The sequence below is a fragment of the Lepus europaeus genome, chromosome 10, assembly GCF_033115175.1.
Source record: "Lepus europaeus isolate LE1 chromosome 10, mLepTim1.pri, whole genome shotgun sequence".
In the NCBI taxonomy this organism is placed as follows: Eukaryota; Metazoa; Chordata; class Mammalia; order Lagomorpha; family Leporidae; genus Lepus; species Lepus europaeus.
In genome coordinates, this window is record NC_084836.1 from 94825079 (window position 1) to 95068871 (window position 243793).

Below are 243793 nucleotides of genomic sequence, written 5' to 3' on the forward strand. Positions count from 1 at the left end.
AGCACTGCAGCCCTTCCGCCCCTGCCTGCCACAATTTCCACCAAAAAGACCCTGCCTTATGGTACATTACCTCCTCACTCACAATAGATTTCAAAGCCATTGTCACAAAGGAATTAATGACAAGTGATACACTTTATTTTTTAAAAGATTTATTTATTTATTTGAAAGTCAGAGTTACACAGAGAGAGAAGGAGAGAGAGAGAGGTCTTCCATCCGCTGGTTCATTCCCCAATGGGCTGCAAGTGCCAGAGCTGCACCAATCCGAAGCCAGGAGCCAGGAGCTTCTTCCGGGTCTCCCATGAAGATACAGGGGCCCAAGGACTTGTGCCATCTTCCACTGCTTTCCCAGGCCATAGCAGAGAGCTGAATCAGAAGTGGAGCAGCAGAGACTCGAACCAGCACCCTTATAGGATGCCAGCACTGCAGGCAGCGGCTTTACCTGCTATGCCACAGCGCTGGCCCCGTGATATGCTTTAAATGTTATTATCCATTTCCCCATATCTTGACATTGTGATGTAAGCACAGACATCACATTCCATTCAACTGGCTCAAGGGGAAATTCTGATTAATGTTCTTTCAACTCCCCTGTGAAACACATGGCTTGTATTAGAGACAAGATGAATGAATTGATACATTGGGAGCAACCTTTACATTAGATGAACATGACTTCCTAAAGCCAGAAATGTCCTAATGATTAAACCTATCAATATTTGTAAGCCAACATATCTCCTTCAGGGGAAAACTCTGAAATCAGTTGTGTTCACTAGCAAAGTAGGTCCAACAGCAAAGCAAAAATCTTTCTCATCACTAAGTAGAAATCATCATGGATATAACTGAAAGTTAGAAATGCAATGGACTGACAGTGCAAAATTATATTCACCTTATTCACTTCTCTGATCATCTAAATACATTCTCCTTCAAATAGCTTAAAAACAGAAAATTTATTATCAAAATTTAAATTTTTATTTGTGCTAAGGTTGCCAGATAAATGGATGCTAAGGTACATTTAAATTCCAGAAAACAAATCAGATGTTAGTATAAAGATATTCCAAATATTACATGGGATATACTTAGTATGTATTTTTAGCACAAGTATATCCCATGCAATATTTGGGATATTCCTTTATCATTGTTTATCTAAAATTCAAGTTTAAACAAGTGTCCTGAAATTTTATTTGCTAAGTCCAGCACCACTAACAACTATGGACTTCCACATGCTGGAGTCACATTCTTCAGTTTCAGAGGACTTTGCTTGGTGTATGTTTGGTCAGGAGACAAGCTCTTATCACTGAATCAATGTATTAAATTTCTCTGCTGGTAAAAAAAATCTTTTTATAGACAAACAGTACCAGCAAGTTAACCTCAATCTGACATGAATGAAAACCATTTCGAAGTGGTTATAGTTTCTAAAACAGAACTCCATCTACAATAAATGTAATTATTTCACTAAAATTGTTTGCATGTGTTTCTTTTCTGCACTGGGCCATGTTCCTGTACCATCTTGCTTGCCTTCATCTGTTACTATGCAGACCTTTCTTTGCCCGGATCTTTGATTTAAATTTATTTTGACACATTTTTAAACAATAGCAGGAAACTTCACTTATGACTTTAATTATAAAATGGTGTTATAAAATTATATCCACATTTCACTCTTGGCAAGCAGCAGTCCTCGTTCACCATGAATATCTCAAGTTGGCCTTTGCAGTTCTCTTTGGTTGATTCCAGTGCTTACTGTATGTAATTGACAGAAAAACACGAGGTTAGGAAGCAGTTATTGGAACTTGTTAAAAGAAGTAGCCACATTCATAAATTCTTTCATTTTGCTGTGTAACATGCCAAGAGAATTAATAACACACTTTGGAGAATGTGGAAGAAAATCTGACTCTGTAAAGAAAAACTGATCTATGTAGTTCTCATATTAGTAGCTTGGCTATAAGATCTGTATATTTGTTTCTCTTCAAATCCTAACAGTATTTAATTTTTAAAAAGAAAATATACTAGACAAATATACATGCATTTTTATAAATACCCGTGAGAACTTCACTATTCTGTTGTGTTTTATTATTGAAAAGAGATAGAAATGTGTTAGTCCTCTACTGGGAGTCATAGAAAAGACCACAATAAAGTTAGGAAAAGCTATCATTTAGAAACTTCAAGCTAGTGCTGCCTGAGATAATATCAATAAATTTTGAAGTAGAAATTGACAAAATAAAGACCAGTGATCCTTTTGCATTGATGTAGGCAAATTGCCCATTCCTCTGACTTCAGGGCAAATGTAGTTTATAACATAAAACAGCTGCTTCATTTGCATCTATCATTTATGTACTTCCAACGAGTATATTTTACTTAGCAAAGAAAAAAAAAAATAAAGGGAGGGAAGAAGAGTAAATTCAATAAACTGCATTTCTAGCCCTAATGAGAATGGGGAGTGAGGGGAGTCACAGCATTTAACTATTAATTTTTTAATTTTTTTAATATTTATTTATTTGAGGGGTAGACTTACAAACAGAGAGAAAGTTCTTCCTTCCACTAGCTCTCTCCCCAAGTGGCCATAATGGCCAGAGCTGGGTGGATCCAAAGCCAGGAGCCGAGAGTTTCTGGGTCTCCCATGCGGGTACAGGGGCCCTAGCACTTAGGCCATCTTCCACTGCTTTCCCAGGCAATAAACAGAGAACTGGATTGGAAAAGATGCAGCCAGACAAGAATCTGTGACCATAAGGATGCCAGCGCTACTGGCAGAGGCTTAGCCTACTACAGCTCCAGCCCCTTAACTGCTAATTTTTAAAATACCTACATTTCACCTTCTTTGACCAGGATATGAGTTAATAATGTATATGCTTAGGCACTTGATAAATATGTCTCAGAAAAGAGAAATATCTCTGAATAGCATTACATTAACCTCAACTATGAATTGTCTCCAAGACATGGCTCCAACTTTCAGGTTGTTCACCATGTACCATCAGCAATTACAAACATGAAATAATAATGTACTAAACTGTATGTTATGAACTCTAAGAATGATGAAGAGGAGAAGGTAATGGTACCTGGAAGTATGAGGTTTAAATAATAAATAAATCTTTTTATTTAAAAATCAGAGTTACAAAGAGAGAGGAGAGGCAAAGAGAGAGGGAGAGAGAGAGAGAGAGAGAATCTTCCATCCACTGGTTCACTCCCCAGATTGCTGGAGCTGCACCAATCCGAAGCCAGGAACCAGGAACTTCTTCCAGGTCTCCCATGTGGATGCAGGGGCCCAAGGATTTGGGCCATCTTCTACTGCTTCCCCAGGCCATAGCAGAGAGCTGGATCGGAAGTGGAGCAGCTGGATCTTGAACTGGCACCCACACAGGATGCCGGCACTGCAGGTAGAGTCTTCATCCGCTATGCCACAGGGCCGGCTCCAGCACAATCTATTTTTCAAATTTTTCCCACTTTAAGAATGAGGAAATCATGGGCAGAGACAGGACAACATCTGAGATCACACAGTTAGTAAGACGTGAACTAGGGTTGAAATCTGTATCTGTCCAGCCTCCAAGCTCACATCCTTTCCACTACATTTATGTCATAGAAATTGCCTGAAAACCTTTTATCTCCTCAACATTTTGTTATAAAAAATTTCAGACATTATGAAAAGCTGAAAAAATTTGACACATATAAAAAATTTATTTTTATAAAACTTTTAATAAAGCTAATTACAATTCCACAAATTAAATAAAAATTATCTTCTTTATCATTTATATTTTTATTATTATTATAAATAATTTTTAATATTTTAGAAAAAAGTAAATTGAAATCAAATGAATATAAATTTAATTTTTCGAGCTTTTTTTTTTAACTTTTGTTTAATGAATATAAACTTCCAAAGCTTTTACATTTAATTTACATTTTGGTGAAGATATTAAAGTTTTGTATAGATTATAATTACAATTTTTTAAAATTTATTTTATTTATTTGAAAGACAGAGTTACAGAAAGAGGTAGAGACAGAGAGAGAAAAAGGTCTTCCATCCGCTGCTTCACTCCCTAGATGGCTGGAGCTGCGTCAATCCAAAGCCAGGAGCCAGGATCTTCTTCCGGGTCTCCCACGTGGGTGCAGGGGCCCAAGGACTTGGGCCATCTTCTACTGCTTTCCCAGGCCATAGCAGAGAGCTGGATTGGAAGAGGAGCAGCTGGGACTAGAACCGGCGCCCATGTGGGATGCCGGCGCTTCAGGCCAGGGCTTTAACCCACTGCGCCACAGCACCGGCCCCTACATTTTATTTTGTAAGCTTTCCCATCAATCCATTACTGTCAATTCAATATCAATATCAATTTTTCAAATATCTTGAAATGATTTTAATAACAAAGGCAAGAAAAATAAATCTTTTAAATTTACTGTAATGTTGTTTATTTAATTTTATCAATGGAACTGTCAACCACGGACAATAAGAATTAAATGTTATCTTTAATGTCTGGTAGACTTTCAGTCATATTTGCTGAGATAGGAGGATAAAACATTTTAATTCGTAGTGTGTTATCTTGGTTTATTATTAGTTTTAGCAACTGAGTCAAATGCAGTATACATACAAAAATGTATAGACACAATATAACAAGAAAAAGGGTAGAGGGAAAAAATTAAGGACCTCTGCAGCTCCAAAGAGGTGACGAGGAGTAAGGGGAGGTGCTCCACCAGAGCTGTGCCCTTCATACCCACTCGGGCTGGAAGGGAGGCTCTATTATCAAAGAAAAGGCCAAGTATGATTTGGGTCACAGATGAGGCAAGGTGATTCTGAAATATCTGCAGAAAATAGGCAGTAAACAGGCTGCTCCTTTTATGAGAGGGGGTCTAAAAATCAATCAGCCTTTTGGCTTTGGGAAGAATCAAAGAAACTTGACTTTCCTAAAATGTTGCGTGAAATAAAACAAAACTTTCCCATAAGGAATTAAAATGTCAAGCCTGAGCAATCCTAGAGTTTATACTATTCAAACGATGCCAGAATTCCAAACTGATTGTATAATCAAACAATCCCAAGGGCATCAGACAGGCAAAGCAAAGCTCTTAGGCTGAATGCAACACCCCACAAACAAAACAATTTTAATGAAGAAACACTCACCTCCAAAAATTGTGCACTATGTGAAGAATCCACTCTCAGAGAAAGCCAGCAGATACAGTAAAGAGGAATATGTGTCATACCAAGAATTTGAAATAATAGAATCCTCTGAGACAGATTTTTTTGAAGTATGTTTTTAATAAAGCAAGTGCTAAAGGAAAAAAGAAAACTATAATGAAAGAACTGAGCACTCTGGGGAAAAAACAGCTGAAAGACTTGAAGAAACAGCTGGTGACACTGAAATTAAATCTCACCAGATGGATAAAAATACAGACTAGTGAAATTTAAAAAAAAAAACAACAACAACAACCTTATATTATAGAAGATAGATCAGAATTATCCAGAAATGAATAGGAAAGATAAGTGATGTGGAAACACAAAGCAAAGTGAGGGGTCCAAACAGAAAGAGCGGAGGTGATATTTGAGACAATAATGGCAGAGAATGTCACAGAATTGATGAAAAATACGAATCTTCAGATTAAAGCAGCACAAAACTTGCAATCACATGCACACAAAAATTTACACCTCGATTTTTTTAAAGATTTATTTATTTATTTGAAAGTCAGAGTTACACAGAGAGAAGAGGCAGAGAGAGAGAGAGAGAGAGAGAGAGAGAGGTCTTCCATCTGCTGGTTCACTCCCCAGTTGGCCACAACAGCCAGAGCTGTTCTGATTTGAAATCAGGAGCCAGGAGCTTCCTCCGGGTCTCCCACATGGGTGCAGGGGCCCAAGACTTGGGCCATCTTCTACTGCTTTCCCAGGCCATAGCAGAGAGCTGGATCGGAAGTAAAGCAGCCAGGACTCAACCCAGCTTCCATATGGGATGCCAGCACTGCAGGCGGCAGCTATACCAAGTATGCCACAGCGCCGGCCCCATGCCTAGATATTTTTTAAAGTTTGTAAGTATAACAATAAAAATATATACCTAGATATATTTTGATAAAGCAGGAGAACAAAAAACACAAAGTCTTACCAAAAAAATTTAAAAAGGAAAGAAGTTAACTACAAAGAACAATCAAAATACTGCTGCCTAGCAACAACAGGTGTCAGAAGACAATGATAAATACATTCAAATGAAAGTGAAATAAACATATCTGAGTAATATAAAGCCTAGGAAAATGTATTATTCAAAGAGTTCCACTGAGAAAATTATTAAGGCATGTTCTTCTGTAATAGGTTAATTGAACTCAGAAGGAAAATATTAATTGAACAAGAAGCAACTGTGAGCAAATGAATTGTTAAATACAGTTATGATAATAATAAAGGTGATGACTAATTTGAGTATGTAGAAAAATGTATAGCTAAACATAAGATCAAAGAATCCTGAAAGATAGGAGAGGAGTAATCTAGGGGGCTGTACTGATCAGAATAATGGTAGAAATATTGAGTTTAGACTTGGTAAGTCAAGTATACAAAGTGAAAATTTAAAATAATCATTAAAACCATAGAAATCTATAATTTCCAAACTAATAGAAGAAAGCAAAGATTTAGGGAAACTAAAAATAGACACCAAGAAAGAGAAAAGTTAAAAAAAAAAGCATACAAAAAATACAAAATAACAAGATAGACATAACCACATAATTTCCAGTGTAACAGTACTCAATATGCATAAATCAATTAAGTTCACAATTTAAAAATAAAGATTCTCAGCTTGGATTTTCAATCCATCTAGACACTGTTCACAAGAAATGTGATGACATAGATAACAGAAATTATGGAAGAAAGAGATGAAAAAAGACTTCTAGTTAAACACTGACTTCTAGCTAAATCAAGACTTCTAGTTAAACACTGGAAATGCAGACCAATTTTTTATCCCATTTCCCCATAATGCCCCCAAAAGAATTTTAAAAACGAATGAACTCACAAACACAAGATCTGGGAAATGCCAAGAACATTTTGGAAGAAGGACGAAAATGACTCAGCAGGCCAGCAAAGCCTGGACTCGCCGGCCAATCTGCGGGGAGAAGGAGGCAACCCAGCGCCTGTGATTCTCCTAGCAGAAGCCCAGGAAGGCTGCTGTGGAGCCAGTGGGTACCGCAGAAAGCCCAGTGCAGGTGAGCTTCACAGACAGGACACTTGGGAGGAGTCCCACCTAGGAAACGCAGGCCCTCTCAGGACAGGCCTCTCAGCCCCTGCAAAAGACAGCGCGCTTGGAAGGATTGTAGGACTCAGGCCAGGACATGGACGAACAGGCACAGAGAGAGGAAGGTGAAAACAGAGCTCATTTCCTGATAAGACTACAAGTACCCTCCTTGTCTTGGCACTGAAAACAGGTGGCAGGCCTAACCTGCATGCAGGAGATTAAATATTCCACCCCAGGGAACCTGAGCAACCCAAAAGAAAACATCCAAACACTTAGGCAAAGACCTCAGTAACTGGGTATCTATTAACTAGTGTACAAGAAGCATCTTTCTTGGTTGAAATAGATTAAATGCATTACCTTGAACAGTAAGGGAGAAGCAAGGATTTATGCCATCATTGTTTCCATTCGATATTAGCCTGGGTTTTTGAGTTGTACAATAAGATGACAAAAGAAATGGGAGGTATAAGTAAGAAGTAAAATATCACATATCATTGCATACATTAAAACATAAGAAAATACTCAAACTCTTAAATTCAGCAAAATTTTTGGACAAAATCCAATATAAAAATCAATAACCTTGGGGCCAGTGCTGTGGCATAACAGATAAAGCTACCGCCTTCAGTGCCAGCATCCCATATGGATGCTGGTTCAAGTCCCAGCTGCTCCACTTTCGATCCAGCTCTCTGCTATGGCCTGGGAAAACAGTAGAAGATGGCCCCTGCACCCATGTGGGAGACCTGGAAGAGGCTCCCAGCTCCTGGCTTCGGATTGGCGCAGCTCCAGCTGTTGTGGCCAATTGGAGAGTGAACCAGCTGATGGAAGACCTCTCTCTCTCTCTGCCTCTGCCTCTCCCTCTCTGCAACTCAGCCTTTCAAATAAATAAACAAATATTTTTTTAAAAAATCAACAACCTTATTAAACACCAGAAAAAAATACTTTAATTGTATATTTTCTCTAATTGTATATATTCTTCAGTTGTGTATATTCTTTGATTGTATATATTGTAATTGAAATATATGTATAGTTTATGGTGTTCTGTGGACAATGAAGAATCAAAAACCAGGGGAGTTTATTTACAAAGGAACAACAATTTGAAAGTTGACATCTCAACAACTATGCAAATTAGGAAACAGTAAATGCCCTCAAAATTCTGTACCTGACTATACTTTATTCAAGAAGGAAGGTAAAATGGAGCCTCTCTGCAAAGTCAAGCCAAGGGGAAATCATGGTTTCGATGCATGTATGAAAAGAATATACTCTAGAGAAAAAACAGTGGTACACAAAGAAAAGGCTTTGATGCAGGAAAGAATGCTGAGCAAACAAATTCTAAACACTTAAGCCTCCACAAATAGGAAGTATGTAAAATGATCATAATAACATTTACACTGGGGGCCACTGATGCGGCGTAGTAGGTTAAGCCTCCACCTGCGGCACATGCATCCCATATGGGCGCTGGTTCATGTCCTGGCTGCTCTACTTCCAATCTAACTCCCTGCTAAGGGCCTGGGAAAGCAGTGGAAGATGGCCCAAGCGCTTGGGCCCCGTACCACATGGGAGATCTACAGGAAGCTCCTCATTTCAGATCGGCCCAGAAGAAGCTCCTGGCTTCTGGCTTCAGATCTGCACAGCATAGCACTCCCACCAAGTGCTATGTTTAAATCCCAACTGTGCCTCTTCCAAAATGTGTGAGCTTAGGCAAGTCACTCAACCTCTCTTTGTGTCTATTTCCTTATTTGTAAAATGAAGACAATGAAGGGCTAACTCTTAGGGTTATCGTAACAATTAAAAATATGAATGGTGCCAGCATTGTGGCTAAAGCTGCCGCCTGCAATGCTGGCATTCCTTATGGACGCAGGTTCCTGTCCTGGCTGCTCCACTCCCAATCTAGCTCCTGGCTAATGGCCTGGAGAAAGCCTCAGATGGCCCATATGTTTGAGTCCCTGCCACTCACATGGGAGACCTGAAGGAGGCTCCTGGATCCTGGTCTTGGCCTGGCCCAGCCCTGGCTGTTGCAGTCATCTGGGAAGTAAACTAGTGGATGGAAGATTCTCTCACTCACTCTTTCTCTTTCTCTCTGTCTCTGTCTCTCCCTCTGTCTCTGCAAAATATATATATTCTATATACAATATAGAACAGTGCTTAGCACATTGTAAAACTCTCCCATGACAGCAATTACTATCAATGCATGTTGAAAACAAAAATTACTTTTGTTTTAGCTTTATCCAACATAATCCTTGCTTCCTTAGCAGAGGCTAAAAAACTAAATAACTCACTTTATTTGCTTAATTATTCAGTTATTTCATTGTAAATACAAGTATCAGTCTTGTTTCAAAATCCTACATATGAAACAGCAATCCACCCAGTGAGAAAATAACACGACTTTCTATGACTTAGGACACATTCCAGAAGATATAAGCAGATCTTGTCCCAAGTCTGTAGCTACAACAGACTCCAAGGAGCTCTTTGAAAACACTCTAATACACAGCAATTGCTAAATCACAGTTTAATCATCTATGTCAAAGCATAAAAGGAAGAATTACCTGATGGGAAAAGGAAGTGAGACGGTCAAGACGGGGCACATGGGGGCAGGAAGGAGACAGAACAGAGCCGGGGAGCAGAATCCGTCAGCCAGGGCAGACAGGATACAAGTGGCCGCTGGTGCGTGGAGGGCTGGCAGCCGGAGCCAGCAAAAGCTCCACGTCTGGAACGCTGGACCTAGAACGAGCTCCGAGGGAATCAGCAAGAAGAATTTAGAAATAAATATCCAGACAGGAGAATCAGAAAAGGCAACCCCGAAGCCCAAAGACGAGGAGGAGGAAGCAGGCAAATGGAAGGATTTGGCAGGGCCTGGAGGAACAAGAAGCAAGCGTTTAAGTCCATCTGCAAGTTTTTAAAATGAAGTACTTTCTTCCTCTCATGAAAATATCACAAATTGAACTCCTGGCTCTCCACCACCCGTGCTCTTCCAACTCGATTTCCTACATTTCAACCACTTTTTGTCCCAGTCAAACCCACTGCCTACAACTTTCCCCAAACATAACCTGATGCTACCACATCCTTGCCTGCTAACTCTAGTCCCAACTTGAAGTGAGTCCCTCTTCTTACTGAAATCTTTCCACCCTTTACATCAAAGTCCATTGTATGGGGTGGGCATTTGGCGTGGCTGTTAAGACACCACTTGAGATGCCTACATCTTGTATCAGAGTGCCTGGGTTCATGACCCGGCTCTGCCCCCAATTTCAGCTTCCTGCTGTCGCACACCCTGGAGGCAGCTGGTGATGGCCCAAGTCCTTGAGTCCCTGCCACCCACATGGGAGAACTGGACTGAGTTCCAGGTTCCTGGCTGTGGCTGGCTGTGGCTTGGCCCATCCGTGGATGCTGTAGGCATTTAGAGAGTCAACCAGTGAAGAGAAGATTGTGTGTGCGTGCGCATGTGTCCTCCCCTTTTATAAATAAATATAAATAAACAAAAAATATTTAAAATCCATCTTCTCTGTTTTCCCAAAGTAAAATTCATTTCTCCTTCCTCCTTGCTCATGCTGTATCTTTTCAGCCATACTAGTAACATCCAACGTCCAGCCTCATGGTTCCATGCACGGAAACCTGCCCGTGTCCATCTTAAGGGACCTGAGGCACAGAACCAGCGCTGTGAGCACAGGATAAGACTCCAGTAGATGACACAGTGCTGTCTGACATCCCTCTTCCTCCTCAGGTCTGTACTCCCTGCTGCAAGCAGCTGGAGATCTGCCCGGGTATCCGGATCGTGCTGTAGCCCACGCAGAGGCAAAAGAAGAACTGTGGAGTAGACGCCCCCGGGAGCAGCCCTCCACCAGTTATGTTCCCAGATTCCTGGAGTATGACCCCCAGCTGCACATGTTCTCAATCTGTCACAGGTGCTCCGCTGTGTTGAACACTGGTTGTTCAGAGCAATAGACCCCCTCCTAATGCATTCCCCACTGGCTCCCTGCCCATAGCATTCTCTTCCCTACCTCCTGGGATCACCCCACAAACAAATCCTTATGTTAGAGCCTGGAGAGGGAGCAGTCAAGGCTGAATCAATAGGCAAGGTGACACCAGGCTTCTATGGTGGTGATTTCCCCAAAATAACCCCCAAAGTTGCTCTCGTGGGATTTCTTTGCAGAATAATTATGAAATCACTTATTTATTCAAGTAAACTTGGCATTAGGAGGGTAAGACATAGGGATTCTCAGGAACTGTTTAGAAATAAACCCCCAAATAAACTCAATTGTAGGAGTGACAGGGCATCAAATAGGACTTTTCCCCTTGCACCAGAATTTTGTCCAAAGACCCAAAGCTAAGAACTGTCTCCATCAGGATGGGCAAGATAAATCTGCAATAACTAATGTCCTCAAAACCTCAGTGCTTTGAGGCCGGTGCTGTGGTGTAGCAGGTAAAGCCATTGTCTGCGGTGCCAGCATCCCATATGGGTGCTAGTTAGAATCCCAGTTGCTCCACTTCTGATCCAGCTGTCTATTTTTTTTAAAGATTTATTTTATTTATTTGAAAGACAGAGTTACAGAGAGAGGTCTTCCATCCACTGGTTCACTCCCCTAGATGGCTGCAACGGCTGGAGCTGTGCCGATTTGAAGCCAGGAGCCAGGAACTTCTTCCGGGTCTCCCACGTGGGTACAGGGGCCCAAGGACTTGGGCCATCTTCTGCTGCTATCCCAGGCCACAGCAGAGAGCTAGATTGGAAGTGGAGCAGCCGGGACTAGAACCGGCACCCATATGGGATGCCGGCACTTCAGGTCAAGGCTTTAACCTGCTGCGCCACAGCGCCGGCCCCCCAGCTGTCTATTAATGTGCCTGGGAAAACAGTGGGAGATACCCTAATATCTTGGGTTCCTGCAGCCACGTAGGAGACCCAGGCTCCTGGCTTCAGATCAGCCCAAAAGCCCAAATCAGCCATTTGAGGAGTGAACCAGCAAAGGAAAGACACCTCTCTCTCTCTCTCCCCTCTTTCTCTCTCTCCCTCTCTCTCTCTCTCTCTCTCTCTCTGCTTCTGCCTCTGCCTCTCTATAACTCCGGCTTTCAAATACATACATAATACTTAAACAGCAAAACAACTCAGTGCTTTAAAACACAGCTTTCTGCTTGTCTACACTGCATGTCCAAAGCAGATTTTGGAGAGAAAGGGGCTGTGCCTCATGTTGTCACTCAGGGAGCCAAGCCCACATAGGCATGGTCTCCAGTATCTCATGAGCAAGTCTTCACAGATTGCCATGAAGGAAAACACAGGCTGCAGTTACATGCTCCATGCAGAAGTTAAATGCATGTTTGCTATTCACACTTCTCTGGCCAGAGCTAGTCACAGCACCATGCCTATCTCAGGGGGCTCGGGGAATTTTAATCATCCGTGTGACTCACGATGTCCATGAACCTTATTTTGAAGAGCGTAAGTTATATTGGCACAACTGAGGGAGGTTGGCTAGCAGCCCCCAAAATTGTCCGTGTCGTGTGAATACATTACCCGCTGTGGCAGAAGGGACTTTGCAGATGGGATGAAGTTTAGAGTCTTGGGATGTTGAGATTTTCCTGGATTATCTGGGTGGACACATTGTCATCACAGTGGTCCCTATAAAGTGGGACAAGATGGTCAGTCAGGGTTAAAGAAACCAACAGTGAAAGCAGAGATATTTACAGATGCACCATTTCTGGCCTTGGAGACAGCGGCAGAGGCCACAGAGAATGCAGGTGCCACAGGAGGCTAAAAACAGCAAGGCAAAGCTTCTCCCCAGAAGCTCCAGAAGAAACCGCTGACAGATGTCTGTTTAGCCCACTTTGGGCTTTGCATTCCCAACCTCCAGACTTTTAAGAGAATAAATTTGTGTTGTTTAAAGCCACAAGTTTGTAGAAATCTGTTACAGCAGTTATGACACCATGGATCAAATGCTTGTGTCCCCCGAGAACTCACTGTTGAAATCCTAATCCCCAGAGTAATAGTATTAAGAGGTAGGACCACGAAGGAGAGGTCTTCATGGGGCTCTCACTGTCCTTATAGGATTAATGCCCTCCTAAAAGGGGCCCCAGAGAACTCATTCCACCATGTGACACAGTGAGAAGGTAGCCATCTGCATCTCAGAAAAGAGTTCTCACCAAAATTCTGGTCTTGGACCTTCCAGGCTCCAGAAATGTGTGAAATAAATTATCCTTTATAAGCTACCCAGTCTATGTCATTTCGTTATTGTAACCAGAACGGACTCTGACACATTGGAACCTGTTGGGACAACCATCCCTCAAGACCTTCAAAGAGGTGGTCAGATTGCTTCTTTGCTATCCCCATCACACAGCTCCAGCCTAAGTCAGAGAAGATTAAAACTTGGAAAGAGAATGTTGGCTAGCATTTATTGAACTGAGAGGTTACTTAGCTTTGCTTCCTGCTGACCAAGGAAAGAGGGATGTCCAATAGAACTGTTAAAAGAACGTGTACCGGTGAGATAAGGAGACTGACTCCTGACTCCCTGGAAGACAGCCGAAACATGAAAGCCCATTTGGTGTGGCCACCGGGGCAGAGGGGCAGAGCACATGAAAGAGTTCTTAGGAGAATTTGGTCTATGTTGCCAAGAGTTTGGAATATGGAGACTGGAATCGGCCTCCTGTAGAAGGAATTGTTACCGGAGAAATGCGGGGTTCTTGTCTTCGCGCAAGAAAGAATTCAGGCATGAGACAGAGTAGTGGAAAGTAAAAGTAGCAAAGTTTATTAAGGTAGGGACATCCGCAAGAACGGATGGGCACCTCTCCAGACAGGACCTGAGAGAGAGTGCAGTTGCTCAAACTGGGGGGGAGGGGGGGAGGATCGAGGTTACATGGTCGAGTAGAGAGATTACACCTGGCCAGACCAGGCAGGCAGCTCAGCAGAGAGGCAGAGGGCTGAGCGCACAGTCCGGTTGAGGACGGGGGTTTTTAAGGAGATGGGTCTTTGTCTTCACACATCTCCTCCTGAAACAAAGGATTTTATAGCTGTAAATATTAAGAAGCTCCTATTTGAGTTTTCCCTTGAAGGTATCAGACAGGAGGAAGCCTAGCTGGTGCCATCCTGGGTTCAGAGGAAGGGTGAGCAGGACCCCCTAGAGAATGGGGATACGGAGCAGGGTGTTTGAAATGCAGATACTGGGCTGCATCTGGGAGACTGTGGAAGATTTGTCAGGCAGAAGGGGCGGGGACCTCCACCTGGCAGGTTATCAGGTAGAAGGGGGCAGGGCAGGATGCGAAGGCCGAGCTGCCCCTGAAACATTATCGGGATGACTTTGAGATGTAGATGCATATGCTGGATATAGATGTCTTCTCTTTAGGCCTGTCATACACACATAAGCTCATACCTAACTTCCTACCTAACAGAATGATCATGGGAGATGAAGCTATCTGCAACAAGCAAGGAAAAGGGAAAAAGGAGTTTGGACATTGAAATACCAGCCCCAGGGTGTCAGTGTTAGGAGGTGGGGCCTGTGGGCAGGGTGAGTTTTAGATCATCTTTTAGTAGGGAAAGAATGAGTCAGAAGATTGACCAAGGAGATGAGCCCAGAAAATGGCCAGGCTTGAGGTATCTTGTGGTACCCCAAAAGAGACCTACCTGCTTTAGGGGAAGAGGGAGAGACTCTGCAAGTTATGCACCTGGGAGATGGAAGGCAGGAGCTGAGGAGGGATCCCAGCAGTTCAAGGGAAGACTGAATCAGCAGCTTCAGGAATGCAAAAGGTAAGAGTTTCCCAGTGCCACTATCCAACGAATCTGTAACTTCATGTGTCCCGCTAAAGGGTCAGCATTTGGTGGCTAGCAGGTGTCAGTCAAGAGAACTACACTTGAGCACTGGTTGAGAAAAAACAAAACGAAACTAGACATGGGATACAAACACAGGATCAGGATGGTGAGGAATATACACCTCTCCTTCCCCTTTTCCAGACCCTGCACTATCCGTCTTCAGGCTGAGCTATAGGAAAAGAATATATATTTTAACCAAATGAAAGATTAAAAGTATTGACTTAGCTTGGATCATATTTTATAATACAAAAATGAGACTGTCTTACAGCTGAAATTGAACCAAACGCTGTCCTCAGGGAGAGAGGAAGCAAAGGAAATGCAACAGCAAATGTTTAAAGTCAAGGATGGAAGAAAAATAAACCCATTTCCTGTTTTTGTTTCCATCAAGTTACAAGCCAAAACAAAATGCTGTGCAAACTCTTACCAGCCTATTCTCTTTATGATACAAAAATAGAATGGAGAACACCAATTACCTGTATTTTTCTATTTTGCATCCTTAGCATCACTTAGTCATTAAAAAGGAATTTTTCCAGGCCAGCTTTATGGTATCAAGTGTACTCTCATTTACAAACAGCAGCAGACTGCACAGAGAGAATTTTAAGCAAATTCAAATCTTGATCATTTTACTAAACGAAAGGAGGCAGCACCCGCACTGGCGAATTCAGTGGATCAATGACATCATTCCCCTTGGAGTCTGAGATTATCTCGGCTTCCCCTCATACTCACAAAACGGCTGCTGAAGTTCTGCTGACACATTCTCACTTGAGAATAACCAGAGATGGGAACATGAGCATCTCTTCCTTCGCTGTCCTTTTAAGATCAAAGAAAACACATCCAGATACCCTTCAACCAGTTTCCCTCAGGAGCCCCTGACTGGAATCGGGTCACATGCCATTTTAAAACCACTTGCTGGAAAGGAGAAGGAAATTGTCAGGGAGGTCTTGGATGTAACAAGATTCTCCCTTGGAGTCAGAATGGACTGAGGCTCGGAGCCACTTGATATGTGGATGAAGTCCATGCTCTTACAAGGGGAAGGAAGTGGTGACTGCTGATAAGAAAACAATGCCCTGTGCAAAGTAAAGAGGTTACTTGTCCTACCAAGTCACAGGAGCTCCCATCACAAGTAACATCCCCAGAAGCAGAGCCTGAGACAGGGCAGGCAAGGGCTCAGCTCTTGATGCAGGTATCTGGGGAGTGAACCAGTAGACGAATGATTCTCTCTCTCTCTCTCTCTCTCTCTCTCTCCCTCCCTCCCTCCAACTCTCAAATAAAATGAAAACAAATGTTTAAAAGTTTTTAAAAGACAATGTGCATTTTCATAAACTATTTGAAGTATTCTCCTATGTCCCCAGATCCGGCACTTGGCTCCCTTGGGCACAGCCTGGGTTTCAGGTGCCACCTCTAAAGCTTTTACAGGACATGAAATTCAAAATGAAAAGCATCCCTATCCATACCCGCCCTGCAGTGCCCTCTGTTCACCTGCTGAAAGGTGCTACAAGCCACTATGTCAGGCTAACAAACTCCTAGGACTGCAGGTGCGGGCTCTGTTGGTGGTTCTGAGCAGTGTCACCCTTGAGGCGGAGAAAGAACTGAACTTGCAGAGTTGCTTTCCTCCATCTGGTGGTATCTGGCTGAAATGAGGTCAAGAAGAAACTCCGAAGAGAGAGTGAGGGAGGGAGAGGGGAAGGGGAAATCATCCTATGCTTAGAATTGTATGTGTGAACTAAATAGAATCTGTTAAAAACCAAAAAGCAAAAATAATTTGTAAAAGAAAAAAAAGAAGATGCAACCCCCAGAGCCTGCAGCCTGTCTCAGGCCAACTGCATGTCGTTCAACCTGCATACTTTCACTGAAGCTTCCATAGCCAGCACTCAGACAGGTAAGGTGCGGCAGCCCTGCCACTCTCCAGCTTCTCGCCAGAAGTCCTCTGCAGCAAGGAGAGCGAGGGGCGATTCCTCTTTTTGTCTAGAAATGGAAAGATTTTACAAAACACCAAAACAGTGAAAGCCTTTCCAAAGACTTTACCGACCTTGCGAGCTCTTTTCCAAGATTTGATTCAGGCTTACCCTCATACACCCACACCCGCCCCCGTCCGTGCCTTGCACGCAAAGGCACTCCATCGATATTTGTTGGATTCATGAGTAAATAAAATCAACAGAAATTTAGTTAAACCCTTTTATGACCTGCTACCACCATCATTAACAGTACAACTTATCACTTACCCAACTAAAAAAAAATATTGGAACACGTCTTCTTAACACTTTAACACCTTATGTATAAATGACTTGCCAAAATCAAGTTAAACTGCAAAGCCTTTCGGAGCAAAAGCTGTTCCGTAATGCACTTCACATAGCTGCAAATAATTTTGAGGGCAAAGAGAAATTCATTACATAAGGACGCCCTCTAGTGGGAAGCCGTCTTTTCCAGTAAGGACGATGGACAAACTGTCCCAGTCTTGGGGACCGTTCACACTTCTCACCAAAAGAAGAAAAGATCACAAAACCTGAGCCCAAAACCCTTGTGTGTAACGCCTGAACAGAAGTCTAAGAATGCCCTTGCTCTCATTTCAGATGGAAGCATTTCAAACTAGCGCACGGAGGAAAGGATCTTGACAGACAAGAAAGGTGTTCAGGTTCCAGCACTCAGAGAGAATATTTCAGATACATCCAGTTGTATCCCATCGATGCCATCTGCAAACACTGCTTGATTTTTGCAGGTGTGTTCAGGATCAGAACCATTAAGTCCAGTCCCCTGGCTGAATGCCATCTACAAAAATTATATTCTGGCATTTTGTCCTTACATTGCTCACTTCCTGGTTCCAGTAGTACTGGAAAAAGATTGCCGAATCCTTGGTCCCTTTATTCACTGTTCTCTCTCTTCCCCACCTTCCTTCTCTGTCTCCTCATTCTAGTAGGATTTTTTGTTGGATCATAAATGCCTCTTTGGAAGGCTTTTCACATGTCCCACGGCTCGGCAAGACTGCTCAGAAGTCTCCTCCTGTGAAAATTTGAGGCCAGTGGCACACAAATGATGAAGGGCAGAGACACAGGGCCCGTAGCTCTAACCACCAGGGAGGGGCTGGGGCCTCGGCAAGTGCTGGCGTAGGAGTATATCTTCTGCAGGTCACAGGTGACAGGAATGGACAATTTCTGACTTAGAGAAAGGTTCTGGAGTTCAGCAAAACTCTCATGTCCACCTTTGCAACTCGAATTGGAGCAAACATCTGGAGACCTGTCAGGCAGTCCTCCGATGGGCATAGTGTCCCAGGATCACCTTCTTCTGGGACAAAAGGAAGTCTCTATGCAAAGACCCAACCTCACGTCCTCTCTCCTGTTGGGCCCAGCTCCTGCCCCTCTGATCTTCCTCCCACTGATGCTTAACCTCAATCCTCTTCAGTCCAGGTGTCTGGGAGAGAGGACCCTACAGTTTCTTGCAAATCTCCCAGAGAAGATGTTCAGATTTATAGTCTAGCTAAGATGGTTTAGGGTTGTGTTGCATGAGATTGTAGAGAGCTTTTCAAGAAGTGGTCAGTAGGATTGTCTGGGTAGTATATCGTCCATTTCCAGAAAAAGCCAGCTTGCTGTCCACGTCCAAAGATCTGACTGGAACATAATCTTGACCTTTGGGAATTTAACAAGGTGGAGCCTGGCCCTCAGCCACTCCAAGCTCAATACTGAGCTGCATGGTGCCCTGGGAATGGGTCCACGTGGGAATCACTTGAGGAGGCATAAAAATTACCACATCTGAATCACAGCATTAGAGGTTCTGATTTCAAGGATTTGGGGTACAGCCTGCCATTGGCATTTTTAGAAGCTTTCCCAGGTGATTCTAATGAGTGCCAAGGCCGGGAACTATTGTCCCAGAGATAGACTCACATTAAGCGAGTGCAAGGACATCTTCTCAATTAACAGGAAGAAATCATTGTCATGGAAAACAGACAGGCATGCCTCCATAGGACCGTCATCTTCTTTACTTGTCTAAGTGCATGTGTGGAGCCAAATCATAACCAGAAGGTTAGTTAGCGAGGGTAAGGTCAGAGCAAGGGGAGCTAGGGAAATCAATGCTATTTAGACTTTGTTGTGTCCTCACTGTAGGGAGGGTCTTGCCAACAGAACCCGAAAACTCCAAGCCAGTTGTCTAGAGCTGTGGTTGCCACACTTTGGTGTGTCTACATCCCCTGGACATCTAAGCAGGCACACAGGCTCTGGCTCCTTGAAGCAGGAGAGGATGGGCCTTTTTAAGTTGACCAAGTTCTCCAGGTGCTGTAGATACAAAGCCTGAGGACCACTGGTCTAGCATCATTTGCATCTGCCATCCCCACTTTATGCTTGTTTAATCTGTTTGCATGTATGTATTTCGAAAGTCAGTTGGGCACACAGAGGGATATCTCCCATCTGCTGGTTCACTCTCCAAACGCCTGCAATGGCCAGAATTGGTTCAGGTCAAGCCAGGAGTCAGGATCTCATTCCATGTCTCCCATGTGAATGGCAGGGTCCCAACCACTTGATCCATCATCTTCTGTCTCACAGGGTGCACATCAGGAGGAAGCTGGAATTGGAAGTGGAGCTGGGACTCAAAACCAAGCACTCATGCAATTCAAGCATCCCAAGTGGCATCTTAACTACTATGCCAAACACTTGCCCTTGTTTGTTTCTTTGTTTTTCACCACTCCCAATTTATCAGTGACTTTCCTGGTGATACAGGAAGCACTCAATATCTATTACCTAAAGTTCCTAACTCTTTCTTTTCTTCTCCATTTCTACTCTTCATAACTGAGGCCCCTTCATCGTTAATGGGGTTAATACCTCCCAGTTGGCCAGCCTTGACTGTTAGGAGCTTCCCCATATCCTGCCCAACACCTTTGCATGTCTCTACTTTGATTTCACACTTTAACACTCAGAGGAAAATCTGAGCTTCCCTTATTTCCAAGTTGTTCAGGAGTGCCAAACAGGTGACCACAATAAAGTTTGTATTTTATTACTGCACCTCCTTTTGCCAAGCAGACGTGAACACAATAGCAAATCTAGAAGAAATCAGCCGTGTAGTCTTAGATGGGGCCAGGGGACAGAAGAAGTCAATAGTCAGGTCAGAGGTGAGTGAATCCTCAGGCTTGCCTGGAAACCTACTTACTTTCTCAATCCACAGAGAGCCAATCCACATACACTCCTGATTAGACCAAAAGCATGAACAACAAAACCAGCTGGAATGAAACACCAGTGGACTGATCCTACTCCTTATGCAAATTGAAAACTTACTGAAGGAATGAAAAGCTGAGTGATTTTATTATGCTCTGCCAAGTTGCTGCATTCTGAACGTGTCCTCACTTCTTGGCATAGTCTGAGAGAAAGATGTTTGGTGTCAAACTTCATTGAGGAAATGGAAACCATGTGGGGACTTAGTCATCCCTGCATTGCCCAAATCTCCCTTTCCATTATCCTCTCCCAGGTTCCAATGTAGGAAGTCTTCCCCTTCTAGCAAAGACCAGACATGACTTTACATGGTTTCTGCAGCCCTCCTGCCTTCTGGGGTGCTTATTGTATCTGTGATCCCTATCTTTCTTTTCCTTTTTAAAGATTTATTTATTTGTATGTTTGTTTGTTTGTTTGTTTGAAAGGCAGAGCTACAGAGAAAGAGAGAGTCAGAGCTTCCATCCACTGGTTCACTCCCCAAATGGCTGCAATAGCTGGAGCTGGGCCAATCCATAGTGAGGAGCTTCTGAGTCTCCCATGTGGGTACAGGGGCCCATGAACTTGGGCCATCTTCCACCGCTTTCCTAGGTGCATTAGCAGGGAGCTGGATCAGAAGTGGAGCAGCTGGGACTCGCACCAGTGCCCACATGGGATGCCAGTGCTGTAGACAGCAGCAGCCTTACTCCCTATGCCACAGGGCCAGCCCCTGATCCCTCTTTTTCTTGCAGCTTCAGAGTCTCTGTCCTCTTAGGGCTTTCTCTTCAATAGTAAGACAGGCTGCAATAAGAATATGCTGTCACCTACCATCTTAAAAACAAAACAACCCTCCCCTAACTCCCTCCAGCTGTTATGCTCCTCCTCCCCACCCCCATCTATCTCTACCTCTAGCTATACCTCTACCTCCATCTCTGTCTCTATCTCTAGCTCATTCCTTCTATAGACAAAACTGTCAAGAATCATCTCTGCACCTACTTTCACAACTTCCTCACCTCTCACTCTTATTTTAATCAAACTCCAACCTGAAAACAGAGGGGGCCGTTGAATAGAAATCTACACAGACAAGATTAAGGGTCCTAAATCCCTGCTCCTTCCCAGCAAGAAGGTGGGGGTAGATCTGTTTACACACTCTTGAGCAGGAGAATTAAGATTTCTTCACTGAAGAACCTGTATTTAAATCTATTTATTTAAAGCTCAACACAATTTTGGGCAAATAAACCAGACTTTAGGAGAAGCAAACTTGGAGCTACTGATATAGGAATCCCCTGGTTGAAGAACCCAATGAAGTCACCCCACAGTGAGACCCACCAGTCAACAGTCTTCACCATGTCCACTTGCACTCTGAATCAGTCACAAATCGCCAGGCTAGACTGGGCATTTTGGCCCAGCACTTAACCCACCCATGAGAATATATCTCATACTGAAGTGCCCGGTTCGAGTCCCAGTTACTCCACTTCCATTTCCACTCCTTGCTGATAAGCCTGGGAGGCAGCAGATGATGGCTCAAGCACTTGAACCCCCAGACACTCATATGGGAAACCCAGATGGAGTTTTTGGCTCCTGGCTTTAGCCTGGCCCACCCTTAGCTGTTACAGGTATTTGGGGAGTGAGTAAGCAGATGGAAGATCTCTCTTTCTCTCTGTCTCTCCCTCTGTCTCTCCTCTCTGTAACTCTGCCTTTCAAATAAATAAATAAATATTTTTAAAAGGTAGTTAAGATTAGATTAGGTAATAAGTGTGGGGCTCTGATTAGAAATGCCTAATATCAAGATAAGAAGAGACACGAAAGAGCTCTCTCCTTTTTTTCCCACCATATGAAGACCTAGCCAGAAAGCAGCTGTGTGCAAGCCAGGAAAAGAGCCCTCATCAGAACCCAACCATGCTTATACCCTGACCTCAGTCTGGCGGCCTGCAGAACGGTGAGAAAACAAATCCCTGCCATTTCAGCCACCCAGTTTGCAATACGTTGTCATGGCAACCCAGGCTGACCGTGACATCTAGTGACTCACCCCTCATGAACTGAAGACAGCAAAAGCATTGGACTGTCAACTTCTGAAATCAGATTACAAATCTTCTTCGTGTCCTTTCTTTCTCTGTCATTTGCTCACCTTGATGGAATTTTGTTGGCCGCCCTATAGAAAGACCCATGTGGTCAAGAACTGAGAGAAACAACAGAGGCCCTCAGGAGCACAACTCATGAAGAACTGAACCCTGAAAATGACCACATGTGTGAGCTTGGAGGCAGATCCTTCCCAAGCAAGTCTGGAGATGACAGAAGCCCTTGGGGACACCTCAGCTGCAGCCTGTAAGACGCTCCAAACCAGAGAACACAGCCAGATCCCCAGTCTGCAGAAAGAATAAGACAAATGTTGGGATTTTTTAATGTACTAAATTTGGGGGGGGAGGGGTAATTTATTATGCAGCAGTAGACCGCTAACACAAAAACATAACTATCAATGCAATGCAACTTTAAGACAAAGACAATTTCAACTATTCAAGCTCTTAAGGAATATACATTCCTTATTCTGCTTCTTCTGAGAAACAAGAAACAAACACATGGAACCAGGAAGACAAGGGAACCAATACAAAGAGAGGAAAGGAGAATGTCCAGGATTTTTTTTTCTTTAAGGAGGTTCTAGAACATCAGCTCAGTGATAGTTCTAGAAAGTAACACGCTGAGGTTGTGCCCCGGGAGGGACATCTTCAAGAGCAGAAGGTAACATTGAAAAATGATTTCATCTTTATCTCAACAAATGGAAAGGTGATGGACACTTCAGGTGAAAGTTGGGGTGCATTGGTTATTTACACATTTTTATTTATTTTACATATAAATATATGTGTATGTATATATCTGTGATAGTCTGGGTAGAAGGGTGAGGAAGGCAGGCTGACTGCAAGAGCTCAGACCAGAGAGCAGTGCTGAGAAAACCTAGGCCAGGTGATTAGGAGATGCCCAAAGTTTCCCTGGGTTGCACATCAGGCAGGAAGGGCTCTTGCATGGTTCCCCTGCTAAGGGTGGAGCAGTGGCTTGGTAGTGATGGATCCACAGCTATGGCTTCTGGAACTGTCAGTCAGGGTAATAGCCACCACCAGAGGCAGCACAATGAAAGTCCTTTGCAATAATGTTTATACCACCAAAGAAGTAAACAACCCATTGACAAAGAAGCCGCACAACAACTACATAGCCGCACTGTAGAATACGAGACAGCAGTTAGGAGGAACCAGCTAGATCTACAAGTGCTAACATGAGAAGATGTTGAAGCCATCTTAGAATTAAACAGAAGAAAAAGAAATTGAAGAATTCTTCCCTCCTGTGACTATGAAAGACCCAGTTTAATTATAAAAAGCATTACCCCTTACGGTGGTGACACATAGAGGGACTCTAACTAATAAACGTCCTAGCATTATTTTTTTCTTGTTGGTGTGTTTAAACGTTCTGCATTTTAAGCGAGTACACACATGATGTAAGGCTTCTGCCGCCTTTGGCAACCCCACAACTAATGGGCTAACTAATTCACTTTCCATCATTACCTTTCCATTGCTCCCTTCTCACTCACTGTTGCACATGGTCCCCTGAACATGCGCTTCAATAGAAATTTGTTCCTTTCAGAAAAAAAAAAAAAAAAAAAAAAACTGGCCATTAATGTCCATGGTCCCTCACAGCTTTGATTCTTGGGAATCAAACATGCTTACAACATTTGTCACAGAAGGGCGTCAGCTGCTTAAAAATAGTCCTGGGCTTTTCCAGTTTCTACCTTTGACATCTTCTCTTTTCCCTTTCTCCATTTTTCCTTAGGACAAGATAGTTGTGCAAGGGCACTTCCAAAAATTTGTGGAAATTTTTCATTAAAAGATGAGATTGCTTTGGTGCAAAAGAAATTGAAATCCATGCATAGATTTTCTTTCTAAAAAAAAATTTATTTGAAAATCAGAGTTACACAGAGAGAGGAGAGGCAGAGAGAAAGAAAGGTCTTCTATCCAATGGTTCACTCCCCAATTGGCTGCAACAGCCGGAGCTGCGCCGATCCAAACCCAGGAGCCAGGAGCTTCTTTCTGGTCTCCCATGTGGGTGCAGGGGCCCAAGGACTTGGGCCAACTTCCATTGCTTTCCCAGGCCATAGCAGAGAGCTGGATAGGAAGTAGAGCAGCCAGGTCTCGAACTGGAGCCCACAGGGGATGCCGGAACTTCAGGCCAGGGCGTTAACCCACTGCACCACAGCGCTGGCCCCCATGCATAGATTTTCATGTGTGCTTTCCATTAGCTTTTTGAAGATTTCATACTATTTCGAGGTCCTTGTAACCTCAAGTACTGTATTTTGTCTGCAAAACTGTGTTATATATTGGTGACTTCTTCACCCTGGATTTTCTTATAAATTTTTTGTTTGAAAAGCAGAAAGACACAGACAGGTCAGAAAGATCTTCAAAGTACTCATTCACTTCTCCAAATGCCCACAATAGCCAGGATTGAACCAGGCTGCAGCCAGGAGCCTGGAACTCATTCCTGATCTCCTCTGGTGGTAGTGGGGGACCTAAAGTCATCACCTGTGTTGAATCATCATATGCTGACTCCCACGGTGCATTAGCAGGAAGCTGGATCAGAAGTGGAGTAGCTGGGATTTGAAGCAGGCACTCTGATGTGAGTCCCAGGTGGTACCTTAAGGCCCTGCTCCAAACACCAATGCCCACTCCCACCATGTTTTGTTAGGTGTGCTTGTTTGTTTTTGAGAGAATTTGTTCCAAATAGCTCCCTTTTTCCACCTGATTGGTCCCTAAACACCTTCCTCTCTCCTCCTGACATGGTCCATTTTCACAGCTCTTAGGTGGCTTCATGCAAGTGGCCAAGAACTACATTCATTTTAACTCAGAATGAATCATGGCTAATAACAACACAAGTGCCACACCTCCCAAGGTTCACATCTTGGCTCTGTCACTTCTAGCTGGATGGCTTCAGCCAAGATAACTAACTAGTTCTTACTGGAAAACAGGAGCAGTGATAGCAATTATCTCAAAGGGGTTTTGTGAGTACTCATGAGACAAATTCCCACCAAGTGCTCAGAGTTCAACTGATCAACTAGCCTCCAAACCGATCTTTAATGCATAGCCCTGGGCATTATATGCCTAAATTACCAGAGGTAGGGCCCTGATGGGAGAAAAGAAAAGTGCTTTACATTTCTGTACATCAAAAAGTTTATGGCCAGTCTCTTTACTTAGCAATAGGCACTGGGAACAGTTCCAGACACCTGCAAAGTGACCAAACTCTAGTTCTTAGGTTTGTGGAAACCTGGATGAAGTTAAGAGAACCATGACTCAGCAAAGTGGCTCTCACTCTGCCAAGTCAGAATGTCACCATGACCGAATCTCAGCAGGAAACAGAATCCAGGGTGCCTCAAATTCAAGGAATTCCAAGTCGTTAAAATCAAGAGCAAAGGATAGCGATTTTAGCACAACATGCTTACAACATTTGTCACCGAAATGCGTCGGCTGCTTACAGGGGTCGTAAACAGTCCTGTCATTTTCCAATTTCCAGCTCTCACATTTTATAAAGTTTTTTTATAGATCAAAACAATAAAAACAGAGGAATCAGAAGATGATATACGACAAGATGTTAAGCAACGATGAATGACCTCTTAATGCATGCCCTCACTTAGTCATGGCTCTCAGATGGTCAGCCTTTCAAGTCTGAATTACAAATAGTTCCTTCCGTCAGTGCGTCGCAAACAACCCACTTATCAAAAGTCATCAAATAAATCTGTCACTCAGTAGAGGTTACAAGGCATCCGTAAATGTGGCAGACTTCCCAAAGTAACAAACCCCTCCAGCGCCCTTGACTCTCTTAGGAGGAGCAGAAGCCAACGATTGAACACTTGCAGGAGATTCCAAGAAGTCAAAGACTAACAAGGCAGCCAAGGGCTCGACAGAAGCCAGTAAGGCCAGCTGCGGCTGCAGGCTCAGGCCCTGGCTTATGCATCCAGGGGCTGTTCATTCTCAGAGCCCACCTGGCAGACAGGCTGTGCAGGTGTTGGCTGAACAGCAGCTTTGCTTCTCAGGCCCTTCCATTATTCCTAAAGAGAAAGGGCTGTAAAAGAGGGACCAGAACACCCACCGGAGCCATAGACTCACTGTATTTCTCACCCAGCAGAATCGGTACAGACCATCTAAGGCATCTCCTCGCTTCCTCCATTTAACTCAGAACGAAACAGCACCGTAGGAAGATCAGGATTTGCCTGGGATTGGCAAAGGCAGAAGCCAGAATAGACCCCTGGCTCTTTTATGGAACACGGTAGGAGATGGTGAAGCGAAAGAAGAGATGGAGGAGATGGAAACCCTCATAGGCATGGTGCAGTCTACAACACGTGCTCAGAAAAGACAGTGGCCACCCCTCCCCCAGGCAAAAATATCAAATTCTAGTGAGTGAAGAAGTCTCTTTTTCAAAAAAAAAAAAATTGTTTATTTATTTACTTGAAAGGCAAAATGACAAAGAGAGAAGGAGAGACAGAGAGAGATCGACCATCCACTGGTTCACTATCCAAATGGCTGCAACAGTCAGGGCTAGACCAGGTCAAAGCCAGGAGGCAGGAACTCCAACCGAGTTTCCCACATGGGTGCCAAGGACCCAAGTACTTGGACCATCATCTGCTGCCTCCCCAGGCGCATTAGCAGGGAGCTGAGTTGGAAGAGGAGCAACAGAGATTTTAACTGGCACTCCAATACGGGATGCCAGTGTCACAAGCAGTGGCTGAACCCACTGCACCAGAATGCCGGCCCCAGTAATCCTCATTTTAACAGTTGAATGTCAGTAAATGTGAAATACTTTTACTTTTTAACCCACATTTTTAACAGAAAGCAATCATTTCATTGAAATAAGCTATCAAATCTTTATAGAAAGAACTTTTTTTTTAAATTTTCAAAGTCTCCCAAAAGAGAAAATGTTTAGCTCTTTATAACATGACCAGTCTGACCAACAGCATTCTCAAGCCAGTGCTAGCCATTTGCAATGGTCTTTCAGAGAGGTCTTGCCTAAAACATGTATTTTTAAACCATCTTCTTTTCTGATTCCTTGAGCATTTTCCTCCTCCTCTTCCTTGTTAGATCTTGTGAGATCCTGTAGTGTGCTCATTTTCCTTCTTACTTCTTCACCTAACAGGAAGATTTCAATGGAAAACTTGGGTTTAAAATCTCTCACATCTGGATTTTTTTATTTTAACTGACACATAGTAATTGAACATACTTATGAGACACAGTGGGATAATTGAATGCATGTATATGATGTACAATGATGAAATCAATTTCCATCTCCTTAAGTATTTATCATTTCCTTGTATTGGGACCCTTTCTTCTGGTTCCTTCCTTATAAAGTATGTAATAGCTTTTTCTAAACTGCAATGTCCCTTCTGTGTCATAGAAGGCTAGCATGTATTTCTCCTCTCTATGGTTGGGGACCCATTACTCAGCCTCCCCACTATCCTTGCAGTCTCTGGAGACCGATGTTCTACTCTGCTTCTGTGAGGTCAACTTGCAGTTTCTCTAAAAGGCAGCTCACAGGAGCAGAAATCTGGTTAGGACATTCGCATCCGCGACTGTGGCTCCTGGTACCAGCTTCCTACTAATGCAGACCCTGGGAAGCAGTAGTGATGGATCAGTGACTGGGTTCCCACCACCCACAAGGGGAGACTTGCGTAGAGTTCCCAGTTTCTGGCCTCAAACTCCTCCAATTGCAGGCACAGGGGAGTGAACTTGTGCATGGGCGCTAGCTCACTCGTGTGTATGTGTGTGTGTGTGTGTCCATCTCTCTCTGCCTCTCAAATAAGTAGAAATTTTAAATAGGGATAATGAAATAATTTATTCCTAGGCTCTATGAAATTATGTAAGAATTAAAATAATGCCACCAGGTATTCAAGAGTTTGCTGTGTGACACGCACTGTATTGAGCCCTAAGGGTGCTATGATGATGAATGATTGAGAATTTCACTAGAGTCTGACACAAGACAGAAATAAGCCCTACCCAGCCAATTACATAAAGAAATGCGTGAAAACAGCTCAGCTCAGTGACATGCAACCCAGTAGGAAAGGCAGAAGCTGCCAGCAGGGATTTTCAGGACAGGTGCGTAAAGCAGGAGGAACAAGTGAACCAAATTTTCTTCCTCTTGAGCTAAAAAGCCCCACAGCTGTGCATGGATCCTATCAGGATCCACAGGGTCTGTTCTCATCCCAGCCCCTCCAGGAAGATGGCCAAGAGTCCCCCAAAAGACGAGGCCACTTCTATTCTCCAACCACATGGAGGAGTGATCTCACGGTCTCACCTTGCCCAAGGGGAGGATGCTGCTGCCTTAAGCGCCTTCTTTGAGAGCCCCGCCCTACAGCCCTCATGGCGACAGAGTGGCGGAGTGACACAAACTCGGAAGAAGTGCACTGCCTAGGGCCCCAAGAGGCCGCCGCTCTGAGGACAGTGGGCTGAGCAGAGTTGAGAAACTTTACAAGTGCTCCAAGCAGCAGCCTCACCAGGCGGGGTCTATGTGAAAGAAGAAAAGTGCAGTGGGTTGTTGATTTCTTTTTAACAAATGTCTGAGCTATTCTATTTTGCTTTAAAAAAAAAAAAAACCTGCTAAACTGAACTTTTAAAAATAAAATATGCCCAAATGAAAGAAAACTTTTATTCAACCACTGGGGGAGACAGAGGGGACTTATTCTGAGCAAAATATCTTTCCATGGCTATTTCTGTTTCTAATTTCTCCCCCTTCGGGACCAGGAAACGCGTCCATCCCTTGGATGGCCCCGTTTGAGAGAATTCCCTGGCACCTGGCTCCCAGGAGCTGACTTTGGAGGTCAACCAGCTCCAGGCAGCTGCTCCCCAAGACCCACAGAAAAGGTCAGGCAAAGAGGGGGAGCTGGTGGCACCGCCTGCTGTTGGCCTCGCTCCTGGCCCAGAGGACAACCGGCAGCAGTAAATGCCACGAGCCCAGATGCCAGAGGAGTGTGTTTTCCCGGTGATTCCTGTCCACTGCCCTGCACGCTGACAGGATGCGTGCCACCGATGCCCAGAGACCAGCCAATGCTAACACAGGATGTGTGCGTGCGCGCGTGTGTGAATGTGTGACACAGAGGTGCTGTTTTTATAAACACAGGACTGACTACGTGACAAGGAGACAAGTCAGAAAAGCCACCAAGGGACACTCCAGAAAACAAACGCCCCACAAAGTGGAAGTCTCCTTCCTACCACACCAGAGGCACCGAGGAGAGAAATGTGGCTGCCTCTCCGCGGACAGAAAGACCTGGACAGCTTCCAGACCTCTCACAACACTCTGGGGCAGGTGCAGTCTCCCCCGGCTCACACGTCAGTCCCCCAGAGGCAGTGAGCACTCTCTCATCACAGACAGCATCTTCCAAGGCCACGCCCACGCCCTCCAGGAGCCCACCCTGTCCCAGGTCCTAAACCTCTGGCCTGATGTGCTTTGGAAACCTGAATGTGGCTCTGACCTCAGCCCCGACACGTGGAGCTTGGAAAACGTTGCCCTCATCCCTACAAAACACAGCTGGGCAAACGAAAACACCACACTTTCCTGGGCCTCATCAGAAAATGGAAGATACTCAGCTCTCTGCTATGGCCTGGGATAGCAGTAGAAGATGGCCCAAGTCCTTGGGCCCCTGCACTCGCGTGGGAGACCTAGAAGAAGTTCCTGGCTCCTGGCTTCAGATAGGCGCAGCTCTTGATGTTGCGGCCGTCTGGGGAGTGAACCAGCATATGGAAGACCTCTCTCTCTGTTTCTACCTCTCTCTGTAACTCTGTCTTTCAACTCTTTTTTTTTTAAAAAAAAAAAAAAAGAAAGAAAGAAAGAAAGAAAGAAAGAAAGAAAGAAAGAAAGAAAGAAAGAAAGAAAGAAAGAAAGAAAGAAAGAAAGAAAATGGAGGATACACAGCAAACTTCCATACAGGAGTAGGAAAAGACGGCTACACCCAGAGGAGATTCAGCAGCTGAGACCCGCGTCCCTGAGGCAGAAGCTAACAGGAGAGTTTAGATTTGTTCATTTTCAGGGCCTGTGCTGTGGTACACAGTAAGCTAAGCCTCTGCCGGCAGCACCAATTCGAGTCCTGGATGCTCCACTTCCAATCCAGCTCTCTGCTTTGGCCTGGGAAAGCAGTAGAAGATGGCCCAAGTCCTTGGGCCCCTGTACCCACATGGGAGACCTGGAAGAAGCTCCTGGCTCCTGGCTTCAGATCAGTTCAGTTCCAGCTGTTTCGGCAATCTGGAGAGTGAACCAGCGGGTGGAAGATTTTTCTGTCTCTCCCTCTCTATCTGTAACTCTGCCTCTCAAATAAATAAATAAATATTTAAAAATTTTGTTCATTTTTATCTGAGACGGTGATAGGGAAAGATAAATAAGAGACATTCAAACAGAGGAAGAGATCTGGCCACTAATTTACTCCCCAAATACCCGCAACAGTGAGAGCTAAGCCTGGCGGAAGCAGGAACCGGGACTCCATCTGAGTCTCCCGCATGAGTGGCAGGGACCCAAGCACTTGAGCCATCACCTGCTGCCTCTCAGGGTGTGCATTAGCAGGAAGCTGGAACTGGAGCAGAGCTGGGCTCAAACCCCAGGCACTCAGATATGGGATACAGCCCCCGAGCAGGGTCTGAGCAAGGTGGCCCTGGCGCAGGGTGGGGATGTGTCATGATTCTGAAATACACTCAAGGGCTTGCCTACAATAAAAACCTAGGGGAAAGGGGCTTGGAGGGAGGCTTGGCCCCACGGGAGGAAAGGACTCCTTCCCATTCCAGACCCTTCCACTCTTGTCTCACCTAAGCAGGGGGAGGATGTTCACAGGGGAACAGGACTTCACGGAAATACACTGGAAAACCTGGAAACACCTTGAATGCAACCCCAAGAGACCCACTGTGAATTTCTGAGCTGCAGAATTGTAACATGACAAGTTTTGTTGATAGTTTGTTGTTACTGCAATAGGAGACTAATACAGATGAGGCTGCAATGCTGCTGTCAATTATTTATTCATTAATTCAACCGATACATTAATTCAGCAGATATGGGCTCTGGTTTGAGTCCCAGCTGCTCCACTTCTGATCTAGCTCCCTGCTAATGGCCTGGGAAAAACAATGGAAGATGACCTGAGTACTTGGACCCTGCCACTCCCATGGGAGACTCAGAGAAGTCTCCTGGCTCCTGGCTTTGGATCAGCCCAGCTCCAGCCATTGTGGCCATTTGGGGAGTGAACCAGTGGATCGAAGAGCTTTCTCTCTGCCTCTCTGTCTGTAACTCTACATCTCAAATAAATAAGTAAAATCTTTTTTTAAAAGTTAAGTTAATATATTACATTTCCAAATATAAATAAAATGTCCTCTTACCCTTATAAGGAAGAATTTAAGGGCCTGAGTTGTCGCACAACAGGTCTAAGCCACAGCCTGTGACAACGGCTCCCATCTCAGAGTACCAGTTTGAGTCCTGGCTGCTCTGCTTCTGATCCAGCTTCTTGTTAATGGCCTGGGAAGGCAACATAAGATGGCCCAAGTGCTTGGTCCCTGCCACCCACATGGAAGACCCGGATGGAAGTCCTGCCTCCTGGGCCAGCCTCATCTGTTGCAGCAATTGGGGAGTGAACCAGAAGATGGAAAATTCCCCCCTCTTCTCTTTCTCTTTCTCTCTCTCTCTCTCTCTCTCTCTTGCTCTCTCTCTCTCCCTCCCCTACCCCCATCTTTGTCTCTCCCCTCTCTGTCACTCTGTCTTTCAAAAAAATAAATCCTTTTTTTTAATGGAACATTAAATGTTAAATTAGTCTAATATATTTCCAAATAGAAATAAAATGTCTCCTTACACTTATAAAGAAAAATTTTAAATCAGAAACAAGTAAGTGTTCTTGAAAGCATTCTCCAGACAGCTTGATAAAACTGCCTCCCTGCACTTAGAATGCAAGACTAAGCATGAAGAGCACAATCTTGTCTGATAGAAATCTGCTGTTTGTCTCTTCATGTGGTCTTTCCTAAGCTTGTTATGCTATTGTGAGAAAATTGGTTCTTTCTATAATTTAATTTCTTTCCAAGGACAATTTAACGTAATTAAAATCTCATCTTTGTTTGGTGAAGACGATTAGGCTGGACGGTAAAGCCTCTCTACCTCATGGCATTTCTCCTACTTCCAGGAGGTAGAAATGGGTGAGAATTACCCTACTGTGATCTGGGTTTGTAGCAGCTACTGCATGTGACTGCCTTAGAGACCTCCATGGTGCTGGCTCCCAGGGTTTGCCCATTTAGGCTCCAAAGTTTAAAACCTAAAATCCCTTTGTGTTTGCTACTCTCCCCTGCCATTTCACCAAACCACAGTCGCTCTGTCTGTCCTGGCAGGCTAACGACCTTGACAAATGACACCTAAATAGAAGTGTTGCCAAACAAGGTAGGACCTCTGCCCTTTGTGCCCACATACCAGTTGTATCCCATCTTTTGAGAATTGAGAATCTTTGGCCAGTAAGAGGCAAGAGAACCTGACTGGACTCTGCCTCCCCAGTCAAGGGTCTGGGGAGAGCTTTATGGATGCTGTGGGACAGAGCTGGTTTGTGGACAGGCTGGTGAGACAGGTTCCAATTGGAGGGGCACTGAGCACGTTGCACAGAGGCATCTTGTTCTGGGTCACATAGTGGCTACGTCTGTCATATGTCACAGAACCCTGAGGTCCAATGACAATAATGATAGCTTCCCTCCTGTGGCTGATGTACCAAAAATTACCCAAGGTCAAGGCAAGTGTGTGGTGCAATGGGTTAAGCCACTGCGTGGGACACCTACATCGTATATCGGAGTGTCTTGGGTCAAGTCCCACTTCCACTTCCGAGCCAGCTTCCTGCTATTGCACATCCTGGGAGACAGCAGATGGTGGCCAGTGTACTTTGATCCCTGCCACCCATGTGGGAGACCCAGAAGGAGTTCCAGCCTCCTGGCTTCAGCCTGACCCAGCCCTGGCTGTTTGGGGCATATGGGGAGTGAAACAGTGGTTGAGAAATCTCTCTCTTTCTCTCTCACTCGCTCTCTCTCTTTTCCTCTCCCTCTACCTGTCAAATAAATCAAAAGTTCTGCAAGGTGCCTACATCCAAGAATTTGTTGAATCCTCACAACATTCTTGTGATGTAGCATCTTTCCCATTTTACATATGAGGAAATCAAGGTGAGGAAGAAGTCACTTGAGTAGAGACCTCAGCCAGCAGTGACAGAGGCAAAATTCAAACAAATCCAAATCCCTCCAGAATTGTTTGTCATCTCTACCACATCCAATTGCTTCTGTTGCTGCTTATTCTTTAAGGTTTATTTATTTATTTGAGAGAGAGAGTTACAGACAGTGAGAGGGAGAGAGAGAAAGTCTTCCATCTGCTGGTTCATTTCTCAAATAGCTGCAATGGCCGGAGCTGTGCTGATCCAAAGCCAGGAGCTTCTTCCGGGTCTCCCATGTGGGTGCAGGGGTCCAAGGACTTGGGCCATCTTCTACTGCTGTGCTAGGCCATAGCAGAGAACTGGTTCAGAAGAGAAGCAGCAAAGACTAGAACCATATGGGATGCCGGCACCGCAGTCAGAGGATTAACCTACTGTGCCACAGCACCGGCCCCTGTGTTGTTGTTTTGAAAAAGCCCCAATACTCAGGCCAGCATTGTGGTGCAGTGGGTTAAAGCCCCAGCCTGCAGCGCTGGCATCTCATATGGGCGCCAGTTCGAGTCCTGGTTGCTCCATTTCCAATCCAGCTCTCTGCTATGGCCTGGAAAAGCAGTAGAAGATGGCTCAACTCCTTGGGCCCCTGCATCCATGTGGGAAACCCAGAAGAAGCTCCTGGCTTTGGATCAGTTGCGGTCATTTGGGGAGTAAACCAGCGGAATGGAAGACTTCTCTTTCTCTCTCTGTAACTCTTTCAAATAAATAAAAATAAGTCTTTTTTTTAAAAAATCCCCAATACCAGGGATACATGAAAAAGCCCACTCTAAAACTTCTAGGTCTAGGTGCAGTGTTGTAGCACAGTGGGTTAAACTGTCACTCACAATGCCAGCATCCCCTGTGAGCATTGGTTCAAGTCCTGGCTGCTCTACTTCCAATCCAGCTCCCAGCTAATGAGCCTGGGAAAGCAACAGAAAATGAACCAAGTACTTGGTTCTTGTCACCCATGTGGGAGACCCAAATAAGTTCCAGGCTCTTGGCTTCAGTCTAGCCCAGCCCTGGACACTTAGGAATGAACCAGTGGGTGGAATATATCTTTCTCCCTCCCTCCCTCTCTCTCTCTCTCCCTCTCTCTGTCAATCTACCTTTCAAATTAAAAAAAAATTTAAAGAAAAAAAGTCTTTTTAAAGTTTTTACTAAGTAGAAACTAAGGAAATTCGAATAAAATATAGATTTAGTTAACATTAAGTTAACATATAAGTTAACATTTATTAACTAGTGAACTAATATTGATATATTTAGTTAATTTATTAACATTTATTAACTAAATATATCAATATTAGTTCACTAGTTGTGACAAATATATTTATTAACTAAATATATCAATATTAGTTCACTAGTTGTGAGAAATATATCAAAGTCCTGTAAGATATTAACAGTAGAGGAGACTGGGTATAGGGCAGTCTCTGAGTTCTGTCGGGGCAACTTACCTGTAATTCTAGAACTATTCTAAACTTAAAACTTTCTTTTAAAAAATCACTCTTCTAAGCCAAGTTGGTTATGACAGTATTTTTTCAATAAAAGGTTTCGTTCCTTTGACTAAAAACTTCAACTACTAATTTGACTAAGTTAAGGCTCTGGTTAAATAAATCAAAATAAATTTATATAGTCTTACCAGCCATTTAGATTCTTCATCCAAATCACACTGGTTTCAGCTTTTGGTATGAATTTGTTCATGGAAATTCTTTTAAGGAGCAAAGAGATCAATGGCATGGTAGTTTTAAAGCCTGTCCACAAATTTTTGATTTTCCTTCCTTTTTAAGAAGTTGAGCCCAATTCCTATCCCCTGGATTATGGACTGACTTCTAAGGAACAGAGTCTAACAGATATGATGGTGTGATTTCTAAGACAAGATTGCAGGGGGCTGGTGCTGTGGCGTAGTGGGTAAAGCCACCGCCTGCAGTCCTGGCATCCCATACAGGCGGCAGTTCAAGTCCCAGCTGCTCCACTTCCGATCCAGCTCTCTGCTGTGGCCTGGGAAAGCAGTGGAAGATTGCCCAAGTCCTTGGGCCCCTGCACTCGCGTGGGAGACCTGGAAGCAGCTCCTGACTCCTGGCTTCTGACTGGCACAGCTACAGCTGTTGTGGTCAATCGGGAGTGAACCAGCAGGTGGAAGACCTCTCTCTGTCTCTGCCTCTCCTTCTTTCGCTGTATAACTCTTTCAAGTAAATAAATAAATCTTTAAAAAAAAAAATTGCAGAAGGCGAGTGGCCTCTGGCTTGTTGTCTCTTGCTGTCTCTCTCAGATCACCTGCCGCCGTGTTGTGAGGATATGCAAGTCACTGTGAAGACCAGCTCCAGGTGGTGCCTGTTGCCTGCAGCCAACCAAATCCTGGGACCTCCTGCCTACAGCCAATAAGGAGCCAGGCCTCTTGCCCACAGCCAATAAGGATCAGAGACCTCTTACCTACAGCCAAGAAGAAGCCGGGGGCTCCTGCCTAGAGCCACGTGAGTGAACCATCCTGGGAGTGGGTTTACAGTTCCAGCCAAGTCTTCTGATGACTGCAGGCCTAGCTGACACTTTAACCACAACCTCTCGCAAGACCCAAAGCCAAAACCACCCAACAAAGCCATCCCTAACCCACAGAGACCATAAGAAAATGCATATTTTTAAGCTGTTATGTTTGGGGTAATTTGTTACTTAGCAATCAATGGCTCCTTCAATCACCAGCACGGCTACGCCCACCGCACACAGAACTGTCACAGGGAGCTCCTGACCTGCTCTGCACCACGCACATCTGTCAGTTCGCTGGTTTCCCATGGCTGCTAGAACAGATGACCATAGTCTTAGTGGCTCAGAACAACACGGCTTTATTATTTTATAGTTCTGGAGGTTAGAAAGCCAAATGGGTCTCACAGGGCTGAGGTCAAAGTGTCCGAGGGCTATTCCTTCTGGAAGCACCAGAGAAGACTCTGTTCCCTGACCTTCCCAGCTGCCAGCAGCTGCCCAGGCTCCATCGCTTGTGGTCTCTTCCTTTTCCAAACAGCAATGACGTCACTCCTGCTCCTGTTTTTCTTTTGTTAAGATTTATTTATTTATTTAAGAGGAAGAGTTGCAGACAGAGAGAAGGAGAGACGTAGAGAAAGGTCTTCCATATGCTGGTTCACTCCCTAGATGACCGCAATAGCCGGAGCTAAGCTGGTCCAAAGCCAGGAGCCAGGAGATTATTCCAGGTCTCCCACACGGGTGCAGGGGCCCAATCACTTGGGCCATCTTCTACTGCTTTCCCAGGCCTTCAGCAGAGAGCTGGATCGGAAGTGGAGCATCTGGGACTTGAACCGGTGCCCATATGGGATGCTGGCACTGCAGGTGGAGGCTTAGCCTACTTTGCCACAGCACAGGCCCCTCCTGCTCCTGGTTGACACCACATCACCTCTCACACTGACTCTCTGCCTCCCTCATTCACTTAAAGACCTTGGGATGACACTGGTTCTGGCTGGATTCTCGGGGTGATATGCATCCCCGTCGTAATGGAAGCTGATTAGGAAGCTGATCCGCTCTGCCTCCCACCTCCGTGCCCTTTGCTCCTGCTTGCCATGTAGCAGCCACATTCCCAGGTTCTGGAGACTGGCCTGGGCACATCTCTGTGGAGCCATGGGCGTGGGGAAGCCTCTGGACCCTTCTCAGGATAATGCTTTCCAACGCATAAAATGACCTCAAGGGAAAAGAATCCCACTGAATAGTTATTAAAACATTCTTAGGATGGGATGGGAGAGGGAGTAGGAGATGGGATGGTTTGTGGGTGGGAGGATGGTTACGGGGGGAGAACCGCTATAATCCAAAAGTTATACTTTTGAAATTTATATTTATTAGATAAAAGTTTTCTATAAAAAATAAACAAACAGTCATAGGACAAAGTTGTGATGTATATGCTTCTCCTTTATCACATTACAAGATCTGACAGTGAGTACAGTAACCACCTAGTTTCAAAGTAAGGATGAATATAAAAGATATTGTCTGCAATCTTCAATTTCTATTAGTGGCAGAGTCCCAGGTACTCCTGCTACTGTTATGGTTTGTTGCCCACATTTATAACCAAAGGAAAACTCAATTTCCACTGAGATTAGGGATTTGCCACCGCACAAATTCACACTGAACGTGGCTTGAGACCTGCTTAAAAACCCTGGTGGCGTGAAGGCATTCACTAATTTCCCTTTTTTTTTTTTTTTTTTTTTTTGACTGGTGGACAGTGAGAGAGAGAGAGAGAGACAGAGAGAAAGGTCTTCCTTGTCCGTTGGTTCACGCCCCAATGGCCACCACGGCCGGCGCATGGCACTGATCCGAAGCCAGGAGCCAGGTGCTTCTCCTGGTCTCCCATGGGGTGCAGGGCCCAAGCACTTGGGCCATCCTCCACTGCCTTCCTGGGCCACAGCAGAGAGCTGGCCTGGAAGAGGAGCAACCGGGACAGAATCCGGCGCCCCAACCGGGACTAGAACCCGGTGTGCCGGCGCCGCTAGGCGGAGGATTAGCCTGTTGAGCCACGGCGCCGGCCTACTAATTTCCCTTAAACACAAACAATTCTACACCAAGTTCAAAGAGAAGGCCAGTGTCCTCACGGCCTGCAAGTCCCCCTTGGCAGCACAGTTCTGATTCCTGTTAAGCACCGTGTTACAGCCTGTCACGGGCCCAGTACAGCAAAGGGAACAACAACAGTAAGGGAAAGTCAGTGGCAACACGAAAATCAAGCGAGGATCCCAAGAATCTGTAGAGAGAAATACGCTCTCTCGCTTACAAATAGACCCGTTCATGTTCTAACCCTAATGAAACCAAGCCAAGGTCGGGAAAGTGTCAGAGGACGGGCAGAGGGAATGGGGCTCTCCAATGTGGCAACAGTGACATCTAGTGGGTGCTATTGGTAAAAGCACCTCCAGTGCCCAGCAAGAAACTGGATGCAGCAAGTGCTTTCACTAAACACGTATGGAGCACCTATTACAGATTCATTTCATAGCAGGCAACACCCCATGCACCTCTCTTCTCTGGCTTCCACGTCATAAGTAGCTTTAGCACATGCACCTGAGCCAATCCCCAGATTAGAAAGTAAGTGAAGATTGATTCTGGCCACTTTCCTCTTTCTAAGAGAGACCAAAGCTTAAAGTCATACAAATAGGAGATGGCCTAAGCTAGGCAAGGGATTTTTGTCCATGAGAACAAAGGAAAGCGTGCGCCTGGAGTAGGCTTTGACCTTGGAGACCATGGTGAGCACACTTCAGTTCCCCACAAACTGCTTCCTGTGCTCTTCCTCCTCCTTTGCCGTTCCTTCCACAGGTGGCTTTCTGGTCATGCAAAGACAGTGGGAGAGAAGACAAGGAGGAGGAGGAGGAAAAGGGAGAGGAAGAGGAGGAGGTGAGGAGGAGGGAGGGCGAGAGGAGAGGATAGAGGAGGAGTAGGCTGGAGAAGGAAGAGACGGACCATGTTTGGAAGGAAGTGAGGCCCCGAATCGCCGAGTGCACAGTTGGGGGTGGGTGTGCGGCAGGTGGAAGGCACCCAGCACTGACCTGCTCTGCCCCAAGGTCCTGGTCGTTGGGGAAGTCGACAGCTGGGGAAGAGTCCCATGCCATGCCTAGAAACACACTCAGGGCCATCTGGGCAGGGACTTGCCGTGTCCAGGTGCCCAAAGTGAACATGAGAAGAGCAGAGGGGGACTCCAGGTGGACACTCCACCTAGCCGCATGGCCTCGTGGGCCAGAGGAAGGCATGGAGGGCTCCAGGCAGGCCCTTGGGGTGGCACTGCTACTTACTCCCTGCTCTTCCTTTCCCAGTATCTCTGCGTTGGGACCATTTTCATGACGGCAGCAATGGTTCAAGCTCCACATGGTCCATGAGGAAGAGAAGAGGGAAGCTGACAACAATCGATTCTCGACTTCAAAACAGCTAGTAGACTTGGGAAAGTTCCCAGCGCAGAGACCATGACTACGTGAAGTGACAGAGCAGCCAATCACCCTGATCTTGTCGTTACAGATGGGAAACATCTATTGAAATGCCACCCTACACCCCATAAATTTGTACAAGTATGTGTCCAGTGAGATGCTGAAATATATTTTAAATGATTAAATAACTTTTGCAAAAAAAAAAAAAGAGAGAGAGAGAGAGAAGAAGCATGAGAGAGACAGACAAACCCTACATGTCTTTCTAAGAACTCCATCTTCCACACTTCTCAGACTGCACTGTGCAGGGGAATCCCCCAGTGCCTTGTCAGAAGACAGATTCTGGCCCGGGGCTTCTGGGATGAATCCAGGAGCCTGCATTTCTGACAATGCCAGGATGCTGCTACTTGTCCACAGACAGCGCCTGAGTAGCAAGGCTGCAGAAAACAGAGTTGATTTTCTTTCTTTCTTTTTTTTTTTTTTTTTTTTTTTTTAATCCACCACATTCTCATCCTAAAGGAATCCTGCTCAGGACATGAGGTTGCCTGGAGGCTGGCCCCACCCTCCCAGGACAGGCACAGGCCCCAGAGCAGGGTGGTGAGAAGGCCTCCTAGGTCAGAGCCATTCAGCATCTCCAATCAAGCAGTCGTTGTGGGCTGGGGCTCCTGGAAGTCTCCAGGTCCTCCAGGGAGAACAGTCTGAGAATGACCCCATCACAGAGGAAAGCAGAGCCAAGATGTAGAGAAAGAGGCAGGGTCTATGCTGAGCTCCTGGTCCAGCTGCGCCTCCAGGCTTCTCAGTGACTGCCCATTAACTGCTCTTCTCCCAGGCTGGTTGGAAATGGGCGGGTCTCTGTACTTGCAAGAGCTTCGTTCTGACTGCACGCAGGAAATTCACGGCAGGTGACGGCTGCCGCTGACCTCCAAGTGAAGAAGAAGTTTACTGTCTCCATCTCCAGGGTCTGCTATTCCCTGCAAGCGTCCTGCAGTGAAACCCGCAGCCCTCTCACCTGGGCCGGCCTTCTGGGACTCCTGGCTTACAGCCGTGACCTGTTGCAGCCCTGTTTATGCAGCACTGTCCAGTTACAAAGTCTCCTTCAGACACAAGAACTGTGCCGCCTGGATTCAAATCCCGCCTTGGCCGATTCTTAGCTGTACGATGTTGGAACAGTGACTCATCCATGGAATGGGGTTAATCTTATCATTCCTTACTCGTGGAGTTGCTGTCATGTAGGTTAGTCAATGGAAAATAGAATTAAAAGTTGAGTTTATTTTGGTGCAAAAAAAATTGAAATCTGTACATAGGTTTTCCATAATATTCATTTTCCATGAACTTTTTGAAGTACCTATATAAGTTACATTCTTTTTCTTTTTAAAAAGATTTATTTATTTATTTATTTATTTATTTGAAAGTCAGAGTTACACACAGAGAGAAAGAGAGGCAGAGAGAGAGAGAGGTCTTCATCTGCTGGTTCACTCCCCAGTTGGCTGCAATGTGTGGAGCTGCACCGATCAGAAGCCAGGAGCCTCCTTCGGATCTCCCCTGTGGGTACAGAAGCCCAAGGACTTGGGCCACCTTCTACTGCTTTCCCAGGCCACAGCAGAGAGCAGGATGGGAAGTAGAGCAGCTGGGACTCGAACTGGCGCCCATATGGGATGCCGGCACTGCAGGTGCCACAATGCCACTATGCCACAGTGCCAGTCCCTATAAATTACATTCTTGGAACGATGCCCAGCACATGTAAGGCCTGTATGAGTGCCTGCTCTTACTATCATTATGGTTTTTCCCCAAAATAACCCTTCAAGCAGAACCCTTCAAAGTAGGTATCACTGTTATTTTTACACTTATTTCCACTTTATAAATGAAGAGACTGAAATCGATCGTGTGGCAAACTCATTTAATGAACAGCACAGAGATCGTTTCATGTCTTCGGGCTCCACCCCATCAGCAATGCTGCCGTATCAGGGAGCTATCTTAGTGCTGCGCCAATTTTAATGTGTTGACCTCTGCCGTGGTTTGAGTGTGTCTTCCAAAAGTTCATGTGTCAGAGCAAGTGCACAGGGTGCAGCCCCCATTGTGGCGCTGGTGACTATAAGAAGAAGCAGAGAGAGCCGAGCCAGCACCCTTGCTCTGTCTCACCACGGATAGCCCGCCATGTTGGGAGAGCAAGGAGGCGCTCACAGACGCCAGGCAGATGCTGGCACTGTGCTCTGGATGTCCCAGCTCCAGAGCTGTGTGCTAAACACACTTCTATTCTTTATCAGTTAACTGGGTCCTGGAATTTTGACATAGCAACAGAAAACAGACTAAAACATCCCCTCATTAATTAAATTGTAATCTCCTTGACGTTAGGAAGTCTGATGAATGCATCTTTAAAATCCTTCAACACGTAGCATGGTAGCTCCAGGTAGTGAACAAACATCCGTTGGCTGATAATATGTGTTAAATGGATAGAATTGTGTGTACTTGAATCCTTTAAATAGGGAGAGAAGCTTACAGAACAGTATACACATTGAACTTCATTACTATCAAAAACATTTTTTGCTTCCTTTTTTTTTTAAAAGATGTATTCTATGCATTCGAAAGGCAGACTGACGGGGGGAGGGGAGATCTTCCATCTGCTGGATCACTCCCCCAAATGGCTGCAAAGGTTAGGGCCAAAGTCAGGAGCCAGGAACTCCATCGGAGTTTCCCACTTGGGCAGCATTGGCTCAGGTACTTGGGTCATCTTCCACTGCCTTCTCAGGTGCATTAGCAGGGAGCTGGATCAGAAGCAGAGCAGCCAGGACTCGAACTGGAGCTCCAATATGGGATGCCAGCGATGTAGGTGGTGGCTTAACCTGCTATACCACATACCAACCACCAAAATATTTTTCTACAGGTAGACAGGGAAAAAATGAAAGGATTCATACTGAAATAGTAACAGTACTACCGTTCCAGGTGTTAATAGCTTATCACCCATATCTGGGATGCTAACGAAGGGGCTTCCAAAGACTCAAGAACTAATGGATGGAGTGTGAGGATGTAAGGCCCGCTCTACCATAGTATAAACTCCTGTTCACTTGGTGACTTCCACCCACAAAGACCCACATTCTAAACAAGGTCACATTCACAGGCACAGTGGGCTAGGACTTCAGCAGCCCATCACAGACATGAGTCCTGAAGCCATAGGGAGCTCGCTCATCCCAAGAGAGGAACCTGAAGGAACTCCTAGATTCTCGATTAGCCCTGGCTCCTGTACTTTCCAAAGTCTACTTGGGAGATGGGCCTTGATTCTGCAGACCTTATCCCCATATCCTTACCACAAATTTCTTTTTTTTTTTTTTTTTTTTTTTGACAGACAGAGTGGACAGTGAGAGAGAGAGACAGAGAGAAAGGTCTTCCTTTGCCGTTGGTTCACCCTCCAATGGCCGCCACAGCTGGCGCACTGCGACCGGCGCACCGCGCTGATCCGAAGCCAGGAGCCAGGTGCTTCTCCTGGTCTCCCATGGGATGCAGGGCCAAGGACTTGGGCCATCCTCCACTGCACTCCCGGGCCATAGCAGAGGGGCAACTGGGACAGAATCCGGCACCCCAACTGGAACTAGAATCCGGTGTGCCGGCACCTCAAGGCGGAGGATTAGCCTAGTGAGCCGCGGCGCCGGCTCACAAATTTCTTTTAATTTGCGAGGTTGAGGAGGGGATTTTTAAGAAAGGATTGGTTTATGTTGCCTACAGCCATAATATCCTAACAGACTCAGTCCTACAAAGTATGGGGGTTACATGGGTTTCTGATCCCACTCCTCCAGTCAACTCCCCATCTCTCCTTCTCCATCACCCTTGAGGGGTATGACAACAAGAAGCAAGGGGTTCTTTTATCAACTTAGATTAAAAAACAAAGGGCATTTCTCAGTGATCTTTTATTTAACAAGGTATCTCTTTCCTTCTGTGTTTTAGTTCAAGAAGCTTGGATGGTTCACCTGTTGAACTGTGTTGATTCCTTTGCTTAACTTATCATAGTTACTGTAAAGATTAAATAAAGGAAACGGAATTTAAAAACAGAACACGGGGTCGGCACTGTGGCATAGCAGGTAAAGCCACCGCCTGCAGTGCCGGCATTCCATATGAACGTCAGTTCGAGTCCTGGCTGCTCTACTTCCAATCTAGCTCTCTGCTATGGCCTGGGAAAGCAGGAGAAGATGGCCCAAGTCCTTGGGCCCCGTACCCATGTGGGAGACCCAGAAGAAGCTCCTGGATCCTGGCTTCGGATGGGCATTGAGGCCATCTCAGGAGTGAACCAGCAGATTGAAGACCTCTGTCTGTCTGTCTGTCTGTCTCTATCTATCTATCTATCTCTCTCTATCTCTATCTCTGCCTCTCTATAACTCTGCCTTTCAAATAAAATAAATAAACCTTAAAAAAATAAAAACAGAGCACTATCTATAAAGGATCATCCACAGGTTCTTCACGTGCAATTATAGTTCAAAAAGACTTGAATAAAGGAACCTAGAAACATCTTATAAATCATCAAGCAATTAACACATCCATCATCACTGCCCAACTTCACACAGGGGACAAAAGCAGTGTCTCAGGGACCTAGTGGAGCTCTCAGCACAGCCCAGAAACTCAACAGAAGATGACACCTGATAAGAATAAATAATAATCTTAGAGGAGCTCTGGGAGTGTTAATAAGCACAATCTTTTTGGCAGAAAATTTGGCAAGTGTACCAAACCCCTTGAAAGACATGTAATCTTTGACCGAGTGGTGCTACCCGTAAGAATTTGTCTTAAGGAAGTCATTAAGCACATGCCCAAAGATTTAGCATGGGCTTATGCTGGGAGGAAAAATGAAAATAATTCCAAACAGTAGGTTCAATGAATTAAAATAAATTATGTATATCCAAACAACTCAAAGCTCCACAATCACATTAAGTGTTATGAAACTTATTTATCTCCAGTGCATTGGCCAGGCAAGACCCATACAGTGCAATTTTAAAAAAAAAACAACAACAACCTATTTTACTTGTTTCCTCTTCTGCTGTTTGAGACAAGAAGATTGGCATTATTTACTTTCCTCTCTTTGGATGAAAGCAAAAAACATCCAGGCCCTCTTGGATCATGAAAAGTACTCCAGATGCTGCTGGTGATTAACAGGAAAAAAAAAAAAGTGTGTTTGGTAGGGAATAGTCCAGTTCCACATAATAATTAGAATGTCAATCTTCAAGTAAAGTTAAATTTCTCTAGCTGTTGTTGCCATAGCCTTACGACTGCCTCGCTGGTTTTCAAAAACAGAGTAGGGGGTGGGGAAGGGCAGTTGACAGGGAAAGAAGAATCTAAAACAAAGTTAGGAAGCACCAAAGAGAAAACCATCCTGGCTGAGGAAAAGACCTCATCATGGCCATAAAGTTTCAGAATCTGCCAGAAAATCAACTTATTCCAGCTAGATACTGTTGGAGATTTGCAAAAGAAACAGCCTTATATGTGTAGAAACTGTCTTATGAGCTTTTGAGAACATCCATTAAGTTAGGGACTAAGTTAAAATCCTAAATTTGCCATCTAGTAGCTAAGCGACCTTGGCAACTTGTTCAAGATCCCTAAGGTTCAGTCTCCTCAGCTGTAGACGTGTGTTCTCTCGGGTGAGCAGGACTGAACAAGATAGTGCATGCAAAGACGCAGGCACCGTGCTTACCCGGGAAGAGCATGTGGCTTAGCAGTTACGACGCCCATGCTCCATATCGGAGTACCTGGGCTCAGTACTCAGCTCTGTCTCCCGACCCCAGTGTCCTGCTGGTACAGACCCAGGGAGGCCACCATGATGGCTCAAGTGTTGGGTTCCTGCCACCCATGTAGGGGGACCTGGACTGAATTCCAGCTCCCAGCTTTGTCCTTGGCCCAGTCCCAGCGATCATGGGCATTTAACGAGTGAACCAGCAGATGGCAGCTCTCCTTCTGTCTCTCTCCCTTTCGAGTAAATAAATATTTTTTTAAAAGAAACAGAGAAAGGAAAAGAAAGCAGAAGCTGCCTGGGTGACCTGGTACACGCAGGCTTGAGCTCACACTCCCAGTGGTCAAAGGTTGGACACAAGTGGGCCTTTTGCAATTTCTACTAAGCTTCTGGGCCTCGATCTGCCCCGAGCCCTACCCCAGGAACATCCCCTTCTCGGAACAGTAATGCCAGAGAGATACTCGCAGTGGCCTTGGGAGCCCTAGGCTAAACCAGACTCAGAAGAAGAATGACACACTTCCTGCAAGTAAGCAGTTCGACAAGACACAGCCTGTCAGAGACCAGCGAGGATTGAAATCCAGACTTTCTGAAATCATCTTGGGACCGTCATGAAATGCTAGAGGTCAGAGAAGAGAGACCCGACAATGACAGGTCACTGTGCTCACAAGCCTAGTGTGGGGAGGGGAGGAGGCACGGGGCAGAGAATGATATACATTATTCATTTTAAATTTTTGATCAATTAAAATTTGTCCTTGAGTAAAAGCAACAGTTTTGTACCTTCCTGTGGCTGTTTTTTGCTCATTTTCTGAGTGTCTAGTAGACTCTTTAAGCTGGTATTTATGTTCCTCTGAGAGGCTTCTCGGATTATTTCTGTGATGATTTTTTTCCTTCATGCTTTAAATAATTTTAAATTTAGAGCTGCATTGTGGCACAGCACTTGAGACCTCAGTGTCCCATATTGGATAGCTGATTCCAGCCCTAGCTTGTCCACTTCCAATCCAGCTCCCTGCTAATGAACCTGGAAAAGCAGCTGTAGATGACCCAAGTGCTTGGGGCCCTGTCAGCCATGTGGGAGACCTGGATGCAGTTCCTGGATCCTGGTTTTGGCCTGGCCCAGACCTGGTTGGTTGTTGCGGACATTTGAAGAGTGAACAAGTAGATGGAAGATTTCTCTCTCTCTCTCTCTCTCTCTCTCTCTCTCTCTCCCTCTTCTTTCCCTCCCCACTTTCTCTCTCACTCTACCTTCCAAATAAATAAATAAATCTTTTAATTAAATAAATAATTTTAGACTTCACAGAAAATGTGCAAAAATAGCACACACAGACCCTGTATCCCCTCTACCCTGTTTTCCCTTGTTAGCATTTTATATAACCACAGCACAGCGTGGAGACCAGGAAATCAGTATTGATGTGATACTATTACCTAATCCACATGTTCAAATCTCATGGGCTGTCCTACCCACATCCTTTCTCTATCCCAGGATCCAATCCAGGATCTCACATTGTATTTGGTTGTCGTGTCTCTTCTAGTCACCTCTGACCTGGGATACTTCCTCCATTTCTTTGCCTCATGACCTTGACATTTGCCAAGAATATTAGTGGTTGACTTTCCAGGCTATCCTCCGATCTGGGTTTGTCTCACATCTTCTCATGACTAAATTGAGGTTGTGCATTTGGGGCAAGAATGCCCTAGAAGTGATGTTCGGCACTTCTCAGTACATCAGACCAGAAGCGTGTGATACCAGCATGCATTATTACACATACTAATTGTAATCACTTGGTTAAGATCACACCTACCAGTGTTCTCCACTTATGTTACTCTCTTTCCCTATGCAATGAACAAATACCTTACAAGGAAGTACTTTGAGACTCTTCAAAGATCCTATTTCTTATCATACTCACTCATTTTAAAATTCATCCAACACTCTTTTTTTTATAAAGACGTATTTATTTATTTGAAAGAGTTACACAGAGAGAGGAAATGCAGAGAGAGAAAGGTCTTCCATCTGCTGGTTCACTCCCCAATTGGCTGCAACAGCTGGAGCTGCGCCAATCCAAAGCCAGGAGCCAGGAGCTTCTTCCGGGTCTCCCACGCGGGTCCAGGGGCCATCTTCTACTGCTTTGCCAGGCCATAGCAGAGAGCTGGATTGGAAGTGGAACCAGCGCCCATGTGGGATGCCGGCACTTTAGGCCAGGACATTAACCCACTGCACCACAGCACCAGCCCCCCCATCCAACACTCTTGCCTATGCCTATTACCGTGTTGTATGGTGATTGATGAATGTTTTCTATTTTTATCATTCCTTCTACATTTATTAATTGGAATTCTACTCAAGGAAGAGCTTGCCTTTATCCACCACTTGTTGGCTTTTTCAGATTCGTGTTTCAATTAGTATGGACTGAACAACATTGACTTAGTTCTGTGTGTTTTAATCCATTATTACCTTACTTACCCTGTTGTCCCAATTTTCCCAGAATGGCTCAGATGAACTCCTTCTGGATGCTTCCTGGCTCATTTAGACAACCCCCCATCATTTTCAGGGAACTTCTTCACTTCCCAGTGTCACAAGATGGTCTAGATTCATCTTGGATTTTCCTGCCCCAGCTCTGGAGTCAACCATCCCCTGAAGTCAGAACAGGCTCTTCTCTTAGCCAATGGAACAAAATAAATCATCCCACAAGTCCATTCCAAACTTCTGCTCATCGGCCAAAGAAAATCACATGGCCACACCCAAAATAAAGGCACAAGGGAGTACAGTCACCCCTTCATATCTCTACATTCTGTATCTGTGGATTCAATCAGCCTTGGTTAAAAAATATCCCCCAAAAAAGCTGTACTGGGCCGGCGCCATGGCTTAACAGGCTAATCCTCCACCTGGGGCGCCGGCACACCGAGATTCTAATCCTGGTGTGCCGGTGCCGCAAGGCGGAGGATTAGCCTAGTGAGCCACAGCGCCGGCCCTCCAAGGTCTTTCTTTAAAACATATTGAACTCTTTGTTGGGCCACAAGAAGAATCGAACTGAGCATCTCCCTAAAATCAACAGTATCCATATTCTTTTTTAAAGGTTTATTTCATTGTTTATTTTTTTAATTTTTTTTTTATTTATTTATTTGACAGGTAGAGTTATAGACAGAGAGAGACAGAGAGCTCTTCCTTCCACTGGTTCACTCCCCAAATGGCCGCCAACAGCCAGAGCTGCGCTGATCCGAAGCCAGGAGCCAGATTCTTCTTCCTGATCTCCCATGTGGGTGCAGGGCCCAAGGATCTGGGCCATCCTCCACTGCCCTCCTGGGCCACAGCAGAGAGCTGGACTGGAAGAGGAGCAACCGAGACTAGAACCCAGCGCCCCTATAGGATGCCAGTGCCACAGGCAGAAGATTAACCAAGTGAGCCATGGCGCCGGCCCCTATTTATTTGAAAGGAAGAAATACAGAGAGACCCACCACCTGCTGGTTCACTCCCCAAATGGCCATAATGGCTGGAGCTGGATGGAAGAACCAGGACTCAAACCGGGGCTCAGATGCAGGATGCCAGCACTGCAGGCAGCAGCCTGACCCACTGAGACACAACACCAGCCCCTGTATCTATACTCTAAACCTAATAGTATTAGAAATAAAGACACCTATAATAACTTAATAAATCACAGTACTGTTCTGGACACGTTTTGTACACACAGCAGGTGCATGAAGTCTTTCAACCATCCTCATAATGATGCTATTACAAAGATTCTGCTTATGCATTTCCCAGCAACAGCTGCTTGTAACAACTTTAGTTTGAATGAGGGGGTAGGAGGTTTGGGATTTTGGGTTTTTTGTTTTGTTTTGTTTTGTTTTGCAGCCCAAATAATGGTCCATTAACTTGGACCCTCAGCTGCAGCAGACAGAGCCTCTCCTGGCGAAGGGGAGGCTTAATCCATGTCCGCCTGCCAGCTGCCTGGCTCTGAGCAGTGCACATCTTCTCTATCAAGACTGCTTTAAAAAAGGAGTGGGGCAGTTATTTAGCCTGGCAGTTGCCACGCCGGTTAAGATGAGCGTGTTTTATAGCAGAGGACCCAGGTTCAGTACCTGGCGCCAGCTCCTGATTCAGCTTCCTGTTCATGCAGATCCTGAAAAGCACTTTTCTTTCTCAAGTCATTTGATTCCTGCCACCCACGTGGGAAACCTGAATTAAATTCCTGGCTCCTGGCTTTGGCCCGGCTCAGTTCCAGCCATTGTAGGCATTTGGGAAGTAACCCAACAAATGGGAATGCTGTCTCTCTCTCTCTCTCTCTCTGCCTCCTCCTTCCCACCCCATACCTCTCCCTGTCAGCCTCTCAAATAAATAAGAAATCATTAATGTAAATCAACATTCTGAATATTCCCTGCCACTTAATATTACAGACTCATTTTGCTTGCAATCTGTGTCCTTTTTTAAAAAAGATTTATTTTATTTATTTGAAAGACAGAGTTACAGAGAGAGCTAGAGACAGAGAGAGTCTTCTATCTATTGACTCACTCCCCCAAAATGGCCGCAATAACCGGAGCTGAGCCAATCCGGAACCAGGAGCCAGGAGCTTCTTCTCAGACTCCCATGTGGGTTCAGGGTCCTAAGGGCCTGGGCCATCCTCTATTGCTTTCCCAGGCACAATTGCAGGGAGCTGGATCAGAAGTGGAGCAGCAGAGATTGGAACCTATGCCCATATGGGATGCTGGTGCTACAGGCCGGGGCTTTAACCCAATGTACTACAGTGCCAGCCCCACAATCTGCATCTTTACATATCAGATACAACAGCTGGAGCAAACATTTTGACACTGCAAGAAAAGAGTCACTACTTTTCCTAAAGCCACACCTGCTGTACCCAATGAACCCACTACCAAATTCTGTGTCTGTCAGGATTTTTAGGCACAAATAAGAATCCACTCTGCCTATTTTGAGTAGAAAACGAATTACTCAAATAGTAATAATCGTGGAATCTTTGGGACAACAGGAGAGAATTGGTGCTAAGCATCAAGAACAATGTCGGAAATGATATGACAGAACTGACATGAAGAGGGAAGGACCATTGCAGCATGTGAACTTGACTTTCCTGCACTTGGTACTGGCAGGCACCAGCATCACTTCTGCAGGATTTTGCCCTTTTGGCCTCCAGGAAACCATCACCACTGCCACTACCAGTGCCCCAGGCACCCCTGCCACCACCTTGGCAGGAAAGATGGAGCTCCAACTACTCCCTGCCCCTGCACCTTACTCACTTCCAAATTAAGTATCTGAATGTCAGCGCCTGGATCACAGACCCATGCAAGGGAGGTTGGGATTTTGAGTTCTGACTTCCACACTGAGATTAAAACAAGGATTTCCACAATAGCAAAGAGGACTTTCTAAGGATGATGGGCAGCCATGAATATGACTGATGTCCACTATGATCACTGAGATAGTTTAAAGTGAGGAATGCAAGACATCAAGTCATATATTTGGAATATTTTCACTTGCTTAAGGAACAAAATAGTTGCCATGCATGAGCTATCTCTGGAAGGTTCCACAGGAAACAGGTAGCTATTATCTCCAGGGACAGGAACATAATAATCAAGGATGGAAAAAAGACTTGATTATCACTGTTACTCACTTGACCTTTTGATTGAGATGGGTGCAAATTAAAGCAGGAGAGAGAGGGAGGAAGGAGGTGGGGAGGAAGAGAAGTGAGCAATGGATAGATGTTTCTTGTCTCATTCTCAGTGCAGTTCTGGAGAAGGACTTTTTACTGTTCTTTGCTCTCCCCTCCCCCCTTCTCCATCCAGTACCTCTAGACAATCAGGCCACACCCTTTCCACCCTGGCAAGGAGAGAATGGTAGAACTTGTCTGGGCATAGCTAGTGTTCATTATCCCTCCAGTTGGAAAGGAGAGTGAAGCTATAATAAGCACCTTCTCCATCTTTGCCCAGGCAAAACGGACTCTCCGCACACATGAACACAGCTCCCACTTTGTGTGCCCCAAGGACTCAACACAAAGAGAAATACCTTTTGTGTATCTGTGTCATTTCTCAGTGTCCACACTTTCAGCACGTCTGTGAGCTGGAGACGATAATAAAGAAATGTATCTTGAGTGACACCATATGGGTTTTGTCAAATAAAATCAGCAGTCAGGGAAAAACTGACTACAAGAGGAAGGAAGCACCTTGGGCTTTAACAAGTTCAGGTAGCTGGGACTTTCAAAGGCCCTCTGCTCACTGCTTCCCTTTGTGCTCAGTGAGCGTGGAATGACTGCCTTGCTCAGCCAATCCACTCACATTCCAAATGATCACACACTATAACTTACTCATTGTACATCACTTTATCAGTGTCCGGGCAACGGGTCATAGACGTGTCAACATTTGTACCCTGGACACGTGAATTTTGAGGTCGGGGGAGATCACTCCTCTTTATCCTCCATGCTTCTGCCACCTGAATCACTATAACTATCTGCTGACTCAAAGTGTTGATTTTGCTTATTTTATAAAGAAGGTAAGCGTATGTGAAAATATATGTCAAATACATGAAAATCTGAAATCCATAATACACTTTTTTTTATCTTTTATTTAATGAATATAAATTTCCAAAGTACAGCTTATGGATTACAATGGCTTCCCCCGCCCCATAACTTCCCTCCCACCCGCAACCCTCCCCTTTCCCGCTCACTCTCCCCTTCCATTCACATCAAGATTCATTTTCAATTCTCTTTATATACAGAAAATCAGTTTAGTATATATAAAGATTTCAACAGTTTGCCCTCACATAGCAACACAAAGAATACACTTTTTTTAAAAGATTTATTTATTTATTTGAAAGAGTTACACAGAGAGAGAGAAGAGGCAGAGAGAGAGAGAGGGGTCTTCCATCACTAGTTCACTCCCCAGTTGGCTGCAACAGCCAGAGCTGTGCCCATACAAAGCCAGGAGCCAGGTGCCTCTTCCAGGTCTCCCACGTGGGTGCAGGGGCCCAAGCACTTGGGCCATCTTCTACTGCTTTCCCAGGCCATAGCAGAGAGCAGGATCAGAAATGGAGCAGCCGGGACTCAAACACCCATATGGGATGCTGGCACTGCATGCAGCGGCTTTACCCACATCAGAGCACCAGCCCCCATAATGTACTTTTTAACCTACTCCTAACTCAGAACCTTCGGGGATGGGTCAGACCTGTGTTACAAGAATGACAGTAACCAGTGCATAGGTAAAGAATAAAATTAAATTAAAAGCCTGGGACACATCCTGCGGGTGAAACTCACAAATAAAGTGTTGAACAAAGGAGGGCAGACACATAATGATGCAAACCATCTGTCTGTTTGTATAACAGACAGACAGCAACAAAATCTATGGGTTTGAAGTCAGGATAATAGTTACTCCTCATGAGAACTAGAAGGGACCACTAGATGTCTTCTGGGAACGAGGGATGTTTTGTTTCAGAATGGGAGTTCATACACAAGGGTGTCCCTTCTGTGACAATTCATCAGCTGTATATGCATGGTTTGTGCTCTTGGAGGTATATATGCATATGTATCTCAAAAAGTCTAAGGAAAATGGAATCAAAAGTTTCTTTGGGGGCCAGAACCAAGGCGCAGTAGGTTAATCCTCCTCCTGCAGCACCAGCATCCCATATGGGCACCTGTTCTAGTCCCGGCTGCTCCTCTTCCAATCCAGCTTTCTGCTATAGCCTGGGAAAGCAGTGGAAGATGGCCCAATCGCTTCTCGGCCTTTTGGCTAAGATCAAGTGTGGAAGATGGCCTGAGGACTTAGGCCCCTGCACCCTCGTGGGTGACCGGGAAGAAGCTCCTGGCTCCTGGCTTCGGATCAGTGCAGCTCTGGCCGTCGCGGCCACCTAGGGAGTGAACCAATGGAAGGAAGACCTTTCTCTCTGTCTCTTTCACTGTCTGTAACTCTGCCTCTCAAATAAATAAAATCTTTTTAAAAAAAGTTTCTTTGTGGGCCATCAGTGTGGTGCAATGGGTTAAGCTGCCCAGACCTGCAACGTTGGCATCCCATATCAGAGTGCCAGTTCAAATCCCTACTGCTCTGTATCTGATCCAGTTCCCTGCTAATGCACTGTGAAGGCAACAGAAGACGGCCCAAGTACCTGGGCCCCTGCCACCCATGGGAGACCCAAATGGAGTTCTGACTCCTGACTTTTGCCTAGCCCCAACTATTGTGGCTGTTGGGAAGTGAACCAGCAGATGGAAGATCTCTTTCTCTTTCTGTCTCTCCTTCTCTCTGTCACTCTACTGTTCAAATAAATAATTCTTTCTAATTTTTTTCTTTTGGTGCAAAAGAATTTGAAATCCATGCATTTAAGGGAGTGTTCAAAAATTTCATCAAAATGAATTATTATGAGTAAATCACTCATAGTTTTCAAACAAATTTTGCATCAAAATAAACATCTTTTAAAATTTTTATGTATTTACTTAATTTGAAAGGCAGAGAGAAAGAGATCTCAATCATTTGTTCACTCCTCAAATGTCCACAAAAGCAATGAACTCAATCCAGGTTTCTGATGGTGGCGGCAAGAACTCAACCACCTGAGCCATCACCTGAACCAGAGAGACAGAGACAGAGACAGGCAGAGCGAGATTTTCCATTCAACAATTTACTTTCAAAATGTCCACAACAGCTGCAGGCTCTATCCAGGTCTCCAACGTTGGCGGCAGGGCAAGGATCCAAGCACTTATGCTACCATCTGCTGTCTCACAGGGTACACATTAACAGGAAGCTTGATGGGAAGTGAAGGAGCCGGGACCCGAACCAGGCACTCAGATATAGAATGCAGGCATTCCAGACAGCAACTTAACCACTTCACCATGAGCCTGTCCCTAAACTTATCTTTCAACTCCATTTTTTTCACAAACTTTTTTTTTAAGATTTATTTATTTACTTAAGAAGCAGAGTTACAGACAGAGACAGGGGAGACAAAAAGAATCTTCCATCCAATGGTTTACTCCCCAGATAGTCACAAGGTCCATAGCTGGGCCGATCCAAAGCCAAGAGCCAGGAACTTCTTCCAGGTCTCCCATGCAGGTGCAGGGGCCCAACCACTCAGGCCATCTTCCACTGCTTTTGCAGGTGCATAAGCAGGGAGCTGGATCAGAAGTGGAACAGTTGGGACACGAACCAGCACCCATATGAGATGCCAGCTACTACTACACCACAGCGCTGGCCCCTTTTGTAGCACTCTCAGATATATACACATTCACACATAAATAACCAGAAAGCCCCTGACTTATGATTGTTCAACCTTCCCCTTTTGGGCTGTTCACCTCTTTGGGGCATGAACCCCACAAGCATTCAATGTAAACCATAATTCAAATTTTGAATTTTGATCTCTTGCTATAGTAGGATCCTAGCTCATGATGCCAGGCAGGCAGCAGCTGGCATGCTCCCCATCAGCCCTGGGATCACAAAGCAGACAACCAACGGACACTGTAGGGTGCCGTGTGGCTAAGCCATGGTGAGCCTTTCTGGTGTATTAAACACATTTTCAACTTGGAATATTATCAATTTATGATGGATACCAGGATGTAGCCTCACTGTAAGTTGAGGAGCATCTGTACAATTTCCATTAAAATTTTAATAAATAAATTGGCCAGGAGGAAAGCTTAAAACCAGTTGAATTCTTGAGCACAACTCAGATATTTATACTAAATGAAAAACCAAACTGGCATAAATGGAGCCATGAAGGCTTCAAGGTCACACAGACAGATCTTGAGCACAGTTGAAGCTCCAGCTAGCAGAATCTCCAGAAAGCAGAGCTGGAAACACCTCCTGCCGGAGATGAGAGCACATTTGTGCAGCTGGTGTTGGGCACGTGGGGAAGTGGAACCAGACGGCAACTGACTCCATTCCCCCATTGACAAGCTGGATCCAAATAGGAAATCACGCCTCAAGTTTGTTGACAGTATTCAACAAACATTTCAAAATTTACTTAAAATGCTCCCAACTTTAATAATCCCTGGATAAGACAAGATTCAAGAAAAAACAAGAGCTGAACTTCTACACTTCATAATATTTTTTATTAAAACATTATCACTGGGGTCCCACTGTGGGGTACAGTGGGTTAAGCCCCCATCTACAATGCCAGCATCCCATTTGAGCGGGGCTGGCTGCTCCACTTCTGATCCAGCTTCCTGCTAATGCACCTGAGAAAGCAATGGAAGTGTTTGGGCCACTGCCACTTACGTGGGAGGCACTAATAGTTCCAGGATGGAAGATACCTCTTTCTCTCCACCCCCCACCCCCGGCCAGTAACTGCTTTTCAAAACAAAATAAATCTTTAAACACTAAGATTGTACTGCAAGCTTTATGTACCTGATGAAAAAGGCCAGTCTTACTCTGCGTGAAAGTCTCCCTGGGAAAGGCAGGCATTCCTACGCCTCTGCCCATTTTACGGAGCAGGAAACTCCAGCCGCAGGCTTGCAGGGCAGTAAGCACTCAATAACATGTGTGTTACAGGAAGGAAGGACTGAGACTGTGTCAATAGCCCAAGGTCCCCACCCTTCCTGGGTGGCCCAGCTCTTTCCCAAGAAGGAAATCCGACTACCCCAAGGTGACCGGCGGGGCTGGGCCCTGCGCCGCCGCCGGGGCCTTAGATCAGCGGCACCTCATCCTCTTTGGGGTTTTCTATCATCCTCTTACTCAGGGATGAATCGCCCATGATAAGGCTCCTTGCGCCAGCCAGCAGGCGGTAGTCTTCCAGCCAGAGGGCATAGCCAGCCACCCGGTTTTCGTCATCTGGGCTAGTCCCGGGCACCCCCGCAGACAATGAGAAAACCGGAGAAATCACAAGATGGACCACAAAGGCTGAGCGGGTGTCCCCGGTCCTCCTGGCCCTCCCGCTGCCGTGGCACAGCCACCTTTTGCCCTTCAAAAACAAAAAGAAAACTGCAGACTGCGCCTCCTCTCCCGCCAGCGCGAGACTCAGCAGGCCCGGGGCTGGGCGTGCCCTCGCCTGCCCCGCCGCCGCGCGCCAGCCCCGACCATGCAGCTGGGGGCGCGCAGGGCGGAGACCGTGCCCCCTGCGCACCGCGCCCGGCGAGGTGCGGGCACCCAGCCTCGGCGGGAGGCCCCGGGACAGCTGGGCCCCTGAGCCTAGCAGAGCTGTAGCCGCCCCGCTGAACTTGGAGTGGCCTCTGCCCGGTGCTCTAGGGGCGCAGTTCACTGGCCGGTCTGCAAGTTTCCTTGGAGGCGACAGAGTCCAGGAAAGGAGGTGGGTGCTAAGGGGCTAGGGCTAAGGACCCGGGCATCGGGAGGCTGCGATGGGCACCGCTGACCCCTAAGCCCCCCGCCCCTTTACCTTCTGCAGCTCCTTGCATTTAAATGACTGTGGAATTGAAAATAGTACCAGCTCCGTGCGCCACCTTCTCTCGCCCTGCGCCTCTGGCCGCTGCCTTTAACTGGGGTGAGGGGCAGGTGTTTGTTGTCCACTCAAGATCTGCAGAGCTGGCAGACGTGGGCAGAGTGGCCTTTGGACGCAAAACACCCCCAAGAGCTTCCTTCCAGGGGGAGCGCTGGAACCTGTTCCCCGCACCTTTTTGCTTTCTTTCTTCTTTGCATTTCCTACGCGGAGCTTCGCCCCGGGGAAGCTGCGTCTGCAGGGGCTCTTGGCCTCTTGCCGTGGTCTCCTCCGGTGCGTTTCGGGGCTCAAGTTTGCTGCTCTCCCCAGCAAGTAACAGCTTGCTGCGGATGAGAGGTTCGCTCAAAAACGAAGGTGCAGAAAGATAGGGAAGGAATGTGGGGAAACCAGATTGTCTGATTTTAGACTGGATCTCATTATAAGGAAATGGCCAATCTATCGCCCAAGGGAGCAGTGTTTTGATCTCACAGGTTAGGAGAAGAGAAGAAGTTGCATCCGATTGCCAGGGAAACAAGCAATCAGGAGTCTTGGCAACTCAGAAGTGTGCATCACGTGGAGCTTGTGAGGAGTGCAGGGTCTCTTGACGTGCCTGCTTCTGCAGAAAATCTGCATTTGATTAGAGATGCCCTGTTGAAGGAGTTCGAGTGCATTGCTCTTCATTTACGGTAGCCCTTGTGAAAGCATGGGTCTCTTAGAAGCTGTCAGTACATAATAAAGTGAAAAAGAGTTGTTATCATGATTTAAATGGTTTTTATTTTAAGTGTTTGAAACAACCCAGAGTAGTAGCCGTATTTCTTTCTGTGTAAAGTAAGAGAGAACTGACATCTCAAGGTTTGCTTAAGTTCTGCCAGTTTTGGATTCTGTTCCGATGGTCACCCTACAATGTCCCAGGGTTGATACTGCTAGGTTTTTGCCTTCCCAGAGCCTCAAGTGAGGGGAAATGAAGTTCGCCTTGGAGCTTGAAGTTCTCACCCCCATCTGTACTTAGAAATGTTAGTTTTTTAGGTCTGTCACTGCCATTTTTCCATCTTTTGCCAAAAGTGTATCTAAAACCTCAATTTGTATATCAATTTTACATGATACAAAAGCAGGACCTTGAATCAAATACATGACAGTAATTATTAATGCCTACATCTTGGCATGCACTCATGTTAAAGCTACATGTTATACTGTAATAACTAAAATAGACATTTTTTGCTATATTTTTATTTTTGGAGATTCCATGCTACAAGTTACTAATATTTTTGAGAGGAATGTATTAATACATACGTAGTAGAGATAAAGAAAGATGTAATGGCATCCTTTTGACAAGTCAGCTTTATGAAGTGTAATTTGCACACAACAAAATGCATTGAACTGTATATTTAAAATCTGCATTTTACTGCATGGGAATTATACCTCAATAAAGTTTATTTTTAAGAAATATATCATGAAGGAGTGCCATAGTTTATTGCCTGCTGCTAGAATAGTTCAGAGAAAGTCAAGAAAAAACAAAAGAGGAGGAAAGTGAAGACGGGTACACTGGGTGGACAAAGGAAAATGCAGCCAGGTGGTCCCGAAAGAGTGGATGAATAGAAAGACGGAGTCCATCCATTTAGGTGATCTGAAGCCATTTTTATAAGACTTCTTAAAGCTAAGATGCTGAATTTAACCTCTAAGGCATTGGGTACACTGCAGTTTTTGGAAGAGGAAGCTAAAATGAAAAGCAAAAAATTAGAAAAAATAAAGTTGTGTCCCGTAGAATCTCCCGGCATGTTCCAGTTTCTTCCTCATGTTCTGCTCTGTGTCTGCGTTTCCACTAGTCAGACACCTGCCTGTGCCACAATGCTGTCGTCCAGTGACTTTGCATCTGCTTCCTGGGAGCTCGTGGTGCGTGTTGACCACCCAAATGAAGAGGAGCAGAAAGATGTCACACTCAGAGTGTCTGGAGACCTGCATGTCGGGGGAGTGATGCTCAAGTTGGTAGAACAGATCAGTAAGTTACTCTTGCCTTGTGATTTCTCTGTATTTGAAATCCTCTCTGGTGCATCCCCAACGAATAGGAGCCTTCTTGTTATCTGGGATCTGATCAGTTAGCTTTTCTGATCACTCCTTTTATAATGGCCCAAAGTAGCAAGCACTTGCTGCCTCCGAATCTCACCCAGGAGGAAGGGGAGAATCCGGGGACTGTGCGAGAGCCTCAGGTTGAATCCAGTCACCCACCTTTGGGATCACTTGAGTGCTAGATGGCGAACTAAAGCTCCCCAGCTGATTTAATGCCCATTCCACTGGTGACATCTCAGGTGGCCCTGGGTGGCAGGAAATTAGACTACTACTCTGTTGGTTCCCTGCTAATACTTGGAAGCTCAGTCTTCAAGTTAGCTGGATGCTCCGTGTCTTTAACACTCTGTCTGTATAAACAAAGGAGAGCCAACATCGTGTTCGTGTTCGTAGAATTTAACAGTGTTGTTTTCTTTGTATTTATTTTTATTTCCTGTCCTCCATGCTGGCTTCTCATTTACACTAGTGAGAGAAAGTCCTTTTTAAGTAAATGTAATATGCATACAGAAAAGTACACCTATCCATACCTCTTATCAGAGTGCTTGGGTTCCATACTCACCTCCTCTTCTTCACTCTAGCTTCCTATCCATGCAGGCTGTGGGAGGCAGCAGGTGCTGGCTCAAGTCTGCCACCCACCTAGGAAACCTGGATTGACTTCCTGCCTCCCAGCCTTGGCCCTGTCCCCACCTTTCACAGGAATCTGGGGAGTGAACCAGCAGGAAGCTCATTGTCTCTCTCTCTCTCTCTTGCTGAGAAGTAAAATAATTATTATTGAAAGTGTTGACTTTAAAAAAAAAATAGATACGCCACTTTCTACTTATACTAACAGCATTGAAGGAAAGGTTTTCTTATTTAAAGCAAGAGAAAGAGACTATTTAAAGAAAAAGGAAAATACTGGGGCCTCTTAATTTCACAAAATAAAAGATTAAATACTGACTCCAGCAACACTGAAAGGAAAAAACTCGGATGCCAACGTTGAAGGAAAGATTTGCCGTTAATGCCTTCAAAGCAAGGGAGCGAGTTTTCAACTCTGATTTCAGCGTAGAACTTTGGAAGCAAGGGAGGCAGGGCTGGCGAGTACTGGACGTTACTGAGAAGGCTGAGGTGTCAGCTCTAAGGCCGTCCTGTCTGCACTCTCGCTGGGGACCACTGGTCCTGCCGTGTGACGCCGTGGTGCAAGCACACATTTCTACAAAAGAAGAGAACTTCGCTAACCAAAGCCACGTGCTTCTGGCCTTCCTAGAAAACATCATGGCACCCAGGGGTGTTAAGGACAAAGATGCTAGCATTTATCATGAGCAAACATTTTATGTGTCTGTTCCTTCCACAGTATTTATTTTATTTTTTTTTAACTTTTATTTAATGAATATAAATTTCCAGTGTACAGCTTATGGATTACAATGGCTTCCCCCCCCCCATAACTTCCCTCCCACCCGCAACCCTCCCCCCTCCCGCTCCCTCTCCCCTTCCATTTGCATCAAGATTCATTTTCAATTCTCTTTATATACAGAAGATCAATTTAGTATAAAGATTTCAACAGTTTGCACCCACACAGAAACACAAAGTGAAACATACTGTTTGAGTACTAGTTAAGCATTAAATCACAATGTACAGCACATTAAGGACAGAGATCCCACATGAGGAGCAAGTGCACAGTGGCTCCTGTTGTTGACCCAACAAATTGACACTCTAGTTTATGGCGCCAGTAACCATCCTAGGCTGTCGTCATGAGTTGCCAAGGCTATGGAAGCCTTCCAAGTTTGCTGACTCTGATCATATTTAGACAAGGTCATAAAAGACAGAGTGAGGATAGTAACCAATGATCCTAAGAGTGGCATTTACCAGGTTTGAACAATTATACAGCATTAAGTGGGGAAGAGGACCATCAGTACACACAGGTTGGGAGTAGAGCCATTGGTGGTAGAGCAGAGGTTATGATTACAAAGGAATGAGGCCCAAGTGCACTAGACAGGGCCTAGAACAAAGGACAGAGTCATTATTAGAGGAGCTAAGAAAGGTGCTGTCTAAGCTACAATGAAGTTTTCTGATTGAGAGGCAAATATTTATTTTTTAAGATTTATTTTTTAAAGATTTATTTATTTATTTGAAAGGCAGAGTTACAGAGAGGCAGAGAGAGAGAGAGAGAGAGAGAGAGAGAGGTCTTCCATCTGCTGGTTCACTCCCAGATTGGCCACAATGGCCGGAGCTGTGCCAATCCGAAGCCAGGAGCCAGGAGCTTCTTCCAGGTCTCCCATGTGGGTGCAGGGGCCCAAGCCTTGGGCCATCTTCTACTGCTTTCCCAGGACAAAGCAGAGAGCTGGATCGGAAGAGGAGCAGTCAGAACTTGAACTGGTGCCTATATGAGATGCCAGCACTGCAGACTGGGGCCTTAACTCTTACCTCGCTGCTCCACACTAGCAGCCCCTCTGCAGTATTTAAACGTAGATGCTAGGTCACGTGAGGGTCACCTGTGTTCTCCCTGCCTCGCCTCGGGGGTCTTTGGAGAAAAGCCAGGGACTGTCGGGCCTGGGACTGGAAAGAGGCAGGGGGCTGAGGAGGTGTTGTTTGTTGCAACTTCTGCACACCCCGACCTGGGCTCTGGAGTGCCTGGACCCTCCCCGCAAGTCTCACCCTGGTTCACGGTATTCTCTATGTTATCCGTTCTTGCAGACCTGCCGCAGGACTGGTCAGACTTTGCCCTTTGGTGGGAGCAGAAGCGTTGCTGGCTTCTGAAAACCCACTGGACCCTGGACAAATGTGGAGTTCAGGCGGATGCCAAGCTTCTGTTCACCCCCCAGCATAAAACTCTTCGCCTTCGCCTGCCAAACATGAAGACAGTGCGGTTGCGGGTCAGCTTCTCGGCTGTGGTGTTCAAAGCTGTGAGTGACATCTGCAGGACCCTGAGTGAGTACCCTGTGCCCTGTGGACTCTCAGGAGTGGACGGGAAACTGGTGTTCGCCTCCCGCCTGCCTGGCATGGTGGGCTCAGGGACACTCATTAACGGCACACTTCAGCCCAGTTCTGGGTACTACAGACGTCTAAGAGGCGTTAAACCAAAGATACCAGCATAAATCAGATTCATTTCCACAAACCTTACAACTATTTCGAAAGAGGGTGATAAAAAGCAGAGCCAGACCATTAAGATTACCCATCCCAATTCATTTCTCCAAGCTATACTCAAACCAGTATTACAGTTAAGACAAAAGAGTTCTGTTACACCTGTCCTCACTCTGCGGCTCGTGTGACTGTAGTGGTTTTGAGATAGTGGTGTTGCAACATCTTAATTGTTTCATTAACACCTGGCTCTACTAAATTGCTGTGTCTGCAAAAAGCACTTTTGAACCAGAACACTACACGGACTGATGACTGGAAAGTCATTTCTTTATAGGTTGGTAGCCCATGAGCTTAACATTTATGTGACTCTATAAAGAAAGAGAATCTTGTGCCATGAGTATACTCTTACTTTATATTTTCTGAAAGTGTATTTTTTGATTCCAAGGTCAAAGTCAGCCCATGGTACTGCCTAGATACTATGTCACTGAGTAAGCTATCTTCTTCATTAAACTATGCGCTGTGTCATTCGCTCACTCAGAGACTGTTCACTAAGCACCAGCTATGCACCAGGGGTCGTGATGAGTGCTGGGGATACATGAGTGATAAAGATGACTGAAACCCCTCCCCTCCTGGTGCTAACATGCTGGCAGGCAGAGACAGAGCACAACCAATGCATGTAATAAAAAGAAAAGACCATAGGGTAGGTGGTAGAAAGCGGTAGGTGGTGAAACAAGGGGGGAGGTGCCAGCAGGATGGGGAAGGCCAGTGTTGGGCAGTGGAGACCGAGGAAAGGTGTGAGAGCAGAAGCCACTCCATGAGCAGCTCTATGCTCCCAGCTCCTACACGATGCCTGCACACAGCAGCTGCTCAGTATGTGTTTGTAGAGTAAGTGAGTGAAAGTTCCAGTAGTCTTCCTGACAGCGGCTGGGCAACTGGCAGGAGCACATGCACTGTGTTTTCAGTGATATTATAATAGGGATTTGAAAAACAAGACGACTGTCTTTTATACATGAGTAAATAAAATCGCATCCCCCACACACTGCTGTGGACTGGAAGCTGGAAGCACGCCTCGCAGCTGAGCCCAGCACGTGAGATTTCAGGAAAGTAGAAGCATTCAGATGTGACTTTTCCTGAAGATACCATTCATGGTGGTTCCAAGAGCTCAACCTCGTACTTCTTTCCTTTTCTTTCCCTTTCTCTTCCTTTCTTTTCTTTTCTTTAATAACTTATTTGAAAGACAGTGTTGCAGAGAAAGAAGAAAAACAGCGAAATATTTTCCATCTACTAGTTCACTCCCCAAGTGGCTACAAAGGCCGGGGCTGGGCCAAGCCAAAGTCAAGAGCCAGGAGCTTCTTCCAGGTCTCCCTTGTGGGTTCAGGGGCCCAAGCACTTGGGCCATCCTCCACTGCCTTCCCAGGTGCATTAGCTGGGAGCTGGCTTGGAAGTGGAGCAGCCAGGACTCGAACCAGAGCTCAGGAAGCAGCTAAACCCATTGCGCCACAGCGCTGGCCCCTCAATCTGACATTTCTAATCATTGCTTTTTATATCTAATCAATTGAAGCTAACTCAAATTTAGCAGGATAATGCTTTTTCTGTTTAAAAAAGACACAAATTTTGGACTTGTAGATATGGGGGTTTTGTTCTGCTGTCTGTTTTATCTTCACTGATCATGCCTGAAGTTCCCGCTCACCACCAGGCTGCTGTCTAAATTGTGCATCCAAAATGGTCATAGGTGCACACTGCAATCTTTCGATCAAGTGTGCTCGGTGACCGGGAGGAGTCCGGTTCAAGTGCTGGCCTCGGTCTTGGCACTGAGCACCTGTGAACTGAGGAGACGGAAGGTGGAAGGGCCCACAGAGCTGAGACAGCCACATTCCTTAGCTTTTAGCTGGGACTGTAGCCAGTCAGTGCAGTTAATGATTGTCTGCCAATCTGATCAGCAATTATAAATATATTTGGTGAATGAGGAAATGGGGAATGCCAGTCTGACTTCTGGAAGCAGATCTCGAGATAAGGATGCAGGTGCAAGTAGTTTGGGAAGCGATGCCAGGGAATACTGGTGGGAGTAGGGAAGTGAGACAAGGAAGAGAAGATCACCAGTCAGAAAGAGTATGTCACCAACCAAGTCACGCCATGGCAACTGGGGTCCCTAGGAGACAGCATAGACAGCCCCAGGGCTGTCCCACCCAGAGGACAAAGTGTGTATGCCGCACTCTCATCAGCCGCTGAGGGCTGCTCTAGGGACCATTCATTCCCTGACCACGTGGACTGTTTTACAGGCCCTGACCCTGGGACGTCGGGTTGGCAGGCACTGAAATGGACAGGGCCAACAGGAGATGGGCAGGCCTGGGGACACCTGCCACAGGCAGAAAGGAGCTGCTGGGCTGGAGGTGGGAGAAAGGTTTTCAGGACCTGTGATTCATAAGGAAAACAGCAAGTGAGACCCTTGGTGGTTGTTTTAAAAAACAAAAAAAGAAAAAGAAAAAGTGGGAGAGAGGAAGGGAGGGAAAGAAAATTGGTAGTAAATAGGTGACACAGAAGAGCGAATGGGGACAGGTGTTTGGCACAGCAGTTAAGTCCCTGCTCAGGACACCCAAAGCCATTATCAGAGTGGCTGGTTCGAGTCCCTGCTATTCTGCTTCCAATCCAGCTTCCTGCTAATTCATACCCTGGGAGGCAGCAGGTGAGAATCAAGTACTTGGGTCCCTGCCACCCATGTGGGAGATCCAGCTGGAGCTCTGGGCTCTTGGATTTGGCCCAGCCCTGGCTGTTGCAGGCATTTTGGGAGTGAACCAATGGATGGAAGATTTCTCTCCATCTCTCTCTCTCTCTCTCTCTCTCTCTCTCTCTCTTCCCCCTCTATCTCTCTCTATAACTCTGCCTTTCAAATAAATAAAATATACCTTTTTAAAAATTAAAAAATAAGCTAGGAATGTTATCAGACTGAATCTCCAGACACTATTTTCTCCACCGTATGTTCCCCTTCTGTTTTTTGATGCACCAACCAACTAGTTACTTTACGTCTCGTGAATTTCCTGAGAAATTGCTTCAAATGCACAGAATGGCTCTTAGGAGGGATTTTCTTTGTGCTTTTCATTTTACTTCTTTTAAATTGCTATTTGTTAATTTGGGGTTTTATTTTACATTTAGATATTAGAAGATCAGAAGAACTGTCCTTATTAAAACTTTCTGGTGACTGTTTCAAGAAGAAGAAGAAAAAAGACAGAAGTAATAAGGAACCTGTAATTGAAGATGTACTAAACCTTGAGAGTTCTTCAACAAGTTCAGGTTCACCAGGTGAGATTTGTGGCACGAGTTTTGACGTTGCTTTAATTTGTGAATGTGGAGTAAAACCCACCAGGAAAATGTTCATCTCCCCATACTCCCAAACAAAGGAGGAATAAAATTGCAGAGTTTTTTTAAAAACAAATCTGCTCAATAATCTATTACTGTTATTTTAAGATTATTTTATAGATTTTGAAAGGCAGAGAGAGAGAGAGAATCTTCCCTCTGCTGGTTTACTCCCCAAATAGCTGCAAATGGCAAGGACTGAGCCAGGCTGAAGATAGAAGCCCAGAGTTCTCCCAGGCACATTAGCAGGGAACTGGATAGCGGCTGGGACACTCTGACATGAGATGCCAGAGTGGCAAGTGGTAGCCTTACTCGCTGCACCACGCCAACCCCAGTAATCTATTATTTTAATAGTATATCTTGGGGCCGGCGCTAGGGCACAGTAGGTTAATCCTCCACATGCAGTGCAGGCATCCCATATGGGCGCCGGTTCTAGTCCGGGCTGCTCTTCTCCCAATCCAGCTTTCTGCTATGGCCTGGCAAAGCAGTAGAAGATGGCCCAAGTCCTTGGGCCCCTGCACCCACGTGGGGGACCAGGAAGAAGCTCCTGGCTTCAGATCAACCGAGCTCCGGCCATTGTGGCATTTGGGGAGTGAACCAATGGAAGGAAGACCTTTCTCTCTGTCTCTCCCTATCACTGTCTGTAACTCTACCTCTCAAATAAATAATAAAATCTTTTTAAAAATGGTATATCTTATGTTGTTGATGTATGCAAAGTTTAGTACAATTGGACATGAATTTGGGATAAAAAAAAAAGACTGATTTTTAGAAGAGAAAAGTTGGATCCCTTGAATACACGTCTGTCTTCCTGGTTCTGTTTTCATGTGGTTCCTTCCTGGATTCAGTTTTTTTCTAGGGCAGATAAAAGTTATGGAGGAGTATTACCATTTCCTTTTTATATCAAATAATCAGATCTCCAGCTTTCTTGTAACACTGAGGCCTTTCTGACAAGTCAATTAGAATATAAAGCAAAAAAGAGGGTATTTGGACTTTATGCAGGTTAGAGTCAGATGATCAGCATGCTGGACTGGTCAGTGCCGCTCTTTGCTAAAGGAGCTGGGAAACACAGGAGGTGCACACAACACAGCTGCGAGGGCTCCAGCTCTCTACTGAGCATCCTAAGACTCCTGCTGAAAGAGGAGAGCTTTGGATTATTAGAAAAGAGATGGACCCTAACGTTCATCTGGGTTAGTTTGGGGAAGCTTTTGTGTCTGATTTCCCACGTTTTCCAAGAGGTGAATATAGAGACAAGATTGCTTCCTGTGTATAGCTCATCTCTCTACCGTGGTGACTCACAGGATTATTCTACGTGGTACAAACCTTGAAGGCCAAAATTCAGTTTAGTGTAAGGAGTGTGAATAGCAATTTTGCTGAGGATCCCCACTGCCCTGAGTCTCACGTCAGAATGCCTGCTCCCTTGTCTTTCAGTAAGTCCTGGCTTGTACAGTAAGACCATGACTCCAACATACGACCCCATCAACGGAACACCCGTGCCATCCACCATGACGTGGTTCAGTGACAGCCCCCTGACGGAACAGGACTGCAGCATCCTGGCCTTCAGCCAGCCTCCCCAGCCACCAGACGCGCTCGCTGACGTGTACCAGCCTCGGACTCTGCTTGACAAAGCCAAGTTTAACGCAGGGTCAGGACATGGCCCATTTTGCTTCTCTCTGAACTGCTGCTGACGAAAGCGAGGGGCGGGGTGTTGACTTTTTAATATAGTAGACCTGGGGATCATTAGCAAAAGTTGATGCTGAATTTATCGACAAAAAGGGAGGGAGGGAGAATGCAGACTTTGGCCATTTCAGTACATTTTAAAAGAACAGGATGTAGGTGCTTAGATAACGGAATACCATACTGGATACTAAATCCTCGCCACTGTGGTGTGCAAGTGTATTTTGTGGGCTGTAGAATGGCAGTTCGGGAGTGTTGTCTCTGCAAGCCAGCAGGGGAGCTGCAAGGTGGCCCGCGGGCTCCCACTTCTCTTGTAGGATATCACTTCTCTCTTCAGGAGGCAGCGAGACCGGGAGCCCTGTTTGAAGTGACTCAGAAAACACACCCAAAGTATTTCCCAAACCACCATTTCTTTGACTCCCCCTTGCCACTAAAAGTCAAAGTTGTTGGCAGCATTTAATTCTCTTTAAGAGGTGTCTCTGTGTCCCCCATTCAGACCTGGGGCACCCCTGCACCTGCTTTCAGGGCCGCATCTCTAGTACCGTCCCTCTTGACCGTCTCCACTGCTCACTCACCACCCCACCCCCCACCCCCCGTCTGTCCTTTAAGGCTGCACTGTCCCCTTCTCACACATCACCATTCGGGAGCGATCACTTCCCTGTAGGTCTTGCTCCTTTATTATGAAGCTTGGTCTCCCCAGCTGGACTGTCAACTCCCTGGAGGATGGAGGTGACTTGTTGGTCACCCTTGTTGCCCCACAGGGCATCAAATGAAAGACATTCAAGGCATTTTTAGTCGATGTCATTAGATGACAATCAGCACCTTATGGTTGTCTTAGTAGCTTTTCATCTCCACCCTTCACTCCTCACCATTATCTGTTTTTATTTTTCAATCTTAGGAATCTTTTACTCAGTACAGAAATCACCAGCCACGTATGGATATCTAAATTTGAATTTGAATTGAAATGAATTAAAATGGGGCACTATTCACATTTAAATACTTGGTAGCCACCTGTGGCTAGAAGTTCACATATAGACTGCAGACATGAATATTTCTCTCATTGAAAAGTTCTAGACAATAAGATCGAGCTGGCTTTAAGTGAACCACCTGGTACAGTGGAGAACTAGTGCGGAGTCTCATGCTGGCTCCACCACATAGTGTGTGACAGATCCCTTAATGTCACTGAGATACAGCTTTGTCCCTGTAAACAGAGGTCGCGAGAGCTGCCCTGGCCCCTTCTCTGTTACTTAAACTGTCAATGAGTGGAGGGAAAAATACTCACACCGACACACAAGTGCGCTTCAAAAAGTTCCATGGAGAGTTGAATTAAAACTGTGGGTGTGTTTTGGTAAAAAACATTTTTGATGTAGAACAGATTTTTAGATTACATGGAAAATGCCTATTGTGTCCTATGTGAAAAAGCCCACCAAAGTCAAGTCAGACTTTTCCATGAACTTCTTGAAGTACCTTTCTGAAGTATGTGTGTGTGTATGTGTGTGAAAGTATGTGATAAAATGCATAAGCTGGCCGGCGCCGTGGCTCAACAGGCTAATCCTCCGCCTTGCGGCGCCGGCACACCGGGTTCTAGTCCCGGTCGGGGCACCGATCCTGTCCCGGTTGCCCCTCTTCCAGGCCAGCTCTCTGCTGTGGCCAGGGAGTGCAGTGGGGGATGGCCCAAGTACTTGGGTCCTGCACCCCATGGGAGACCAGGAGAAGCACCTGGCTCCTGCCATCGGAACAGCGCGGTGCGCCGGCCGCAGCGCGCTACCGCGGCGGCCATTGGAGGGTGAACCAACGGCAAAAAGGAAGACCTTTCTCTCTGGCTCTCTCTCTCACTGTCCACTCTGCCTGTCAAAAAATAAAATAAAATAAAATAAAATAAAATAAAATAAAATTTAAAAAAATGCATAAGCTATTATATGCTTATTTATTATATGGTTTGGGTTATAGTAATTTGATTTTTGTTCAGGATATATATATATATGTATATATGTAATAACTAATAGAGTATTTCAAAAAGTTCATGGAAATTGAATTAAAAGATGTTTGTTTTGGTAATTTGTGGAAAATGTATATTATGAAAAAAACTGCATGTCTTTTGCAGGCTTTTTGCACCAAGATATATGTATCTTTTAGTTTTATTTTTCCATGCACATTTTTAAATGCCCTCATCTGTAACATCTGTGTACAAACAATGATTGACTTTTAAAACTCATCCCAGCTTTTTGTTTTCCAGCTGGCTGGACTCCTCGCGCTCCCTTATGGAACAAGGCATCCAAGAAGACGAGCAGCTGCTGCTGCGGTTTAAATACTACAGTTTCTTTGACCTGAACCCGAAAGTAAGACACGTTCCTCTTTTCCGACTTTCTCTTTTAATGTGAATGCACGGAAGTGTAAAACTGAGTCACTTAGCACAATTAGGACGAACGTGTGTGATCTCTTCAGTTCTGCAAGGTGACACTGACCCGTGAGCACTCGTCTGTGAAATTTCATATTCTGGTTTCCGGTGAGCACGCTGAGTGACCCCTGAGTTCGCAGGCATCTCTGGGGATCTCTGTGCCCTGCGTGGTGCGTGCTGCACATCCACAGGAGTGGAGGAACAGGAGAAAGTGGCTCATGGAGCTGGAGCCTTCGAGGCTTAGGAAGGAAGGGTGTTTGCAGAGGCCAAGGTGAAGGGTAAGTTCTCATGAGCAAGCCACGACCATGTGGTAGTGCAGGCAAGACTTTCCTTTGTGTGCTTGCTAAATCTTTGATGATAAGTGACAGGGATTGTCTAGATAAATGAAGCCGCCAGGTGGTCACTACCTCCATTTTCAGTGCACACCTCCTACCCTCACCGGAAGTTTATTGGGATAACTAATGTGGGCTGAGATAAGGCCTTTGAACTTCTGCCCTTTCCTTGCTCCTCACTAGCCATTGAATGGGGCTCTGAGTCAGCGGTTAAACACCCTGTGGTGACCAGGGCACGCGGTGACTTCACTGAGCTGCTCCCAGCCCAGTTCTGTTGCTCTTTGCTCTTCTCTGCTGGGCACCTGTATGAGAAGCTTGCCTCGGGCAGCCGTTCTGTGTTGCAGTGTTTCTGTCTCTTGCAGCGCTGTCTTCTCCTTGGTCCTGATATTATGTCTGGCCTTCAAAGGCCCATTTGGTTCTCACTGTTTCCCTAATTGGCATCTTCTTCAAAATCAACCTTATTCATTTCTGTGGAGAGGCTCCTGCTCAGTCCGTGGGTTAGACCCAAGGTAATGCCCTGGGGAATGCATAACTCCCGCTGAATCATGGCAGAAGGGCAAATTTCTGCCTCTTCTTTATTAAAACCCTTAGGAGAAATTACAATACTGTTTCTCCTAAATAGTGTTTTGATTTTTTTTTTAAAAAGTAGCATGAATTATGCAACTCTCTCCATTCTCATTTTTGCTTTGATGCTAGAACCAAATCCATACATGATCTGTGATTTCATTCATGAGCCTCACTCCCAACTCAACTTTAGTTTTTCCTTACTTGATTTTCAGTTAATCTAAGCAAGTGTGTTGTATGCTATCTATTCTAGTAAGCAGCCTTAATTTTTTTCTGAAATTAGACAATATATAAGAAAAATATTCATGTGCCTCATCTCATTGCTATAGCAGTAATTTGGCCTCATCTTATCTCTTCCAACTTGTATCTCATCTTATTTTTTGTTTATTCATTTACTTATTACGCTAATACTATATGCCAAGAACTAATCCAAAAATGTCAGACATTAGAATAAAGTTCTAAAATTAATCAAATAAAATTAATAAGGTTAGAAAATAAAATATATTAAATTATAGTAAACAAAATCTTTTTCAAAATAGGTATAATAATGCATGTGATTTTTAATGAATAGGATAAATAATAAGATCCTGTGGTTGGTCTTATAACTGCCATGATTTAGAGGCAATAATATGCATGAGTATATAATTTGTATGATTTGAAGACAACAGCAATAACTGTGAAACAGGAGGGAACATCTGTGATTTTTTTTTTTTTTTTTGACAGGCAGAGTGGACAGTGAGAGAGAGAGAGACAGAGAGAAAGGTCTTCCTTCCTTTGCCGTTGGTTCACCCTCTAATGGCCACCGCGGTAGCGCGCTGCGGCTGGCGCACCGCGCTGTTCCGATGGCAGGAGCCAGGTGCTTCTCCTGGTCTCCCATGGGGTGCAGAGCCCAAGCACTTGGGCCATCCTCCACTGCACTCCCAGGCCACAGCAGAGAGCTGGCCTGGAAGAGGGGCAACCGGGACAGGATCGGTGCCCCGACCGGGACTAGAACCCGGTGTGCCGGCGCCGCAAGGCGGAGGATTAGCCTGTTGAGCCACGGCGCCGGCCAACATCTGTGATTTGAGTTGTTACAAAATCACAAGAACTCTGCAGTACTGTGGAGTTTTGCCTGTATTCATCACGGAAGGAAATGCTAAATTTCCGTTACAACTGGGCCAAACGCAGATGTTGTGTTTGCTCCAGGGTCATGCACTGGTTGAATTCAGACTCCTCAGCTGAGCAATCTCAGCTTCAGAACCTGTGTGCTGGGATCACATTCGAGGCAGTCCTTCCGGAAGGGAGCTTCTGTTTGTTCCTGACCACATCAACTGCCCATTTCTCTGAGCCAGAACTGAGTACTGCACAACTTCAAGCCTCGTCCCTCTGATCAGAGTACACTCACAGGTTTTGGTCAGCAAGTAGATGGCAAACTCAGATATTTTCCTCCACCCCAGCCCTGCATGCTCCTACAAGGTGCTGTGAGAGTCCAAGCTTCCCAGCTCAGGCATCTGATCTGACCCTGATGGTAGCATCTCCCTGACCCTTGGGGACCCTGGCAGCAGTTTCCTTGCCAAGAGATTACTCATTAAATCCCGTGCTTCAGAATTGAACTTAATGCTTTAAAAACAAACAAAAAACAAAAAAACAAAAGTGCAGTCACCTACAGCTGAAAAGTTGTCAGGAGCGTGTGAGTGACATCATCAGCCAAGGTTCCATACGTGAGCATGGAGGGGCAATGTTAACTATGCATTCATCTAACAAGTGGAGGAAGTCAAAGGGCTTATATTCCCAGAAGGAGACAAAGACCCCGAAAGTGAAGGTCCTTGTGCTGTTGTCCTAGACTCCTGGGTACAAGCCTCTGCTCACTTACTTTGTAAAGAGCCCTCTCTTTCTTGCCTGTCAGGTAAAATCTGTTTGAATAGGAACAGCCAAAAGGCAGCTGCCAACCCAAAGAACACTCGAGTTAGCAGGACAAGGCTTTGGGGCACAATAACAATGATCCCAACCATCTCAGAGTTGTTCCCTCTCCTCCTGGAGTTACAGGTGCTACATACAAAGTACAAGACTCTTGTATGTGCTGCGTAGATGGAGGGAGCTATAGAAATTTAAGATGTAGTTTATATTTTCATAGACTCTACAACCAAATCAAGAGCAAAGCTGAGGCCGGCGCTGTGGCTTAACAGGCTAATCCTCCGCCTTGCGGCGCTGGCACACCGGGTTCTAGTCCCGGTTGGGGCGCCGGATTCTATCCCAGTTGCCCCTCTTCCAGGCCAGCTCTCTGCTATGGCCCGGAAAGGCAGTGGAGGTTGGCCCAAGTGCTTGGGCCCTGCACCCGCATGGGAGACCAGGAGAAGCACCTGGCTCCTGGCTTCGGATCAGCGAGATGCGCCAGCCACAGCGGCCATTGGAGGGTGAACCAACGGCAAAAAGGAAGACCTTTCTCTCTGTCTCTCTCTCTCTCACTATCCACTCTGCCTGTCAAAAAAAAAAAAAAAAAAAAAAGGAGCAAAGCTGGTCCCCAAGAAACCACTGCACACATGCAAGACACCCTGCTAATAGGAGCAAGTTCCATAATAAGGACTAGGGAATGTCTTTGACTTTCAGAGGAGCAAGGCAGATAGTCCACAGGTTGAAAGTAATGTGCTGATTATGTCTTGGAGATATAAAATGTCATCAGGGCAGGAATCTGGTGCAGTAGTGAAGATGTTGCCTGGGGGGCCTGCATCCACGTTGGAGTACCTGCTTCCAGTCTTAGCTCTGTTGATTTCAGCTTTCTGCTAATGCACACCCTGGGAGGCCACAGGGGATGGCTCAGGTAGTTGAAGCCCTGCCACTCAAGTGGGAGATCTGGAATGAGTACCTGGCTCCTGGTTTCAGCTTGGTCCAGCCCAGCTGTTGTGGGCATTTAAGCAGTGAACCAGCAGATGGAATACAGATCTCTCTCTTTCTCTCAACTTTTTTCTCTCTCTCTCTTTTTCTCTCCCATCTCTTTCCCTTTCAAACAAAATGAACAAATAAAAAAAATTTAAATGCTAAAATACATTTCAAAAACAATATAATCAAAAAATAAAAAAATTCAGAATTCATAAAAGGTTAGACTATTTTAATAAAAAATGAAATATTATACATGACAAAAATATAAACAAAGTTATATATTTGCAACACATAGTGCAGACAGAAGACTAATTTCCCTAACATATAAAGAATCTCTAGAAATCAATAGTAAAAAAGATCAACAACCCAGGAGGCTAATGATCAAAGAACATGAGTACAAGCTTCCTACTAAAGGAACTGCAATCAACTTGTATTGGCAAAGATCAGAGTTTCACATGCTATCTTAGCAAGAGTGGTGAAACAGGTTCTCTCATACATTGCTTATCGGTCAAAGTTTAGCTGATCTGGCTTCTATGGAAGGCAATTTGGCAATATCTATGGGCGTAGAATTCCACACGACTTTGACGCAGTGAATCTACTCCCAAGTATTTATACTGCACTTATGCTCACACATTGATAAGTGTGTACACAAAGTTTTTACTACATTATTTGTTTTAAGAAGACATTAGAAACAATCTAAACATCTGCCAGTAGGGAAAAGGTTACATTTGTTGCTATACCCACACTATGTTGTTAAAAAGAGTGAATCAGGTCTCGACATGGAACATATTCAAGGTACATTTTCACATGAAGCAAGCACAGTGCAAAACTGCCCGCGGAGTAGCTACCATTTGTAGGGAACAAGGAAAGAGGGAGACTAACTTTCTATTGTGTACCTTTTTTTTCCCATCTGAATTCATTCAAAATCCATCCAGGGTATGTTCTTAGGTTCCTGTTAAATATGCCCTAAATATCGGAGTTAAAAAGACAAAAGCCTTTTTGTAACTCTGATAGTCCATAGTGTTCTCATGTCCAGTAGGAGAAGAAATGCGTCCATTTTAATAAGAGGATTAAAGGGCATTGAGAGCTGCCCCTGGGCTAATGGAGAAACTGAAGTGAGGATGTATAAATAGCAGCCCCTTCTCGAGAGTGCAGAGGCCATGGTGGGCAGGTTTGGTTATCTCTTCATTGTTGGTTGGTGGAAGGAGAGGAGGGTTTCTTGAATTGACTAGAAAGAGGGGTTCAAGGAGAGCAGGTGGCAGAATCTATGTGCTTCCAGCGTGGAGTTTGTATTTTTGGTTGGCCAGGAAACGAAGATAATCTAGGACTGAGGAGAATGTAAGTAGCCAGTCCCCAGCCAGAGAAAAGTGTGTTTCCAAGGCTCTGGAGAACCGGCTGCAAGAGTTCACAGAGAGGGAAGGATCCATGGGATGCCTGGGAATGACCTGGGAAAGACCCAGAACCTCGTGATGCCCCAGTGGCTCGGTGGGAACGTGGACAGGCCTCCTAAGAGGAAGTCCCCGTGCGGTGCCAGATGCCACAGTCCCCATTGAGACACAGGGTGTCTCCAGAGTGAGGACGTCTTATTCTAGACACCGTGTACCTATGTTGTGAACTTGTAAATCCAGGTAGTTTTTATGTAATTAATATTCTTTCGGAGAATTGCTGTATTTGGCTTGTGGGTAATTTAAGAATGTTCAAGCGTGGGAACTTTAACGAAATGTGTTAAATCCTTATTAACCACACGTGAGAGAATCCTAACTGAGGGGTGTAACTTACTCGCACCAAAACTCCTGCAGCATTCGGGTTGTAAATGCTGGGACCGAGTGGCTGACAGAGAGACAGACAGCCACGTAGGACAGTTAAGCCACTTCATAGTCCACGGGCCGCACATACTGTTCAGGTTCTGTCTGTAAACAGTGAGCTGGGGTGGGTTTTTTGGGGAAGGAGTAGCTGGGGGTTGTCTGCCTGGTTTTTTGGTGTGCACTGTGTATGTGGGAATTTGAGTTGTCTTGTCTTAATTGCACCATAACACACATACAATAAAACTTACCTACTGTAAGTATACAATATGATGATGCTTAGTAAAGTTACATAAGTACACAATCATCACCACAATTCTTTATGGTTTTTTTTTTTTAAGGCATCGTCCAGGAAGCCTGAATCTTCAAATCTTTTATTCATTTATTTCCATTTTATTTGAAAGGCAGAGAAACAGACACACAGAGGAAGAAACAGAGACACAGACTGAGAGAAATCTTCTATCCACTGGTTCACTCCCCTCAATCCCACAACAGCCAGGGCTGGGCCAGGCCAAAGGCAGGAGCCCTGAACTCTGCCCAGGTCTCCCCCTTGGGTGGCAGGGACACAAGTACTTGAACCATCACCTGCCACCTAAAAAAAGTGTCTTTAGACTCATTCTTGATCAGTCTCTGACCCCTGCCTCTACTGATTTGCTGTCCCAAATTTTGCCTTTTCTAGAAATGTCATAGAGATGGACTTATAATAGGTGGTTTTTTTTTTTTAAAAAAAAGATTCATTTATTTATTTGAAAGTCAGAGTGAGAGAGAGAGAGAGAGAGAGAGAGATCTTCCATCTGCTATTTCACTCCCCAGATGGCTGCATAGACTGAGGAAGAGCCAGGTGGAAGCCAGGAGCCAGGAGCCTCATCTGGGCCTCCCATGTGGGTACAGGGCCCAAACACTTGGGCCATCTTCTGCTGCTTTTCCCAGGTCCTTAGCTGGTCCCTTTTCCCAGGGAGCTGGATGGGAAGTAGAAGTGGTGCCCATATGGGATGCCGGTGTCACAACGCTGGCCCTATAGGTAATCTTTGGCGTGTGCCTTCTTTTCAGGCATGACGTTTTGAGGTGTGTGTGGTGTTGCCAGTATCAGTCATGCACGCTGTTGGATTGCCAAGTGGCATCTCACCCACTCACGAGTTGAGGAGCATTGAATGTTTCCAGTTTGGGGCTGTTCTGAATAACGCTGTGTGAATATTCTTGCATGTTTTGGTTTTGTTTGTTGGGGGGAGGGGCAGTTTCCAAGCTGTTCTGTGACACCTGGCCAAGTTCATAAAACAAAGACAGATGTTCAGCCCCTCGAGTTCTCCACACTCGGTTCTGTCTGTCCCTTGTCCGCAGCACCTGTGGAAATGCTGAGAAGGACCATGCCAGGGGCCAAAGTCACATTCCTCCTGAGCTGCTCACCACCGGGTTTGGCTGGCTTCAGACTTTAGCATTCCCTTTCAGCTTCTCTCACCGTATGCTGGAAAAATAAATGAATGCTAATCAATGCATGATAAATGTACTCAGCACTCTCCTTCTATTCCTCCTCTGTTTTTCTCAACTTTTTTTCCAAAGAACATAATACAATGTACACTCACTATAAAAAAAAAAAAAATCAAACAAGGGAGTTTATTGTTTCACGGGTACAGAGTTTTGGTTTCTCGAGATGAGAGGAGTTTTGTCACTGGACAATGGTGCTGGCCACCACAGTGTACATGCATTGAGTGCCACTGAGCTCCAAGCTGAGAAAGGGTTAAACAGCACATGTGAATTACAGTGATTTCAATTAATTTTTCACAAAATCAAACCTAAGGAGAAGTTAGAATAAAACTGGAACATAGTCCTCTTCTCAGATAGGTGAAGAAACTGCAGTCAATGTATATGATGACATACTAGGCCCTAAAACAGGGAAGGCCATCCTGGCATTTGCCAGAGCATGGGTGGAACTGGGGGAACTTTAGGGAAATAAGCCAAGCACAGAAGGAAGAGTGTTGCATGTTCTCATTCATGTGTGAAACTGTTTTAAAAAGAAAGGAAGGGCCGGCGTCGTGGCTCACTTGGTTAATCCTCCACCTGCGGCACCAGCATCCCATAGGGGCACCAGGTTCTAGTCCCGGTTGCTCCTCTTCCAGTCCAGCTCTCTGCTGTGGCCCAGGAAGGCAGTGGAGGATGGCCCAAGTGCTTGGGCCCTGCACCCACATGGGAGACCAGGAGGAAGCACCTGGCTCCTGGCTTCGGATAGGCATAGCTCCAACTGTAGCGGCCATTTTGGGGGGTGAACCAATGGAAGGAAAACCTTTCTCTCTGTCTCTCTCTCACACTGTCTAACTCTGCCTGTCAAAAGAAAAAAAGAAAAGAAAAGAAAGAGAGGGATGGAGGGAGGGAGAGAGGGGAGCGGAAAGAGAAAAAAGCGATCCCTATCGTGTTCTGCTTGGGATCACACTGGGTGTGCGGATTGGCAGGGAGGGCCCTCCTCCTTCACACTGTTTGTCATGTAACCGTTTCCAGTACCCATCTCCTACCCACAGAAGTGGGGCGAAAGAGAGCGGAAATCATGGAATCAAAGACGAGTCAGTTTGGCCCCGTGAAGAAGCTCTGGAAAATACTTGGGAGAAGAAAGTTCTGGACTCAACAGGAAAAGGAGCTGGAGCCGCGGAGAGCTGCCGAGTGTTCGGGTCTGCTTCCCGAGCTGAAGCGTATCGCACCTGAGAATGTCCTGAGTTGGTGCAGATTGTTTTTTGTAATCTAGGGAACTAGAAGTGCACACTCACGCACATCTGTTTTTGTCTCCAGTACGACGCTGTCCGAATCAACCAGCTCTATGAGCAAGCCAGGTGGGCCGTCCTCTTAGAAGAGATCGACTGCACAGAGGAGGAGATGCTGATCTTTGCAGCGCTGCAGGTAGGGGAGGTGGGCGGCTTTTCTCCAGGGGGAGATGAGGCAAGCGTGTGCCGCTTACACTCGTATTCTTCCAGTGTAAAAGAGAGCTCAAGTGAGGGGAGTAAATTTAAATTTAAAATACTCCTTTAGCAGGCGCCCTGGCTCACTAGGCTAATCCTCCACCTTGCGACGCTGACACCCCAGGTTCTAGTCCCGGTCGGGGTGCCGGATTCTGTCCTGGTTTCTTCTCTTCCTGTCCAGCTCTCTGCTGTGGCCCAGGAGGGCAGTGGAGGATGGCCCAAGTGCTTGGGCCCTGCACCCGCATGGGAGACCAGGAGGAAGCACCTGGCTCCTGGCTTCAGACTGGCGCAGCGCACCGGCTGTAGCAGCCATTTGGGAGGTGAACCAACGGAAGGAAGACCTTTCTCTCTGTCTCTCTCTCTCACTAACTCTGCCTGTCCAAAAAAAAAAAAAATACTTCTTTAAAACGATCTGCACCTCCATGAAGCAATGGTCTTGCAGTTCTCTCTCCTTTCCTACTGCAAGCACCATCGGTGTCCCCATGAGGGGACAGCAAGGCCAGAGTGACTCAGATCCCACGTCAACTGTCCTGCACCGGAAGTAGCTCTTCCTTTCAAGGGCTGCTCAGTGTCCCAGGGGAATTATTGAAAAAAAAAATGACATTGCACATTTGTGTGCATTAATTTTTTTTTTGCTTGCCCTTTCTGCTAACTTAAAGTACATTCCATATTTTCTTTTTATTTTATTTAAGGTATACAAATTTCGCACACAACATTTCTAAACACTCTGCTTTCATTGTAGTATCACATCAGCAAACTGTCCCTGTCTGCGGAAACACAGGATTTTACGAGCGAGTCTGAGGTTGATGAGGTCGAAGCGGCGCTTTCTCACCTTGAAGTGACGCTGGAAGGTAGAAAAGCAGAGAACACTCTGGTATGAACATTTCACAAAACTCAGAATTGTGACTGCTCTGACTCCCTGGCAAATAGAGATTACCTTTCCTTTATTAAAACTAGGAGACTGTTCCAGCCGATTTTGAAAAACAGAAACCATGCTTTTCCCTCCACAAAAAATGTGGCAAGAACTGCCAAGCTTTCCCCAGGCTAGGTCTCAGGAAAGGACTGGGAGATGTGTTCCTTACTACGAATGCCCGGTGCTCTTCCTGGGATCCACTGGCGCGGTGGGAAGGGAAGACAGCTGGGGGCCCCGCGTCAGCTGCACAGAACACAGAATCGGTCCCTCAGCTGAAGTCTAGAAAGGGCCCCCTGCCTACTGCACAGCCGCTGTGGGAATGTAGAATATGCGGACAGATATAAAGTGTTACTATCCGTTTACTTTGTCACACATGTGGCCCAGCACGGCTGATAGGAGTGAGGCCTTTGTCTAGGACATTCTCAAACATTCCTGAACCCTTTTGACTTCAGGAAATAAATAAGCAAAACCCTCGGCAAAGCATAAAGAAATAAAACTTTTATCATCTCTTGCTTGACTGAATGGCAGCCTTGCAATTGGAATGCCCCTCCTGTTTGATTCACCCATTGCCTCCCCTGTTCTTTAACTTCTTCAACCGTGAGAGTAATTATTAGTTTAATCGCCTTGAATCAGACAGGTGGGCCCCTTGTAATTGGATTGAAATAATAATGGGTAAGAATGAGTCACTGTATTCTTATGTACTGAGTGTGGTTTCTCTTATCATTAATTGCCTTAAAATAAGAAATTGGAATGCAAGAGCCAATGCTTAATACAAACTAAATGCCAGGGTTCTGGAAAGATGCAGAGCCTTGTCTCACATTTATGCGGAGTCGGCCCATTAAATTGAAGTTCTCTTGTCTGCTTCCTCCATTGAATTAATGCAACAGGAAAGTGATCCATCTGGGAATAAATAAACGATTCCTCCTCGCTCAATATTTGTTTATGTGACACCAAACAATAGGCTTTTCAGTTTGAAAACAAGCACCAACCACATTGCAGAATGAACTTTGAACCAAGTTCCTTTTGAGAGTTTAATCAGTGACCTGAGGTAGCAAGAGTTACTCCCTCTAAGGTAATAATCGCAAAATATTTGGTTTCTACAGAAAAGTCACTTGTAACTACAATTTTTAACTGGAATGGTAGATACAGGGAGTGCTTTGTCAATTTTTTAAAATATTTTTGTGATGTATGACATGCACAGAAAAGTGGAGAAAGATAAATGTATAGCTTAACAAATTATATTAAATCATCATGCAAGATCCCACCCAAGGGAAGCGGTGGAACTTGACCCACTGACTCTGGAGCCCCTGCATGTGCCCTGTGTCCCCCCATCCTCCCCCGAACCCACACCCACCGAGGTAACCACCAGAAGTGTAGTTGGGGTGAATGGAGTTGAATTTTTCATTTTCATTTGAATTCATTCACATTTAAATAGCTATGTGCAGCAAGTGGCTGCCCTGTTGGACAGTGCCGATGTAGATACGAGCTCCACACGTATGAAATCCCTGCTCATGAAATGTCGCTTGTCTTTCCTCAGGAGGACATCACTGATATCCCTAAACTCACTGACAGTCTCAAATTATTTAGGTGAGTAACCCTTAAGGGGGGAAGGGGTTACTTCTAAAAAAAACATTGTAGGTAAAGAGTCTGAAATTTCACATTGCACATCCACTAGGTAAGTTCACAGTCAGACAATGGGTTGAATTCTTGTTCCACCACATGCACCAGCAAGGTGACCTTGCCAATGCTTCTAGGCCTCTGGGCCTCCAGTTTCCTGATACATAAAATGGGGACAAACCCCCTTCTTGGGTTTGTTGGGAGGATTAGATAGAATAATGCTTGTGAGCCGTTTGGTAGGTGCTTAGTTAATGGTGACAGAAACATGACCAGCGTCCACTTAACGAACACATACGCCAGACTGGAGTTCCCAGTGAGAAGGTTCTTTTACAGCCTGAAAATCATTGTCTCTAGGGCTTTGATTCCAGTTTATGTGAAGTAGTCAGCTTGTTAATCTTCTTTCTCCTCTTTGCTTCTCATAAGTTGCCCGGTCACCTAAGGTTGATCGGAAACTTAAACAGGCAGAGAAACGTTGTGGGGTTTCCTTCCCCTGCCACAGAAAGAAAGGACCGCCACCTTTGAGTTGGTGCCAAAGTGTGTCAAGATGAAAGAAATAAGGTCTTTGGAAGGTCTATCAGTTAGTGTATCCCTTTATGGTTTGTTGACTTTCTTAACAAAGGGACACTTCCGTGGGGGCAGCTGGGGTTGATAACACAAGATGCAAAGAAAGACTTGGAGACAATGAACAATGCATATCATGAGAACAGGTGTCCAATGGTAACAGTATTTAGCCCTGAGTTTCTAAGATTTGTTTGTTAAAACAATAGGGTCATTAATTTAACTTCCGTGGTATAAAGACTTGGGGGCATAGTTGACTCCTATTGGTATAGTCCGAACTACAAAAGAAGGTAACACTCTGAACCACAAACACATCTTTATAAAGTATTCCTGAGTCTTCTACGAAGAAATGAGATTGTCATAGACTCTAGCTCTTCATGAACCTCATTGTGATCACACGTGATAGGACCTTGCAGATGAATCGAGATAGGGGAGTTTTCAGTGTCGATGATGTTCTAGAATTAAGTCCTGAATCCACACCGCTTAATGCCACCCTGAATAGCTTTTGGTGCATCTGTTAATTCACAAAGTTGTTCTCATGTTTGGCTAATGGGAGCTTTAATAACCCCCTAAAAAACAAACTCCCCATAAAGATCACTCAGCATGTGAGGTAAAGGATGCAGACCCAACAGTTAGCAGTTCTAGATCACAGAACAACCTGAAGAAATCATAAAATGAGTGTTGAGGGCTGGCGCCGCGGCTCAATAGGCTAATCCTCCTCCTTGTGGTGCCGGCACACCGGGTTCTAGTCCCGGTTGGGGAGTCGGATTCTGTCCCAGTTGCTCCTCTTCCAGTCCAGCTCTCTGCTGTGGCCCAGGAGTGCAGTGGAGGATGGCCCAAGTGCTTGGGCCCTGCACCCACATGGGAGACCAGGAGAAGCACCTGGCTCCTGGCTTCGGATCAGTGTGATGCGCCGGCCGAAGCGCACCAGCCGCAGCGGCCATTGGAGGGTGAACCAATGGCAAAAGGAAGATCTTTTTCTCTGTCTATCTCTCTCACTGTCCACTCTGCCTGTCAAAAAAAATTTAAAAATTTTTTAAAAATGAGTGTTGAGACTCATACTCAAAAGGCAGAAATTATAATTATGCAAGAGAACAGGCAGCATTAAAAGGAACCAAACAGAAATTCTAGAAATAAAAAGCATAGACGTTTTAAATTGATTAGTTATATTAAACATCAAGTGGAAAAACAGTTGAAGAGAGAACTTCAAGGACTTGTGCCTTTCCCCTCCTCCCTTTCTCCTCCACCTCCACCCCACCCCCACCCCTACCCCCACCATCCCATTTCCTCCCTTGGTCCCTAAACTGACCCTTCTCAACTCCTGACAATGCAAATGGCAAAACAGCTATGAAACAGTAAGGGGAAAGTTCCCTGAGACTTCAAAGAGCCCCTTATTCTTCCGACAGCTGCCTTCTACCCCTTCCCCCCTCCCCGTCCCCCCTCAGCCCCAGAGTAGCACATTCCATCCTTAACGGATAAAAACCTGAGTTCCAAACCGCCCGGTGCACAGTCTCTTCCCAAGGACAGACTGTCACCAACCTCTTTGCTTCCAATAAAGCAACCTGTCTCTGTTGAGGTCCGTCTGCGTCTCCTTTTTCCATCTCTCCTTTCTGGGGGTACGAAAGGCCAGAACCCCGAGCTATTCCATACCTAACAGAACTCAGAAATGCAGACATGAAAAACAGAACATAGATCGAATGAGAAGATCCAGCATACATCCACTAGGAGTTCCAGAAGAAAGACTGGGGAGAAGCAAGCATTCCAAAGAGAATGCTTGAGAATTCTTCCATGATTGTTGAAAACAGAAATCTCTGAATTTGAGAATCAAATCTCAAACAAAATAAATCAGTGTAGTGGCACATAATGATTTTTAAGACAAAAACCCTTAAATTCCAGTATCCTTAAATCTCAAGCAAAATAAATTAGTATAAATAAATGCACATCTTGGTGCAGTCAACTGTTGATAAGAGCAAGTCTTTAAAATCATTAGGGGGTAAAATGTCTACAGAGGAGCTACGCCAGTTAGGTTGCAGACTTCTCTTTGGCAACAAATACAGGCTGGAGAGTATTGTGAAAAGTTCTGAAAGAAGAGAACAATCGATATAGAATTTTATGCTTGACCAGTCTTTAAAGAGCCTGCTTTTTTGTGAATCCCTAAGTATAAACCTGATTAGACATTGTACACTAGGAAATAACATGATAAACAGTGATTTGCCAAAACTAAGTTGTAACCACTGTTGGAAAGAAGACTTTGGAATAAATAAAATGACTTCTAGAGAGAGACCACACACAAAATTTATCCGCTGAGCCATTCCTAGGCAAGTTACTGTAGCAAACGAGTTCCAGTAAGACTTACACAGTGGGCTGCAGGAACTATGACTGTGGTCCATTTCATCAAAACTAGACTCTTAAGATGTGGTAGAGTTCTTAGAGTACTTCATGAAGAGATAGCAAGTGATCCTGAAAACCTGTGGTTCCACTGGTTGTTTCATGGAAAATACCTGTAAATTGGGTTATGCATGTTTGTTTTTACAAAACTAAGTCTCCCCATTTCTGACACTTCTGAGATGATAAGTAGCCATCGATGGTAAGCCTCAATGTTTTCAAAATAATAAATGCATTGGATCTCCCTGTAAAGCAAACGTGATTGTAAAACAAATGAGAACACAACCAGTCTGGGGAAAAATAAAAATGCAGTGAAGAGAGCATTTTGGAAATAGTTATTTAGAACTATTTCCATTGCTATATGGCTGTTGACATATATAGCGGTGCAGCTATTAAAAAGACAAATGCTGTGTGATCTCACTTATATGTGGCTCTAAAGTAATCAATCTTTAGAAGTGAAGAACAGAATGAGAGAATGCCAGGGGCTGCAGGGAGGGAACTGGGGAGAGGATTGGTGAAAGATAGAGTTTCAGTTATGCAAGAAGAATTCTGGAGTTCTACTATACAGCGCAAGGCAGTTTGCTAGGAAGATAGATTTTATATTAAGTGTTCTTATCTCACATGAGAAAAATCAACACTGTTCATAAAGGTAGGAAAGCACAAGATGTGATGGGGATGTTTATGGCCTCGATGGTGGTGCTGGTTTCACAGGAGTACGCTTATCCCCAAACTCCTAGAGACTAACTATGTACAGTTTGTGCTATGTCAATCATATCTCAATAAGGTGGTTTAAATATATACATATTAACATCTGTATCATTTACAGCTTGGGAACAGAATTTTTCTGTGTTAAATATCATCTAAATTAAAAGCTATAGTGTTTTGTGGGTTTTTTTTTTTTTGAGATTTATTTATTTGAAAGGCAGAATGACAGAGATGCAGAAAGATAACGGGGAAATGATCTTCCATTCATTAGTTCATTCTCCAAATGCCTGGAACAGCCAAGAACCATAAACTGTCATCCAGGTCTCCCACATGGGTGGCAGGGACCCGACTGCTTGAGCCATTGTCTGCTGCCTCCCAGTTGTATCAGCAGGAAACTGCATCAGAAGCAGAGTTGCCGGGACTCAAACCAGGGTGCTCTGATATGGGATGTGGGCATCCCAAGCAAAAGCTCAACACACTGAGCCACAACACCTGTCCCTATAGTGTTTATAGTGTTTTAAACCTTCTTATGAAAAATATGAAAAGGCAACATGTTCTGGTTAATTTGCCTACATGAGTAATTACATCAGAGAGACAGAAATTAGTAGGTTTGCTTCAACAAAGTCTTCCACAAATACACGGCTTCAAACCAGGAGCCCTGTGATGCAGGGATGACCACCAACGGTGTCCTTCTGCCACTGGGATTTATGCGACTGAGCCACAACTTCCTTTATTAAAACAAACTGAACTTCATATTCATTCATTTGTAAGGTATCTTTTGTACAGGTTTGATAGTGATAATGACAGTGCAGTGGGACCATTTATAAACAACGACATGCATGTTAAGGGGTAGATGCTGAAAATGTTTTTAATGTTTATCTCTTTTCATCTACTTGAAAGCAGAATAGCAGAGAGAAGGAGAAGGAAGAGAGAAGGATGACAGGGAAATGGGGAAGAGGGAAGAGAGAAAGATGACTCATTCACTCCCCAAACAACAGCCAAGTCTGGGCCATTCCAAAGCCAAGAGCCAAGGACTGCATCCTGGTCTCCCACAAGGGTGACAAGGTCCCAAGTACTTGAGCCATTGTGTGCTTCCTTCCCATGCACATTAGCAGGAAGGTGGATCAGAAGCTGAGCAGCCAGAACTCAAACCAGCCCTCCAATAAGGGATGCTAGTGTTGCAAGTGGTGACTTAACCCACCATGCCACAATGCTAGCCCTTCAAAATATTTGAAAAGATGAGTGTTGCTAGTCTTAGTTTGGAGGTTACTGGCCCAGACTAGTGTTTCCCAAACCCTCATATTTAGGAAAGCTTTTTTTCAAATGCAATTGTGTGGGCCCTACATGGTTAATCTGGATGTCTAGGCCTGGAACATTTTTTTTAAACTTTTATTCAATATGTATAAATTTCAAAAGTATAACTTTTGGATTATAGTGGGTTTTTCCCCCCATAACCACCCTCCCACCCACAAACCATCCCATCTCCTACTCCCTCTCCCATCCCATTCTTCATTGAGGTTCATTTTTAATTATCTTTATATACAGACGATCAACTTAGTATATACTACTAAAGATTTCAACAGTTTGCACCCACACAGACACACAGAGTATAAAGTACCGTTTGAATACTGGTTTTACCATTAGTTCGCATAGTACAGCACATTAAGGACAGAGATCCTACATGGGAAGCAAGTGCACAGTGACTCCCGTTGTTGATTTAACAATTGAAACTATTATTTATGATGTCAGTAATCAGCCGAGGCTCTTTTCATGAGCTGCCAAGGCTATGGAAGCCTCCTGAGTTCACCAATTCCCATCTTATTCACAAAGTGGAAGTTCTCTTTTCCCTTCAGAGAAAGTTACCTCCTTCTTTGGTGGCCCATTCTTTCCAATGGGATCTCACTCACAGAGATCTTCCATTTAGGTCACTTTGTTTTGCCACAGTGTCTTGGCTTTCCATGCCTGAGAAACTCTCATGGGCTTTTTAGCCAGATCCAAATGCCTTAAGGGCTGATTCTGAGGCCAGAGTGCTGTTTAGGACATCTGCCATTCTATGAGTCTGCTGTGCATCCTGCTTACCATGTTGGATCATTCTCTCCTTTTAAATTCTATCAGTTATTATTAGCAGGCACTGGTCTTGTTTATGTGATACCTTTGACACACTTAATTCTATCTTTATGATCAATTATGAACTTAAACTGATCACTTTAATAGTAAGATGGCATTGGTAAATGCCAACTTAATGGGATTTGGAATCCCATGGTACATTTCTAGCGCTACCATTAGGGGTAAGTCCGAGTGAGCGTGTGCTGAAGTGTACATCTGCTAACTTTCTTATTCATCAAAGAAATTGGTCTGTAATTCTCTTCCTCTGCTGCATTTTTTTCAGGTTTGGGGATTAAGGTGATGCTGGCTTCGTAGAAAGAATTTGGAAGGATTCTCTATCTTTCAATTGTTTTGAATAGTTTGAGAAGAATTGGAGTTAGTTCTTTAAATGTCTGGTAGAATTCAGCAGTGAATCCATCTGGTCCTGGGCTTTTCAATGTTGGGAGGGCCTTTATTACTGATTCAATTTCTGACTCAGTTATGGGTCTGTGTAGGTCTTCTATGTCTTCATGGTTCAATTTAGGTAAGTTGTATGTGTCCAGGAATCTATCCATTTCTGATAGATTTCCCAGTTTGTTGGCATACAACTCTTTGTAGTAATTTCTGATGACTCTTTTTATTTCTGTGGTGTCTGTTGTTATGTCCCCTTTTTCATCTCTGATTTTATTAATTTGGATCTTCTCTCTCCTTTTTTTTTTTTTTTTTTGTTAATTGGGCCAAGGGTGTGTCAATTTCATTTATTTTTTCAAAAAACCAGCTCCTCATTTGGCTGATCTTTTGTAATTTTGGGGGGATTTAATTATGTTGATTTCTTGTCTAATTTTAATTATTTCTCTTCTCCTACTAGTTTTGGATCTGGTTTGCTGTAGTTTTTCTAGATCCTTGAGATGCATTGATAGCTCATTTATTTGGTGCCTTTCCAATTTATTGATGTAGGCACCTATTGCTATAATCTTTCCTCTTAACACTGCTTTTGCCCTATCCCATAAGTTTTGATATGTTGTGTTGTTATCTTCATTTGCTTCCAGAAAGTTTTTGATTTCTTCTATGACCCACTGTTCATTCAGGAGCATGTTGTTTAGTCTCCATGTGTTTGCATATGCTCTAGGGATTCCTGAGTTGCTAATTTCCAGCTTCATTCCATTGTGGTCTGAGAAGATGCATGCTGTGGTTTTGATTTTTTTGAATTTGCTGAGACTTCCTTTTTGGCCTAGTATGTGGTCAATCCTAGAGAAAGTTCCATGCACTGTTGAGAAGAATGTGTATTCTTTAAGTGTAGGATGAAAAGTTCCGTAGACATCTGTGAGATCCATTTGGTCTATAGTGTCAATTAAATCTGTTGTTTCCTTGTTGATTTTCTGTCTGGTTGATCTGTCTATTGCTGAAAGTGGAATATTGAAGTCATCCAATACTATTGTATTGGAGTCTAAGTCTCCCTTTAAGTCCCTTAACATATCTTTTAAATAGACAGGTGCCCTGTAATTAGGTGCATATACATTTATAATAGTTACATCTTGAATTGTTGAATTGATCCCTTAATCATTATATAGTGCCCCTCTTTGCCTCCCTTAACAGTTTTTGTGTTAAAGTCTATTTTGTCTGATTTTAAGATGGCTACACCAGCTCTTTTTTTGGTTTCTGTTGGCATGGAATATCTTTTTCCAACCTTTCACTTTCAGTCTGCATGCACCTTTGTCAGAAAGATGTGTTTCTTGTAAGCAGCAAATAGATGGGCTTTGTTTTTTAATCCATTCAGCCAATCTGTATCTTTTAACTGGAGAGTTGAGGCCATTAACATTCAATGTGACTATTGATAAGTAGTGACTTTGCCCTGCCATTTTTCCAAAGATATTTCTAATATATATTTTGAACTTCCTGTGATCTTTTACTGAGAGTTTTTCTTCCTTTACCTTCTCTCATATTGATGACTATGTTTCTGTGTATCTGTGTGTAACGCATCTTTAAGCATCTTTTGGAGGGCTGGATGAGTGGTGACAAATTCTTTCAATTTCTGTTTGCTATGAAAGATCTTTACTTCACCTTCATTCACAAATGAGAGCTTTGCAGGATATAATATTCTGGGCTGGCAGTTTTTTTCTCTTAGTACTTGAGCTATATCTCGCCATTCCCTCCTAGCCTGTAGGGTTTCTGATGAGAAGTCTGCTGTGAGTCTAATTGGAGATCCTCTGAGAGTAATCTAGTGTTTCCCTCTTGCACATTTTAGAATCCTTCCTTTATGTTTCACTGTGGTAAGTTTGATTACAATGTGTCATGGTGAGGATCTCTTCTGGTCATGTTTATTGGGAGTTCTGTGTGCTTCCTGTACTTGGATGTCTCTTTCTTTCTCCAAACCTGGAAAGTTTTCTGCTAGTATCTCACTAAAAAGGCCTTCTAATCCTTTCTCCCTCTCCATGCCTTCAGGAATTCCTGAAGAGTTCAGAACCTGAATATTGGGTTTTTTAATAGTATCCTGTAGATTCCCACTGATTTTTTTTTAGATTTCTAATTTCCTCTTCTTGTCTTTGGTTTGACTGTATACTTTCCTGTGCTCTGTCTTCCAAGTCAGATATTCTCTCTCTGCCTCACTGATTCTGTTTTTAAGGCTCTCAACTGTGTTTTCCATTTGTTCTACTGAATACTTCATTTCATTTTGATTCCCCCTTAAGATTTCATTTTCATGGAAGAGATTTTCTTTCATGTCCTGCATGGATTTCAGTAGTTCATGCATTTGTTTTTGATTACTTCTAAGAATTCTTATCATCAATTTTTTGAGTTCCATTTCTTGCATTTCTTCTATCTCATCGTCTTCATAATCTTGCATTGAATTATCATGTTCTTTTGGGAGCATCATGTTGTCTTTCTGATTCTTGTTTCTTGGGTTGTTGCGTTTGTTGTTCAGCATTGTGGAGATACTCTATGGTTTCTTCCTTTTTTTTTCCGCTGTGGTGGCTTTTCTCGTTGTACTATGATCTGTAGATAAGTGGGCTGTCTGCTTTCAGTGAATCTCTAGGGGCTTGTAGTGGATGTGACCAGAGAGCTCTGTTCAGTTTTTCAGGGTTAAGAGTGTGCTTAAGGTGACACACCCAGGTTTGGCATGGTAAATCTTCTCTCTCTCTCTCTCTTTTTTTTTTTTATCAGAAGGGAAGTAATTCCACTCAGCTGAGCTCTTCTCCTTGATGGCGATCAGTGCCTGAGTGTGAGCCCCAGTGGGTATAATATTCATTTGCTCTGTCCCAAGGACCATACAAAGGATCTGTGCAGTCCTCAGTGTAAGCTCAGATTCCCCTGCAATGTCTCTCACCAGGTAGCCAGAGCCGCCCGAGCTTGTGGCATCTCCCACTGAGACTACTCAAAATCTCAGCCACATCATGAGTTCTCCCACACACCCTCAATTTTTTTTTAACAGTCCCTGTTCAAAAACTCCACACAGTTACTAGGTCCTAGTTTCCTGTTACTACTCCCCATCAGAGTCAGATTTCTCTGCTTGGCTGATTGCCGGGCGCAGCCCCAAGCTGGCACAGCTGTTACATATGTCCAAAATGGCACCCGCTCTATTGGCTCGTATGCTTTTGTAAGGTGATTGGAGAGAGAGAATCGTGTCTGTACCATCCCTTTTATTTTTTCTCTCTTCTCGTTAGACTGGTGTACTTTCCCCCATGGGGCTTCAAGCCTTGCTCCCTCTAGGCTCTTCCTGCTGCTTTTCTGCCAGTGTCTCAGGCTACTGAGGTTTCATCTCACCTCCCTTTCCAGCACTGGTGCAGAGGCTCTTGGCAGCTGGGGTCCCAAACGGTGGGCACCTACACCCTCCACGTAGATCCACCATGTCCCTCTAATTACAGAAGAGCTTCCTCTGCCATTTTTTCCTAACTCTTCCCTGAGACCACACTATCTCCACTTTTATTAAACTATCTTTTCCTGGACTGTATCAGTAAGCTCCCTCCCTATTCCACCCCCTTAGAACCCTCTTGGCCTGGAGCATTTCTAACTGGCTCCCTTTGATTCTGATAAACACCACCTGAAGTCCAGCTCTGATCGGCCTTGCTGGGCTTGTCACCATCATTCTCCACCCAGGGAAATGCTGCTTCCACAGAAAGCACCCCCTCCTGGTTCCCGGGGCTCAGCACAGGTCCAGCACAGGGCAGGTGTCAAAGCAAAGCTTGGCCAGCACTGACTGCACTCTGCACTTTGCCTGTTAAGTCCCGTTCATCCATCATTCTTGGGTTAAGTGCTGCAACCTCAGTGAATTCACCAGCACTCTCCACACCTATGTACTATACTGAGCTTTGGTTTTTTTTCACCTATTTTGTATTTTTCTCCCTTTTAACTATGAGTCCCATGAGGAGTGAAGAGACTGTCTTATTCATGTGTTCAGTCAGAATCCAAACTCACAGTATCCACAGGCGTTTCCTTCCAGGACCCCCACAAATTCCAAAATCCGTGGGTGCTCAAGTCCCTGACATAAAATGGCATAGCATTTGCCGATAACCTACACACATCCTCCGGTTCATGTTTAACCATCTCCAGGTTACTTACAATACCTAATACAATATAAGTGCTATATAAATAGATGTTACGCTGTTTAGGGAATCATGACAAGGAAAGCAGTCTGTACATGGTCAGACAAATGCATTTTGTTCTAATATTCTCAATCTGAAGTTGTTTCAATCTGAGGATTGGGAACCTGATCATACAGAGAGCTGACTGCACATTATCCCCTTCCCTCCCCTGACCCCCTTCAGTCTCTGGAGTGTAGAATTCGAGCAGGAAGTATTAGCTATGTGAATGAGTTGGAAGCAGGCTGCAAGATGCACAAAGGAATGTGAGCTCTGGTGAGACTCTTTCATTCCAGTTATAATGGAGTGTTTCATTCTTAATTCTGAACAGAAATATTTAGATGCTTAGGACTAAAGACCTTGCTAACCATATCTTTTGGTTATAGGCTGTGTCTTTAGATTTTCTTTTGAAAATACTAATTTTGGAGAATCTTAGTATTAGACAAATCTCTTAAATATATTCCTTAGAATTGTGTGAATGAGATAGGTGTTCTGGTGCAGCAGATTAAGCACCACCTGACACCTGCATGCTGAATCAGACTGCCTGGGTTCCAGTCCCACCTCCACTTCCAATCCAGCTTCCTGTCAGTGTGCACCCTGGGAGGCAGCGGGTGATGGCTCAAGTGCTTGAGTCCCTGCTACCCATGTGGGAGACCTGGATGGAGATGGAATTCCTGACTCCTGGCTTTGACCTCGGATATTTCAGGCCATTTGACAAGTGAACCAGCGATACAAGGTCCCCCCCACACACACACATGCAAACCCAGACACTCCAGTATGCGATGTGTGTATCCAAGTGGCACTTCTACATCCTCTCTGCCATTCTTAAACACAGAAATCCACGACTCTGGCATAAGATGCCTGCTCCACCCCCAAGGCCAGGATTGTTCTGCTGAATCACATGCAGCTCATTTTTCTTCCCTTTGCCTATTTCTGCCCCTTTTCCTACCTCCTACCTTTGTCTCTCATCTCCTATTTGAATAACCCAAGCTGTACACCTGCCATTGGCACTGCCAACCTTCCTGTGGCCCTCTGGTTTTCTCTGGTGCTTCCTCTTTAAGATCAAGAGGAAAATACAGGAGAAGTTGCCCATTTCCTGTCGATCTTTCAGCTCCCAGAAGCGTGCTGAGTTTTCCCATCACCACATTCGTGTAGGTTTCTCAGCAGCGCGGTGGTTGTGCCAGAGACTGTGACGAGCACTTCATGTGCATGACCTCATTCCATTTTGACAGAAGCCATGCGATGTGGAGACTGCCTCTGTCCCTGTCCACAGTGAAGATGCAGTGCCTCTCCCAGGGGAACGCTTTAGGCAGTTGCAGAGTCAGGGTGTGGACCCAGATGGTGCGACTCAGTCCTTTCCACTAACTTCATCTCATAGCAACGCCTCATTTGCAGTTTTCAGAAATGAACTGGTCGTTTGAGAAAATGTTTTTAAAAATAAAGAGCACTGCTATTTGGCAGAGCCATTTTGATCTGCTCAGAATTTGAATGTGTCCCACGTCTCTAGATGGGGCTTTCAACATTCACTGTACTTCTACTTTCAGGCCCAAGAAGCTAATGTTAAAAGCTTTCAAACAATATTGGTTCGTCTTTAAAGACACGTCGATAGCCTACTTTAAAAATAAGGAAGTTGAGCAAGGAGAGCCAATAGAAAAGCTGAATCTTAGAGGTAAGAGCGCCCTACACCTGGCCGTGGCTTGTCGTGGTGCAGCAAGCAGAATCAAGACGTGACTCCTACGAAACGGAGCAAGAGTTGCTTCTAGAGGAACCGTGTGGCAATGACAGCCCGCTTGCAGTTCCTCTTTCTCATGAGGCAGGGACCTTGAACTTGGTCTGGCAGGTCTGGCTGTTTGCCCTCCGCTGACTCCTCTTTCCCAGTCTGTCCATTGGCTGAGACGTAATGGTGATCGTGTCCAAAAGTGTGGCACATGAGGCATTGTGGAATCCAGAAAAACCTGGATTCAGAAGCAATTATGTTTAATTTGATGTCACTCTAATGCCAAGTCTGATTATTGAAAATGGATGATAATGTAGTGGTAATTCTCCTCTAATTGAAATGTTTCAATAACCAGTGCACTCAACTCTCTCAGCGTGGTGACCATCAAAGAATTCCCTCTGCCTGGATTTATTTTACAGCTCATAATTGTTCCTATGACTTACGATAGCTAACAAAACCCTGGAAAATAAATTCAATTGATTTTATGATTGAAGAAAATCATTTTTCTTCATCCGTGTGAATTATCCCTAATTCTCATTTAGTTGTCCTTTAATTGATGTTATCAGCTTGCCCTTCCATTTTTCAGATAAGAACCAAACGTGTAGGGCTTTTGTTCTTTTCAGTGCATGGCTGATATTCCTGTTACAGACTGATCGCGACTCGGTTTTGTCCTCAGGCTGTGAAGTCGTGCCAGACGTAAATGTGGCAGGGAGAAAATTTGGAATCAAGTTACTGATCCCTGTAGCTGATGGCATGAATGAAGTGTATTTGAGATGTGACCATGTGAGTAAAACCACAAAACTTCTAAGCCAGTCCACCTTCAATAGGCCCAATAGTCAAGCTTATAGATGTTTTCTCAAAGCAAGAGCACCATGTATCTCTCAGCTATTGCTTTCTAATAATCATGATGTCCCAGACTCCCACTCAGCAGTCAGCATTCGTTTCTGAAGGACCTGCGGTTAGGCTGGTGGTTGGATGGTCCAGGCTGGTGTCAACTTCTCAGGTCTGCTTGGACCTCAGGTCTGGCTAGACCTTGTTGTAGGTTGACCTGATTGTATTTATTCTGGGCCCCAGGCTGCCAGGGTGAAGCTCTTCTCCTAGGGAATGCAGAAGTGCAAGAGGACAACTGGGAACGTATGAGGCTTCCTATAGCTTAGGCCTGAAATCGGCACACTATCACTTCCAGCCATGGCCAAAGCCAAGCACGTGTCTTAGCCTACAGTCAAGGGACAGGAAGTGTACCCTGGCTCTGCTAGGAGGGACCATGGAGTTGCATGGCAAAGAGGACACGGAGGGAGGGGAGGCACTACAGACTGAGACCAGTAATTCTGTGTCCCACACCTACTGCAGCTCTGAACAATCCCTCTGTTTACTGTATCCCCTCAGCTTTCGGGGCCCACTCCCGTTCTCTCGCACAGTCAGAGATGAGCAAAGGCCTCACAGAAAGACAGAAGCCACCACCAGTGTCCCTGATCGCAACCTTAGGATTAGAATCTTGACCAAGGATAAACTAGACCACAAATAATACAGGAAATCAGTTAAGATTTTTTTCCAGCATTTTCTTTTTGCATAGAAATCAGACATGCTATAAAAATGGAAATACAGGCATGCATTGCTTAACAACAGGACAAGGATCTGATAAATGTGTCATCAGGCGATTTCATCAGTGTGAACACCAGAGTGCACTTGAGCAAACTTAGACACTGTAGGTCGGTCACTCAGCGTGGCCTCGGCTGCCATCAAGACACCAGGCCAGCACAGGATGCGTGAGACTGCTGCCAGCGTGACTCAGCACACTGTCATGTCACCTTTTTGCAATAAGTAGAAGGAGTAGACTCTGAAGTAATGAGCAAAGTGGAGCCAATGCATAAAACGGTAGCAATCTCACTTAATATTGAGTATTATGTACTGCCCATAATTGTATGTGCTGTGCTCTTATCTGATAGTCAGAGGTTCTTTCCATACAGTGTCACCGCAAACACATGAGCGATGCATTACATTATGACATTATGATGGCTACCGTGTCACTACCTGAGAGGAGTTTTTCAGATCCATTGTAAATCCATGGAAACGCTGTCATCTATGTGGTGGTACCATTATGTGGCTTTCCGGGAGTGGGAGGGTCCACCTGCCTGTGCTCCACGGTGTTCCTTTGTGCCCTTGAACTGTCTTTAAACACAAAGTCCCCTATGCAGAATTTATCAGAGCCGACATTCCTGTCCTATTAACCCTTAGCATCTAGAAACTCCATTGAGCACTGAGTGTCAGTGTAGGTGGCCAACAGCCACTCAGAACGGGTGCCACTGCACCTCTTTCCTTCTTGGATGGTGATGGCTTTGTATTGTGACCAGGAAGAAAGCCCAAGTCCTGCTTTGTTTGTGGCACAGTGGCTTTGCACTTGAACTTGCCTCTCAGCCCTCTTGTGTTTGCCGCAGGAGAACCAATATGCCCGATGGATGGCTGCCTGCATCCTGGCCTCCAAGGGCAAAACCATGGCAGACAGCTCCTACCAGCCAGAGGTCCTCAACATCCTTTCATTTTTGAGGATGAAAAACCGGAACGCATCATCTCAGGCGGCTTCCAGTGTCGAGAGCATGGACATGAATCCGGAATGTTTTGTGTCGCCTCGGTGTGCAAAAAAGCACAAATCTAAACAGGTACTGCTACTCTTATTAGTGCATTGGTTAGCAGAAAATTCTTTGATTTCTGGAATAAAAGGAGGAATCTATCTAAGGCTGTCATCATGAAAAATCAATTGATAGAAAAATTTGACTGTCTCCTGGGTATTAGGCGATATTGGAAATTATTGTTAATTTTGCATCAGATAACTGTGCTACTGGCTGCATGTGGCAATAGTACAAGATTGAGCTTAATGAAGCATACAATGATTCAGGCTGGGCCTTATAGCACAGCTGGTTAGGCTGCTGCTTGGGACACCCACATCCAGAATCAAGGTGCTGGTTCAAGCCTCAGCTTCCTGCTAATGCATCCTGGGAGGCAGCAGATGGTGACTCAAGTGCTTGGGCCACTGCCACCTGCATGGGACACCCAGATGAAGTTCCAGGGTTCTGGCCTGGCCCAGCCCTGGCTGTTGTGGGCATCAGGGGAGTGAAGCAGCAAATGGAGGATCGATCTCTCTCTCTCTCTCTCTCTCTCTCTCCTTCTGCCTTTTAAGTAGATAAAAGTAAATAAACATTTTTTTAAAATGACTCAGAACCCACAAGGTCAAAGCTAAGTTGTGGGCATTTGGCATAGGAGTTAAGATGCAGCTTGGGATACCTGCATTCCATATCGAAGTGCCTGGGTTCAAGTCCCAGCTCCACTTCTGGTTCCAGCCTCCTGCTAATGTGCACCCTGGGGGGCAGCAGTGATGGCTCCTAGTATTTGGATTTCTGCCAACCATGCGGGAGACCCAGATTGAGCTCTGGGCTCTTGGAATTGGCCCAGCTCTGGCTGTTGCAGGCATTTCAGAAGTGAACCAACCAATGGATGGAAGATTATCTCCCTCCCCCTCCCCCTCCCCCTCCCCTCCCCCTCCCCTCCCTTCTCTCTCCCCCTCTCTGTCTTTCACAGAAGATGAAACAACAATAACTCCATGGAACCACTGTCCATGGATTCTCCATGAAGCCCAGCAAGAAGGACCCCAAGACACTGCATTCCCATGAGCCCTACAAGCTTGTGTGCTAGCTCACCTCACTCTTGCTTCTCCCCAGTGGTGCTCGGGCATCATTGCAGACAAAGCCAGAGTGAGCGAGGAGGGGTGGAGGAGAAGGAGTGGTCTTTGTTGGGCTGCAAGCGGCCCTCGCATTTACTGTGCCCCTGGGGAGGAGGAGCTGAGGGACCGATCTCGGCGCGGTCAGTGATGTCTCCCGTTTCTGCTCAGCTGGCAGCCCGGATCCTGGAAGCCCACCAGAACGTGGCCCAGATGCCCCTGGTCGAAGCCAAGCTGCGGTTCATCCAGGCGTGGCAGTCCCTACCTGAATTCGGCCTCACCTACTACCTTGTCAGGTGATCACACCACGGTTTGCCTCTCTCGCTGTCTGTGCCATGCTAAGCAGCTTCTGGGAGCCGGGTTTATTCGCACGTAGGCTAGAACATGGAAGTCTTGGCTAACACTGCCCTTTCACAAATGGCCCAGACTGCTCATAACAGTCTCCCACACCCTCCTTCCAAGGTGTCAAAACCCCTCTTAAACTCTGCTACATGTGCAAAAGGAAATTTTAAAATATGTAAAGAGATTTCATTTGCAAAAGCAGGCAGAGAATGTCAACTCTCAGCGTAGGAAGTCCGTGGCCTCCCTCCACGTCTGGCTCCTATTCGCTGCTGTGTTTCTCACACCACATCTTGCAGTGTGGCTCTGCAGAGTTTGTAGGGTTCTAGACTAAGACGTCCCAGCAAACTCTGTGTCTTGCCTTCACCCAGCCTTATCAGGTAGCACTCCTGTTCCCACTGGTCTCTGGAGATTTCTGAGCCTGGAGACTCTGTAGGGGACCCATCTATTGCCCCCTTCTCTTTTACACTGAGACAGAGGAAAGAACTTCTGCATCATGTCCAGGTGCCCTCCTAGTCAAGGGCATGCCGTGGCAACAGCACCCAGTGTCTGCATTCCTGAGCCCACTGAGCATGGCGGCACTGCCCTGGTGTAAAATGAAGGATTTCCCAAAATGTGTTCTCAAAGTGTGTTATTTAGTTCAGTAGGGTTCATATTGAAGCAAAACCTACACTTAACCCTGTAGTGCAGCAAGTACTCTCCAGTGCTTTCTCATTTTATCATTTGGGGACTGCAGCCTTGATTTGCATCTTAAAGTGCTGGCTTTTAGGAAACTACAGTTTTCATTGTCTTTCTTGAATATTTCCAAAGACCCAGTATGTCATGAAAACCTCTCATTTAACATCTGTCCCCCCATGTCTGTCCCAAACAAGCAACTCCTGCGTTATTCACCCCAGCAAAAGAGGAAGGGAGGATGGCGTTGTGCTGGACACCAACATATGTGTGCATACATGAGCATGTGTACACACACACACATACACACATGCCCTGTGCATCCCAGGGGAAGCCAGGTCTCTGTTTCACAGCTCCCTGGAGGCTGGAGAGAAGCCTGGGGGGTTCCCAGAGGTCAGAGAGAAACAGATAAACTTGTGATGATAGGATTAAGGTGGCAGAATGAATAATTAAATGATTTAAGAAGAGTGGAGTAAACTTGAATCAAGGGTGATAAGGAGGAGGTAGGAAAGTGTGGAAGTCACTTATCCAACTAGGACTGTTTCTCTCAAATTGTGTTTTTCTCTCTTTGCTCCATCCATTTTCATATCAGCTTCCCAGCCTCCTGTTCCCTCCAGAGTCCCCGACCTCCACCCCTCTTGTCAGCAGAACCTTATTTTTATTCATTTCTTTGAGAGGCAGAGAGACAGGTAAACAGAGAGGGAGTGTGCATGTGTCCATCCACTTATTCACTCCCCCAAATACCCACAGTGGCCAAGACTGAGCTGCAGCCAATGCCAGCAGCTGCAAAGTCAATCCAGGTCTCCCCTGTGGGTGGCAGGGAGAGCTGTCCCCTGCTGCTGCCTCCCAGGGCCTGCATTAGCAGGAAGTTGGAGCTGGGAGCCAAGATGGGTATCAAACCCAGGCACTCCAATATGGAATGCAGGCATCTTAACCCCTAGGCCAAACCTCTGCTCCTACAGCAGAACTTCTTGAGCGTGTTATACCTACCTGCTGTCTCCACTTCCTTTCTCTCTCTCTTAAACACACTCCAGTCAGTCCTCCCAAGGCCTCTGCACTTGCTCTCATCAGGTCACCCATTGGCACCCATGACCTTTGCTTTGCTGAATCCATGCCCTCCCCCTTGACCCAGCACAGCCGACTCTCGGTTTTCCTTCTCCCTCACTGGCCAGTTCTTTTGTTCTCCTTTGTTCTTTCTCATCCTCCCAACTTTTTATAATACTGGAGTGCCCAAACCTCAGTTCTTGAAGCACTTCTCTTCTCAAACTATACTCATCTGCTTGGACTCAGCCAATCTGCTGGTTCACTTGAATGCTGATCCTTCTGAAATGTGTATCTTGAGTCCCAGAACATTCTCTTTCTCTTGAACTACAAATTCATAAATCTATCTACCCTGGGATGGCTAGTAGACATTCATCTTTATTTTTTTAGAAAACTTTTATTTAATAAATATAAATTTTGAAAGTACAACTTTTAGATTATAGTGGTTTTTTCCCTCCATAACCACCCTCCCACCCACAAACCATCCCATCTCCTACTCCCTCTCCCATCCCATTCTTCATTGAGGTTCATTTTTAATTATCTTTATATACAGACGATCAACTTAGTATATACTAACTAAAGATTTCAACAGTTTGCACCCACACAGACACACAAAGTATAAAGTACTGTTTGAATACTAGTTTTACCATTATTCACATAGTACAGCACGTTAAGGACAGAGATCCTACATGGGGAGCAAGTGCACAGTGACTCCCGTTGTTGATTTAACAATTGGCACTCTAATTTATGACATCAGTAATCAGTCAAGGCTCTTCATGAGCTGCCAAGGCTATGGAAGCCTCTTGAGTTTGCCAACTCCGATCTTATTTAGACATGGCCATAGGCAAAGTGGAAGTTCTCTTTTCCCTTCAGAGAAAGGTATCTCCTTCTTTGATGGCCCCTTCTTTCTGCTGGGATCTAACTCACAGAGATATTTCATATAGGTCTTTCATCTTTTCATATCTTTCATATTTTTGTCACAGTGTCTTGGCTTTCCATGCCTGAGAAACTCTCATAGGCTTTTTAGCCAGATTCGAATGCCTTAAGGGCTGGTTCTGAGGCCAGAGTGCTGTTTAGGACATTTGCCATTCTATGAGTCTGCTGTGTATCCCGCTTCCCATGTTGGGTCATTCTCTCCTTTTAAATTCTATCAGTTATTACTAGCAGACACTGGTCTTATTTATGTGATCCCTTTGACAATTAATCCTATCTTTATGATCAATTATGAACTTAAACTGATCATTTTAACTAGTAAGATGGCATTGGTATATGCCAACTTAATGGGATTTGGAATCCCATGGCACATTTCCAGCTCTACCATTAGGGGTAAGTCTGAGTGAGCGTGTGCTGAACTGTACATCACCTCCGTCTCTTATTCCCACTCTTATTTTTAACAGGGATCAATTTTCAGTTAACTTTATTTATTTATTTATTTATTTATTTTGACAGGCAGAGTGGACAGTGAGAGAGAGAGAGAGAAAGGTCTTCCTTTTTCCGTTGGTTCACCCCCCAATGGCTGCTTCGGCCGGCGTGCTGCAGCCAGCGCGCTGCGGCCAGCGCACTGCACTGATCCAAAGCCAGGAGCCAGGTGCCTCTCCTGGTCTCCCATGTGGGTGCAGGGTCCAAGGACTTGGGCCATCCTCCACTGCACTCCTGGGCCACAGCAGAGAGCTGGATAGGAAGAGGAGCAACCAGGACAGAATCCGGCACCACAACCTGGACTAGAACCCCATGTGCCGGCGCCACAGGCGGAGGATTAGCCTATTGAGCCGCAGCGCTGGCCAATTTTCAGTTAACTTTAAACACCTAAGAATACTTGTGTATTAATTAAAGAGTTCAACCAATGGTATTAAGTAGAACAAGAAAATACTAAAAAGAATAAAATAGTACCTGTTCTTCAACAGTCAGGACAAGGGCTGATCAAGTCATTGTTCCTCATAGTGGCCGTTTCACTTCTACAGGTTTCCTTTTAGGTGCTCAATTTAGGTGCTCAGGGAGAATATATGATATTTGTCCCTTTGGGACTGGCTTATTTCACTCAGCATGATGTTTTCCAGATTCCTCCATTTTGTTTCAAATGACTGGATTTTATTTTTTTTACCACTGTATACTATTCTATAGAGTACATATCCCATAATTTTTTTTATCCAGTCTTCTGTTGATGGGCATTTAGGTTGATTTCATGTCTTAGCTATTGTGAATTGAGCTGCAATAAACATTGAGGTGCACATAGCTCTTTTATTTGCCAATTTAATTTCCTTTGGATAAATTCTGAGGAGTGGGATGGCTAGTTGGTGTGGTAGGGCTATATTCAGGGTCCTGAGGAATCTCCAAACTGTCTTCCATAGCGGCTTTACCAGTTTGCATTCCCACCAACAGTGGATTAGTGTGCCTTTTTCCCCACATCCTCACCAGCATCTGTTGTTAGTTGATTTCTGTATGAGGGCCATTCTAACCAGGGTGAGGTGAAACCTCATTGTGGTTTTGATTTGCTTTTCCCTGATGGCTAGTGATCCTGAACATTTTTTCATATGTCTGTTGGCCATTTGTATTTCCTCTTTTGAAAAATGTCTATTTAAGTCCTTGACCCATCTCTTAAGTGGGTTGTTTATTTTGTTGTTGTGGAGTTTTTTGATTTCTTTGTAGATTCTGGTTATTAATCCTTTATCAATTGCATAATTTGCAAATATTTTCTCCCATTCAGACATCCCATCTTAACATGTCCAAAACTCCAGATATTTCCCCCAGACCTGCTCACCCTGCATTCTTCTGCATCTCCATTAAGTGGCAACCCCTCCCTCTAGATAGTCAAGCCAAATCCCTTGGGGTCATTTTTTTTTTTTTTAAGATTTATTTATTTACTTGAAAGGTAGTGTTACAGAGAGAGAGGTCTTCCATCCACCGGTTCACTCCTCGAGTGGCTGCAGTGGCTGGAGCTGGGCCAATCCAAAGCCAGGAGCCAGGAGCTTCTTCCAGGTCTCCCATGTGGATGCAGGGGCCCAAGCACTTGGGCCATCTTCTACTGTTTTCCCAGGCCATTAGCAGGGAGCTGGATCAGAAGTGGAGCAGCCAGAACTCAAACCGGCACCCATATGGGACACCGGTGCTTCAGGCAGATGCTTCACTTACCACAGCACCAACCCCACCTTGGAGTCTTCCTTGACACTGTTCCTTCTCTTATACTGATGTCCTGTCCATCACCAAATCCCATTGACTGCCTTTAAAGCATACACGGTATATGACCACTTCTTATTTATTTGAAAGTAGAGCAACAGAAAGAGAGACACACACAAAGAGACTGCACAGCAATGCCCACCTCTTGGCCACTTCTTAGCACCTTCACCACCACCTATGGGCCTGTTCCACAGAGATCCCACCTGATCTCCTTGCCAGAGTTGTAGCTAGAATGATCCTTTTAAAGTCGAAGTCAGACCATGTCAGGCTTCTGCTCAGAGCCACGTGAAGGCTCCCTGTCTCACCAAGAGGGAACGCCAAGTCCTTGCAACAGCCTACAAGAGTTGTGGTCTCTACCTCAAGCTCCTCCCCCCTCCTCCTCTGTGTCAGTCACCTTGGCCACCTGGCAGGTCCTGCAGCATGCAGAACGAAGCAAAATACAAACAGAAAAAGTGGCTATGCCCTCTGCCTGGGATACTCTCTCCCTAGACTTCCTCTTGGGTCACTCCCTCATGAGAATCAGCTCTATACACTTAGTTCACCACTGAATCCCTAGGGCCCAGAGGGTGCCTGGCATACACACTTGGCACCAACTTTGAGTGAGTTGATTGACTTTTTCTTAGCTTACCTTCCTCTGATGTCAGTTTCACTTAAAGAATTCTTCAGGATGGCTTTGATTATCTCCTGTAGCAGCTTGTTCTCTAATCTTTAAGAAGTTGCATGTGAGTGGAAAGTTGCTTCTCTTGACTAATATTATTTTTTTCAGATTTAAAGGAAGCAAAAAAGACGACATTCTGGGAGTTTCCTATAATAGATTGATTAGAATCGATGCAGTCACTGGGGTTCCAATTACAACCTGGAGATTCACAAATATGAAACAGTGGAATGTCAACTGGGAAATCAGACAGGTAATGCGAAAGTTACTGATATTTGTGTTGAGCCTGCGAACCTGTGTTTCCACAGGGTTACAGATTATTCTGATCTTACAAAGGCATCCTTATATCTAGAGCTAAGAAGCCACAAGCTATGATAGTTGTCTGCTAACACAATCACCTGCAATTCCGGGCAGTCTCCTAGCAAGTACAGGCCAGATGTTCTTGAGGTAACACTGCCAGCTGGCTTGGTCTCCGGGCAGATGTCCTGCACAGACTCTAAAATTGCTGAGCAATTTAATGTTCTTAGACTCAGTATAGGAGTGCGTGAGACTTAGACTGATGATAATCCCTCAGCAGAAACCACCTGAATGTGACTGTTGTATGAAATAAATCCTGAACATTATGAAATTAATCCCCATCCGACTGGCCACCAAGACATCTAACTGGTTGAGAACCAAAAAGTTCAGTTACACCCAGGAGAGCAGCCCAGTCCCCAGAGAGGAGACCTGCAGGTGGGGTGCACAGGGATACCTGAGGCTAGCTTAGCCTCCTGCGACTCAGCCTGGGTTACAATCTCCCATGATGTCCCACCCTGGGACTAAAACCATGGGGAGTTATCCAGGTGAAGTCAGAGGCACTCTGGCACCTATTGCTAATTGAAAGCAAGCTGATTTTGCGCCCCCATGATGGAACGCTCTCATTTTCCCAACAGAAAACCTACACCACAGCGGGTGGTAGGTGACCCACACCTTTTTTTAAGAACTCAGGATGCTGAAAACCACCTGGGCCCCGTTTGTAGAATGAAGTTCTGAGATTAGATAACCTCTAAGGCAGTGGCTCTAAAATCTTGGTGGATATTTCAATCATCTGGGGAGGTTTTCGTTTTAAATTTTATTTATTTATTTAAAAGGCAGAGTTACAGAAAGGGAGAGGAGCCACAGGGAGAGAGAAATCTTCCATCTGCTGGTTCACTCCCCAAATGGCCACAATGTCCAGGGCTGGGCCAGGCCGAAGCAGGCAGCTTCATCCCTTGTGGAGTGCAGGGACCCAAGGACTTGGGCCGTCTTCTGCTGCTTTCCCAGGGCATTAGCAGGAAGCTGGATCTGCAGTGGAGCAGCCGGGACTCAAACCAGCCCCCTATGGGATGTTGGGGCTCAGGCGGTGGCTTAACCAGCCACGCCACAAGGTCAGCCTAGACCTGGGGAATTTTGACATGCCACTGCCCACGCCATGCCAAAGACCACTTACATCAGGCTTGGGGTGGGAGCTGAATGTCAGGCATCATTAGAGCTGTCCAGGTGACTCCAGCAGACAGTACCGGCTGAGAACCAGTGACGGCTCTCCCCGTGCTTCTGGTTTATGACCTTCAGCTGGGAAGGTTCACAGGGCAGTGGCTGTTGGAAAATTTGGGAAGACCTTATACTCTCCATGAAAGAGTCTGCAAACCATCTTGACCCTCAACACAGGCATTGTTTGGGAAGTTTCTCAATCTAAAGAAGAGAGACAGAACCTACATAGTGAATGCGTGCGGGCAGTCAGATTTTACAAGCGTGGCGAAGTCGGCGCCACAAGAGGGCGCAAAGAGAGCAAACAGGTTTTCTTAACTGCCATTCCTGCTCCTTTGGGGGAAGTCCCTGTGGTGGCCACGTCAGCTGTCCTGGCTCCAGGGGTCACTTCCTGCTGTGCAGCGTCTCTCCATGCCGTTCTCTCCTCCCTCCTCTAGGTGGCGATCGAGTTTGACCAAAACGTCTCCATTGCGTTCACCTGCCTGAGCGCGGATTGCAAGGTCGTGCACGAGTACATCGGGGGCTACATTTTCCTGTCCACCCGCTCCAAGGACCAGAATGAGACACTCGACGAGGACCTGTTTCACAAGCTGACCGGCGGGCAGGACTGAGGCGGAGCAGGCCTGCTGCGAGTCTTCCCTGCACGGGATCCCTGGCTTGTCCAGTGCGTGGATTCCATGCAAACAACAGCATTTGTGCGTGGAGAGACACCGGATCCTCGCCTCGTTCCAAACACACGGCCGGCGCTTCCCTTTCCCTACTTTGTTGGCAGGACAGCAGGGGTCTTAGTGGCCTTTTCCTTAAACTGGGTGGAGAGGGAGAGGATGGCGCGGTGAGGCGGGGCTCAGGCCCAGCCGCAGCGCCAGTTTTGCTGTGCAGAGCCTGCCAGGGAGGCCCGTGCTTCTGTTCCTCATCGCGATGTCGGGGAAGCAGGCAGACTGGTAAAAATCACACGGAGCATGTGCAAATCTTATCCCACAAACTCAGGTATGGAAAGAAATAGGGCTTTGCTTAATACAACTGCTTTGACCTCTCCTGTATTGACATGACATAGTGCCCTGGAGGCCAAAGTCCAGGGGTTGGAGAGGTGAGAGATGGGGTCACCTGCTATCAGTGGGCAACAGGGGGTCAGGGCAGAGGCCCTCGGGGTCATCTGCCCATGGTGGCACCTGCCAAGGTGACCGCTGACCCATCTGGTCCTTTGGTTCCTACAGCCACCCTCAAGTCCATTCCATCCTTGGGGCTTCCCAAGCCCCTGGAAGCCCCTCTTGAAGATGTGAGTGACACAGGGGTGTGGGGAAACCTCGACTCAGATCCAGGTCTCAACTGTTCCCCTCTGGGCTGAGGCTCAGGAAGATAGGCACAGGGCTCTGTGCTCATAAAAGCCGTCTCCTGGCATGGAGGGGTCCAGTCGGGTCTCCCCCCACCCGTCAGGGGGCAGAGCAGGCCCATTCTCAGGGACTGAGGCTCCCCCTGGCGGCCACCATTCAGCCCACGTCCTGGACCTGGTGTCTGTCTATGACTCCTGGCCTTTTCCCTAAAGGCCTCTTTGGCTCGGGTAAATCACAAGCCAGTACGGGACTATATCTTCCCTGCCCTGGAACGCGAGTGCCAGCCGCTGAATGGCTGCCTGGATTGTCCTTTGCTGTTCTGTTTTCCAGTGGTTTTGAGAAGGTGAGAAGCAGCAGAAAGGCAAACGGAAACATCAGAAAATATTTTAGTGTGATTTTTACCAACTCTCTCCTACCATGCAAAGAACATGGGTTGTAAGGGTATGGTGAAGACTCCAGTTCCAACATTCGGGGGAACCTGGCCGAGCTCAGATGCCTGCCAGCCCCAACTGTTGCTTTATTTCCCAACAAAGGCATCTGCAAAGGGAGCTCTCAGCAAACTGAAGCCACCTGGAGACAGCCATAGCTAGGCACCCACTGGCCCCGAGCCAAACGCTGCCCAAAGTCCTGTTTCCACCTCTCCTTAGAGGGGAAGGTTAATGAAGCTCCCAGCCACCAGCTGGAATTCCAAGGCCAAGCTTAAAGCTCAGAGGTGGCTGAAGCACCTGCTGAAGCCCTCGGGTTCATATCACAGAGAAGCTCATTTGAAATATTCTGTGCAGAAACCGGTGCTAAGGGTGCTGTGTCCAGCTCGGCGTTGGTCATTTCTCTGTAGTCCTGGGAGCTAGCTGGGTCTTTAAGATGCTGAGGAGCCCTGTACTCGAATGATGCTCTGTGATGCCGAACGTGACCTGCCTTTGCCAAGCACAGCTCTGCCCATCCTCCCGGAGCCAACCCTTCTGTTTGCTTCTCTTCCTGGGGTTTGCGTGGTTGTCTGACGGGTCCATGGAACTCCCAAAGGAATTGGCTGCTTTTAACCAAACTTTCTGTTGGTTGCAACTTTCAGAGGAGTGTTTCTTTGGTATTTACATGGCCACACCCCAAAGGAATAAACAAGGGTGACCAGAAAACCTTAAAGGGCACTGTTCCAAAGAGCAGCACAAGGATTTTTGTTTTTTAATATTGGATGCAAAAAGTCAGCTTTTTGTGAAATTTGAAGCAAACGTGTGCCTTTTCACATCATTTGCTTTCTTACCTACAGGAATCTTTAGGTTTTTTATGATTTTGTATGACATTTTTCAGTAAAAATCTTATATGTATTTGAATATGGTCCAGTTGTGTCCTTTCCCACTCGCTGTTGCTAAAAAGGTGAATATTTTCTTTGCGACTCTGAGGGCTGCATGGGCCCCTCCTCAGGATTACAGCATTCCAGCTCATTCTCTCTGCTGGTGCAGGGAGCAGCTGACCGCATGAGTCCTCAGAGAGTCCCTTGGCAATCTCACTTAACCTTCACCGTTGGTTGCAACTCCTCTCTCCCTGGCTTTGTCTCCAGGTTTCCTGACCTATCCTGCCTTGTCGTGAGCTCTTTTCTCCCTTTCTAGCTCCACCTCTTGGAAGAAGTAGCAGAAAGCAAAGCAATAAATTCGAGAGTACTTGAAAAAGCTGGCGAAAAATGGAATTAAAAGATAAGTTTATTATGATGCAGGAACAAATTCAGGGGCCAGTGCTGTGGCATAGTGGCTGGGGCCGCCACCTGCAGTGCCAGCATCCCATGTGGACATTGGTTCAATTCCCAGCTGTTCCACTTCTGATCCAGCTCCCTGCTAATGCACCTAAGAAAGCAGCAGAAGATGGCCCAAGTGCGTGGGCCTCTGCACCCACATGGGAGATCTAGGGGAGGCTCCTGGCTCCTGGCTTCAGCCTGACCCAGCTCCAGTTATTACCGCCATTTGGGGAGTGATGCAAGACCTCTCTCTCTCTCTCTCTCTCTCTCTCTCTCTCTCTCTCTCTCCCTCTTCCTCTCTGTGTGGTTCTGATTTTCAAATAAGTAAATAGATCTTTAAAAAAAAAAAAGGAACAAATTTGAAATTGTGTCTACAAGCAGTCTTCAAAAAGTTCATGAAAATGCATATTAAGAAAAAAAAAACTGCATGGATTTCAAAGATTGGGTCCCAAGTGGTGAAGGAATTCCCAGCAGTAGAACAGAGAGGAGCGAGCAGGCAGGTTTATTAAAATACATGCAAGGGGCTGGCAGGCGAGCAAGTGCTGCGATGCGGATTACAATCCGGGAGGTACCTATCAGAGGCAGAGGGCTACAGGCTAGGGGCTGTTCCATTGCTACTGGTTTCTTTACTGCTGAGGATTTTCTCATTACCAGGAGCCCGCCACAGTTTGCATCCAAATAAAATTATCTCTTAATTCCATTTTCCCATGCACTTTTTGGTTGATCCTCGTATTCCAAGGGAAGCCAGAGGCCTCCCATTTGAATGGCTGAAGGTTGAGGATGCATTTCCTCCATTTTAGCGATGGGCGGCCCTTAACGGGTAGACAAGCCGTTCACAGATACCCCTTTGAGCAATTCTCAGATCGGACAGTGAAGGGTAGAGCAGTTGTGTTCTCATTTTACAAAGGAGAGGACAGGCTTCGAAGGTAGAGTAACCCCCCGCCCCCCGCCCCAGGATCACGCCACCAATGTGCAGTGGCAACAGGGGCCACAGCCAGGTTTGTCTTATCCCAGCACCCTCGCCCTTCTTCCCTAGTCCTGCTCAGCAGACTCCCCACCCCCACCCTGAGCTGAGTGTCCTCACGCCAGGCTTGGGCTGGAAGGAAAGAACCCGGGGCTTTAGGGAGAGCGGCTGCCTCCGAGTTAGCTGTGGCAGGTAGGGGGTCCACCCAACAGGAAGTGAGGTGTGTAGACAGTATTTTCTTTGAATCTGGGAACATATCACCTTCAGTCCCAAGATCACAAAGGAAGGAAATGAAAGTCTGTCATTTGGAGATGTGTCTTGTAGTTGTAGGCACTAGAAGCCAGGGCATTTTGCAATATTTGTTTTCTGAAATCACTAAGATACTCTTTAACTCACTTACTTCTTTTCACTTCTACATTCAGTGTCTTTATCTCTGTTTTCATTACTTTCCACACAGACGCGATATGCCTGCCTCCTCCCCAAAATCTCTCAGTGGAAGGGGAAGGGCATCTTTCTTTGCTTTTTCACCCCTTCCCCCCACCTCATGTCATGACCAGGAAGCCCCGGAAATCTGGATGGCAGCCCCCGACCCTTGCCCAAGTTAAGATTTCTTCTTCTGCTTGTGCATCGCTGAAGTGAAGCCGGGTGGAAATACTGAGTGCCATTGAAAAGGGGTGGGAGGAGTGGATCAGCCTGTTCCCTTCCCTCATTGTTTGTCCTGGCCCTGCACCCCGGCTGTCCTTGGGATGGTAGCTTCTCAGACTCTCTCTCTCTCTCTCTCTCTCTCTCTCTCTCTCCCTCTCTCGTGTGTGTGTCTTTATTTCTTTCTGCCTTTCAAATAAATGAATAAATAATTTTTGCAAAGACCAGTTTCCCTAGTCTTTTACCTCGGAACCTGAGTAGTCACTGCAGCCACGTCAGCACCCAAGTGCGTGAGTTTCTCTCCAAGAGCCTTGCATAACCTTTTTCTTTCCCCAGTAAAGCTGCAACATTTCATTGTTCCCCAGACCTACCCAAGGCAATCCAGTCTATGCAAGTGTGCCAGCTGCACTTGTATTTTAATGTTTTATCCCCAAATAAAAATTCCTTTATTGGAGACCCATTTCTGTATTTTTCTTGGCTGTTGACAATACCACCTGTATCCAGGTTTTAGTTTTTGTATATTAATAAGATTCCTATCATGCCACTCCAAATTCATGGATTGGACTCATTAATTCATGTGCTATTTATTGAGGGCATCTACTGAGTGCCAGCTGAATGCAAAGCAAGGAGCTATGATGCTGCCATAAGACAGCTTAATCCAAAAGCTGTACTTTGGAAATTTATATTTATTAAATAAAAGTTGAAAAAAAAAGACAGCTTAAAACTTTTGATGGAAATACATGTTCCTCTTTTAATAAATTTGACTACCTTCTCTTCTGATCCCATCCAGTGCATTTTCTTTTAGATTCTGGATGTGGTAGTATCTTCATCATAAAATAAAACAGCCTGGTCAAGAAAGGAAATTGGGGCAGGCACCGAGGCTCAATAGGCTAATCCTCTGCCTGTGGCGCCGGCACCCCAGGTTCTAGTCCCGGTCGGGGCACTGGATTCTGTCCTGGTTGCCCTTCTTCCAGGCCAGCTCTCTGCTGTGGCCTGGGAGTGCAGTGGAGGATGGCCCAAGTGCTTGGGCCCTGCACCCACATGGGAGACCAGGAGGAAGCACCTGGCTCCTAGCTTTGGATCAGCACGGTGCGCCGGCCGCAGCGCACCGGCCGCAGCGGCCATTGGAGGGTGAACCAACGGCAAAGGAAGACCTTTCTCTCTGTCTCTCTCTCTCTCACTGTCCACTCTGCCTGTCAAAAAAAAAAAAGGAAATTGGAAAGACAACAGTAGAGGAAAATCCAAACTCTGATCTGAGATTGTGTCTCATATGTAAAATAAAGCATTGGACTGAGTGGCTTCTTATAGCCCTCTGGACTCCCACATTCTCTGATTATGGTCCACTGCCCACCATGGTCAGGTCAAGGTACAGCCTCCCCCTCTCCACCTCCAGTGTCGTAACCCAGGGCCTTTGTCCCACACATGTGCTTTTCTTTAGTAACTGGCCTCACTCTGCCAGCACAACCCCCTTATCTGGGTCAGGCCACCTAGGCACATACTTTGCACTGCCAGGCAGGTTTATAGGCTGTCGAGGCAGTCAACTGAGCCCCAAGGGCAAGCAAAAGGGAAACCAAGAGGTCAAGCCAAAGTTATACAAAGCAATGTTAGAGTGAAATCAGGTTCCACCTTCCCCAATGACTAGGGTCAGAAGTAATAGAGCTCATGCTAAAAGAATCAGAAAGCTAACATAATAACATAATCAAGGCTATCACTCGTACTTCCTATGAGTCCACCAAGTTCATGCCCTGGGGAAGGTAGGTAGTATCTGCCCCATTATACGAAGGTTTGACAGTTCTCTGGGCAAGGAGAGAACTGGTTTCCTGATTTCAGAGCTCTTATGATGTCAGAGACAGAGAACTGGGAAAAGGGGCTGGTGCTGTGGCATAGTAGGCTAACCCTCCACCTGCAGCACCAGCATTCCCTATGGTTCACACCCCAGTTGCTCCTCTTCCCATCCAGCTCTCTATTTACCATCTTGAAAAGCAATGGAAAATGGCTCAAGCACACAGGCCCCTGCACCCACATGGGAGGACCAGAAGAATCTCCTGGCTCCTGGCTCCGGATTGGCCCAGCTCTTGCCATGTGGCCATTTGGGGAGTAAACCAGCAGATGAAAGACCTTTCTCTCGGTAACTCTACCTCTCAAATAAATAAATAAAATCTCAAAAAAAAAAAAAAAAAAAGAACTGGGAGGAAATGCAAATATCCAGCTCTCCAGCAGTGAGGAAACCAGCACCAGCACACTGCAGCTATGCACAGAGAGGCCTAGCAAGAAGTCAAGGTCACCCAGCTGGTATACAGGCAACCAGGAACCAAGTCTAGGCCTTAGACTTGAGTTGAGCTTTGGCACTACTCAAGATGTCCCATGTAAACGGAAAGGCCTCTTGAGCTAGGCACTTCAGATTGTCTTCATTTGTAGTAATGTCCCGGAGTTGATTTTTCTCAACATATTTGGTAAGTTCTACTACAAAATTCCACAGGTATTTTTTTCTCTCCAATCACTTTACACTAGAATTTAATACCCCAATAATGAAATTTTCTACTTAAAAAAAAAATCCTCAGATCTGACTATTGACCCACTTGTCCAATATCACATTTGTTTGAAAACCTGTGTCCGAGGCTTTGGTTAAGGAAAGGAGGAAGGAGTTCTGCCTTTGTCCCAACAGACATAAACACAAAACCACAACCTAAGATACCTCCATCCTACCCCTACCCACACAACTGGTTGAGCCAACTCTCACTGCTATATAACAAGAGTTGATGCCAGGGGCCGGCGCCGCGGCTCACTAGCCTAATCCTCCGCCTGCAGCGCCGGCACACTGAGTTCTAGTTCCAGTTGGGGTGCCGGATTCTGTCCCAGTTGCCCCTCTTCCAGTCCAGCTCTCTGCTGTGGCCCAGGAGTGCAGTGGAGGATGGCCCAAGTGCTTGGGCCCTGCATCCCACGGGAGACCAGGATAAGCACCTGGCTCCTACCTTCGGATCAGCGTGGTGTGCTGGCTGCAGCGTGCCAGCTGCGGCGGCCATTGGAGGGTGAACCAAAGGCAAAAGGAAGACCTTTCTCTCTGTCTCTGTCTCATTGTCCACTCTACCTGCCAAAAATATTTTTAAAAATTTTTTTTAAATGTTAAAAAAAAAAAAAAGAGTTGATGCCAGGTCCCGCTAGAAACAGGCTGCTTTTCCTTGGGGACTGAGCTGGGTTGTTGAGTGGGAGCTGAGTGGAATGGCTTATCCTGACCTTTCCCTCCCTTTTTAATCACTTATTTGAATCTCATAGACATCAGAAGGGCAAATAGGCAGCCAAACACTTGGCAAGAAGCCACTGAATAAGCAATTGCTTGTCACTCAAGCAAGGTTCACTCTAGGGTAAGGAGTTGCACATGCAAATCCATGTAGGGATAAAAAATGCATATGAACCCCGTTAGTCAGATAGGAAGGCACATAGATTTGTGAAGGTGCCCTGCCTAGTGTTAACATATTGAAACACAGCATAGTACCCCTTGGAGCTTAATGAAGCCTATAGGCAAATAATTTCAACCCATGTTATGGTCCAGAAGATTATAATTCAACCAAATTAATTTTTTCTGAAAAATATTTTTTTTCCTACCAGAATTGTTGGGCTACAAGTGACAGAAAACCCAAAACACTTGCTCAAAGGAGAGATTTTCTTTAGGCAAGCCTAAACCCTACGGCATTGAACTCTGTACCAGGAACCCATATCCTTTCAGGATTTAGTTCCACTCATCCTGTGCAGCTTCTACTCACAAATTCATGTCAGGGCCCGCAGTGGCTGCTGTAGTTCCAGACATTCCATCACATGGCTTCTGTTTGCCACTAGGTGGATAGCAATATTTTGGGTTTTTATTCAAAGTAGCCATGTACTCAGCCAGAAATCAAGGTGATAAAGAAAGCAAGAAAAGACATTGGGAGGCAAATGGCTGCCTCTACCACAAGCACCTGCTGTGTGTCAGACACTATGCCAGCTGCTAAGGCTGATGCATTCCACAGAGCTCATGTAGCGAGACAGACACTGAGCAAATAATTACAATGCTGTATGGTAAGCATTACACAGACATATGAGAACAAAAAGGAGGAAATGGTTTGTTTTGTTAGAGTCCAGGCAGATTAGAAAGGATTTTCCAGAGAAGGGGACATTTAAACTTAGGCTTGAAGCTGAGTAGGCATTGCCAAGTGGGGAGAAGAGCAGGAATTGGGTCAAGCTTTGCAGAGGGGCCATCAGTAGAAGGATCTGGTGAATGTCCATAGCCACGAGGTGCCAGGATCAGATTGATAGTTAGAAAGACAAGTCTGGGCTGATGTGGTGGCTCAGCAGGTAAAGTCAGCCCCCGTGAGGATGCCGGCATCCCTTTTGGGCCCTGGTTCAAGGCCTGGCTGCTCCACTTCAGATCCAACTCCCCACAAGTGCACCTAGGAAAGAAGCAGAAGATAGCCCCAATTCGCAGCCACTGGGGTAGTGAACCAGCAAATGGAAGGTCTCTCTCTCTCTCCCTCTCCCTCTCTCTCTGTAACTGACTAACAAATAAATAAATGCATCTTTAAAAAACAAGAAGAAGAAGAGGAAAACAAGTCGGCAGCTGTGGAGGACGGATGCAGAGGGGGCTGCACTGGGACGTGGAGCATCAGTTCAGAGGCCATCGTGCTTGGAGGACTGGCAGGCCCCGTGGGCTCAAGCGAAGCCCGTGAAAGGAAACATGGAAGGGAGGCTGGGAAGTTTTCTCAGAACTACAATCAGCCCTCTTTATCATTGTAGCCAACATTATTATTTCCCCCAAAAAATGGTTTTCCTTTCATCCCTGCTAACAGAACTTGACGCTGGCTGAGTCAATGTGTCCAGCCCCAGTGATGGGTCTTTATTGGTCTACACCGATCAGGACAATGCTATTCCCCAACTTCTCGGTTAACTTTGCAGGTTGGGTGGCCATGTGACCCAGTTCTGTCCAAGGAGGCCTAGAGGAAGAATGCTGTGGAGATTTCTGAGAAAGCTTTTCCTACTCTGATAAAATGGAGATCCAGCGGGCTTAACTCTTTCCTATTCTTCCTGCCTGGAATGTGGATGCGATGCCTGGAGGAACAGTAGCCACTTTTTTTTTTTTTTTAAGATTAACATATTTATTTGAGGGACAAAGTTACAGAGGGAGGAGGAGAGACAGAGAGAAAGGTCTTCCATCCACCGGTTCACTCCTCAAATGGCCGCAATGGCTGGAGCTGGGCTGATCTGAAGCCAGGAGCCAGGAGCTTCTTCTGGGTCTCCCACGTGGGTGCAGAAGCCCAACTGCTTGGCCCATCCTCCACTGCTTTCCCAGGTGATTGGCAGAGAGCTGGATCAGAAAGAGGAGCAGCTGGGACTACAACCAGTGCCCACATGGGATGCCAGTGCCACAGATGGAGGCTTAACCCACTATGCACAGCGCCAGCCCCAGTAGCCATCTTATGGCCAGAAGGCAACAGGAATGAGGTTGAAGGAAAAACATTAAACACGGGGAATCCTTGATCACAGGGCAAACGAAAAGGAAGCCAGCAGCTGTCCTGGATTTCTTTTGTTATGTAAGGAAAATAAATGAATGTATTAGACTCAGGTGGATTCCCTGCAGCTTGCAGGCAAGCACGCTCCTAACTGCAGTGAGCAGTGAGCCAGCGAATTTGGGCCAGAATGGAGAAAGTCAGGCTTGATACTGTCATTTCTAGCTTGACTGACTGAGTAGATGGAATCCAGTAACTAGGGAAATACAAAGGTTGTCAGAAGGAAGGTAGGTAGCAGCCCAGTCTTGCCTGGCATGATGTGACTCTCTGATGTGTGCATGACTTTGATGTGTGCGTCACTCTGATGTGTGCGTGACTTTGTGATGTGTGCGTCACTCTGATGTGTGTGTGACTCTGCGATTATGCGTGGGCCTGCACACTGGTGCTGCTCCAAACATCCTTGGAACTCCCCTTTGGGGATTCTCAGCAAAACCTGAGTCACCTCCTTTGGAAAGTCCTCAGCCCTGATAAACCTTGGTATTCTCACAAGGAGTCCATGTTTGGGAATATCAGGACTAAATAAGGTCAGTTACGAGCTTATGCTAAAGTATTTTTAATGAATGATTTAATAAATAAAAGTAACACTGATGGAGTGGGCACTTGGCACAGCTGCTTTATTTTTTTAAAGAATTATTTGTCTGGAGGCGGCACTGTGGCATAATAAGCAAAGCCTCTACCTATGATGTCAGCATCCCCTGTAGACACCGGTTTGAGTCCCGGCTACTCCTCTTCCAATCCAGCTCTCTGCTATGGCCTGGGAAAGCAGTGGAGGATGGACCAACTGCTTGGGCCCTTGCACCCACATGGGAGACCCTGAAGAAGTTCCTGGCTCCTGGCTTTGATTCGGCCGAGCTCCGGCTGTTGTGACCATTTGGGAAGTGAACCAACAGATAGATCTTTCTCTCTGTCTCTCCCTCTCTCTGTTTGTAACTCTACCTTTCAAATAAATGAATTAAATCTTTTTTTAAAAAGAATTATTTGTTCATTTGGAAGTCAGAGATGGCCGACACTGCAGCTCAATAGGCTAATCCTCCGCCTGCGGCACCGGCACACCGGGTTTTAGTCCCGGTCAGGGCGCCGATTCTGTCCTGGTTGACCCTCTTCCAGGCTAGCTCTCTGCTGTGTCCCGGGAGGGCAGTGGAGGATGGCCCAAGTTCTTGGGCCCTGTACCCCATGGGAGACCAGGAGAAGCACCTGGCTCCTGCCTTCAGATCAGCGCAGTGCGCCGGCCGCAGCGCACCGGCCGTGGTGGCCATTGGAGGGTGAACCAATGGTAAAGGAAGACCTTTCTCTCTGTCTCTCTCTCTCACTGTCCACTCTGCCTGTCAAAAAAAAAAAAAGAAAGAAAGAAAGAAAAAAAGAAAGAGTTGGCCGGCGCCGTGGCTCAATAGGCTAATCCTCCGCCTGCGGCGCCGGCACACCGGGTTCTAGTCCCAGTTGGGGCGCCAGATTCTGTCCCAGTTGCTCCTCTTCCAGTCCAGCTCTCTGCTGTGGCCCAGGAAGGCAGTGGAGGATGGCCCAGGTCCTTGGGCCCTGCACCCGCCTGGGAGACCGGGAGAGGTACCTGGCTTCTCGCTTCAGATCAGCGCAGCGCGCCGGCCGCAGCGGCCACTGGGGGATGAACCAATGGAAAAGGAAGACTTTTCTCTCTGTCTCTCTCTGACTGTCCACTCTGCCTGTCAAAAAAAAAAAAAAATGGCAGAGTTACAGAGAGAAAGGAGAGACAATGAGAGAGAAAGAGAGAGGTAGACATTTCATCTGCTGGTTCACTCCCCAAATGGCTATAACAGTGAGGGCTGGGCCAGGCCAAAGCTAGGAGCCTGAAACTCCATCCAGATCTCCCGCATGGGTGGCAGGGACCAAGCACTTGGGTACTGGCAGGAAGTTGGAGAGGAAGCAGAGCAGTTGGATCTCAAACCGGTGTTCCTGGGGACCGCGGCTTAACACACTGGGCCACGACACCGTAAAGAGGGTTTTTTGGGGAGAATATTGTAAATATTTTAGGTGTAGATAGCTGATGGTTATACAACATTGTGAGTGTATTTAGTGTCACTGAACTGTACACTTAGCAAACAGTTATAATTTAACAAACACTTATAACTCAGTGGCCAAAACAAAGCATGAAACCAGGCCCCACCCAACCACAAAGACCAGGAAGCTCAGTTCTACCAAGTGATCTGAAGAGTGGCAACCCAAAAGATGTGGCAAATGGCACCAGATTACAGAATGTCCCCAAATAATCTTCCCAATCTTCCTCCTGCACTCCGCCACTGTGGCTCTGCTACCCGCACCACCCACCCTGCCTCGTCACACCTCCATTCCTTTGCACCCAAAGGGTCCTCTTCTAGGGACACTCTTGGGCACTTCCATTCTAACTATAGTTTCATTTTTTCTCTCTTTACTCTTGTAGGAGGAGAACCAGGCAGTGTTTATTCTTTTGTTCCTGGCTTCTGTGAGCTTCATCTGGGTTGCTCAGCATGGAACAGTTCATTCTTTTTGGTTGCTGTGTTCACCCCTTTTCCTATTTCCAGCCTTTGGAGTTGTTGCAGTTTGGGGTGTTCATGAATAAAGTTGCTATGAACATTCTTTGGGTGATATATGCATTTTCATTGAGTATAAGTGCAGCAGCGCACTTGCATAAAGAATGGGCATCAGCTTAGCCTTCATAGATACTGCCGGTTTGCCAAAGCTGTTGTCCCAGGTGACACTCACACCAGATGTGCGTAAGAGTTCTGTTGGCTCCATGAACCTGGCAACACTTGGTATTGCCGGTCTTTTTAATTTTGGCCATTCTGGAGGCTTAGATTGGCATTTCCACAGTGAGCACTGGTGTTGAATACATGCTCATATGCTTATAGTACAGCATGCATTAATGCATTTCTTCACCCAAGAAAATGTAATTGATCAACCACATTGTGTGCAAGTTGTCATAGCAATGAGAAATAAATAACACTCAAGCTCCAGGAGATTCCTTATCATAGCTTTGTTTGTGTAATTCATGCACTTTCGTTTTGGGGGGAAAAATTCCTTAACGTATTAGAAGTCCAAATACATACACAGGCCAACCTGCTGTGGAAAATCCTGAGTAAGGAAATACAACTGATCAGAAATGGGAGAAGGGTAGGACCCAGTTACATTCATTCATTCAGCTCATGCAAAATGGAAGTAAAAGATAAGTTTCTTTAGGTATAAAACATTTTGAAGTGCATGCAGGTTTTCCATAATCTGCAATTTCATGGGCTTTTTTTTGCCTCTTATGACGTAGGCACGCATGGTGCGCAGGTACTGCCAGACACTGGGAATGCAGCAGGCAGCAAGCCGGACACATTCCCTGCGCTAATGGAGCTCGGGGTCAGCCCTTTGGCTCTGGTGGGAGGCTCCCGCTGTGCCCCTTCTAGAATGGCAATTACTTGAAGGCAGATTCCAGTCTTGCCCATCTCTGAACCCCTGTTTTATATATGAGCACCTGGGTCATGCGCTGGCCAATTCACAAGATACTCAATTCATTTACACCACGGATGAAAACTCCGGGACAGGTGGATGCTGAAGAAGGCAGACAGTTAGCCAGCCACACCGCAGCAGTGTTGGGATGGGGACGCAGCACCGTGGGCCCCAGTGTGAGGTCCTTTTCACCCTAGGATGCCGCCTCTGGCTGTGGTAAGTTCCAGAATGTGGTTTCAGAAAACAGCCCATCTACTGTCTCATCTCACTTCCTACAAAATAAAGTGGCCGGCCAGAACCAGAGCTCTCATTTCAGCTGAACCCTTTTCTCTTTCCCAAGGGATTTCTTAAAAGGGCCTCAAATAGCATCCTTTAAAATTCTACGCATTCTACAAATCCTCTTCTTGGAATCTTACTGTTAATGAGTGACACCTCAGTAGGAAAATAAACGGAAGTCTCAACCTATTACTATCTTACTTCCTCAAGATCAATTTGTTGCAGGCTGCAGGCGAGCCAGCTCACACGTCCAGGTCCCCACCCCCTGATAGCCTGTTTTGCATACCATTCCAGAGAGGAGACTTGACAACCTGGTACCATCTCCTCCCACAATCTCCCTCCCGCTCCCTGGCTTATCTCTGCTGTCAGAGAAGAATTCAGTCTGTAAGCCTGCACATTCCTGCTTCAGAATCCCGGAGGAACTCAGCAGAGCCGGCTGGCATGGGGGGCCCAGCAGGGACGGCTGGCTGAGCACCTTATCCAGGCTCAGCGCTGGGACACCCCACCTCGGGCTGCTAGAGCTGCGATCAGAGCCTGACAGAATCCCAGTGGGAGGTCTCTGGGGCAGCCTGCATGGGCACATTTGTTATGGAGTTATGGGGTTGGGATGGATAGCAGGGGTCAAAACCCCAAGGCAGTCTTCTCAATGGCCTGACATCTGCAGGAAGAGGCCTGTATTGCTCATAGCGGGACACGGAGATGGGGTCACCTGTGCAGAGCCCAGTGCCCAGAGCGGAGTAGTGAGGATCAACTCACCCTCCCTTCTCACTGCGCAGTCGGTCACCACGTGATCTCAGACAGTCCAGTAGCCCTCTCGGGGGCTCAGTTTTCTTCCTCTAAAATAGACATACAGGGATGGGACCAGACAAGCTCTTTAAAAAAAAACATTATTGGGGAGCACTGTGGCACAGAGGGTTAAAGCCCCGGCCTGCAGCCCAGGCATCCCATATGAATGCCGGTTTGAGTCCCATCTGCACCACTTCCAATTCAGCTCCCTGCTATGGCCTAGGAAAAGCAGCCAGGGATGGCCCAAGTCCTTGGGCCCCTGCACCCACATGGGAGACCCGGAAGAAGCTCCTGGCTCCTGATTTCGGATTGGCTCAGCTCTGGCTGTTGTAACCATTTAATGGGGAGGGGGGTGAACTAGTGGATGGAAGACCTCTTTTTCTCTGAGTCTCTACCTCTCTCTGTCACTTTGTCTTTCAAATAAATAAAATAAAATTTTTTTAAAAAAAGTGTTTAGTTAGTTGAAAGGCAGAGTGACAGAGAGAGAGAGAGAGAGAGAGAGAGAGAGATCGTCCATCCAATAGATCATTCCCCAAATGGCCACAATGGTTGAGGCTAGTCCATGCTGAAGCCAGGAATGTGGAATGCCATCTGGGTCTCCCATGTAGGTGGCAGGGGTCCAAGCATTTGGGTCATCATCCACTGCTTTTCCAGGCATGAATCTGTACTGTGATTTGGGATGCTAGCATCACAAGTGATGGCTTACCCTGCTGCTCCACAAAGCCAGACCCACAAGACAAGTTCTAAAGTCCCTTCTGGGGCCAGTGTCAGGGTCCAGCAGGTTAAGCTGCCACCTGCGATGCTGGCATCCCACATAGGCACCAATTCAATCCCAGCTGCTCCACTTCTTTTTTTAAAAAAAAAAACACAATATTTATTTGTTTACTTGAAATCAGAGTTACAAAGAGATAGGGAGAGACGAGAGAGAGAGAGAGAGAGAGAGAGAGAGAGAGGGAGGGAGAGAGAGAGAGAGATCTTCCATGTGCTGGTTCACTCCCCAGATGTTGCAATGGCCAAGGCTGAGCCAAGCCAAAGCTGGGAGCCAGGAGCTTCATCCAGGTCTCCCACATGGGTAGCATGTGGGCCATCCTCCACTGCTTTTCCCAGGCCATTAGCAGGGGGCTGGATCAGAAGTGGAAAAGCTGGGACACGAATCAGTGCCCACATGGGATGCTGGCCTCCTAAGCAACAGCTTTACCTGCTATGCCACAATTCCAGCCCCACTGGCTGCACCACTTCTGATCCAGCTCCTTGCTAGTATGCCTGGGAGGATGACAGAAAATGGCCCAAGTGCTTGGGCCCCTGCCACCCACACAGGAGACCCAGGAGAATCTCCTGGCACCTGGCTTTGGCCTGGCTCAGCTCCTGTCATTGTGGCCATGTTGGGGAGTGAACCAATGGATAGAAGATCTCTGTCCCTTTCTATCTGTAACTCTGCCCTTCAAATAAATAAATCTCCTTTAAGGAAAAAAAAAAAAGTCCCTTCTAAGGCCAAAGATACATGACTCTGATTTTTACCTAAATACAGAAAAATAGCCAAGAATATTATTACTGTCTCTTTGTAGGTTATGGATTTACTAACACTCTAACTTTGTGATCCTCCAAGAGAGTTTTCTGCCCACAGATCCCGGAGAGTGTTGGGAATCTGGATTGGGAATTCTCTGTAGTTAAGTTTCCCACCTCCACCTGTGCTACCCAACCCCTGCCTCCACCCTCACCTTATCCAGTCTCAGCGCTGAGACACTGGAGGACCTGGGGTGCCAACCTCAGGCAGCCAATGAATTTTACTTTTACTATTCTTTTTTTTTTAAACGTATCTTTATTTATTTATTTATTTTTGACAGGCAGAGTAGATAGTGAGAGAGAGACAGAGAGAAAGGTCTTCCTTTTTGCCGTTGGTTCACCCTCCAATGGCCGCTGCGGCCGGTGCATCTCGCTGATCCGAAGCCAGGAGCCAGGTGCTTCTCCTGGTCTCCCATGCGGGTGCAGGGCCCAAGGACTTGGGCCATCCTCCACTGCCTTCCTGGGCCATAGCAGAGAACTGGCCTGGAAGAGGGGCAACCGGGATAGAATCCGGCGCCCCGACCGGGACTAGAACCCGGTGTGCCGGCGCCGCAAGGTGGAGGATTAGCCTGTTAAGCTACGGCGCCGGCCGTACTTTTACTATTCTGAGTCCTGCTGTACCCGCTCCTGGGCACCACTGAGGACTTCACGATCCATCATGTACTTGTGGGCGTTTCCCCCAACAGCTGAACTCTACCCTGGGCACTGTGGCTACCAACACAAGTGCCATGGCCCAGTTCTCAGCAAGTCCTGCCTGAGTGACAGAGGAGCCACAGCAATCTGCCTCAAGGCAGTGACCTACGTCACCTGGGCAAGACCACCAAGGAAGACGTCCAATTCAGGGCCAGGGAGGCAAGGGAGGGGCTACTGGGGCCACGGGAGCTGCAGTGGATGCTCTCAGTGCCCTCTGTGAGTTGCTCCATCTGTGCTCAGAGGGAGCCAGAGAGGCCAGGGAGTTAAAGCTGCAGGAAGAACCTTTGAGCTAGCATTAAGCAGGGGCTAGTGGGCACATATGCCACCTATTCCTCGCCAGCTGCTGCTCACAGGGTCCGCAGAGGGCTGAGCCGCTGTTGCCCACAACAACCACCAGTTCCTGCACATACTGTCGGTACCTTCCCCTCCCCTCTAGGTGTGTGGGATCCCCTCCCAAATCAGCTGCCTGCACCCAAATCCTGAACTCAAGGCCTCCTTTTGAGGAAACCCATGCGCAGTATAGAGGAATGAGCTAAATGGAGACCAAGGTGATAAGGGGGGCGGCACCTGGGCAGGCGGGGGACCAGCTCAGGGAGAGGCACTGGGGTGCAGGAGGTCACATGGCACTCAAGGTGGTGCAGCATTTGGCGTGGCATCTGCAGGATGCAATGTTGTAGGGACCTCAGCTTCCTCCTCCGAAGGGGACAAACACTTCAGTCATCATTTCCTGGCCTCCAAGAAGTGTGGAAAGAGAGAAGGGGCTGGAGGAGAGAGCCGGGGCCTCTCCAAGGATGCCCGATAGGGCGCACCCTGGCGTCATCATCAGTCCTAGGTCCATGGTGACCAAGAGGCCAGCTTTGCGTATCCTGAGAATCAACCACAAAAGGTAATTCCCCCCTGTCCTGGCTTCTTGCATGATTTGGATCAAGCTAAATATTTGAGAACTGTGCTCTTGTGCAGAATGGGAGTATTACGGCGTCACATGCTGCAGTTTATTGAACCCAGCAGCTAAGGCAGCCAGTTCCCCGGTTGTGCTCTTCAGAAGCTAGTCCACCTCTGGGAGCCTCAGCTTCCTGATCTGTGTTACGCAAATAACAGTAAATGGAGAGAATTCAATGAGACAATGCATAGGGCACAAGGCTCTGGCTATACTAAGTGCTCAATTTTCAATATTTTCGAAGAGAAAGGCAGAGTGACAGAGAGGGAGACAGATCTTCCATCCGCTGGCTCGCTCCACAAATGCCAGCAACAGCAGGACTGGGCCTAGGCTCCCTGGTGGTGACAGTGTTGGCCCCAAACGGGGGTGGGAGAACAGGAGGGGTGGGGGGAGGGGCAGACAGGCCTCTCATTGCCCCAGCTCAGGCACAGGAAGCAAAGGTTCTGAGTAGCAAGGCCACCAGCCGACACCAGACTGCAGGGAGACTTCTGAGGCTCTGGGAGGCTTCAAAGGCGCCTCCAGGGACTTCCAATCATCTAATTATCCCAGCAGGCCTGTTCCCCCCAGTAGGACTGGCAGGAGGATAGATACGTGGTGTTCTGGTCTCAGCGCCTGTGCTCCCAGAGCTGGGGATACTGAATCCCAGTCACTTCTCAGACCGTCCAGGGGGACGGGGTGAGGTGGCCGGTGAGCAAGACGATCGCTCTCCCCAGGGCTCTGGAGGAGCAAAGTGGGTCTGCTGGAAGCAACCGTGCGGGAAACCAAGCTCTTTCAGCAGCAGGTCGGGAGACCCGGCGCTATGGGCAGTCAGGATCCACCAGCCCAGCCACAGGACAGAACTGCTCCTGGTGCCTCTGCCCCCTTCATGCATCCTCCCTGTGAGACAGCGACCCACACCGGTGCTCAGCAGCCCTGCGCAACCTCCTAAACTCTCCCTGTGGACCCCTGGAGCCGTCGTGAGCCTGACCTGGCTCCCAGAACCCCTCGCTGCTGGCAGCTTCTTCCCGTGCATCTCTGTAACCCTTCTCTGACACCCTCCCTCCCCACGGGTAAGGGGCTGTCTCCCTCTTCCCGGCCCACCATTCAGCTGCCAGCCTACCCAGGAAGTGGGAATCACTTGGTCAGGAGGACCGGATCCCTGGGTGGAGACAGCCTTGTGGCCTCTGCCTCCCCAAGCCCTTTGGCCCACCAGCTGACTCCCGCCTGGGTAGGGCGGTGGAAGGAGAGGCGAAGACGGGGGAGGGCCAGGCCCCAGAGGGGGAGGAGAGAGACGGGCATTGAGGGTGCAGGAGGAGGGGAGGAGGGGCCGCAGGACCTGGAGTGTCTCAGGCCCTCCCAGGGATGGGGTGGGGGAGGGGCTGCGGGAAGCAGGCCTAGCTCTGGAGTTGAGCTCCAAGCTGCTGCCTCGGTCACCGCTTCCTAGAATCTATAAACCAAGCCTCAGGACGGCAAAAGGGCATCCAGGGCCGCCGCGGTCCCACAGGACCCTCTCCGGTGAGTGTGACCTGCTGCCCCAGTCTCAGGATCCCTCGCACTGCCTGGGCCCCTGATAAGCAAGAGGGAGGCCCTGCCCCTGGCTCCTGGGTGACTGCTCAGCACTGTGGTGGTCAGCAGCTAAGGTGCAGGGGCACACACCCTGTCTGCATTCTGGGGGTGGGGGGCATGAGGTGAGGCAGTGACCTCAGGGCCAGGGCCATGCCAGGCCTGTGCAGGCCTGATCCACCCCAACCTGATCTCCCAACTGCTCCATGCAATCCTGGGTCCCTTGGGGAATAGGGCTGCCACAGGGGCCCTGGCTTTGGTTGGATCCCACATAGCACCAGGAAATGTTTGCCGCCAGGGTCCTGAGCCTCACAGCTGTGTAGGAGAAGGCAGGCAATCCTGAGAGCCTTCTAGGAACAGGACCCGGAACAAGAGCTTTGCAACCTAGGACTCCCCGGGGGCCAGACAGTTCTAATGGGGCAGAGTCACACCCAGCGGCCTCCAGAGGACCTCCGGGGCCTGTGCTCCTCCGAGGGCCGGAGTTAGCGGGGAGCTGGCACGTTTGGGGCTGAGGTTAATGGGCTGTCCTGCTGTTCCCTCCCCAGCCACGCGCCATGTGGCAGGTCCTGCTGTTTCTGCTGCTGCCGCCCACGGTTCTGTGCCCTAGCCGAGCAGAGCCGTCCCAGGGCAGGGTCCCTCTTTTCCGGCTCACTCAGTTCCCCTGGGGTAGTGCTGGCAGCAACGCTACGAGCTCGCCCTGCGAGGGGATTCCCTCCGCGGGGGCCACGGCCTTGACCCTGGCTAATCGCAGCTTGGAGCGCCTACCCAGCTGCCTGCCACCCGCGTTGCGTAGCCTCGACGGCAGCCACAACCTGCTGCGCTCCCTGAGCGCGCCGGAGCTCGGCCACCTGTCGCAGCTGCAGGTGCTGACGCTGCGCCACAACCACATCGCCACGCTGTACTGGGGCCCCGGCGGGCCCGCCGCGCTGCACTCGCTGGACCTCAGCTACAACCGCATCGCCGCGCTGCCGCCGTGCGCCGGGCCCGCGCTGCGCAGCCTTGGCGCTCTGACGCTCGCCGGGAACCCGCTGCCGGCGCTGCAGCCCCGGGCCTTCGCCTGCTTTCCCGAGCTACGGTTCCTCAACCTCTCGTGCACTGAGCTGGGCCGCGGAGCCGCGGAGGCCATCGCCAAGGAGGCGTTCGCGGGGGCGGACGGCGCGCCGCTGGCCACGCTGGAGATCTTGGATCTCAGCGGCACGTTCCTGGAGCGCGGTGAGTCGGGTGTCCTGCCCTCCGGGCGTGGCTGCCCGGGCCAGGGCTGGGCTCTTCCAGGGGATGACCTCTTCCGCCTAGTTCATAGTGGAGCCCCCAGATAGCGCCAGCCCCACTTCCGGAGCAAGCCAGCCGTGTCTGAACGGCCACACAGAGGTTAATGCCTAAGATGTGGGAACTCTTCCAATCTCCACATCTGACCCAGGCATTCTGGGTCACTGTGTTCTACTGCTCCCGCCATAGCTGGAAACGTGTGTATACAATGGAGACGGGAATCCTTGGCTTTGGGGCTGGTTAGTGCATGAACTTGGCACCAGGCAGTTAGCATTAGGTGACCTGTGATTGTTGAAAATTTCAAACACAGCACAGGGAGAGAGGTGAGGTCAACGGATGCCCTATATTTGGTGTCCTTTGATTCATAAAATTGGTTTTGTTACTTTTTAAAAAAAGATTTTATTTATTTATTTGAGAGTTACAAATACAGAAAAAGAAGCAGAGACAGAAAGAGAGAGATCTTCCATCTACTGGTTCACTCCCCAAATGGCAGCAACAGCCAGGCTGGGCCAGGCTGAATCCAGGAGCCAGGAGCTTCTTCTGGGTTTCCCATGTGGGTGCAGGGGCCCAAGCACTCAGGCCATCTTGCACTGCTTTCCCAGGGCATTAGCAGAGAGCTGGATCAGAAGTGGAGCAGCATGAATGGGATGCCAGCATTGCAGAAGGAGGCTTAACCCTCTACCCACAGCGCCCGGCTCAGTTTTGTTACTTAAAAACAGAAAATACCCTTCATGTGTTTATAACCACCTGTTCTACTACAGACACAGAGAGAAAACAGGAACAGAAATTACAGAGCACAGGGGACACATTCTCCCTTTACTAGCAGGACTCCAAAATGAGGTTTGAGGGCCTCTCCCAGCCTTGCTTCCCCTTCCCTCCTTATTGATTTGCCTTTAAAGTCCCCCACCCTGGAAGCCGTCAGGGTGTGGTCAGCTTACTCTGTGTGTGGAGTTTAAGAAGCTGGGGCAGCAGCAGCCTTGGAGACAGTGTCCTGGGCTCAAGTCTCAGCTCTGTCTCTTTCCACCTGTGGGGCCTTGGCCAGTGAGCTCTCCCTCTCTGGCTTTGGGAGATGGGAGAGAGGAATGACTGATTCGCCCAAGGGCCCTTCCAGCTGAGACAGCTGAACTTCTGGGGTTTCCAGAGCCTCTGGCTGTGCCCGTTCTCGGCAATGACCTTCCCCGATGCTGTGCTGGCCTCCTGGGCTTGCTCCTTCCTGGGCAGCGGACAGGTGTCTTGTGTGTTTCAGTGGAGTCCGGGTGGATGCGAGACCTGCCGAATCTCACATCCCTCTACCTGAGGGGGATGCCCAGGCTGCAGACCCTGGAGGGGGACATTTTCAAGATGACGCCTCGCCTGCAGCACCTGGATTGTCAAGACTCCCCGGCACTTACCTCTGTCCACACGGCCATCTTTCAAGATACTCCTCACCTCCAGCTTCTTCTGCTGCAGAAGTGAGTGTTTCAGAGACACATCTCAGTCGCATGGGCAGCGGTTGTCCGCTACGCTGTGTTGAATTTTACAGAGCCTACTGGACCTTACTTTTTCTCCCATGGTCTTCCCAGTCCTCTCTGGGGTTTTGTTCTTCCTCACCCCCTGGGTGATATCCTGAGCCGGTCCCAGATCACCCACCCAGCCTAGTCACTGTGCAGCTCAGATAGGCCACAGTAATGTTAACCTCACCAGTGTTTGGGCTTTTCAAGTTTCTTTTCGGCTGAGCTGGTAAGTGTGCAGTGGAAGGGGTGATGAGGACCTCCGGGCTCTCTCTGTCTGGACCCAGCTCCTTCTCCACGTGTTCTCCAAGTTCAGTGCCTTCCAGGGTCTGAGCAGGTCCAGGATCTCGGGAGGAAGGCTGAGAGGATGGAGAACTCTTACTTGCAGTTGGGATCTGAGGTTGGTGCCCTCTGGCCAAGCGGATGTCCAATGTGTTCTTGCACTCACTCTTTTTGTCCTAAAGATTTATTTATGTGAAAAGCACAGAGAGAGTGAGAGCTAGAAAGAGAGAGAGAATCTTCCATCCACTGGTTTATTCCCCAAATGGCCACAGCAGCTGGGGCTGGGCCAGGCCAAAGTCAAGAATCTGGAACTCCACCTGGGTCTCCCACGTGGGTGGCAGGGACTCAAGTAGTTGAGCCGTCTTTTGATGCTTTCGCAGACACATTAACAGGGAGCTGGATCCGAAGCAGAGCAGCTGTAGCTTCAACCAGCGCTCTGATAATGGATGCTGGTGTTGCAGGCAGCAGCTGAACCCACTGTGCCACAATGCCGGCCCCTATGCTTACTCCTTTTTCCTAAGAGCAGTGCTATCCTAACTTCTAGCAGGAAAAGGACTCATATGAAGACGATCCCAATGCTTCCTCTCTTCTTTGGGATTCACATATGGGAAGCAGGCACCTTTGTGCTCCTGTAAATCCCATTGGAGCCAATTCTGTTTTCTCTGCTAGCTCTATGTAGCCTCTTGCCCTTGGCTTTCTCACATGCGAGTCAGACCACGTCCTTGTATCCCCCAAGACCTGAGGGACATCAGGGGTCCTGAAGCCCCTTCCCTCATTTGGCTTAAGGATTGAGGTGGCTTCCTTGGGCTCTGGGGAGCATCTCCCTCTGCCCATGTTGTGGTCAGGGCGAGGATTTTATGGAGCCTCCAGAGTGGTCTTCAGTACCCGGTTTCTTCTACCTTTGGATCTGGTCTCATAGAGCTTAAGGATGAGTGATGGGTCAGTAAACCCGCCTCTCAGCCCCTCCCCTTGTTCTGCACAGGGGGTCTAGTATCACCCTTCAGCACAGGGAGGCCCTCGGGCATTATTCTCAGCCTTTTATAGTTTCTGTTGAACTTGAGCCTGAAATAATCCCATTTTAAACATCCTGTTATTTTACACCTTTTTTCTTCTGTGACTTTGACCATGTATAAAATATTTGAAATAGAAATAACATTAAATCTTAGTTCAGCTATGAGATTTATGCTGGCCAACCCACTTGGAACCTGATCTTTTTAAAAGAAGTATTTACTTATTTATATATTTATTTATTTGAAAGGCAGAGAGAGTGAGAGAGAGACTCTTCCATCCACTGGTTCACTCCCCAAATAGCTACAACCACCAGGGCTGGGCCAGGATAAAGCCAGGAGCCAGGATCTCCATCCTGTTCTCCCACATGGGTAGCAGGGACCATTGAGGGCATTATCCACTGCCATGCAAGCACATTAGCATGGAGCTGCATCAGAAGCACAGCAGGCCGGCGCCATGGCTTAACAGGCTAATCCTCTGCCTTGCAGCGCCAGCACACCAGGTTCTAGTCCTGGTTGGGGCGCCGGATTCTATCCCGGTTGCCCCTCTTCCAGGCCAGCTCTCTGCTATGGCCTGGGAAGGCAGTGGAGGATGGCCCAAGTCCTTGGGCCCTGCACCCGCATGGGAGACCAGGAGAAGCACCTGGCTCCTGGCTTCGGATCAGCGAGATGCACCGGCCGCAGCGGCCATTGGAGGGTGAACCAACAGCAAAAGGAAGACCTTTCTCTCTGTCTCTCTCTCTCACTATCCACTCTGCCTGCCAAAAAGGAAAAAAAAAAAAAAAAAAGAAGCAGAGCAGCTCAGGTTCGAATCAGCACTGTGCTATGGGATGTTGTTGCAGGTGGCAGCTTACCCTGCTGTGTCACAGCACTGGTCTTGTAGCCTGATATTTGTCAACAGGTAATAATAATACCTTTCCCACCTTCCTTCAGGACCCAATGAGATAATGAAATGAAAGCACAACAGAGCTTTGCAAATGTTGTTAGATGAAAGTACTGTTATCGGTTGAAATCCCTGGAGAATCTCAGGGTAGGTCGTATTAGTCCCATTTTACACAGTGCCTCCACCAAAGATGGAATTATTCTTCCAAAAGGAGGATCAGTGAGGCGTCTTCAGGAAGAACGTGGTTGGTTCATGTCTCGAAAGCTCATATGTGTGGGTGTGGCTTAAGTTCCAACGTTAGTGGCATATGCACATGCCTAGTGTTGCTGACATGGAGCTGTCACCTTCCCACAGACCAGAAGTGATAGAGCAGGTCTGGGTGGCACTGCTTTCCTCGTCCCAGGCGTCAGTATCTGCTCCCGAGCAGTAAGAGGAGGGAGGTTACCAGGCAGGTGGAGGAAAGCCATCCTTTGATGGGAAGAGACTTGAACATAAAGTGGACCTCATGTTGCTCTGATCAGTTATAACAGAAGACTTGTCAAAGAGGCAAAATCTGGGAAGACCAGTAGATTCTGGGAGTGGGGAGAGTTGAGACCAAATATTCTGGGATTCTAGGGGAGACAAAGGAGAGAGCCAGGAGTGGCTCTGCCATTGTTAGGCGTGGTAGACTCTGCAACTCTAGAGACACATCCCTTTGCCAGGTGGTTGCAGCTCCTCTCCCATTTCATGGAGTTTATTTCTCTACCTCTTGAAGCTGAGGTTGGCCAGGTGACTTGCTTTGGTCAGTGGGACATTACCCCATGTGATGTAAGCAAAATCCAGGAAGACTTGAATGTTGGAGCTCACCTTCTCCTGCTGTCGGGGACCCCTACACTACCGTGTGATAGCCTGGGCTAGCCTCCTGGGTGAAGAGGGACACTTGGAGGGGTCCTGGTACACTTGTTGATGCTCCAAGTACATCAGGCCTCCTAGATTGACAGTCCCAGCTGAGCTGGCCCCGGCCACAAGAACCACAAAGCAGGAGCCAACCCACGGGATCATGTGAAAAATATTGATGCTTTCAGCTATGTGGTTTGGGGAATATTTTCTACCTAGCAAGAGCTAACTGAAGCTCTCCAATGAGGCATCTTCCAAAGCACTGGGGTTGCATGCCATCCGCTGCAGTCTGGCTTCGACGGTGTATGTTCAGTTGTGCTGTCATTGAGACTGCATTTCTTGTCACTGGTCTGTAAGTAAAATGTCTACTTTTGTGTAGAGATTTACATCCATAAACACTTTCATCACAAAGGAATCTTTTTTATATCACCAGCAGGCAGGGGCATATGGTCCCCGTTTGATTTGGAGGATGATACTGATTGATTTGGATTAGTATCTTCATTTCAGATGGCCATAAATAAATAAGATAAATAAGTCCAAGGTCATTAAGGGTTTTCTGCAAAGCAATATCATCTAGTCTCTAATAGCATGGTGTTTTCCTGTGACGCAGCCATGCCTCTGGGAATATAAAGCCTGATTTAATTGATTTTGTGTGTGTGTGTTTCAGCTGCAACTTGAGTTCCTTCCCGCCTTGGACCCTAAATTCCTCCCAGCTCCTATCCATCAACCTCTTTGGCAACCCCCTCACTTGCAGCTGCGAGTTGTCGTGGCTCCTCACGGATACAAACAGAACTGTCCTCAGCAGGTAATACACTTAAGACGGCAAATGGCAGAGGGGCCAGGGCCAGCCTGCAGGAGCTTCAGCTCTCCCTGCTTAGCTCGCACTCCTGCCACTGTGTCTGGGCAGGGCGGCCGTCCCCCACGTGGTCACACAGTAAAGGGGCAAGGACCATGGAGCAGTAGAACTGGGACGATTTTTTAAAAATATATATAATATATATTTATTTGTTTGTTTATTTGAAAGGCAGAGTTACAGAGAGGCAGATTCAGAGAGAGAGAAGTTTTCCATCCACTGGTTCACTCCCCCAAATGGCTGCAACAGCCAGCCGGGGCTGAGCTGATCCAAAGCCAGGAGTCAGGTGTTTCCTTTGGGTCTCCCACATGGGTGCAGAGGCCCAAGCACTTGGACCATCTTTCACTGCTTTCCCAGGCCATAGCAGTGAGCTGGATCAGAAGTGGAGCAGCTGGGACTGGAATGAGCATACATATGGGATGCCGGCACAGCAGGCAGAGGCCTAGCCCACTATGCCACAGTGCTGGCCCTCTGGGACGATTTTAATGGACCAGGCAAGGAAGTGGCTGGCACTCCTCACTTCTACATGCACTGGCCAGCAGTCCATGAAAAGGCCACACCTAGCTGCCAGGGAGACTGGGAAATACTGTCTAGCTGGGTGCCCAGTAGGAAAGACAGCTAGCTGGTCTCTGCAAAGGAGGTGTTACTGTTGCCCCATTTCACAGATAAGGGAAAGGGGAACCCAAAGAGATGTTGAAATTCATGCAGCCACTGGATGGAGGAGGCAGGAAACATCTTCCTCCAAAACTGTTACCACTGGGCTCCCATGAAAACCCAGTATACAGCCCAGCCTCCTGGTCCTGGGCGATTCAGCCCAAGGCCAGCAGCTTCCTGTGAGGCAGGAAGGAGAAGAACTCCTGTGGAAGCTGTGGGCTAGGAGAGCTGTTTCTGCAGTGGGGAGCCGTACCCAGGCTCGCTCCCCAGGTGGGGCTGGGCTGCTGGACGCCCCAGGTCCTGAGCACTCTCGAGCCATCGGCACCAGCTGACTGCTCCTCTTTGGGAGACAAGCTGCCAGCTCCGTCCTGCGGGGTTCTTTTCTTGCCTCCCTCCCAAGCCTGGCTGTGCAGTGGGGCCCTGTCGGGGTCCACGCCCACCCCAGGCCCTTTGCAGTCAGGTCTCACTGTGACATTAATGAAGAGCTTCCCAGGGCAGCTTCTTGAACCAGAGCCTGGCTTCATACCACCTACTACTGTTGATTTTAGATGAGTTTCTTAGCCTCTCTATGCCTCTACCCTCTCATCTGTAAAATGGGAACAGTAGTGCCTGCCTAAGGTAGTAGAGCAGATTAAATTAGTCGGTAGGGGAAATTGTGAAGAATAAACCTAGCACATGGTGAGAACTCAAAATGTTAGCTACCGCAGGTGGAGCAGCCCTGCTCTGAGTCTCAACTCCAAAAATGCTTGAAGTCTGAAACTTTCTGGGCATCGACATCACAAGTGGAAAATTCCACTCCATGAAAACTCTGTTTCATGCAGAAAATTATTGTCAAATATTGTATATCACCTGCAGGTTATGTGTCCATGGTGCGTAAGACACTTAGATGAATTTTGTGTTTAGACCTGAGTCCCATCCCCCAAGATACCTCATTATGTAGATGCGAAAAAAAAAAAAAATCCGGAAACCCTGGAAACGCTGAAGCATCTCTGAGTGTGAGGGTGAACGTCCTTGCCGCCGGCGCTCACCTCCAGGGAGCAGACAGGTGGGAACCGAGTAGCGCAGTGGGCGCTGCCACGCATAGCGCTTGCCCAGGTTAGGCTCTGCCCTTCGCAGGCCCTGGTGTCTCGGACAGTTAGTTCCTCTTGCTGAACTTGCGTTTCCTCTCCGCCCCGTGGGAGTGGTGATGGGAGGAGCCTCGGGTGTCTGGAGTCTGTAGCAGGGGTACCGCAGAGGTGTTCTGACACGCTTGGCGGGAGGCGACGCCTGCACTAAAGATGTCTCGCACATCCCTGAAGCCGGACAAGGTCTAACTATTGACTCTCCCTCCTCTCCCGCCCCCTTAGGGCAGCAGATACCAAGTGCGCCCCCGCTGCGGGATCCAGTGGCCCCTTCCCGGCCCCTCTCTCCCTCCTACAGCTGCACGTCGTGTGCCAGACCGACCAAAGCACCACCCCTCTTGCTCCAAATGCATCCTCCTTCCACGGCTCCACCCACGCATCATCCATACGGGGGCTCTCCACCGGCTCCACTCAGCCTGCAGGGGGCCAGCGGAGCGTCACCAAGGCGCCCTCGCTCCCGATGGCTCCCCTCACTGGAGCTGCGGGGCCGCCCAGCGCTGTCGGGGAGGGGACCGCCGCCTGCACCCCCAGCCGCGCAGAGGGGTACAGCAAACCCAGCGTCCCACCCAGGGCTGCCAGCACAGCCGAGAGCGAGCCCCGAGGAGCAGCAGCACACGGTGTACACCTTGTCCGTGAGCCTGGCAGTTCAGCTGCGTCCACGCCGCCGGCCAGCCAACGCCCCGGACCGGTCCCTGCTTGGCGGGACCCTTTGGGCACGCCCCAGCCCCAGTCGAGGACGCGGGCAGGCGCCCAGGCTCCCCACGCGAGCCCTTCCCAGGGCGAGATCCCAGTCTTGCTGTTGGACGACTACAGTGACGCCGAGGAGGGGACGTCGGCGGAGGTGGGGGCACCTCCCCGCGACGTGGCGTGCGATTACCACCCCTGCAGGCACCTGCAGACCCCATGCGCAGAGCTGCAGAGGCGCTCGCGGTGCCGGTGCCCCGGCCTCAGCGGAGAAGACGCCGCCCCAGACCCTCCGCGGCTGCAGGGGGTGTCGGAGACGACCGACACGTGGGCGCTCGTCCGCTGGTGCGCCCCCAACTCGGTGGTGCGCGGGTACCAGATCCGCTACTCCGCGGAGGGCCAGGCGGGGAACGCGTCGGTGGTGGGGGGCATCCCTGCCACGGCCCGGGAGCACCCGCTGTACGGGCTCGCGCCGGCCACCACCTACCGCGTGTGCGTGCTGGCGGCCAACCGCGCGGGCCTGAGCCGGCCGCGGGCCTCGGGCCTCAGGAGCCCATGCGCCGCCTTCAGCACCAGGCCCAGCTCGGGGCTCATCCTGGCGGGGCTGTGCGCCGCCAGCGGCCTGCTGCTCGCCTGCAGCCTCGTGCTGGCCGCGTGTCTCTGCAGCAGGCGGTGCCGGACGCCACGGCCCCCGCAGCCACAGGACACGCATCTGGTGGCCTACCGAAACCCGGCCTTTGACTACCCGCTGAAGCTGCAGACCCTCAGCTAGCCCCGCTTCCACCCTCCCATCGAGCTCCACCTGGGAGCGGGAAGGAAGGCGCAGAGGCTGCCGAGGGGCCGGCGAAGCCAGCACGCGCGGAGATTGACAGTTGCCCAGGCGGAGGGACAACTGCCGGCCCTGCCTCCCACGTCTGTGTTCCCAGAAACCTGGCTGTCCGTGTCAGACCACCCCCTCCCCATCGCTGCAGGGAACATTGGGAAAAGGTTGTGTTTATAAGTTAGCTTTACTGCCTTTACCTAAGACAGTGCTCGCTGTCTAGAGGCTTCCCCCCCCCCCCCTTTAATTAGAGGGGAGGAATGGGCAGAGAACCCCACAGCTCTATCTAGAAGCCGGAGGCCATCAAACAATGCCTTAACCATTCTGTGCCATCATCCTGCATGAAGGAGGCCCATGGAGACTTCTATTGGGGCCTGCATCTACCACTGAGGGTAACGTTGAAACAAGCATTGAGTTGATACAGAATTAAAAACTTGGGTCTTAATAAGGGGGTGATATGTGTCTTGGTGTTGGATTTGTCTACTACACACGTTTTCACTTTTATACAGTTAGGTGGAAACTATTGAGGCTTTATTTCTAGGTTTCAATTTTCAATATTAGCATTTGTTAGTTTCCTGTGGCTGCTGTAACAAATGACAATAAACTGGGTAGCTTGAAACAACAGAAATTTATCTCCTTGCTGTGAGCAATGTGGCACAGAGGCTTAAGCACTCCCTGAATCTCATGAGCACCAGCTGCAGTCCCAACTGCCCCACTTCCAGTCCAACTTCCTGCTAAAGCACCTGGGAGAGCACTGGAAGATGGCCCAAGTGCTTGGGTCTCTGCCACCCATGTGGGAGATTGGATGCAGTTCCAGGCTCCTGGCTTTGGCCTGGCCCAGCCTTGGCTGTTGAGACCACTTACAGAATGAACCAGCAGGTGGAAGATGTCCCTCTCCTTCCCCATCTCTCTGTAACTGTGCCTTGCAAATAAAGTCTTTAGGCTGGTGCCGTGGCTCAACAGGCTAATCCTCCGCCTAGCGGCACCGGCACACCAGGTTCTAGTCCCGGTCGGGGCGCCGGATTCTGTCCCGGTTGCCCCTCTTCCAGGCCAGCTCTCTGCTATGGCCCGGGAGTGCAGTGGAGGATGGCCCAAGTGCTTGGGCCCTGCACCCCATGGGAGACCAGGAGAAGCACCTGGCTCCTTTCGGATCAGTGTGGTGCGCCGGCCACAGTGCGCCGGCCGCGGCGGCCATTGGAGGGTGAACCAACGGCAAAGAAAGACCTTTCTCTCTGTCTCTCTCACTTCTCACTGTCCACTCTGCCTGTCAAAAAAAAAAAAAAAAAGTCTTTAAAAAAGCATTTATCTTCTTACAGCTCAGGCCAGAAATCTGACATCGAGTTATCAGCCTCAAGGCTCTCAAGAGTTGCCTGTGCCCTGCTACTGGCTGTGCCAGCTGCCAGCCTTGGGGCTCCTCGGCTGGCACACCTCACTGCCCTCTGTACTACACCATCTCATGGCCACCTCTGAGTCCGTGGTCACACTTCCTTTCTCCGGTAAGGATACCGTAAGTCACTGGGTGAAGGCCATTGTAATTCTGACTTAATTACATCCACACAGACTATTTCCAAAGGTCACATTCCCAGGTACTGGAGGTTAATTTTGATCTTCTGGAGGAACACAATGTAACCCATAATGACTCATTTCTGCTATAACGTTAAAGATGTCAAGTTTGCATCCTTTCTTCAAAACAAAGCACAGAAGCCATGCTATGCTGCAGAAGCTGAGCCAGTTCCTTATGACCTGAATAACTGCACTGCACTGTTACTTTGTTGGGGGTTTAAGGTCCTGAGTTCCCCAAGTACTAAAGTGGATCCTCAGTTTTATTACCAATGGAACCAAGAGAAATGGACTACATTTTTGCAGATTTCCCCCAGCTCCTGCTTAAAAATGGCAATGCAAAAGCCAAAAATATGACTAAGTGGTGTCAAGTCCTGCGACATGTCATTAAATGTTCCCAGTGCTTGTTTTAGCCTACCATTGAGATTTTTATCTATTCTGTGGCAACACCAAAATGAACTTACATTGTATTGGGCCTGTTACGTATGTATGATTATGCACTCCAATATGCTTAATTCCAATTATAAACTTAATGTATAACAATTCAGTACCCAAAAGCCTGGGACTTGGACACTTGATTCATCCTCCAATTGACCCTAACAGCCAGGGCTGGTCTAGGCTGAAGCCTGGAACTCAGTCTAGGTAGGGACCCAACTTCCTGACCCATCACCTGTTGCATCCCAAGATGTGCATCAGTAGGAAGCTGGAATTGAGACAGAACCTGAATCCAGGCACTCCAATATGGGATGCAGACATCCCAAGAGGCATCTTACCCCATGTGCCAAATTGTGGTGGAATGAGGCCATGCCAACATGGCGCTGGCAAGCGAGCGTAAGTTACTCACGAATGGCTTCGGAACCCACTTGGCAAAGGAGCCTGCCTGGCAACAGGCAGTGATTGGTTAGGGCATAAACCGCAAAATAAACCGCCCCTTGACCGGACTGGCTGCCTCGGCTATATAAGCTGATGTACCAACTGAAATAAACGAGTCTGTAGGCTGCTCGCCTCTGGCCCGCTTTCACCCGACTCCCAGTGTCAGTGTGGTGACTCCACGCCTCTTGCCCCCACCGTGCTCTTCCTCTTAGAACGAATCCACAGCAACACCAAATGCCAACCCCCTGGATAATTTTTCTAAGGGTTGAGGTAGAAAAAGGCAGAGAAAGAAGAAAGAGAGATTATCGTCCAATCACTGGTTCACTCCCCAAATGGCTGCAATGATTGGGGCAGGGTCAGGCCAAAGCCAAGTACTTCATCTGGGTCCCCCACATGGTGGCAGGGACCCAAGTACTTGGGCCATCTTCCACTGCTTTCCCAGGCACAGTATCAGTGAGCTAGATCGTAGGCAGAGCATCTGGGACTCGAACAGTTGCTCTAATATGGGATGCAGGCATTGTAAGCAGTGGTTTAACCCACTGCCCCACAATGTTGGCTGACCCCTCAGACCAACTATTTGCAGAATCTAAGGGCAAGTGATATATCCGAATGGACCTTATGAATCACAAAACTTACACAATAGAAGATCAATATGCTACAAAACAAATCAAACATAACTTTTTTCCCAGCTTTTATTCTTTTAATATCTTAACAAAAGATGATTCCTCAAATTTTAAAAAACCTTTGAAAAATATACAGTTTTCATATTATTTACATGACATTTGGGTACAGGTTCCAATGTCTTACAAACATGGCTACGTCAGACGCCGGGGAAGAGGCAGAGGTAACGGACGTGTTCTCGCTTCAGCTGCCTTTGTTCCTTGTCTTCCTGCCGTACACACAATTAGGCACCTGAGAGGCTGGAAGACTGCTGAACACGAACTTCACTACCTCAATTTTGTTTGTTCATCTTATTTGCAAAACTTACTGTATTTTAAATCGCCTTATAACTTTATTTCATTCACAGCTAACTATTCTCGTTCTCCTAAACAATCAAATATCAAATACATGAACTGCTGGTGGGTACATGGATCTAAGAATCGAATGTGAAAGTGGACAGCCAAGTTACGCAGGATATATATTTAAACCAGGGAAATTCCCTAGTGCTTGGTGGGCAGTCAAATTCTACTTAAGCAGTCAATTCTTCTGTTTCCATTCTCTGGATCAAGTTTCTAAAAAACCTATCAAAAAAAGACTGACAATAATTAGAATAATTCTCTCTTATAAATTAATCAAGAAACCTAAGATTAAAAATTCTAAATTATAGTTTTATTTGTATTTAAAAATACATTGGAAATTCTGCATTTGCCCATGATCAAGCTTATTTTCAATGCGAATTACTTAAATGTTGAGGACATGGTTTGTTCCGACAAGTCCTGTTTGGAGCTGAACACCAAAACCACTGTAGATTTCCACGGGCCCTGCAGCCAAGGACGTCTACTGCCTCCCCGCTCATCGTGCCGGATGACGTTCATCGCCCTTTTATCACCTGAACAGTTTTCCGACCGTAATGATAGTAACTGTAAGCTGATGCAGCGGTGGTGAAAGCTGTAAAACACCTTTTACGGAAGGGAGAGGTAAAATTTGCTGTCAAATCTAAAAATACAGTAACAGCATCATAAAGTACACATGTTAAAGATCTACTTAAAGATAAAAGGCTGTGTGGTATAATTTGTTTAAATAAAAGAATATAAATAGCTTTTCTTTTAAAGATATACTTATTTATTTATTTATTTTTAATTTGACAGGTAGAGTTACAGACAGTGAGAGGGAGAGACAGAGAGAAAGGTCTTCCTTCCATTGGTTCACTCCCCAAATGGCCGCTATGGCCGGCACTGCGCCGATCCAAAGCTAGGATCCAGGTGTTTCTTCCTGGTCTCCCAAACAGGTGCAGGGGCCCAAGCACCTGGGCCATCCTCCATTGCCCTCTTGGGCCACAGCAGAGAGCTGGCCTGGAAGAGGAGCAACTGAGACTAGAACCCGGCGCCCATATGGGATGTAGGCGCTGCAGGTGGAGGATTAACCAAGTGAGCCATGGCACCAGCCCTTGTTTTTTTTTTTTTTTTTTTTTAAGATTTATTTTATTTGAAAGGAAGAGTTCAGAGAGGGAGAGGCAGAGACACATAAAAAAAATTGTCCATCTGTTGGTTCACTCTCCAAACGGCTGCAACAGTCAGCACTGAGCCAGGCTGAAGCTGGGATCCTGGAACTCCATGCAATTCTCCCACATCGGTGGCAGAGGCCCACGCACTTGGGCTGTCCTCCGCTGCTTTCCCAGGCACATTAGCAAAGAACTGGATTGGAAGTGGAGCAGCCAAGAGTTGAACTGGTACCCATATGGGATGCCAGTGCTGCAGGTACCAGCTTTACCTGCAAAGCCACAGTGCCAGCCCCAGTATATTTATTTATTTGAAAGTCAGAGCCACAGACAGTGCTCTTCCATCTGCTGGTTCACTCCCCAAGTGGCTGCCAACAGCCAGGGCTGAGGTAGGCTGAAGCCAGGAGCGAGGAGCCTTATCTGGGTCTCCCACGAGGGTAGCAGGGGCCCAAGTACTTGGGACATTTTTCTGCTGCTTTTCCCAGGCCCCAATGGCCCCATAAGACAAGAAATTAATCTAGTTAATAAGCTCTAAAAATTAATGACAACACTAGCAGCTGTCATACTCAACATTAGTCTAGGTGTTCTAAGTTTATTCTCAATTTCATCCTACAGATGAGGGAATGGACCCCCACAGAACCTGCTCAGGGCCTGCGCCAGAACTACGTTTGTGCCTGGCTTGCTTCTAAAGCCCATGCGCTCTTTCCACATGCAGCTTTAAGTATTAAACTCTATTTCCTGCAGCCTGTGTGAGCTCTAGGGCTCGCCAAGTCGTTTTAAATGGATTTCCGCTGTCTCTTCTGGCTTTTCCTTAAGTGGACTGCCAGAGTAGCCAGATCCTTGGTGCCTGGGGCACGCTGAATGCTCGTGACCAGCAGGTGACTTTTCATGGACACATGGCTTCTGTTTTAATTTTCCATCTCTGTAAATTGTCAGAATAAAGAGAGAATGTCTGTGGCAATTACCTGGAAATAAAACTATCTCCATTTTCTTACTGAGTACCTTTAGCAAGGGCTAACTTGTTTTGTGCTATGTGTTTCTAATTAAAAAAAACAACAAAAACAAAAAAAACACTGTTTTAGATTTTCCATGGACCCATCGCTTCTGTTTCCACCAGGTGAGGCAGAATCATCAATACCTATTTTTGTTTGATTCCAAATCTATCCATGCCAGTTTGATATTCTAAACTCACAGATAAACCAGTAAAACATACATGCTTGAATAACTGTTATTGAAAACTAAGCTGGATGCTAAATTTAGACTCAATAAAGGCAAGTTGATAAAAAAAATAGTGTCAAACAGGCAAGATGATTGTAAAAGGACTGGAGAAAAATGGTAAAGACCCAGATGGTTCCCATACTCAGACTGCTTTTGCAAATGTTTTAAGCCCTTGCATCACCTGAAAGAAATAAAAACCGGAGCAGGCCTTTGCTGCAGCAGCTGAGCCACCTGGCATGCCTTCTCCCATTATCTGAGTGCCTGGGTTCAAGCTCTAGCTCTGTTTCTGATTCCAGCTTCCTGCTGCTTGTACTCTGGGAGGCTGAAGTGATGGCTCAAGTACTTGGGTTCTTGACACCTACTTGGAGGCCTGGATTGAGTCCTGGGCTCCTGGTTTCAGCCTGGCCCAGCCCCTGGCCATTGCCAGCACTTGGGAAGTGAACCAGCAGAAGGAAGATCTGTCTCTCTCCCTGCCTTTTAAATAATAATTTACAAAAAAGAAGAAGAAGAAGAAGAAAGAAACAAAAAAGAAAAGCAGAGAGGCGATATTATGGATGTAATTCATTCAAGAAAGAAAAAACTCCTACTAATGCACCAGTATTCAAAAAGCATTTTTCCTACATCAGAAGATGTAAGATAAATCAGAATGAATATGCACTTACATAGGTGCATTTTGAACTCTGGAAGTTTGCATCTGACACATTTTCAAGACTATAAATAAGCAATTGGCAAAACACAATTCAAATTCCTTCCTCCAGGTCTCCCTCCCACCACCCCTCCCCCTTCACTAGGCTGGGCTCACTTTCTCTCCCACTCTCCTGTACTGACAGTGCACAGGGTCTACACCTCATGGCCTCCCCTGTCTCTGCCTGTACAAAATCCACCTACAGCTCCTGGCTCAAGTGTCACTCACTCTCTGAAGCTCTCCTTCTCCTTTCTACCTGAAGTTTCTTTTCCTTCTCTGAAACCTTAACACATTATCAGTGCCTCTCATCCTTTCACTTTGCATGAAACTACTTCTAAATCCCACACTTGATACTAAGTAACCCTCTTACGAATGGTGTCTACCAACCACACAATACTGCCACCACTTTATCTAGTTGGTGCTCAATAAACACTTGGAGAACAAGCTAATGCTAAGATTGTCCCAAAAAGCCATTTTGTGGACATTCTCGGAGAGAAATTCCAAAGGTAGCTTACCAAAGCATCTGAAGGTAAATACTGTCAGCATAATTGAAAACTGGAGCTGCCAAAGAAGCTGCCACCAAGATTAACTGGACTGCTGTGTTTACCTAAAACAAACAAAAACAAAAAACAAAAAAGAGTTATAGATGAATAGTGCCAACAAGTGGCAAATGAAGCCTGTTTCAAGTTTGCCAGACAGGGCAGAGCCTATGACACGGTGACACGGCACATCGTCAGTATGTTGATGCTGATCTGCAACATCCCTGCCGCGGCAGCTGACTTCCGCAGGCGGGAACACACAGAAGCACCAACTTCACCAACTGAGTCATCTGTCTGCACAGCTGCCCTTGACGGTGAGGGCAAGGCCAGTGTCGGAAATACCACTACCTTGGACTTCCAAACAGTTCAATCATGTCACAACATTCTTTGCCTTTTCTCCAGCTGTCTTTTAAAACAGCCCTATGACAACATAAATAATTGAGTTACCTCTTCATAAGAAAAAAGGTAATGAGTTACGTGGCTTGCCTGCAGTCACAGCAGACAACAGGACCAAGCCCGCAACCCCGATTTGCCGGTGCCTCATCCAATGCTCCTCTCACCTGCCTACCTGTCAGAGCCTATGAGGTTAGCACATTGCAATGCATTCACCTCCATGAAAGAGCCTCTCTGGAGGAAATGAGTAGGATGCTCTACCCTAGAAGACAGCACAGGAAAGAAAAGAAAACACAACTAGAAATAACACTTGGTGTGGAGGTGTGCTGTGGGAATCTGCAAGGTGTCAAACAGGAGGGGATGTGCGCAGGGAAGCATCTCTGTTCCAGCACACTCATTCTGCAGCTAAAGAACAAAGATTTGACTTGATTTTCAAAAATAATAAATTTTGTCTGAAATTTTGTCTTCCTACAAGAACAGGGCTTTGCTTAAGGCATCTGTTCCGGTACCACTTTAATAATCCACTTTCTGTGTAGTATTATACTCAAATTACTGTATTTCATACAAGCCAAAAAACCCTGTGTATGTAAGTGAAAGTCTTTCCCTGGTAGTCTTTCCCTGGTAGTCTGTCCCGAAGATGACCAGCCTCCCTACCCTGTTAGAGCTGTCGTAAGGAATGGGACAAAACAATGACTTCAGAAACTTATCAGAGCTACTCGAAAAACAAATACGGGATCAGAGCCATTAATAGCATCCTTTTTGTATGATGTTCTACAATTATTACCCTGAAGAGGCTCAGGAAAACAGAATGGACAATTGACAGTAGCGGTTGTTTATCAGCAAGCAGAACTTTCTCTCATACCTTTCCACTTAGCAGTCAATCCTGAAAATGAAAGGATCTTATTATCCAGTGTTTTCCCCACTGTGCGGGAGGCGGTGAAACCCATGAGGGGCTCTTCATCATCCCTTTTCATCTCATTCAGAAAGTAATTACATCCCAACCTCTTCACCTTCCATGCCTCTATTACCTCAGAGGCTCAAACTCTCAAACCACTAAGTAAAGCACAGTGCTTTACAAAGGGTTGAAAAAGCTGGGTGAACAAAATAATTGGAACTTAAAGTTGTCTGCCTGACCCCATTCGCTAACCCCTCTAGTCAACACATTTAAATCTGTCTCATTTTCAGCTGCTCTTCACTGAGGTTTATAAAAATTCACAAAGGAATAACTTAAAAGGATGTTTTATGTCTCTTACCTTGCTGATGAATGTTGGTTTTAACCTAGCAGTGGCATAGCAAGGATTGAAATACTTAGCTAGCGTTCGCTGTCAGAGGATACAAGAAAAAAAAAAAAAGTATTCAACTTGTTGTTCAAGCCAAAAACAAACATTTAGTTATTACACGCAGGTGGCAGTCACTGAGCGCTCACTGTAGCGTGGCCCTAAGCCAGCTAAACTACTAATATGCATCTTCTTTATTCCACTGTGTGAGCAATATCTATAGTCTTTATAAAGCATACACAGGCTGTTGAAAATCAATTTTATGAATGAAAAAACAAAAATAGTAAAATACTGTCCTATTTCCATGGGATTGGTAACCAAAATAAGTTATTATGCTGTGTTTATGTGCTCAGATATTTATAGAACCAATGAACAATTAAGCAAGCAAATCACACCGTGATTTTAAAAAAGCACTTCTAGACAATCCCTTATAGAGGCCAACCTAGATGACAACACAACTTGAGTGGGTGCAAACCCCTCTAACAGCTTCCTGCCAGCAATGGGGTTAATTGGTCTAGTTCTCACAGGAGTGGGGGGTCAAATAGCAACATGGCTACTTTTTTTAATTCCTGGTAAATGAACTTTTAAAATTGCCATAAATTATTCCCATAAATTGAAACAGCATACAAAAGAGAGAATCTTCACTTAAAAATATATATTTTTTTTTTTTTGCCTGAGGTCTTAGTAACACTAAAAGAATTTCTTTTTTCAAAACAAACTCACCGGTGTTGGAAGAGTTCGATATCGGACATAAAAAACAGCAGCAATCAACATTACATCTCTTGAAATTATCAAATAAGTAAGTGGAACTGAAAATCAAATAGAAAATAACTTTAGCATTTTGGAAACTACTAACAGACATTATAAATACAATAAAGCTTCATTCAGCCATTATAACATGAATTGGTATTCCTCATAAGAAAAATTTTATAATAAACACTTACGGATGGTTTAGGGTTCTTCACGAAACCACCCCGTTTTATACTCTTTTTAACCTGTCCTTAAAGCAAGTTCAGACCATGGCTTTGGAAGTCTATGCCTGCCTTTCAGAATGCTGATCCTTACATCTTGTTTCTTCCTTGCTTCTGCTTTTAAGCTATACATCTACAGTTCCCACACTCAGTTCAGCATCTCCAGCTTCTTTGTTACTTCTTCGTTTGGTGAGTTTGGAACAGATCACTGACCATGCTCATTAGAATTAGATGCAAAGACAGACAAAAAAGCTGAGGACATCCAGGGAGCCAAACTCCTCTTGTCTCAGGAGCATTAATGGCTAGCTTCTGCTACTTTCTTCTCTTTGCTATATGTACAGCTTGCAGAGACACAAAAATTCTTCCATTCTTCTCCAGCTAGCTCCTACCCAGGAAACTGCTATTTTTCTTCCTATTTAATCATTCAATGAATTCAACTTGTCAACAGTTTTATTCCAAGTTCAATATCCATTACCCAAAATGGTTGAGTGTTTCAGGTTTAAGAATACTTGCACAGATACTACCAACTGAGCATCCCTAATCTCAAAACCCAAAATCTGAAACTTTTTGAACATCCTATGTTGACACTTGCAAAGTTCGTGATTTCAACTAGGGATGCTCCATCTGTATGCCTCAGACTTTACAGCAGGGACCCAGAGCCACAGAAGGCTATGTCAGGTGTGTACCCAAGGGACATCTGCAACGTTACTGAATGAGAACGGGAGGGCCAGAGAACTGACTTTATACCCTTCTACACTGCAGGAAGTTTTAACCAAGAATCTGTACCTTTTATGTTTTTTTAATCTCCCTCTTTTTTTAAAGGGAAACTAAAATCTTGAGTCCACTCAGTTCAAATTGTCTCAATTACTAAAATAAAAGGATCACGGACACCTCTTCCATAAAGCCTCCAAAACGCTCTTATGAATTATTTGGGCCTGTACTTATGGTTCTCTCCCATATTAACATTCTACTGGCTCTGCAAATTGAACAAAATCTCACTAACTGCAGATTTAAAATTTATCCCGTGGCTGTAGATGATACAAGTATTGAATCTTGGCTTATTCCTGGGTGACAACACAATTCCAAAGAGAAAATGCTCATGTACTCAAGCCATGGCATTTGCAGCAAATACTCTATTAGTCAAGCAAGAAAATAGCATATCATGATTTTTAGTACTTTTTTTTTTTTTTTTTTACCTGTAAAGCACTTTTTCCACAGCAATCACTAGCTGGCAAAATCTGACAACAATCACTCTTAAAATACAGCAAACTCATGCAAATTAAAATCCATGAATAGTAAACATGGGAGGAAAAAGCAACACCACACATATGCAGGGATGTAGGATCCACAGAACTCACACACTATGCTTGGGGCAGCACATCAGACTCCAGCCCAGCACTGTGCTCAAGCAATTAGCACCTCTGGACTCAGAACACCATCTCTAACAGTTTGGTGGGTTGCTTTATAATAGCAAACATTCAGTTTACCAAGAAGATACAATTCCAACTTATATGTACTTAATAGCATGACTTCAAAACATACAAAGCAAAATCAGAACTACAAAGAAAAAACAATGGAAAACTAGACATACAGTAGGAAATTTTAACTCATTCTCTCAGTAACTGACAGAGGACTGCAGACCAAAAGTGGGGGAAATGGTCAGTAAAGAAACAGAAAATTTAAACGCCTGGGGGCCGGCGCTGTGGCGCAGCAGGTAAAGTCGCTGCTTGCAGTGCCGGCATCCCATGTAGACGCCGGTTTGAGTCCTGGTTGCTCCACTTCCGATCCAGCTCTCTACAATGGCCTGGGGAAGCAGCGGAAGATGGCCCAAGTGCTTAGGCTCCTACACCCGTGTGGGAGACCCAGAGAAAGCTCTTGGCTCCTGGCTTCAGATCTGTGCATTTCTGGCCGTTGCAGCCATTTGGGGAATGAACCATTGGATGGAAGACCTCTCTCTCTCTGCCTCTGTCTCTCTGTAACTCTGCCTTTCAAATAAATAAATGAATCTTTTTTTAAGATTTACTTATTTTTTTAAAGATTTATTTATTTATTTGAAAGAGTTACACACAGAGAGAGAGAGAAAGGGAGGGAGGGAGGGAAGGAGGGAGGGAGGTCTTCATCCACTGGTTCACTCCCCAATTGGCCTCAATGGTCAGAGCTGTGCTGATCCAAAGCCAGGAGCCAGGAGCTTCTTTCGGGTCTCACACGGGTGCAGGGGCCCAAGGACTTGGGCCATCTTCTACTGCTTTTCCAAGCCGCAGCAGAGAGCTGGATCAGAAGTGGAGCAGCCGGGACTAGAACCAGCATCCATATGGGATGCTAGCACTGTAGGCAGCAGCTTTACCCGCTACGCCACAGCGCCAACCCTCCCTTTCTTTGTCTTTTCAAGAAATAAACATAAATAACATTTTAAAAAATAAAAACAAAGATGCCCATATTCCATACGGGAGTGCCCGGGAGACATCAGTGATGGCTCAAGTAACTGGGTTCCTGCCATCCATGTGGGAGAACTGCATGGTTCCTGGCTTCTGGCTCTGGCCTTGACTCAGTCACTATGGGCAGCTGGGGAGTGAAATTAGCAGATGGGAGCACTCTCTTCTCTGTCTCTCAAATAAATAAATAAATAAAAAAAAACCCAATGAAATATAAGTTTAAAAAGTCAAAGAGCCGTACTATAAGTATGTTTTAAAAATATAAAAGAAATGGACAAGTTCCTAGAAAAAACATCACAACTTACAAAATGGTCAAATCATTAAACCTGAATCATCCTGTAACAATTAAAATCAATCAGGCTGGCACTGTGGTGCAGTAGGTGAAAGTCGCAGCCTGCAGTGCCAGCAACCCAAATGAGCGCTTTTTTTTTCTTTTTTCTTTTTTTTTGACAGGCAGAGTGGATAGTGAGAGAGAGAGACAGAGAAAAGGTCTTCCTTTTTGCCATTGGTTCACCCTCCAATGGCCGCTGCAGCCGGCGCACTGCGCTGATCCGAAGCCAGGAGCCAGGTGCTTCTCCTGGTCTCCCATGGGGTGCAGGGCCCAAGCACTTGGGCCATCCTCCACTGCACTCCCGGGCCACAGCAGAGAGCTGGCCTGGAAGAGGGGCAACCGGGATAGAATCCGGCGCCCCAACCGGGACTAGAACCCGGTGTGCCGGCGCCGCAAGGCGGAGGATTAGCCTGTTAAGCCACGGCGCCGGCCATGAGTGCTTTTTCAAGCCCTGGCTGCTCCATTTCCAATCCAGCTCCCTGCTCACGTGCCTGGGAAGGCAGTGGAGGATGGCCCAGGTCCTTGGGTCCCTGTACCCACATGGGAGACCCAGAAGAAGCTCCTGGCTCCTGGCTTCAGATCGGCCCATCTCTGGCCATTGCAGCCATTTGGAGAGTGAGCCAGAGGATGGAAGATGGCTCTCTTTTTGTCTCTACCTCTCTTTGCAACTCTGTCTTTCAAATAAATAAATTTAAAAAAAAACCTTAAAAAATCAATCACTTATTTTGAAACTCTTTCCCAAAGAAAACTCCAGGTTTCAATGGCTTCAACAAATTCTACGAAACATTTGAAGTCAAAATAATTGGAATCTCACAAACATCTCCCAAGAATAGGAAAAAAAGCAGCTCCTAATTTGTTTTATGAGACTAGCTTATAAAGTTGATACTGAAACCGTAACAAGGATATTCAAAGAAAAGTATTCCAGGTCAATCTTGAAATTTACATGCAAAGATTTCAAAATAAATAAATAAATCATTTTTTAAAAAATAAAAAATGTAATTTATAGTTCATTAACACCTTAAAGGGAAAAATTATTCAATCATCATAACACACAAAGAAAAAAGTTTGATAAAATTCAATACTCAGTTACGATAGAAAAGTCTTAAACTCCCAATGAACTTAACCTGAAAAAAGGAGCATGTACAAAACCAGGAATAATCTACAGTGAAATATTAAAATCTTTCTCTGAGATGGGAAAAAACAGACACCATTTCTATTCAGCAGTGTACAGCACAGTGCAGTAAGGCAAATAAAAGAAATAAAAGGGGGGCCGGGGCCGGCGCTGTGGCATAGTGGGTAAAACTGCCACCTGTATTGCTGGCATTCCATATGGGCGCCAGTTTAAGTTCTGGCTGTTCCACTTCCAATCCAGCTCTCTGCTATGGTCTGGGAAAGCAGAAAAAGATAGCCCAAGTCTTTGGGTCCCTGCACCCACGTGGAGACCTGGAGGAAGCTCCTGGCTCCTGGCTTTGGATCAGCCCAGCTTCAGTCATTGTGGCAATCTGGGAGGGGGGGAGGTGGGGACCAGCAGATGGAAGACCTCTCTCCTCTTTCTCTCTCTCTCTCTGCTTCTGTAACTCTGCCTTTCAAATAAATAATCTTAAAAAAGAAAAGAAAAGGTAAAAGGATTGGAAAAGATCATTAATCATAGAGACACATAACTGAGGATATCTATAAATTCAATGCAATCCTCATCAAAAACCCAACAGATTTTTTTCTTTCTAGAGAATTGCTGATTCTGGAAAAAAGTGATTATAAAATGTATATACTGGGGCCGGCGCTATGGCACAGCGGGTTAAAGCCCTGGCCTGAAGCGCCGGCATCCCATGTGGGCACCAGTTTTAGTCCCAGCTACTCTTCTTCTGATCCAGCTCTCTGCTGTGGCCTGGGAAAGCAGTGGAAGATGGCCCAAATGCTTGGGACCCTGTACCCACAAGGGAGACTCGGAAAAAGCTCCTGGCTCCTGGCTTTGGATCGGCGCAGCTCCAGCTGTTGTGGCCACCTGGGGAATGAACTAGCAGATGGAAGACCACTCTCTCTATCTTTACCTCTCTCTCTCTGTAACTCTGTCTTTCAAATAAATAAAATAAATATTTTTTAAAATGTATAAACCAAATGGAAAGGGCTAAGAATATCCAAAGTGGAAGGATTCGATCTACCAGATATGAAGACCTTTAGCAAAGCAATAGTAAGAGTGGTATTGCTGCAAAGACAGATAAATCAATAGAAAAAAAGACAACCCAGAAAGGAACCCATTTATATGACCCTGGAATGAGTCTGGAAAACATACTTTTTAACAAAAAGTGCTAGGATAATGAGGTGTCCATATAAGCTACTAGAAAATGAATTTTTAAGAGAGCTTTTTTAAACAACTAGGGAAAAGAATCTTTAATGCTTTCCAATACAAAACAGAGCCACATATAAAGGAAAAGGTATCAGAATGCAATGAGACTTCACAGCAAGGTGGAAGCTGCAAGTCCATGGGATAAGATCTTTAAAATTCTGAATGAAAAAGGTTTGCAATTGAAAAATAATACCCAGTTCAACTTTCAGTCAAGTGAAAGCTTAGCATGAAGATACTGTAGATGCTCAAGACCTCCCTTGCTGCCATGCTGTACCCTTTCACAGAAAATACCTGAGCACACTCCACCAAAAGGAGTAGCTAACAAAAAAGCAAGACATGGAAGCATGGGAAGAAAAAGACCCAACAGGAATAGAAACCACTCAGAATAACAGTGAAGAAAAGTCCCAGCTTGGAAAGCAGCCCACACTAATTATTTAACTAAGGCCCACAGTAATATTATTCATAATACCAAAAGCCTGGAAATTATTCCCATGTTCCACAGGTAAATGACCAGGCCCAAACTGAACAACACAAAACAACACAACAGATACATTTGAATTTTGAATAATGTCAACAGGATGGATTCTAGGTCTTTTTCTAAAAGCATTTCTATTCTTTAGAATGGGAGTATCCCCACCCCTTTAACCGCCCCCACGCCCCACCACACACACACACCTCAGTTGTCACTTTCAAAGAAGCACATAAGTACAAACATGCGTCCAATTTATTTTTTTGATTTAGTGTGAAAACTTAGAAGACTACAGGTATAGGAGTAGAAGAAACCCCAGCTTGAGGGGACTACAGGAGACTGAAACACTACTACACTTTTTCTTACCAAGTGCCAATAACATAATGAAAGATCACAAGGGCTTCTGTGTTCTCAGAGCCTATCTCTAACTTTTAAAAGGAAAATTTTATCTGGTCTGAGGGAGAACAACTGATTGAGAAACCAAAACAAACAACCAGAAAAGCACACATGCAAATTACAAAAAGATTATAAAATTTTGTTAAGAGTATTCAGACGATGCACAGACTATATATATATATGATATTAAAATTGTATAATAGTGTCTAAATAAGGATTTAGAGTTCTTACTATGATTAAACTGTATTTAATAGAGATAATAGACTTAGGAAAACTTTAATTTTTTTTTAATGCTAGGCACTAAAAATATATAATATAGCACCAAAAGATTCTAGAGTAGTAAGAAGTGGCACTGTGAAATAGTCGCTCAATTTAATCTTAAAAGGAAAATTACTAAGAAAACAGCTAATTCTAATACAATAAGGACATAAATTCTAACAACAGAACAGTCTGATAAACAAAACAGTTCAACAGTTTAAAATTAGGGTAACAGTTAAAAGTTGAAAAATATATTTTTGGAACCAAAGTTATTTGTCTCCAAAGAGAAATCCTAAGCTAATGCCATTCTTCCCTGTGCTATTTAAAAGTACGCATGATGGCGTTCTTACCTGGAATAAGATCTGCATAGGTCAAGCTAATATATAAGATACTGATAAGTATTTTATCAGCAAGTGGATCAAGAGCACTTCCCAAAGCTGATTTTTGATTGGCCCAGTTTCGAGCAATAAATCCATCCAACTGAAAATAAAAGTTTTTTTTAATAAATGTCATAATAGGAACAGAGTGGATATTTTGACGCTTAAAGAGATACCAGAATAACAACTATACTTTCATAGAATATATAATCTCTTGTGTCTTACAACCAAACATTCTCATTCTTTCACTACTATATGTTTAGTTTTTAAATTGGTAATCAGTCAAAAAATACTTTCACATTTCTATAGTACTTTTTCTTCTCAAGATCTTTTAGTTATATCTCAGTATTTTCACAATGTCCCTTTTGGGGATGAACCAGACACAAACTTACAATATATGAACCCAAACAAAACTTACAGAAAGCACGAATGACAGAGCCTGGACTAGAAGCCCCATCTTTTGAGCCTTGGCCTAGTTCACTACAGCCAAATTTGCTGCTTTCACTTGCAAGCATACTCTTTAACTACGGGATGCTAAACTTTCACAACCCTATCCATGCCATGGACCAAATCTCTTTAACTCATTATTTTTCAATTTATTTTGTGTAGTACTCTGACCAATCTGAATTACCTGTATTTGAATTAAAAACTCAATCCTTTATACTTCCCTAGGTAAACTACTTCTTTTTATTACTGTCATTAAAAATGAATACTGAAGCAGAGTCCCACCTGGTAAATAATGAGTCAAATGGGGCCTCCATAATTAGTTGCCAACACCTGAATCTTCTGCCAACACCATAATCTTCCCATAAAAATCCAGATCTCCAGACCAACTTGAGAGAGAGATGGGGCCACCAGATGGACTGAAACAAGAACTGCCCAGCTACATGAAACGGACAGATATTGCCAGCTGGACCCAAGTCCCTACCTGCATTTACTCACTTAACCTCAAGCTTCAACATGTTTTCTATTCCTATTTCTAAGGGAAAAGAGAAAATTAATTTAGATGTAATTAAACATGGAACACTTTAATACAGCAAAATAGTAAGTCTTCCACATCTCAATTCCAAACGGTTATGGGAGAAAGCAGGAGCACAGGACCCTAAGAACTTGGTCTTTGTAGTGAAACAGAACTCGTTCCAGCCCTGGCTCTGCCACTGACTACTGTGTGACCTCCAGCAAGGAATGTAGCCTCCGTAAGCCCCAGTTTCCTCATCTGTAAAACAGAGCCGGGTTGGCTGTCTTCAGCACATGATGTGTTTAATACTCGTTTAGTGATCAGCATTGAGTAAATCCTCAAAAAAAAGCAGTCGCTAGCTATCACTATTGCGATTGACTCCCTCTGTTTTCTTCTTAAGTAGGCTTGGGTAATGCTGTCTAATCTAAAGTGCCTAGAAGAGGTGGGGCCTTGGAAGACACAGGTTTCAGTTCAGTTTCTGATCTCAGGGAACTTAATCGTACACTCTCACTAGCATCGCCCTCTTGTCCTCATTATTCCTCTAAGCCCCGTTACCTTAGATTCCAAAGGCATCAACAGCATCATCCCTTTGCAAACATCTCTAACGCCTCACTCCCCTCTCCATCAACCCTGCCTAACACAACCATTTGCGTACTCTAGGCCTGCACCCAAGCGGCTGACACTGCTCAAGAAAAACATAAATGGGCTGGCTGGTCTCACTTCAAATTTTGACCACACATCTCCTGTGGGTACTCCTTCATGCCGGACAAGGCTGTACTTACCATCTCCTTTCACACTCTCTGCTCTCACTGCAAGACCTCCTTTCTCTCTCCTACAGCCTCATTCTTGACCATGACCATGCCTATATCTTCCTTGAGAAAAAAGCACATCCTATTCATAGTCCACTACTGAACCGCCTCCATTCACATTCTCTCTGCCTTCCCTGCTCTCTGACCTCGAGCCTCTGATGCTCTGGAAGTTATCTCCCTTCTTCCCTCGTGGCCTGCATCATCAATCTCTTCCTTTCTGCCTGACCATTTAATTAACTGAAGTTGAGGAGTAAACCAGGGGATGATGGGAGCGCTGCTTTTCAAATTACAAAATAGATATAGATATAGATATCGGGGCACATATTTGGCACAGCAGTTAAGACACCACTTAGGATGCTCACATCCCATTTGGGATACCCACATCCTGTATCAGAGTTCCTGGGTTCAAGTCCCAGCTCTACCCCTGCTTCCAGCTTGCTGCGCCCTGGGAGGCAGTAGGAGACGGCACAATGGTGAGGTCACTGCCAACTGTGCGACACCTGGACTGAGATTCTGGCTCCTGGCTTCAGCCTCGGCTGCTGAGGGCATTTGGGGCATGAACCAGAGGATGAATGATTTCTCTCTTTCTCTCTACCTTTCAAATAAAATAAGTAATTTTTTAAAAACAAAAATTAAAAGTTTATTTCGTTGCAAAAATAATTTCTGAAATCCACGCATAAGTTTTCCATAATATGCATTCTTCATGCATTCTTTTTGAAGATCTCTTATATGCATATATTTAAAAATTTTTTGCACCAAAATAAATTTTTCTAATTCCATTTTCCATGAATTGTTTGAAGTACTTTCGTGTCTTTAAAACTACCCTTCCTTGGGGCTGGCGCTGTGGCGCAGTGGGTTAACGCCCTGGCTTGGGGCACTGGCATCCCATATGAGCACTGGTCCAAGTCCCGGCTGCTCCACTTCTGATCCAGCTCTCTGCTGTGGCCTGGGAAAGCAGTGGAAGATGTTCCAAGTGCTTGGGCCCCTGCACCCACGAGGGAGACCTAGTGGAAGCTCCTGGCTCCTAGCTCCTGGCTTCAGATCGGCACAGCTCTGGCTATTGCGGCCAACTGGGGAGTGAACCAGCGGATGAAAGACCTCTCTATCTCTGCCCCTCCTCTCTCTGTGTAACTCTGACTTTCAAATAGATAAATAAATCTTAAAAAAACAAACAAAAAAAACCTACCCTTCCTCGACCCTATTCCTGTACAAAGCAAAGCTGCTTCAAAGCAACGCCCACTGCAGTTACCTCTTCACCTCTGCTCCTCAACCCGCCACTCCAATCGCTGCCACCCCTCTAGAGACAGTGCTTGGAGGTCACCATGAATTCTGTAGTTTGAGGGAGGCCTCCACTTACCTCTGGGACACCGCACCGTCTGACTTTCTTTGTTCCTTGCCCACTATTCCTTCTCAGTTCCTTTCCTAGAGTCTTCCTGTGGCTCGGTTCTTTGACCCCTTGTTTCTCTTCTACCTCAGCCTAGGGGATTTCACTCAGACTCAGCCACCTATCTCTCATGGTCCCCAAGTCCGCATCTCTAACCATGACTTTCTCCAACGTCACACCACTACACTCAACTGTGCAACTGGTGCCTCTGTGTGGACAGACATCAGAACTCATGGTATTTTCCCTAAACTCTATCCTATTCCTAGTGATGTTCACCACAGAAAATGTACCTCCATTTTCTTGGGTTTTGAAAGGAGAGAAAAAGAAAGTGCGTAGCATTCAGATTAGACTCTTCTTTCTCTCATTCGAGTCAACCCATTGATTTCTCCACACTATTTTCAAAACTTGTCCCAAACTCATCCACTTCTCTCCAACTCCAAATTCCCACTCCAGTCCAAGCTACCCACCCCATCCCCCTCCCAACCAGTTGCTCTGCTTCTACTGTTCCTTCCTATCACATTCTCCATATACAAGACACATATCAGACCTTGTCATTTCCCTAACTGGCCACTTGCTCTGTGACCCATCTGGAGGCATCAAAACCTCCCTGGAATAAATGTGAAACGCAGTACCAGTTAATTCAAGTTTCTACACACATCATCTTACGTATTTAGAAAAATGTTAATGAGGCCTCTCTCCCATTCAGTGAATATTCCAATTTCATGTGGCAGCTAGGAGAGGGGTGAAAAACTAGCATACAGATAAAAAAAACATGAATCCAGTAACTGAAACTCATCTTGTCTGTCATTATCGATATGATAGTCTTTGAGGGACTTGAGATCATACTGAGTGGAAGCCTTCAGGCTTCAGAGAGAAAAGCAGGGGTTACAGAAAAGGAGAAAGACTGTTAGAATGGGGAGAGATGGTGACCAACAGGAGCTAATCTCTGGAGGAAGATAGGCAAGAGCCAATCTGGAGGCTGTGATTGATGTACATTTGGAAGTGCCACAGAGCAATGCAAATGCTCTCTTTTTGTTAGCTCTCCAACCTCCTGCTTACCAACATTACTATTACTGGGTGGGTGGGATACAGCTTCTATGAACCTAAAAAGGAATAGCTGGTATTACAGAGAAAGACACCATGCAAAGTTCACCTAAAATAAATTTTAAGTAAATTTTGAGCAAAGTTTTTCAAACATAAATCAGTTTCAAAAGGCACCAAATTAGTACTGCCTGTCTAGGGGCTCACATGGATGTCAGACCAGCCCTGTAAAAGAACGTATTTTAGCTATTTGTGCCTATACATTCTAACTTTGTCCTGACTTCAAATTCTTTTTTTTTTTTTTTTTTTTTTATTTTTGACAGGCAGAGTAGACAGTGAGAGAGAGAGACAGAGAGAAAGGTCTTCCTTTTGCCGTTGGTTCACCCTCCAATGGCCGCCGCGGTAGCGCGCTGCGGCCGGCGCACCGCGCTGTTCCGATGGCAGGAGCCAGGTGCTTCTCCTGGTCTCCCATGGGGTGCAGGGCCCAAGAACTTGGGCCATCCTCCACTGCACTCCCTGGCCACAGCAGAGAGCTGGCCTGGAAGAGGGGCAACCGGGACAGGATCGGTGCCCCGACCGGGACTAGAACCCGGTGTGCCGGCGCCGCAAGGCGGAGGATTAGCCTGTTGAGCCACGGCGCCGGCCCTGACTTCAAATTCTTACTCTGCCTTCATCCTGTTGCCCTCTACTGTTTTTGTAGCATGTATAGTTTTATGCACCATTTAAAATCCATTATGAAACAAAGTAGGTGATAAACAATGTCAACATGATAATAGTTGGCCAGTCCACAAAGGCTGATGGAACTCAGAATGTGGCCTTCTGTTCCAATTTTTTCCCAGTTCTAATTCGAGGTCACCCAAATAAATCTTCCCCTCCCACAACAATGGTATCAAGGAGCTCTTTTCTCCTTTGTCGCCTATCTGTTGGGGGAGTGGAAGGAGGAAGGAGGCTCAATGCCCAGCTCAGAGAAGTCTTGTGCAGGGCAGCTAAGGGATGTAGAATGGGGCACAGGGACCATCTGCTAGCATTAAACCTGCGCAGAGCTCTGGTCTTTACAAGTTCCCTGGGTCACAGCGCAGTTCCCTCAGTCATAACAACCAGGCCACTGCCTTCCCACTCCAATAGGAAAACCAACTCTGGCTGCTGATCAGAGTGTTTCTATTAAAAAGACATTAAAAAGCAAGCATAAAAAGCAGTCCCTCTTCTGCCTCCCTACAACCTTTATTTCCACTCTTAGGTCATAAATAGAAAACCAGCCCCACACAGATGCTACTTACACATGTTTCACAAAGCAATAGGTCAAAATCATCTTGAGAATGTCCTTCCAAGGACATGCTAACTAACACTGGGTTATTTCGCTTAGTTGTAGTGACCCTGGGATTTGGAAAGGGAGCAAAATGAAGAGCGTGCACTTACAACTTACCAAATCAGTTAGCCCAGCTAAAGCAAAAACTCCTAGGGCGATATTAAAATCTTCTTCAATAATCAAATACCCCAAAACTGGAGCCAAGCCAATTCTCGTCATTGACAACATATTTGGGATTGTCCATGGGTTTTCATACTGAAAGACAAAGACAATGAAATGTAAATGAAACACCATAAATTCACACTTTAACTGTATAGGTTAGAAAAATAGATTTTGTTAACCTAAGGGTCAGAAATTTATAGAAACTTCAAATTTAACTTTGAATTTTTAAATCCATTCTGTTCTTTTTATAGATATTTCTCTAAAATCATCTTACAAGAATATAGAAGATGAAGGTGTGTCATGTACCCAAACACAGACCAAAAGGTTTTATAGACATAGTGTAGGTTTTCTTCCTAAAGGAAGAAGAGACAGGGCCAGCATTGTGGCACAGTGGGTAAAGCTGCCACCTGCGGCATAGGCATCCTATATGGATGCAGGTTTAAGTCCCAGTTGCTCCACTTCTGATCCAGCTCCCTGATAATGTGCCTGGAACAGCAGTGGGAGATGGCCCACCTATTTGGGCCCCTGCACTCAAGTAGGAGATCAAGCCAAAGGAGGCTCCAGGCTCCTGGCTTGGGATTGGCCCAGCTCTGGCGATTGTGGCCATTTGGGGAGTGAACCAGTGGATAGAGGATCTATCTCTCTCTGTAACTCTACCTTCCAAATAAATAAATAAATCTTAAAAGAAAAAGAGAGACAAATATGCCTTATCTACCATATAAGTTAAACCTTCAATATACAACTTCACCCTAAGAATTTAGAACTTTGAACATTCTGTTTTACAAGTAAAACTTCAAGAAAATGCCTTGTAAGTGGACAGAGTCTAGAAGCCTATAGAAAAAACCAGTCAAATTTGCAACCCCACGCATGTTGGCTTGAGACGCTGAGAGTACCTCTGCCTCATTGCAATCTCTATCAATCAAAGAAATGCTAAATGCTGTACACAGTCTATGCAGAAATGAAGAGCAGAAAAAAATACCCAGATTTAATTCTGTCCTAAGAGACTTGCTGAAAGGAAATGGAGACAGAAGTAGACTGAGATATTTGAAAATAAAGAGAAACCTTGTAAATCTGTTCAAAACCACCACAGAAACGTCAGAATCTGGAGCAGACACTCAGGTTTCACGGTGCCCATGGCGGAGCCCCCATTCCTTGAAGCTTCACACGGGCACTAACAAAGGGCCCTGGGACAGCTGCTCTGAAGGAATCCACCCCTGCTTTGCCAGACAGAATCTGACTGGCAACAGGGTGCTCCACTTTTTTTTTTTTTTTTTGACAGGCAGAGTGGACAGTGAGAGAGACAGAAAGAAAGGTCTTCCTCTTCCATTGGTTCACCCCCTAAAGGCCGCTGCGGCCAGTGCACTGTGCTGATCCAAAGCCAGGAACCAGGAACTTCTCCTGGTCTCCCACGCAGGTGCAGGGTCCAAGGACCTGGGCCATCCTCCACAGCATTCCCCGGCCACAGCAGAGAGCTGGACCGGAAGAGGGGCAACCGGGACAGAATCCGGTGCCCCAACCGGGACTAGAACCCCATGTGCCAGCGCTGCAGGAGGAAGATTAGCCTATTGAGCCGCGGCACCTGCCAGGGTATTCCACTTTAAATCGAACTGGCGGAAGACACCTTGCACAACAGTGCAGAACCGTGTACAGAAATAGCTCCAAGAAAATGCCTTCTCTAAAGCCTGTGGGTCTTTTCCTCCAAGACCTCCAGTTCCACCCCCATGGGGTCTTGTCTTCACAAGGAATAACCTTACTTAACCTCTTTCTTAATCGGTCATCAACATGCCTGAACCTAAATTTTGGTTTTAAAATGCCTGGGGGAGGGGAGGAGACATCTTTTAAAATACCACAAATCACCCTGTAAGAAAAGGCATTCTCTAAAGATGGTGAATCTGTGTTTATCTACAGAACCTACCAGGAAAGCATCTCAGCTTGGAGGGATAACAGCGTGGCTGTTGGCATTAAGCGGCAGAATACTGTCAACTGAAAGCTATAGCAAAACTTTAAATTCTGTAAGAAACAATCATCAAACAAAAAGCAATACAAACCTCCACTCTGGCATTTTTTAGGGAAAGCACACCACCTCGCACAACTAAATGAAAACATTCTTGGAATATATCCCAATTTCAAGTTCAAAGATTAGAGGGTGTTTGAGAGTCCACAGAACTCTCAGAGTACAGAACAAGTCACAAAGACAAGATTCAATGTTCCAGCAACTCACAGAAATGGTGAGGGGAGGAAGAGGATAAACAACAACAAAAAAAAATCAGAAGGGAGAACCCCAAAATTGTTCTTAGAGCCACAGGGCAAAAATATAAAGAGTTGCAAACCACCAATCATTTCAACTGGTCAATTAACAACCCCGGATGTTGCTGGAACAGGTAAGGGGTTCTTTTCAGCACCACACAAAGTATTTCTGTTCCAGGTACTGTCCCTCATTCATTTCTAACGGTTACATTTGTCAAAGTTTCTAAATTAATGTTAGGAGAGCTAATCTCAGATTACCCAACCAAATAACCTGTGGCATACTCGACCAACTACTGCCGTTCTGGGAAGGCTTCCAGCCAGGATATGGCAACGTCAAAGCGTCCAGCAGGCAAACCCCAACATGCTCCAGCTACTTGTGGAGTTGAGACCCCTGCCGGGATGCGGCCACTTCAACCCATGCTGTACAACTGATGAAAGCAGTACACGGGCTCAGTGAAGACATAACAATTGAAGATGTAATAATTGCATGAGTGCTGCTAACATGACATCAAAAGCTCACCCACACTCATGCTCTGGGGTCTTCTGCCTGGGCGGTATTTCAACAGGTACGTGGACAAGTGTTTCCCTCCGTTATCTCACGACTACTTTTTTTTTTTTTTATAGAGGTCAAGACACCTTTTGATTACGATCTATTTAATTACTCTCCGTCCTATAATGCGTTAAAGTTAGCAAAGGTCAAACGATGGCGGGCCAAATCTGCACCAGCAAACACAAGGGCATGGATACTTTTCTGAAAATTCCCACAGACCTGCTCCGAGGATCCGGGATTCGCTTCAGAAAAATAGAACTAGGCTTTTAAATAGGCCAGGCGAGGGCTATTTTTACCAACGCAGAGGCCGCTCTAGTAACCGGTGCGGGGAGAGTGCGTGGCCACCCAGAACGCAGGTGGAACCAGCTGTCGCCCGACAGAATGACCTGCCTGGAATTTCTCTTGGGGAACTGGTTTCAAAGTTCTGAAGCAGACGGGACCAGAGCACGTTACTGCGTCCAAAGCCGAGCCCCGCAGGGCCGGCCCCCCGCCGCCTCCGGGGTACGTACCAGGCTGGCGGCGCCGGCCGGGCCCCACCGGCTGCTCGAGGCCTCGGCGGCGGCGCCTCCTCCGGCCGCGGCCCCGGAGGCCGCCTTCCCCGCCCCGGAGCAGTGGTTCCGCGGGCTGGCCCCCAGCAACCGCAGGCTGAGCGCGGCCGGGCGCAGCCACCAGCGCTCCGCTAGGCAGCCCAGGCAGCAGGGTGCGGGCGGCAGCAGGGCCCCGCGGGCGCGCCCCTTGCTCGGCCGCACCCCCGGCGCCCAGGCGGCACCGCCGCGCAGGGCCGCCCACGAGCCGCGCGCCACGCGTGAGGCCAGCATGGCCCCTGAGGCAGCGGGCGTTCAGCAGTCTTGGGCACCGGCCAGCCGCTTCTCCGTGGAGTCACCGCAATCCCGCGAAACTTCGCTTGCCGCCACCTCCATACCAGCTCCCTAGCCCCAGCACGCTCCGCTTATACAGGTGGCCTGGAGCCGCCAAGAGCGGACGCTTTTGCGACGATTTTGCGACACGGTCGCTGCCCGGCTGCCCAGCGCCCCTGGCGGCAGAGGGAGGCGGGCGCCTCTCCGCCCCTAGTTCCACGACAGCACCCTTGGGGGAGGCCGGGGTCCATGGGCAGCCAGCGTGGCCACGGACCGTCAGGACCCATCTCAGGCCCCTGGCTCGTCCTGCAGGCCGCTGGTTTGTGCGGTGCTCTATGCTCATCGAGGGAGGTCTAAATGTTAGTATTTGGTAGAGAAGTAGGTGGTAAGTGCAAAGATGCATATACCCAAAATGGAGCATCGCAAAATGTAATGATAGCAGCCACTAATTGTTTGGCTGGAGAGCGCTCGCCATGCAGGCTATCGAGCATTTGTGCACTTAATTCTCCCTGCCACTCTAATGACTGACTCCGTTATTAGTTTTACTCTCAATATAAGTAAATTCAGGGTTAGAGAGGTTAAGACACTTCCTATTCTAAGAGTATCCAAGACATTATGGAGCAGCTCAGCATTCACTGATTCAGCATGAACATGTTGTACATTATGTTTATAGACCTATTATTAACATTGCAATGTTACACAACTTTTTTTTTTTTTTAATTTTTGACAGGCAGAGTGGACAGTGAGAGAGAGAGACAGAGAGAAAGGTCTTCCTTTTTGCCGTTGGTTCACCCTCCAATGGCCGCGGCGGCCAGCGCGCTGCGACCAGTGCACCGCACTGATCCGATGGCAGGAGCCAGGTGCTTCTCCTGGTCTCCCATGGGGTGCAGGGCCCAAGCACTTGGGCCATCCTCCACTGCACTCCCTGACCACAGCAGAGAGCTGGCCCGGAAGAAGGGCAACCAGGACAGAATCCGGCGCCCCTACCGGGACTAGAACCCAGTGTGCCGGCGCCGCAAGGCGGAGGATTAGCCTGTTGAGCCACGGAGCCGGCCAATGTTACAGAACTTTTATCTTGAGTTTGTATCAAAATGAATTTGAATTTCTTGTGGTATCTCCCCTAACCTAGTTTTGATTTTTAAAATTTGAGAGGCAGAGTTACACACACATGCAGAGAAAAAGATAAATCCTCCATCTGTTGGTTCATTCCCTCAGTTGCTGCAACAGCCAGGGCTGGGCAAGGCCAAAGCCAGGAGCTCCATCCAGGTCTCCCACATGGGTGCAGGGGCCCAAGCACTTGGGTCATCTTCTGCCACTTTCCCAGGCCATTAGCAGGGAGCTGGATGGGAAGTAGAGCATCAGGGACACAAACCAGGGCTCAGGTGAAACCTCACGGTCCCAGCTGCCCTGCTTCCAATCCAGCTCCCTGCCAAAGTGCCTGCAAAAGCAGCAGCAGAAGCGCTTGGGTCCATGCCACCAACATCACAGACCTGGATGGGGTTCTGGGCTACAGGCTTAAGCATGGCCCAACCCCTGCCTTTGTAGCCATTTGTGTGAACCAGAAGATGGAAGATCTGTCTCTCCCTCTGTCACTCTTTCAAATTCAAGATAAACCTTAAAAATAAAAATACAAATCTAAGGAAACATGAGTAGTTTCTAATTTGGGTTTGTAGCTTCTATAACTTTATATAATACCATTAACCTTTTAGTCTTTGTTTTCTTTGAAAAGAAGCATCAGTATACATTCTTTTCTCATGTCTACACATTTTTATTTGGTTGATAATGTTTTTTTATAAAATGTGCTGATAAATCTATTTATATATTTAAAATATACATAAATTTGAGAGAGAGACACACAGAAAATAACTATACTGGTTTACTGTCCAAATCCCCAGATCGTCCAGGCTGGGCTATGCTGGGCTGAAGCCAGGAACTCCATTCAGGTCCCCCATATGAGTGACAAGGCTCCCAACTAGTTGAGCCCTCACTGCTGCCTCCTGGTCCACATTAACAGGAGGCTGGAGTCAGAAGCCAGACACAGGCATTGAACACAGGCATTCCTGGATGTGGGTATCTTAACCACTAAGACAAATGCTTACCCCGGCTTTAAATATGTTTTGACACTCACCCTAACCTGTAAGATAAAAACACTGGGGCTGGTGTAGTGGTACAGTGTGTTAAGCCAGCACTTGCCATCCTAGCATCCCCTGTTGGAGGGCCAATTCAAGTCCTAACTGTTCCACTTCCAACCTAGCTTCCCACTAATATGCCTAGGAAGACAGAAGAACCAGGGTGGGTGAGAGAATAGGATGGAGTTCCTGGCTCCTGTCTTTGGCCTTGAACAGACCTGACTTTTGCAGCCATCTGGAGAATGAACCAGCAAATAGAAGTTCTGTCTGTCTCTGTCTCTCCCTATCTCTGTTGCTCTGCCTTTAAAAAAAATATAAACACATCATCTTATACTAACATCTACCTTCTTTTTTTAAAATCAGGGTTTAATATTTACATTGTGTTCTACAGCAATAATCTACACATTTATTTTAATTTTGATCTTATAGATAAACAATGTATACTACTAGTTAACTATTTTTGTTTAATTTTCTGTGGATTTTTTGGATTACTGAAAGTTGTGGTAGATTTTTGAGCAATGGTTCACATTCCTGGGCTCCTGTGTGTTTCCAAGTGTGTCTTAGCTATATACATGACAGATTGGCTGGCAGCACAGTATCATTTGAATACTCTCACAAAATATGGGAAATTCTGGCTTTATTGTCCTGCCTTCCCAAAGTAGAACTGGGAAAACTCTAGCATCCTGGGAAAGGGGCATATAAACAACCCAGCCTTCTTCAGTGTTAAGTTTCTATTTGAATTCCACAATTTAAGGAGGCTCCAGGAAGAATCCTCCTGCTGCTGTTCTGGTGTGGGCAGGGGTCTTCTTCCCCCCTGTGCAGAGTAAACGGTTCCTGAGGCATGGCATCAGTGGGACATGGAGGCAAACACACTCCTGGCTCATCAGCCTTCTTCCAATTCTATGAGTGCATCAAAATTCATCCAAAAAAATCCTTCTCTTGCTTAATCAGTCAATTTTTGTTTGCAACCAAGCGTCTATAAACTATGACCTGTAGGCCAAATCAGGTCCCCTGTCTATTTAAATGATCTTTAAAAAAATCAACAGTATTTTTTATTCCTGACATGAAAATTTTATAAAATTCAAATTTAGTATCAAAAAATAAAGTTTTATTGGAACACAGACATGCTCATTTGTTTATCTATTGTCTGAATACTTACTCAGAGGGACATTTGATATGCAAAACTATGAAACAGTCATAGAAATCCAAGATAGGGTAAAATACAACTGTAGACAATTTATATTTATATAATTTATATAAAATAACTTACTTTTAATCTTTTGGAGAAATTGTAAAACATTAATATATGACAGTTACTTCTTAAATTAGCTGACTATATCTAACATCTTTTTCCTGTTAGAACATTTTACAGAACAGTATATATATAGAGATACAGACACAGATATGTTGATAAATAGAATTTTTTTTTGCATATTATTCATTATTGAGATGGCTTTAAACTAGAATTGAACCCAGGAGACCCTGACTATAAAGTTCTTTTACGTAGTTTGAAGCTGGTAAACCTTTGGGCCCTTTTTCAAAAGATAACCCTGGTCATTTAGTGACCCAATAAAGTTTTCAAAATCAGCAACCTGGAAGAAAACATCAAAAGAGTTGGCTGTTAGTAATACAACAAAATAATGACTTTTAAAATTAATCTGTCTGACAATAATATGTAACTGTCAAATTTCTTGGGCAAATAAAATGATTGTACTTTTACCAACTGACCAAATTTGAACTTTGAATTCTATTATACCAAAATAAATAAAAATTAAAAGCTTTAGTAGTCTTTTATATTTGTTTTAGCTTAGCTTAAAAAGAAAGACTAGCTTTTCCAATGAAGTGAATAATTTCCACTTAAACTGTTTTACATGGGTAAAGTGCTATTACACTGATTTTCAGCAGAACTTTGAAGGAAAAGCAAGTGTAATCATATCCATTTAGCAGACAAAGAAACTGAGGTTCAGGCATTTACATGATCGCTCCACAGGGATTATGGTCAGAAAAAAAGAGACCAAGGCTAGCTACAGTGCTGCCCTCTAGTTATCAAGATGAGGAAAAACCTGAGAAGAGGTTAGGTATGCAACTTAAAAGCTGTTTTTCTGTTTTACTATACATTAATAAGGATCTTCTGAAATAACCACAAAAAATTCATTAAGTAGTTAATCATACCTGAATGTTTAGCTCTTTGGCAATCTGCCGGAGTTGATAAAATTGAAATAAATTATTGTAAGTTCTTTCAGCAATACTGTTGAGAGCAGAAATAAATCTTTTTGCTACTGATCTGTTGCTCATTCCAGAACCATGCTGAGATCGCTCAAAATCTAGATTCCCAAATTCATCGGAGTAAGTTCCTAGCATGCTTAAGGAGAAAGGGAAAAAAAGGTACTCAATGTACACAGTGGTAGAAATTCTTGTCTTGGGTTTCTAGGATTTTAGAAGTTGTCATGAGTCTCACTTAGCAAAGATTTAAACGTGTTTATTGAGTGGCCACTCTGAAATTTACTATGATATGAATTATTTGTAGATAAAAATATTATAAATAGTTACCATTTTTAAGAAACTAAATTTAAAAAGAGAAATGCATAAAACCACAAAGAAGATAAACTATCGTAACTGGAACTTTCGGGCCTGGGCCAGGCAGAAGCCAGGAGGCAGGAAGTCCATCCTGGGTAGCAAGGGGTCCAAGTACTTAGGCCATCTTCTGTGGCATTCCCAGGCGCATTGGTAGAATTGGATTGGAAGGGAAGCAGCTAGGACTAGAACCAGTGTTTTATATGGGATACAGCTTTGCAGGTGGTGGCTTTACCAGCTGAGCCACATTACCAGATCTAGAACATACTTTTTGATTCATGAAAAAAAAGACATTCTAAACATAGCAAATTTAGGCGTTACTGGATAAAGAGATGTTCCCATCTAGTGCAGCATTTGGCAAATGAAAGGTGTTTACAAATACTCTAGGACTGAACAAAGCTTATGCTGACTTGCAGTGATGATAGTTAAATATTAAAGAATACACCCATCACCTCCAATTCTCTTCTGCTTTCTCTTATTTTCATATAATCAACCAAGGAAAGAAATATGCACTTCAGAGTTTTAACAACCAGTTAAAGATAAAATTAACCACATAGCAAAGTCCCTGCTGCATCCCATGTCAGAGTCTCTGAGTTTGAATTCTGGCTCTACTTCTGAGCCAGTTTCCTGGAAATGTGTACCCTGTACTTGGTAATGTTTTGTACTGTATATTATTGTATCATACTTTAATGTACTCGGGTTCTTGGGTCCAGGCCCTAGTGGGAGACCCAGATTGAGTTCTAGGCTCCTGGCTTCTGCATGGCTCAGCGGTAGCTGCGGCAGGCATTTGGGGAGTGAGCCAATGGTTGGAGAATCTGTCTCCACTCTGCCCTTTGAAAATGAACTTTTGGGGTCGGCGTCGTTACGTAGTGGGTAAAGCCACAACCTGCAGTGCCAGCATCCCACATGGGCACCTGTTCAAAAGTGCTCTGCTTCCGATCCAGCTCTCTGTTATGGCCTAAGAAAGCAGTGGAGGATGGCACAAGTCCTGCACCAGTGTGGGAAACCCGGAAGAAGCTCCTGGCTTCAGACTGGCATAGCTCCAGCTGTTGTGGCCATTTTGGGGGAGTGAACCAGCAGATGAAAGCTCTCTCTCTCTGCCTCTCTGTAACTCTGCCTTTCAAATAAATAAGTAAATCTTAAAAAAAAAAAAAAAAAAAAAAAGAAAATGAACTTTTAAAAAAGACATGGAATGAAATCATTCTCTGTAATTCCCTGCCTATACAATTAGAGATGATCTCGGCTGGCGCCGTGGCTTAACAGGCTAATCCTCTGCCTTGTGGCGCCGGCACACCGGGTTCTAGTCCCGGTCGGGGCGCCGGATTCTATCCCGGTTGCCCCTCTTCCAGGCCAGCTCTCTGCTATGGCCTGGGAAGGCAGTGGAGGATGGCCCAAGTTCTTGGGCCCTGGCACCCGCATGGGAGACCAGGAGAAGCACCTGACTCCTGGCTTCGGATCAGCGAGATGCGCCGGCCACAGCGGCCATTGGAGGGTGAACCAACGGCAAAGGAAGACCCTTCTCTCTGTCTCTCTCTCTCTCACTATCCACTCTGCCTGTCAAAAAAAAAAAAAAAAAAAAAAAATTAGAGATGATCTCACAGTCAGGCTAATGGGCAAAGATGTTACTTAATCAGCAATTAATTAATCAAATAAATACTGGTCACTTGATGGGTGATGGGTTTATAGTCAGTCGGGAAGAAACCAGGTGCAACCCCTGCCCTTAAGGAGCTCATAGGAATGATTTTAAAGGATTAAGACAACTTCATTTTGTTCCTGGAATAGATGAGAGTCTAGATTAAAGAGAACACACTGTACAAACAGTAATACAAGTCATTCAAATAGGACTAGATGGAAGAGTATTTTCTTCTCTCAAACATATTGATGCCCTTACTTAAGGCATATTTATTAACTATCATATGCTTATTTCTCATAAGAAAGTTGTCAAAAATGCTTAAAGTTAATAATAATAGGTAACATATATCTTAATTATATATGATGGCTTATCCCATTTGATGCTCCCAGCAAGTCTGTCCTATTCTTAGTCCCATATTACAAAGGAGGAAACAAAGTCTTGGTAAGGTGAAGTTACCTGGCAGAAGCTGCACCACTAATGAGCGGCTGAATTTGAGATCTGAATCCATGCTACACTGCTTTGGATTTGAAGAAAAATATGTAAAATATCTGAGCTACTGCTAGAAACATAAAAACCTCCTATGCTCTGACACCTTTAGAGTTGGCTCTGTGCTCTCCTGCTTCCTAGCATATTTTGAGCTTTAGGGGGAAGCCTACAGGAACTGTTAACTAATGGAAACATTTGGATTTTGAAAAACGATGGATAGGAGCCGGCGCTGTGGTGCAGTGGGTTAAAGCCCTGGCATGCAGGGCTGGCATCCCATATGGGCACCGGTTCGAATCCTGGCTGCTCCACTTCTGATCCAGTTCTCTGGTATGGCCTGGGAAAGCAGCAGAAGATGGCCCAAGTCCTTGGGCCCCTGCACATGAGTGGGAGACCTAGAAGAAGCTCCTGGCTTTGGATCAGCACAGCTCTGGCCGTTGCGGTCATTTGTGGAGTGAACCGGTAGATGGAAGACCTTTCTCTCTCTCTCTACCTCTCTTTGAAACTCTTGTCTTTCAAATACATAAAACAAATCTTAAAAAAGAAAAAAAGCAAAACAATAGTTATGTGCTCTGCTAACCAAATGAGCTATGTTACAGTTCAGATTTTTCTTGTTCAGCCCTCTGCTTCCCAGTTAAAATGCAGTTTTACAGGTTGAAAACCACATTAAGGACAAATATTCAATGAGAGGAGATGGAAACTCTAAAATGGAAGAGTTAATGAATGAACAGTGATGGCTAAGGTCAACTTTTCCCTCAGTACAGCACACTTACTGAGGCCCTACTGTGTGCCAGGTATGAGTCTGGGCCCTGGGCATACACTGGTAATCAGACAGGTAAGGTCCTGGCTCCTATTGGCTAAGGAGGGAAAGCATGTTAAATATTAATACACAGATAATTCACAATCTAATCTCACTGCGTTTAACTGGGTTTGATTCCTCCTAGGGAAATAATGCCAAGTAATTTTAATCCTGGGGAATCAAACTGTTCTTGTTTTTCCTGAAAACTTCATAAAAGCCAGTCCATACACTCAGAACGGTTCAGGGAAACAAGCTGGCAATCTCATGCGAGAGCAATTTGCATTTACTCCTGAGACTTTTTTGTAGGAGGCAACTTTGAGTAGCAGTAGATACAAATACAAACAGGAAATATCTGAGAGCTGCTCTTGGTGGAAAATCACATGGTTTTACACAGAAATATTTAAGAAATACTTTAAACCAAGAATGTATTGTCTGTGTCAAGGAAAGTGATATAATAGGCTAAATAAAAATAAATTTGGTTGAAATAATTTGAGATGAAAAGATAACTGCTCCTTAAAACAGCATTTAAAATTTTAATCTTACCTGTATTTCATAATCTCAACTATATCCTCAGCATCTTCTTTGGTCGCTTCCTCTCTCAATTCCAGCCTTGCTCGTGCCTTCGAAAGTAAACAACCATTTTCAGATAATAAAAGATAAACATATTCCTAAACTAATTTTATCCATTTTACACAAAAACTGGCTTTTAGAGGAAGGAGGGTATAGTATCAAAAGTCAGAATTTGAAAATGAGTATAAAAAGAATGACTTGAGGCCAGTGCTGTTTGTAGCAGATAAAGCCATGGCCTGAAGCGCCGGCATCCCATATGGGCACTGATTCAAGTCCCAGCTGCTTCACTTCCGATCCAGCTCTCTACTATGGCCTGGAAGGTGGTGGAGGATGGCCCAAGTCCTTGGGCTCCTGCACTCATGTGGGAGACCCGGCAGAAGCTCGTGGCTCCTGGGTTAGGATTGTCCCAGCTCTGGCCACTGTGGCTATTTGGGGAGTGAACCAGCAGATGGAAGATATCTTTCTCTCTCTCTCTTTCTGCCTCTGCCTTTCTGTAACTCTGCCTTTAAAATAAAATAAATATTAAAAAAAAAACCAGAATGACTTACAGATAAAACTTTTTCTTTTTAACAGAGAAAGGAGAGAGAGAGAGAGAATGAAAATGAGAGAGTGAGAGGTCTTCCATCCACTGGTTCACTCCCCAGATGGCCACAGTGGCTGGGGCTGGGCAGGGCCAGGCGATTCATCTGAGTCTCCCACATGGGTTGGCTGGGGGGCCCATCACTTAGGCCATTTTTCTACTGCTGTTCCCAGGCCATTAGCAGGGAGCTAGATCAGAAGTGGATCAGTCAGGACTTGAATTGGCACCCACATGGGATGCCGGCATCACAGGCAGCAGCTTTACCCACTATGCCACAATGCTGGGCCCAATAAAACTTATTTTTATCTACTAACATTTTTGAGTTTTCATTTCAGATTGGATTATGGTTTTTTCCTTGCCTTTAATTTGTAGGAAAGCATGCCTAGCCAATTTGTTAAAACAAGAAAAATGCATAAATTCTGACCCAGCTAATTTTTAAAAAAATTTATTTGAGGCAGGGAGAGAGAGAAGCATTTCCATCTACCAAAGCCATGAATGATGAGCCAAATCCAGGTCTCTGACATGGATGACAGGGACCAACCTGTGCTACTACCTGTGCTATCACCTGCTGTCTCCCAGGGTGCACATTTTCAGGAAGTTAGAATTAGCAACAGAGCCAGTTCTTACCCAGGGCATCCCATGAGGCATCTTAATCATTAGGCCAAATGTCTGCTCCTCATCCAGCTAATTTTTTAAAAAATATTTATTTGAAAGATTTACAGAAAGATTGCAGGGGGGGGTGGGGAGGGATTGGTTTTCATCTGCTGGTTCACTCCCAAAATGGCCCCAAATGCCAGCACTGGACCACACCAAAGCCAGGAACCAGGAGCTTCTTCTGGGTCTCTTGCATGGGAGGCAGGGGTCCAAACACTTGGGCCATCTTCTGCTAGTTTTCCTAGGCCATTAGCAGGGAGCTAAAGGAGTAGCCAGGACATGAACCAGTGCGTGTATGGGATTCTGGTGTCACAGGCTAGGCCACAGCACTGCCTCTTAACCACCAGCTATTTTTAACAGCCAGAGTTGCCTTAGCATTCCACAGGGATGAAGAGACTACTGCTGTTAAACAAACCCATTTGCTTCCAGAAAGGCAGCCAGTAGCGCTCAAGTGCTTGAGTCTCTGCCACTCATGTGCGAGACCTGGATTTACATCTGGACTTTTGGTCTCTGCCTATTCCAGTGCTGGCTTTGTGGGTGTTTGGAGAGTGAACCAGTGGATAGAAGATCTGACTGTTTCTCTTTCAAATAAAATGAAAATTAAAAAAAAAAATTAAATGCTTGTTAACCTTACACCTGGTATGTAATCAAATCAAATATTCAAGACATTTGACATGTTCATTGTTCCCATATGCTGAATACCCTCACTGACCTACCACTCTTCAGACACTTAGGAATCTCCTAAGTGTCATTAAAAATAAAATAAAATGCTGCATGGTGAGTAACTGGCCTTGTGCCTAGAAAGTAGCTATACTTTGACATGTTACCTATATGACCAAATCTTTGAAAACTTTTACTCATCCATTTCTAAGGTCTTTCAGTAGGAAGAAAAACCAAGTCAATTATGCAGGAAATGGTACAAAAGAGAAATACTGCACATCATCCCTTTTAAGTCCCAAAAGCATGAACATAAAGAAACCTCTGTTAGACGAATCAAAGACTCTAGCTGCCTGGTAGTGATTGGTGAGCTGTTTAACCGCTGGCTCTGTTTCCGGAGCTCAAGGTAAAAATCCTGAAGAACTTGAGCAGCTTCTGTGGATAGCCTTGGGTGCACATACTGCCGTGCGTAGCCAACATACTTTCTTAGTAGCTGGTGGGGAATAGGATCAATTGCTTCTCCAGGAAACACCTAAAGCATGATAAAAAAAAGGTTACAAGGATAAGCATCAAATATAATTTTTATATTTATCTCATCAAATCTTTTTTGTTTTCTTTTGACAGGCAGAGTTAGACAGTGAGAGAGAGAGAGAGACAGAGAGACAGAGAAAGGTCTCCCTTTCCACTGGTTCACCCCCCCAAATGGCCACTTCGGCTGGCACACTGCGGCCAGTTTGCTGCGCCGATCCAAAGCCAGGAGCCAGGTGCTTCCTCCTGGTCTCTCATGTGGGTGCAGGGCCCAAGCACTTGGGCCATCCTCCACTGCCCTCCCGGGTCACAGCAGAGAGCTGGACTGGAAGAGGAGCAACTGGGACAGAATCCGGTGCCCCAACCAGGACTAGAACCCAGGGTGCCGGTGCCGCAGGTGGAGGATTAGCCAAGTGAGCCACGGCGCCGGCCTATCTCATCAATTCTAAGACTGTCCAAATAAACCAAGCACTGCAGTTGTAGCTCTCATTCTAGTTAATTTAATTATTTCAAGTTGTTTACATACATTAGTATCATAACACAAAAGGTTTTCATGTGAGTTTTTAAAAAAATTTTATTTACTTATTTGAAAGGCAGAGATACAGAGACAAAGAACTTCCATTCACTGGTTCACTCTCCAAGGCTTACAAGAACCAAGGCTGGGCCAAGCCAAAGCCAGGAGGCAAGAACTCAGTCTGAGTTTCACCAAGTGGGTGAAAGGGACCCAAGTATTTGAGACATCATCTTTGGCCCCCCAAGCTGTGCACTGACAGGAAGCTGAAATTGAAAGCAGAGACAGGACTCGAACCCAGGCACTCTGGATGGGAAAGAGGTGTCCCAAGCAGCATCTTCACCACTGCACCAAATGCCTGCCCTGTTATGAAAATTTATATACTACAGCTCTACCACAATAAATCACACATTGAACTCTGCCATTCAAACAGAATCAAAAAGAGTGATTAAAAGAAAGAAACATGTATACCTTTAGTCTTTCTGATAATGGTTTCTCAGGAATGACTTCAAGGACAGAAGTGTTTGAATCTTGACTGTTCATACGAGCTACTGTGGCACTGCTAACAGTTTTCTGCTTTCCAGCTCTTATTGCAATCACATGTTCAGAGAGCAAGTGATCATGATGCTCATTTGGAGTGTCTAACAGGATAAAGACCAAGTCAAATCTGGACAATAGGGCACTCCCCATTCTAAGAAGAGTGAAAAAAAGAAGAAACAATGATTGGAATAAAAACAATGATTGGAATAAAAACAATGATTGGAATAAAAACAAACATGGAAAATTGTCTATTTGCTTGTTTTCTACTCAAGTTCCATATAGAATTTAAAAACATCAAGTTTTCAGTTAAGGAAATAAGTAAAAAGTTTTCTGGATTTAATATATTCACCCATTCCAACCCTCCGACGTGCATATAAGGCTTCTGTGTATCTTCCCTTGATAGGTTGAGGACATGGCCCTCTCTCGAGCCATCAAAACCACTGATTTCTTTGTGTTCGATTCTACTGACTATAACACTACTTGGAATATTAGCGATTGTCTAGTTAAGAAATTCTTAATCTCTCTCTTTTTAAGATTTGTTTATTTATTTGAAAGTCAGAGATACACACAGAGAGAAGGAGAGGCAAAGAGAGTAAGAGAGGTCTTCCAACTACTGGTTCACTCCCCAATTGGCCACAATGGCTGGAGCTGCAACGATTCAAAGCCAGGAGCCAGGAGCTTCTTCCAGGTCTCCCACGTGGGTGCAGGGGAAGGCAGCTGGTAACTGCTTTCCCAGGCCATAGCAGAAAGCTGGATCGGAAGTGGAGAAGCCAGGACTTGAACCGGCACCCATATGGGATGGTGGCACAGCAGGCAGCAGCTTTACCTGCTATGCCACAGCGCCAGCCCCAGAAATTCTTAATCTTGAGGCCAACACCATGGTAGAGTGGATTAAGCCACCACTTGGAATGCCTGCATCCCATATCAGGGTGCTCCTTAAGAGTCTCGGCTGCTCCACTTCCAATTCAGCTCCCTGCTTACTGATCTTAGAAAGGCAGCAAAAGATGATCCAGTTGCTCGGGCCCCTGCTACTCATGGGGGAGACCAGGTTGGAGTTCTTGGCTTCTGGCATAGGCCTGACCCTGCATCAACTGTTGGGGCCATTTGGGGAGTGAACCAGCAGATGAAAGATACTTCTCTCTCCCTCCCTCTCTCTGCTAAATATATTTTAAAAATGCTTAATCTTTTTTATCTTTTGAACCATCAAAATATGGAATCCCTCAAAGCACCAAAGGATATTTATATGACTATTAGTCTTTTTTTTTTTTCTTTTTGACAAGCAGAGTTAAACAGTGAGTGAGAGAGAGAGAGAGAAAGGTCTTCCTTTCCATTGGTTCTCCCCCCAAATGGCCACTATGGCCGGCGTGCTGCGCGGATCCGAAGCCAGGAGCCAGGTGCTTCCTCCTGGTCTCCCATGTGGGTGCAGGGCCCAAGCACTTGGGCCATCCTCCACTGCCCTCCTGGGCCACAGCAGAGAGCTGGACTGGAAGAGGAGTAGCCAGGACAGAATCTGGCGCCCCAACCGGGACTAGAACCCGGGGTGCCGGCACCACAGGTGGAGGATTAGCCAAGTGAGCCACGGCGCCAGCCATGTCATTATTTTTTAACATGCTGTGGCTGTGTTCTACTTAGCAATCTTTTCTGAATCCACTAATTCAGGTAACACTTCCATGAAGCATCTTCAGAAAGTTCATGAGAAATCCATTTCATGAAAAACTTAAGACAGGTTTCAAAAGTTATTGCAACAAAATAAATTTCTCAATTGAATTTTTCCATGAATTTTCTGAAGCATCCTTGCATTTGATACATAAAAATGAAATCCAGAGTAATTAAAGAATTTGACCAAGGTCCCAAAGCAGGTTTGTGGTACGACTAAACATGAAAGTCCCCTGGATTTGTGTTCATTAGGTTCTTGCTAATATAGCAGTGTCATTTTACTGAAGAAAACCTACTACTAGTTTTTTTTTTTGGTGTGGAGGTACAGAAATACCCCAAATCTCCATGTACAAGTATGTATTTTACTAAATATCAAATACTATTTCTAAATTAAATGTCTAAGTTATTAAAAATCAGAAAATTCACTTTCTTCCTCAACTAAAAGTTCTAACTTTGCATTTAAGGCACTCTTTTGTCTTTTTCTCCTTTTTATGTCACTGAAGCCTAGTTCCTTTTTCTCATACATTTTGTCTAATCTACACAGAATGAATTAGAAGAGATAGCATACTATTTATAGATAGAAACATTGTTTTTGGAAAAAAGTGGAATCATACCACATCCATAAACACCTAATGCACCTCACTTAACAGGAAAGCACACGTTCCCCTTTTCAGTGTACACAAAGCCTCTGCCATTCTCACAATTGCTACTTTCCACTGTACAGTCTTCCAACTTTTGCCAGTGATGAACAGTGCTGCAACATCCAGCCTGTACCTCTCTGTGCACTTGTAGGATTATGTTTCTGTGCAGAGTTTCTAAAGGTGGAACAGTCAGAAAAAATGGAATGTACATTTAAAACTGACATAAAGTTGCTAAATTGTCCTTCAAAATAACTGCACTGTGCATCTGAGATCTCATTTCTCCACTCCTTTGCCAATGATGATGATTTAATTATTTTGAATGTCAGAGTTAGAGAGACAAAGACAGAGCCAAAGAGATTGTCCATCAGCTGGTTCACTCCCCAAATGGTCACAATGGCCAGGCCACAGCCAGGAGTCTGAAACTCCATCTGGATCTCCCATATGGATGACAGCGGTTGGGTCATCTTCCATTGCTTTTCTGAGGCCACTAGCAGGGAGCTGGATTGGAAACAGAGCAGTCTGGACATGAACCTGCACCCATAAGGGATGCCAGCATCGCAGGCGGTGGTTTTAGCTACTAGGCCATGACACTGGCCCCAAGGATTCAGTAAGTTAAAGGTGTAAGTATGTGAAGAGACTTACTTCAGGTTCTCAGAAACTGTCTTGGCTTTATTGTAGTGTCCTCCTACTGGATTTGCAGCAGCAACAATGGAAGTTCTTGCAGGGAGGCTACAAACCACACCGGCCTTGGCAAGGCTAATGCTTTGCTGCTCCATGGCTTCTAACAAGGCTTGATGTTGATTCCCCATCTTATCAAATTCATCTATTCCACAAATACCTACAATTACAGTAAAAAAACACAGACAAGAGAAAGTTTTCCATTTCACAACAAGGCATTATTTCCATTTGATTGCAGTAGTTGTAACCGAAAAAGGTCAGACAGTGGAGAATCATTGCTTGTTTCCCAGCAGATAATACAAGTAACTAAATTTGTTTTAATATTTATTCATTCAGCATTCCCATGGGCAAGTCACTAGATTGTGAGGGTTACAAGAATGAAAAAGATATGAAAATGGCCCTCAAAATGCTAAGGACTTAAATTCAAACATGTGAGATAAGTATATTTATGTATACATGCAGGAAATATACTTCAAAAGCTGTTCGTAACAAGTTTGCTGGGGAAGGGCAAAGATTAAAAAAGAAAGGGCAATCTGGAAAGGCTTAAGGAAAAGGTGCTGTGTGAGCTAGTCTTTGGGAAAGAGCGGGACAGCATGCTTTGGGAAGGAAAGCACGGGCTCTTACATCAGAGAAGACTGGAACACAGTTAACAGCGATACCAGGTTTGGGAGATCACTTAACCGATCTCAGTCCGACACAGAGCACCACACACACAGAGCACCACCACTAAGGTCAGATGTGCTCGGGATTTTATTTCTAATCCACAAGTTACTAGAGATCCTCTAACATTTCCTTGTACTATTTTTCTTCCTGTTTCCCCATATTAGTTTGGTTAGCAGTTAATAGCTGATTTCTGGAGGGAAATTTTTGCCGTGGTTAAACCCCTCGATATCTACTCTATACCTTAGTAAGTCTTGTAACTCAGAGGTCTTATGTGGACAATACCTGCCAATTAATTTTTGGTTTAAAAATCATGTGCTCTATGTTTATGACAGGCAATCCCCACGTGGTCTGTTCCTGCTGCTCAGCATGGCGCTTAGGGCATGTGGCGACCCTTCTCTACCTCTGCTAGGATCCTGGCAGCCGCGCACGTGGAGGCTTTCTCTCAGCTTTTCCCTGGCTGCCTAGCCCTCTGGAGTTGACAGTATTACTGGAAATCCTCAAGATGATAACATAGTTCCTCAAAGGTGGGGATGGGATAGAAACAAAACCAAGTTACTTCTTTGGCTGCCACCTTTCAAAGTATAAAACAGAAGCTGGTAAATTTCTCCATAAAGAAGCAGAATATTTTAGGTTTTACTGGCTATGTACACTGTTACATATTCCCAGTTTTGCTAATTTGTTCTTTACAATCATTTAATAATATAAAAACCAGTTTTAGCTAGTAGGCCATACTAAAACAGGCTGCAGGCTGAGCTTGACCTGTGGATTAAAGCTTGCTGATCCTGATTTCAAAACCATAAAGTTTAAAATGAATATTTTAAATTCTTTTCCTTTTTTGGCTACAACTGGTAAATATTATTCTTTTAAGTAAAAAAAAAAAAAAAAACAATTCTTTCTTGGCCATTTCATCAGATGCTAATGAAGAGACATATTATGGATCAGTTTTATTTTTCATTTTTCCCTAGGTCTTTAGAACAGATTTTAGCAGAAATCTGTATTTGTTTCTAGAACCTGGTGTCTGCTGACCTTTCTTTTGTACATGTAAACTTCTTCTCCATTTTAATAGTGCTAAATTCATTATCACAGTACTTAGCTTAACTACCAATATTTGGAAGAAATGGTACTGGCTCTTAACATTCTGCAACTTATATTCTATTAGCTGTCTGTACACCAAATCACCTTCAACTTCAAATTAACAAAACATTTGATGAACAATGAGTATCCTTTTTTTTTTTTTTTAAAGATGCATTTATTTATTTGAGAGGCAGAATTACAGAGAGAGAGAAGGAGAGAGAAGGAGGGAGAGAAAGAGAGAAAGAGATATCTTTTATCCACTGGTTCACTCCCCAAATGGCCACCAAGATCAGGGCTGGGCCAGGCCAAAGCTAGGAGTCAAGAGCTTCATCCAGGTCTCCCACATGGGTGCAGGGGTCCAAACAGTTGGCCATCCTCCACTGCATTCCCAGGCACATTAGCAGGAAGCTGGATCAGAAGTGGAGCAGTGTTTATTGAGCCACAGCACCAGACCGGAATATCCTCTTTTTTATTTACATATTTTCTTTACCTGGTAACTAGGCAAAAATACTCCCACTTCTGATAAGTTATATGATAAGCAGCTAAATGTTAGTTTATTCATATTTAATGAACACCTTCTATATACCAGTACTCTGGTCTAGGCATGCAGGATACAGCCATGACAAAAAATATTCTCTGCCCTTGTGAAGCTTACATTTGACCAAGCCAACAGGAGGCAGACAACAAAAAAATAAACCATACAGAAGATGAAAGTGTTGTAGAAAGTAAAAACACAGTATTGTAAGGAGAATAGGATCTACTAAGCTAGTGGCCGGGTGGAAAGGAGTCGTAACTTAAAATATGGCACTTAGGAAAGGGCTAGTGGGATCAGGACATTTGAGCCAAAACATGAAGGAAAAGAACAAACCTTGCAGACATGGTTAAACACCATATAACAACTTGGTTAACAGACTGTATATGTAATGGTGATCCCATAAAATTTTATCATCTAGTGATATCAAAGTAATTTCAGTTTGTATAAGTACATACTATAAGGTTTATCAACAATGAACTTGCCCAATGATGCGTTTCTCAGAAGGAATTTGTGTTGTTAAGCAGCACATGATCACAGTTGGAGTAAAGGGACCAGCAAACACAAAGGCTCCAACAAGGGACTGTAATATGCCTAGTGTGCTGGTGGTGTTTAGATAGGGTTAGGAGACCAGAGTAGTTAAAGAGGAGGAAACAAGCTAGTGAGGCAAATGAGGTGATGAAGAGCCACATTGTTAAGCCCTGGGTTACTTTCAAAAGTTTGGCTTTCACTCTGAGCAAGATGGGCAGCCATTAGAAGGTTCTGAGCAAAAGAATAATTTTATCTAATTAGAATGGGAATGCATGCCAATTAGCAGATCACATAATAACCCATGTGAGAAGTGATAGTGTGTTGGACCAGGGTAGTGATTACCCATGGATTTATTCTGAAGGTAGAGCCAACAAGATTTTCTGACAGATCAGATGCATGGTATTAGAAGAAGTCAAAGGCGGCTACATATTTTTTGATTTGAGCAGAGGACAGATTTGTCATTTACTGAGATGAGGAAGACTATAGGAAAAGGAATGAAGGGCAAGATTGGAATTCGGGTTTTGGACATATAAAGTATGAGAAATTTGTGAAGGTACTATGTAGACAATAAGAAATATGAGCCTGAAGTTCAAGGGACAAGATTATATATTTGGAAATTTTTATCACAGTGGTAATGCCATGAAACTATTTAAGATCACCAAGAAGATAAGTACTGACTTTGAAGATAAAAAGTCCAAGAAGTACCTGAGGAAATAACTAGTTAAGAAGTTGGACGCCCCTTACGTGCGGATGCTCGGTGGCCTCAGGAGAGGCTCTGTAATCGCCGCCCAGAAGCAAGGAGGTCAGGCGGCTGGGCAAGGGGCTGCTATGGTGCTGAGTTTCCCGGCAGAGCCAACCGAGTCGGGGCAGTCGCGGCCATGAAGGCAGGGGCCACGTCTATGTGGGCTTCATGCTGTGGGCTGCTGAATGAAGTCATGGAAACCAGAGCTGTCAGGGGCCAGCAGTTAGGATTGGCAGGAGGTACCAGATTTACACCAAACCCTGATTTTTCCTCCTACCCACCAGCAGCCACGGAAGGACCTAATATAGTTTGCAAAGCCTGTGGACTTTCATTTTCAGTCTTTAGAAAAAAGCACGTATGTTGTGACTGCAAGAAAGATTTTTGCTCCATTTTTTCGGTCTTAGAAGAAAACCTCCGTAGATGCTTTACTTATCACCTGCTACAAGCGACGGCCTTTCAGCGCCCTCAGTTAATGTGGCTGAAGGTGAAGGATCTGCGGCAGTATCTCATGCTTAGAAATATATCGACAGACACTTGTCAAGAGAAAGAAGACTTGGTAGATCTGGTTCTGTGCCATCATGGACTAGGCTCTGAGGACCACCTGGACACAGGCAGTCTGAACTCTTCATGGTCCCAGACTTCTAGCTTTTTTACACATTCGTTTTTTTCAAACTCTACAGCCCCCTCTGCTACTGTGTCTTGGTTTCAGGGAGAGCTTATGGATAGAGATGGGACCTCCAGATCTGGGGCGCCGGCACAGGTACAAAGTGAAATAGCTTCAGCAAACACAGAAGATGATGATGATGATGACGATGATGAAGATGATGACGACGATGATGAAGAAACCTTGGAGGAGAGGACTCCTGGGCTTTCTCAGAAGAGAGTGAGAGCCTCACTGTCTGACCTGTCAAGCCTTGAAGATGTGGAAGGGATGAGTGTGCGCCAATTGAAGGAAATCCTGGCTCGGAATTTTGTCAACTATTCTGTGAAAATTGGGAGCTGGTAGAGAAAGTAAACCGGTTATACAAAGAGAATGAAGAAAACCAAAAATCATATGGCGAGCAGCTGCAGCTGCAGGACGAGGACGACAGCCTGTGCCAGATCTGTATGGACGCTGTCATCGACTGCGTGCTGCTGGAGTGCGGGCACATGGTCACCTGCACCAAGTGCGGCAAGCGCATGAGTGAATGTCCCATCTGCTGGCAGTACGTGGTGCAGGCCATGCACATGTTCAAGTCCTGAGCTGAGGTTCTCCTCAGCAGCACTGACGCCCCCAGACTCGATCCCAAACATTTCAGTGCACAGAAGGGACGGGAACCTTCCTATTCAGAGTGAATCTGTTTTTAAAAATTATTTTCACTATGGACTGGGAACAGAAAGGCACACCCTAGATTGTGGAAACATTGGTCCATTCCGTGATCCCATCCGCCCGTGGACATGAGCTTCTCTGCTTCTGCTGGGCTTTTTCACACGTCCCGCAAGCACTGACTGTGGAAGCGAGACTGTAGACGGCAGGGAGCATAAGCTGCTCTCTTGGAGGACATCCTGGTCTCTGTTTCCCTTCCATCCTATTTTTAACTGAAACCACTCGGATGTCTGAAACTTCTGTTCTCTGGATGAGGTCACTGTCCACAAGTGGCTGGTATGGAACATGCCAAGCAGTGGCCTCTGAATGGTCACTTGATTAGTCATGTATTAAATGCTAACACTTGAGAAAAAAAAAAGCAGTTGAAGAGGTGAACCACTGAAGGGGGAGGGAGGTGGAGGGAGAGGGAAGGAAAGGAGGAAGGAAGGAAGGAAGCAAGGAAGGAAGGAGGGAGGGGGGAGGGAAGGGGGAGGGAGGAAGGGAAAGAAGGAAAGAAGGAAGGAAGGAAGGAAGGAGAGAGGGAAGGAGGAAGGAACAAAGGCAGGAAGGAAAAAAGGAGGGGCCGGCACTGTGGTGTAGTGGGTAAAGCCGCCACCTGCAGTACCAGCATCCTATGTGGGCACCAGTTCGAGTTCTGGCTGCTCCACTTCCAATCCAGCTTTCTGCTATGGCCTAGGAAAGCTGCAGAAGATGGCCCAGGTCCTTGGGCCCCTGCACCCTCGTGAGAGACCTGGAAGAAGCTCCTGGCTTTGGATCGGTACAGCTCTGGCCGTTGCAGCCAATTTGGGAGTGAACCAGCACATGGAAGACCTCTCTCTGCCTCTCCTTCTCTCTCTGTGTAACTCTGACTTTCAAATAAATAAAACTTAAAACAAAAAAAAAAAAAAAAAAAAGAAGAAGAAGAAGAAGAAGGAAAAAAGGAAATGTAGAAGCCACTAACAAACAGAAAGGAATGAATAGCCTTAATTGGACTGGAATCTAGACACCTGCCTGACACATGCATAGGAACTTGTTTTTCCAGTTAAGACTAAGGCACCACAAGAAAAACTTAGGAAGCAAAGCCCAATATGGAAATCCCTTCATGTTGAACCCTATGAGTGGGTTCTTTTTTTTTTTTTTTTTTTTTTTAATAAACTACCACTCAAATCCTGAAAAAAAAAAAAAAAACACATTAAGATAATATACAATAAAACTACTTTTTAAAAAAAACACTATTCATTTATTTGAAAGGTAGAAAGAGAGAGAGAGAGAGAGATCTCCCACTTGTGTTTTATTTCTCAAATGCCCACAACAGCTGGGGCTGGGCCAGGCCAAATCCAGGAACCAGGAAATCAATCTGAGACTCTGATGTAGGTGGGAAGGCCCCAAGTATCTGAGCCATCACCAGTGTGTACGTTACCAGGAAGCTAGAATTGGGAGCAGATCTGGGACTCAAACCCAGGCACTCCAATATGGAAGACGGGTGTCCCAAGCAGTGTCTTAAATACCAAGCAAAATACCTGCCCCCAAACTATCAATTCTGAAGTAATAGGGTTGGGCATTGTAGAGCAGGAGGTTAAACAATGCCCATACCCCAAATGGAGTGCCAGTTCAAGACCTGACTACTCCACTTCTGATCTAAGTTCCTGCTAATGCAAACTGTTGGGCACCAGATGGTAGTGCTTTGGCCACTACCAGGATGGAGTTTTGAGCTCCTGGTCTCAGTCTGGCCCAGCCCTGGCTGTTCTGGGCATATGGAGGACTGAAGTGAACTAGCAGATGGAAAATCAATCTCTCTCTCTCTGCTTTTCAAATAGATGGCAATAAACACATAAACATTTAAAAAACATAATAAAGTAACAGCTCCAAACTGTTATTACAAGTTCTCTGAGGGCATCCTCAGGACATCCTCCTTCTTTTCAGTTCCAACATATCTAGAACTATTCCAAGCTAATTAAGAGTAAGATTCAAGAAGTATTTACCAGGCACCTATATACCAGGCAATGGAAACACAACAATCAACATACCAACTCCTACCCACAGGGAGCTTACTTGTAAAATTTCAAAAAGGGCTTTAAAACAAATGATCAAAAATGCGATGAGAGGAATGAAATGAAAAGTGCAGGGTGCTGTATTTAAGCTGATAAAGTTGTATCTGCTGTAAGATTCTGGAAATGAATGAGATTAAGTACCAGTTTCAATTCTGCAGTATAAATAAAAATGACAGTATTGTATTTCCAATTATTTTCAACACTGGTTGTCAACTCACTGATTCGGACACTGCTGTTCAAATGTCTCTTAAACAGAATATAAATCAATTTTTTGAAAAGGAAAAAGCTTAAAAAAAAGTCCCAGACTTACTTACTATTATTCTCTATAGTATCTTACCTTGATCACCAAGTACCAGAGCACCAGCTTCCAAAGCAAAATCTCCAGAGGAACTGTCTTTTGAAAGAGTTACAGTGAGACCAGAGGTGGTTGTGGTATTACCACAAACATACACGCCACGTGGAGCAACGTTGCATACTGCCTAAAGGAACAAAACGTTTAAGAGACCCATCCACAATTAAAAGGGTAGCTGATCATAATAGTAATCATAACTGCTCCCAAATGTAAGTTAAATGACAAGTATTCCTCTAAGAACCCAACTGTACAACCTTTACCACCACAAGAGGAAGGGGTTACATCCCCATTTACTAACTTAGAAACCAAGGTCTACAAAGAGTGAATGAGGAACTTCACAGCTATGAAGATGGGAAGCCAGGATCCAATCATAGCCTGGCAGTCTGACTGTGGAGTCTGTGCTTACGTGAATATTCAACACAGTTTAACTTTAGGCTTCATTTTCAAGTAAAAATAGCAAAATCATGAGTACCAATTTTAATTTTTGAAGGCTTCGATGCTTCTTTAAACATCAGACACGATGTGTGCTTACCTTGTGAGTAGACAAACAATGGCAGGTCAGAAAGGCAAACAGTGTAAGAGTTAAAAGCATGGCTCTCTGGAACCAGGCAAACTTGTTTAAATCCTAGCTCCACCAAGCACCAGCTGTGCTCTCTTATACCTTTCTGAGCCTCAGCTTCCTTTTTTTCCACAAAAAAAAAAAAAAAAAAATCCACAGTACTGTCTTTAGAAATAAAGGAAACAGAACATATGGCACTTAATCTGGCACCTATACATAAAAGCACCCAATGCAAAGCTGCTATATACGGTTGTGTACTGTTCAACTCCAATAACAGTGTTCTGTTATCTCTATCAGTGGTATGCCTTAGATCTTACAGTACACACCCCAGGTGACCCTATGGACTAGCTCAATAAATAGCTATCATGATTTTTTGTTGCCTGTACTCCCTTTTTGTTAGTCTTTCTGAGAAGCTTTTACAATACTCTGAAGGTCTGATAGTTTACTCAATGGTCAGAGGAAAACAGAATGAAAAATGTTAACAGCTCATAACCGCTGGTGTTAGCTGAATGTTTTAAAAACCCTGGCTTAATGGGGCTCACATGGAACACTACTCACTGTTTTTCAATATTCAACTTTCACTAATATTATAGCTTCTACTTTTAAATTGAGCCAAAAGTTTTAAAGGTTTTATACCAAGTCCAAAAATTACTAATGATCTTTCTTGGTATTAAAACTTTTTCAGTGCCATTAGACATATTTTAAAACCATTATCTGCCAAGAGTCACTTATTAAATAAAAAAAGAGAAATATGGAAGTTTTACATACTGTAAACAACATGTATAAATTTAATTGTAAGATTTATTCATACAGATATTCAGGCTATGGGGGCTAACACAGACTTCCACCTATAATGCACTAATTTAAAGTTACACATACTACAACAAAAGACAGCAAAGAAAGCTGTCGCAAGTCAGATCCCCACATGTACCTTTCCCTTATATTCTGGCTAAGTATCTTGTTTTCATTTTTATTTCCAACTTTGTATTGCATAGAACTGGGTACTCATTGTGTCAGTTGTCAGGCTTATAGCAAGGGATTTTTTAGAACAGTTTTTTAAAAATTTTTTAAGTAGCCAACTGGGCAAAAGGAACCCAACACAGATACAATGTCAGATTAGGAACTCTAATGATGACTGGTTTAACATCAACCCGGGGAACAAGGGATGTCTGATGTGAAGCATGCTGGGTTTATAATGGGATGACTGAATCAAAGCAGGTGTTGGTCCTGGCTGCATATCAGAATCATCTGTGGAGGGATGGGCAGATTCGGACCCTCACTTGGAGACTCTTCATTCAGTTGGTTTGGGGCAGGCCACCATATTTTCAAAGTGCTCCAGTCGTGATTCTGAATGTACAGCCAGAGTTCCCAGCCACAGACAAACATTCAACACCCAGGACCACCACTCATCAAAAAGGCCTGGAAGACCCTCGTCTGGTCACATTTTCCACACTGGTAAGGAGGAAGTGGGTTGTGGGCATTCTTAGGAAAGATACCTGGCTTATGTGGTGTCACTATGAGAAAAATCACAAGTATTCCAACGAGCAGCACTTCTGGAACCGTCATGACTCAGCTCTGATTGGCAGAGGCAGAATCTAATCTTCTTGGGGACCAGTAACTTGGTCACAGAACTTGCCCTGCTTTAGACTCAGAGAGAATTGGGGGAGATGCAGACACCAGATCCCTCACCTTTATCAGACCATTCTTTAAGTGTTTATATACTTAAAGAAAGGGTGAATGAGTGAACCAAAATAGAACTTTAACTATTCTGTTCATAGGTGAGGTCACTTCACAAGAACAAAGACTAGCAAAGCAATGCTAGATATAAAAGGGGTTAGGCAAACAGTTAACATTTCATAATAGTTGGAAGTCTCAACAGACAAGAATGTCTTGAAGCCTGTATGCAGAAGACTGGCTTAATTTGAAAACAGGATCAGATACAAGTTGCACATCACTCACACAAATCCTAATTCACATACTATCAGATAACCTATGTCCTCTGACATACAAATGCTATGCCTTGAGAAATTCACTTGTGAATTGCTCATGCATTTCATAAGCCAAAAGTCAATTACTAAATGATGGATTTTCTACCTGCAGCATCTGACTCTTTCCCAAACCTGGATCTCCAACAACAAGGACATGTGGATCTCCTCGAATTGGAATTCTGTTTTTGTCATCTGCATATTTTTGGCTTCCTCCAAAAAGCGCTAATGCCAAACCTGCTTTAACAATCTCAAATGTGAAAAAAGAGAAAAAACAAAAAACAAAAATAAGAACAACACAAAGATAACTAGTAAAAAAGATCTTCTACCTATGTTTACAATACGAAATTTGTGGCTTTTTAAAAATTGATTTTTTTTTTTTAAGTAAGCATGACAGAACTTCAATGTCTTCAATAAGACAATCTAGAAACAAACTTCCATACATAAATGATTACAAAGGACTTGAAAGCAAAAAGTCAGAGTATATCTTAGAAATTATTAAGTAAAGATGAACCTTGTTAGGCATAAATCCATTCCACAAAAATATATTAGTTTCTGCTTGAAGACTCTGTCCAGTTACACTGCAAGAAGCCCACTCCTATGAATGCTAATCAATAGGCAACTTTTTCTTACTAGAGGCTGTTTGCCTCCCATACCATTCACATACAGAGAATAAAGATTCATATTAGAATATGAGAAGCTAGCCAAAAAATTTGCTTTTTTTTGTAAAGTCTTTACTATTATTGCCAACTTTATGTATTTTTTGAGTGAAGATAAAATAAAATACTTACTTCATGGCCAAAAATGACAGGACAAAGTGAGCTGAAAAACAAAATACAAATTATAAATTTTAACTTACTCTTAAAAATATATATATATATATATATTTATTTATTTATTTATTTCAAAGTCAGAGTTACAGAGAGAAAGAAACAGAGAGAGAAAGAGGTCTGCTATTAGCTGGTTTACTTCCCAAGTGGTTGTACAGGCAGGGGCTGACCCAGGTCAAAGCCAGGAGCCAGGAGCTTCATCCAGTTCTCTCCCATGGATGCCAGGGGTTCAAGAAAATGGGTGATGCCCTGCTGCTCTCCCAGGCCATTAGCAGGGAGCTGGATTGGAAGTGGAGCAGCTGGGGTTGAACCGGCGCCCATACAGGATGCCAGCATTGCAGCTGGCAGCTTTACTTGCCACCCACAATGAAGGCCCCATTTAACTTACTCTTTATTGATCCATTAGAAGACCTGCTTTAAAACTTGCTTAATTTGCTTTATACCAAAAAGAGTAAATACAAAATAATTTCATTCCCTCAAATAACTCTAATTTTATTCTTAAAGTAAATTTTTCAAAACTCTTGGTTAATCTATAAAAGGAAGAATTCTACAAAAATCATGCTGGTTTGAGATATTTGTAAAGCATCTTAAAGTAACCAAACATACACACTGTTGAGTTTTATAGAATTTTTTTTAATAAAGATTTATGGTATTTATTTGAAAGGCAGAGTTAGAAAGAGAGAGGAAGGGAGGGAAAAAGAGATTGATTCTCCATCAGCTGGTTCACTCCCCAGATGGCTACAATGGCTGGGACTGGAGCACACTGAAGCCAGGAGCCACGTACTCCATTCAGTCTTCCATGTGGGTGGCAGAGGCCCTAGTACTCAGGCCATCTTCCACTGCTTTCTCAGCTGCAGCAGCAGGGAGCTGGATCAGAAGTGCAGCAGCTCATATGCGATGTTGGCATCTCAGGCAGAGGCTTAACCCACTATGCCACAATGCTGGTCTCAAAGCTACTCTTTTAAAATGCACCATAATCATGGATTATGTACCACTTTAGTATGCAGGATTATATTGTATTTTACATGGATAAACCTGTGCAGCCACATCATTGAATTGAGATCAGAGTGAACTCAGTATACAATTATTTTAATATGGGGTAAAATTTCATTTCCTTTTCAGTTCAATTCAAAGGGTCAGATCAAACTAATACAAATATAAAGTAAATCTAAATCTATCAGTTTTATAAACAAGGAGTAAACAAAAATAAGGAAGAAAAGAGATATAGTCAGGAGTAAAATCTGAATCTTTACCCAACTTTCATATATGTAGACACAGAAGTTGGCCTCCTTCCCATGTTCCCTTGACAAGTGTTATGCATGTTCTTGCATACTCACTGCTGGTGTCTTACCAAGCACCTGCACCTGTCTGCCAAAGGGGTTTCTATAGCCACAAAACCATCAGCAGCAGGCCAGATGTGGTGGAGTGTTTTATATCATTCTGGGAGCAGCCTCAAATGTAAGACCTTAGTTGGAAAATACTGAGGATAGCTTTACACAGCGGAGTATTCCGAAGGTCTCAGATACTAGTGGGAACCTACTCATTAAAGGACCATATGCTGACTGTCACCCCTTCTTTATATTACTTCCCTTTGCCTTTACCAGTGTTTCTGAGATCACCTCCCAAATAAATGCTTACCCAAATCATGGCTTCTGAAGGAACCTAAAGCAAAACATAACCTCCATTGTCTTCTCCATTCTTTCAGGGTCCTCCATTTGTACCTACCAGGGACCAACAACCTTTTTCCTAAAGGCCCTAAAGTAAACATTTTCAGCTTTGGCTACTGTGTCTCAGACACAACCACTAAACATAATATGAAAACCACTACTGACAATATGCAAATGAAATGGGTGGGATTGTGTTCTAATAAAACTTTATTTACAAAAACACCCTGCATGCCTAGCTTGCCAACCTCTGCTAGATTAATAAATGGAGGCCTATGAAAACTTCTAGTTTTGATGCAGAGACCACAACTTATCTTCTAAAACTATGGCAGAGAAGAACCACTGAAAATATTTACTTTCAATTTACAACCAGGAAGAGGAATCAGAGAGGCGTTCAGATCCTCATGCAGGTTGCTGGTAGCTGCCTTCTCACAGACCACTCACCCCCAGATCACATCCACCTTAGGCCAGAGGCCCCTTTCTCCCCAGGAAGGATCCCAAGGACTACTCACAGGGAAGCCTCGGAAGGTTTAAGGACAAAGCACTCCCGAGGAACTCTATGTACACATGAGCAGTCAGCCTAAGACTAGAGTAAAGAAAAAGTGTCAGATTCACCTAGAGTCCAAAGCCTAGGTAAACAGGAAAGCAGGACAAGATTTACTTCTCTAATACAAGGCATTTCAAAGCCTTCTCGGTTCTTTAAGTCCCTCAGTACATCCATTATTCAGTTTTTCTTGCTTTCCCTTATTTCTCCAAAATTACCCCCCAAAATTGTCAAAAAGTATCAAAAATAACAGCATGTTGTTAATTATGCTAAGTATATTATAAAATCTAATTTAATCTTCAGAATAACCTGCTCATGTACATTTTACAATTACCATTTTAAGTTGAAAAACAGGAAGGGGACATTACTGGAAGTAAATGGCCAAAGTAGGACTTTAATTTATATTTGGCTCCAAAGAAAAGCTCTTAATCCCTAAAGCAAAAACACCTCTACTTTGCTTCTTCTTCTTTACCGTATGACAAGAATATGGAAATAAAGATGAAACACTTCCTGAATCTAAGTGACTTTTAAAAACATTATTTTTATTTTATTAAAAAGGCAGAGAGACAGAAATCCTTCATCTGCTAATTCATTCTTAAAACAACTAGGGCTGAGCCAGGTCAAAATAGGAAGTCTGGAACTCAATCTGGAGCTCCCACATGGGTGACAGGGACTCAAGTACCCCAGCCATCACCTGCTACCTCCTAGGGTATGCATTAGCAGGAAACTCCTATGGGATACAGACATACTAAGCAGTGACTTAACTGCTGTGTCAAATGCCTGCCTCTTTAAGTGGTTTCTATTTGAATCTTGTGCTTGGTTTTTATAAGTAAACAAATAATATTCTACATACAACTGAAATGGCTTTGCTATTCACTGCTCTCTCATTTTTTTTTTTTTTGTGGAGTAACAACCTTCTTGTGTGAGATGGCAAGTATTCCTTACTATTTAAACTAGGGATCAGCAAACTTTTTCTGTAAAGAGCCAAAGCATAAATGCTTTTGGGCCATATGTATGTTCTCTCTTTCAACATCTCAACTACCACTGAAGCACAAAAACAGTCACAGAAACTATGTTAATGAATGGCTGGGGCTGCAATCCCACAAAATTTTATTTATGCATGCTGAAACCTGACCCTCATGTGTCATAAAATATTCTTCTTTTGACTTTTTTTCAGCTATTAAAAATATAAATATCATTGTTAGTTCACAGGCTATACCAAAATGGATAGAAGATGGATTTGGCTCACAGACTATAGTTTGCCAACCACTTTGCCTAGTTTTTACCCTGTATCCAAGAGGCTCCCTCCAACACACATGGATGTAATAAACCTTAAGATAAACTCATACATACTTGACAATGAGTTTAAACAGGTTTTCTTCAGCTTGAATCTCTTGGATGGCATAAAGTTCTTTAAGTGAGAACTCCATCAATGTTCCATGCTTACAACCATCCTCAGAAGTCTCTGTTTTCTGTCCTTTGCTATTGCTAACAGAATTTGCTTCAATGTACAAAAGGAACATGCATTTGTCATTCTTATTTCGAGAACCTATAAATTCAAAGCAATAAATACAATAATTGGTATTTTTACTTTCTCTATAACAATTCAACTAGAATGGAAAAGAAAGTCATAGTGAGCTACAAATAAACCTTTATATTACAGGAAAAGCTGTGCTTTATGTAACCAGCAAGGATTTCCTTAATTATTTAAGATTCAAAAATATCTTAAAAAGACAAAAGATAAATGCTGACAAGTCACTAATGAGAGCAAAGTGAGGATAGATTATGCCTTACCTTCTTCAGCATTTGAGACTTTGACAACTCCAGTAACAGTCACTGTGTCTCCCGGGACACAGCTATCCACGAGGTCATGAACAAGTTCACATTCTATCGTTCGTGGAATCCGACCGGCTTCCCGCTGATCATCAGACATCAGCTCCTGAATTCTAAAAAATTCAGTAGGCAGTTAGGAAATTTTAGGTTGCTTCTTCAACATATTAACTACTCAGGTCTACATGGCTAGATAAAGGGCCTATTGGTTTAAGAAAAGCTCAACAATGTATCTAAAATTACTTCAGTGGTTTTCAACTTAGGATGGCAGAATGAGCTCACCCATTTGTGCAGCCTCCCTCCAAGTGTTCACTGAAATGAGAGTCACTAAGAGTGAAGTTTTGGGGTACACAGAGGTTATCACCAGCAAATCAGATATTGATGAAATTACTGCAAACAGCAAGTGGGAAAATACTGATGGATAAAACAAAATAGCCCAGAATACGATGAGGCAAAAATTATAAGGGCACAACAGAAGTGGCAACCAGTTCTCTGCACAATCCTGGACAAACTCCCAAGTGGGAGGTGGCAGGGTGGAGAGCAGAAGAGGATGGCTGGGAGAAGACAGAGAGCTGAAAGACAAGTCATGGAATGGCTGTGCAGAATTGTTTGGAAGGTGAGTGGACAGGCAGGTAAGGAAAGAAAGAGGGCATTACCACCTGGCAAAAACCAGAGCACTGCTCTAAGGAAATGGGCCTTCCCTTCTGTAAGGGGAGTCCAGTGAGCGTATCAAAGCTCCAGAAAAAAACCCTTTGAGAAGCCCAATCCCAACTGAAAAATACATTCATAAAGCAAAATTTGATGTCAAATCCCCAGGTCCTTATTCAAGGGTGAGGCCTAGAGGACAAACTGCTACCTATCAAACAGCAAAGATAATCTTCCCCATCTACTCTAATTCTCACCAGACATTTTAGGGTGGATGGCAATAATCTGGGGAGAAGAGTACTAAAAACTAGCCAAAAGACTGTCTTAACAGTTTTTTAAAAATGCTATCCTAAAACAAGAATAAGCTGCTATTTAAAAAAAAAGGAAATATGGGAAAACAAGTGTGAAATCAGGAAAATTACACACACACACACACAGCAAAAACTTACAGAAAGGATACAAGAAAAAGTCAATGACAGGGCTGGCACTGTGGTGTAGCAGGTTAAGCTGCCATCTGCAGCACTAGCATCTCATATGGGTGCCAGTTCAAGTCCCAGCAGCTCTACCTTTGACCCAGCTCCCTGCTAACGAGCCTGAGAAAGCAGCAGAGGATGGCCCAAGTGCTTGAGCCCCTGCACCCATGTGGGAGACCTGGAAGAACCTCCTGGCTCCTGGCTTCAGATCAGCCCAACTCCAGCCAATGAGGCCATTTGGGGAATGAGCCAGTGGATGGAAGCTCACCCCCCCTTTCTCTGTTCTCTCTCTGTTATCTCCCTGTCTCTCCCTCTCTCTGTTAACTCTACCTTTCAAATAAATAAATTTTTAAAAATCTTTAAAAAAGAAAAAGCCAATGAAAATGAAAAGGTGAGGGAAACATTCAGACAGAGGAAGAATCCAAGGAATGCATCTGATGGAAGCACCCAGAAAAGGAAAATGTCCAACAGTGCAGAGGTGACAGTTCTAGAACAAAGGCACCAGCAGTGAAGACACTGCTCAATGTACACTCACATTTCAGAACGAAGATAGAAAGCTCACCAACACACAGTCCCCTCAAAGAAACTAAAATCACACCTCTCATCACCAGCAGAGAAAACTAACAAAATAAATCTCAATAGCCAGGTAATTATCACCCAGTCTGAGATCCAAATAAAGACAATTTCAAACATGTAAAGACCCAGAACATTTTATTTCTCATGCACAGTTTCTGAATATTTACTTGAAAATATTCTTTAGAAAAACAAAAATTGAATTTTCAAAAACAGAAGATAAAGTCCAAGGAAAGCAATGCAGAAATTCCCAAAATGAAACAGGGCAGTAGGTCTGAAGTGATCCAGGCTCAAGTACAGCTCAGGAAGGTGTATGTGTATATGTATGTATGTATGTAAACAAATGGTGGATTCCAGGCATTCCACAGCAGATTTAAGAAAGAACAGAAAATTATGTTGAAATGGTAAGGGAAACAAATCAGCTCTTAAAAAGCTTAGGAAAAATAAAGTGCTAAGCAATAAACTTAGTCTAAATATGGTACACACTAAAATATGAGATGGGGGCCAGCGCTGTAGCACAGCAGGTTAAGCCACCACCTGTGATGCCAGTACCCCATATGAACGCTGCTCCACTTCTGATCAAGCTCCCTGTTCTTGGGAAAGCAATAGAAGATAACTCAAGTACTTGAGCCCCTGCTGTCCACATGGGAGATCAGGATGGAGTTCTTGGCTCTTGGCTTCAGGTTGGTCTAGCCCTGGCCTTTGTGGCCATTTGGTGAGTGAACAAGTGGATAAAAGATCTCTCGGGGCTGGTGCTGTGGTGTAGCAGATAAAGCTATCACCTGCAGTGCAGGCATCCCACATAGGCACCGGTTTAATACCTGGCTGCTCCACCTCCGATCCAGCTCTCTGCTGCGGCCTGGGAAAACAGTGGAAGATGGACCAAGTCCTTGGGCCCCTGCATCCATGTGGGAGACCCGGAAGAGGCTCCTGGCTCCTGGCTTTGGGCTGGTGCAGCTCTGGCCCTTGCAACCAATTGGGGAGTGAACTGGCAGATGGAAGATCTCTCTCTCTCTCTCTACCTCTCCTTATCTGTGTAACTCTGACTTAAATTCTTAAAAAAAAAAAAAATCTCTTAATAAATCTTTAAAAATTAAATATGGGATCATTATGAACAACCAGTGAAATAAAAGTCTTGTAATCATTTTCTTTCAATATTTCTTTTCGACATTTCCAATTTTTTAAAATATTTATTTGAAAGACAGAGTTACAGAGAGAGGTAGAAACAGAGAGAAAGGTCTTCCATCCAATGGTTCACCCCCCAGATGGCCCCAACAGCCGGAGCTGCGCTGATCCAAGGCCAGGAGTCAGGAGCCTCTTCCGGGTTTCCCACATGGGTGCAGGGGCCCAAGGACTTGGGCCATCCTCCACTGCTTTCTCAGGCCACAGCAGAGAGCTGGATCAGAAGAGGAGCAGCCGGGACTAGAACTGGCGCCCATATGGGATGCCAGCGCTTCAGGCCAGGGCCTTAACCCGTTGCGCCACAGCGCCGGCCCCTTGATGTTCCCAATTTTTATCATCATTATGAAAATATACTTTCAGCAAACTATTTTTGCATAATATCATGACTTTTTATCAGATAAGCTTCTAGAACAGGAACTGCTATAATTGTAAGGCTTTGATACACATTATAAGGCTGTCACCTTAATGTTTACAAATGTTTCAGTGTACTAGATGAGTAATTCCTCAAGGCCATCCCAAGCTAAGCCTCAGAAAAAAAAACATAAATTGAATTTGCTAAATATGGCAGGCATAATGCCTTTCTTCTACAGCCAAAAAACCATATGAATGAATCATAGAGCATTGTTTATGGTCTACGTGCAACTCAGTGAACCACATAATTGAGATTTAAAAACAAACTATTCTTTAGCAGTAATAGGACATAATAATTGCATACTGAAGTCTTTCTGGAATCTGACAGAGAATAAATTTCAAATAAAGACAATTATTATTTTAACACATAAGCTGCTCATCAAATTAACCTATTATATACTTTATTGTTTACAGATTTAAAAAAAAACACAGTATAACAGAATAAAACTATAGACTTACTCAGTCTTATTTAACAATCTAGTCTGATTGCTTACTTGATCGACTGCCAGTCCATTGTAACTGTGAGAGGAGAGTTGCGGACAGCAGTAAACGACTTCCCTCGACACGCAGGCACAGGACACTGCAACAGGAATCATTCACATTCAGACGCTAATAAGCTGCAATCACATCTCAGGAAAATCCTAGTTAACATATTTCACTTAGGTGTCGGTGTCATGGCGTAGTGGGTTAAGCTGCTGAATGCAATGTCAGCATTCCACATGGGCGCCAGTTCATGTCCCCTAGCCTCCTTTTATACTGTTTGTAATACAGTATAATAATACTGATTGTTACACAGGCAGCAGTCACCATACAGGCAGATTGTGTTCAAGCTTCATAAGTCACTTGTTTGGCATTTGGACCTTGAGATCATTTACAAATTCAAAGACTATGGCAAATAGGAGTTTCTAAAAATGAAGACAACATTTCTCCTCAAGCTTTTCTAGAACCTTGCTTCTGCCCCATCAAGAAATGGAGTCCAATTTCCCGTCCTGGAACTTGGGCAGTCTTGTAACTCACTTAGAAACCAAAAAAATGTGACACAAGTGATGCCACAATTTCTGAGGCTAGCTCATATAAGGGAAAACCATTTCCACCTATCAACTACATCCTTGCTTTGGGACTATCAACAGCCACATTAGCAGCATGAACTTCCTGGACTGCCATTCTGTGAGAGGCCAAAACCAGCCCTGCAGAGACCAGATGGAGGAGAGACAGATCCCTGGTCAGCCACCTTACATACCTGCTTCAGCCACCACCTGACTAGAAATTCCACAAGAGATCTTGAGCTTAGTAGTCTTCCAATCTCCTGATCCACAGAAATTGTGATAAATAATAAAATGATTACTGTTATTTTGAACCACTAAGTTATAGGGTGATCTATTAAATCAGCAACAGTGACAGGAATAGATCAAACAGAACAGCCATCTTTCTGGTCACTAAACTCACTGCAGTTCAGACACCTGCAGGACCTTCACAGCATCATTTAGGAGTCAGTGTTGGGACTCACTTTATCAGAAGGCATGGAAACACTCTGAACAGACACTGTCTACAGAAAATACCTGGATTAAATCAAGATCTAAACTCTGGCCTCTGAGTTAAAGGTTCTGCCTTGAGTCTTAAGTCAAGAAAGTGTAGATGATACCCACTTAACAATACCACTGAGTATTCAGAACTTACAACTGATTCTAACACTCTGTGCTTCCCATAAGAGAAAGCAGCCCTGTGCTTTCAAACAGAAACACTGAGTGTTTCCATTCCTAATTCTTCAAGGAGTTACTTAGGAGTTGACCTCTAAATGAGTAAAAATTTAATTAATGCCTAATTTATTAAAGTCCAAAGACAGTACAGTCAACTCAGGAAAATAATGGATATGGCATATCGCCCTGCCTTATCTGAAGTTTTAGTATGCCCAACATGAATACGACCATATGGAGCTGGTACAGGATCAATGAAATGAACAGACTCCCACCTCTACAGAAGTACAGTATGCCACAGAGGAAGCATCACACAAGAGAGGCAACAAAAGGCTTCACTACATATGGTGACAGGACAAATGATTTTTCAGGTAAAACTAGATCTCTAGCTTTATCTCATACACAAAATTAAATCCCAGATGGACAAAAGATCTAAATACAAAAGCACTAGAAGTAGATGCCAGAAGCATGTTATATTACTCAAGTGAGGGAAGTCTTTTTAGGCAGGGCACAGAACATCAAAGTCATGAGGGAGAAGACTGATCAATCAGACCATGTAAAGAGGGAAAATAGGAGCAGATACTTGGTGCGGTGTGACAGAAGCCAGTTGGGACGCCAGCATCCCATATCAAAGTGCCTGGTTGAGCTCAGCTCTGCTCCCATTTCTAGCTTCCTATTAATGCACATTCCAGGAGGCAGCAGTTGATGGCTGAAGTACCTGGGTCGCTGAAACCACCCAAGTGGGAGATCTAGACTGAGCTCCCAGCTCCTGGCTTCACCCTGGCCTATCTCCAACAACATAGGGGCATTTGTAGAGTAAGTAAGCATTACTAGCTCTCTGTCTCTCGATCACTCTGCCTCTTAATATGTAAATAAATAATTTTTTAAAAGGTAAAACAGTACAAAAACAGAAAAAACACAACAAAGTTAAAAGATAAACCAAAGACTTGGAGAAGATACTGATAATGTACAAATATCTAGTCAGTAATTAGTATCTAGAACATGTAAAGTAATTCTATGAATTAACCAATAAACAGAAAAATGACAGAATGTATATGTATATGTATATCAGAAGATATACATAGAAAATTCAATAAAGGAAACTGAATAACCAGTAACGATATGAAAAGATGTTCAACCAGGGGCCAGTGTTGTGGCATAGCAGGTAAAGCCACCACCTGTAATGCTGGCATAACATATGGGCACCAGTTTAAGTCCCTGCTACTCCACTTCTGATCCAGTTAATTGCCTAGAAAAGCAGTGGAAGATGGCCCTACTTAGATCCCCATCACAGACATGGGAGACTCAGATGAAGCTCCTGGCTCCTGGCTTTGGCCTGGCTCAGCCCTGGCCATTGCAGCCATCTGGGGAGTGAACCAGCAGATGGACGATCTCTCTCTCTTCTCTCTCTGTGACTTTCAAAATAAACTTGTAAAAACAAATATTTATTTATTTATTTATTTGAAAGTCAGAATTACACAGAGAGGGAAGGATAGAGTGAGAGAGCTTCCATCTGCTGGTTCACTCCCCAATTGGCTGCAATGGCCAGGGCTTGGCCAGGCCAAACACAGGAGCTTCTTTCTGGGTCTCCCACGTGAGTGCAGGGGCCCAAGCACTTGGGTCATCTTCCGCTGCTTTCCCAGGCACGTTAGTAGAGACTTGGACTGGAAGTAGCACAGCCAGGACTTGAACCAGCGCCCACATGCAATGCTGACACATGCAGACAATGGCTTAACTTGCTGTGCCACAGTGCCAAACCCACAAATAAGTCTTTAAAAAAAAAAAAAAAAAAAGGATGCTCAACCATAATAGAAACCCTAAAAATTCACATTATAAATGAAATACCACTTTATACCCAGCAGGCTAGAAAAATCAAAAACACTAACAATACCAAGTATTAGTTAAATTATGGGGAAATGAGAAATGCTTAAGATACATGTAGGGGGTGTTAGGTAGGGACCAGAACTCTGGAAAGTAATTTGGCAGTGTCTGATGGAGTCACAAACAAGTATGGCCTATAACTTACAATCTTCTCTGCTATGCACAAGGATGTCTTCTGCAGCCTCATTCTAACTGTGAACAACTGGAAACATCACCAATGACCACCACCAGAATGGACCAACAGTGGTTATTTAGGAATATTCTACAGTAATTAAAAGGAGTTAGGTGCATATTAAAATAGTAGACCTATAAAATAATCAAGTGAAAAGGGGGTGCAAAATGTCATACACTGTTATGTCATTTATATAAACACAACAAAATTAACCCTATTTACAATCAAGAATAAAAATGCAGACTTGAAGAATACATGCAAATTTCAAAATAGTGGCTGCCTTCGAGAACAGAATAAAGGGAATGGAACTGAGCAGGGGAACAGAGAGAATTATATCTTTAAAAAAATTATTTGCCAGCTCATAATGGTGGATATACAGATATTGCTTACTTTAAAATAACTTTAAAACTCTATGTTGGCAAGTGTTGTGGCACAGCGGGTTAAGCCACTGCCTGCCATGCCAGTATCCCATATGAGTGCTGGTTCTAGCTGCTCTACTTCTGATCTGACTCCTTGCTAATGTACACGGGAAAGCAGCAGCAGATGACCCAAGTAACTTGGACCCCCACCACCCACAATGGGAGACCTAGTTGCAGTTCTAGGCTCCTGGCTTGGCCTGACCCAGCTCAGCTCAGCCCAGCCCCAGCTGTTTAAGGAATGAACCAGTGGACAGAAGATCTCTCTTTGGCTCTCTCTGCAACTCTACCTTTCAAAGAAATAGAACAAATCCTCAAAACAAACAAAAAAGCAAACAACAACAAAAACCTATTGCTTAAAAAAGTTAATGAGGGGCCAGTGCTGTGGCGTAGTGGGCAAAGCCACTGTCTGCAATGCCAGCATCTCATATGGGTGCCGGTTCAACTCCTGGCAGCTCCAATTCCAATCCAGCTCTCTGCTAATGTGCCTGAGAAAGCAGTGGAAGATGGCTCAAGTTCTGGGCCCCTGCACCCATGTGGGAGATCTAGAAGAAGCTCCTGGCTACTGCTCCTGGCTTTGGATAGGCCCAGCTCCAGCCATCACAGCCATCTGGGGAGTAAACTAATGGATGGAAGACATCTCTCTCTGCCTCTGCCTCTCTGTAACTCTGCCATTCAAATAAATAAATCTTCTTTTAAAAAAGCTAATAAAAGGGGCTGGCACTGTGGTGCAGTGTGTAAAAGCCCTGGCCTGAAGGGCCCGCATCCCATATGGGTGCTGGTTCTAGTCATGGCTGCTCCTCTTCCAATCCAGCTCTCTGCTATGGCCTGGGAAAGCAGTAGAAGATGGCCCAAGTCCTTGGGCCCCTGCACCACATGGGAGATCCAGAAGAAGCTCCTGGCTCCTGACTTCGGATTGGCTCAGCTCCAACTGTTGTGGCCATCTGGGGAGTGAACCAGAGGATGGAAAACCTCTCTCTCTGTCTCCACCTCTCTCTGTAACTCTGTCTTTCAAATAAATAAAATAAATCTTAAAAAAAAAAAGCTAATAAAAAAAGAACAAAACATATCACTTCCAAAAAAGGAGAAGCAAATAAAAGAAAGGAAACTTGATGTATATTGCCTATGCCTATGAAGTCAAAATAATGAATAGAAAGTATGCATACTAACTTCAACACGGTGACTGTTTTTGAGAAGGGTACAAAGGGTAAATAAGAGACACTAATGCTTTGTATCTTTAAAAATATACCTGGATGGAGCTGGCGTGGTGGCACAGCAGGTTAAGCCAACACCTGTGATGCCAGCATCCCTTACTGGAGCACTGGTTTGAGTCCCAGCTGCTCCATTTCCAATCTAGCCCTTGTGCCTGAGAAAGCAGCAAAAGATGGCCCAAGTACTTGGGACCCTGCTACCTACATGGGAGACCCAGATAGAGTTCAAGACTCCTGGCTTCAGCCATTTGGGTAGTGAACCAATAGATGGAAGATCTTTCTCTATCCCTCTCTTTCAGTCACTCCACCTTTCGAATAATATTGTCTTTAAAAATAAATAAATATATGTGTGTGTGCGCATGCTGCAAAATGTAAATTTTGGGTGGTAAGTATAGGAATGTTTTATTTATTTCTCTATTTTCTGTAATTTGAAGTATCTCATAATTTAAAAACTGAAAAGAAAATAAGCTCTGTGTTCAAAACCATTTCAGATGTTTTCTGTGAACTGATTTGCCTTCCTTTCCGGGATGATCCATGAAGAAGGAGTTAAAGAGCACATCACCTTTGTGGGAAGACTGTATTTTCCATCTGGAAGAGGAAGACTCTGAATTTCTCCACAGGCAGCACAACGAAAAGCCATCTTGGTGCACAGAGGCTTTATGTTGCTCACACGAACCACTGTCCCTCTCAGAGCAATGTACTTCCCATAGTAATTTGCTCGGACGTTCTTGAGCTGTGTCAAGGGCTCATAGTTGTAAACTCTAAAACAAAACAGGAACATGTTTATCCATAAATTCACAATGAACAGAATCTTGAGGATGTCTGTATTTCACAAGTTCCTTTTGGGAACAACTAAAGAATTTTCAAACTATATCCTCTTAGATATCAGAAATCTCATAAGAGCTAAATCATTCTTAAAAATTAAAAACATTCCCTTTTCTTCATATTCTATAGACTGTCTCTAGGGGAAAAAACTTTTTCAAAAAAGGAAGGGAGCTGGCATTTGGCCCAGTGGTTAAGAGGCTGCTTAAGACAATAGCATCCCAGGCTGGCACTGTGGCTCATTAGGTTAATCCTCTGCCTGTGGCACCAGCATCCCAAATGGGCACCGGGTTCTGGTCCTGGCTGCTCCTCTTCCAGTCCAGCTCTATGCTGTGGCCCAGAAGGGCAGTGGAGGATGGCCCAAGTGCTTGGGTCCCTGCACCTGCATGGGAGACCAGGAAGAAGCACCTGCCTCCTGGCTTCGGATCGGCATAGTTCCGGCCGTAGTGGCCATTTGGGGAGTGAACCAACAGCAGGAAGACCTTTGTCTCTGTCTCTCTCTCTCACTAACTCTATCTGTCAAAGAAAAAAAAAAAAAGACAATAGCATCCTAGCTCCACTTCCAATCCCAGCTTTCTGTGCACCCTGGCAGGCAGTGGTAATGGCTCAAGTATTTTGGTCATAGCTGTTCCACTCTGGTACCTGCCACCCCCATGGGAGACCCAGATTCAGTTCCAGGTTCCTGGCTTAGCTCTGGCCCAGCTATGGATGTTGTGGGCATTCGGGGAGTAAGCCAACAGATGCAAGATCTTTGTCTCTCTGCCTTTCAAATGAATAAATAATCTTAAAATAATAATAATGTCACAAAGAAATCTACGATTCAAAAATTTTTGAGTTTCTAACTCTTTTTTAAAGAACTGTTAGGAAAAAGTCTTCCATAAAATCTGAAAAAGAAATAAAACCGTGATATTACCTTATTTATATAACAGGTTTTTTTTTTTTTGATAGGCAGAGTGGACAGTGAGACAGAGAGACAGAGAGAAAGGTCTTCCTTTGCCGTTGGTTCACCCTCCAATGGTCGCTGCGGCCGGCACGCTGCGGCCGGTGCACCGCGCTGATCCGAAGGCAGGAGCCAGGTGCTTATCCTGGTCTCCCATGGGGTGCACGGCCCAAGCACTTGGGCCATCCTCCACTGCACTCCTGGGCCACAGCAGAGAGCTGGCCTGGAAAAGGGGCAACCGGGACAGGATCCGGCGCCCCGACCGGGACTAGAACCCGGTGTGCCGGCGCCGCATAGCGGAGGATTAGCCTATTGAGCCATGGCGCCGGCCTATAACAAATTTAAAATCTTAAAATACAACAAAGATAATTCAAGAAAACCAAAATAATTTCACTTACTCCCTTGTGTCTAGTAAAAACTTAGTAATTCAACAACATAAATCCTCTGAATATGTTACATAGTTTATAAATTTACTCAAGAAGGTTTTGACAAATACACATCTAAAACCAATGCTTACCAAAACTTTGCAAATCAAATGATTAAAATGTTGATTTCTGTTATGATCTCTTTGAGTAATTTTCAGTGGATTCACTTAGGTAAGACAATCAACCAGATAGCAAAAGCATTCATAACCTTTTCTCTGGTTTCCTTCTTTTATAAAATAAAGTTCTCATTCTCTGTCTTAGTGGCCTATTCTAAATAATACTTGGCTACCCACAAACTCCTCACCTTGCATGAACGTGCGGTACATTTACCATTGTTTCTCTATCACTAGGCAGTCCTTCCTGGGCTTTTAATTCAGCTGCGTGCCCTTCTAGGTCCTTAGTTAATACCTAAAGACAACAGGCATTTAAACAAAAGCTGAAAAACAAAATATCCTCTTTAAGCAGAACTCAATTTTAGAAAACACAGTTTATGAACACAAACAGTTCAGAACAGAACCCTTAATAGCCCATTAAAAATCTGAGATTTAGCCGGCGCCGCGGCTCACTAGGCTAATCCTCCGTCTTGCGGCGCTGGCACACCAGGTTCTAGTCCCGGTCGGGGCACCGATCCTGTCCCGGTTGCCCCTCTTCCAGGCCAGCTCTCTGCTGTGGCCAGGGAGTGCAGTGGAGGATGGCCCAAGCCCTTGGGCCGTGCACCCCATGGGAGACCAGGATAAGTACCTGGCTCCTGCCATCGGATCAGCGCGGTGCGCCGGCCGCAGCGCACCTACCGCGGCGGCCATTGGAGGGTGAATCAACGGCAAAAGGAAGACCTTTCTCTCTGTCTCTCTCTCACTGTCCACTCTGCCTGCAAAAAAAAAAAAAAAAAAATCTGATATTTAGCTATGAATACCTCTTTTACAGTGGATTTATGTTTAACCTTGGGATTTTGCTGTCCCTGGACTGGAAAATTCCAGTATCCTTGTCTGTTACCTTCTGTTACAACCAAACTTAATATTAAAAGTTCTTATAGTAGCCCCCAAAGCCAGTATTCTAGGTTTCAATTAAAATAAATAAAAATTTCAATTTCTCCATATTCACTGAATAATCAAGACAGAAAATAAAGATGATCTTCAAAATACACAATGCACACTCCTTTGGCACCTGATACTACATAAATATTAAATACCTACTTGTATACAATGCAGTCTTTATACAGCTATGATTGTTATAAGGACTGTAAAGATTTATGGACAAAATACCATTAGTTTTGAAAAGGATCATGAGATCATGAGAAAAAAGACTTACACAGAGAGCTTGGCTCAAAGAATTTGAATATACAAGGTGAGGGGAATTCTTTTTTTTAAAGAAAGATTTATTTATTCATTCATTCATTCATTCATTTTGTTGAAAGGCAGAGTTAAGAGAGAGGGAGAGACAGGGAGGGAAGAGAGAGAGATCTTCCACTGACTGGTTTATTTCTCAGATGGTCACAACAGCCAGGGCTAAGCCAAGCTGAAATCAGGAGACAAGAGCTTCACCCAGGTATCCCACATGGGTAGCAGGAGCCCAAGAACTTGGGCCATCTTCTGTTGCTTTTTCCCAGCAGAAAGCTGGATCAGAAGTGGAGCAGCTGAGACCCTCATGGAATGCTGACATCACCGATGGCAGCTTTACCCACTATGTCACAACACCAGCTCCAAGTTGAGGGGAATTCTACATTGAAAGGACAGCACGGCCGGCACCGTGGCTTAACAGGCTAATCCTCCACCTTGCGGTGCCGGCACACTGGGTTCTAGTCCCGGTTGGGGTGCCGGATTCTATCCCGGTTGCCCCTCTTCCAGGCCAGCTCTCTGCTATGGCCCGGGAAGGCAGTGGAGGATGGCCCAAGTGGTTGGGCCCTGCACTCGCATGGGAGACCAGGAGAAGCACCTGGCTCCTAGCTTCGAATCAGCGAGATGCGCCAGCCACGGCGGCCATTGGAGGGTGAACCAACGGCAAAAAGGAAGACCTTTCTCTCTGTCTCTCTCTCTCACTATCCATCCTGCCTGTCAAAAAAAAAAAAAAAAAAAAGAAAGAAAGAAAGAAAGGACAGCACATACAAGAGGCAGGAGTGTTTAGAGAATATTGGAGAGAGGTCAGCTTAGTCAGATTGTAGTGAATGAAAAACAATATTGAGAGATGAACATAAGCCTGATCACTTAAAGCCTCCAATGCTCCATAAAGGATTTGGACTTCACTTAGAAAAGTCACTAGAGTCACCACAGTTTCCAAGGAGAGATCCTGTTTCAGTTTAAGAAAGATAAAGAAGGCTTAGCCTAAGAGGGATGGAAAGCAGGTAGGCTTAAAAGACGTATTTTTTAAGAATTTTATTTATTTTCACTGTTTTTAAAAGGCAGAGAGAAAGACAAAGATCGCCCATCTGCTGATTCACTTCTCAAATGTGCCAACAGCCAGCGCTGGGCCAGGCAGAAGCCAGGAACCCAGAACTCCAGCTGAGTCTCCCACATGGATGGCAGGGACCCAAGTACCTAAGCCATAATCTGCTCCCTCCCAGGGTATGCGTCAGCAGGAAGCTGGATCAGAGCAGAGTACCCAGGTCTCAAACCAGGTACTCTGATATGGGATGCCGACATCCCAAGTAGTGGTGATTTAAGCTGCTTCACCAAACACTCACCCCTAAAAGAGATATTTTAGAAAGAGAAAGGAAAGCATTTGGCAACTTGCATATGGGAAGATAATGAGCCAGAAAAGCCTGAACACAACAGCCAAGGATTCTACTTTAGGGTTTCTAGCAGCACACAAATCTTAGTGACGAATTGCTCCTTGCACCTGGATACCCTTCCCTGTTCTGCTGTATATTCAAATTCCAGCTGCCCTCCAGGACCTGTCATAGCCCCTTCCAGCTTTAGTGCATTCCCCTTTTCTCCCCAACACTTGGGTCTTTATCATTACCTCTGATCACACCCAGCACTTTGTGCCTATCCCGAAATCTGCTTAAAGCATTTATGTCTGCTAGCTTCAAAAATGCTTTCATGTATCCTGCGTCATGTGACCCTGAGAAGAACTCAAGCTGGCACAGCACATACTATTTCCACTTCATACACAGTGATATTCAAGAAAATTATATTATTTGCCTTTATGTCACAAAAACTGGAGCTGAGGTTGGTCTTTTTTGCCCCAAGTTCAAACCTCATAACACCATGACATCTTGCTTCATCTTCCCTTTGAGATTGTACAGCTCCTTGAAATCAGGGCTTAATTTCTGTACAATCTTTAATGAGATTAACTAAAATAAGTTGGGAATAAATGTTCTGTTTAAGTAAACTACTGAATACAGAATGAATGGAATCTTTCAGGACAAGACGGCATGCAACCATTCAGTTCTAGCCCAGATCTGTGAGTAAAACTTAAATGTCTTTTAAAGAAAGTACCATCACTGTGAAATCTTCCTTTAAAATTCTGACAAGAGTCTGTGTGAAATAGGTATTTACCTGATGTATTGCCAGACCCATACAAGCCAAGGTTTTCTCAGGTGCATCCCTTAGTTCAGTTGCTATATTTGGTATTAAGTTAGTTATTTCATCATCTTCTGTCAGTTCTTTAAAATCCACCAAAATACTTCCTTTTCTTTCTATTTCATCCTATGAAATATAAAAGTATTAAAACAATAATTACTTTCTTAGTCAATTATCTTAACTAAGCATTCCATTATACATTTGAGAAAGTACATATTTATGTGGTGATAATGGTGAGTACTATAAAGGTTTTGTGTAAAGAATGGCTCAAACATTTTAAATATAATGACTTACTGTGGTTATTAATAACCCTCTGAGGTAGATGTATATATTGTCATTTCCAACTGACAGATAAGAAAATCAAGGCACAGATAAACAATTCACTAAAGTCCAGACTGCTGAGTAGGGGCAGAGCTGGGTTCTGAACCAAGGCAACGTGACCAGTCACCAGCACATCACATACGCTGTCTGATGACACATCCGTGGGGACTGGCAGCTTTGTTGTGGAGGAATCTTACCTTATCATATAGATCAATGTGCCTTGTGAAAAATTTTTCAAATGCTTGAATCTTCTCAATGAAAGGAGAGCTACCACTGTAAACTAATCCAACAAATACAGCATTAGTGTTAATAACCACACATGTATGAGCATATTTATAAGTAACAATATATACATGGTAGGTGACTTATTTCAATTACTTTGTATTATGATTATATTCAGATAAGAGCTGCTACAGAATATATTCTTTTTAAAAATTTTTTAGATTTATTTATTTGAAAGGCTGAGTTACAGAGAGGCGGACGCAGAGAGAAGTCTTCCATCTGTTGGTTCACTCCCTAAATGGCCTCAAAGGCCAAAGCTGGGCTGATCCAAAGCCAGGAGCTTCTTCTGAGTCTCCCACGTGGGTCAGAGGCCCAGAGACTTGGGCCATCTTCTACAGCTTTCCGAGGCCGCAGCAGGTAGCTGGATCGGAAGTGGAGCAGCTGGGACTCAAACCGTATGGGTGCCAGCACTGTAGGCAGCAGCTTTACCCGCTAAGCCACAGCACCAGCCCCCAGAATATATTCTTGAGATTCTAAAACAAGTTTAGGGGACAGTGCTATGGTAAAGCAGGTAAAATCCACCACTTGCAGTGTCGGCATCCCATATGGGCGCCAGTTCAAGTCCCAGCTGCTCCACTTGCCATCCAGCTCCCTGCTATGGTCTGGGCAAGCGGTAGAAGATGGCCCCTGAACCCATGTGGGAGACTCAGAAGAAGCTCCTGGCTCCTGGCTTTAGATTGGCACAGTTCCAGCAGTTGTGGCTATCTGGAGAGTGAACTAGTGGATGGAAGACCTCTCTCTCTCTCTCTGCCTCTCTGTAAACTCTGCCTTTCAAATAAATAAATAAACAAATCTTTAAAAAAATAAAAGTAAACAAATTTAGGTCTGCATAATCTGAAATGCAAAAAGGAATTGACTCTAAAAGCCTCAACATCTAGGAAACTGTGTATTGAGTCTTTTGACACTTAATAGAGCATACTTAATTTAAATAGCTTACATGATAAGTTTAAACCAAAAATTGTAATAAAGCCAAGTCAGACACATGAACTAAAGTCTTCTCTTGAAATAGAGCTGAAGATTATCATAGTCTTCACTAAGTAAATTCTACTAGTCTAAATTGCCACCTGTCAAATCCTTTCCTGAGATAAAGTAAGAGACAAACACTTGATTCTGGGCCACAAATTATACAGCTATATGCTTCATGTCTTCAACTTCTGTAATATTTTCAACTTCATCTCCCACAGAGAACAGTACAATGACGTACTTTGGAAGGATGGCTGGTCAAGCCCAATGTGCCTACCTAGGAGCAGTCTACTGATCACTTACAGTATTCTGAGCTAACTGCTAAAGGAATACAATGGGTACTGGTAGCTAATACACTCTATAGCAATAAAAAACCATCCAGGAAACACATCTTCCCATACAATAGAAGACACAGACTGCACAATAGATTCCCAATGCAGGATGTATCTATAAAGTACTTTATTCATTCATAAAACAAATATGGAGTGCCTGACAGGGAGCAGTATCTTTGACCTCAACCCATACAGCCTAGTGAGAAAAAAAACACAGATACAAGGCTACATTGGAAAGTTTGTAGAAAAAATAGAATTAAGAGAAGTTTAAAAATATTGAAGTTCATCCATAGTTTTTTCATAACACACAATTCCATGACTTTTTGAAGAGCTCTCATGTATTTATAAAAAACAAAAATTCATACCTCGTAAGACATAGCAAATACAGATACAATAAGAGTACAGAAAAGACAGTTCCCTACACCTACATAGACAGATCTATGGTATTCTTGATTACCAAAGAGAAACTCCTTAACTATGTTTCTATACAAACCTGTCTTAGAGTTATTGTCTCTTGGTTCTAAGTCCACCCTTCCATTTTCTGCTGGGTGATGCTGTAATTGAGACCTGCACCTTACATTTCCCAGAATTTCTTTAGCCTACCAACTGGAGGCACTTTAGAGTTTAGAAGGTGGCGGAAGTGAAAAAGGAATTCGTTCTTATTTCAATTCTTTCTGGCATCTCTCCAGCTGTGTAGTCCTAAGCCTCCAGCTCCAAGCACCAAAATGAGGCACGCGCTCCCCCTCCTCCCCCAGTATTACCCCCGGCAATCAGCTTCCTTTGCCTCAGTGGTCTGAGCACAGCTTTATAGGGTTAGTCTTCTGAGGTCCAAGCACTGGTTTGCAGGGTGTCCCTCAAAGGCAGAAATGAAGGTATGTTGTGGTCCCCACTCAAATTCCTAAGTTTGGGGACGCTCAGAACTTAATTTTTGTTCCCTCAGCCATAGAAATGGTTGCCATTTTCTGAAGTTACTGCTGGGAGGTTATCTTAACATAACCCTTTTTACTCCTTCAGCCTTCTAATTCTTTGTATTAAATTTCCCTTTGGAAAAGAAATATCCAGCCTGGTTTCTGTTTCCTGACTGATACACAACTGAAAAATAACACTCTTGAAACATAAAAGGTCACGAAAAAATGTGTATTATGAAAAATTGCATGAATTTCAAAAATTTTTGCACCAAAATAATTTCATTTTCCATAAAATTTTTATTCTATCAATAAACCAAATGAATTACAGTAATATGTGATGGAACACTCAAAGACAAGTTAAGAAAATGTAACTTATGGTACTTTTTGCATTTTTAACACTACCTTCAGAGAAATAAAGTTTCCAGCCTTTGTATGGTATGAATTGATCCAATGTTGACTGCCGTAGCAAAGATTGTGAATTTTGCTCTGAGGGGAAAAAAAAAAACACTAGGTTAGTAAATATAGAGCAAACAGGGGCCAGCTTACTGGTTTGGAAGGTTAAGCCTGAGCCTGCAGTGCTGGCATCCCATACAGACACAGTTCAAATCCCGGCTGCTTCACTTCTGATCCAGCTCCCTGTTCATGCATCTGGGAAAGCAGAAGATGGCCCAACTCCTTGGGCCCCTGCACCTATGTGGGAGACCTAGATGAAGCTTCTGGACCCTGGCTTCAGCCTGGCCCAGCCTCAGCCATTGCGAATTTGAGGAGTGAACTAGTGTGGATGGAAGATCTCGCTCTCTCCTCTTTCAATATCTCTGCCTTTCAAATAAATAAATAAATAAATAAAACTTTACAAAAGGGGGGCAGCGTGGTGGTGTAGTGGGTAAAGTCACCGATGTCTGCCATGCCAGCATCCCATATGGGCGCCGGTTCGAGACCCGGCTGCTCCACTTCCAATCCAGCTCTCTGCTGTGGCCTGGGAAAGCAGCGGAAGGTGACCCAAGTCCTTGGGTCCCTGCACCCGTGTGGGAGACCTGGAGGAAGCTCCTGGCTCCTGGCTTCAGATCGGCGCAGGTCCAGCTATTGTGGCCAATTTGGTAGTGAACCAGCAGATGGAGGACCTCTCTCTCTCTGCCTCCCCTCTCTCTGTGTAACTCTGAATTTCAAATAAATAAATAAACCTTAAAAAAAAAAAAAAAGAAATAGAGCAAACTTTTTTTCCAGTTTGTTCCTCCTTCCAACAATGACAACTTGACATGATACTAAAAGAGTGATTAAGTTAGAGATTTCGGTAAGAATTTTCAGTATTAATGTTCAGATACTAGCTTTGAGTAACATCAAATAAAAGGCAAAGTGACATCAACATGAATGGCTTCTTTCATGAAGGAAAAAAAATCCTGAATAAACATCGATGTCACCCACGAGAAGTCTGCTTTCCAGCGGCTTTATTCAAGTCAGGTCTGTGTTGCCTTTCTCTCCACTTTCCTGAGAAGTTTCCACCACTTCTTCCTCTTTTCCAGCTTTGAAATCTTCCACGTCCAAATCCTCTCCCTCGGTGTTCTCCAGCCATGTCGCCTTAAAAAACAAAACAAAACAAAAAACCTTGAATCCTTCACCAAACCTGTAGGAGAAATATTCTACTCTCCACTATTGTTAAGGTACACTAGCTACTTAAACAGTTAGTGGCTCTAGGGATAAAAATAAGAAAAGATACTGTATCTATTTTCAAGGTGCCTCCACAACAGAAATGAACATAGAACAGATAACGAACTGTAACTTAACCTGTTTGCAGTAAATATCCTGACCTTTCGGAGACACTAACAAGGTATATGCCACCATAGGTCCTGACAAACAGTGAATTCTGCCATATCATATCCAATTTCTGAGTAATTTTTCTGTAAATTTCAGTGTCCTAAAAAATAAAGTCTATTTTAAAAATAATTCATATCCTACAGGTAAAAAATAAATAAGAAAACATCCTGGGGCTGGCTGGCATTGTGGCATAGCAGCCACAGCCAGTAACACTGGCAATCCCACATGGGGCCCAATTCGAGTCCTGTAGGCTCCACTTCCAATCCAGCTCCTGGAAAAGCAGTGGAAGATGGCCCAAGTTCTTGGGCCCCTGCACCCTCGTGGGAGATCTGGAGGAAGCTCCTGGCTCCTTGTGTGGCCCAGCCCAGGCCGTTAAGGCCGCTTGGGGGAATGAACCAGTGGATGGAAGACTTCTGTCTGTCTCTGCCTCTCCCCATTCAAGTAAGAAAATCTAATATATATATATATATATATATATATATAGAGAGAGAGAGAGAGAGAGAGAGAGAGAACACAATTCATTACAAAAACCTATCTGAAACTTTATTTAAGGGGACTCGGTGAATCAACAATAACTAAAAAGTCCCCAATTTTAGGGAGCGACAGGACTTTGATAATCGACTAGACCTTACACATTAGACACTGAAGCTCTGAGAAATTAAGCAAACCGGTTAAGATCAAAGTTGAGTAGTGACAAGTACAGAGACCAAAATTGTCACACTGAAGTGCTCCTGACGATGCTACACACTACACCGTTCCCAAACGACAATAACCAGTGCTGGTAATAATCACAACACAATTTAAGCGGACTGGAGGGGTCAGCATTGTGGCACGGTGGGTTAAGCCACAGCCTGTGATGCCGCCATCCCATCTGGACCTGGTCCGTGTCCCGGCTGCTCCACTTCCCACTTCCCACGCAGCTCCCTGCTGATGCGCCTGGGACAGCAGCAGAGGATGGTCCAAGTGGGTCCCAAGTGGGCGACCCGGATGAAACTCAGGGCTCCTGGCTTTCGGCCTGGCCCAGCCCTGGCCATTGAAGCCACTTGAGGAGTGAATCAGCGGATGGATGATCTGTCTCTCCCTCTTTCCGTAATTCTGACTTTCAAATAAATTGAAAAACAAAATATTTAAAAGAGAACTGGAGAATGACTTAAAAAGCTACCCTCGTCAGGCCGTGCTTTATTAAACCACCTCGCTTTACGTATTCACGCCTCCTCTGGCTAGGTTCCTACCGGCATGGCTCAGAGGCCCCAAAGTGCTCACAATTCACTAAGAGACCGGCTCCGGGGTACGCGCTGATCCGTCCGGCCCGATTCTCCCTCCCTCCCGAGGGAAGCACAACTGGGTGGAGACCCTGAGATCTTCAGACAACCCTTGCCAGGTCCCGCGGTTCTCCTCGGCCGCAGCTCTCCCAAAGTCCCCGGCCGAAGACTGACCTCAGCTCGTAACAGCTGAGCTCTCTCACCACCGGCGACTCAAGCCAGACGCCAACCTCCTTCTAGATTCTTTTTTGGCGCTTCTGTGACGCAACTTCCGTCCAAGGGAGCCGCGGGGCGGGGAGGGGCGGGGTGAAGTGCAGCCAATCAAGGAGTTCAGCCAAACGGAAGCCGTGAGGCTCCCGGAAGACGCCTGTGGTCCGGACCGGAAAGCGGAAGCGGCGTGCAGCACGTGGGGGTGGTGCTGTTCGGCCGGCTCCGGTCCTCCTTGCTTGCGGGAGGTGAGGCTGACCGCCGTGGCAGCTGCTGGGAGGAGGGACCCGACGCAGGGGGCTGCAGGAACTCCGCGAAGCGCCAAGCCCCGCTGCGCGGCATGGAGGATTCCGGGGAGCAGCCAAGCCCACAGCCGCTGCAGCCGGCTGACCACTGCATCCGCGACGGCGACTTCGTGGTGCTGAAACGGGAAGATGTGTTCAAAGCAGTGCAAGTTCAGCGCAGAAAGTAAGATTGCTGGCCTTGGCGGGGAGGGAGGGTGTCTAACCACGTTCAAATACTCCCTCCCGCCAGGTCTCCCTGCAGACCCCTCCCACCAGGGTCCCATTTTAACTCTGGATTCCCACTCTGCTCCCCAGTTGCCTTCTCCCCGTTGTTCCTATCTCAGAGGCGTTTCCCACCAGGATTTGTTTCCGTCCACGGCCTCTGGATCTTTCCTACCCCTCCAGTCTTCCCGCCGTCTTCTCCATGACTTCATACCTGGCCTTCTACCCTCAGCATCCTTTCCCGGCCTTGTAGAGTCGCTTCCCCAGAATTCCATTCTTGGTTCTTGGGCCTTCTCCACCGCCCCCACTCCTTTAACCTGGGGCTCTTTCCCTAGCTTCTTCGGATCTTCTTCCTCTCCCTCCCCCTCTCCCCTTCTCCTTCCCTCTCTGCTTCTCTCCCCTCCCTCCCTCTCTCCCTTTCACCCAGCGCTCATTCTTGCCTCTCAGAGTTTGTGTTTCCCAGAATTCAGTCTTTTGTGGATGTGGGCCATGCCCTGTGCTTCGAGGGGTGCTTCTTAAGCTCCTTTGGTCTTTGCTTGCGGTGTACAGCGTAGTGTAGTAGAACAAACCAGCCTTTGGTGTTTGAGAAACCTGAATTTGACTCCCAGCTCTGACACCTTGTAACTGAATCTTGAACAAGGTACTTCTGCCTGGGCCTCATGGCTTCTACAGAAAGTTATGCTCCAGAATTTGAATAAGACTTAAAAAGTATGAAACACGTCTGGTGTATACACCTAACCTCTGATTGACACTTAGCAGATGTTAATTTCCTTCTTCTGAAAGCAAAGATTTCTGTGAGAATTCCCTCTTGAATTGCAGTAAGATAAAAAGCTTGTCAATAGGAATGCCTAAAATTCCCTGGTCCCCTGGAGAGCATTGTCAGTGCTAGGCACTGTTTCCAAATGGGTGCTGTTAGGACTTATTAGGCTATTGGGACACAAATGGTTAACCATGTACTTGGTAATATTGGGTGCCAGCAAAATGACCCTGAGATTAACATTGTATTTTGTTGCCTGAGATTCTGCCCACTTGCCTCTGACTTGCACAGTTCCTTGCCAGGGACACGGGCTGATAAGACCGTACAAAAGTGTTCACTGTTGACTCCAATAGAAACCTGCCAAGGGGGCTTTTGTTCATCCAGGCTCACTTTATCGCTGTGGATGTGGGTCACTGTGAGAATACACAGCCCTTCTCCAGGCAAAGAGCATCAAAGAACAACTGCCCACAACCCGGAGCTGGGGGTGTCTGAAGCCTTACTGCAGGCGTCCGCCCCACCTGCTGTTGAGGCGAGCCCAAATCCCACTTTACTACGTTGTCCTTTCTACAATAAAAGACTTCTCTGTCTTGACTAGTTGTCTCCGTGACTTCTTTGGCCCTATATCTTAACCCTAACCTGTAGATTGTCAGTAACGTTCATTTGTAAATATGATTTGCTTTTATCAGACAGTTTTTCAATGAAATAGCTAGTTAGACCCAGACCAGAGAATTTGTTATTCCTGGTCATCTCGGTGATTGCTCCGTTTTGATGTAAGTTGCGTGGAGTGTCACAGTGCAGGTCCAGTCTTGGCAACCTTGCCTGCTGCTGAGGACATCTGCAGAGCCTGTGAGTTTGGATATCCTGGTTGACAGTGCAAATTGGGATCAGCCAGTGCCCCAAAAGAAACATGTCTTCCTTCTGTCTTTGCTCTCCAAAATCTCTCTCCAAAATTCAGTGTTTCTGTGACTTTTCTATTCATTTTGTGTCTCTGTCTGAACCCAGTTTTCTTTAATTCATTTATTGTTTTGAGTCTAGAGGTAATGCCACTGATTGTTGTGGAGACCGCTTTTAAAATAAGCTAGAAAGAACTTGTCTTTTCTACACTGAACGCAAACGTAATTAAATTGATTGATTGCTTTTTCTTCCCCAGAAAAGTAACTTTCGAAAAACAGTGGTTCTACCTGGATAATGTCATTGGCCATAGTTATGGAACCACGTTTGAAGTGACCAGTGGAGGAAGTCTTCAGCCCAAGAAGAAGCAGGAAGAGCCCACTTCAGGTACACCGTGCATGTATAAAATAGATGCATAGTCAGAACCCTGTCAACCTCCAGTGAATTCCAATTAAAGCCCAGGCTGTCCCAAAAGAAATCTAACTCGAGATCTCAGAATCGTAGGTGGGTGGATTCTGGCTCCAGCCTGCCATTAACTGGCTGTCCGACCTTAGGCCAGGCGTTTAATCCCATGAGACCCTGCTGCTGCATTGCAAGGACACACATGAACCCTTTCAGAGCCCCGAAATTAAGTAACAGCTGCAAGGTAGTTAGTGTATAGCGTAGAGGGGTTACGTGGTCTGGCTTGTAATGCAGCTGTCTAGATTTAAGTGTCAGCTTCATCACTTGTCTTGGGCATGTGGTTTGATTTTATAACTCTTACATCTTCATCTATAAAAAAAAAAAAAAAAAAAAAAAAAGTGGGACCATAGGCCTGTGAGAGTACTTTAGAAAGTTATAGAAAAATGAGATTAAGGTATGTTTATTTTGGTGCAAAAACTTACCTTTCAATTATGTTTCCCGGGGACTTTTTTTGAAGTACTCTTGTATTTAATGCTTAAGTTGTGAATATTCAGTAATATGAATTACAGAAACATCCTGACAGTGTCTTGCCTGCAGTGAGTGCTCCATGGATTTAGCCATTACTAATTAAAAGTAAACAAATAATTAATAAAAATTAAATGAAATTCTGCTGAAGTTCTGTCTCTACCCAGTTAATTAGACAGTTTTACATTAATGTCTGTATTTTTGTTAAGCACCAAATATGTACTAGGCACAATTAGGCACTGCAATTATAGCAGTTCATAAAATGGCCCATCTTATTAAATGTACTTCTTTTTTAAAGATTTATTTATTTGAAAGTCAGAGCTAGAGAGAGAGAGAGAGAGAGAGAGGTCCTCCATCCGCCATCTCACATCCCAATTAGCCGTAATGGCCATAGCTGCATTGATCCGAAGCCAGGAGCCCCCCCAAGGTCTGCCATGTGGGTGCAGGGGCCCAAGGACCCGGGCCATCCTCCACCCTCTTCCCAGGCCACACCAGAGAGCTGGACCGGAAATAAAGCAGCCAGGTCTCAAACTGGCGCCCTAATGGGATGCCAGCACTTCAAATCAGGGCATTAACCCACTGCACCACAGCACCCGCCCCATAAAATGTACTTACTAGTGGAGAACAGCAAAAATAATCAAGAAGATAAACAAATAGCATAATTTCTAATGGTGATACATTCTGTAACAATATTAAAGCAGGGGTGTGTTCTAAATCCTGGTTTGGGAAGGTGAACCTTGACTGAGATGATGAGCTCAGACCCGAGTGTTGGGAGGGACCTAGACACTAAAGCAGAGAGAGCAGCAGGCGCCAAAGCCCTTGCTTCTTGTGTTCAAGGCAGAAAAAAGAAGGGCAATTTGGTTGAAGCTTAGGAATCAAGAGATGAGTCCAGAAAAGGTAGGCAGGGACCAGATGTATATGACCTTACAGGTCATTTTTGGAATGTTTCCTTATTGTTACCATTTTATAGTTATAAGCATCAGAGTGGTTAAGCCAAATTCTCATTAAAAAAAAATGAAAAGCACTCTGGCATCCACGTGGCTCGTCCAGGGTCAAGAGGTGAGGGCCAGAAGATGAATTAGGGTCTAAAGAGTGGTGCTGGCAAGAAGGAATAGGGGACTACATTGGCAACTGTGGAACTCGAATGCTGAACTTGGGCTCCATGTGCATATGAATTTAGAAAAATAAATATTGTAAAATAATTCCAGATCACAGGTGTCATGGAGTCATTTCTTTCCTTAGAGACTAAAGAAGCAGGCACTGATAATCGAAATATAATTGATGATGGGAAATCTCAGAAACTTACTCAAGATGATATAAAAGCTTTGAAGGACAAAGGCATTAAAGGAGAGGTAATATTCAAAGGATTTTGTTTTGTTTGGTATATAGGAAATTGTTTTGTTTCTAAAGCAGACTTTACCAAAGGTAAAATAGAAAAATGATGTTATACTTTTGTTAGAAGCAAATTGAAATGTACATTCGCTATATCAAAGATTTTGTTTCTTACCTGCAGGAATGTAAGGTGAATGACGTTACTAATATCATTAGTGGTAGAAAATGTATAAAGAGTGTTTATGCAGATTTAACTTTGTTGACTTTGCAGTAATGTTTTCAGCTGATGTCTTCCATAATGACAGGTTCCTTTACCTCTGTCCTTCCTCTGTTTTGTTTCTCCGTTTTACCTTGGTTTACATGGAGCTGTAAATTTTTATTTAGAAATTATCAATAGAGTATGGAAATACAGAGTTCATCTGTGAAAGACGAAATGAAGGGTCAGACCTTTGGATACATTTTGGGGTAAGGGACCTTTGAAGTTATTTGTTTTGTGCAAATAAAGTTTCAGAAAATCTGCTTGCTCCTTTTCTTATAGGAAATAGTTCAACAGTTAATTGAGAATAGTACAACATTCCGAGACAAGACAGAATTTGCCCAAGATAAATATATAAAAAAGAAGAAAAAGAAGTAAGTAGTTTTATGTCTGAAAAGGTTAAAAATGTTGTCTTTTTGTAAATTTAAAAATGTGCATATTGTTTAAAGTAATACATCGTAAACCATTTTTCCAAATGAGTGTTCTGTTTTTTCTCACCCAGATATGAAGCCATCATTACTGTTGTGAAGCCATCCACTCGTATTCTTTCAATTATGTATTATGCAAGAGAACCTGGAAAAATTAAGTACGCTTTGTTTCCTTTCAAAAGTATAATTGGGGGAAAATGTATCCTTAAGAAAGTCATGATTTTAAGTAAAATGAAAAAGTTGCTCACCTGCATAAAGTGTCCTCCTACTTCATAAATTGTAAGTCCTTCTACTGTTACCTCCAAAGCAATCAATAATATTATCAACATAATTTTTATAAGACAAAACTTGAAAAATTATGATTAAAATTACAGGCTTTACATAGCTAACAGTGAGTGAATGAATCCTTCTTTCTTCCTTTAGCCACATGAGGTACGATACCCTGGCCCAGATGTTGACGTTGGGAAATATCCGTGCTGGCAATAAAATGATTGTCATGGAAACATGTGCAGGCTTGGTGCTGGGTGCAATGATGGAACGAATGGGAGGTAAGATTGAACATTTTTATGCTCAGTAGGACCCCACCCTGTTGTGAGTATAGAGGGATCCAAAAATTCAGACTCCTTCAAGGTTAATGGAATAATGGGTGGCACTTACGGCTCCTTTCCAAGCCTTCCCCACATGATCCCCATTTCTCAGCCAGGCTGTGTTGGTGTTTCGCTTCCAAGATTCAGCATCACAAGGGATAGTTCTAGAGCCTGTGGCTGGCCAGGACTTGTAGGACAATGAATTGTGTAAACCTGCATAGCGGGTACTCATTTTATTGATCTGAATTGAGTAGATTGAGTAGGAACAATACGAAGGATAGATTCTGTCTCATGGGAGGACAAAGTCTGATTTGCCTACCCTTACTCTGAACCTACAGAAAACAAGAACTTTAAGTGCTCCCTCTTTGTGCATTGGCATGGGGGAAGCAGAGACTCACTCGCCAGTCGTGTGATGTCCACATTGTCATGATCACAAGGTTTTACAGTAGTGTCAAGTGAGTGATCAGTGGGAATGTTCTAGACTCCAGATGGGCCCCAGAGAAGCTACATGTCCCTCAGCCCCTGAACTGCGAGTACGCAGAGGGCCCCTCAGCCTTGTTCCTGTGGAGGACTCAGGGTTTGCGTCACTCTGCAGACACCTCCATCCTGCAGGTGTTTGTCTCTTTTATCTGCTCAGGTTTTGGCTCCATTATTCAGCTGTACCCTGGAGGTGGGCCTGTTCGGGCAGCAACGGCATGTTTTGGATTTCCCAAGTCTTTCCTCAGTGGTTTGTATGAATTCCCCCTCAACAAAGTGGACAGTCTCCTTAATGGGACATTTTCTGCTGAGATGTTATCTTCAGAGCCTAAAGACAGCGCCTCGGTTGAAGAAAGTAACGGTGCGCTCGAGGAAAAGCAGGCTGCCGAGCAAGAGAATGAAGACAGCATGGCCGAAGCCCCCGAGAGCAACCAGCCAGAAGAACAAGAAACAGCGGAAATTGTTGCTCCGGATCCAGAATATAAAGAACCTAAAGAAAAAGACAGCAAAAAAGATTATGTAAGGATGTCCAGAGTCCCTGCTGTCTTCATAATATTCACAGGGCCTTGGTTAACTTCATTTAAACACTGAGATTTGGTTGGGCTTTGAAGCATCAGCTCTCAAGATGGTAACTATCCAAGTTAGTTGGAGACAGAGTATGCGTGCACATGGGTGTGCACGACTGTGTGGTTTAATCTTTAGGGTGGAGCTTTGGGATGCAGAAGCCTTGCTCTCATAGCCTAATGATGGTTGTATAAACTCCAGGCTTGCTTTTCTATTCTCACCTTCGTATAAACAGCCCCCTCCTCTGTTGGTTTAGTCTGCGTTGAGAAATACTGTTGAAATGTTTTGACAGGCGAGTATTTCCATAAACCCAGCTGAATGACCTTAGTACTTTGATTTCTTATTTTTCTTGAAGATTCATGAAAAACAGCGGAGACAAGAAGAGCAGAAGAAAAGACATTTAGAGGCTGCTGCTCTGCTGAGTGAAAGAAATGCAGATGGGTGCGTTGATGACAGAATGCCAGAGGCTTGTCAGGGCTCATGGACTCGGCTCCAAAGGGGTTGGAGTTCTGTGTCTGCTTTCGTGCCAGTGGGAACCGATGCGAGGGTTCTGCCCTGGGTTTATAAAGAAAGAACACTGGATCTCATAGAGATGAGAAATTGTGCTTGCCCGAGGGTTCGAGAACAGACCTGAACTTTCCCCAGTGACAGTGCATCAAACAGGGCCTTGTAGTTCCACTAAGAGCAGGTGAGCGGTGGGTCATTCAAGTGGCTGTGGTGCTGGCTGATGGCAAGGACTGGTGACAACCCAACAAGCAGAAGTAGATTCAGGTATAAGAAAATCTTCGAGTTCTCCTTAGAGTGGCCTGACACCATGAGAGCTTATAACCTAGTTTATATTTCCTGGAAAGAACCAGCTCATGGTTTTATTCTGTTCTGAATTTAAATCTCTTTATTGAGTCATGCAAATCAGTACACGATCAGTTGAAATGCATTTTAAAGCCTGTGCTCCACTCGGGGAGTAGAGAAATAATCGGTCTGATGTTTTCCTTGCAGCTTAATTGTAGCTAGTCGTTTCCATCCCACTCCACTGCTGCTGTCTTTGCTGGACTTTGTGGCACCCTCCAGGCCATTTGTGGTCTACTGTCAGTATAAAGAGGTAATAGTACAGTGGAATGGATGGGAATTCTTGCATTTGAGTGGTGACTCTCAAACTGCTGCCCAAGAAGTCGTTCTTGACACATCTGTCTTTGCCCTCAGCCTCTGTTGGAAAGCTACACAAAACTGCGGGAGAGGGGAGGCGTCATCAATCTCAGGCTGTCTGAAACCTGGCTCAGAAACTATCAGGTACGTGTTACTAGCCACTGGAGCTATTTTCCTGAATCTCTGCTTTTTAGGTTAGTGCTGGAAGTTGTGAAACAGGGAAGCCTCGATTTCAGTCTGCAGGGATGGGAACGTCTCGTGCCTGTAATGGGGAGAAAGAGCCCTTGACTTCCTGACCTGTTTTTTTCTGTCGGGGCATATTACTCCTTAACTCTAGCACAGAGGCGTTAAACAGGATAGTTAGGGTTCAGGTCTGTCCCAAGGCCTTGATAGCACTGTGGATGGTATAACCAATATTAGCAAATCTCCAGGAGGATGGAAAGTGGCCCTCTCCTCCTCGCTGGTCATCTTCACAGTCAGTTTTCAGGCTTTACTGGTGGACTCTGTTCAGCTCTCAGGGTGGAAGTCAAAGTCTAAGCAATTTACTGGGAGAAATGCCTTTAGAAGATAAAGGGAGAGAAGGCAGGGTGAGGGGTGCAGTGCACTGTCTGGGAAGGAGGAAGAGCAAGGAGAGCTGGGAGGAGAGCTGCAGTGCTGCTGAGAAAGCCTCAGCCGGGCCAGGGAGACCCCAGGAGCAAAGAGTGTCCTTTTTTAAGATTTGTTTATTTGAAAAGCAGAGTGACAGAGAAAAGGAGAGAGGGAGAGATCTTCTGTCTGCCATCCAAATGCCCAGAATAGGTAGGGCTTTTGCCAGAAGCCAGGAACTGCATCCAGGTCTTCCACATGGGTGACAGGAATCCAGGCAAATGAACCATCCACTGCTTTCCAAATGTGTTAGCAGGAAGCCTGAAACAAGAGACAGAAAAGGCATGATGAGGAGCACACTGGAGCCCGGGGTCATTTTCCCAGCACACCTACGGGCGGGCGGTTGGTGCAGCGCTGCCTTTGCATGCCTTCCTAATACCTCCTCCATCTTTCTGGCACCACTCAGATTGTCCATTAAAGCAGCCCCATGTTGGGCAGAAATGCTCACTACTGGCTCACTCCTGTGCTCACGACTGGCTGGGAGCAATCCAGGGTTCCCCTTAGGGGATCCCAGAGCAGCAGTAGCTGGAAGCATTCTGCTGCCCAAATGCTTTGCAGTCTGTTCCCTCGTGTAGGGAGACCTGAGTGGGGCACCTCCATGCTGCCACAGGCCGCGCCCTGCTCCTTGGTATTGTACACTGTGGTAGAGTAGCTGTTGATCCTAGGTAACCCTACCACTTGGGAGGATCATCTCACTTAGCTGGGTAGACAGAGCTCCTCCTGCATGTGCAGGCCCACCCTTCACTGTTGGCCTTGTGGCTTCCCAGATCCAAGAGGAGGAAAACTGCGGACTGGAATGCTACACAAGCAATTTGTCTGTTCTCCAGAAACTCGCTTAGGTCTCAGAGAAGTGGGGAATCAGTGTTAGATTCAAAGAAAACCACTGAACCAGATTTCTAGGATTTTCTTTGCATTGTCATGTTAAGGAAAGAATTGCTTAGAAATGGACCCCTTTACATCTTCCAGAGTATGTGTGGTCTAAAATCTGATTTGTGGCATGTGTGTTACTCACATGAGCCTCGCGGTCTTGGGAAAGCATGAATGTCTGTTTCTGTGTCTTGATTAGGTTTTGCCAGATCGAAGTCATCCCAAACTGCTGATGAGTGGCGGTGGGGGGTACCTTCTCTCAGGCTTCACTGTTGCCATGGACAACCCAAAAGCAGACACCAGCCTGAAACCTAGCGTGAGCGCATTGGAATCACAGGAGACCGAGGAGCCGGCAGCTAAGAAGCGGAAATGCCCGGAGTCTGGCTCTTAATGCTTCAAGAATTGCTTTGATTTTTGCTCTCAGGCGTTACACAGTTAGCAGTTAACCTTTAAATGCCATTTCTAATGGTTTTTCCTATCCTGAGAATAAGAACGTGTCCATAAATGCCTTTGTGGGAAGAGGAATAAGCCCTTTGTGTATCTGAGACACAGATGGGATTGGTCTGTCAAAGCTGCAACCCTGGGGCATGCATGGATGGATATGAGCAGTTCTGTTTATTTAACAGAACGCCCCTCAGTACTTCTAAGTACACAAATATCGCGAGGATTTCAGCATCCTCCGAATTTTGTTTCTACGAGACTTGTATGTTTTCAGCTAAGTGGAATAATACAACTTAGCTAAAAGTTGGTGAGTACTGAAAGGAAGGAAGGAATCTGTGGGAGAAATCTCCCCTGTTCTTTGCATTCTCTTCAACCTAAGCAATATGGATGTGTGAGAGTGTGAGATTTACAGTACCAAAAATGTCCACCCTGTTCCCTGCAGTAGAATAAGCTTTGTCTCTGCTGGGTTTTCTTTTAATAGTTGAAAAACTGGGAAAGTTCTGAGTATTTATTTTACTCCTTTTTTTGTGCATACAAAGGTTTTAGTAGGGTACTTTTTGCATTTTCTGATCTTCTCATTCTTTATTCCAAATAAAGTGACTAGAATTTTTGTGTAATATTCAACTGAAGGAAACAAAAAATTTTTTTAACTCTTCAGAAACTTATTGATACACACAGGTACACTGTATATATGTGTATAGATATTGCCATATATACACCACACGAAGACAGAGAAAGAATGCACTACCTATACATACAAGACACACACACGCAGAGTGTACTATTTGAACTATAACAAAGTTTATGCAGAACTTGGACCAGTTCTCATTGCATTGGTGTCGCTCCTTGTCTGATGTATTCTAAAGTGCCTTCTTTGGTGGTTGTTAATGCTGATCTAAAGAGCTCTGGCATGATAAGTTTATTAGTCTGTGTAAGCTCTGGAAACCTATAATCAAGCTATTTGATCATCTGTTGCAACAAAGAACAGTGTGTAGAGTGAGTCAAGGCCCTGGCTCACTAGAAACGTTCACTGTGTATTGTTCATCTCATCATAGAATGGATGCATATCATCCAGCAAGGAGCATCTCAGAAAAAAAAATTCTTTGTCCTGATAGCATGTGCTCTTCTGATAATGGCCAGTGCGATTACCAATGAGTACAACTTTGATTCCTTTTTCTTAAAACAGTTGCTTTTAAAAAATAAAAGTGTTTCTATGATCTGTTTGACTAACATAATGATGCAGTCTTTGGTGCTATGTTGAATGGTTTTCAAGCTATCATGTTTGGGGAAGAGAACGTTCCTTCATAGGGCACCTCACTGAAAAATGTAATAAACAGCTCTCTCGTCTTCTCTTTTCTCTTGCTCCCCTCTCTTCACTCTTCTCTCCTGTCTCTCGCTCCTCTCCCTTCTCTCTAGCCTCGTCTCCTCTCTCTCTCTCTCTCTCTCTCTCTCTCTCTCTCTCTCTCTCTCTCTCTCTCTCTCTCCTTCTCTGTTATACTCTCCTCTCTTTTTCCTTCTTCGCCCCTTCCCTCTGGCCTGCTGGGTTTTTCCCTTAAAAAAAAAAAAAAAAAGAAAAATGTAATAAACCAATATGTTGTCACTTACATACAGCCAGTCAAGTTTATCAAGTAAAACACAGATGTATGGTCATGGACTAGATGCAATCTTGGCTGCTCTCCATTGGTCACTGTTGTTGGAGCTATCTCCTGGGGACTCAAACCTGTTTCCAAGTCCTGTTCTATTCCCTAATTGTTAAAAATTTAGGATCCCCTGTGGAGTTTGTTAAACAGATTGTTGGACCCTTCATCCAAACATTTCTTATTCAGTAGTTCTGGGATGGCACAGAGATCCTGCATTTTTAGTAAGTTTCCCTGTACTAATAGTTCCGGCCTGGGAACCAGCCCTGGAGAACCACTGTGCTGTGCCTGCATCACAGGTACAGCTAGATGTAGAATGTTGCCTCATGTAAAATGGATATTCACCTTTGGAGCAGAGGGAGGTGTGGATAATTTTTTAAAAGATTATTTAGGGGCCAGCATTGTGGCATAGCAGGTAAGACTGCGGCCGACAATGCCATCATCCCTCCCGTCTGGGCACTGGTTTCTGTCCCAGCTGCTCCACTTCTGATCCAGCTCCCTAATGTGCTTGGAAAAGCTACAGGGGATGGCCCAAGTGTTTGGGCCCCTGCACTCACATGGGAGAGCCAGAAGAAGCTCCTGATTCTAGGCGTCAGCCTGGCCCAGCTCTGGCATTTCAGCCTTTTGGGGGAGTGAACCAGCAGATGGGATATTCTCTCTTTTCCCCCGCACCCACCTCTGTGTAACTGCCTTTCAAATAAATAAATCTTTGAAAAATTATTATTTATTTGAAAGGCAGAGTTACAGAGAGAAGAGAGAGAGATTCTACCATCGTCTGCTTTACTCCCCAAATGGCCACAATGGCCAGAGCTGGGCCAGGTCTCCTACATGGATGCAGGGTCCCAAATACTTGGGCCATCCATCTTCCACTGCTTTCCCAAGCACATTAGCAGGGAGCTAGATCCGAAGTAGAGCAGCCAGGACACTAACCCGCACCTGTACAAGATGTCAGCATGGCATCTCGAGGGCAGCTTTACCCGGTATGCCACACCAGTCCCAGCATGGCTAATTTGTGGCTTCTGGATGTCTAGCCACCAAGAGACTTGCATGTAATAACACTTCACAAGTGGCAATCAGAAAGTAAAGACAAGCACTTAGTCTTGTGATTAAGATGCCCATATCATGTGACAAAGTGCCAGAGTTCAATGCTTAGCTCTGGCTTTTTTTTTTTTTTAACTTTTCTTTAATGAATATAAATTTCCGATGTACAGCTTATGGATTACAGTGGCTTCCCCCTCCCATAACTTCCCTCCCACCCGCAACCCTCCCCTCTCCCGCTCCTTCTCCCCTTCCATTCACATCAAGATTCATGTTCAATTCTCTTTGTATACAGAAGATCAATTTAGTATATATTAAGTAAAGATTTCAACAGTTTGCACCCACATAGAAACACAAAGTGAAACATACTGAATTTAGGGGTTGAGGAGTACATTTTGATTTTTTTGTTAATTTATTTGAAAGGCAGAGTTAGAGAGGGAGAGACAGGCAGAGAGGTTTTCCACCTGCTGGTTCACTCTCCTAGATGGCCGCAATGGTCAGGGCTAGGCCAGGCTGAAGCCTGGAGCCAGGAGCTTCTTCTGGGCCTCCCACGTGGGTGTGGGGGCCCAAGCACTTGGGTCATCCTCCACTGCTTTCCCAGCACATTAGCAGGGAGCTGGATTGGAAGTAGAGCAGCCAGGACTCAAACCAGCACTCACATGGGATGCCATCATTGCAGGCAGCAGCTTTACCCACTACAATGCTGGCTCCTAAATTTTGTTTTATATATTTATTTATTTATTTTTGACAGGCAGAGTGGATAGTGAGAGAGAGAGACAGAGAGAAAGGTCTTCCTTTTTGCCATTGGTTCACCCTCCAATGGCCACTGCCGCCGGTGCATCGCGCTGATCCGAAGCCAGGAGCCAGGTACTTCTCCTGGTCTCCCACGGGGTGCAGGGCCCAAGCACTTGGGCCATCCTCCACTGCCTTCCCGGGCCATAGCAGAGAGCTGGCCTGGAAGAGGGGCAACCGGGATAGAATCCGGCGCCCCAACCGGGACTAGAACCCGGTGTGCCGGCGCCGCAAGGCGGAAGATTAGCCTGTTAAGCCACGGCGCTGGCCCTAAATTTTGTTTTAAAGGCTTGGTTGTAAATGTTGAAAGAGCAGTACTAAAAAACATATCCCACATATCTGATTTGGATTTAGCTTACTCTAAATCTTCCTGAGTTTCTGATGCATTAAGTGCAGTACTAGAAAGCAGCGGAACTTATCTAATGGCCATACTTCAGTGTTACCCTAGGACAATACTAATTTTTGTCAGAGGTTTACAGATTTTCCTTGGACTTAGAGAGCTATGAAGCATGGGTTAGATGGCAAAAGATTTGAGTACCTGGGTGCCAGCTGATAAACTCTTAACATTGATTAGGCACCTATAACTTTCTGACATTTATGAGGAAGGGCAAATATTTTTAAAGCATAGGAAATGAATGTATAGTGTCTTGGCGCCCCACTGTTTGTTTTTAGCCTTTTTTACAGTTCCATTCATCTGAGGGTTTTTGTTGTTGTTGTTGTTGTTGTTTTTGGCATTTGGATGAGCTATCATTAAAACAAGACTGGAAAGATTTGACATTTCATTTTCACATTGACAGGTAACAAAACACCAAAGAAACTGTTTTGAAATGTGGGTGGGCTCAATCTGTTGGATTATTCAGCATGCTTTGTGTTATCATTTGAAACCAAAACTTTCACACAGTGGAGAAATGGAGCCAGAAGGCAGAAGAAATGAGAGAGGAGTCCTTTGCTTCCTGGGAGTACTTCCCTGTCAAATCCTCGGTTGTTGAAGTGGCCTCTCAGTTCTTTTCCATTACCCGTGAGTGAAGCAAAGTAGTTGCCACCTATGATAAAAACTAAAATTACATGGTGACAGATTGAAGGAAGAGATGGGGGGGGGGGAGGAATAACAATGGTTGGTTTAAATTGGGGTCAGCAAGCTTTAGCCTACAGGCCAAATCTGGTGCTCTGCCAGTGTTTTGGTTTGATTGTTAACATTTTTAAGTGGTTACAGAAGTAAAAAAAGAAAAAAAAAATCACAGGAAAATTACATAAGATTGTAACTGCAGCACCCATAATGAAATTTTATTGGAGCACAGCCACACCAGTTTTTCATATTGTCTATTACAGCTTTTGCACTGTGGCAGAATTGAGTAGTTGGATAGAGACTGTATGGCCTCAAGGCCTAGAATGTTTGCTACCAGACTCTTTGGGAAAGAATTTGTTGACCACTGATTTGAGAAACCCGCGAGAGGGGTTTGAGTCCTTTGGAGCAGCCGCAGTAGGGAGCTGGTTTGGAGTAAGTTGCCACAAAAGAGGTGATGTGAAACCAAGAACCCCTCCTTGGCCCTCGGGATCTGTCAGTAGAACTTGAAAACAACCATCCACCTCCCTCCCTGCCTCGGATTTCCTCACTGGGCTTCTAGGAGACCATGGTCTCCTGGTTTCCCTTCTACCTGTTTGGCCTTTTCTCTTTGGCTGGTTCTTCTCATCGCCAAGGTTGACATGCTGCAGGTGTCAGCTACTATAAATCTACAACTCTATGGTCTACACTGGCTCCCTAATTTGTTCAAGGGATTTGGGAACTGGGCAAAGGAAAAGCTGTGACCATGAGGTGGCAGTAGTGCACACATGCTTCATTAGGTGACAGTGACACTGCAAGGTGACAGTGGCAGTCTATCCACTGGCTGTATGTTGGGGCATGCCACTCAGCAATGGAAGGAGGGTAAGCGTAGCCCCTGGGAGAGAGAGAGATAGAGAGGGCTTCAGGTCTGGGTGATGTTCTCAGCAGTGTGGTGGGGAGCAGTGCGGGGGTCTTAGAACCACAATGCTGTGTCTTATCAATGGGCTACAGATGTGTGTAGTTGGAGGGGGGATGAATATGCAAAGCAGGCAGGCCTTAAATAGCTAAAAATTACTTAAAATTTTGTTTAAAATAATTAGCTATGTAAAAATCTGACCTTGGCAATCCTGGGCTTTTGGCTAACTGGCTTCCCCCTGCAATGCTGAAGTAAACAGCCCAGGGGCCAATACACAGAGGCCATCTTTGACTCATTTATATAACACTAGGTGATCTCATTCTCTTTTGAGGCTTTAAATACCATCTCTGTGATGATGACTCCCACATTAAGTCCTCAGCACAGGCCTCTTCCTTCATCTTCTGGCCCTTGTTCCCAACTTGACACCTCCGCTGGGTGTCTGTGCACATCTCAAATATGACATAGTCAAACCTGAGCTCCCCAACTCTTCCCCTCCCAAGCCAGACACTCCCACGGTCTTCCCCCATCTCTGCACTTCCCAGCTGCAAAGCCTAAAACCTTGCTACCATCCCCTTACTCCCTCACACCAAACCCATCAGCTGTACTTGTCATCTGCTTCAGAACAGATCCCAGGATCCACTACTTCTCCCCAACCTGGGAGCTGCAATCCTGGTCCACGCCATCACAGTGACCACCCAGGATCATTGCAGCCAGCATTGTTACAGTATGAAGCAAATCATGCCAGTCCTCCATGGAGAACTCTCCACACACAAAAGTGAAAGTCCTTACCAGGACCTAAATTGAAAAAAAATAAAATGCTCTGCATGGTTGCCCCTACCACTTCTCCACCCTTGCCTGTAAGAGCCCCTGTGCTGCCTCCCTGCTCTTCTTCCGACAGGTCAAGCACATTTCCTGTCTCAGGGACCATCTCCAAGCTGGTGGGCACCGTGCTGTGCTGTGCTCCGTCTGCCAACAGCTTCTCTTGAGCGGTGCAGTGCGTGCATGTGTGTGTGCAGGCTGGCATTTGGGGCGTTCAACCATTTTGCTTTCCTCCAAGTGAGTGAAACCCTAATTCATTTTGGGCCCCTCAAATTTTCTTTAGGAAATTATTTTCTACTACATGGGATACAAGGCTTAGCAACATCGACAGAACTCCGTCTTCTTACAGGGTACAAATCAGCCAGACCTCAGGGGGTCAGGGATCTGTCTGGGCAGACCAGATGTTCTGACTCCGAATCCACGGTGCTTCCTGTTATCCAGGCTTTCATATTAGCCCCCAAAATGGCCATCACATGGGACTCTTAAAAATCACCAGCTGATAGGATGATTTTTGTTTTTAAAGATTATTTATTTGAGAGGTAGAAGGACAGGAGGAGAGACAGAAAAGTCTTCCATCCGCTGGTTCACTCCCCAAATGGCCGCCTCGGCCGGAGCTGAGCTGATCTGAAGCCAGGAGCTTCCTCGTGGTCTCCCAATTGGGTGCAGGGGCCCAAGCACTTGGGTCATCTTCCACTGCTTTCCCAAACCAGTGCCCGTATGGGATGCCGGCATCACAGGCAGAGGCTTAGCATACTACGCCACAGCACCAGCACCAGCTGATAGGATGTTGGAAGTAATGTCTTGTGATTGTTTTTCTTTATTCATTTATATAAGGGAACATATTTCACATGCTTCATATATTCAGTTGTAAGCACATGATGATACTCCCGACCATCTTACTGTTTTTGAAACAGGTTCTTCAAGCCTATCTAATCTCCTTCATCCTAGGGGAGCAGATGTCTTTTCCTGAGCTCTTTCTCTTTTTATCCTGCACATTGCACATTCTTCTACTTCAAAAGGTTCGCTTTGTTAATGTATCCAGAAGCCAACAAATCTTAATGCTATAAATATGTGTGCGTGTGTGTGTGTGATTTGCTTTATTTGAAAGAGTGACAGAGAGGAGAGACAGAAAGAGAAGATCTTCCATCTGCTGATTCACTCCCCAAAAGGCCACAATGGTTAGGGCTGAGCCAGGCAGAAGCCAAAAGCCTGGAACTCCATCTGGGTCTTCCACATAGGTGGCCAGAACCCAAGTACTTGAGCCACTCTCTGCCATGTTCCCAGGTGCACTGAATCAGAAGTGGAGCAGCTGGGACTCAAACTGGTGCTCTATTACAGGATGCCATTGTCGCAGGTGGTGACTTAGCCCGCTGCACCACGATGCTGGCCCCTGTTTTTCAGAATTTAAAGAATGGATTTGAGAATTGTACTCCTCCCCATTACCCCACAGGAAGTGAAGAACCACGAAGCTTTTGGTCTCAGGTGAGTCTTTTATTAGTTCAAAGTGAGATAGACGTTTTTGTCAAAGACACAGTCATTGTCACAAGCAGGTTAATAGTCTATTTTGCAAGAAAGAATATGCTACAAGTCATGCTATTCATATCTTCAGTAGCATCCTGGCAAACATTGAAGATATTTTCAATTGTGTCAAACACTTAATGACTAGTAAATTCTACTTTCTGCCTTTGGGTAAATAAGTGGTGTCTTCCAGTGAAGTGCTGGAAAATAGATCACACGAGGTCTGCGTCTTGAAGTCGCCCGCTGCTCCAACCATCAGCCCCTTTGACTGAATGTTTCAGCTATTTTCTGTAGTTCCAAATCCATCGCAGCCAAATTTTCAAGTTCTTTTTCCTGGAAAATAAAGAAAAGTGGAATTGTGAGTTTCCAGATTGCTGTGGTTTGAGGGAGTATGAATTGAAAGGAAAAGCTGAAGTACATTTAAGGCCATGTGAAGGGGCCGGCGCTGTGGCATAGTGGGTAAAGCCACCACCAGCAATGCTGGCATCCCATATGGGCGTCGGTTCTAGTCACGGCTGCTCCACTTCCTATCCAGCTCTCTGCTATGGCCTGAGAAAGCAGTAGAAGATGGCCCAAGGCCGGCGCTGTGGCTCAGGCTAATCCTCCTCCTGTGGCGCCAGCACAACGGGTTCTAGTCCCGGTTGGGGCGCCGGATTCTGTCCCGGTTGCCCCTCTTCCGGTCCAGCTCTCTGCTATGGCCCGGGAGTGCAGTGGAGGATGGCCCAAGTCCTTGGGCCCTGCACCCGCATGGGAGACCAGGAGAGGCACCTGGCTTCTGGCTTCAGATCAGCACGGTATGCTGGCTGCAGCAGCCATTGGAGGGCAAACCAACGGTAAAGGAGGACCTTTCTCTCTGTCTCTCTCTCTCACTGTCCACTCTGCCTGTCAAAAAACAAAACAAAAAAAAAAAAAAAAAGAAGAAGATGGCCCAAGTCCTTGGGCCCCTGCACCCACATGGGAGACCCGGAAGAAGCTCCTGGCTCCTGGCTTTAGATCGGTGCAGCTCAAGCCATTGTGGCCAGTTGGGGAATGAACCAGCCAATAGAAGACCTCTCTACCTCTGCTTCTCTGTGTAACTCTGACTTTCAAGTAAATAAGTAAATTTAAAAAAAAATATAAAAGACCATGTGAGTCAGTGGCATCCATGGCTGTCAGAGTGTGGTCCCCTGACCAGCAGCATCAGCATCATTTAGCACTAAAAAAAAAAAAAAAAAAAAAAAAAAAGTCAAAATGCAGATTCCTGGGTCTCACTCAGAACCAGCTGAATCAGAAACTCCAGGGTCTGGGAGATTGTTAGGCACATTCAAGCTTGAGAAGCATCAAGCTATATAATCAGTCCTGGGGGGCAGGGTGTGGATTGTTTAGAGAGGTAGAACTCAAATGTTACTTCCCCCAGATACAAATTTCTGACTGTGGTAAGGCATAAGCCAATAAAGATAGGTCAAAGCAGCTAATTTCTTCATCACCTGTAATCCCTACACTGGGAGCTACTGATGAGCCTTAAAAAACCTGATGTCAGGCAGTGTCTAGTACCAACTAGATGGAATCTATGGGGGTGGGTCCCAGGCACAGAACTTTTTCAGGCTCCCTAGATAATTCCAATGTGTAGCCAAGGTTGAGACGTACCACAATAGAGGCAGGTGGACGGGGATGTGGACCATGGCTAGATGGTTGGTGGAAGTCAGCCCTGGAGGTCACCTCGGCAGCACTGCTGCTAGGGCTGTGTTCTCACAGTGATTAAATCCCACCAGTTTATCCTGCACTGGCATCAGGAAGTCTGGGACACAGCATGCTAACGTTGACCCCCACAAGTTAATTTTAAGCAGAAACCCCATACTGTACCTCCTCCTCCGTCAGAGCCCTCTGCTCATCCCCGTCCCTTTCACTTGCCACCTCGTGGCGTGGGCTCATCTGCTCCTCGGAATCATAGAAGTCGGGAAACTCCGCCGACTTCTTCCTGTAGTGAAGGAGCTGGTCCAGCTGGGCCACCCTGTCATGCTGCCTCTTCAGATCCAGTCTGGGGGCCCTCGCAAAGCTTCTCTTATAGCCCCAGTTCACGTCCTCAGAGAAGGGCTTCCTCTCCCACCAGTCATAGCTGTATTCTGGGAAGAAATTCTTCTCGTTCAAGGTCACCCCATTTTCCTCTTCACCTTCAAGAAAGTTGTCATCCATGCTGTCTTTTTTCTCAAAGCGGCTGTTCTTCCACTGGAGAGGGTCGAAGTAGGGGTTGAACAGCCCCCCTAACCTCTTCTTCTTTTGCGTGCTGGGGTAGGGGCCGTATTTGTCTCGAAGCATCACTTCCTCCCTGTTTACTTTAGGGTCTTGCAGGTCCTCTGGCTGCTGCCACTTCCCACGGGCTCCTTCCTCTCCGTAGTTGGGGTAATCTCTGTCCTGTTCTTTCCAGTCCCCTTGTGATGGTCTCCTTGCCTCATCCATCTGGCTCTCCTGAACACGGTGGTGCCCTTCCCCCAAGAACCCTTCCTCTTCCCGGGCCTTAGGAGAATAGGCAGCCAGCTCGCCTCCCTTGCTTCTGTGACGTGGCCCCTTTCCCTGCTCACCGCCCCTCGCTTCCTCACCTTCCTCACTGTATCTGTGCTCCAAGCTGGGCTGGCCTCTCTTGTCCTCCTCCCGGCTCGCCACACTCTGAGGCCTTGGGGCCCTGTACTCCTCACTCCCTCTGCCCCTGTGCTGTCCCCCCTCCACAGCGTCAGGAGCCGGGACACCTGGATAACTCCTCGCTTCTTCCCCGGAGTCTGGCTCTTCCTCTGAAGCCCTGAAGTGAGCTGAGTGGTGGTCCCTCTTTTCCCCCACACCGGCCATGCCCACGTGAGCCTCCTCAGATCTCTCAGGGGCTTGTTCTCCCTCCCTGGAGGGCAGATTCCCATCCTGAGACCTGTCAGGCCTGCTCCTCCCGTGGTGGTGTCTGGGCCTCGTGCGTCGTTTGTCCACCTCCAAGGTAGCGTCTTCCTCACTTTCCTCGGACTCTTCCTGGCTCTGGGATTGGCTCTTTGGCTCTTGGGGGTGTTTCTCCTGGCTCCTTGTCTCCTCTCCACTCTCCTGGCTGCCATTCTCCCTGCTGTGTGTCTTCTCCTCAGAGGGTCCGGCAGAGTGTGTGTCCCACCTGGCCACCAATGCCTCTTTTTTCTTAGCCAATGCCTGGTTTCTTTTGTTGAGAAAGACGTTTTGTGTCTCTCCTGGTTCTTCTGAGTGTTTCCCTTCACTGGCATCTTCCCCACGCCCATCCTTCTCATCGTCCTCTCCCTCTTCTTCCTCGCTCATCTTGGCTTCTCTGGAGAGGTGACTGTCGGAGGGGTGGGGGCTGCCCCGAGGCTCGGCTGTGCTCTCTCTGCTGTGCCCGCCTCCCTCTGTCCATTTCTCTGTGTCCGCCTTTGCTGGGCCTTGGGCGTCCTCCTCCCCTGGGGCTCCTGCTTCCTCTCTACTCAAGGGCCTGTGGGCTTCCGAGACATCAACTGGGTCTCTTAACAATCTGACTTCGAACTTGGTGTTTTCATTGTCACTTTTCTCTTCATCTTTGGCCTCTTTCCCACCTATAATGAGAATATAAGAGTAAGTATAACTTCAAAATTGTTTGTAACTCAATAAGCACTAGCCTCAGTAATCACTACAAATCCTGAGGACACTGAAAGTTTCTTGGATATTTTTTTTCAATTAATAAAGAATATTCTCAGATTCCTTTTAAAAGCAAATGCTATAAAAATCCCTCGGCTGTTTTTTCTTTAAAAGACTTATTTTATTTCATTTAAAACACAGAGTCACAGGGAGAGGGAGAGACAGAGAGAGAGAGAGAGAGAGATCTTTCTTCCACTGGCTCACTCCCCAGATGGCCCTGGGCTGGGCCAGGCCAAAACCAGGAGTTTTTCCAGGTTTCCCACATGAGTGCAGGGGCCCAAGTACTTGGGTCATCCTCTGCTGCTTTCCCAGGCGCATTAGCAGGGACCTGGATCGGAAGTGGAGCAACTGGCACCCATAATGGGATGTTGGCATTGCAGGTGGCAGCTTAACCTGCTACACCACAACACTGGCCTCAGGCTGTTTTTCAATCTAATAATACACTCTATATTTTTATGTTTCCATACTATCTGACCAGCATCTCATCTGTAGTATCCATGACCAAATTGAAAGCCAAATATAGGATTATGAAACATCAGAATTTAGAACCAGAAGCAACTTCTCTTTCCATAGACATTGAGACTCAGAGAAATATAATTAGGGACCGTTCTTTCATATTTACTCTATGAAGGGTTTAAATAGTTACCATGGTATCAATGACTCTAACCAAAATCTAGATAAGCAAAGTTAAATAGCCAATATGAGAAATAATCAAAATTCAAAGGAGAATTTAAAATTTTTTAATTATTAGTGTATCTGGAGTATATTATTCAATCAGCTGTGTAGACTTAACCCCACAGGAAGTGATGACATAACTCAGGCATTGGTGAGAGGAAGGGTGTTCAGCAGCGGGAAGGACCACTTCTTCCTTCACCCAGGTCCCTTGGCCAAATGTGTTCTCAGACACTGAGGATAAACGTCCTTGGTTGAGGTGTCTTTGTTTCATGAATCAGCAGCAGATGGTAAAACTGATATTTTAATGGAAGGCTATTCTCTTTCCATCTTTTCCAAATTCCAGCAGCTCCTTCGCTGATTCCCCCTTCACTCATGAAAGGATATACAGCCAACACTGTCTCAGTCACTAGATAGAAGGGCTTGGGTTTCTTTCTTGCTTGCTTGCTTTTTTTAAAATTTATTTTATTTGAGAGGTAGAGCTACAGACAGTGAGAGGGAGAGAGGGAGAGAGGGAGAGAGGGGGAGAGAGAGAGAGAGAGAGGTCTTCCGTTGGTTCACTCTCCAAATGGCCGTAACGGCCGGAACTGCGCCGATCCGAACCCAGGAGCCAGGTGCCTCTTCCTGGTCTCCCACATGGGTGCAGGGGCCCAAGGACTTGGGCCATCCTCCACTGCTCTCCCAGGCCACGGCAGAGAGCTAGACTGGAAGTGGAGCAACCGAGACTAGAACCAGTGCCCATATGGGATGCCGGCGCCGCAGGCGGAGGATTAACCTACTCCGCCACAGCACCGGCCCCAAGGGCTGGATTTCAACCCATGTCACAGAGTTCAGCCAGAATGCCTAAGGCCAAGGCCACTACCTGCCTTGGGTCTAAATCTGCACCATCCATTGCAGGAGCCACAAAGGTGCTTGGTCCAGATGGGGAATCATGCTGTCCAAGATCTCTAAGACTTCATAGGAAAAAAAAAAGTGTAAAATCTCTCAATGGTGGGGCTGGCACTGTAGCACAGCAGGTTAAAGCCCTGGCTTGCAGCACCAGTATCCGATGTGGGTGCCAGTTCAAGTCCCATCTGCTCCACTGATCGGGCTCTCTGCTGTGGCCTGGAAACACAGTGGAAGATGGCCCAAATCCTTGGGCCCTTCACCATCATGGGAGACGAGGAAGAGGCTCCTGGCTCCTGGCTTTGGATCAGCCCAGCTCCAGCCGTTGAAGCCACTTGGGGAGTGAACCAGTGGATGGAAGATATCTCTCTCTGCCTCTTCCTCTCTGTAACTCTGCCTTTCAAATAAATAAAAAATAAATCTTAAAAAAAAAAGACCTGATTTGCCTTTAAAAAATCTCTCAATGGTTTCTTCTGTCAATCATATGTTAAAATGATAGTACACTGGAGGTATGTTATAGCAGTCTGAGCTCTCTCTCTCCTGGGCAGACACTGATGTCATCTGAGAGTCAGCTGAAATGGAGCTGATCAGACAGGATCCCAGCCTCCAGACGCACAGGGCCAGGTGGGTATGTGGGGTCTAAGTGCCAGGAACAGAGTGTTTTTATTTTTTCCCAGCAAAGTGTGTTCTGTCTATAGCAGCTTGTGCCTAAGGCTTAGCACTTCTTTCTAAATTTAGCTATCAGCCCCTGCAGGTGAGATTGGCAATGGGCTATGATTAGCAGCACACAGTCACTGTCAATCTATAAAATCAAGGTGGGAAGCCCATGGGGGGAAGTGCACCTGTCATCCCTAACTGTTGTGCTACAAGGACCACCAAAGCAACCCCAACCACAGAGAATTTTTGTTCTTGTGAAGAAACTGGATGGTGTATATTCCATGAGGCCCCTTCCAGCCATAAGACAATGATTCTGCCTTACTCTCCAAATGCTCATTTGCTCAGTGAGTGCATCCTAACTCAAGACACGCAGGAGGAGGGGGCATTTAGCACAGCAGTTAAGACGCCTCTTGGGATGCCCACATTCTCTATTGGAGTGCCTGAGCCCAAGTCTCAGCTGTGCTTCCAATCCCAGGTTTCCATGAATGTGCATCCTGGGATGCAGCAATGAGGACTCAAGTACTTGGGTTCCTGCCACCGTTGTGGGAGACCAAGATGGAGTTCTAGGCTCCTGGCTGTGGCTTGGCCTAGCCATGGCTGTCGTGGGTATTTGGGAGATGAACCAGCAGATGGAAGATCTCTCTGTGTCTGTATCTTTCTCAGCATTTCAAATAAATTAAATTGAAAAATACTTTTTAAAAAAGACATGCAGGAGAGAGGGGGAGTGGATATGAGCTTGAAGTGGGATGAAGGCTGTGTGAAGGAATTTGCCACCCCCTCCCCCAGGTAGCTACCAGCTCCAGAGTCTTCTGATCAAGAGGACAGATTACCAAGATAGAGAAAACTGGAGTAAGACAGACGTTGCACACTGTGAGTTCTAAACAGCGTTTTCAGGAAATTCAAATTCCAAATACCAGAAGCGATGCTTAAAAAAATAAACATTTAAATGTTTTGAAAAAAATCTCAAGATCTGGTGAGAGGGTTGCATTTCTCCACTATAGGATAAGAGTTGAGAAATGTCTGCGCCCCACCAAGGAAGGGATTCATGTCTTCCAGCTTGTGAGTCATTTCCTGTTCTGCCGCACTCCTTTGTGTTATCATCTGTGTAGCTCTGGCTGGGGTTCAAGGCTGCAACCTCAGAGGAGCTCTCACACCCTCCCCATCTCAGGGTCTGATGTCTCTCGGGGTACAGTGCCTCCAGGATCCTTATAACATGGGCCATTTTATTTTTACTGGTTTCCTAAGACTCTCTCAAGAGACATCAAAAGACCCCAGGAGCCTAAAAGCCCATATGAGATACCCTTTCCTAAGCAATCCTGGTTCTTTTGGTGACCTAAAATGTCCTCTCACTTTCGCATCCATCGGGTAAACAAAAAGAAAAAGGCAAATTTCAAGAGGGGGTTGCACAGAAGAGCAGCATTTGCCCTCTGTTTGGAGACCTGCTCTGTTGTCACTCCTTGTAGTGGCCAGAAAGAAAAATTCAGAAAGAGGTGTATGGGCCAGGTTGTAGGAAAACTTCCATCCTCTGAAAGTTGATTCCCAAAGGTTGAGGCTCAACACCTTACCTTGAAATCCCCAAAGGTGATTTAAGTTACCCTGGATTACTCTTCTGGCCAAATTCTAACATTACTTGTTGTCACATGTCATAACATGTTGTCTCATGTTATGCATGAGGGCTCATGTGCAGCAACAATAACAGAGATTTGCAATGAGAGATTTTAAGGGGCAAAAGGAGGAAAAAAAAAAACAGTCAAGCTGTTCCAAGCTTGACTGAAAATTTAAAAGCAGAGGAAGATGTTAAAAAGAGCACTGTTGGGGCCGGTGCTGTGGTGTAGTGGGTAAAGCCACTGCCTGCAGTGCCAGCATCCCATATGGAAGCCAGTTTGTGTCCCGGCTGCTCCACTTCTAATCTGGCTTTCTGCTATGGCCTGGGAAAGCAGTGGAAGATGGCCCAGGTCTTTGGGCCCCTGCACCCGTGTGGGAAGACCACGAGGAGTCTCCTGGCTCCTGGCTTTGGATCTGGCACAGCTCCGGTCATTGTGGCCACTTGGGGAGTAAACCAGTGGATGGAAGACCTCTCTATCTCTGCCTCTCCTGTCTCTGTAACTCTGACTTTCAAATAAATAAATAAATCTTGAGAAAAAAAAAAGAGCACTGTTTCCTGGATTTATTTAGATCAGTTTGACTTCATGCATAGAAGAGACTGCATGGCTTTATAAAATTGGTTGGTCTCATAATGTCAATTCCCAGTGGATACTGCTTATCTCACTGTTCAGATGTTGTTTTCCACAGAAGCTATTTAATATAAAGAAGACTTCCCAAAGGCCTTTAGTCTGACTCATTGGGATACTCTGTTTCTATCCTAAAGCCTTCCAGTCCTTGGGCCTTGAGCTCCTGGTCCCACTTGGCAGTACTTTCCATTCTAATAAGCTCTGCATTGAAATGTCATAACTAATCTATTGTGTAAGCAGGCTGGAAATTTTCAAGCCACACTTCTAAGCTTCTAACTTCCAGTTGTCAGAAGAGGAGAAGGCAATGAGAAGAGTAGTTTTTCACTCTCCCTCTATCCTTTTATCTTCCCCACTCCCGGGACCCCCTCCTCACTGAATCACGTATAAGCACTCCCCACATTGCCTTCCATCGAAATGAAGGCCCGTTCTAAAATATGGAACCAAGCTGTTACAGATCTCCAAGACTATGACAGAATCCATTCCTTCAATAGTACAAAGAAGTAAGCCCAAGAGGCGAGGGGTCTTCCCCAGAGTCCCACTCTAAGTGGCAGAGCAGGGACTGGGACTTTTATCTTTCCAGGCACCAGTGTAGCCAGTCAACACTCTTCCTGCCACATTCGGCACCCCCTCACCCCAATCGGGTCGTGTGTAGGTAAAATGGAAGGTGACAGGGAGGGCGCAAGAGAAAAGTCACTGCAGGGACGAAGCAGCACCTGCAGGCGGGGCACTTACTGTTCTTCAGGACCTGTCGGCACTCGGGGGTGATGGGTGGAGCACTGGACCTTGACAGAGCACTTGAGAGGACCTCGATGATGCAGCGAGTAACCTGGAGAAGACCCAAAAGCAGTTGGAAAAACTGATGCCCCTGGGCTGATGGACTGACTGCTCAAGTCAAGGAAGGGAGGCCAGCCTGTGTGGCCTGTACTGATGCGGGATCTGTGGGCGAGGAGCCAGATTCGGAGGACCATCAGCCTCTCAGCCTCTACACAGAATGATACAAGAAGGCACTGAATTGGGAAGGGGAATAAACACCCATTTCTGAACAAGGACAATGAAAGACGATGCTGTGTTGACACAGCTGTCCTCAGGGCCACTAAACTTTCCAGGAAGAATGGAAAAGCACTGCTCAGGAGACATATTCTCAGTGAGGAAAACCTGACTGTGTCCAGCTATGTGGGTGTCTGTGTGCGTGTGTGTTTGATTTGGTATGATGGGGAGCGGGAGAATCTAACAGATTCCAGGCTGACAGTTCAACTTACCATCTCTTCATTGTGGTTTCTGTTATCCACTGGCACAGCACTGACAGCTTTGAAGGAGAAAAAGAATGACAAATGACTTAAGTTGATTTTTGGAAGCTGTGTGAACCCAGACTCACAAAATCCCTCCACATTACTTGGAGATGGGGCAGAATTAGAGCTGACCAGGTAGCAGAGAGTTGGGAATGCCTTCTACAGCAACCACACTTACCCAAGCCAAACAGCAACCACACTTACCCACATGTAATCAAACAAAATTGTTTTCCCGTAGCCATGTCTGAAACATAATTTCTAAACGCTATCTAGCATCCAATGTAAATCAAGTCCAAAACACAGAGAATTTCTTGAGCTGGTTGCTGGTTACACAGGTATGCTCAATTTTCTGAAATATTCATTAGGCTACATATAGTTCCCTGTATGTTGTACTTTAATACAAGTTTAAAACAAACCAAGTCTAGATAGAACGAAGGCACCCTCCACCTTTCTGTTCCTTTTTTTTTGGTTTTGGTTTTTAGAATATTTATTTATCTAAGAGGCAGAGTTACAGAGAAGGAGAGGCAGAGGCAGAGAGAGATACAGGGAGAGACCTTCCATCTGCTGGTCCACTCCCCCAGCTGGCCACAATGCTCAGAGCTGGGTCAGGCCAAAGCCAGAAATCAGGAGCTTCTGAGTCTCCCACATGGGAGGCAGGGGCCCAAACACTTGGGCCATCCTCCCCTGCTTTTCCAGGCACATTAGCAGGGAGCTGGATTGGAAATGGAGCAGCTGACTCAAACAAACACCCATATGGAATGCTGTCCTGCAGGCAATGGCTTAACCAACTGTGCCACAGTGCCAGTCCCCCTCCTTTCCCTTCTGTCTACAACAAACAGGTAAAGGTCTGTGGTCCCCTTTGCCTATTTCCATTCCCAACAACATATCCTCTCCTAAACTCATTTCCTTCACTGAAACATGGTTATTGTGAAATAATTACCTCGTTTTTCACCCCAACACCTTTGCCTGAAAAGGTTACAGATGCAGCTACATCAATGTGCTTACCCTCCCCTAAATGGACTGCAACCATTAAAGAACCTAGAAGTTTCCTAATTCTCCTAGGACAGCATCAAGTCCATAATATCATATGCACATCAGTGTTGAGCAACTGATTTATGAGAACACTGTAAAAAGAAAATTTTTAATTTATTTAAGCCAAATGTTATGAGATTCTACCTATCTTAAAACAGCATTAATGTGGCTGGTGCTGTGGTGCAGAGGGTTAAAGCCCTGGCCTACAACACAGGCATCCCATATGGGTGTCGGTTCAAGTCCCAGCTGCTCCTTTCCAATCCAGCTCTCCCTTAATGCACCTGGGAAAGCAGCAGAGGATGGTCCAAGTCCTTGGGTCCCTGCACCCATGTGGGAGAACTGGAAGAAGCTCCTGGCTCCTAGCTTCAGATTGGCTCAGTTCTGGCTGTTGCAGCCATGTGGGGAGTGAACCAGCAGATGGAAGAGCTCGCTCTCTCTCTGTCTCCACCTTTCTCTGTGACTGTCTTTCAAATAAATAAATCTTAAAAAAAAAAAAGCATATGAAGTGCCTTTGTATTCTTAGGAAATATTTCTGGTATTTTAAAATTTTCAGTGCCATTTTTTTTCTCTCTCTCTCAACACTGCTTTGATTATTTTATCTTTCACTCATCCTTTCTTATGTCTAAACCTTTTCTACTAGAGGAACTCATGCATTAACATATAGGTCCATCCATACAGTTCTCCTGGCACCTCCTGAAGTAGCAAGTCTGTAATGGTGGAAGACACCCCGTACAGAAAATTATTCTAGGTTCCTGAAGCAAAAGAAGAACTAGTGGGGCCAAGAACAAAACCTCCAGACATCAGACATGGAAGCTACTCAAATGCAGATTGCTTATGACCTGCAACCTGACCTTTCTGCCCAAAATGCTTTGCTTTCCAAGCCTCCCTAACTGGCCCCTCAAATTAATTACATATCAAGGAGCAACTCAGAAATAGAACAGCTATTTGATTTATTCACTTTACTAAGATATCTTTTTCAAAGCATGACCTGGAATATATTCCAATTCTTTCAAGAGGCTCAAAGTTATCCAGCCTATTAGAATAATTATAAAATGCTTGAGGAGTGGCTGGCAATCCACAAAGACTCCAAGTTTTTCCTAAAAGCAATTCAGACAGGATCCAGAGGGCCTACCTTTAGGACACAGGGTCCATATGCTAGGCCATTCTTTTATGCCTAAAATAGTCTTTCTCAAGAACACACCTACTTTGGTGCTTTCTCTTTCCACTTGAAACCTGCTTTTTAAAAACATCCTCTGGAAAACATAACCATGAGAGAATTATTCCCCTAAGAAATTAGAAGCTTTACTAAACCTTCTTTGGTAATTGAGTTTTGTGTGAATACTTTTCTCTTTTTTCCTCCCCACAAATGTAAAATACATGCTTTTATTACCTGCTGGCATTGCTAAAGTGTCAGTATTAAAAATTCTCATATTCATGGAAGAGAAATTTTTATACTTTTAAAAACTTGCAGCTTTTATCTGTAATTACAGAAAAATCCTATTTATCTGATACTATTCAAGGGTCTGCCTGTGAAAGTATGAGACATCTAAATGCTTCTGTATTTCTTGCAGTAGAATCTGTGACAGCAATGTAATAGCCAAAGACATGTTGACTGCCATAAAGCAATTTAACTTACTTTTCTATACAATAAGATTCAGGATCACAAAAGGAAACAATGTTCACGTTAAAAGTGAAGTCATTAAGTGGTGGAAATAATATAATAAATCTGAGAATAATTTCTCAAGTATTAATACTGTATGTTATGATTACGATTTGATCCCAGACTAAAAATAATAGCTATAAAATAGATTAAACAAACTTTTCTAATAATAAGCTATGAAGACCCAAAGTTCTTCTTATAACATGCAGGCCAGACAAAATCTGAATGGCAGAAGCCATCTTACCTAATGTAATGTAGATCTCGTGTAGCTACTTCATTCATATTAACTTTTAGAGTATGCAGCAGCTACCACAGAAGGTTGTGGATCTCCCTCTTGAAGCTTTTAATGGTGGAAGATGAACTAAATGGTTTCCTGAGGTTTCTCTTAACCCTGTGATTTTGCTGAATAACAAATTCTACTTGAGGGTACTCATATCTCATTGCCAGAGGCTGGGGACAGGGGAGAATGGAAAGATAACTACTAATAGGTACAGGGTGTCTTTCTGAGGTGATAGAAATATTCTGAAATTTGATAGCGTTGCTGGTTACACAATGTGTGAATATACTAAAAACCACTGAATTACACACTTTAAAAGTGTGGATTTTATGGTGTGTAAATTACAGCTCAAAAAATGTTTTAAAAGAATATCATGTACCCATTCTGTTGCTGTTAAGACATTCTCTTACATAAGAGAGCTGTAGGTATTTTATCATCACAGTTAAATTAATCCCACAAATGTCAGTTTTTGAGGTCTACAGCAAAAATAGGCAGCACAGCTTCAACCTTTTAAACAATTCCTTTCTGAAAATGCTTTGACTAGAAAGAATTCTAAATTATTAATTTTAATTAAATTGAGAAAATTATTAGCAAATTATAAAAATAAAATCTTAGAAAACTTTGAATATATGTAGTTTGCAGTAAAATAAATTGCCATTGGCTTTCAATCCATCTCTAAATTTTGGATTCAGTAATTTTTGTTAATGAAAGCTTCATGATAATAGATGGCAATATTTTATCTCTAGTTAGGAATCTCAACTTCAGATACAATTTGCTATAGGTCATTCAAGAAACCACAGAAAACCTCTACTTCAATTCATGGTGGTATACATACATCTCAGCACTCTCAAGACACAGAATATTGTTTTACACACACACACACACACACCTGAAGATATTGTTTCTTTGAGATTTAGAGTAGTCTCAAACAGTAATCCCAGTCTTTCACACAGCAAGAGAAACTATCAAAAATCTTTGGTTTAAAATTTCATACTCCTGAATGGACTGAATCATTTTGATTTTACTACTCCAAAGATCCTTTTGTAGTTATTTTATACCCTAATTATCTTTATGGAGTATAACAGTAAAAATGTCTATTGCAGTTTCCATTCATAACTTTAAAATAGTTGGAGTGTGACATTACCTCTTTCTGCAGATGGAAATACAAAATACAGAAACAGAGCAAACCTGTGTACACATACACGTACATATATATTATATACAAACGATTCTCAAAAGGCATATGCTATATGCAAATAGGACTCAATTCTACTTCCTCAAGTTTATATCACAGAGGTAGTAAAAATAATAAAGGACAATATGCAGAGGCCAGTTGATACCATACTACATGTATTCTTGCCTCTCTGTGGTCACCTGGCTTTAAAGAGTCAAATAGATACAGAATGAGGCTTCAGTGTCCCTAGACGGGGAGAGAGAGCTGACATCCTAAAGTGAGCACACAATGTGGGTTTCCTTGGCGGTGCGGCACGCTTTCCTCCTATCTACAGGAAAACTCAGATAGGAAAAGGCAGACTTTCCAGGCTGACCGAGTCAATCGGTGGGGATGGGAGGCAGTTGAAAGGAAACCCCCAGGAACAAGAAGCGGAGACCCTCTAGCAAGGGCGGGAAATCTGCCAGTGCACCTGCCACTCTCCCAGAACCCGCGCCCAGATGCCCCGGGAGCTGCGAGGAGAACCGGGGATGGCGCTGTCCGCGGTGCTGAACGGCCCGCCGCGCCCACTCACCGGCCAGCACCGCGGCTCCCAGGAGGCTGAGAAGCACCGCACGCAGCATTGTCCCGCTCGCCTCAACCTGGGCGGAAAGAGGATGCGGCCGGATCCAGGAGGCCAGGGGCCTAGGGCAGGAGGTACTCCAGGAAAGCAGCCGTGCGTCCTTGTCCCCGCGGTGCGGCGCGGGAGGCGCAGGCTCCGCTCTTTTAAAGGGCAGGCGGGGGCCGCGGGGCCGGGAGGAGCGGGCAGCCAGGAGGCGGCACCCCCTCGCTCGGCCTGACGTCACGAAGCAGCCCCCCGGGCGGCGGCGCAAGTAGGCGGAAATGTACGCCAGTCCAGGCGCCTGGGTGCGCAGGGTCGAGGGCGGGGGAGGGCAGTAAGACGGGCAGAGGGATGCGAAGGGAGAGGGCAGGTGGTGCAGCCCCGAGGCAGCAGAAGACGCGAGCTCTACTTGCTTGGTCTGCAGAGCCTGCGCGTATCTCCCGCCTCCACCACCACCCTCCTCCGCAACCACCTCCAGTTCTAAAAGCGTGCGCGGGAGGCTCCTGCACATGCGTGAGGTTCTGCAGAGAGGGCGTGCGTGACAGTCTGATGTGTGCCTCCACTACCTAACTGAGGAAGAGACTCCCGCCCAGGTCGAGGAAGTGGAAAAGCGAACGATGACTTTAATAACAAAAGATGCAGCCGGAGAATATGCGACCTGCTGTTCCTTAAAACTTTTGGTCTTGATATCTATCCATGATTCATTCATTCATTCTCTCTGTCTCTCTCTCTCTCCCCTCCTCGCTTTTTTTCTCCACTCCCTCTCTCTCGGAATACATAACATATATACCTGGTTAAAAATAAAATCAGATGGCACCATGGATTTACCTCAAAAGTCTCCCATCTCTCCAATTTTCAAATTGTCCAGTCCCCCTGCAGAGTCAACAAGATTTAACCAATTTCTGTGGCTTACTTTGGAACATATGCTGCTGCATCTTTGGAATGACTGTGCTGTATTACATTGCATGGTTACACTAGAATTTATGTAACCAATCCCCTTTCTGGGTGGCTACCCTTTAGTCTCTACTCCTTTACAACACAGCCAGTGTCAGGGGCAGGCAGGGAATAACCCATTTGTAGAAACTGGTGCATCCTGTTAGCCCTGTCCATTCTCTCCAGCTTTAACACAGAAACAGCAAAGTATTTTTAGTATGTGTGAGAGAAAGGTGAAAACCTCTTCCAGAGTATTTTGGACATAGATTCCCTCAGCCTAATGAGGAACCAGCAATGCCCTGCACAGAAGAGAAATGATCTCTATAACACAGGCTTTATGGACACAGTGAGCCTTCATTCATGGTTTCTACATTTAAGGAAGGAGGCTGTCTGTATGCTCAAGTAAAAGGAGGTTTCAGTTTCTTTTTCCTGAAAATTAATGCGGCTCAAATTCTTTATGCATGGGCTACACGGATATCTATATTTCCCTAAAAAGCCTGGGAATTATTACACCAAGACCACAGCCACAGAATATTTTTAAAATATCAACACAGCTCTGGCCATTGCAGCCAATTAGGGCGTGAGCCAGCGGATGGAAGACTTCTCTCTCTCTTTCTCTGCGTAATTCTGACTTTCAAATAAATAAATAAATCTTTCAAAAAAGAAAAAAAGTTTCACCATAACTTTTAAAAAATAGACTTGAGGCATGCTTTTGTCACAGAGGTTAAGTCCCTGCTTGGGACACCAGCATTCCATATCACGGTGCCTGATTTGTGATTCTGCTACTCCCACTTCCAATCCAGCTGCCTGCTGATGTATCCTAGGAGACAGCAGATGATAGCTCAAGTACTTGGGTCTCTGCCACCCCCATGGGAGACCTAGATTGAGTTCTGGGCTCCGGTCTTCAGTCTGGTCCAACTCTGGCTGTTAGGGATATTTGCGGTGTGAATGAACAGATGGAAGATCTCTGTCTCTCTGCCTTTCAAACCAACTGAAAATAAATTAATGTTTTAAAAATAGTCTTAAAAAGGATATAAGTGGACCAATGGGTAAAATCTGAGTAAGATCTACAGATTATATAATCATGTTATTATTGATTTCTTTTTTTAAAGATCTATTTATTTATTTGAAAGAGTTACACAGAGAGAGGAGAGGCAAAGAGAGAGAGGTGTTCCATCTGCTGTTTCACTCCCCAATTGGCCACAATGGCCAGAGCTGTGCCCATCTGAAGACAGGAATTAGGAGTTTCCTCCAGGTCTCCCACTTGGGTGCAGGGACCCAAGGACTTGGGCCATCTTCTGTTGCTTTCCCAGGCCATAGCAGAGAGCTGGATCAGAAGTTGAGCAGCCGGGACTTGAACCAGCACCCACATGGGATGCCAGCACTGCAGGCTTTACCTGCTATGCCACAGTGCTGGTCCCATATTGATTTCTTGATTTTGAGAATTATACTGTAGTTGTGAGAATGTCTTTGCTTTTAGGAAGTGTGCATTGAAGTATCTAAAGGCAATTATTCTCAATTTTTAAAAAGAATGTAGAGTTAGAGATAGGAAAAAAAGAGAAGGCAAAAGCAAGTAGGGCAAAATGTTAACATTTGGGGAACTGGGGGTGAAAAGTTTATGAGACTTTTTTATACAATTTTGCATTTTTCTGAAATGTAAAATTCTTTTAAAAATAAAAAACTAGAATTTTGGGACACAAAAGAGTGTTCAATCAATCAGTGGGTAGAGAAAAAGACGAGTGAGGGCCTTTCTTTGGGTGTAAATCTATGAGTCTTCTCTGCTGTTGAAATTTATTATGTAAGAGTTCCAACTGCTCTTTCAAATGCACTGATTGCCAAAAGTTCTTGAAAATTTCCACCTTCCAGGAGCATCTGCCTCCTGGTTTTCCAGTGATTTCTCTCTCTCTCTCTTCCTCTCTCTCTTCCTCTCTCTCTCTCCCCTCCCCTCCCTTGAAAATGCAAGGTTCAATAATGTTAGTGTCATCGTGTGGCTCCTCAGACAGGGCTTCAGTTGTTTATTTCTCATCAAGGCAAGTCCTGACTTAGGAAAGACCTTTTTATTGTTGTCAATTGGATTAAAAAAAAAAAAAGGCAGCCCTGGCCTGCAGCGAGTTCCCACATTCAGACTTAGCTTTCTTTTCTCATTTTTTTTTTCATTATTCTGCCAGCGTTTTGTGATTTTCACCTTTTACATTTAGAGCTCCATGGCCCAGAAAAAGAAAAAGGGATCAGGAGGAGCATTTCTCAGGAATGCTTCCAAAGCAGGATGAATAAGGAGAAGCAGTGTTTTCTTTAGCAACCAGGGCTTAGAATAAACATGGTATGAGATAGAGGAATAGTCACAATGCTTTTAGCCATATCATCATCCTGGGAATTTTTACTGAAGTGACTGTCCTTTCCCACCTGCTCTGCAATACCACTTTGAAAAAAAATCTACAAAGTTAGAGCACATAGGATGGACCGATTTCTGGAATCTTCCAGAACGTTGATGCATTCCATCTCATCAGCCCTAGGTGCTTTGGAGCAGTACCATGCTTCCTCTATAATATCTTCTTAATAAGTCTTGATTTCTTGTAAAAGAAAAAAAAAGTTCCCCTTGCCTTCAGAGGAGGACTGGCTATTCTTAGTCCTTTACATGTTCATATACATTTTGTAATCAAGAATCAATTTCAATGAAAAAACCTACTAGGATTTTGATAGGAATGACATCAAATCTGTAGGTCAGTTTAGGAACAACTGATCTCTTTACAATATTGAGCAGACTTACCTTTCTAATTGCTGATAATATTCTGGATATTATCTTATCTCCAGTAACACAAAATACCAGGAAAAAAGCCAAAGGGAAGAGTTTCTCCCAGGAAGTCTCTCTCTCATTTATTTATTTATTTATTTATTATTTTTTGGCAGCCAGAGTTAGACAGTGAGAGAGAGAGAGAGTTATAGACAGTGAGAGAGAAACAGAGAGAAAGGTCTTCTTTCCGTTGGTTCACTCCCCAAATGGCCGCCACAGCCGGCGCTGTGCCAATCCGAAGCCAGGAGCCGGGTGCTTCCTCCCGGTCTCCCATGCGGGTGCAGGGTCCAAGCACTTGGGCCATCCTCCACTGCCTTCCCGGGCCACAGCAGAGAGCTGGACTGGAAGAGGAGCAACCGGGACTAGTACCCAGGGTTTCAACCGGGATTAGAACCCGGGTGCTGGCGCCGCAGGCAGAGGATTAGCCAAGTGAGCCACGGCACCAGCCCAGGAAGTCTCTTAAAGAATTAAAGATGAAGATAAACATATCTCCTTTAGCAACCATAGTTAAGAATAAACCATGGTTTTATACTGAATGGGTTGGTTAAGAATAATAGTAGGTTGGCGCCGTGGCAAACAGGCTAATCCTCCACCTAGCGGCGCCGGCACACCGGGTTCTAGTCCCGGTCGGGGTGCCGGATTCTGCCCCGGTTGCCCCTCTTCCAGGCCAGCTCTCTGTTATGGCCCGGGAGGGTAGTGGAGGATGGCCCAAGTCCTTGGGC

The 243793-nt window shown here is 45.3% G+C and overlaps 7 protein-coding genes across 10 annotated transcripts; 4 read left to right on the forward strand and 3 right to left on the reverse strand.

Moving 5' to 3' along the window:
* Positions 1–56011: 56011 nt before the first annotated feature.
* FERMT1 (FERM domain containing kindlin 1) lies at positions 56012–103519 on the forward strand. The gene is made up of 15 exons (XM_062202285.1): positions 56012–56095; positions 58045–58217; positions 60953–61186; positions 64487–64633; positions 66116–66329; positions 68598–68700; positions 77089–77196; positions 77998–78129; positions 79706–79755; positions 91637–91761; positions 92486–92592; positions 94245–94466; positions 95693–95817; positions 101514–101655; positions 103346–103519. The coding sequence occupies exons 2-15, from the start codon at positions 58067–58069 to the stop codon at positions 103517–103519; spliced, it is 2034 nt and encodes a 677-aa protein (XP_062058269.1). The 5' UTR covers positions 56012–56095; positions 58045–58066.
* A 19378-nt stretch (positions 103520–122897) lies between these two features.
* Positions 122898–132231, forward strand: LRRN4 (leucine rich repeat neuronal 4). The gene is made up of 4 exons (XM_062202287.1): positions 122898–123555; positions 124856–125060; positions 128815–128952; positions 131001–132231. Exons 1-4 carry the CDS (start codon positions 122898–122900, stop codon positions 132229–132231), a joined length of 2232 nt encoding a protein of 743 aa, XP_062058271.1.
* A 3165-nt stretch (positions 132232–135396) lies between these two features.
* CRLS1 (cardiolipin synthase 1) lies at positions 135397–157979 on the reverse strand. The gene is made up of 7 exons (XM_062203887.1): positions 157527–157979; positions 154176–154313; positions 148534–148663; positions 141706–141791; positions 140959–141027; positions 139289–139380; positions 135397–136331 (listed from the first exon to the last, which is right to left on the reverse strand). Exons 1-7 carry the CDS (start codon positions 157833–157835, stop codon positions 136244–136246), a joined length of 912 nt encoding a protein of 303 aa, XP_062059871.1. The 5' UTR covers positions 157836–157979; the 3' UTR covers positions 135397–136243.
* Positions 157980–161295: 3316 nt separating this feature from the next.
* MCM8 (minichromosome maintenance 8 homologous recombination repair factor) lies at positions 161296–207705 on the reverse strand. 4 transcript variants are annotated; one of them, XM_062203884.1, is made up of 19 exons: positions 207627–207705; positions 205801–205953; positions 204781–204864; positions 202091–202173; positions 201549–201698; positions 198359–198462; positions 196430–196628; positions 190988–191073; positions 187174–187325; positions 186733–186928; positions 183133–183163; positions 182451–182591; positions 179783–179924; positions 172472–172667; positions 169464–169683; positions 168276–168485; positions 166036–166112; positions 162176–162365; positions 161296–161595 (listed from the first exon to the last, which is right to left on the reverse strand). In XM_062203884.1, the coding sequence occupies exons 2-19, from the start codon at positions 205946–205948 to the stop codon at positions 161503–161505; spliced, it is 2502 nt and encodes an 833-aa protein (XP_062059868.1). In that variant the 5' UTR covers positions 205949–205953; positions 207627–207705; the 3' UTR covers positions 161296–161502. The 4 variants fall into 4 exon arrangements, with proteins under 4 accessions (XP_062059868.1, XP_062059869.1, XP_062059870.1 ...); XM_062203885.1 differs by lacking the exon at positions 207627–207705 and adding an exon at positions 207454–207620; XM_062203886.1 differs by lacking the exon at positions 207627–207705 and adding an exon at positions 207423–207620.
* Positions 176176–177413, forward strand: LOC133767848 (E3 ubiquitin-protein ligase RNF34-like). The gene is given in 2 exon segments (XM_062202288.1): positions 176176–177029; positions 177032–177413. Coding segments are annotated over 2 exon segments (1104 nt in total). The 5' UTR covers positions 176176–176185; the 3' UTR covers positions 177292–177413.
* A 136-nt stretch (positions 207706–207841) lies between the features above and the next one.
* Positions 207842–219028, forward strand: TRMT6 (tRNA methyltransferase 6 non-catalytic subunit). Its single transcript, XM_062203888.1, has 11 exons — positions 207842–208127; positions 210073–210200; positions 211983–212092; positions 212611–212702; positions 212831–212914; positions 213180–213304; positions 213981–214339; positions 214740–214825; positions 215381–215483; positions 215585–215671; positions 217239–219028. Exons 1-11 carry the CDS (start codon positions 208000–208002, stop codon positions 217428–217430), a joined length of 1494 nt encoding a protein of 497 aa, XP_062059872.1. The 5' UTR covers positions 207842–207999; the 3' UTR covers positions 217431–219028.
* A 6248-nt stretch (positions 219029–225276) lies between these two features.
* On the reverse strand, positions 225277–239858 carry CHGB (chromogranin B). Its single transcript, XM_062202518.1, has 5 exons — positions 239321–239858; positions 234577–234623; positions 234050–234143; positions 227085–228790; positions 225277–225575 (listed from the first exon to the last, which is right to left on the reverse strand). The coding sequence occupies exons 1-5, from the start codon at positions 239856–239858 to the stop codon at positions 225498–225500; spliced, it is 2463 nt and encodes an 820-aa protein (XP_062058502.1). The 3' UTR covers positions 225277–225497.
* Positions 239859–243793: the final 3935 nt, after the last annotated feature.

Coding starts and splice junctions, on each gene's coding strand:
- CRLS1 (XM_062203887.1), bottom strand. CDS start 157,835: ATGCTGGCCTCACGCGTGGCGCGCGGCTCGTGGGCGGCCCTGCGCGGC. Junction 148,664..154,175: donor TAGCTGGGCTAACTGATTTG/GTAAGTTGTAAG, acceptor TTTTATTTTCAG/TTGGATGGATTTATTGCTCG. Junction 136,332..139,288: donor ATTTACCTTCAGATGCTTTG/GTAAGCTACCTT, acceptor CTTCCGTAAAAG/GTGTTTTACAGCTTTCACCA.
- CHGB (XM_062202518.1), bottom strand. CDS start 239,858: ATGTGCAGGAGCCTCCCGCGCACGCTTTTAGAACTGGAGGTGGTTGCG. Junction 234,624..239,320: donor GGGAGCCGCGGTGCTGGCCG/GTGAGTGGGCGC, acceptor TCTCCTTCAAAG/CTGTCAGTGCTGTGCCAGTG. Junction 225,576..227,084: donor GGGCTCTGACGGAGGAGGAG/GTACAGTATGGG, acceptor TTTATTTTCCAG/GAAAAAGAACTTGAAAATTT.
- MCM8 (XM_062203883.1), bottom strand. CDS start 206,217: ATGGTGGCATATACCTTGTTAGTGTCTCCGAAAG. Junction 201,699..202,090: donor ACATTGATCTATATGATAAG/GTAAGATTCCTC, acceptor TATATTTCATAG/GATGAAATAGAAAGAAAAGG. Junction 191,074..196,429: donor AATACAGTCTTCCCACAAAG/GTGATGTGCTCT, acceptor TTCCTGTTGCAG/TGTCCTGTGCCTGCGTGTCG.
- FERMT1 (XM_062202285.1), top strand. CDS start 58,067: ATGCTGTCGTCCAGTGACTTTGCATCTGCTTCCTGGGAGCTCGTGGTG. Junction 91,762..92,485: donor AGAAAAGCTGAATCTTAGAG/GTAAGAGCGCCC, acceptor TTTTGTCCTCAG/GCTGTGAAGTCGTGCCAGAC. Junction 101,656..103,345: donor TCAACTGGGAAATCAGACAG/GTAATGCGAAAG, acceptor TCCCTCCTCTAG/GTGGCGATCGAGTTTGACCA.
- TRMT6 (XM_062203888.1), top strand. CDS start 208,000: ATGGAGGATTCCGGGGAGCAGCCAAGCCCACAGCCGCTGCAGCCGGCT. Junction 208,128..210,072: donor GTGCAAGTTCAGCGCAGAAA/GTAAGATTGCTG, acceptor TTTCTTCCCCAG/AAAAGTAACTTTCGAAAAAC. Junction 215,484..215,584: donor TCTACTGTCAGTATAAAGAG/GTAATAGTACAG, acceptor CTTTGCCCTCAG/CCTCTGTTGGAAAGCTACAC.
- LRRN4 (XM_062202287.1), top strand. CDS start 122,898: ATGTGGCAGGTCCTGCTGTTTCTGCTGCTGCCGCCCACGGTTCTGTGC. Junction 123,556..124,855: donor CGGCACGTTCCTGGAGCGCG/GTGAGTCGGGTG, acceptor TGTGTGTTTCAG/TGGAGTCCGGGTGGATGCGA. Junction 128,953..131,000: donor AACAGAACTGTCCTCAGCAG/GTAATACACTTA, acceptor CCGCCCCCTTAG/GGCAGCAGATACCAAGTGCG.